The sequence below is a fragment of the Nomascus leucogenys genome, chromosome 6, assembly GCF_006542625.1.
Source record: "Nomascus leucogenys isolate Asia chromosome 6, Asia_NLE_v1, whole genome shotgun sequence".
Lineage (NCBI taxonomy): Eukaryota > Metazoa > Chordata > Mammalia > Primates > Hylobatidae > Nomascus > Nomascus leucogenys.
Window position 1 is genome coordinate 89,915,557 of NC_044386.1, and position 253,527 is coordinate 90,169,083.

Here is a 253,527-nt window from a genome sequence, read left to right on the forward strand (position 1 = left end):
CCAACCCATTCCTATGATAACCCATTAATCTATGAACCAGTGGATTAATCCATTCATGAGAGCAGAGCTCTCATGACCCAATCACCATTTTTGTTTGTTTGTTTGTTTCTTGAGACGCAGTTTCACTCTTTTTGCCCAGGCTGGAGTGCAATGGTGCGATCTCGGCTCACTGCAACCTCCGCCTCCCAGGTTCAAGTGATTCTCCTGCCTCAGCCTCCTGAGTAGCTGGGATTACAGGTGCATGCCACCACTAATGGCTAATTTTTGTGTATTTTTAGTAGAAACGGGATTTCTCCATGTTAGCCAGTGGTCTCAAACTCCTGAGCTCAGGTGATCTGCCCACTTTGGCCTCCCGAAGTGCTGGGATTACAGGCATGAGCCACCACACCTGGCCCCAATCACCTTTTAAAAGCCCCGTCTTTTAATACCATTACATTGAGTTTCAGCAGGGACAAACACTCAAATGATAGAAGAAGCCACTGTAGCTATCCTGGTGAGAGACACAGGTGGCTTGGACTAAGATGGTATCAGTGGAAATAATGCAAAATGACTACATTGAGGTATATTTTAGAGGTAGAATTTGATGATTGATTGATTGATTGTGGAGGGTGAGAGTTAATACTATGTGAAGGATGATCCCAGGCTTGGGGCAGGCTGATTTGGGGTGAACATGAGTTCAGTTTTGGATAAGCTCATTTAGAGATAGATGCCTATGAGATAAACAGAGATGCTGATATAAATAGCATGTAGAATTTATAATATGGCATTCAGAAAAAAGTTCTGGGCTAGTGAAATAAGTGTAGGATCCATTGGAAAGTGAATGGAACTGGAAACCATGGGAGGGGGTGAGATCATTTAGCGGGAAAGTGTAAAATGAAAAGGAAGGTGGTTCAAGGGCAGGCCCAGAGGGTTCCAACCATTAAAAGTAGGTTGGAAGAAGAGAACCCTAAAGGAAGCTAGGGAGAATTAATCAGATGTGAAGAAGGTAAAGCAAGAGAGTACAAGGAGAAAGAAGGCAGTGTTTGGTGATGTGGAATGTTGCTGAGATATCAAGAAAGTTGAAGACTGGGTATTGCTCCTTGGATTCAGTGAAGCAATTGATAGTACTGGTAATGAAGATTGAATCAAATTGAAGAGGACAGTCAGTCTGTCAGTCAGAAAGTCAAATAATGTTATTAAACATGAGCCTGTGCCAAGCCTATTTTTGGATACCACAAATACAACAGGAAAGAGATAGACAGAGCCTTGCTCTCCAGAAGCCTATATTCTCATGGGAGGGAAGGAAGAAAGAGCAAGCTTGGCTGCCAAAGGGAAGGATCTGTAAGAGAGATGAGCTTAGCTATAGAGGAAAGGGAGTAGGCAATGAAGTGGGTTTCTAAGATGAAACCGAATATGTGTGGAAGATGTGGCCATTGCCAGGAAGAGGGGACACTTTCTCCACCCCAGCAAGATGGAAGAAGAAAGCAATGAATGCAGACAGACATTTGCCAAGATGGCTCAGGAAGCTGGGAGGGTTTCCTTCTTGCCAGCTTTTTTCTATCTAAAAAAGAGGTGGGGGGGTGTCCATTTGCTGAGGGTGTAGGGGGTAGAATTTGAGGATGAGTGGTGAAGGAATGTAATGGCTATTTTGGAGAAGAGGGTGCAGTGAGCTAACTGAAATACATCATGAGACTTCCAGGAAGTGTTGAGAATCCCAGGTGCATTGGTGATTTGTGAGTTTATTATGATGCCAACAGGACCAGTGGTGAGAGTTTCTGCAGCAACTGTCAGACACCCAAAGGCAGCCTCAGAACAGCAGTGTTGGTCAGCTTCATCTGGAACTGAAGTTTAGCCAGGCACATGCATTAGGACAAAGGGGCTAGGACACTCAGGGTGTTTGTCAGAGAGTCATCGCAAGGGGGGATCAAAAAATCGAGTGTGGATCAGGAGAGATGGGCAGCATAGAGTCAACAGAAGGAAATTTGGGAGCGGGTCTCTAAGTCAGAGGTCTTGATGAGGTTGAAGGACAGTTGCACTGGAGAAGCCTGAGCAGGTAACCTGGAAGATTAGTCAAGGTTGGCTAGAGCATCTGAACTAGTGATTTTGGAGATCATGTGGCTTGGGGAGTCAGGACACTGACTCCTCTATGACCTGACCCTAGGAGTGGCTGGATGAGGTGGGAGTGAGAAGTACATCACTGGGGTCCAAGAATGAACAAGTCAGAGTGTTGGCTGGGCCACCCATGTAGAAGCTACAGTTGCCTATGATGGCAGGAACTGAGGGGGAGAGACTGATCCAGGACCTGCTAGACAATCGCAGGAAACAGCTGGTGGGCTGGTGGGTGATCCCAAGGTGGAGAAGAACAGAGCTATGGCAGAAGTCTTGAAGGAGGGGGGCTTTTTACAAGACACAAGGAGGCACAGTGGAGACAAAAAGAAGGCAGCTCCACTGGATCGGGGAGAATGCCAACACTTCATTCACTCCATGGCTGCAGGGACATGGTGTCCTTGGGAACAGCCCAGCCTCAGTTAAGGATGGGATGGGGGCCATAGGCTGGATTCTCTGGGAAGCAGACTGGGACAGGGTTTAGTGTTCAGGGTGTTTATTAAGAAATATTCTTGAGATCAACCCTAAGGACGTGATGGGGAGGAAGCAGCATCAGGCAGAGAGAAGTAGAGCTGGGATGCAGGCCCTTGGCTAACCCCACGGGGAGCTCTGGAGGGAAAATGGTCTATCCATCAGAGTTGTCCTGCACTAGACCAAAATAGCGAGGTTTTTATACCTTCACATTGATCAGACATCAGACACGGCATGCCCTTGGGCAACGCAGCTCTCTGCAGCTAAGGTGGTCTCCAAGGGGGCTAATAGCTAAAGGCAGGCCACTGGCCACCCTGCCAGCTGCTAGGGCAACGAGTCCCTCCTTGATGGAGGATTTGGGTGGTGCATCTGCATGTCCCCCTGCAAGTAATGAAGGAAGTCGTCTGTCCACTGAGCAGAAGCCCTGAGGCCCAGTCAGAGGGTGTGAGGTTTGGGAAGGAGAAGAGTGGGTACTGTCATGTGTGAGTAGTTGAACACAGTTCTAGAGCACTCCGGAAGCACAGCCCCCAGAGCTAGCAGAGCCGGGGGTGGCTGGAGCATGGCAGACAGGAAGTGAACAGACTTGGACTGCAGCCCACATTCTGCCACTAATTAGTTGTGTGACCTTGAGCAGGTCCCTTGACCTCTCTGGCCTTAGACTCCTGAACAGATAAGTGAGAGGAAGAGAGAAGCTAGACAATCTCTGAGGTGTATTCGGAGCTAATCTAAAGGACTCTCTCAACCTAGAAGGAAACCACTGGGGTGGAGAAGATTCTGAAGTCTGTTTTCCCCTCCCAGAAGGTCCCAAAAGGCGATCGAGGGCCACCCAGGGTGCTCACTGTGCCCAAGCCTGCCACTCCCCGCTGCTCCCACTCTCTCAGGCTCTAGCTGCAAATTGGTTCACATGATGAATGCAAGCTGCCTGAATCACTCATAGGATGGCTTGAGAAAAAGCAATTAAATGCTTTCTTAATTGTAGGATGGCAAGAGGTTAATGAGTTACTATAAAAACCAGTCCCTACCATCTGGTGGCTGTCACCAAAGCCCGCATGCAGGGAGAGATCCCAATTTGTAAGACAGAACGACAGCATCACTCCAAGTCAAGAGAAGGGATGCAGGCACGAGTGGCTGAGGCTGGGGGCCCCGAGCCCCACAGCCCAGTGAGCATGTCCCTGCCAGTCCCCAGTCCTAGCTGCAAGGCGGTTCAAAACCAAGATGGAGGAAAACACAGACAGGGAGCCAACGTTTATCAGTTCAGACCCCGTTTTTCTCTAAGATCCAGCTTTTGCAAGGGATGGCCCTGACAGCCACTTTGCTCAGCATGAGCCAGGAGAAGGAGAGAGAAAAATGACAGACTAAGGGAGAGCCTGGCCAAGCAGAGAGAGGGACAGACAGAGGCAGGGACTGGCAGACCCGACAAAGACAAAAGACAAAACAGCCCAGACAGACAGAGACAAACAGAAAGGAGGAGAATCGAAATGCTCAGAGATGAAAACAGACGGTGACAAGTTGTGAACTTGAGAAGCAGATGAAAGGGCAGGTAATTTTCTACAATCAGAGACAGGAAAAAAACTTCTGAGGGTTTTGCTTTGTTCTGTGCAAACGTGCCTTCAGTATTCCTCAGCCCTCTGCGTCATCAAGAGAAATGGCCCTTCTCCCTCGGTGGACGCGAAGAGGAAACACAGAGCAGGTAAGCCCCTCCTCTGCACACAGCCACCATATGCACACATACACACCTTTGAGGACAATGGGAGCTTGCTCCTGCAGGTCTAGGTCTCTCTCTCTCTCTTTTTTTTTTTTTAGCCCATGCCCCAGAGTAAACAAACAAACAAAAAACAGGGATCTACAGCTAGAAGATTCCAGCATCTCCATTTTCCACATTATCTTGAGTCTTCAATTTTCTTTCTCCTCCCTCCTACTCCAGTCCATTTGGCCAAATCCCTTTTCAGGAGACTGCCCCTGTGATACTGGGGAGAGAGGTTGTACCAATAATCCATTCATTTTACAAGAGATTAGAGATTCCCCTAAAATCTGTATGAGAACTTAGGAACAGGGTTGCTGGTGTTGCAAAATAAAATGAGAGTTTGAAATTCCTGATCCACACTCTGTATTCAACCAGTATAAGAGTTGACCATAATTGTCTCTTCAATTTCCAACAATATTCCAGAATCCCAGGGCTGTGTTGGGCCAGCCTCACCTATCCAGCTGGGTTCTCTGGGGACTCATGTCACCTCTCAGCCTCCCAGCAGAGGTATGCCAGGTCTTTGAAAAGCTGCCTGATTCTGGTGTCAGCAGCAGCCAGGGTCCAGCAGCTGCACGGCAGCAGTGCCAGTGGGCGGCATCCAGGACCCAGCAGGGTGCCAGCAACGGTGTCCTCACTGGCCTGTTCTGGGATATGATTCTGCCTTTTGTTCCCGTACTTTTGAAGGCCTGAGTGCTCCTCTTTCTGGTGATTCTGTGAGCCACTCAGTAGCTTTTCTGCTTCAAAACAAAAAGAGCCAGCATGCACACACATGCACTCATACCAAGAGCAAGGAAGAGAGACGGGGACTGGGGGAGAGGGAGAAGTTGAGAGAGAGAGAGATGGAGAGATGCAGAGATGGAGAGAGAGAGACAGAAACTAATGGAGAGAGACAGAGACAAAGAGACTGGAGTGAGACAGAGACACATAGAGAGAGACAGAGACAGGAGGAGAGAGAGACATAGAGATAGAGACAGAAACAAATGGAGAGAGATAGAGACAGAGACAAATGGAGACACAGAGAGATGGAGGGACAGAGACAGATGGAGAGATACAGAGATGGGGAGACAGGGACAGAGACAGATGGAGAGAGAGACAGAGACAGATGGAGAGAGCTAGAAACAAATGGAGAGAGATAGAGGCAGAAACAGATGGAGAGAGACAGAGAGATAAAGACAGAGGCAGACAGGTGGAGAGAGATGGGGAGAGACAAGAAAGACAGAGGCAGAGACAGAGAGAATAAGACTCTAGTTCTTAAAACTCAGTCATTAAGTCATGGGCACTGGTCTCAAACCCTCATCTGCTTCCTCTGGACTGAGCCTCCTCTCCCAGCCACACTCCTTGGAGGCCCCACCAGGTCAGACTTCCAGTTTTGTCCCCTGGCTTTACATCTCACTTCTCAGGCTGCAACCAATACCAACACCAATACCCCCTGCTCCTTTAGCAGCCTCCCTCCTACTGCTGCCCCACACCTCCCCTGACACCGCCTGCCTGTGTACACACACACACAAGAGCACACACAACAACTCGCACACACACAACTCACACACACACAACAGCTCACACACACACACCACAGCGCACATAACAACTTACACGCCACAGCACACACATAGAAGCTCACACACACACACCACAGCACACACAACAATTCGCACACACACAACACACACACATAGCTCTCACACACCACCGCACACACAAACCACAGTGCACACACACACCACAGCACACATAACAACTTACACACACACCACAGCACACACACAGCAGCACACACACACACACACCGCAGCACACACACACAATAGCTCACACACACACAGCACAGCGCACACACAAACCACAGCACACATACACCACAGCGCACACACACAACAGCGCACACACACCACAGCACACACACCACAGTCCACACAAACAGCACATACACAACAGCTCACACATATCACAGGATGCACAACAGCCCATGCACACCACAGCACATACACACCACAACACATACACTCTTCAACACACATACATACCACAACACACACACCCCTCCCCCCACATACACACACACATACACTCTTATTTTTGCCCCTGTTCCATCTGGCATTTTCTGGAAGTCATTGCTGGAAGTTGACGCATTCCACCCTCCAGTCCAGGCTGCCTGTGTTCCGTCCTCCACAGCAAGCCTGCGGGTGCAGGAAATGAGAGGCCACAGGGTTGTGGCCAGAGACAGGAGGGGAGGGAGGGGAAGGCAGGCAGCAGTCCGAGTCTGAGCTGTCACGTGGAGACAAATCAAATGCCACCGCAGAGTTTACTCAACGAGTTTAAAACATGGGAAATGAGCACCCCAAACATTGGACCCAAAGATTTTCCTCTCAGTTACCACTTTTGAGGAGTAATTTCCACCCAAGTGTGGCGCATGCACAGCCAGGTGTCGCTGCCAAGCCATTTGATGCCCCTGAATTCCTTTTGAGGCACCACCTGCCTTTCTTCTTTGGCACAAGCTGGGTGCTGCTTTGTGAAGAAGGCAGCTCAGATGTCTCTTGGAATGAATACATCAGAGGAAAGAGTTCAGTTAGAGGACTGATCCTGAACATTTCAGTGAATTTCAATAAGCTCAGCCCCGTGAGAAAACGCTCAAACAGAACAAGCCACCCGCAGATGAGTCTAAAACAAAATATAAACAAATGCAAGATGCCGGGGAACATTCTGTGTACACCAGTGTCAGGGAACTCAAGGTAAAAGACAGATGGCTGCCGAGAGGTGAAGTTAAAATGCGTGTGTCCCCTAGACGTAGCTCCCTCAGTGACTTGCCATGGGTGGCTGCTACCACTCCTCTCAACCCTGGTCCTAACCAGCCAATCACAAGTTCACAACAGTCAGATACCCAGGGCTGGCTGCTGTTGACGCGACTCTCTCTGATATCCTCTGGCGTGGCAGGTGAGGACTGGGGCCCTGGAGTAAGAAGCTTGAGGTTTGAATCCTGGCACCATTGCCTGGGGACCTGCCTGCCTTCTCTGTGTGCCCACTTAAATGGGGATAGGAATCGTAACTCTCACTGTGTTCTTAAGGGGATTAGGTAAGTTGATCTGTAGGAAGGTGTATCAGCCCAGGTTCAATCAAAGAATAGAACCAGTAGGAGATATAGATTAAGAGATTTATCTCAGGGGATTGGCTTATGCAATTGTGTGTCTGGCTAAGCAAGTCTGGAATCTGTAGGGCAGCCCATCAGGAAGGGCAGGCTAGAACTCTCAGGCATAGGCTGAAGCCACTGTCCACAAGTAGAATTTCTTCTCCTTCATGGAAGCCTCGGTTCTACTCTTAAGGCCTTTCCATTGATTGAATCAAGCCCACTCAGATTGTCTAGAATAATTCCTTTTACGTAAAGTCACTGACTTTGGACTTTAATGGCTTCTGTAAAAGACCTTCACAGCAACACCTATATGAGTGTTTAAATAACTGGAGACCATGGCCAGGGCAAGGTGACATGTAAGACTGACTGTCACAGAAGGATTAGCACAATGGCTGGCTCATGGTAATTATCCACTCAATAAAGCTCGGCTGTGATTTTTTTTTTTTTTTTGAGCATTCTAAAGCATTCACTCATGAAGTTGACAAAATAAGTCAAGCATTTCCCCATTTTAGTTCTCATCATACATGGCCAATAGCACCCTCTTCCTCACTTCCAAAATCATTCCAACTTCTTTGGAATTCCTCAATTCCAAAGAAGGCTGAGGGCTCATCTCAAGAACCCGAAAGGAAGGTGATTTATTTTTCAGACATTCTCAGCCACATTTCCTGAACACACTGTGCCAGACTAGCACGAGGGTTATAGATACAGATGCAGGTACATGTTGGTCCCCACCCTCCTGGATCCCGGGTGCAGGGTCCACTCTCCTTCTGTTCTCATCCTTGACCACATGCCTCCCACTGGGCCTACTGCAGTACCCAGGGCCTCCTCCTACAGCTGTCCCACAAAGGCTCTGGACCAAAGGGGACAGGCAGGTAGAAATCCAGCCCATGCTCTGATTGGTGCACCTGCCCAGAAGGCCACCTTTTCTCATCACTCAGAGGAGCCATGAATGATAGTGATGGCCAGTGCAATGCCTGCATGGCATAGCTGAATTTCTACTGTGTCCTGACTCTGCTTGTCTTTGAGAAACAGGATGCCTGCAATAAAAAGTTCCCTTTGTAACCAGACCAACTGAGAGTGGTTAGAGCCAAGATAGCCCACCCTCAGGCTTCATTCTAATCTCATCTCCGTGCTAAATGATGCTCCCACCAGTGCCATGACAGGTTGACAATCACCATGACAATGACTGGAAGAAGCCATCAAAGGACAAAAAGGAAGGCAGCCCTTCAGCTCCAAGGAAGTTCACCACCCAATTCCAGAAAATATGGGAATATTCCTTCCCTGGCTTTTAACATCCAACTCCTTCATGAGAGAAATCCTATATTCTCACCCCTTCACCCCTCACTTGTTGAGAAGTCGATTTGTGAGCCAGGCTCCTGCTCCTCAATTCCATGGCCATTGGCTCAGTCCTGCACTGCTTGGCACTCACTTTCGGCTTTGTGTATTGGCTTCATGACACCAAACAGGGAAAGACCCCATCTTTTGGAGGACCAGCTTTGTCCCCTGGCAGCACATATAACCACAGACCATTCTCCTACTGACAGAAGGGGGCTCCTCCAGGAGGCCACATTCTCTTTAAAAGGGAAAGTCCCATTTCCAGCCACAGGGCTCACATGTGATGCAGTGAAGAGCATCTCTCAGCCTCCCAAGGCAATTCTCAATTCTCATCTACAGGGCCTCCTAAGCACCGATCTCAGTGGCCACTGCCCTCCCTTGCACATCCCCAATTCCCCCATCCTGTTTTTTTCCAAGTCTCAGAGAAGTGATGCTCCACCCAGTGGCCATGGTCATCCCACACCTGCACCTGAGCCTGAAGCTGGTCTGCTCACAGGCATGGGGCTAGTGCCCACTAACCTAGGATGAACCAGTCCCCAGATCCATGACGAGCCTCCTAGTCTACCTTCGTTCCATTCACATTTGCCCCTGATGAATCCATAAGGCCCCAGGAAGTCCCCCATGCCCTTTCCAGAAGCCCAACAGGCTCCCAAAGAGCCCCACTTGGGTTATGGCAAACCTGGGGTCCGGTCCCAGTTCTCCTCACTTACTAGTTATAAGAGCTTGGCAAAGGCAATTAACCTTTCTGAGCTTGAATTCTTCCTCTACAAAGTAAGGATGATCATAAAATTCACTCCAAGGAGCTGCCATGAGAAACAAGTGAAATATTACATAAGAACTGCCTGATGGCCAGGTGTGGTGGTTCACACCTGTAAACTCAGCACTTTGAGAGGCCGAGGAGGCAGATCACCTGAGGTCAGGAGTTCGAGACCAGGCTGGCCAACATGGTGAAAGCCCACCTCTACTAAAAATACAAAAATTACCCCGGCATGGTAGCACGTGCCTGTAGTCCCAGCTACTCGGGAGGCTGAGACAGGAGAATCACTTGAACCCGGGAATCAGAGGTTATGGTGAGCCAAGATCATGCCACTGTACTCCAGCCTAGGCAACAGAGTGAGACTCCATCTCAAAAGAAAAAAAAAAACAGCTGCCTGACACATGGTATCCAATCTATCTCCTGCCTGCCCAGCCTCTCTGGCTGATCTCACTGCCTACCCTTCCTCCAACCTTATCTTTATCAGGTATGTGAAATCCACACTGAACCCATCTGACTTTATGATATCCTAGCTCCAGCCAAGTTCACCCCCATTTGCCTCACCATGGCATTGGGAAAAAGAATGTGTTTGACCTGGCATCTGGTGGAGATAAGCAAAGCTTGAATTCAGAGTTAGGATCAAAGTGGGGAACACGGAGAGTTTTATCACAGGAACTCACTTCATGGGAGAATGAGAAGCAGGTGTAGTCTCCCCACTCCCCCCACTCTTCTCCTGCCTCCAACAATATGGGGGTGGTGTAGAGGACCCCAGTCTGTAGTGATCTCAAGCACAGGAGGAAGCACTTTGCCACCTGCCAAGCACTGTATCAATGTTCGTCATGATTAGAACTTAATTCCTGCCAGCTCCTTAGAAACACAGCCCTCTAGGGAGGATGGAGCTGGCTCTTCCCACCTGGCCTTGGGGAAATCTGCTTCTCTTCAGAATCTGAGCACAGCAGCTAAAGAACTTCCTTCCAGATGTGGAACTGTCAGGACCCTCACCCCTTCTGCTGCAGAAAGGTCCAATCTGGGCAGGTTTTGAAATCTCAGCACTGCTGAGATCTGGGGCTGGATGATTCTTTGTGATAGAGGGACTTTGTGTGCATTGTAGGATGTTCAGCAGCATCCCTGGCCTCTGCTCACTAGATACCAGTAGCACTCCCTCCCAGTTGTAACAATCAAAAGCATTTCCAGACATTATAAAATGGGGAGCAATCACCTTTGACTGAGAACCACTGGCCTAGGCCTGTCCAAGCTGCTTTACATGGCTCTCATGGCCCACTGTGGCCTGGCCACTGCCTTCCAGCTTCAGCACTCACCTCTGTGGCCAGGTTGTGCTGAACTACTCTGAGCTTCCAGCAGCATGCCCCAGACAGTCCACAGAGCCCCAAGTGCCTGCCATGCCCAGAGCATCCCTCTGTGTCAAGCGGCTATAGATCTCGTGGCCACCAGCAAATGGACCTGGACTTGCCTCCTATGCCATCCCCTAATCAAGTCAGGGCACTTCAATTGTATGGTGACTCCCCATCCCTGACCAGGGTTGCTCTCTGGGTTTGGAGGATTGGAGCAGGATGTCATGGAAACAGGATACTGGGAAGAAAACCAGGAGAGAAGCAAATGCAGCATGGATGGCATGGGAGGCAGTAGCTTCCTGGAATCGACAAGATGGCCAGTCCACCCCATCAGCCCCTTCCACATTGTCTACAGTAGCAATAGGCCACTTTTTCAATCACGGATTTTGTTGTTGTTGTTGTTGTTGTGTTGTTGTTTGAGTGAGGGTCTCACTCTGTTGACCAGGCTGGGGTACAGTGGCATGATCATAGCTCACTGCAGCCTTGGTAATTTATCTACTGCTATATAGTAACTCAGCTCTGCTTCCAAATTGAGATTTTTGTTTCTGGTGTAAACTGGGTGTTATTTTTCAAGGATGTATTCTTATCACCAGATGGGGTCATTTTTTATTTTATTCAGGTCAATCGATAATGAAAAATAAATAAAAACAGAAAGGACTGAGAAGGCAGTTTTCGTTTTTTAATCTTACTACTTTTTTGCGAGAAAATAAAGAAATCTATTCCCACTTCCCCTCCAGTCATCACCACCAAATTAACCTTTTTATTTTTTTGATAATGCAGACATGCACACAAATAATATAGGCTATATATATTCACATATATTTTAACCCAAATGCAGTTATGCTACATCTTGCTGCAATTTGCTGTTTTATCACTTAACATTTAAACTTTATCTGTGACCCTTTCCAAGTCGGTGCCTCAGGAAACCCACTGCCTCATTCTAATGCCAGCTCTGACTTCTCACAGCTGTGTGACCTCGTGCAGGCTAATAACATTTCTGGGCCTCTTGTGCAACATGTGGATGACAACATTGCCTACTTCATAAAGTTATTGAGAGGGTTAAATGAGGTCACGTATATAAAACACTCAGAGCAGTGCCCAGCACAAGACAAATGCTTGGAAAACAGCTCTTATTACACGAGTCTACCTCATTTCTTTCAGAGACTAGAATTTCATTGCCTAGATATTCCTTAATTTATCCCACCCATGTTCTTTGATGGAAATTTAAACTTTTAGAAACTTGGCTCTTAAAATAAGCAGTAATACAGTGAATGTCCTTGGACATATATCTTTATACATTCATGCTATGATTTTTGGAGGGTAAATTTCTGGAGGAGAGACCGCCGGATTATTCAGTAAGCACATTTTAAGTTCATATGTCTCTTACTAAATTTCCCTTAGAAGATGCGTGGCACTTTACCAGCAGTAAAGTGTGTGTTGTGTTCATTTCTTCACTCTCACCAATTCTTTTTAACTGGACAAGCAAAAACTAATGCTGTATTGTTGTTTTCATTTACATTTCTTTAGGCATTAGTGAGGCTATCTTGTAATTGTTACCTCTTTAATGAAGCGGTTGTATATAACGTGTGTGTGTGTGTGTGTGTGTGTGTGTGTGTGTGTGTGTGTTGCCCACTTGTCCATTTTTGCTGTTTCTGATCGATTTGAAGGAATACATTCTATAGTGTGGACATTCACAGTTTTCCTGCTAGAATATGTAGCAAATACTTTCTCCCAGGCTGTAATTTATGTTTTGATTTATTTCAGTTACCTTTGACAGTACACTTTTGGTTTTTTTTCTTTTTAGGTGGTCCAATCTGCCAAACTTTTCTATTGTGGTTTCTGGGTTTGGTATTAGATTAAGAAAGGCCTGGTCGGGCGCAGTGGCTCACACCTGTAATCCCAGCACTTCGGGAAGCTGAGGCGGGCGGATCACCTGAGGTCAGGAGTTTGAGACCAGCCTGGCCAAAATGGTGAAACCCTGTCTCTACCATAAATACCAAAAATTAGCAGGGTGTGGTGGCAGGCGCCTGTAATCCCAGCTACTCAGGAGGCTGAGACAGGAGAATTGCTTGAACCCGGGAAGCAGAGGTTGTGGTGAGCTGAGATCACACCATTGCACTCCAGCCTGGGCAACAAGAGCAAAACTCCTTCTCAAAAAAAAAAAAAGAAAGTCCTTCCCCACCACTACCCTGCCAAAACACACACACACACACACACACACACACACACACACACATATACAGTTTGCTAATATTTTTATATTTAATGTGCAGCTCTTTAATTTATCTGGGACTTGTTATTGTGCACATTACAAGGTAGATGCCTGATTTTATCCGTGTAGATAGCGATTTCTGCCATGGCTCAAAGTGTCTCTAGCCTCCAAGTGGCTCCCCTATAGGACTAAGGCTCTCTGAACTTGAGTCGGTCTAGCCTGGGCAGGAAGGTGGGCTGCCGAGGAAGCAGTTCCCTCCCCCGTCCTTCCTCCCTTTCCATTTATTGTATCCAGCGACAGCCAGTGTTGGAGTGTGCAGGCTCCTCCACTCAGACAGCAGGGGAGCGAGAGGGCTGCCGAGGGAGCCGTGAACACTACATCACTTGAACACAGCATTACGGGAATGGTCAGAGCCTGAGCTACAGTTGTCCTGGGACAGCAGTAACTTATGTGCCCAGAGAAATCATTTTCCTGGAAGATGCATTTTAGGCAGCACAGAGGCTCAGGTGACCCTTATATCATCTGGTCCCAGGTTTCTGTGGATTTACACATGCTGGCTTCCCACAACAGAAAGAAATCTAATTACCAGTAGAATAACTTACAGGTAAGGGGACCTCCAGTGGGCGCCCAGCCTGGCTGTAAAACCTCAGAGCTAGATCCTGAGGAAAGTGAGCTGGTGCTCGGACCTGGACACCTCGCAGCTCAGAGGACAGCCACCACCTCAAACCCAGGGCTGGGTGGGAGAGCGAATGGGTGGCAGAGCACATGTGGGTTTCCAGGGCTTGGAAAGGGAAAGAACATCATCAGACTGGGCCTCCAAATGCCTGGGCTCTTCTTTCTGCTACTAACTGCCAGGATGACCATAGCTTCTCATTTAACATATTTTCTCAGTTTCCCTGTGCTATATTATTGGTTAGCAGGTATTAAGCCACAACCCAGGGACCATGTGATATACTTTAAATACACATCCCCAGTTTGCACAACAGCCCTGGAAAATGAGAATTAGGATTCCCATTTGACATACGTAGAAACAAGATCCGAGAGGTCAAGTGGATTCGTTCAGAGTGACTTTGGAAGAAAGTGGCAGAGCTAAAATTGCAATCCTCTCACCCAAGCGCCACACTGCAGCGTGCTCCACAGGATCCACGTTTGTGAGTGTGGTGGGCAGGGCCCTGTGCTGCTGGGGGACCTTAGAATGTGCATGAGGAAGTTCCCTGGACCTCTCACAAAGACCTTGGGGTGACTCCCAGGACTTCTCCCTCCCTTGGCCTCGGCATGGCCTTCGCTCCAGTGACGCGTGCACGAGGCAGCTGTGGCCTGCTCTGCACAGCTGCCCGCCATCCTGCTCCAAGGCCTTCTGCCATGCCAAGAACCACATCCTTCTCTGGCTATGCATAAAGGTGAGAGGGCCAGGCGCCGTGGCTCATGCCTATAATCCCAATACTTTGGGAGGCCAAGGTGGGCAGATCACGGGGTCAGGAGTTTGAGACCAGCCTGGCCAACATGGTGAAACCCTGTCTCTACTAAAGATACAAAAAATTAGCCGGACATGGGGTCGCATGCCTGTAATCCCAGCTACCTGGGAGGCTGATGCAGGAGAATCGCTTGAACCCGGGAGGTGGAGGTTGCAGTGAGCCGAGATCGCACCATTGCACTCTAGCCTGGGCTATAGAGAAGAGACTCCATCTAAAAAAAAAAAAAAAAAAGAAGAGAGGACGCAGTCCTGCCCAAACATTGGCAGGGGCCAGGGAAATTGACAAATGGGGACCACATACCATGTGTCTACATGTATGAGTTACCACTCAGGCTGCCATCTCATAACACATGATGTTCTGCTGCTACCTTGACCCACAAATACCTTCATAACAATTTTAAAGGATGAATACAGTTGTGGTTTTTAGATACTACTGAAAGTCTTAGCAATAACAAAGATGGATTCAATTATTGTACATGTCTGTGCAGCCCACTGATGGGCTGTTGATATTTGGATGAGTAACAAAATAGAGACATAATCCATATATTATTTCATATTAATATCATATAATTTTTGCCTTCATTTTAGCAAAGTCGAGTACATTAATCCTTACAAAACTTTGTTCCATTGATAATAATTGTCTAAGATTTAAAAATAAAGTATAACTGTATTCAAACAGAATAAGCTGTGATTATACTTTTATTTTTTAAATATCTTAAAGTTATGTACAAATTGAATATTTTTCAAATATGATTTCAGCAAGTTATTTTTCTTCTAAAATATTCTAAATTGCTATAAAAAGCAAAATATAAATCATAATTAATGGATATGAATATTTTTAACCAAAGGTACTTAAATAAAGCTGAAACTTAAACATTTAAAAATTAATTAGATATTAAATATTTTTATACAAATAAAACAATTTACAATTCTAGTATTCAATATATGTTTGCCAGTGTTACTTTATACATGTCACGTCTTGAGCTGCATACATAGTAATTTAAGAGTAATATGAATCATTGATTATTGCAAAATATGCCTCAGCATCCATGTACAAGTGTTGTGAATTCTGTGTTCATTCTTATCTCCAGAACCGGGAATTAGAACATGCAGAGAAGCAAGAAAATGAATGTTTGGCACTACTGGGAAACAATAATTTGTTATACAAGAATCTATTGCACTCAAGCTGAGAGGAAGGATTTGACAAGCTCATTAATTTGCCTTTTCTCTTACCCAAGCATTTCTCCTGCTCAGATTCTTCCTGATCTCTCAAGCAGTGTCTCTGAGGCTATTGGAGTGAACAACACACAGTCTTCATGGTGTTTGATGCAGTCTTCCAGGACCCAAGGCAAGAAATGTGCAGAAGGGTTTCCCTGGGGTCTGAATGGTGATAGTCATGAGAGCTGGTCCTTAGAGTTGCAGGTTGTGCTGGGCCAGCACTGAGCTTCAGATTCTAAGTGTCGAGGCAGCCATGCATTCTTTAGTGGGTGGGTGTGTGTGTGTGTGTGTGTGTGTATGTGATATGCAGGGGCCTCTAAAGTATAAAGCGCAAAGCACAGTCTCCTCTATTCAGTGGCTCCAGGTGGTATGGAAAAACAGAGGGTTCAGAGGAGGGTTGGGGTCCCCAAGACCACATCTAGGTTTGATATTTCGTTGGAGGACTCAGGAGACTCAGCACAGAGTCACACTCGTGGCTATGATTTATTATAGCAAAAAGATACAGCGCCAAATCCACAAAGAGAAAGGCCCTTGGGGCAAAGTCTAGAGGAAACCAGGAATAAGTTTCCAAGAATCCTCTCCCAGGGAGTTGCACAAGACAAGCTTAATTCTTCAAGCAAGGAGTAGTGAGAACACATGTCAAATGTTGTCTACCAAGGAAGCTCATTAAAGACTCTGTGGCCAGGGTTTCTGTTGCCACTAGAGGGGGAGCTGGTCACATAGGCACCCCTATGTCCAGCACATTCCGCAATTCCAGACTCTCAGAAGGACAGCGCTGTTCCACATAAAGCATATTGTTGGGACAGCTTAGGCCCAGTGAGCCATTCTTATTAGGGAATGGTGGAAACCCTCCTGAAATCCAAGTTCCCGGATGCCAGCCAAGGGCCAACCTTGCAAGCAGGCCTTTCCAAGGAGATCAGTCTCAGGCGGCTATGGTGACTCTCTGAACAGGAAGTAACTGGGGTTTAAAGGTGGAGGAAGGAGAGCCCTTTTAATTTCACCCACGTTTTAAATTCCATTTCCTGGGGCAGAGGTGAAAGCTGTTGGCCTGAGCAGAATGAGCGTTGGAGACCAGCTTCTGGCCTCACACGGATCCATCCAAGCTGTCATGTGCAGTCTGATGTGTTCATTTTCACCTGGAACAACATCTGCTATGTACAACGTAGCCCGTAATTTATTTATCTAGTCTCCTAGAGGATACTAACAGTATGACAGCATTTTTATTAAGCAAACCCAAACAATATGCTGTTTAAGAACGTCATAGGTGATTATTTTTAAATGCAAGGGAATTCAGAGTAACTCTTATCTGAGGAAGGGAGGGAGCCAGGGGCTGAGATCAGAGAGGAGCACACAGTTATTAGTAATGTTCTTAAGGTGGGGCAGTGAGTTCACAAGTTGACTTTATAATTATAGTTCAGTCCAGGCCTGGTGACTCACGCCTATAATCCCAGCACTTTGGGAGGCCAAGGTGGGTGGATCACCTGAGGTCAGGAGTTCAAGATGAGCCTGGGCAACATGGTAAAACCCCATCTCCACTAAAAATACAAAAATTAGTCAGACATGGTGGGACGTGCCTGTAGTCCCAGCTACTCTGGAAGCTGAGGAAAGAGAATCTTTGAACCCAGGAGGTGGAGGCTGCAGTGAGCCAAGATCGCACCACTGCACTACAGCCTGAGCAATAGAGGGAGACTCCGCCTCAAAAAACAGAAAATAAAATAATTATAGTTTATAATTTCACATAAGTGATGAATACATATGTTCTTTCAAATGTACCAAAAATATGCACTAAAGCATTTTAACTTTTTTTTTTTTTTTTTTTTTTTTTTGAGACGGAGTTTTGCTCTGTGGCCAGGCTGGAGTTCAGTGGCACAATCTTGGCTCACTGCAACCTCCACCTCCCGGGTTCAAGTGATTCTCCTGCCTCAGCCTCCCGAGTAGCTGGGACTACAGGCATGTGCCACCATGCCCAGCTAATTTTTGTATTTTTAGTAGAGACAGGGTTTCACCATGTTGGCCAGGATGGTCTCAATCTCTTGACCTCGTGATCCGCCCGCCTCTGCCTCCCAAAGTGCTGGCATTACAGGCGTGAGCCACCGCGCCTGGCCAGCATTTTAACTTTTTAAAATTTACCATCTGGGTAATGGTGAGGTGCCCTTCCTAACCATGGAATTCTCAGGGCTGGCTACCATCAAAACTAACAAACATTATAATTTAATTGACATAGAAACCCATTATCATCTCCAATCAAGTGACATCAAGCTTAATATTTTTTATTACTGGCTGCTCATTTTTCTCACTGAGGATCTCATTTTGTGAATGAATTCGATTTTGTGAATCAACTCAATTTTATTACTCAATATTTTATTGTTTATTTTAATTCTTAGGGGAATAACATTATTTCATTTTCAGTATCTTTATTTTTACAGTTATGCTTTATTTATGATAAATGACTCTGGTCTTCTGTTTATGGTAGAGATGCAAATGTTTCCTTTTAAAATAAGTTTACACAAGCTAAAAGTCGAGACAAATTAAATACAAACATTAATCAAATGATAGCACAAGTGGTATAGGAATGTGACGATAGTTGTCAAAGAGTTGAACAAAAGTGCTGGACAACACTGGCTGGTATGCAAATATCTAGCACCCAAGTTCTCTTTGCTAGATCCGATGGGGGGACAGAGAGTTACAAGGATGTGTATGTGTGTGCTTGTGTGTGTGTAACACAATCTTTTTCCTCAGAGAGTCTCCACCTAGAAAAGCAACACACTTACCAATAAGGAAACAGTCACTGGTGAGGCCTCAGTGCCAGTGCCTGCAGGAGGCACATGTCAACCTGAAATCGGGAAAGGGCCAGGCTTTTAAGAAGACAGGTGTGAAGCTACAAGTCACAGTGCCTTTCAAAACTCTTCCTAAATATTAGGCTGCAACAAACCCTAGCACTTCCAAGAGTACAAACTTAAGGATATCCCGTTGGCATCACTGGCTTATGGTACTGTATAGGCTTTTCTAATTTTAAAATAATAAACCAGCAACATCCGGCAGGAGGTAGTAGGGGGCTGTCCCACCTCTGTGCTGTGTATGTCAGGACTTGCGGAGAAAGGACCTACGAAGCACGTCCATCCCACCTGCCTATAGAAACGAAGAGCACCGTTCACCAGCTATGAACCACATGTCAAACACACAGACATACATAGTATGTGATGATCACGCTATGTAATGATACCAAGCTCTAAGAGGTAAAGAGCCCAGGAAAGGGATAGTTCACCCTGCAGGAGACTGAATCGGAAAAGGCTCATGAGTCATTATGACTCCTATGGCCTAGAACAGTGCCTAGCACACAGTAGATGCTAAATTGATACTTGTTGTAGTTAGTGAGTAGGGAAGTAGAAGCATTAAGTCGGCCAGGATGAGAGGCTGAATAATGGTCCCCCCAAAGATCCACGTCACCATCCCTTTCATGGAGCCTATGACTATTACTTTACATGGGAAAAGGGATTTTGCAGATGTGATTAAGTTAAGGCTTGTGAGATGGGGAGATTACCCTGGATTATCCAGATGGGCTCCTAATGTAATTATAAGTATATTATAAGAGGGAGGCAGGGGAAGATTTCACTACAGAGAGAAGAAAAGGCAATATGACCACCGAGGCAGAGACTGGAGTGATGTGGCCACAAGCAAGGAAGAATGCCTGCAGCCCCCAGAAGCTGGATGAGGCCAGGAAAGAGAATTCTCCCTGGGAGCCTCCCAAGGAATCACAGCCCTGCTGCCACCTCGATCTAGGCCTATAAGACTCAGTGTGGATTTTTGGCCACCAGAACTGTAAGAGAATAAGTTTCCATTGTCTTAAGCCACCAAGTTCGTAGTGATTTGTTACAACAGTACAGGAAGCAAAGGCAGCCATGATCTGGGAAGAAGGTAGAGTGAGAGGGAGCTGTGAAAGCTGTCTGGGCAATGCCAAGGACATTAGAGAGCCTAGGGGTTTTGCGCTGAGGCCTCCTAAGATGCAAACAGAGCTTGAGAAAAATGAATCTGTCTTGGCTGTGCAGAATGGATCGAAGGTGGAGAGGCCAGAGGCAGGGAGCTCTGTCAGGAGGTTCTTAAACAGCTCAGAATTGCAGGGGTGAGAGACAGGCCCCCGGGATTAGCAGTGGAAAGGAGAGAAGGAGGCCAGTACAAAAGAAATTTCAAAGGCAAAATTGATGGCGCTTAGTGAAAGGCTGAATATAGCAGATGACGGAGAAATTTCTTCCAGCTGTTAGAGCAGACAACGGCAGAGAGAGGGAAATTGTGGCAAAGGGGGAGACATTTCTAAATGTTTCTAACAATGTTGAGCGGGTTAGTCTAAACTATAGCAGTGCCATGAACTGAGCTGCTCGAAGAGTCGGAGAAACAACTCATGGGTCAACCCTTTCTATGGCTGGCCACCGGTGGCAGGAGGAAAATACTATTGCCTGGGCTCCTTGTTATAAAGTGTGGAAGAATTCTCTCTCCAGAATTCTTTCCACCCTTGATCTCTCCACCCAAGGCCTAGATTTTCAGTGTGGAGGTGGGCAGGGGAATGGAGTGGAAGAGAAGGAGAGGAGTGCAGGTAGAAAGTAAAAAGGGAGGAAAAAAAAATAGCATGGGTCAAACACGGCATAGACATATCCCAGCTGCCCTCTTGCCCAGGCGCTGACCAGTCTCAACAAGCCCGTCAGAATGAGGTCGACGCCTTCACAGCTCCATCGGCAGAGCCCTCTCACTGGGTGCCACTTCCATCCCTGTAGACCTTGAGTGTAAACAACCTTCTTGCCAGAAATGCAAGTGGATTCTGGCATGGTGGGGGACTGCAGAGCAAGGAGAAGTCAGTGGATTGAGCAGGAATTGAACGTGAAACATCTAATTTAGGGTGTATCCTAAAACCAAGCACTACCCAGAGCAGGAAGCACTGCCCCAGAATAGTAATCCATCAACCCTAGAAGCCATCTCCAGAGATCTGGGCTACAGATTGGGAGAATGTGAGTCACAACAGTGCCCTGCCCCATGCACTCTGTGATCACCGGCCCCCACTGGGGAATTCTGCCACAATGCCTCCACCAACTATACCGAGAAATTCTCTAAGAAGGCCACAGCTCTGAAGCCTGCCTTTGTGCAGGAGCTGTCAAGTCTCATGGTTCAGCTTGGCTTGGTAAGGGGGAGAGAAAATGGAAAGAGTTCCCTGCATTTACCACTAGTTATTTACTGTGCATCTCCTGTGTGTCCGGCACCTGCTAGATGCTTAGAATACTCAGTAAATAAGACAAGCCCAGCCCCTGTCCCCATGATGCTGATAAATATTATCAAAAGCAGCCTTTGAAAAAAGCCTGAGTGGAAGCTTGAATCAGAACCAAATCTCTTTTCCAAAATGATCGAACTGGCAAACGTGCAAATGTTCTCAGGACCAAAACAGAATTTTGTTCCATTTGAGTCTCTCCTCTCTCCAGGGCCTCAAACAACCTGCTGAACAACAGAAACTCACATGGCCTGATCTTCTGACAAAGTCCCCTGAGAAATTGCTGAGATTACTGAGATATCAATTTGATCACACCATTTTCCAGCAATATTACCCTCTTCCTTTCCCAAGCCCGTTCACGGGTTCATCTGCTCATTTGACAATGATTTATTGAGTGCCCAGCCTGTGCCAGGTGTGGACAAAGGGTGCGGCCCTGCCCAGTGGAGCTGCCAGTCCACAGGTGCACACAATTTGTATTAGTCCATTTTCATGCTGCTGATAAAGACATACCTAAGACTGGGTAATTTATACAGGAAAAGGGGTTTAATGGACTTACAATTCCACATGGCTGGGGAGGCCTCACTATCATGGCAGAAGGCAAGGAGGAGCAAGTCATGTCTTACATGGATGGCAGCATGCAAAAAGAGAGCTTGTGCAGGGAAACTCCCGTTTTTAAAACCAGTAGATCTTGTGAGATTAATTCACTATCATGAGAGCAGCACGGGAAAGACCCGCCCCCATGATTCAATCACCTCCCACAACACATGGGAATTCAAGATGAGATTTGGGTGGAGACACAACCAAACCATATCACCATTCATCAGCTCTTGGCTGGGGGACAGGACAGGAGTGACAGCCCTGATCAGACGGACAGAGAGCTAAGGGTAAACCTGAAGAGGAAAAAAGCCCAGGGTTGGAAAGTGGCAGAGCTGGGAGAAAAAAAGCCCAAGATCCCTAATTCCTATTCTAACACCTTCCTCCAACACTGTCCAATTCGGCCACTGAGAAACTTTCATGGATGGGCCGTTAGAATTTACCAAGTGTATTCACATCCATGGTCTCACTTGAGCCCTATGGCAACCCTAAGGTGCGCTTTTTCACCCCCATTTTACAGACAAGTAAATGGAGGCACAAGAAATCTCAGGATTTGTGAAGTTAACCAGCTGGTAGGTTGCCAAATTGAGGCTCAAACCCAGGTCTTGTGATTTCAACGTTAGTCTTCTTTTTGCTGGACATCAAACTCCAGCTCTTTGTTCCTGGTATCTTGTCCCCCCACACCAAACCACCAAAAATCATACACACACCCCAATCCCCAAAATAATTAAGTTAAATTAAAAACAGAAATGTCTTTCTCCAGTCTAATATCTGGCAGCAGGCAGCAAGCAATTCTCCCGGGAACACTTAGTGATTTCCACGGGAAATCTGACCATCATTAACGTCCAGACTCCACCGTGGTTTCAGTTTGGGGTCGGAGCGCTCTGGTACTGGAGGTGAGGGAACAATGGGCCGTGCTCCGGGAGAGAAGGCTGACCTCTCTCAGAACCCCCTCTGTTCCTGGCTAATATGTCAATAGCCTCTTAAATGGAACGTTATGTGTCTGGGATTTTACTGTCAGACCCACCCCTTTTTGGTAGGGTTTAGCTTTTTTTTTTTTTTTAATCTAAAGTTGATTGCCTCTCTCATTATCAAAGCCACCATCCATCTGTTTCCACTTTCTTGAGGGCTGTAGCAAGGAATAGAGCTGGAAATGTGTTTTTACTTGAGGTTTCAGGATTCCCCCTCCTCCCCGCTTGTTGAGAGTTGTTCAAGTTTTAATGTTGTCACTGCAATATGATCTTCCAGTAGTGGGTGGCCCGGCTGTGCCATTTGAAACTAATTTACAGCTTCATCTGAGACTATCGTCACTTGAAATTAATTAACCAGAGCAGACCAAAAGTTTACATGATGGGGGGAGGAGGAGAGAACTTTTACCTGGTAAGAAAAGATTCCCCAGACTTTGCAGGATACTGTCCTTGGGTACAAAGAGCAGTCTTTATTTTCTTATCCACCCACCACTTTTTTGAAATTAAAACACACATATAAACCATAAAAAATTCAGCATGTTGTTTTCTGAAAGGTTTCTTTGGGAAGATAAGAACTCTGTGGCGGTTTTCACAGACCCAAGCCATGGCTGTTACCAGAAAGAAAGATGAGTAGACTCATCACCGGCTGATAGGGATTTCTGCATCCCATAATGAATGCTAGAGATGAAATAATGGGGAAGCAGGAAAGAGTTGGGTGGGCTGGGCAGGTCTCGGGGCATTTACCACAATGCCATCTAAAACAGATTCTTCCCAGGCTGCAACGGGGAGATCATCCATGCCTCTCACATTTGTTAAGTATATAGTGACCCCTTGTTATGTGCCAAGCACTGTGGGTGAAGGAAACACCCTCAAGAGGCTTATACATTTCATCAAAATGACAACCAATGCTTGTAAAGCTCTTGGCAGTCTACGAAGCACTCTTACATACATTCCCACTTAATTCTCACCATGACCCCATGAGGCACACAGTACTATCATTCCATTTGATGAGGAAAGAAGCCAAGGTTCAGAGAGAGCAAGAGCTTTTCCCTGGGTCACACAGTTAGGAAGTGATGGAGCACGAATCCAAACCAAGGTCGGTAACAAAAATCAAATCCTCTTTCCAACAAACCTATAGCTAGGGCTTATAAACACAAAGCAACAGGGACAAAGGGGGCATTAAGTCTTGAGGTACCCCCACATGAATGTGATTAGGGGTCAGCAGGCATCTTATTTTTCTGCAATAAAGGGTTCCAGCCACTGCCATCATGAGACTTGAGCTAGTGATGTGGCCAGAAAAGGCAACTCTCTGACCAGCTCTAGGGAGTTCTGGGCCCTCAACCAGACATAAATCTGTGGGTGACAAAACTATGCACATCATTCCTGGGCTCGATTTGACTTTCTAAAGCTGAAACACGCAGTGTTTGGGCGGCAACAGATTATAATCTCTCTGCTCTTAAACGCCAACGAGTATGTGAAAGTAATTTGAGAGCCATTAACGGATGCTTGCATAATGCCTGGCTCCTATTAAATACTGAAAACACACTGGCTGTGATTGTTATTCCCCAAATCCTCTCCCTCCTCGAGTCTCAGAGTTGGAAGGAAGGGACCTTAGACACAAAGATTGATCCCTGATCCAACCAAAAATATGGATATCTATTATAGAATTATATAATTGATTGTAACAGCTAACATTGGGCACTTACTGTGTGGTAAGTGCTCTTCTAGTATTTTGAGCAAATTAATTCTCAGGACAACCCTATGAGGTCTTTGATTACCCCATTGGACAAATGAGGAATCTGCAATAGAGATCAGTAACACATCCTCTTGCCCAATCAGGATTCAAACCCAGGTAGCTTGCCTCCCAGGGAGGGCCCTTAGCCACGATGCTATTCATCCTGTCCAGGTCCTCCCTAATGTGCTGAACAACTGAGTGTGTAGCCTTTGCTTGCACATCACAGTAATGGGCACTCACTACCCATAGAGGCAGCCTCCTGTTGCAAGACTGAGGATTTAAAGTGGAAAATTCATCTCTATGTTGAGATGAAGTTTCTTTTTTCTTTTTTCTTTTTTTTTTTGTTTTTTGTTTTTTTTTTGAGATAGAGTCTCACTCTGTCACCTGGGCTGGAGTGCAGTGGCACGATCTCAGCTCACTGCAACCTCTGCCTCCCGGGTGCAAGTGATTCTCCTGCCTCAGCTTCCCAAGTAGCTGGGACTACAGGCTCCCACCATCATGCCGGGCTTTTTTTTTTTTTTTTTAAGCAGAGACAGGGTTTCACCATGTTGGCCAGGCTAGTTTCAAACTCCTGACCTCAGATGATCCACCCGCCTCAGCCTCCCAAAGTGCTAGGATTACAGGTGTGAGGCACCACGCCCGGATAGGCCTGAGATTTTGCATTTCTCACATGCCCCCAAGTGATGCTGATGCTGTATCACTGATGCTGTTGGTCCAAGGACCACATTGTGAGGAGCAAGGGTCTAGCTCAGAGTAGGGCTGGGCATGCCTGCCACCTATCTCTGTAAATGGTGTTTTATTGGCACATGTCTAACCCATTGGCTCCCACATTGCCTGTGGCTGCTTCCATGCCACAACTCAGTTGAGTGGTCGTGACAGAAATCATGAGGCCCACAAAGCCTAAAATGTCTGCCCCTTTATAGAAAACGCTTGTCTGCCCTTGCTTTAAATGACCACCCTTCAAATTTTGAAAAGCTCTGCCCCGTCCTCCATCCATAGCCTCTGAGCCATCTCATCACAGGCTGAACATTCCAGGCTTCATTTCCCCTCCCATCAAGTGCCCTGGGCATCCTGGTGTCTAACCGTGAGCACACCCAGGTTTACCAGGACCTCCTCTGAAGAAAGAGCCTCACCCCGCAGATACTCTGCTGTAGGAGTAACTGAGACTATTCACACCCTGATCCCAGGGTTATATTTCGCTTCATGGGAAGGTCAGCATGTGGCCTCCATGGTCCTGCCGAGCCTTCTGCCCCAGGTCTCAGCCCCCGAAAGGCATCCTGCCCTGCTCCCTGGCACTCTCTCCCTCCTCCTCTCCTTCCCACACTCTCTGCTGCCCCACTGGCTCTTCAGCTTTCTGCTGAACAGTTGACAGTAACTGCCACCGGGTGCTGGTTACCACTCTGGTACTCGGGCCATAGGAAGTTGGCACCCAGGCCACTGCAGAATAGGCCTTCCATTCTGGAGGCTATCGGGGGAAGCTCTACGTGGTTCTGTCCTTGTGGAGTGGGTGCCTCTGGCCCCCGGCTGCTCTCAGAACCAGAAAGCAGGATCTCAGGGCTGAGAGATTACCAGGAGCCTCATTAACCCCCCGAAACTGCTGCATCTGTGACCTCAAGGCCCAAGCTCACTGCATGGGCATCTCTAGTGACTAGACGTGCTCAGAGGGGTCTCCTTGCAACTCAAGGAGGCAGCCTTAAAGACACGGCCCTACCCTTAGGCAAGGCAAGGACCTCTTAGCTGGAGTGATTTAGGACTGAGAAGTTCCTGATATGCTCCACACCTTTTTATTTCTTAAGATAGAGTCTTGCTCTGTTGCCCAGGCTGGAATGCAGTGGCACTATCTCAACTCACTGCAATCTCTGCCTCCCAGGTTCAAGCAATTCTCGTCCCTCAGCCTCCCAGGTAGCTGGGATTACGGGCATCCACTGCCACACCCAGCTATTTTTTTTTTTTTTTTTTTTTTCAGTAGAGACAGAGTTTCACCATGTTGGCCAGGCTGGTCTTGAACTCCTTATCTTAGGCAAGCCACCTGCCTCGGCCTCCCAAAGTGTTAGGATTGCAGGCGTGAGCCACCAGGCCCAGCCCACACCTACTTTTTAAAAAATTCATTTCTGGCAGCTATTGACCATTTAAAGTGTGGCTCCCGTAAAGGTGGTCCTGAAAGACTACATTTATTTTATTTAACTGTAAAAAGCCACACATGGTGAGTGGCTACTAAATTGGACAGTACAGTATGTAGCTCAGGTATAAAATTCACACATCAAATTCATTAGAATTTGATCTAATTCTGTGACCTCAAGGACCGAGCTCACTGCATGCGCATCTCTAGTGGCTGGGCATGGCTCAGAGAGGTCTCCTTGCAACTCAAGGGGGAAGCTTTAAAGACCCGGCCCTGCCCTTAGGCAAGGCAAGTTCATTAGAATTTGGTCATTTCTAGTCTTTGGGGCTTGGTCAAAAATTTCCCCAGGGAAAAGTCACCTATGGAGCTATTCTGAGTCACTGCTTCCTCCATATGAAACAAGGCACTAAGAATAGAGTTAATTTGGGGAGGCCGGAAAAGGCAGCCCTGGAAGTCACAGGGATCCAGGAAGGAAGGAAAAGAACAAGCTCAGGCCAATTGGAGATTAAAAACACCAAACGAACAACTCTGCCAACCTGGGGAGCCCGCTAGGACATTGGAGGTGGCCAATCCAGTTGGAAGACATCAATTTCTACTTGATAAATGGAAGGAAGGGAAGGAGGAAGAGAAGGAAAGAAGGATGGAGGGGAAAGAGCCATTCCTCGTTGTCCTGACCCTCAAGGAATTTGTAATCTAGTTTAAGAAACAGAATCACAATAGCTGAAGCCGCTGGAGAACAATGAGGTGCTAAATTGTGGCACTGCCGTGTCTAAAGCAGAAATCCCAGGACTGGGGACATGGGTGGGGGCTAAATCACACTGAAGAAGTGGGAGTGGGCTTGGGCAGGAAAACAAACATATTTCATTTGGACTAAAGGGAAAGAGAAGACGCCCTGGGCAAGAGGCAGGCTGGGACAAATGCAAGAGGAGGAGGCATCAGGGCTCAGTGGCAGCAGACCCCATGCCCCTGATTAGGGTGAAGGGCTGGGGTTGGGGGAAGAGAGGATGAGGGTGGGGTGCCAAGGTGAAGCTGGGCTTGGGGGTCCTGGACAGCACAAGGGCAGGAGTTTGGGCTTCAGTCGTTTTCTAGCTTTCTGAAAAGGACAAAGAAGTTGTCCAGGGCTCCTGCAGAGGCTCCTCCTGCAAAGTCCATGCAAGCAATGCCAAGGGTCAAGGGGTGGGAGGAGCCAGTGGCTGAGCCGGTGGGTCCCAGCACCCTTGTGCAGGATGCAGCTCCTGTGGCTGCTCTGAAAGCAAACAGCCCGGTTAAAACGTCTTCAGAACCACTCCGCACTGCGGTGAGCCTTCCTATGCAAGCGCCCTCCCTTCTCTCTCTCCTTTTGAAGGTGTCAGACTCTGGCCAGCTCCTGCTCCTTGCCCTGAACGCTGCACAGGCGTTTCCCCTTCAGCACATCTAATTCTGTGGTCGAGTCTGCTTCTCATAGGACCCAAAATAACATAAGAGGGATAGAGAATTCTATTCTCTCCTAAGAGATTACATCCTTCTCGAGGGTTGAGGGCTCTCCATGACCAAAGCAGCCCCTGACAAGGTCTGCCTCTGGAACACAGGAAGTGGGGCTCAGGCCACCAGGAGCAGGGGTGTGGCACAGGCAAGCTTCACACTTTGCCAAAGCAAATCCCAATGATGGCCCCTGCCGGCAGCCTCCCCTACCCTGTTCTGGGCTCTCCCCTTTCTGGTAGTGACCCTCCCCAGTTCTGAGCAATGAGCACGCTCATACATCAAAGTACCCTGGAGAAAGTGAGGCCAGCATGCTCGCACCTGAGGCTCACCCCCACGCTGCTCAAATATGGGCACCAAATGTTACAAACTTTTCATCCTGAAGCGATAACAGAAGTGTGAGGAATGGAGAGGAGCACAAAGAGACCACAGAGAGGAACCAAGGCCCTGGTCATGTTTTTCAGGGAGTGGGGGAAGAAGGGGAAGTGGAGGGGTAACTGTCACCCCCCAGTCCCTCCTCTGTCACAGGCTGCGTTGCTGAAGAGGAGTCAAAGGCCATCAGGGAGGACACTTCCAGAAACCTCACTCACCGACCAGGCTCACTAACTCCATCCTTCAAACCCAGGATTCTCAACCTCAGCACCAGTGATACTTGGGCTGGAGATCCCTTTGCTATGGGGGCTGCTGTGTGCATTGTGCCACATTTAGTAGCATCCTTGGACTCTACTGACCAGGTGCCAGGAACACTCCTCTAACTCCAGTTGTGACACCCACAAATGTCTTCAGATGTTGCCAAATGCCTGCTAAGGGCTAAAATCATGCTGGTTGAGAAGCACTGACTTAAATAATCAGAAATCCCACTTCAGACAGAATAAAATAAATATGTCTATGGACTGTGTCTCTCCACATCAACCTCCCTACACTCAGGGCTTACCAGATCTCTGCTAACCTGAAACTCTCAAAACAGCTCTTTCCTGGGCTAGGCCTGGAGGTTCCCATCTCCTCCCCAGATCCAGCACCTTCTCACTGTGCTCATCCCCCTTTTATCAAATCCCATCAGCCAGGCAGCCCAGCCAGTCCAGCAGACAGCCCCAGAGGTGCTGCCTGGATACAGTCTTCAGGCTGTCTCACTTACACATGCCAGTGGTTTCTGGCATGGATCAATAATATAGCTCTGCTTCCCCTCACTGCATTTTTTATTTTTATAGGTTTAGGGGGTACAAGTGCAGTTTTGTCACACAGATATATTGCATAGCCCTCACTGCATTTATAGGAAACTAATCCAAGTGGGTATCACACTCGCTGCCCATTGCTGAACGCCTCTTGATTTATCTATTCATTCAACAAATAGTTATTGAGTTTCTACTAGATGGCAGCCACTATGCTAGGAGCTAGGGATATCAGTGTGAATCCGATAGACACGGCCCTACCCTTCCCAGCGGGTACAGGTACAGGCTCTGAACTCTGACTCTGGACTCCAAGAAAGGTGAGAATAGATAGTGTAGGACATAAAATATGCTTAGCATGGTGCCTGGCACACGGCAAGGTAAAAAAGAGCTCACCCTGTGGTAGGAGTTGACATTATTGTTATTATTCAAGACATTGCAGCCTCGTGGGAGAGACAGACAAATTTAACATGCAATTACTTCAAGTGTGATAAATACCCTTGGAGACAGATGCATAGAACTCATTTGGGGGTAACCTATGAGGTTCAGGGATGTTTCTGCCAGGAAAAAGTGCTAGTAAGTTCAGATCTGAAACTTAAGTAGCAGTTAGCCCCTCTCCCCACCAAAAATGAGGTGGTCAGGAGGGTATTGCAGACAGAGGGAAAAGCGTGTGTTAAGGCTCAGAGACCAGAACATCACAGCATGGCAGGGGTGGGCTAAGAGTGTTCAGCGTGACTACAGCATGGATGCTGATGATGTGAGCAGGGCTCACACCAATCACTCCTGTGAGCCATATTAAGGCATTTGGACTTGACCCCAGAGCAATGGGAAGCCATGGAGAGTTTGGCAAAGGAGGAGTGTGATCATATTTCATTTAGAACATTCACTCTGGCTGGAGAGGGAAGAAACATTGGAGAAACAGAGTTGGCCACTGCTGTAGTCTCCCAGTGAGAAGGGATAGTGGCCTGGCCCAAGGAGTAACAGCAGGAACGAGAAGAGGTGGATAGAGCAACAGATTTGTGAGTGACACAGTTTCAGGCACAAAGTAGATGACTAATGACTAGCTGGAGAACAAGTACACAAGTGGGGAGTAACAGTCAGATCTCTGGAGGACCATGTAGAACCTCAGGAGACCTCCCAGCAAATTCCCGTAGCATCCAGCCCAGGGGTGGCATCTACAGCCTCAGAAGATGAACTGAATGCTAGGCAGCTTCAGGAGACTGATTAGAAACAAAAGAGAAAATGCCTTCCTCCCTACATAGGCAGTCTCCCCATTGGCAGTCATGAGCTGTACTGTCAGAGAGAGAGGATGAATGATGAATGTCAGGGCAGAACAACAAAGTGTGCCACGGCTTCAGGGGCTGCCACATGTGGAGAAGCTCAAGAAATCAGGTCCAGAGTCTAGAAAGGCAGGAGCTGAGAGGGACCAGATCAAAGGCTCCCAAAAGTCCTGCTGCAGTCACCTATGGCTGGCCAATGACAGATGAGCTCATGCAGGTAAAGCTAGTACATAAGGTGTTCTGCAGGTGTTTGGGGTCTCCAGGATGCACTGGGCACAAGCACATCCCCCAGAGTGCAGAACTTCAGCTTGGAGCTTAAAACAGGAGGTCTGGGGGCAACTACAAGAAAGGCCAAATTTTAAAAAATACTAATTTTTAATGATGTAACAAATTCTCATAAAAAATTTAAACATTACAGATAAGGCTAAAGTCCCTCAGCACCTGCCCCAAATCTAGCCCCTTCTTCACCTCTCCCCAGAGGTTCCTATGTTTCCAACATTTTCTTTTTTTTTTTTTTTTTTTTTTGTCTCTCAGGCTGGAGTGCGATGGCATGCAACCTCTGCCTCCCGGGTTCCAGCGATTTCTCCTGCCTCAGCCTCCTGAGTAACTGGGATTACAGGTGCCTGCCACCACACCCAGCTAATTTTTGTATTTTTGGTACAACAGGCTGTATTTTTGGTACCTGTTGTCCAGGCTGGTCTTGAACTCCTGACCTCAGGTGATCCACCCTTCTCGGCCTCCGAAAGTGCTGGGATTACAGGCATGAGCCACCGCGCCCAGCCCTTTTCTATTTATTTACAGATGGGTATATACATGCCCAAAGAAAGTGTGTCATCTTGTATGGAGTTTGCTTGCTTGCTAATTGTCATTGCTGTGAATTAATCTGTCCTGAAATTTACTATTTTTCATTCCACAATATATCTGGAGATCTGCCCATATGGGTATATATGGCTCTATGTCATCCTTCCTAACCATAGTACGGGATCATATATTATACTATGTTGAATTTGGCCATTTCCCCATCATGGGCACTTTATATAATGTGCAGAAAATCCAAAATATCTTACCCTGTAAGGATACTCAGGGCCAAAAACAGAAATGTCTTCAAAAAGCTCAACATAATGGTAGAGTCGGGAGGGGCCTCGGAGCGAGAGGCAGGGGAAGGGGGGGTTAGTCCTCCAGCCTCAACAGGGAGGACCCCATTCTGGGCAATAGTTATTAATAAAATGGGAGGTTGAGAAGAGCTGCAGTGGGTGAGAGAGGGCAGACGAGTTGCTTCATGCTTGTTCATGCTTGGCTTGACCGATACCACACACTGAGTGGTTAAAGAAGGTTCTCCTGGCCTTCCCTGGGGGTGGAATTACAACTCAACAGTGGGGCTAAACCTGATTCCAGAACTCAAGCAGAGAGAGCTCCTCCTACCATGTTGGCAGAAGGGAAGACGGGGGTGGATGCGAGTCAATAGTCTCCATAAATGTCTTCATTGGGCCACGGCTGACCTGCCTCCTCACCCACCCCAGCCACAAGCACACACTCCACTTGCTTCTCCAAGTAAGGGGGCCAGAGGGGAAGTGTGGGAGGCTCTTTTGATTGCTATGGCTTCTGTATTGAGTTCTCCTTCAGATCACACCTGAGTTTAGACGACTCAGCCCAGGCTGGATCCTATAAGACATGCCCCCTTCACTTAACAGATGGGGAAACTGGGCCTTAAGAGAGGAGAAATAAGCCCAAATCACAAGCTAGCAAGGGGCCACAAGCCTTTTGACCCTCGCCCGCAAAGTAAAATCAATAAACTCCACCTGGATTCCTTTTCAGCAAAACACCGTCAGAAACCCGTAGGCAATTCTTTCCTAAGTGGAATCACTTGTGACTTAGGCCTTTGATGTGACTCATCTGGGCAGAATCCCTGTAAACGGTGGGCTTGACCCGCGAGGACTTGGGGGCTGCTCGGGTCAGAGCCCCGCGGCCCCCGTCACAGACCCCGGGGAGCTGGGGAGGGGCATCAGGCCTCCACCAAAGAAACAGCAAGGACAGCGCAGCGGGACACGGGCGAATCCGCGCCCGTCCCTGCCCAGGCTGCCCAGGTTCCGCCGCTGGGCGACCCCAGGATTTCCTTTGAAGTCTGAGGCTCTCTTATCCCCGGCCCCCTGCCTCCCGGTACCGCCGATGCGCAGCGATTGCCAGGCAGGTCTCCGCCGGGCTTGGAGAGCCGCCGCCGACCCTGGGCGGGCGCCTCCCCTTTGCCCGGGTGCGCAGCGCCCCCTGCGGACCGAGCGTGGGCCCCTTTCCAGCCCGAGCAGGGTCGCTGCCGCGGCGGGCACCAGAGGCCGAGCCCCGCGGGTGAGGACCCCTCCCCTGGCAGCAGCAGGTCTCAGGAGCTCAGGGTTTCAACGTCAAGGGGTTCTTGGTTCCTGGTGGGACTGGACAACTTGGGAGCTGGGTGGCTGGGACGCGCTGGTCCCCTCTATGAGCGCGCTCCATCCGCAGATGGAAACCCCCTCCTCCCCGACCCCAGCCCACAGCCAGCTTCCCAAGCTCTCTGAGGACCACAGCAGTCGAGGTAACGTCTTTGGCAGCTCCTCTCCTCCCCGCCCGCAGTCTCTGCACAGTGCCCTGTCACCCCAGGTGACCTCAACCCTCCCTCTCCAGAGCCGCCTCTGTCCCTCTCCCGGCAGCCTCCCCTGAACCCTGACCTGTGCAACCACGGGTAGTTGTTGCGGAGCACTTACTTGAGAGTCAGGAGATTGGACTCCAGTCAGCTCAGCCAACCTTTTAGGGCATCGCTCTGTTCCCCAGGCTGGAGTGCCCTGACGCGATCCCTGCTCACTGCAGCCTCAACCTCCAGGCTCAAGCAATCCTCCCGCTTCAGCTCCCACCTCCCCAGTCCCCCAGTAGCTGGGATTACCGGCACTGGCCACCACACCCGGTTAATTTTTGTATTTTTCGTAGAGACGGGGTTTCGCTATGTTGCCCAGGCTCGTCTCCAACCCCTGAGCTCAGATGATCCGCCTGCCCTGGCCTCCTGAAGTGCTGGGATTATAGGTATGACCTACGTTGGACAATTGTCCCTCAGAGCCAATTCCTCCTCTTTAAAAAGGGAGAAGATCTGCTTGGGTCTGGCACTCTTCCATTCCAGTTCACTGTCCAAACTCCATACAGAACTAGGAGCACGCATCCCTACTCCCCCAGCCCAGGGATGTCCCTGCCCCTCCTCCTGGACTAAATTAGTAAAGAGCACCACCAAACCTCATCACCCAGACTACAGAGCTGGGACGGGCAGTATAGACTCTCCTGCTACATCCTGAGAGTCTTCAGAGACGCCTCCCCACCCCCTACCTCTCTGCCTTCTGTCTAAGCAAAGCCAACCCCACATCGCTGCCAGAATGGCTGTGCAAAACACAGTTCGGACCAGGCCACTCCCTGCTTCAAACCCTTCAGTGCCTCAGCCTTCAGGATGAAGGCCAAGGTTTGTACCCAGGCAGAGAGAGCCTTGACCATTGACCCCTGCAGATGTCTCCAACTTCACACCCCATCCCTTCCCACCTTAGACTGGTCCCCATAATACAAAACGGTTTGTGATTCCACACACTATCCCTCACTTACAGGGTCCCCTTTGCAGAGGGCGTCCTCTTCCCTCCCCACCCCACCTCATGCAATAGACACACTGTCCTGTGATTAACTCCTGCTCCTGTGCCTCCTCCCCACCCCACCTCTGCTTCAAAGCCTCCTGTGCTTGCTTCCATTGCTTCCTCTAACCACATTATATTAAAATGTAATTCAGTGTTCTTGTTGTTCCAATTATTTATCTGTCTTCCCTTCTAAATTGTGAAGTCCTCAAGGGCTGTCTTATTCATACAACCTGGATGACTCCTGGGATTTCCCAGCCCACTTAGTTCTAGTTTAGATGAGTTTTGCAGTAGACACGGCCAATTGCCCACCCAACAGCCATTTTCCAAGTCATCTTTAATGATAGAACCTTGATTTTGTTCAGGAAGACAATAAGCCCAGCTAAAATAGTCTCCTTCCCAGATTCTCTTACCACTAAGTGTGGCCACGTGACCCACATGTGGCAGAAGTCAGTGGATGGCACTCCCAGAAAAGCTTTTCAAAAGAGGATACATTCATTCATCTGTCCTTTTTTCCCCTCCCTGTTTTTCTTTCCTGGAACATGGGCAAGATGTCTGGAGGAGGAGCAGCTATCGTGTAACCAAGAGGACAGAAGCTGCACACAAAGGTAGAAGAGCAAGTGAAAAGGAACCTGGGACCCTGGTGACAACTTCCAGACACTGTACCAGCCCCCTGATTGTTCAAACCTCTCTTTGGAGGTTTTTCCTCTTACTTGCCAAAAATTGCAATCATAACTGGTACAAACACAATTTCCAAACCCAGAAGTTCAAAGCTCTCCCCTACAAGATGTCTGCCAGCTCCCAGTGGGCTCACATTCTCCTGGTCACCACTGACATTAAGCTCCTGCTCACTTTTCTGTTTAACTCTGGAACCTGAAGTGGCAAACCACTAGACTTCCATTCTTACAATTTCACAGGAAGCATTGCAGAGGGAGGTGGGCTAATTGAAAATGTTTTATAGTAAAGAGACAGACAGAGGCATGCCACACTGCAGCATCTCACAAATAATGAGACAAAAGAGTAGGAAGCCTCATTCTTAGAAATTCTTCAGCCACCCCAGCCCCCTAGAGAAAAGATCTTGACCACATCAGCCCATTGTGGTCCCCAGCCTCACACCCTCTGACTGCCCTCTCTCTCCCTCTCTTCTCCTCTGATCCTCCCTTCCCAGCCCTCCAATGAGTAAAAACCAAATTTTCATGTTCTCATGCATGGCAACTTAACACATCATTCCTGTGGCTTGGACTCCTATATGCACCCTCCCCCTCTATCCCAGTGGCTTACCACACTATTATTCCAAAGACAGTTGCCTCTCTATGGGAAACTCTGTTACTAGAGGGTAGGATCAGTAATTTTTCACTCTTACCACATTTGTCTTTCCAATATACAGTAAAGGGGCTCCATGAAGATGGGTCATATGAATGGGCCAGAAGGGAACCTTGAGACACCCCCTCACCTGCCATGAGCCATCGCCAATACTCACCTATTTTAAGAAGTACCTTGGATTCAAATTCAAAGGAATAATTCTCCTGTGAGAAATGGCAGACCAAGTGAAAGGAAAGGTTGCTGTGAAGGCCAGGCAAGTGCAAGATGTGACAGATAAGCACAGCGATTCTCTGTCCATGTGCAAATCACATTCAGTCTCTGGGCTCAGGTTTGCCAAGAAGAACTTAGACCGAAGTTAGAAGGAATTTTAAATCTCATCTGTAAAAAAACTAAGAATGATATGCACCTCTTGTAAACTGGGGATATTTTTTCATTCCAAATACTATGCCTGGTTGTTGGGTTTTTTTTCGAGTCAATCTTGGTAAATTTATTTTATTAATCTTTTCAAAACACTAACTTTGAAGTGGTTTCTTTTGTTGTGGTTGTTTCTTTTGTTTGGTTGTTGTTGTTGTTGTTGTTGTTTGCTAGAGTCTCACTCTGTTGCCCAGGCTGGAGTGCAGTGGCATGATCTTGGCTCACTGCAGCCTCCACCTCCCGGGTTCCAGCAATTCTCCTGCCTCAGCTTCCCGAGTAGCTGGGATTACAGGCATGCACTGCCCACCCTGATAGTTTTTGTATTTTTAGCAGAGACGGGGTTTTTGCCATGTTGGCCCAGCTGGCCTCAAACTTCTGACCTCAGGTCATCCACCCGCCTCAGCCTCCCAAAGTGCTGGGATTACAGGCGTGAGCCACCACGCCCGGCCTGAAGTGTTTTTTATTACGTCGACTGTATGCCTATTTTCTCTTTCTTCACTTATCTTTATTATCACCTTCCTTCACTTTCTGTTTTTATTCTAACTCATTAAGTTTCATGTATGCCTCATGAATATTCAGGTTTTCTTCATTTCTAATATAAGTATTTAATGCTATGAACTTCCCTGTAAATACTGCTCTGGTGATATTATCATGTTTTGATGTGTAATATTTTCATTAATGTTCAATTATAAATATTTTCTAATTTCTATTATAAATTTTTTAACCCCTGAGTTGTTCAGTGTTCCCTTTTCTAACTTCCAAAATAATGGGAGTTTATAATTTCTTGTCATTGTGGTTGTTGATTTCTAACTTACTTGCATTATGGTTAAATAACATGGCCTCTATAATAACACTCCTTTTGAAATTGTTATGGCTTGCTTCATCACCTTTTTCATGATAAATTTTCGTAAGTGTTCCACATGTGCTTGAAAAGAACAATGGGCCCTTTCAGAGGGTAGAGGGTAGGGGGTGGGAAAGGATCAGAAAAAATAATTAATGGGTACTAAGGTTAATACCTGGATGATAAAATAATCTGTACAACAAACTCCCATGACACCAGTTTAACTGTGTAACAACTGACATGGTTTGGCTGTGTCCCCACCCAAATCTCATCTTGAATTGTAACTCCCACAGTTCCCACGTGTCATGGGAGGAACCCAGTGGGAGGCGACTGAATAATGGGAGCAGGTCTTTCCTGAGCTGTTCTCGTGTTAGTGAATAAGTCTCACAAGATCTGCTGGTTTTAAAAATGGGAGTTTCCCTACACAGGCTCTCTTTTTGCCTGCTGCCATCCATATAAGATGTGACTTGCTACTCCTTGCCTTCTGCCATGATTGTGAGGCCTCCCCAGACATGTGGAACTGTAAGTCCCATTAAACCTCTTTCTTTTGTAAGTTGCCCAGTCTTGAGTATATATTTATCAGCAATGTGAAAACAGACTAATACAGTAAATTGGTACCAGTAGAGTAGGGTGCTGCTGAAAACATACCCGAAAATATGGAAGAGACTTTGGGACCGGGTAACAAGCAGAGGTTGGAACAGTTTGGAGGGCTCAGAAGAAGACAGGAAAATATGGGGAAGTTTGGAACTTCCTAGAGACTTATCGAGTGGCTTTGAACAAAATGCTGATAGCGATATGGACAATGAAATCCAGGCTGAGGTTGTCTCAGATGAAGATGAGGAACTTGTTGGGAACTGGAGTAAAAGTGACTCTTGCTATGTTTTACCAAAGAGACTGCTGGCATTTTGCCCCTGCCCTAGAGATTTGTGGAACTTTGAACTTCAGAGAGACGATTTAGGGTATCTGGCAGAAAAAATGTCTAAGCATTGAAGAAGTGACTTGGGTGCTGTTAAAAGCATTCAGTTTTAAAAGGGAAACAGAGCATAAAAGTTTGGAAAATTTGAAGCCTGACAATGCGATAGAAAAGAAAATCCCATTTTCTGAGGAGAAATTCAAGCCAGCTGCAGAAATTTGCATGAGTAATGAGGAGCCGAATGTTAATCCCCAAAACAATGGGGAAAATGTTTCCAGGGCATGTCAGAGGTCTTCACAACAGCCCCTCCCATCACAGACATGGAGGCTTAGGAAAAAGCATGGTTTCATGAGCCGGGCCCAGGGTCCTGGTGCTGTGTGCAGCCTAGGGACTTGGTGCCCTGCATCCCAGCCACTCCAGCTGTGACTAAAAGGAGCCAAGGTACAGCTTGGGCCATGGCTTCAGAGGGTACAAGTCCCAAGCCTTGGCAGCTTCCACGTGGTGTTGAGCCTGTGGGTGCACAGAAATCAAGAATTGAGGTTTGGGAACCTCCACCTAGATCTCAGAGGATGTATAGAAACGCCTGGATGTCCAAGCAGAAGTTTACTCTAGGGGCAGGGCCCTCATGGAGAACCTCTGCTAGGTCAATACAGAACGGAAATGTGGGGTTGGAGCCCCCACACACAGTCCCTACTGGGGCACCACCTAGTGGAGCTGTGATAAGAGGGCCACCGTCCTCCAGACCCCAGAATGGTAGATCCACTGATAGCCTGCACCATGGGCTTGAAAAAGCCACAGACATTCAACGCCAGCCTGTGAAAGTAGCCAGGAGGGAGGCGTTACCCTGCAAAGCCACAGGAGTGGAGCTGCCCAAGACCATAGGAACCCACCTTTTGTATCAGCATGACTTGGATGTTAGACATGGAGTCAAAGGAGATAATTCTGGAGCTTTAAGATTTGACTGTCCTGCTGGATTTTGGACTTGCATGGGGCCTGTAGCCCCTTTGGTTTGGCCAATTTCTCCCATTTGGAATGGTTGTATTTACCCAATGCCTGTACCCCCACTGTATCTAGGAAGTAACTAATTTGCTTTTGATTTTACAGGCTCATAGGTGGAAGGGACTTGCCTTGTCTCAGATGAGACATTGGACTGTGGACTTTTGAGTTAATGCTGAAATGAGTTAAGACTCTGGGGGACTGTTGGGAAGGCATGATTGGTTTTGAAATGTGAGGACTTGAGATTTAGGAGAAGACAGGGGCAGAATGATATGGTTTGTGTCCCCAACCAAATCTCATGTTGAATTGTAACTCCCACAATTCCCATGTATTGTGGGAGGAACCCAGTGTGAGGTGATTGAATTATATGGGCGGGTCTTTCCTGCTCTGTTCTCATGGTAGTGAATAAGTCTCATGAGATCTGATGGTTTTAAAAACGGAAGTTTCCCTACACAAGCTCTCTTTTTGCCCGCTGCTATTCATGTAAGATGCAACTTGCTCCTCCTTGCCTTCCACCATGATTGTGAGGCCTCCCCAGCCATGTGAAACTGTAAGTCCCATTAAACCTCTTTCTTTTGTAGATTGCCCCGTCTTGGATATGTCTTTATCAGCAGCATGAAAACAGACTAATACACAAACCTGCACATGTACCCCTGAACTTAAAAGTTAAAAAACAAAAAAGAAAAGAATGTGTTCTCTATTTGTGTGCAAAAGTCTATTAGGGCAAACTTCATCTTTGTGTTGTTCAAATACTCTAAATTTTTGTTAATTTTTTAATCACCCAGATTAATCAATAAGAGAAGAAGATTAAAATCTATTTTGACTATGAATTTGTAAGTTTCTTCTTACAGTTCTGGCAATTTTTGCTTTATATATTTTAATGTTATTTTTATTAGGTTTATTTTGGTTTAGGATAGTGAAGAATGTCCTATCATTATGTAATGGAACTGTAAGTCTGAAGTTATCCTTTTTTCCTTAAATACTATTTGTCTTCTATTAATATCACCACATCATTTATTTTCTTTGGCTTAGTATTTGCCTGGTATATATCTTTCTAGCCTTTTACATTCAGCTTTTATATATGCTTATGTTTTAGTTATGTCTCTTGTAAAAAGCATATAAACTGAATTTTGCTTATTTAAAAAATAACTCCAAAAATCCTTGTCTTTTACCAGAAATTTTAGTTACTTTACATTTATTGTGACTGTTGGCATATTTTGATTTATTTTTTGTTATCTTATTTTGTACTGTACACATTTGTCCCATTTTTTCTCTTCTTCTTATTTGGTTTCTCTTTCCTTGTCATTTTTTTGGTGGAGGGAGGGTGATTGATTTGTTTTTCTCGCTCAATTTTTTACCTCTGTTATTGTAGTAGCTACCCTAGAAAGTTCAACAAGCCTGTTTAATAGTGTCTGAAGCTAATTAGTATCCTTACCCTTTTTCTGAAAAATTCATGGATTTTTAAATACTTAACTCTGATTACATCTCCCGACTTGCAAGTTACTGGGACCTACTTTTTATCCTATTTTTCCTTTAGCCACAAAGTAGACATTATATCTTATTTTATACAATCATTGCATATTTAGATATGCCCATACATGTTCACCAATTTCTTGCCTCTTAATTCCTCTTTGTATATCATATCTGAGATCTGGGATCACATCTGAAATCACATTCCTTCTGTAGGAAGTATATTATTTTAGAATTTCCTTAAGTGAAGATTTGCTGGTTTCAACTTCATCATTTTTTGTCTAAAAATGACTTTATTTTGGCCTCCCATTTCAAAGATATTTTTGCTGACTATTGTATACTCAGTATTGTGTATAAAACTGTATTTTAGACTGTTATTTTCTTTCAACAATTTTTCTATTATGTTCTGGTTTTTATTCCCCTTGCAAGGGTAATTGTTTTGTAGGTAATTCATCTTTTTCTGGCTGCTTTTGTAATCTTTTCTTGGTCTTTGGTATTCTGCATTTTTCCAATGATATGTCTAGGGGTAAATTTCTTATCCTGCTTGAAATTCAGAGCATCCTAGTTCTAAAGTTTACTGTCTTTCAACAATTCTGGAGAATTCTCAGCTCTGATTTTTCTGTCTTCTCTTCTGAAACTCTGATTAGAGATTACTCATCTTCCACGTTGCTTAACTTTCCTTTCATACTTTCCGTTGTCTTTTCTCTCTGGGATACATTCTAGGTAATTACTTCAGATCTATCATCTAGTTCATAATTCTCTCTTCAGCTGCTTCTAATATGCTATATCACCCATCTATTCAAATTTTAGATTTCAATTGCTATTTCTTATTCCTGAAAGTTTTATTTGGTTCTTTTATAATTCATCTTGGTTCTTCCTTTGATATTCTATTTTCTTTTTGCCTTTTCAAAGTACTTATTTTCTTTTATCTCTTTCTTTGCTTATTTTCAAGTATCTCTTTCATTTTTATAAACATATTAAACATACTTCCTTAATACTCTGTATCCATTAATTCTGATATGAAAGTCTTTTCCGGACTAATTCTGCTGTCTGTTTTTTCTGCTGGCTCTTGCTCATGGTGTGATTTTTCATGCCTATTTTATGATTTCTGACTGTGAGCAGAAATTCATTGGAATTTTATCTGTGGGGATTCTTTGAGCCTAGGGTTGAAGTTGTGTTTCTCTGGATACTTTACATTTGCTTCTGCCAGCAATTCAAACCTAAGACTGCTTTAATTCAATTCTCTGTTTAAGGTATTTCAGACCATATAAGCAGAATGAATTTGGGCTGCAGACCTACATGAGGGCCAGCCTGCAATTATGATTTCACAAAGAATACTTTTTCTTTCCACCCAGTGCCCAGTCTTGTCAGGCAAGGGCAAGTGTGCCTGCTGTCCCCTCCTTCCTGGACATTAGACATTTACCTTTACATTAGAGACACAGCCCTTTTGAGTCCCAGCTCTATGTGAGGGTCTCTATTAGATTTATCAGCCTGAGTGGAACTAACATTTTATCTCCCATACCATACCCAGCTTTCAAAAACTGAAGTTCAAGGCCATTGTTTTTGGCAAATACCTTCAAGGTGAACTGGCTTTTCTGCTAGCTTACTTATCTGCCTTCCCTATTACTGTTATGACTGTTGTTGTTATTTGTCTTCTTTTTCTTTTGTTTCTGTGCATTCATTATTTTCTTATCTGCTCAGCTCTTCATTTAAAATCTTTTTTTTGTTGTTCAAAACTATTTATCCAGTTCTCTTTTTTTCTTAACTGTTTTCTTCTTCTAGGATATAATTCAATGTGTCCAGTTCACCAAACTCCCTGAAACAAAGTCTGGAAACATTTTTGGATTGGGCATAGTTGTCCCCATATGGATTCATGATTCACATTATCTTCACCACCTAGGTCCCACAATCACTGCAGTGACTTTATCGCATTGCTTTCATGCCTCCCTCAGCTTTACTAACACCAGACCCTGTGGATGACAAGTGACTTTTATCTTGTCTTTGAGGAGCCCAGGAACTGTACTAAAATTGCAGAAATAACAATGTTCTTCAGAACATCTTCTAACAGTGATCATTATAGCTAACTTTTAGTGGGCACTTCTGAATGCCAGGCATTATGCTAAATGTTTTGTGTGCATTATCCCATTTCATCACCACAACTGCACTATGAGGTAACACAATTATTATACCCATTTAAAATATAAAGAAACTGAAGTACAAGTGGTTACATAAATCACCCAATGTCACCAGCCAGGCAGGGCTGAAGTTTGAACCTCAGTCTGTCTCACTCAGAACCAGAGCTCTTAACCACTGGCTAAACTGTATGAGTAATGGCTCTTTGGCCACAGTGATCAACAACTCACAAAGTGGGTGAGAATAGTATAGGTGGGGAGGGGTGGCTGCAATGGAGCCAAAAGCCCATTGATCCCAGAGCACCTTCAGCCTTCAGAAGTCTTTAAAACTAGAGATGTATTCTTTTAGAGTAAGGCATTGTGTCTTCAACCTTTTACTTCCTGAATTGGCAGCACAGAATGATTATTAAAGGAAGACAGAAAGAAGACTATTAGGTATGTGTCTTTGCTATGTACCAGATACTGAGCCAGGTGCCTCCACATCAACCCTGTAAAAAGAATATTCTTACCACATTTTGCAGATGGAACAATTGCAGCTCTCAGAAGTTAAATGTCTTACAATGAGTGGGCCCAAGATTCAGATCCAGAACTTATTTTAAGCCCATGGTCTGTCTTCTACACAATACTGAAGATATTGAGGCAAAGGAATGAGATGTAGCCACAAAGGTATGAGGATGAAAAGAGAATCAGAGAGACCAGGCAACCATCAATTAGGGGTTTGAGGTCAGCCACTGCCCCCAAACTACATATTGACAAGGAAAGGAAGGACACTTTTGCTAAGGACTGATCTTCCCTAGAGGAACTGCTTGGCTGGAGCCTGTTCAGCCTTGTGTCCCTGGGAAAGGAGAGAGGCAGTCCTGCCCACAAAAGCAAGTGGGTGCTCTCTGGGACACCCACAGGCGTCAGCCCTCAGCCTCAGCAGGATGTCTAGGTGGTGCCAAGTGCTCCCAGGGAAGCATGGATTCTGTCCTCACTCTCAAGTCACTCGTAGTCCATGAACAGTTGGACAGAGGCCAGGAAAGGCATCTACAAGGGCAGGAATCTGCAGAGATTCAGCACATATCATTCAAGGGTTGGACAGGCAGCAGTTGGATGCTGTTTGGCACAGCTGAGACAAAAGCTTCACGGAAAAGGGCCATTTCATTGAAGTTTAAATTATTTTTTATTTTAATATGCAAGAAAGAATACAGAATGGGACAAGGTGCGGTGGCTCACGCCTGTAATTCCAGCACTTTGGGAGGCCAGGCTGGCAGATCACTTGAGGTCAGGAGTTTGAGACTAGCCTGGCCAACATGGTGAAATCTGTCTCTACTAAAAATACAAAAATTAGCCCAGCATGGTGGCGGGCACCTGTAATCCCAGCTACTCGGGAGGCTGAGGCATGAGAATCACTTGAACCCAAGAGGCAGAGATCGCAGTGAGCCGAGATTGCGCCATTGCACTCCAGCCTGGGTGACAGAGCAAGACCCTGTCTCATAAAAAAAAAAAAAAAAGAAAAAAGAAAGAATACAGAATGGGAGGCATGACTACTCTGACAAATGGTAACAAAAATGATGCTAACCTTTAATGAGCCAGTGTGCGCCAGGCATGATGGTGAGCATTTTACATGAAGAGGACATTCCACATTTTGAAATCCCTACAGCCAGTGCTTAGAGCTGATGTGAAGGAGAGACCAGATTACATGGTAATTTCTAAAACCTGAATTTTAATTCCAGCTCCAGCATTAATAACTGTGTGACATCAGGCAAGTAACTTAACCTCTCTTGGCCTCAGTTTCCGCATCTGTAAAATGGGTTTATACTATATCTGCCTTCCTAGGTTATTTTAAAGATTAAATAATTCATGTGTAGAATTTCCACAAATCAAGCATTACAAAAAATACTTGTTGGTAGTATTGGTTATAATAGTAATTAATATTACAATAACTTTTATATCTAGGAATCTGTGTCAACAAATTTGGGCAAAAAGGAAATATTTTATTTACCAGCCTGGGTGGAAGATTACTATGCCTATTTTCCATAATTTAGCTTAAATGCTAAGTCTGTACACCCTCTTCCCTTCTGCCAAGCTGGAAGACGTTTTAACCCCAGCCATTATTGGGGTCTCACTTCCTCCTCCCATGGGGCCTGAGGCACTGGGCATGGTGGGAGAAGGCCCTGGTCATCTGCCCACATAGACTTCCTCTGAGATGTATCTAGAAGCCTTTGCTGCTAGGACCCCCAAGGTTGGAACCCCCTAGCATCCCATGTACCCTGAAGTCAATCCTCCCCAGGGTGTGACACTGCCCAGAAGTAGGCCTAGCTAGGACACAAGAGCCTTTCTCATAACCAGCCTCCAATGCCAGGGAACTCTTCCCAGCCTCTACTCCTGAGACACCACCTTGACTCTCAACCTCCCTTCCTTTCGCCTACCCCTCAGGCCCTCTGACCTTCTGCAGACTTGGCTTTGCAGAGCAGAAGCCTTATAGAGATTTCTTTTTCCCACCTGGCCACGTAGCTCCCAGGAGGCATTGAAGTGCACAGTTACCTCCCTGCTTGACTGGGGGACAGGAAAGAGGGAAACCCAGCCAAGTACTGACACCATCTTCCCTCCTGTGGCCTCACCTGTTTGCAGAGCCTTTCTTCAGCTCCAGCTTGGCAGCTCCTCAGAATCAGCATTTCCAAGCTCAGCCTCATGCTCCCCCTAAAGCATTTTCCTCTTTAGAGCCTATGGCTGCCATGCACCCTTGCCCAGCAGATGGAGATGCTGGCCACCTGAGAAGAAAATGATTAGAGTAGCCTTTCCCTGCAGGAAAGAGTAGGATTAGAGTAGCTCCCCGGCCACCCGCTAGGCTCAGGCCTCCAGCTGCAGCCCTGGCCTGTCATGTTCAGCCCCTGATCTTTCTGCTTCCATGTGCCACTTCTCACTTCCACCCACAGACCCTACCAAATTGTCCTACACTGGCTCTTAGCATTGAGTCTTCCTAGACCACAGACTTCACCTGGTTCCTCAGCTACCTACTGAAGACCCACAACTGATTCTAAAGTTTATATGGAGAAGCAAAAGACTGAACAGCTACACAGTATTGGAGGAGAGCAAAAGTGAGAGAACTTAAACTTACTGACTTCAGTTCTTACTATAAAGCTACAGTAATTACAATAGTGTGGTATTGATGAAATAACAGACAAACAGATCAATGGGACAAAATAGACAAATAGATCCACATAAATATAGTCAACTGATCTTTGACAAAGGAGCAAAGAGGCAATACAATCAAGAAAATATGTCTTTACAACAAATGGTGTTGGAACAACTGGGTATCCACATGCAGAAATATGAATGTAGACACAGAGCTTCCACCCCTAAGAAAAATTAACTCAAAGTAGATCATAGACCCAAATGTAAAGTGCAAAGTTGTAAAACTCTTAGGAGATAACACAGGAAAAAATCCAGATAACCTTGGGCTTCATGATGACTTTTTAGTTATAACACCAAAGGCACAATCCATGAAAGAAATAATTGATGAGCTGGACTTCATTAAAATTTCTGCACTGCCAAAGAAGACACAGTCAAGAAAACAAGGAAACCAACCACAAACTGGGAGAAAATATTTGCAAAGGACATATCTGATAAAGTACTGTTATCTAAAATACACAAAGAAATCTTAAAACTCAACAATCAGAAAATGAACAATCCAGTTAAAAACCGGGCAAAAGAGCTGAACAGACACTTTGCCAAAAAAGATATACAGATGAAAAACAAACAAAGGAAAAGATGTTCCCATGATATGTCATTAGGGAATTGCAAATTAAAACAACAGTGAGATGCCACTACACATGTATTAGAATGGCAAAAATCCACAACACTGACACTACCAAATGGTGGTGAGGATATGGAGCAACAGGAACTCCCATTCATTGCTGGCAGGAATGCAAATTAGTAAAGCCACTTTGGAATACCATTGCAGTTTCTTATAAAACTAAACATACCCTTACCATATGATCCATCAGTTGTAGTCCTTGGCATTTATTCAAATGAATTGAAATTTTATGTCCACACAAAAACACAGATGTTTATAGCAGCTTTATTCATAATGGCCAAAACTCTTGGAGGCAACCAAGATGTCCCTCAGTAGGTGAATGGATAAATAAACTGGCACATCCAGACAATGGAATATAATTTAGTGCTTTAAAAAGTGAACTTTTTACTTGAAAAGTACATGGAGTGGCCTTAAGTGCATATATATATATATACATGTGTGTGTGTATATATGTATATATATGTATACACACACATATATATACATATATACACACATATATACATATATACACATATATACATACATATATATACATATATATAATACATACATACATATATACATATATATACACATACATATATTTTTTTTTTTTCGAGATGGAATTTTGCTCTTGTCACCCAGCCTGGAGTGCAGTGGCACAATCTCAGCTCACTGCAACCTCCACCTCCTAGGTTCAAGTAATTCTCCTGCCTCAGCCTTCCAAGTAGCTGGGATTATAGATGCCCACCACCACACCCAGCTAATTTTTGTATTTTTAGTAGAGACGAGGTTTCACCATGTTAGCCAGGCTGGTCTCAAACTCCTGACCTCAGGTGATCCATGCACCTCGGCCTCCCAAACTGCTGGGATTAGAGGCATGAGCCACCACCCCCAGCCTAGTGCATATTACTAAGTGAGAAAAGTCAATCTGCAAAGGCTACAGACTGCATGATTTTATAGATGACATTCTGGAGAAGGCAAAACCATGGAGACAATAAAATGATCAGTGGTTGCTAGGGGGGTAAGAAGGGAAGGAAGGATGACTAGACAGAGCACGAAGGATTTTGAGGATGGTGAAAATACCCTATATGATGCTATAATGGTGGATACATGTCATTATCTATTTGTCAAACCCCAGAGAATGTACAACACCAAGAGTGAGCCCTGATATAAACTATGGACTTTGGGTGAAAATGACATGTCACTGTAGGTTCATAGATTATAACAGAGATCTCTGTAGTGGGGGATGTTTTTAGTCAGGGGGCTGTACATGTGTGGGGGTGGAGGTTATCTGGGAACTCTCTGTACTCTCAATTTTTTTTTTTTTTTTTTGCGGACCTTAAACTACTCTAAAAAAGAAACTGCCCTATTACAAAGAAAGAAAAGAAAAGAAAGTATTAGGCCCAGATCAGGCAGCAGTTAACTCAAGGTTGCCTGTGAAAGCCAGAGGGTCTCTGTGGTGCATTTAAGATCTCATGGCTCTTACCCACAGGCACCCTTGGGGTAACCCTCAGGCCCAGGATCTAATGGTAAAGGTGGCAATGCTGTTAAGAGGACAAGTCTCCCATGTCAATATCAGAGGCTTCATAGGAAAAGAGTGGGACCCTGAGGCCTGGAACGGGGATATTTGGGTAAACAAGACTGAGAATTTGGAACCCCAGATGCCTTGAAACATCAAGGCTGGAAGAAGCTCCCTCGCCTTTGTTAGAGAAGAGTGGCCTCCTGCTGCGTGGAGACCATGCAGAAACCTCACCTGACTCAGGTGCCTCCCCAAATGATGCTTGACCTCAAGATCTTCCCCCACCATCAATTGCTGCCTTAGGCCAATAACCAGGGTCAGGATACCACACAGTCCAAGCAGAGAAACACAGCCTCACATGGGAACACATGTGAGGGTGGATCTTGGGAGTTTAGGCTAAGTGTGGTTGGCTAAAGATAAGGCTGAGTGTTTTTTATATTGACTGATGAGGGAGCATGTCATAACTCAGGGCTCAGTGTCTCGACAAGGACTCTGGAGCCAATCCTAAGATGCTACTGATGGCTTCTTCAGGCCTGCACTCAAGGAAGGACCCCTGCATCGGAAGTCAGCACCCAGCTGCCTTGGCCCTCAGCCTACTTCCTTTCCCCATGAGACCCCACTTCCCTATTCCTCAGCCCCTGCCCCTCTGGACAGGACCACCTCCAGCCGCTGTCCCCAGGTGGGATGCCAGACTCTAGCCAACTCGGCCTCCAGGGCTGCAGGGCTGGGCCATCCAGAGGACCTCCCTACTTGAAGAGGTACAAAGCCTCTCCCTCAGAATGGACCTCCAGGTTCAGTATTTGAGCACTCTTGCCCCCTGTAGCTCAGAGCTCCAACCTCTGTCCCCTTCTCCCATTGAAGACCCTCAGCCAGATAGACCCCTGCTGCCCCTGTTCCTCCCGACCACCCCAAAGGACTCACTGCCACCTCCTTGAGTGCTAATCAGCCCTCCAAACCCACCCAACAATCAGAGACATGTCTCATGGAGCCCAGTCAGCTGTGGGTTGGCCTGGAGTCTTGTTTGGACTTTTAGTTTTCAAAAGGTTCTCAGATGTAAGTTGTTCACTATTCCTTAGTACACAGCACACGCTCATGGGCCCATGCAAGGCCGCTCTATCTGGTATTTCTCTTCACTTTCTTTTTTTTTCTTTTTGCCCCGTAACCCTGATACTAGCACCTTTTCTCCTCCCCAGCCCTTGTTTTGGGCCAGCACTCTAGTAGTTTTGCTGTAAGTCTTCAAATATGCATACATGCAACCTGGTAAAATGAGCTTTATACACGTATATTTTTAAATTACATAAATAGCATACTAGAAAAAAAAAAAAACTCTGTGGTCTAGGAGGTGGAGATGCTGGGATGTTTGGTGTAACACTGAGAAAGGAATAGCATTCCCAGGAGGGTGGGAATGGCAGAATGGACATGTTATGTGAAAGCACAGAGCTTACTTTGTTTCCTCTAAGCAACCAGAGCCCATGCCGCCTGTAAGGCAATAAAAATGGCACAGGACAGGGGACCGCCTGCACCCTTTAGGAGTTCAGTGGTGGTGGCTGTTCTTTCCAGGACAGGACAGGGTTGGGGGTCACAGATGCTGCCGTGGACCTGGGGGGGCCCGGAATCCTAAGTGGGGGCGATAGGATTCCAGACAGGCTGATGCTGAGGAGAGCATTTACTCAGCAGCAGGAAGTGAACGGAATGACTGTAACAGGCAGCAAGGCTGGAGTGGCAATCAGGCCGCCCCGACCTGCGGCAATCTTGGTGATTGCCAGCTGATCATGCTGTTCTTCTGAGGGGCACAAGAGTGTCATCTGACTTATATAACAACAACTACAACAAAAACCACAGAGAGCTGGCAGGCAGAAGCTGCCATCAGCTGCCCCAGTAGAGTACAATGGCTCTGTATACAGCTTCCAGATCTAAGTCAGTTTACAGATACGGGACCCACCACTTGAAGGGAGGCCAGATCCCCTCAAGGAAGGACCCTGTAATGCCATCACAAGTATATGTGATAAATTATTTCCTGATCCCTTCCCAAAGGCTGGTTACTTGATAACTGCACTGGAAAAGGAGAACCACCAGACTTTTAGAGGAATTCTGGACAGGGGGATCTGAGCTGACACTGATACCAGGGAAGCCAAAATGCCACTGGGGCTGTCCAGGTAGGACTGAGGGCTTGTGCAAGGCAGGAACTGTGGGATGGTAGCAGGAGTGGACCCTCTCACATCATGCCCACGGTCTCCCTGCAAAATGGGGTCATAATAGTACCGTCCTCATAGAATTGTGAGAACTCAATGAGATGCTCATGAGAAAAGACCGCATAATCAGCTTGGCCCGTGATATATATATAATTATATATAATATTTTATTTATATTTTATATATATATATATATATTTGCTTTGTAGCTTTGCAATAAGAAAGCTGGTCCATAAACCATTCACAGGAAAGCCAGAAAGTTAAGAAATACTGGGCCAACAGTCATCTTAGCTGGCCAAATGAGGGCACCACCCTCGCACCCAAAGTTTCCTACAGGAAGGAGCCATGCCTTCTCCTCAGCCTTGCCCAGCAGTCCCTGGCTCCGGGCAGGCTCGGTCCTCTGTTCTCCAGTCTAAGAGTTTGTTTTCCCTTGGCATCAGCGTGGAATGGCGCACACCTGACTAGGAATCAGGTGCTGGGGGCCCGCCTCCTGGTTTTCCCCCAGCCAGCTGCATGACGCTGGGAAAGTTCCTCACCCCTTCTGGGTTCCTCAGTGTAAAATAAACAGGTAGATCAGAGGCTCACCAAGGCCTCTTTCATGCCCAGAACCCACAGACTTACCTAGGCCAATGCCCAGTGAACACATCTTTGAGACCTCAGCATCTCTCAATAGAAGATGGGGTGAGCAAATCAAGAAGTTCAAAAAAACTAACCGTAGTTATAACTGCTACCTCGCAAAGACCTTCAGAGTGTCTCAACTTACCTAACACGAATGAACAAATTGTTCCTGCTAGTAGATACCCCTCTAAGTTCTCGAGTACACACAAACAGAGCAGAGGGGCCCTACGGGACGTTTCCCGTGGGGCCTCCCCTGTACAGTCCGTTTCCCCCCAAGAGACTTTAGCACACCTCTCTTCTCCCTTCCAGTCTCTGCTTTCAGCCACCTTTTAATTCTTCAGCGACCCTGAACGTGCTGTTTGTGTCCTCATTGTGGTGCTGTTTGCCAGCCAGGCAGGCAGGGAGGTTGGGGGAGAGCCGGAAGCCACGGATGCCCCAGTGAGTCATGCTGTCAGTTCTGTGCCTCAGTCCCGTTTAACCAGGGACAAGCCAGTGCCTTGGCAGCCCAATAATGCAGTCCTTAGGCAGACGTCTGCTGCCCGCAGGAAACTCTCAGAGCAGCCATGCTCTCCCCTCAGACTTTTGGCAGAGCCCTCGCCATTTCTTCATGTTAATAACGAAGAAAGAAAACCCCTCAATGAATGTGCAGTGAAATGAATCTGCAATTAATTTCAAATAAGCTTAAAATCCCATCGCCATGCCCTCCCTTGGTATTTTTATGGGAAATGGTTTTCAGTAGATATGCACACCATAAAGATCCTGAAACGTACGATAGACAAAATCCTCTTAGGCATGCTAAAGGGTAATTTGGTTTTTCTCAAAGCTACATTAAAAAAAAAAATAAGGGATAGAAATAAGCCAGCTTTTAAGAAAATATTAACGGTTAAACTATAAACCATCCCCCAAAGCAATCTCCCTACTCAGGAAATTTAGCATATGGCTTTAAAAGCTTAACCCTTTTGCTTTTTCACATCTTTATGCATCTCTTACTTAAGCGGAATCACTTAAAATCTCTTATCACAAGGGACTTAAGAAGGCCTTTTCTTATGGCTCTAAAATCAGCAACAACCCTTAGGCTGGGGGGGTCATCCTTTTCGGGGTCTACTCAGCTGCAGTTCAGCCCCACCAGCCTGGGAGCTGCAGGCCTGACTCAAGAGGAGCAGCCGCTCCAAAGCTACAGGAAGCCCTTTTTCTTCCCAGGCCTCTGGGACAGTTTCCAGCTCTGGTTCCCAGCCCGCTGTCCGTCCCCTCCCCCTGTCTGATCCCAGGCCAAACCTTGGCTCCAATAATAACAAAGAGGCCCAGAAGATGAAAAGCTGAAGTCCTTTCCCTTCCAGCTGAAGCCAGGTGTGATGCTGGCAGGGAGAGGTTCCAAGCTTGGCCAAGCCAGATGAAGGCATGCTAAAGCAATAACCCAAAAACGAGCCCCACATGGGGCCGGATGCCCAGACCTTTCACTTACTTCACTATAAATGAGTTTCCTGGGGCAAAATAATTTCTTTCTTCAAAGAAAATCGCAGTCAAAGGCCAAAGAAGAAAAGGCGGAGGGCAAGAGGGAGGAGGTGAACTGGGGACCACAGAAAGACAGCAAGAGAGGAGCCCCTTGGTGGATATTCATTCCAGGGCTTTCCAGAGAGCTCAACCAAGCCCATACAGAACTCGCTGGCCTGTAAAAGGGCACTCTGATGTTTGCAATGATCAGCCCCAGAGTTTTGTCCAGCCTTTTGGCTGACAGTGTGTTTCTCAGCAGAGAGACAAGCTGTTGGGGTGTTTTTTTGACCTCCCAGAGAGCTGAACATCCTGATGCCCTAGGGACTGGCAGGCTCCCCAGGGAGGTGTCCAGATCCTAAAGAAAGACCGGAAGGGTGGGTGCAGACCGCAGGCTAGATTCGAAGGTTGCTCTCTGATCTTCCTTAGCCCTTGGTGGCTGCTCAGATATAGGGACTTGAGAAGGCAGCCTCCAGCCCTGCCTGCAGGAAAACTTCAATCTGATTTTATAATCTCGGGGTGACCTATATTTGAGCTTCTGAACCCAACCTCAAAATGAAATCCAGATGCCATGCCAAGTTGCTTCTGCCTGGTCATTTAGAGTGGACAGCGCTTCAGGTTGAATCAGACTGGTGGGCTGTCCATCAGCGTGAAAAAGGGCTGATGTTTACTATGGTGGCCAGAAATAAGGATATTTCTCCCATTGCCCTTGGTAATAGCTCATTCTCCCATTGCCCATGGTAATAGCTCATTCAGGTGGGCAAAGGTGGCCTGGCTGGTGGCTGCCCCACTTCCCAAAGCCTGGATTTTGAGCCGCTGTCTGGAACCCAGCACACTCAGCTCCAGATCAACCACCCAAGCCCTCTGGTCAGCATCAAGCTCTGAGGCCTTTCGATATTTAGAGGTCAGTTGCGCAGGGAGACTGAGAAGAACTGGACTCCGAGAAAGGGTGAACATTGAAAGAATGTGGTGCTGGAGATTCTGTGCCTCGCTCCCTTCCATTCCCACCTCCTTGCCATGTGCCTCACTGCCCACTAGAAGCCAGGAAGCTAAAGAATATCTCTATGTGACACTTCTCTAGCTCATATGTGCACCAGACCTAGCTTTCTCCCAGCAGGTGCAGATTTGGAGGATGGGACATGCATGGGTCTACTGCACCTCCCGGCAAGCACGGCCATGGGGGCATTTGGTTTTTCAGCAGAGGGTCCCAAAGAGTCTCTGGCTCTGTGAGTGTCAAGAGGCTGGGGTGGAGCCTTGGCTGAGGTGGCAGGGTCTGCAGCAGGGCAGCGTGGACCCGGAGCCAGAAGTTGTAGTGAGGCATCCCAAGCACAGCAGAGGCAGTAGCGCCTGAGGTGGGCCAGTTCCTCGGTGTTATTCTAGCAGGCATTTATGCTGGGTCATATGTGGAGAGTGACAGCCATCGGATGCACCTCCAATTCCTTCCAATCTTTTTTTTTTTTTTTTTGAGATAGGGTCTCACTCTGTTGCCCAGGCTGGAGTGCAGTGGCACAATCTCAGCTCACTGAAACTCCCAGGTTCAAGTGATACTCCTGCCTCAGCCTCCCAAGTAGCTGGGACTACAGGCACCTGCTACCATGCCTGGCTAATTTTTATATTTTTTTAGTAGAGATGGGGTTTCACCATGTTGGCCAGGCTGGTGTCGAACTCCTGACCTCAGGTGATTCGTTCACCTTGGCCTCCCAAACTTCTAATCCTTTTATAAAAACTAGACTTCCTCTATGAAATCCCTTTCAGCCTGAGTTAGCTAGGGTGGATTCTGTTGTCTGCAATTAATCCCCAAATGAATCAGAAGTGAAGGGAAGAAAGCATTTCATAAAGGAATAGCCACTCTGTCAAACACTGCAGAGACTTTAAGAGGAGCATAGGAAAGCATCTTGGATCTGTCAGCATGAAAGTTATTGTAACCTTGATGTGCAAGATTTCCATAGAAGGCTGGACTGGAGAGTGAATGGGTAGTGAGCAAGACGAGACAACCACTGGAGAAAACTCTTCTGAGAAGGGTTGCTGAGATGCAGAATAGAAAATGATGCAACAGCTAGAGGAAAATATGGGCTCAAGGAAGAGTTTTTTCAATATGGGAGACTTTGGCGCATTTCTCCTGCTGAAGGGATGCTGCAGAAAGAGACGGAGATGAATAATGCAAGGAAAAGAGGATATCAAAGGAGAAAAGTCTTTAACCTCAAGGAAATAGGATCCAGAGTGAGTGGAAGGGCAGGTCGTTGAAAGAAAGAAAGAAACTTCTCCATAGTAACAACCTCTTGGCATTCAAAAGATAAGAGCACAGACCAGCTGGGCTGAGGGCTTGTGCCCGGAACTGAGAGGGAGAAGGAAGAAGAAATAAGAGGAAGCCAAATTGTAAAGAGCCTTGGATGTCAAACCAAGGAATGTAGACCTCCTGCTGCAGACACTGGTCTTTGGAAACAAATGCTTTCGGCCAGAGGATGACATAAGAACAAATATCCAAGGGAGACCTAAACCAAGTCCACAGGAAAGAAAACCATCACCAGCATAACTGACCTGGTGTTTTGCCAGTGTGTGGGCTGGCATCAGGACAGGGGTCGAGTTCTGGATTAAGGAAAGGGCAGCATGACGAAAAGAGCTCCAGCTCTGGATTCAGATAAATCTGGGTTCAAATCCCATTGCTATTAAGCTGTGAAACTTGAGGAAAATTATTCAACTTTTCTGCACCTCTTCTGTAAAATGTGAAGAATTCCTCCTGGAATGAGTGTTGTAAAGATTAAACGAGATTACATACCTGGTCTAGTAAATGCTTAATGAATAGTAGCTACTGAATCTGAATTCCTGGAAGAGGCCCCTGGGGTCCACATGTTTAACGCCCTCTATGAGGTGACTCCACTGTTAGGCTGTGGCACCTGCACTAAAAAGAAAAGCCCAGAAAAACTTGTCTTGGGCTTTTCTCATGACTTGGTAGACAGTTTGTGGCCAGTAAGTATTTGTTGAGTAATTAGATAAATAGATAAACAAATAATAAATAGAATATATATAGATAGAACTGGCTGTAAAAATTTATAGTCTCAATTTGGAACATTAAAATTTAGAATGTTGGTCCAGCGTGGTGGCTCACGCCTGTAATCCCAGCACTTTGGGAGGCCAAGGCGGGCAGATCACAAGGTCAGGAGTTCGAGACCAGCCTGGCCAACATGGTGAAACCCCGTCTCTACTAAAAGTACAAAAATTAGCCAGGTGTGGTGGTGCGTGCCTGTAATCCCAGCTACTCAGGAGCCTTAGGCAGGAGAATCGCTTGAACCTGGAAAGCAGAGGTTGCAGTGAGCCAAGATCATGCCACTGCACTCCAGCCTGGGTGACAGAGTGAGACTGCGAGACTCTGTCTCAAAAAAAAAAAAAAATTTAGAATGTTAGTCTGGCATGGTGGCTCATGCCTGTAATCCCAGCACTTTGAGAGGCCAAGGCAGGTGGATCACTTGAGGTCAGGAGTTCAAGACCAGCCTTGCCAACGTGATGAAACCCGTCTCTACTAAAAATACAAAAATTAGCCAGGCGTGGTGGCACACACCTGTAATCTTAACTACTCGAGAGGCTGAGGCAGGAGGATTGCTTGAACCTGGGAGGTGGAGGTTGCAGTGAGCCGAGAAGGTGCCTCTGCACTGGAGCGTGGGTGACAGAGCAAGCCTCCATCTCAGGAAAAAATAATAATAATAATAATCAGGCTCTTAAGGGCTTGGAGGCCAGATTGTGTCTCCTCCAGTTTCATCTCTTTGGGCAATTGGTAGATTTCCCCTGGCAGCCAAGGCTCCCTCTAGGAGGGCCCTGATGGCTGCAGGGGACTGTTCAATGAACATGACATTTTGAACCCAAAGCTGGAATATTAATAAAGTCTGTGTACAGACTGGAGATCAAAATGACCTGAAATTCAGGCTCAATCTGGAACAGTGGTTGTTCCTGCAGTTATTTTCTGCTGACTGCTTCACAGTGTCAAAGAATCTTAAGGAGGGTGGGGATACCTTTCAGATGAGCTCAGACAAACTAGTTGGATTCCTCTGAGGCCTGGGATAAAGTTTCAAAATATTTTTCAAATTGTGTTTGCCTGCAGCAGCTCAGTGTGATAACAATTATCATGTGTTGGAATCCTAGCAAGTCCGTAAACGGGCTCTGTGACCTTGGGCAAGCTGCTTTAATCCCTCCAGATGTCAGTGTTCTCATCTGTAAACTAGGTCAGAGTGACGCCTGCTCTGGGAGGAGAAGTGTGAGAAATACGAGAGACCGTGTCGAATCCCTTGCCGGGGCCCTGACACGCGGTAGCTGCTCTGTCCATGCTAGTGTCACCCTTCCACCCTGACCTTCTTCCCAGGAGCCTAGAGGGGTCAGGACAGGTTCTTCTCAGAAGATGCCCACCACTCAAAATAGTTCTCTTGCCAAAGTTTTGTCCCTACACAAATTCAGCAAGCAAAGATTCCTTTGATGCTCAAAAGAGAACCTTTCTGTATCCTCACCTTGGGTAAGAGTAAGTTCAATATCAGCCCCTTGCTTTACAGGTAGAGAGACAAAGGCATTGTAATTTAAGTTCCTTTTAGGGCTACAAGATAACAATCAACATTTGCAAAAAGCACTGCCATATTAATTTTTTAACCTTCAGGGATTATCTTTTCCCACAGTAAATGAACTACACAGTAAGTGTATTTTCTGTACATAGAATTTCTACACAGTGAGTGAACTCATTTATTTTTCTTCCGTGAAAAGGTCTCTTATCCTTGGAATGAAGAATGCAATGCAATTCCCTTCTATCCCATCTCATTCCAGGATCCCCTTGGGGACATACTCCGCACACACTGCTCAGACCCCACTAGCATCCATCCAAACAGTGGGTGTTCTTTTTTAGGATACAGTTGTACTTTTTTTTGTCTTAAGAAACAGCAGTACCAGGATTCCTGAAAATCTTTTTTTAGACCATGCATAAAATCTCATATGTGCTGAACCACTGGATTTCCCAGCCCCCACATGCCCCCACATGCAAAAATATACCCTCATTAGACTGTCCTGTGCCCCCAATTCCTCCACTATGGATCTAATCCTTTGGGTTAAGCATGCTCTTTTATTTGGCTCCTGGGGAGCTGGGGAGCCTCCTAGCAGCTAATGGCAAGGTAGTAGTAGAGTGAGTGGAAGGGCAGGTCGTTGAAAGAAAGAAAGAAACTTCTCCATAGTAACAACCTCTATGTAGTAGGAGTGAATCCCTACTCATAGATGTACCAATGCCACACATATAATTCTATGTATTTTTCTCAATACAGGCCAATTCCAGTCCCCAGAGCCCTGAATGCTTCCAGAGGGTTCCTCCCTTCTGCAGCTTCCTGCCTGTCTCTCTGAGGTCATGCTGAAGTTCTGGTTTCTAACAACACTTGGGGTAGGAAGTGGACTCCAACTGGTAGGTGTCTACCTCATTTGCCTAATTCACTCCCCTAGTGATAGGCCCTTCACATCCTCCCTAAGGTAAGCAATGCTATGATGGACATCTTAGCACATGTAACCTCCTGAGGCTGTCTGGCAATCAAGAGCAGATGACTAGGTCCTAGGATACATGAATACCCAGTTTGACAGCATACTGTTAGACTGCACTCTAAGACCACTAGCATGATAAGGGCTTCCGGCTCCTCAGTCTCAAGAACATTCGGCATTGCATGGCTTTCCAAAGTTTGTCAACCTGATGGGAATAATGTGCGGCTCATTTTGGTTTTAGTTTTTCTTTTTCCTTTCTGAGATTGCCTGTGACAATGGGCATCCCTTTATGTGCTTATAACCAGTTAGGTTTCTTCTGCTGTGAATTGCCTGTTCATGTCCTTTGCACATTTTTCTATATTGTTCTTCATCGTTTTGTTGATGTTCAAAAGTCACTTATATATTCTGTACATGACTTTATTGCTATTTTCTCCAACTTTTTATTTTGAAAAATTTCAAACTAACAAAAAAGTTATATAGATGTTTACCTATTATTAATATTTTTCCACACATTTTTTGTTTTTGAGATGGAGTCTCACTCTGTTGCCCAGGCTGGAGTGCAATGCCATGATCTCAGCTCACTGCAACCTTCACCTCCTGGGTTCAAGCGATTCTCCTGCCTCAGCCTCCCATGGAGCTGTGATTAGAGGCATGGGCCACCGCACCCAGCTAATTTTTGTACTTTTAGTAGAGATGGGGCTTCACCATGTCGGCCAGGCTGGTCTCGAACTCCTGACCTCAAGTGATCCACTCACCTCGGCCTCCCAAAGTGCTGGGATTATAAGAATGAGCCACCAAACACGGCCTCCACACGTTTTATATCACTTTCTATACCATAGCTATAGATACATAACACACGCACACATCACACACACATATATATATATATATATATATATATATATATATTTTTTTTTAATGTAATCCAGCCACCAGCTGACTGCAATCCTCTGGGCCACATGATAAGTTGTTTTGTTTTGTTTTTTGTTTTTTAATTATGGTAAAAAATACATAACATAAAATTTGCCATCTTAACCATCTTAAATGTATAATAGTATTAAATATATTCGCATTGCTGTGAAAACATACGAATATATTCTGTTGAAATATTTGAAAGTAAGTTGCTGAAATTTTGACACTTCACCACTAAATAGTTCAGTGTAGATCTCCTAGGAACAAGGCTTTCTCCTACATAAACCATAATAAAATTTCCTCACTGAATACATTTAACATTTATATCATACTAATGTCTAATTAAGGGTTTACATTCAATGTTACCCATTGGTCCCAATAATTTTTAACATTGTAAAAATCACCTCCCAACCTGTGACCTATTTTTTAATTTCATCTATGAACACCTTCAGGTAACAAAATGTTTAATTTTGCTGTCATCAAATGTGTTCCTTTTTTCCCCTAAGGGCAGAGGTTTTGAGGGTCTTACGTATGATGTTCTTAGCTATTCCTAAATTACAAAGATATTTTTCAACAATTTCTCCTTTCAGCTTTATAGTTTCACCTTTCAAATTTAGGTCTTAAGTCTAAGGGTAAGAAGTAAGAATTCAATGTTTTCTTCATAGTGAACAAGTTTTTCCAACGCCATTTAACAACCAATCTGTTCTGTCCCACGTTACATGTGGCAATCTCTTAACACTCCCATGTATATGGCCTGTTCTGGGACTTCCCATTCTTTCCACGTGTCTATCTGCCCATTCCTGCGGAGGAACCACGCTATTTTCATTTCTGTGGCTTTGCCTTGTGTTTTCCTATCTTTCTGTCTGACACATCAATGTTTCTATTTTTGCTCTTAGTGTTTAAACTTGATAGCTATTGGGGAACTTTTATTCATCTGTATAAATTCTAGGTTGTTTTAACGTCTTCAGATGTTCTGCCCATGGCCAGCCGTTGTAATAACCTAGATACACAGCTGCCCTGCTGGCCCTGACCTTTGTGCCTCACAGACTCCTAAATTCTACGTGGCAGAGTTACACGTGATGATTCTATTCCGGAAAATCCATTTCATGCCATACCACAAAAATGCCCAAGTTTCTCCTGAAAGTAAATAAAAGCAAGTACTTGCAGGGTGCGGTGGCTCACATCTGTAATCGTAGCACTTTGGGAGGCTGAGGTGGGCGGATCACCTGAGGTCGGGAGTTCAAGACCAGCCTGACCAACATGGAGAAATCTCATCTCTACTAAAAATACAAAATTAGCTGGGCATGGTGGCGCATGCCTGTAATCCCAGCTACTCGGGAGGCAGAGGCAGGAGAATCACTGGAACCCAGGAGGCAGAGGTTGCAGTGAGCCAAGATCGTGCCACTGCACTCCAGCCTGGGCAACAAGAGCGAAACTCTGCCTCAAAAAATAAAAATAAAAATAAAATAAAAACAAGACTTTAAAGTGGCTGTGAATCCCAATTCACAAGTTCAGATATGTAAGAAAGAACACTTTTTTTCATATCCCCAAACTGAATTGAATTTCTTTTTGGAGCCCCTACTTTGCTGGAGTAGCAGAAACACCATTTCAGTTAATTTAGGGACTCTTCCTACTTTCTCTGGAGTGAAATTTACAAAGGACTTGCAGAGAACCAAGGCTCCAACGGGAGGGGTGATCTTTTAAGTCCTCAATATCATCGAAGCGTGTCACTAACTTGTCCATTGTCCCATCTAGTCCTCAGTCAATTGTCCTTAAAGGTCTCTCTGCTACTTCTGTTCCTCTCTCAAGCTCCTGGCAATCATTCTGTGCTTGTGACACAAGAATTGAGAAATGCTGTGAGATCTCATCTGCCTAGATGCTCCATACAGCTGAAGCCATCAGTTCTCTACGATCTTGCCATCCCTTGAAGCCCTACCAGGAAACACAGACACAGGTGCCCTGTATTCTCAGATCCCGCAAATCTATCAGGGCCTCACCAGGGTTCATTCTCTTCTCCCTGGGACCCAACAACAGCTACCTCTCTGTATTAGTCATGGTTCTCCAGAGAAACAGACTCAATAGTAGATAGATAGATAGATAGATAGATAGATAGATAGATAGATAGATAGTAGATAGATAGATGATTTCTTCTTTTTTTTTTCTTTTCTTGAGATGAAATCTCGCTCTGTCACCAGGCTGGAGTGCAGTGGCGCCATCTCGGCTCACTGCAATCTCCGCCTCCCGGGTTCAAGTGACTCTCCTGCCTCAGACTCCTGTAGCTGTATTGGCAGCTGGGATTACAGGTGTGCACCACCACACCCAGCTAATTTTTGTATTTTTAGTAGAGACAGGGTTTCACTATGTTGGCCAGGATGGTCTCAATCTCCTGACCTCATGATCCACCCACCTCAGCCTCCCAAAGTGCTGAGATTACAAGTGTGAGCCACCGTGCCTGGCCAAGAGATTTCTTATAAAGAACTGGCTCACATTCACACGATTATGGAGGCTGAGAAGTCCACAATCAGCGGGGAGGGCTGGAGACCCAGGAGAGCTGATGTTCCAGTTCAAGTCTAGAGGCAGTCTGCTGGAGAATCTTCTCTTGCTCAGGGGAAACAGGAATTTTTGTTCTATTCAGGCCTTCAACTGCTGGGAATAAGGCCCACCAACACTATGGAGGGCAATCTGCTTTATTCAAAGTCCATCAATTTAAATGTGAATTTCATCCAACACACCTTCACAGAGACACTCAAGATAATCTTTGACCAAGTATCTGAGCACACTGTGGCCCAGCCAAGTTGACACAAAATTAACCACTACACTCTCCTTGATTAATGCTATATCAACCAGGACCCAGTCAGGCATTCCAAAATAGAAGATTTATATTTTTACAGACGTAATTCACATGCCATGAAATTCACCCACATAAGGGAGTTTTAGTATATTCAGAATGTTGTGAAGCCATCACCACTATCTAATTCCAAAACATTTTCATCAACCCTCACCCCCTACAAAAAAACTCATACCTGTTAGCAGTCAACAAGGGGATTTAATATAGGGGATTTGCTGGATGGATAGCAAAGGACTGAAAGGAAGAAAAGGAACACCTGACATCATACAAACATAGTATCCGCAGGAAACAGCCACCACTCCTAGGACTAGAGGAACAGAAGGAAAGTGTTGGGGCTATTAGAACCCAGAATCCTGGAGGACGGCCTCATAGAACTAGGGCAAAGACTTCTCAGGAAAGGGTAATGGCCTGCTGGTATTGGTACCTCAGGAAACTCGAGGAGGGGGTTCACAGAGCTGGGACCTAGATCTCCCAGGAGGGGGCATGAGCTAAATGCTGCTGCACCATAAGAGCTCAGAGGGAAGGTCTAAGTTAGGACTCGGTCCTCTTAGGAGAGGGTGTTACCTGGATGCTGCTGGTAACTGATGGGGAGAGATGGGCTGATTGTGGGAACTTAGCAAAACGATGGAAACCGGAACCAACTCCACTGCTGGGATAACGGTGACAGGAACAGCAAGCATGGGGAAGAAGCCTCTTCTCCATCTTCCTGTTGTCTTGTCTCCTTTTAGCATCCCCTATTACCAGGACCTAACAGGGAGCAGCTGGCAACAAGGAAATTGGGTTGAAAAGTCACAGCCTCACCATTGCAGAGCTGAGCACAGAAGAGTTATTAGGAGCTGGAGACGGTAGCTTTATAACACCATGCCTCCCTACTCTCTCCGTCTAACCCCAGCCCAGGGAGGGAACATTCTAATCTGGAGGGTTGGATGACAACCCATCTTGCTCTTTACCCATCTTATTAGTCCATTCTCACACTGCTATGAAGAAATGCCTGAGACTGGGCAATTTATAGAGGAAAGAGGTTTAATTGACTCACAGTTCTGCATAACTGGGAAGGCCTCAGGAAACTTACAATTATGGAAGAAGGGGAAAGCAAACATGTCCTTCACATGGCAACAGGAGAGAGAAGTGCTGAGCAAAAGGGGAAAAGCCCCTCATAAAACCATCAGATCTCATGAGAACTCACTCACTGTTACGAGAACAGCATAGGGGTAACCGCCTCCATGATTCAATTACCTCCCAACGGGTCCCTCCCACAACATGTGGGGATTATGAGAGCTACAATTCAAGATGAGACTTGGGTGGGGACACAGCAAAACCATATCACCCATGATGTTTTCTTCCAAATAATTAGTCTCTGTTGCAAGTACTTTTGTAATATATCCTCTTCCTGATCTAAGAGCCTATTAGCATGATTCCTAGAGACACCTGGGAAGCTAACCTTGGTTCTAGCCCACAGCACTGAGTTTAGCCATACACGGAGACTGGGCTGCTTGGGCATGGGGATGCAAAGGATGATAAAAGAGGGTTGTCTTTGTGCTTCAGTGGGTTGAATAGAATGGAATGTGTACTGTATGGAATATGTTGTCATATTCCATGTAATGCAACCCTGAGATTGATGAGGGGCATCTGGCTTATGTGAGGTGGTCCCCAACATATAATTACACTAACTGCCTGCAGGACTGCACCAGTTTTAAAGCTGGAAGTATCTTCCTAGATTAAGTAGGTAATGAAAACAGCACCAGTTTTAGTAAATAGAGCTGCACTCACCCTCAGTACATGCAGCTGGCACAAATGGAGCAGTCAAGCTTCTAAAGGTCTGATGTGATCCCCACATGGACACTGTCATGCACAAGCATGAGCCAATCACGTATGCACCTCTACCTGTCTCAAATAACATTGCTCTTCTCTCCAGCCTGTGTCCTGACTGCATGGCCCCTTCTGTTTACTTTAGATAAGTAAACACTGTTTGATTTACCCACGGAATGTCTGTGTCTGGATTTTCCTTTAATCTAAGTCCACTATTGACATTTGTCAATACAGTATAGTGGTCGTGTGGTTTTTCCATTACCTGACGGGCTTAAGTTTTGAAATGTAAAAAGTTGGGGTGTGGGGGGATGTTGTTTTTTCTGTACATTTTTGCAATCATCTCCTCTCCAGAAAGAATCAGCACAGAATGCCCTAGGTGCTTCAGAGTAGAAGATGGAATGAAGAAGAGATACATCCCAGTTGCTTTTTTACAGTTTTATTTTTTAATATTATATACATCAAGTTCACAAACAAAAATGTGCAGTTACATCATGAGCATCCATGTAGTCACCATCCAGGGCAAGAAATAGGATATCGTCAGCCCTCCAGAAGTCCCTGGGTGCTTTGTTGCTAGCATCAATCTTCTCTGCACATGTAGCCACCCTGCTGACTGTGGGATCTGGACTGTGTCAACTTGGCTAAAATGGAATTAGGCTTCCTGGAATTCCTGAGTTACTTGTAAAATAACTCAACTAGATTTGTTCCTTCCCTACTCCACCCCACCCCCACCACCTAATTTTTATTTTCTTTTGCAAGATGGAAAGCAGAAGTGAACAGCAAGTTTTGTATCATAAAGGCTGTCACAGTTAGATGTGGTAACAGACAGACACAGGTGTCCCTGTCCTTGTCCTCCCATGCTGCACATCCAGCTCTTCTTCCTGAGGCAGGCCATGCTGAACCAACAGTTTTCCCAGCTCGCAAGTGGATATTTGGCTGCCAATCCTCAGGCGTGGTAGCTATGCAGAGGCCCTAGTCTTCAACTGACTTCTTCCCTCCACCAGCTCTTCACAGTCCTAATCCAGCAGCCTCACGTGCCTGATTTTGGATCTTCTAGAAAGCTCTGATATGTTCACTCCATGCCAAACAGACCTTCAGGTGGTTGTTTAGTAGCTTTTCTCTATCCTTGAACTCTTTTTTGAACCTATACTTCCCCAGCTTCTCTCGTAACTGCATAGGGTCTATTTCCTCTAGTTAGAATGAATGTTGCATTCTACAATATTCACAGGGTTCCACTTCCCTAATGGAACACTGACTGATACAAAGATTTTCACAATAATTACTTTCTTCTTTTTCTTTATAGTGTTATTATCAATGAGGCATGGGTTCATAAACACTGTAGTTTAGTTTTGCCTGTTTTTTTTTAAGAATATATAACTGGTATTATTTAGTATGTCTTATTTTGTGTCTAGCTTTATTTACTCAACTTTATGTTCGCAAGATTCATCCACGCTATTGTTTGAATCTGTAGCTTATTCATTTTCTTTGCTGTGAGAACTTTGTATGAATAACTCATACTTAATTTTTCATTCTATTGTTGATGAGCATTTGGGTTGTCCATTTGGACTATTATGAATAATGCTGCCCTAAACATTCTTGCACATGTCTCAGTACATCTATGTATGCATTTTTGTTGTATACATATCTAAGGGCAGAACTGCTGAGTCATTGAGTATGTGCGTCTTTGTGTTTAGTAGATAAAAATCTAACTGTTTAAATGTGTTTTTACCAGTCTACATTCCAATCAACACCACAATTAGTATTACCAACCTTTTCATTTTAGCCATCCTGTCTGGTGGATGCCTAGGTGGACACTCATTTGTGTCTTAAATTGCATTTCCCTGATAATGAGTTTGCATATATCTGCATATATTTATTAGCTATTTTGAAGTTTTTCTTGTTCATTTTTCCATTAGGTGTTTTTTTTATTAATTTTGAATAATTCATAATATATTTTGAAAATAAGTGAATGTATTTTAAATATGAGCCCATTTCTGTCTTAAGCAGCTAGTTTGATGAGTGCTGACATACATATAAATCAGTTGTTGAGGCTGGATGTGGTGGCTCATGCCTGTAATCCCAGCACTTTAGGAGGCCAAGGCAGGTGGATCACTTGAGGTCAGGAGTTCAAGACCAGCCTGGCCAACATGGTGAAACCGTGTCTCTAGTAAAAATACAAAAAAAAAAAAAAAAATTAGTGGGGCATGGTGGTGCATGCCTGTAATCCCAGCTACTTGGGAGGCAGGAGCATCACTTGAACCTGGGAGGTGGAGGTTGCAGTGAGTTGAGATCATACCACTGCACTCCAGCTTGGGCGACAGAGGGAGACTCCATCTCAATAAATAAATAAATCCGTTGTTGAATAGTGTTGGAAGTTCTGACCAGGGCAATCAGGCAGGAGAAAGAAATAAAGGGTATTCAATTAGGAAAAGAGGAAGTCAAATTGTCCCTATTTGCAGATGACATGACTGTATATTTAGAAAACCCCATCGTCTCAGCCCAAAATCTCCTTAAGCTGATAAGCAACTTCAGCAAGGTCTCAGGATACAAAATCAATGTGCAAAAGTCACAAGCATTCCTATACACCAATAACAGACAAACAGAGAGCCAAATCATGAGTGAACTCCCATTCACAATTGCTTCAAAGAGAAATAAAAGAGGACACAAACAAATGGAAGAACATTCCATGCTCATGGATAGGAAGAATCAATATTGTGAAAATGGTCATACTGCCCAAGGTAATTCGTAAATTCAATGCCATCACCATCAAGCTACCAATGACTTTCTTCACAGATTGGAAAAAAATACTTTAAACTTCATATGGAACCAAAAAAGAGCCTGCATTGCCAAGACAATCCTAAGCCAAAAGAACAAAGCTGGAGGCATCACGCTACCTGACTTCAAACTATACTACAAGGCTACAGTAACCAAAACAGCATGGTACTGGTACCAAAACAGAGACATAGATCAATGGAACAGAACAGAGCCCTCAGAAATGATGCCGCATAGCTACAACTATCTGATCTTTGACAAACCTGACAAAAACAAGAAATGGGGAAAGGATTCCCTATTTAATAAATGGTGCTGGGAAAACTGGCTAGCCATATGTAGAAAGCTGAAACTGGATCCCTTCCTTACACCTTATACAAAAATTAATTCAAGATGGATTCAAGACTTAAATGTTAGACCTAAAACCATAAAAACTCTAGAAGAAAACCTAGGCAATTCCATTCAGGACACAGGCATGGGCAAGGACTTCATGACTAAAACACCAAAAGCAATGGCAACAAAAGCCAGAATTGACAAATGGGATCTAATTAAACTAAAGAGCTTCTGCACAGCAAAAGAAACTATCATCGGAGTGAATAGGCAATCTACAGAATGGGAGAAAGTTTTTCCAATCTACCCATCTGACAAAGGGCTAATATCCAGAATCTACAAAGAACTTAAACAAATTTACAAGACAAAATCAAACAACCCCATCAAAAAGTGGGTGAAGGATATGAACAGATACTTCTCACAAGAAGACATTTATGCAGCCAACAGACACATGAAAATATGCTCATCATCACTGGCCATCAGAGAAATGCAAATCAAAACCACAATGAGATACTGTCTCCACCAGTTAGAATGGCGATCATTAAAAAGTCAGGAAACAACAGATGCTGGAGAGGATGTGGAGAAATAGGAACACTTTTACACTGTTGATGGGAGTGTAAATTAGTTCAACCACTGGGAAGACAGTGTGGCGATTCCTCAAGGATCTACAACTAGAAATACCATTTGACCCAGCCATCCCATTACTGGGTACATACCCAAAGGATTATAAATCATGCCGCTATAAAGAAGACACATGCACACGTATGTTTATTGTGGCACTATTCACAATAGCAAAGACTTGGAACCAACCCAAATGTCCATCAGTGATAGACTGGATTAAGAAAATGTGGCACATATACACTATGGAATACTATGCAGCCATAAAAAAGGATGAGTACATGTCCTTTGTAGGGACATGGATGAAGGTGGAAACCATCATTCTGAGCAAACTATCGCAAGGACAGAAAACCAAACACCGCATGTTCTCACTCACAGGTGGGAATTGAACAATGAGAACACCTGACACAGGGTGGGGAACATTACACACCAGGACCTGTTGTGGTGTGGGGGGAGGGTGGAGGGATAACATTAGGAGAAATACCTAATGTAAATGACAAGTTACTGGGTACAGCACACCAACATGGCACATGTATACATATGTAACAAACCTGCACGTTGTGCACATGTACCCTAGAACTTAAAGCATAATAATAATAAAATAAAATAAAATAAGTCAGTTGTTGAAAAGATTACCATTATCTAATGAATTATCTTGGCAGCTTCCTCAAAAAGCAATTACTCATATATATATGAGTTCACTTCTCAACTCTTTTCTGTTCCACTGCTCTATATGTCTACATACCATGCTGTTTTGTTTATTATAGCTGATAGTAAGTCTTGAAATCAGAGAGTTTAAGTCCTCCAACATTTTTCTTCTTTTAAAAACGTTTACCTGTGTAACAAACCTACACATCCTGCACATGTACCCTGGAACTTAAAATAAAAGTTAATGAAAAAAATTGTATTTGTTATTTATGGTTCTTTGTCATTTCAAATTTTAAAAATCAATTTGTCAATGTCTGGTTTGAAAAGCTTGCTTAGATTTACATTGCTTCATATATTAAACATCCCATTTTGGAGAGAATTGACATCTTAGCAATGTTGAGTCTTATGATCCATGAACATGGTATATATGCCTATTTATTTAGATCTTTAATTTCTCTCAGCAATGTTCTTTAATTTTTACTGTACATATCTCTTGTATTTAATCCTAAGTATTTTATGTTTTTGACATTGTATTAAATGAATCTTTTTAGGATACGTTCCACTGGTTTGCTGCTAGTATAAAATAACAATCAATTTTTGTATATTATACTTGCATGCTGCAGGTTTGCTAAATTTGGTTTTTATTTCTAATAGCTCTTTCATAAATTCCTTGGAGTTTTCTACATAAACAGTCATGTCACATGCAAACACAGGCAGTTTTACTTCTACTTTTCAATCTGTATACCTTTTATTTACTGTCCTTGTCTTATTGCAATGGCTATAACCTCTAGTACAATGTTAAATAGTAGCAGTGAGAGTTACATCCTTACCTTGTGCTCAGGCTGACAGGTAAAGCATTCACTATTTCACTACCAACCATGGTGTTAACTGTAGGTTTTTCATACAGATGACCTATAGAAATGTGAGGAGGATCTCTTTTTTCCTACTTTACTGAGAGATTTTATTATTAATGGATTTTAAATTTTTTCACTTGCATTTTCCACATCTATTAAAATTATCCTATTGTTTTTCTCCTTTCTTTATTTTGTTAATATAGCGAATTACATTGATTGGTTTTCAAACATTAAGCCAACCTTGCATTTCTAGGTTGCAAATCCCATGTGCTCATGGTGTATTATCCTTTTTATATACTGTTGGATTCAATTTGCTAAAACTTTTTTTAGGAATTTTATGTCTATGTTCATGAGGAATATTGGTCTGAAAGTTTATTTTATTTTATCTTTGGAATATCATTCACAGATTTTGGTATTAGAGTTAAGCTAACTTCAGATAATTAAATAATTGTCCTACTTTATTTATTTTCTAAAGGATTTTATGTAAAATTGGTATTATTTTATTTTATCCTTGAATTTTTATAGAATTTACCAATAAAGCTATTTGAGCCTGGAATTTTCTTTGTGAAGAGTTGTGTGTGTGTGCGTGTGTGTGTGTCTGTGTGTGTCTGTGTGTGTTTTGTTGTTGTTGTTCTTAAGAGACAAAGTCTTGTTCTGTCACCCAGGCTGGAGTGTAGTGGCATGATCACTGCAGCCTTGAACTCTTAGGCTCAATCTCCCCACCACACTTCCTGAGTAGCTAGGACCATAAGTGTGCACCACCATGCTTGGCTAATTTTTTAAATTTTTTGTAGAGATGTGGTCTTGCAATGTTGCTCAGTCTGGTCTCAAACTCCTTGCCTCAAGTGATCTTCTCACCTCAGCCCCCCAAAGCAAGAAGTTATTTTTTTTAATTAAATTTATTTAATAGATATAGGCTACTCAGAGTTTCTGTTTCATCTTATGTCAGTTCTCATGACTTATATTTTCGATTTTGTCTATAGTGTTGAATTTGTTGGTGTACAGCTATTTATAATATGCTTTTCTATCTTTTTAATATCTGTAGTATCTGTATTAATAAATTAACTTTCATTTATTCCTGGTGTTGGTCCTTTGTCTCCCCTCTATGACCAGTCTAACTAGGGATTTATCAATTTCATTCATCTTTTCAAGGAAACACCTTTGGCCTTGTTAATTGTTTATATTACCTGATCTCTTCTCTACTGATTTTTGCTTTTGTCTTTATTGTTTTTTCCTTCTACTTATTTTTGGTTTACATTGCTCTTTTTTGTTTGTTTGTTTTCTCTTAGCTCTTTGGGCACTCATTTTCAACACTTTTTTCTTTTCTTTTTTTGCAATGGAGTCTCACTGTGTTGCCAGGCTGGAGTGCAGTGGTGTGATCTCGGCTCACTGCAACCTCCGCCTCTCAGATTCAAGCAATTCTCTTGCCTCAGCCTCCCGAGTAGCTGGGACTACAGGTGCACACCATCACGCCCAGCTAATTTTTGTATTTTTAGTAGAGACGGGGTTTCACCATGTTGGCCAGGATGGTCTCAATCTCCTGACCTCGTGATCCACCTGCCTCGGCCTCCCAAAGTGCTGGGATTACAGGCGTGAGCCAGCACACCTGCCCTTTTCTTTTCTAGTAAAAGGATTTAAATCATTTTCCTTTAAACACTGATTTAGCCAAATCTCACAGATTTAGACATTGTTATTTTCATTATCATAATGCCTGAGATTTTTATTATTGTTATTATTATTATTATTTTGAAATGGAGTCTCGCTCTGTCACCCAGGCTGGAGTGCAGTGGCACGATCTCAGCTCACTGCAACCTCCACCTCCCGGATTCAAGCAGTTCTCCTGCATCAGCCTCCCGAGTAGCTGGGTCCCTTGAATCCAATAGATATGCCAATCAGTTCTCTTCCTGAAGTGATCCCAAAGGAAAAGAAAGCATTATATCAAAAAGAAACCAGATGGATGGATCACCTGAGGACAAGAGTTCAAGACCAGTCTGACCAATAAGGTGAAATCCTGTCTCTACTAAAAATACAAAAATTGGCCGGGCGTGGTGACGGGAGCCTGTAGTCTCAGCTACTCAGGAGGCTGAGACAGGAGAATTGCTTGAACCCGAGAGGCAGAGGTTGCAGTGAGCTGAGATCGCACCGCTGCACTCTAGCCTGGGCGACAGAGCAAGTCTCTGTCTCAAAAAAAAAAAAAAAAAAAAAGGAAAGAAAAGAAAAGAAAAAGAAACCTGCCCTCATGTATTTATCACAGCACTAGTCACAATAGCAAAGATATGAAATCAACCTACGTGTCCATCAACAGATGACTGGATAAAGAAAATGTGGCATATTTACACAATGGAATACCATTCCGCTGTAAAAACAAAAAAAAAAAGTGAAAACATGTCTTTTGCAGCAACATGGATGGAACTGGGGGCCATTATCTTACATGAAACAATTCAGAAACAGAAAGTCAAAAGCCATATGTTCTCACTTATAAGTAGGAGGTAAATAATGTGTACATGTGAACATAGAGTATGGAATAATAGGCATTGGAGACTCAGAAGGGTGGGAGGGTGGAAGGGAGTGAGGGATAAAAAATTCCTTAAAGTGTACAATGTACATTATTTGGGTGATGGTTACACTCCAAGCCCAGACTTTACCACCATGCTATATACCCAGTAAAAACACTACACTTGTACCCCTTAAATTTATACAAATTTATAAAAAAGAAAAATACAGGTTTTCAATCTCCAGTGTGGTGTAATAAGACAGAACTGAACCCAAATCCCAGCTTTGTGACTTTAGGCAGACGGTGGTCATTCAAAGTCCCAGTTCCCTCCCTTGTGGAAACAGAGACAAACAATGACCGTCTTCAAGGGCTGGTAAGTGGGTTGGACATACTGGCAAAACTGAAATGTAGTGAGTACTTGATCATGGTAACTATTTTTTTGAGACAGAGTCTCACTCTGTCACTCAGGCTGGAGTGTAGTGGCATGATCTCTGCTCACTGCAACTTCTGCCTCCCAGGTTCAGGTGATTCTCCTGCCTCAGACTTCCAAGTAGCTGGGATTATAGGCGCCAGTCACTATGCCCAGCTAACTTTTATATTTTTAGTAGAGACAGTGTTTCACTATGTTGCCCAGGCTGGTCTCGAACTCCTGGTCTCAAGTGATCTGCCCACCTCGGCCTCCCAAAGTGCTGGGACTACAGGTGCAAGCCACCATGCCTGGCCTCTGATAATGGTAAATTTTTTTTCTTCCAAAAAACTTGCCCAAATTTCCTTGATTATTTTAGGAAGTCTCAGGGAAGACTCTCAATAATACTGAAAACCAAAGAAACAGGAAGATTGGCAAAAACAAAACAAACAAGACAAAAACAACAGCGTTTACTGAAGGAATGACCCAGTAAACATCTTCCATTTCTACAACTTGATGCTTTGCCAAAGGGCTCCTCTCACTGTTATTTGATTTGAGCCTCACAATTGCGCTATGAAACTGATGGGCCAAATACTACTGGGTCCATTTGGAATGTGAGGAAACTGAAGTCAAGAAATCATGTGATGATTGCTCATGGCACCTCAGTGTCTAGTCCAATCCATTTCTCCTAGGGAACCCTCGACATGTTCTGGTCACTCTGAAATGATGGCCATCAAGATGTCACCCTCACACATATACGGCACTTTGCAATGTGCAAATAGCACATTTATTTTCTCATTGAGCTCTCACAGCAATGATTTCTGGCCATTTCACAAACAGGAGCCCAAAGCTTCAGAGAGGCTAAGCAGCCAACCCCATATCACACAGCTGATGCAGAGGCTGAACTCGGGTCTTCTGGCAAGGCTAGGGCTCCCGTGCTCATGGATTTTAATTACACTAGGGCAAATGAGGATACCGAGGGCAAGTGGGGAGGTGGACTGGTGTCAGGGCGAGAACAGAATGCACGTTTTTTCAGCCCTGGAGAAGCGCTGCACACGAGCAGCTCTGGCTTTTGTGGTCACAGCGACTGGCACAGCCAGCTCTCTGCCCAGGTCATTTAGTATAATCTGCAGCATCGTTGCGATTTATTGATGGCTTTTATTCCCCACTGGGACGGCATGAAAATAATCAGATGAATAATGAGCTTGTGAAGATGGATGTACTCTGAGCCAGCTCCCGCAGAAGGGAATTATACGCTGGGATTCTGCCTGGAGCAGCACAGGACGATGGATGTTGCTGCAGAAAGCTGGGCCTCATTTGCTCCTTTGGCAGTGAGTTGCTTCTCTCTACAGACACAGAGAGCTTAAGAGGTAATAGTGCTGGCATGTCCCTGTTCCAAGAGTGGAAATGAGATGAGCATTGATGGTCTCAGGGATGAAAAAACAGAGCCTCATCCTGGGGGTTGGTGGTAGGAGGCATAGCTGCACTTAACCCTGTGGTCGCTAGCAGGAAGGCCACCCACTGTGAGGTTTTGCAATGCATGGGTAGCCACCCTGCATGATCACGAGCCTGGTACGTTCCTGCTGGTGCAGCCATGCTGTTTCAGTTATCTATTGCTGAATCACAAACCACCCCAAAACTTAGGGCTTTCAAACAACAGTCATTTTATTACTCGCAATTCTCTGGGTCAGAATTTGTGTGCCTCAGCAGAGATCGCTTATCTCTGCTCCAGTTGTGTTGGCCACGGCAGCCCAATCAAGGCTGAAAGAGCCACAACGGCCTCTCTTGCATGCCTGGGGCCATGGTGCTGGCTATCTACTGGGCTGCCGCAGTTCTCCTCCATATCATCTCCCTCCAGCAGGACAGCCTGGATTTGTTTACATGGCACTGGGTTCCCAGAGTGAAGGTGAAACTGCAAGTCCACTTAAACTCGGGCTCAGAAGTCCCAGCCGTCACTTCTACACATTGTCTTGGTCAAAGCAAGTCACGAGGCCAGCTCAGATTCAAGGTGGGGAGAAATAGGCTGCCCCTCTGGCAGGGAGGAAAGCATAGTTACTGTGAACGGGTGGACGCAGGCTGTGATTCACCAGGGCCAGTCAGAAGCCGACTCTGAGATGGAGCTTGGTGAGCAGGATGTTTGCTAAAGAGTGTCTTTGGGATGAACGCCCGTGGAAGGGAGAGCTCTGGAAGGAAGGAGTGGATAGGGAGGGAGGTGGAGCTGTGATCAGGTTCACAGAGAGTCTCAGTGGATGCTGCAGGAGCACTGAAGCTGGAATGGTCCGTCAGATCTGTCCCGAGGTGGGCCAAGGTGGTCAGGACCTCGTGTGCCTGCATCAAGGATGTAGGCACCCTGGAAAGGGGCATGACCTTGGCTGAGGCAGTCCCTGAAGGCTGCCCACAACCCTCCCTGCATCCGACAGTGCTGCGGGCGGCCCTCACAATGTCCACCAAACCTTCTACCACACTTGCCTTCAAGAAGCTACCTTCCTCCCCAGCCCAACAGCTCCCTCAGTTCCCATCCATACCGCTGCCCACCCAGAAAATGCCACAGATTTCCCCTGACGCCTCGTCCCATCCGGCCAGACCCCACCGACCTCCTCAGCACCCCACGATGTCCCTGTACCCTCCTTCCTCCCCGAGCCCTCTCCCTCCTCCCTGCCCTAGCCCTGAAGCAGCCTCCTGACCCCATGTCCTCGCTTCCGCCCTTTCCCCTTCAAAACCAGTGCTTCTGCAGCAGCCACAGCCTTCCTTAGAAAACAGAAACGTGCCCCTGAGGCTTTCTTGTTTAAAGCCCTTCCCTGATCCCCATCACCTCAAAGCCAAACCCCGGCTTCTCCACATGGCTTCCTGGCCCTAGCACATGGCTCCAGCCACAGCTCCCTTCACATTCAACCCTGACCCTCGGGGGCTTCTGGAGATCTCTGTCTCTGAGCTGCCACACAAGCTGTTCCGTGTGCCTGTGTGCTCTGTCCTGTGGTCCCCTCCCTGCCTCTGTCAGCACCCCCCATCCCACTCTTCATCCAGCCCACTCTTCTGCTAACCCTTTGTCCTGAGAGCCTACCCCACTGAGCCCTGGAGCCCACCCACATCCCTCACAGGCCCACCGCACCTCCATTCCCCTATCCCGGCTCTCTGCACACGGGGCACAGGTGCCAGTGATGTCTATCTCCCATCCGTCAGGCGGTGGGCTCCACAGGGTGGGCCCAGGTTCATTGCACCCGGGGCCCAGAGCACAGCACCCTGCAGAGCCACTGCTCAGTGCACGGCAGGGGATCCGCCACCTGTTCTCTGCGCCAGGCTGCTGAGCTGAGAGCTGAAGGAGGAATGAGGAAGGGAAGAGAGGGCTGTAGCCTGGTCCTGCATTAGGTAAACAGGCCTCAGGAGAGGGGAACTCTCCTGGAACTCCAGGGCCAGGAAGAGCTGCTCTGGAAAACAGGCCTGGCCCACAGATGGTCCCGTCCACAGGGCACAATGAGTGCTTCACCTGGCAGCCCAGGACAGTGGAGGCTTGGAGGATGCCCCACACTGGTGGACAGGCTGTGGAAGGCATCACGTCCCTTAACATAATACCCAGATTCCACTCTGTACTGGGATTTTCCCTGAACATGGCACAGCCCTCAACATTTCCTATTATGGGATGAAATGCACAGTCCATCTTTCCCCTGCCCCAGAAGAATGCTACCAACCCACAGTGCCAGAGAACTGCCTGTCATTTCTCCCAGTTCTTACTAGCGTCCACGCCCTGGCAATGCACTTTATGAGGATTATTAGCCTCAGTTTTCAGGCTAAGAAATTGAGGCTCAGAGAGGTTAAGCAGCTTACCCAAGGTCTCCAGATTTAGGAAGTGGTAAACGTGGGGTTTGAAACCAAGTCCTGTCTCCTGTCCACCGTGAACACCTGACACCTTGCACAAGGCCCAGGCAGGGAAGTCTGTGAGAGTCAGAGAGTGAATGCCTATGGAAGCGGCCCACCACCAATGAGAAAAGATCACAAAGCTCATATTTCTAACCTCCATGAGCTGCTCTGCCCAGGATTGAAAGGGAACTTGGAAACCATCCTGGCCAACTACCTCCATTTATATTTCGTTTTATTTTGTGGGCCCTCGGGGCTATGGTTTTAATATTCATTTATGTTTCTATGTGAACATCTGGTCCACTGCTTTTAAACGCTTCTAATTGCTGCATCCACTGTGGTTTACTGCCCACTGCTGCAGGGACAGAGGCCCAGGTTATAGCTCGCTCCACAAACTCCACTGCAATGGACACCTACAGTTGTGTCTCTGTTTCTAAAGGTGAGAAAACAAGGTCTAAGGAGTGGAAAGAGGCTTGCGGCCAGTATTTATCCAGGGTAGGTATTTCTAGTTAGCTCTTAGCAACTCCGGGGAAAGGCGCATTTTTCTCTGCCAATATTTGCATGTCCATTCAGAAAAGAACTCCAACTGGCCTTGCTTGGATGTTCACACCCTTAACTAATCCCTGTGGTCAGGGACAGGGCATCCTGGTTTGGAGTGACTGAGGCAGTTCTTTACCTGCCTATAGAGGACAGGTGGAACAGGGGGAAGACACTTACCTCTTCAAAGAAAAATAGCAGGTGTCCACATAGGGACCTACGAGCTTTCCCAAACTGGGGACACCAGTGCTGGCCATGAGAAAGGGCCCTTTGTTGGGGTGGAGGCACAGGGCAACACCTGAGGAGTGAGACTGTGATGGGGCTCAGGGCTGCCCATCCAGAGGTGTGCATTTCCCTGCCTGTGCTCCCATGAAGGAGCCCCAAATGTTTCTCTGGTCTCTCTGAAGTGCTCAGCAGGGAGCAGCAAAATTACCAAGTTTAGCATAAACTCCCCTCCCCACCTTGTCCCAGGTCAAAGTGAAGAGCTGGTGAAAGTGCTCACAAACATCACCAGGTGTGCACAGAAGCAGGCACAGAACCATGAGAGTCTCCGGATGTGTCAGGGAGTCCCATCCTGCCAAATGCAGAGTCCTATCTTTGTTGACAACTTAATCTCTCAGAAAGTAGAGGAGCAAGAACAACTGCTTCTACAGACTTAATTGTGGTCAACAAAGAACTGGCTGTTGAAATGGCAAAGAAACAAAATTGAGAAAACATAACCATCCACTCAGAATGTGTTTGTGGACTAGGTATGTGCCCAGAGCTGCCACTCGCCCCTTCTATTTTGGGCACCTGAGACCTTGTACATTAGGTACGGGCAGGGCCACCTGAAAGAGTCCAATTTAATGCCTCCAGAAGCTGCCCACAGTCATCCAGGGATCGAAGTTTGGTGAATCAATACCCCAGCTCCCCAGCTTCCTTTTCGTTTGTCAGACAACTCTGCAGTGTGCTCTGCAGGATCTCCCGGGGTCCCCAGCAGGTTAAGCTTTCATTGCCTACAGCAGTAACTTGCATGATAACACACATACAGCAGACAGTAACTTGCATACACGCAGCAGTAACTTGCATGATAACACACACAGCAGTAATTTGCATGATACACACACAGCGGTAACTTGCATGATACACACACAGCAGTAACTCGCATAATAACACACACGGCAGTAACTTGCATGACACACACAGCAGTAACTTGCATGACACACACACAGCAGTAACTCGCATGATAACACATGCTGTCTGCGCTTCATTTCCTTCTTGTCTCTCGTCTCCACTCCTTCAACCATTTCCTTTCTTAAAAAACTATTTGCACTTACATCCTTCTCTCAGGTTTTATGTCTGGTGGGACTCAAACTGAGACAATGCAATAGCTACAAAAGTAAATTCTAGGAACCTGGAGACATAATAGTACAGTGAATAATTGGACAGGCTTTAGAGTCAAACCATCTATGCTTGCATACACCACTAGTATGTAAATATTTAATATTCAAATGATTGTTGTATATAAACTTCAGGAAGTAGATTTCAAGAAAGGCAGAACTGGAAACTCTAGAAAAAGGAAGATGACTCAAGAAGGAGAGGAGACTTGTTAAAAGTCTGAGAATAGACAAATAATTCCTTCTTCAGAGGTAACCACAGAAATACAGTGACTTCCCAGGACGCTATCCGGTGAGGCCAGGTGTTTAAAGGACAAAGGGCAGAAGGAGTAGTCATGAGCCAGGCAGAGAACAAAGGCTCCCTGCCCCAGCCTGCAAGATGCTGGGGAGACCAAGCCCCAGAATGAGCTGCAGCTTGCAGATATCCCAAGGACAATAGAAGGAGCTTTGTTAAAGTATGCCCCAAACAAAACAGAGAGGGAGAAAGGGACACACTGGTGCTTGGAGTGGACTGTGCTGTTCATGGGTGATGTAGAAAAAACTGAACTACTCAACTCCTGTCTTACTCCTGTCTTTCCCATCAAAGCAAACGATTTAAAACATAAAAGGTGAAGACAAACAGAGTTAAGAGTAAATCAGCAGTCAGCTAAAATCCCGGCAAGCTCTCTGGCTTCGCAAGTTTCCTAGACTGGTAGACAGACATGCGGGTGAGCCAAGGAGGCTGGGCTTCGGCTCAGAGGCTGACAAGCTCTCTTGGTCAGCAGGGCAAGTGGTAACCAGAAGTGGGCTGCAGGCTCTGGCCTCAGCCCCAGCGTGTTTTCCAAGAAACTGAATGAAGATACTAAACACAGGGCTTATCACAGAGATGCCTCCAAACCAGCGGGTCTCAACAGGGGTGATTTTGCCGCCCCAGCAAGGGAAACTTTGGCAATGTCTAGAGACCATTTTTGGTAATCGCAACAAGGGTATGGTGGGGGTGCTATTGCTATCTAAAGAGTAGAGCCCAGGGATGTGGCTGAACTTCCTGCAAGGCACAGGGCAGGCCCCAAGACAAAAGATTATCTAACCCAAGATGTCAGTAGTGCCAAGATTGAGAAGCCCTACTCTGAGAAACCCCCCTCAAGAGATGGCTGTTGAGTGAATGAATGAGACGTTGAGTATCCACCATGCGCCCTGGGAAAGCGCAGATGACTAAGACGCATTCTGTCCTCTCACGAGCTCATACTTTCTTCCAAGAAACAGATACAAGTGGCTATGTTACAGTGTACGACATACTTTAATGGAAACGCTATGGGAGCAGAGACCAAAGAACCATGGATCCCACTAAGCAAGGCGTGATTTGAGCTGGGCCCTGATAAACAAATGGAAGTTTGGCAGAAACACAAAGCGGGGATGAAGGGCGGATGGAGGCATTAAATGTGCCTGGTGTGCTGGGGACACCTCCTCTTAAGGAGAAGCAGCTGGAGGGGGGCTGGGAAGGCGCTGGATGCTGCGGTAAGGCCTTGGCTCTGTCTCACAGGCACAGGGTTCAAGAAGGTTAAGCAGAGGGTAACACAGTCATATCTATTTCTTTAAAATAAGAATATATTAGGGCCAGGCGTGGTGGCTCATGTGCAATCCCAGCACTTTCGGAGGCCGAGGTGGGCGGATCACCAGGTCAGGAGTTTGAGACCAGCCTGACCAACATGGTGAAACCCTGTCTCTACTAAAAATAACAACAACAAAAAAAAATTAGCTGGGCATGGTGGCGGGCGCCTGTAATCCCAGCTACTCAGGAGGCTGAAGCAGGAGAATCGCTTGAACCCAGGAGACAGAGGTTGCAGTGAGCCGAGATCGTGCCACTGCACTCCAGTCTGGGTGACAGAGCGAGACTCTGTCTCAAAAAAAAAAAAAAAAAAAAAAAAAAGAATATGTTTATTATCTCTGGTTTAAAAAAAAAAAACTTCCCTCCAACAAAGAATTAGCATAACAATCACCTCATTTGTAAATCCGCCATGATGAACTCACACCAAAACACAGTAGAATATGCTGGAACCTTGGAGAGCATGCCAAAACACTGCTCTGTCCACCCTCATGCACCCCTCCCTTGCCCTGTGCATGTGCCAGATGTTTTGTGTACAATTTAATAATTTTTACTAAATTCATGGAGTTGTACCACCATCGCCATCATCGAGTTTTAGAACATTTCTGTCACCCCAAAGAGTCCCCGTGTGCATTTGCACTCAATCCCTATTCCTACCCCCAGCCCCTGGCAACCACAAAGCTGCTTTCTGTCTCCATCGATTCACCACTTCTTGACACTTCCTATAAATGGAATCATACAATATGTGGTCTTTGGCCTCTGGCCTCTCTCACTTAGCATGAGAGAACTTAGTTTTTGAGGTTCGTCGTGTGGTAGCATGAATCAGTGGTGTGTTCCTTTTTATTGCTGAATGATATGTCCGTCAGATGTCTATTTAAAAGACTATGCTGGTTATAGAATGAAAGATGGGGTAGGAGGAGGAAGAAAGCAGAGGCCAAGAGACCAGTTAGGAGACACTGGTGGTTGTTCAGGCTGAGACAAAGAAAGTGTGAGTCGGTAGAGAGGCTGTGGGCATGGAGAGAGAGGACTGGGTGGGAGGTTACAGGTCTGGAGGCAATTAGTGTACAACAGGACCATTGGGGAGGCTAGATCAGAGGCCAGGGGCTACATAGGGAATGTGAGAAGCCCAGGAGAGGTCTGAATTCCCACGGGGCTAAGAAACAGGACCTGAGCTGATTGCACCTCTGGGCAGATTCATACCTGGCTGAAGGAACAGAGTGCTCTAAGGACCACCAGCCCTGCAGACCCTCCTGGTGGCCTGCTGTGAGGCTGGCTCCTTGGGCTATTGGGATGAAGACAATGAGAACATGTTTGTCAACTATGCAGGTGACACAAATCTGGAAAGAACAGCAAATCTGGGATAACAATGTTCAAAAACATCTTGGTGGGCTCCAGTGATGGGCTGTGGCAAAATCTGGGCAGCTCCACAGGGGTGAGACCTAGTGGATTATGAGTCTTCTGGTTACCTGTCTGTCTTCCTAGGATGCTGTGAGCTTTGTGAGAACAAGAACAGTGTCTGCAGGACACAAGGAGTGTCATCTGAAAAGGACCCCAACAACTTGCTCTGGGTCTCAGCTCTGGGGGTTTCAATAAAACCTGATCCCTAACCCATACTGTATGATGTGCAAAAATTTATCCCAAGCCCTGGTAACTCAACAGGTGGTCATCACAATAGTGACGTCTTCTTCTTCATATCCATTTATCAAACACCTGTCATGCCAGCCCATGGACAACAGAAGGCACAGACCCCTTGGATGACGGGCACCTTCCCTAAACAGAGTCAGCTCAGATTTCCAAATACAAGTATTAAGCCGGGGCCGCATTACTGTACTCTGTTTACAGTGTCCTCATTCTTGGAAACTGGAAATTCTGATAACATTTACTGCATTGTCTAATGATATAACTAGCATATGCTCTCGGAGGCAGATCTGGAAAATATAAGCGAGATTAACCTTTTCATTAATCTCTCTCTCAATACAGAATACATGCTCAGCATATTCATTCATTCATCCATACACATAGATACACACACACACACACACACACACACACACACACACCCAGAGATTCTTTCTACATATTTGGGATCAACAGTTTGGCTTTTAGTTTCAAATTTAAAACATTTTTCTGTCCTTAAGACTCTTTGAAAACAGTCTGTGTACTCAGGGCATCACACCCCACCCTATGCAGGTTCCACGACTGATGTGCCCATTCCCCTCTCATTGCCATGTAGGTGGTTTTGGATTTGGGGACTGGCTTTGGTAAGCCTAAGTCTGCAACCAGCACATCGGCTGTGTCTCTCACGTGAGCCCATGAGTCCTCCCCTCTTTAAGCAACCTTCTCTCAGAACCTGCAATCCTTCCTCTTCTGGTCCCCTTGCTCCTGGGTCTGTGTGTAACTTCCCTCTGTTCCTCAACTCAAGGGCAAGTTCTGCCCTAGCCCCCTGCTTCCCGCCGACCAGCTAGCTTCTATGACTTCACATCTTCACAGTCCTGCGAGGCCACAAAAAAATCCTTCCTGGCTCTCTCCTGCCATCTCCTGCCCACTCACATCTCTAGCTACCCGGCTGAAGCAGTACAGTGCTCGAATGAATTAGAAAAGATGGACAAACCTAAATCCATGTGAAAACATGCAATAGGTTTCAATGTAAAGTCCCATGCTTGCTTTGTTCTCAGCTGTCTGCATATGACATTATGACAAGCCTGATTTAGCATCTGAAAAGAGACCTAGAGGCATAATTGGTTAATAAGCTAAAGAAGAATCAATAGTGGAATGTGGCTGTCAAAAGAGAAAGTTAGGCTGGGCGCAGCGGCTCACGCCTGTAATCGCAGCACTTTAGGAGGCGGGTGGATCTCGAGGTCAAGAGATCGAGACCATCCTGGCCAACATGGTGAAACCCCATCTCTACTAAAAATACAAAAATTAGCTGGGTGTGGTGGCAGGCACCTGTAGTCCCAGCTACTTGGGAGGCTGAGGCAGGAGAATCACTTGAACCCGGGAGACGGAGGTTGCGGTGAACCGAGATCATGCCACTGCACTCCAGCCTGGCAACAGAGCAAGACTGCATCTCCAAAAAAAAAAGAAAGGAAAGAAAATTAATGCCATGCCACTCACAGCCACCTTTGTGTACCATGTTCGGGCTCAGGACCAATAGGGAAGGCACAGGAAGGCAGATTTCTGGTCAAAATTAAGAAAAGGCTTTGTAAAAGGGGTTGACTCTAATGAAACGGACTGACAGTGAGTTGCCCACCACTGGCGATGTGCATGAAAATATGGTATTAATTATGCTCCAAGATTTTCTTGCTTCCCACATAAATGTATGACCCACACTTCTTAAGAAGTGACTACAGAAAGAGAATAGCTAAATGGTCTATGGGAAATGTGAGCTCTGGCTTCTGTGTGAACCTTGGAAGACTGCAGTGAGGTGTGTGGTTGCTCCCTGAGGCAGGTCCTGAACAGTCCCCCAAGTAGTGCTTTCACCAGCGCTTGGGACTTGACAGAGGGAGGCAGCATTTGGTCTCATTAACTAGGACAATCACCGGTGGGGGCACAGTGTCCTCCACTCTCCCTGAGCCCTGGGCTAGGAGAGGCCAAGGCCCTATCCCCAACCCCCACGTGGCCTATAATGTTTTGCTGCAGCCCCTGCACTGTCTGTGCCCAGATGAGCCCAGCAACTCCAGCAGATACTCACTTATCACTCATTCAACACACGTTTCCATCCTCTGGCCTGTTGCGGAGAATGTTTTGCAAGGGTGGTACACTCTTAGGTATACCTAAGAAAATGGTTCCATTTACCTTGGGGAGAGGCATCAAGAAAGCAAAGTCTTACTGGGTCAAAGCAGCGGATGTGTGAGAGGGTGTGTCTGCCAGAGAAAACAGCAAGTGCAAAGGTGTGGGAAGTGGAGGGCCTTGGGACAGGGCTTGGGGAGGAAAGCATACAATGTGGCCAGTAGCTTGGCTGGTTGGGGCTGAATGGGGGTGAAACGTGAAGCTGGGGAGGCAGATGGGGTTCAGAATAACAACAGCCATGCTAAGAAATGGGTTTTAATCCCCAGGCCGTGGGGAACTGCTGAAGGAATGTAAAGAAGAGAATGATGGAAGCAGATTTTCATTTTCAAAAGACAATCTGGTGACACTTCACAGTGAAGTGGAGAATGGATTGAAGCAAAAGAGACTAGACACAGGATGGCCAACTAGGGGGAGAGTGTAGACATTCACATGGAAAGTGCCCAGTACCTTCATTAAAGCAGTGTGGTTTGGGAGGAGAAGGAGGGAAGGGTTCTATCTAGAAATATTGCAGCATGGTTACAAGTGGGTATACAGAGCAGGATGGATTTGGTGGACTCTCATGCTTTCTGACTTAGGCAGCTTCATAGATGGTAAAATCATTTCCCAAGGCAGGGCAGAGATGATTTCAGATGTTGTCTTGTTGCCCTTCCTTATGGGAACATATGTCTTGATTTGGATTAGAAACCAATAATGTCCATGCAACATATATGATATTTCTCAGAGTGTTGGATGCCATGTATCTGAGCCACTTCCTTGGTTTAAACATTCCTGCCTAGTAAGGCCAGATGGGAAGGTTGCTTTCCCTGGATTCCTTGCAGTTGGGTGTCCCGGGTTCAACCAATCAGCTACTCCTGTCCTGGACTTTAAAAAAGGACGTGGCGACATGAAGAAGCAAGGGCCATGAGACTCTCTAGCAGGGGCAGGGGCTGCATCATGGAGTTTTGGGCCTCAGGGCTGCCACATTAGCAGTGTCCTCCTGCATCAAGTCACAGTGGTGCCAACAGTAGCTGAAGTCTTCTCACTCAACCAGGACTGTGGTATCATTCAAGTAGCCCCTGAGCCTAGTACTCCAGCCCTTCTGGTAAATCTGTAAGCTCCCGTGTAATCTTTCAAAAACGATTTTTTCTCCCTAAATTAGACAGAATTGGTTTCTGTTGCTTGTAATTAAGAACCTTCAATGTTACAGACATTGAAACCAGGAGTAGTTGTAGGCAACAGATCCTGAGGGAAGTGGAGAAATTGTGGCAGGGTTTGAGGAGGTGAAGGCTGTGAAACTCTAATATTAAGCAATGGGATTCTGGCAGTCCATGCATGCAGAGGAGAAACAGTAGATTAAATTATCACCACTTTATGCTTAGAATGAAGTACTGACTGAAGACAAGGCTGTAGGTTACTGTGATAGGCAGGATTATGGCCCCCAAAGATCTCACACCTTAAACTCTGGGACTGGGAATACCATGCAGTATCATGCCCATAAATGTTACTTTGCATGGTGAAAGAGACGCTGCAGGTGTAATAAAGTTTGCTAATCAGCCAACCATAAAATAGAGAGATTATCCTGGATTATCTAGGTGGGCCCAGTATAATCAGATGAGCCCTTAAAGCAGAAGAACAGGGCAAACCAGAGAAGTTGGATGCCCAGGAAGGATTTGACGTGTCATTGCCGGCTTGAAGATGGAGGGGCCACATGTCAAGGAAGGGGACCCCAGTCCTACGACCATGAGGAACTGAATTCTGGCAACAACTTAATGAATTTGGGAGTGGATTCTTCCCCAAAGCCTCCAAAAAGAAACACAGCCCTGCCGACTCCTTGGTTTCAATGTTGTGAGAGCCTGAGCAGTGGGCTCAGTCACATTGTACTGTACTCCTGACCTACAGAACTATGAGATGATAAGTGATTTTAAGCCACTGAGTCTATGGTGATTTGTTATGCGACATAAAAAACAAATACAGGTACTGGGGAGGGGTCATTGTCAGAGAAGAGATGAAAAGCCTGAAGAACTCAAGGACTATGGGGTGGGTGGTTCCTTCTAAGGGCAATGACTGGGTGAAAGAAAGGACAAAAGTTCTGATTCCTGTGTTCTTGGTCTGATGGACTCCACTTGCCAGTAGCAGTGAGCAACCTAAGACATCACACAGCACCTCGTGGAGAAGGTGGTGTTTTGCTATCCTGAAACACACTTGGGCTTGCTTTCCACTCCTATTGTGCTGCTGCAGCACAGCGGTCTGCGGACTCACCTCACACAGGCTTGGTATCAAAAACAACGTTGCTTTTAAGAAATCTATTTTTCTGCAAAATAATAAAAAAAAAATGGTCGCTGGTCTTCATTCATTAGTTTTACCATGTACCAAATCACCCGTAGGCAGCTGGCCTTACAGAAGGATGCATTAACATATTGCAGACTCAAGGATAGCATCAATGGAGAGACAACAGCTTTTGAGGTTAGGGTGCTGATCTCCAGGATACAATGTATGCCTTGAACCAGGAGCCAGTACATGGGGCCTAGAACCAAGGGGTGGATGTGGAAATGTTGCTTGTCACTGTCACACCTAATGATCCATTCACAATGTTTTTGCTTCCTATCCCTACAACTCAGGGCTGTTTGGGTTTAATGGTTTTAGTCTTGAAAAAAGAATGCTTCCAACAACAGACACAACAATGGTTTCAAAAACATGGCCATTTCAAAAACATGATCATTTTAGCTCCCCATAGTACTGTGGCTGTAACAAAACTACTACATCATGCAGGCAGAGAAGGGTGAAGATGCAACCTAGGAGTCTCCTGGGACTTCTGCCAGTACCTTGATGTTCAGTGGTAAAAATGAATGGAAACTCTAGCCAGTGTCACTGAATTGTAGTGTTTGCTAATTTCCTTGATGTAAAAACCCCCACCATAGCCAATTTCAATCTATCAACATGACATTACTGAACATGCAGTTGGGATAAGATGCACAGTTGCACAGCCTTATATAGTATTTCTACTATACATATAAAGACATACATCATCTCATAAGGAAGGATATATGCTAGTAAAATAATTAGTGATGAATGCAGGGGTATTTATTACATTCGTTTTTAATAAAATGTATTTAACTGTAGGCTTATATAATTTAATTTTTTTTTTTTTTTTTGGAGACGGAGTCTCGCTCTGTCACCCAGGCTGGAATGCAGTGGCACAATCTCGGCTCACTGCAACCTCCGCCTCCCAGGTTCAAGCAATTCTCTACCTCAGCCTCCCAAGCAGCTGGGATGACAGGCACCCGCCACCATGTCCAGCTAAATTTTTTTGTATTTTTAGTAGAGATGGAGTTTCACCATCTTGGCCAGGCTGGTCTTGAATTCCTGACCTCATGATCCACCCACCTCGGCCTCCCAAAGTGCTGGGATTACAGGCATGAGCCACCACAGCCAGCCTATAATTTAATTTTTAATAATGGCTGTTTTTAACAAATGCTCATAACATTGTTGAAAATTTACTAATCCACTCTCACAATATGGTACAAGATAGATCCAGCACACCACTGACAAAACTATTCTATAGAGAAGTCATTGAGGTCCTAGATCCCTTACAAATGAAGGTTGGGATCACCTTTCCTGGTTAAATAATCCAGTTGGTTGAGATTCTAGCTAAAGACAAAGTGGATCTTAAATATTGAGGAGAAAAATCACCAACACCAATTCTGGCCTTGGGTTCAGTTGCAAAAACTAAGGCTACCCACATTTTTTTTTCCTTCCATATGTCTACTGATGAGTTTTAATTAATTTCATTTGTCTTCCCTTTCATTATCCCTCACTCTTGGGAAAGGTGACTTTACAATTTAGTCTGTAAATCAGATCACAGAATTTTGAGAAAGAATGTGACATAAGTCGAGGAGAGCTGGACAGCCCCAGAGACCCTGAATGTGCACTTAAAGCTGGTCACAGTTCTTTTTTTTTTTTTAGAGATGGAGTTTCGCTATTGTTGCCCAGGCTGGAGTGCAATGGCACAATCTAGGCTCACTGCAACCTCTGCCTCCCAGGTTCAAGTGTTTCTCCTGCCTCAGTCTCCCGAGTAGCTGGGATTACAGGCATGTGCCACCATGCCTGGCTAATTTTTGTATTTTTAGTAGAGACGGGGTTTCACCATGTTGGCCAGGCTGTTCTTGAACTCCTGACCTCAGGTGATCCTCCCACCTTGGCCTCCCAAAGTGCTGGGATTACAGGCGTGAGCCACGACACCCGGCCAGAGCTGGTCACAGTTCTTATGAGATGTTGGGTTGCCTCCCTTCAGGGGCATGGATGAATTTAGTTTTTACGATATGATGGGTAAGAGGGAGGGATTTTTGTTCTGTCATATTTTGGTTTTGAAGTATAAATGTAGAAAGAAGAAATATTGTTGATAAGGTAAAATTTCTAAATAACGCACCACCTCATACTGCAAACTTGAATATAACACGACTAGTGATTGCCTCTGTCCTCTGCCCAACTCCTGTTTAAATGCAGGCAGGCTTAATTTCTTATCCTCTGCAGCAGGACTGAGAAATATGGAGGAAGGATGAAGCCAAGTAGGAAATAGCAGACACCAGGCAGCCCTTGTTTGGGAAAGATGAGAGATGGAAGTTATGCTCCTACATCCCTGGTATTCTCCCCAGATCAGGGCAATGAAATGGGAACCAATCAAGTGGGAGAGTTTTAGAAGCACTGCAACTGTTCTGGAATCCATTCTGGCTGCAGAATCCAGAATCATTTTCTTGATATTTAAGCTAGGGGTTGACAGCTGCCCCAAATGGTACCAGATGGCACCCAGGACCAGGACACAATTGAATCCTGCAGTAGGACTCTCAGAACTCTCGTCCAGCTAGCTGTGCTGTCTCACTCAGTTATTTCACAATAATACAACCCCTCCTTCTACAAGCTCTGATTCGTTTTGGAACTTACTATGGCATTAGAGCAGGGTTTATGGTATCAGCTACCAAAGGGAAGGGCTTTCATAGATATTTGTGTTTTGTTTTTAATTTTTGGCTTCCCAGAGCTTGAGCCCATTTGTATAATTAAGAAATTCCCACCTTATGAATCTTAGTATTCCCACCTTATGAGTCTTATGAGGCTGTGCTGATAATGCCCAGAACCCACTTCTCCAGCTTCCTTTGCAATTAGTGTATAAGCCACATGGCCGAGGAATAGCCCGGGTGGCAAACCCGCCCTGAATCTGGCATTCAGTGGTAACAATGGCATCTCCACCAAGCCCTTCTGACGGTTTGGCTGGATAGCCTGCATACAGTCTTTCCATCTTTTGAGTGATTCCTGAGTTACCTAATATTTTTCGAATAATTACTTTTCTTCTTAAATCAGACAACTATTTTTGTAATTAAAACCCTTAGTTCATGCTATACAAATATATTCTAAGAGGAAGTAGCAGAGTCCCATTTCAACTTTTGGACCAATGACCCAGGAAGTAAGGCAGGCCACTTGAAAAACTACGGAATTCTTTTTGAATGAGTCTGCTTGTAATGTCACTCTGCTACTTCCTTGGTGAGCTATTTGAACTCTCTGCCTTTTACCTCCCCTTCTTTCATAGGGCTCGTCCTCTAGTCACTACTGTAGAGGCAGGAGGGGAGCTCTTATATCCATAGCTGCTTGATTCCCCCTGTATTTTGTCTTTCTGTTAATGCACATAAGCACATCACACACTATATAACAGCAGTGTGAGGAGTTCAATACATGCATGCAGACATACATCTCAACCAAACTTAGTGTCAGAAAAAGCAACTTCGAAATTCCTAATTCAGAGAAAACAGGAACATGATTGGTCCAAATGCCAAGACAAGCTCAACAATCACACCAGGACTAGAACCTCATAAAACTTTTGTGCTAAGAAGCAGTATTGTAATAATCAAAGCATCTCTCTTTTCACTCAGGTCTAGGTACTGAGGTTAAGTTAGTTATACAAGGTCACACCAATAATTAGGAGTATACCTAGCAGCCAAACTCAAGTCTTGTTTACATTTGTACATTTCACAAAACTTTATAAATTCTCCATCATTAAATATGTCCTGGGTTATCTAATCTACACACACACACTGTCCAGTAAGAGGAAGAAACTTTCTGCAGAAAGTCTCAACTTCCAATGAGCCCACTAATCTCTAAAACACGTCTTACTTGATTTAATGTTAATTTCTCCCCACAACACATTCACTTCCTCTTCCACGCAGTTCCATTTTAGATGGATCCTGACAAGCCTTGTACCTAGGAAATTCTTCCAGGCTAGTTTTTCCACTACAGGCGCTGGCGTTTCCCACTGACCTTCATCATAGCCAGTGCATAATGAGCCCATCAAGCTCTTGAATATGCCCAGAGCCAAATGCAGAAGAGAAAGGACTGACATGGGCCACTGTTCAGTGTTTTACTGTAACACAAAACAATAGAAAGTGCTCTTTTACTCACTCAATTCCTAAAGGTGCTGTCCTCTGGATTAAAGAGGTAGCTTATGAGCAAACAGAAACCCCAATAGACTCATGTTTTTCTTTGGCTTTAGGAAGCCCAGACCTGACTTTGTAGGCCAAGTTTGGTTATGGTATGAGGACTTTACACTTAGCTTTATCTTAACCCTCAATTGCCTAATTATTTTTATGTTATACATATTTCTGTAAGTTATTGTTTATTTTTCTGAAGAACAAGGTAAATTACTTTCACCATTTTTTTATTTTGAAATAGTCACCAAAAGTTTTCAAGATATTACGGAGAAATTCAGTGTGCCCTTTACCCAGTTTCACTAGATGGTTACATTTTACATAAATAATCAAAACCAAGAAATTGACACTGGTACAATATGCGTATGTGTAGTTCTAGGTCATGTTCTCACATATGTAGATTCCTGTAACCCTGGAACCACCCTGTAATCAACATACACAATTCCATCCCCACAAAGATCTTTCCTGGTATCTCTTCATATCGTACCCACTCCCTTCACCCCTCGCGTATTAGTCCATTCTCACACCACTATAAAGAAATACCCAGGACTGGGTAATTTATAAAGGAAAGAGGGCTAATTGACTCACTGTTCTGCATGGCTGGGGAAGCCTCAGGAAACTTACAATCATGGCGGAAGGAAAAGCAGGCATGTCCTACGTGGCAGCAGGTGAGAGAGAGAGCCTGCAAGGGCAAGGAAAACTGCCTTATAAAACCATCAGATCTCATGAGAACTCACTCACTATCATGAGAACAGCATGGAGAAACTGCCCCCATAATTCAATCACTTCCCTCCCTCCACACATGAGGATTACAATTCAAGATGAGATCTGGGTGGGGACACAGACCAAAACCACATCACCTGGCACCCACCAATTTGTTCTCCATTGCCATAATTTTGTCATTTTGAGAATATATATAAATGAGTTTATGTAGTATGTGAAGGTAAATATATTTTTGAAGTACATTTATTTTTTCACTCATCTTTTTTTCTCTAGATCATTTTCATTCACCATTTTATTAACATATCCACTTATTCAAGCAGAAGACTTGGCTGGGAAAGCCACCACTGGAGAGATTCAAAATGTTCTAAGACCACTCTTACTTCACTGTAGCACATAATTTTGTTTAGTAACTTACATGTAAAAACTTTATAGATGATAGGACAGATAATTATATCTTTATTCTCTGTGGCAGATTCAATAATGGCTTCCCAAATATGTTATCCATGCCTTAATCCCTAGAACTTGTGAATGTCACCCTGTATGGCAAAAAAGGACTTTGCAAGTGGGATTAAATTAAGGGTTTGAGATGGAGTGATTATCCTGGATTATCCAAGTGGACCCTCCTAAATGCAAGCACGTATTCATATAAGAGGGAGACAGAGTGGGATGTGACTACAGACAAGAGAGAAGGCAATGAGGCAGTGTGACCATGGAGACAGAGGTTGGAGTGACACATGCACAAGCCAAGGAATGCCAGACGCTACAGAAGCTGAGAGGCAAGGAATGGGTCTTCCCCAGGCCTCTAGAGGAAGTGCAACTCTGCTGACACTTTGACCCACTGAAACTGATTTCTGACTTTTGGCCTCCAGAACTGTGAGATATTAAATTTCTTTCATTTTAGGCCACTAAATTTATGGTAATTTGTTTAAAGTGCCCATAGGAAATGAATATACTCCCCAACAACTAAGACGATGCCTTCCTGAAATATTGCAAGCGCTCAAGAAACGTTTCATGACCTTTACTGAGTTCAGAATGAAAGAAAAAGGTTTTTAAAAGGGAATTTCTGAAAGGCTTAATGGAAGGAGGATTTGGGTTGTCCCTTGAAGAATTAGGTGAATTATAATAGGAAGAATTGGAGCAAGAGATTATTTCAACTGGTGTGAATAAGATGGGCAAAGCAAGGAGGCAGGAGAGCCCAGTACTATGAGGGCAATGATGCTGGGATAGAAAAGGTCCTCGCTGGGAATCAGTGGGGAGGCACCACAGCACGAATGGCTGGCTACCTCATTTATCAGTCCATGTATGGGTTTTCACTGGCTTTCCTCCAGTGCAACTAATCCTGCCAATATGGGAGACTCTCAAATGATTCTTCTAAGACCCGAGCATAAGCAGCGGTGTTCTGTGGTGTGCTGTAGAAATCCCACTTCAGTGGGTCCACTTGGCTCCCCTGCCAGGAAGCCATTTGGAGCCCAGTAGGATAGAAAGAATGTGTTTGCTCCTCTGGGAGATGGCTCTGTCAATTACTGACCAACTGTTATCATTGTCTTAGTTACCATTCTGTAATAGTTCTAATGCACAAATTTCATTCATCAGCTTGGCGTGGATGTGATAATCCATATAGCAAACGGATGGGCTTGTCGTCTGTCTCCAAAAGCTCCAACACTCACTTCACTCCCAACATCCAAGAAGAAAAACACGGTCAACTCTATTTTATCCAGTATCCTGTTTGGGCTCTGTTCATGAGCACATCAGCACATCCATTGCATAATGATAATCAGTGTTGTGATGTTGTTGATGATCCTGAGATACTATAAGGTCTTGACAGTCCTTGTGAATTCTCAAAAGCAAAGTACATTTCTTCAACACAGTTTCTTATTTAACAGAATTCTGTGTTTTAACCAGAACATTTTATTCTCTGCCCACATGGCAATCTCCAACTGGCAGGCTTCCCAAATTCATGCCTATGTATCCAAGATTGCCTTTTGTTTTCTCAAGAGCAATTGCAGAAATATTTGGAACTTGTGAGAGTACAGATTTTGGAATAGAGGTAAAAGATAGGTAGACTAATGGAACAGAATGAAGAGTCAAAAAATAGCCCCAGATATATATAGAAATTTGATTTGTGCTCAAGGTGGCATCACAAATCAGTGGAGAAGACAGAGAGCACTGAATTAAAAAAAAAAAGATAACTGAATCAAACAAACCGTATAGCAATTTGGACAATAATTAAACTGAATCTATCCCTCACACAATAGCATAAAACAAACTCCAAGTGGATTACGTGTTTAAATATAAACAATATCATACAAGCACTAGATAAAATATGTTGGGAAAGAATGTTTAAGGTGTAACACTAATGTCAGAAACCATAGACTGACAAATTTAACTGTATACAAATTTCAAATTTCTGAATGAGAGAAAAACAGTTAAATGACAAGTGAAAAAAATCAGGGGAAAAATTGCAATCTATATGACAAAGAGTTAGCATTGTTTTACAGGTAATTCTTAAATTAGCTACAAAGGTTAAAAGCCATCATTCTTCCCCTCTTGCCCACATAGTCCAATTCAATTAAGCACTCTTAAGCCCAGACTCTTAAAACAAGGATTAGAAGCCTATTTATTTGATTCCCTGGACAAAGATGGAAGGGGCCCCGAAATTCTGCTCCATTATTATTATTATTTTTTGAGACATAGTCTCACTCTGTCACCCAGGCTGGAGTGCAGTGGCACCACCTCAGCTCACTGCAACCTCCACCTCCCAGGTTCAAGCGATTCTCCTGCCTCAGCCTCTCAAGTAGCTGGGATTACAGGTGTGTGCCACCATACCTGGCTAATTTTTGTATTTTTAGTAGAGATAAGGTTTCGCCATGTTGGCCAGGCTGGTCTCGAACTACTGACCTCAGGTGATCCGCCCACCTCGGCATCCCAAAGTGCTGGGATTATAGGCGTGAGCCACTGAGCCCAGCCAATGCCCCATTATTCTTCCTCAGAAAAGTCTTCCTTGGAATAGATGCATCCAACATATTGGAAAAGATACATCAAAGCACTAAGAGTGATTATCTGTAGGCTTGGAGTGAATTATTTTTGCCTTTTTCCTATCTATATTTTCTGAAATTTTCTAAATTGACTATGCTTTGGAAATTAGGAGGAAACTTTATCAGCCCAGGTTCTTAATTGTAAGCAACAGAAATCAATCTGGCTGTTTTAAGCAGGCAGGGATTTATCTAAAATGTACTGGCTATCTATAGAGAAGGTAGAAAATCAGGCTTAGGCCTGAGCAGACAGAAACAAGCTTCCAAATTATACTCCAAAACCTGTCGGTGAGAAAACAGCTGTTCCACCAAGCATGAGATGTTCATCTTTTGGCAACCTCCATCTCTGCACTAGGAACCTGATCATGCAGTAACCCCAACTATCGTTGCTGCCAGAAGGACAAATATCACCCCTGCCTCTTACTGTTACTTAGTCCCCTAGTCAAAGTTGAGGGCACATTTGGCAGCATGTGCTGGCCTGGGTCATGTGCCTGCACCCCAACACCACCTCTGTCAGGGAAAAGCAATCGTTTGGCATTTTCAACCTCTATAGTGAGCAGATGTCTCCACATCTTATCAAGACTCATAAGGCAGAGAATTCCCGAGAGGTAGAAAGGTGGTTTGTGTGCTGGGTGGTCAAGAGAACAGTAAATGTCCACTACACACTACACTTTAAAAAAAGATGTTTATAAAAATACAGAGAAATGGAGCACTGTAAGGAAAGCAGTAACAGTTCAGGGAGAATTGTGAAGGGGTTGGGCATAATTCATGTAGAGGTGATGCCTCTACTTGTTGAAAATCATCTTCCTCTCCCCCTAAAATATGAACCATTTCCCTTCATTTTATTGTTTTTCCTAAGATTATCTGCCAATTAATACATTATTGGGGGTTAAACATGCTTTTCAAGAATTAGTTTACAGTGGGTTATCAATAACTTACAGCCGGTATGAATTAATTTAGTCACACTGATTTTTAATTCCTGCCTCAAAGCTATATCGATTCCTATCTTTGAATGAAGTGAGGGAGAGGAAAGAAAACAAGAGCACATGCACTTAGGGCCTAGGTAAGAGGGTGCAAAAATGGGGGACTTACGGTATGGTGAGCATGTTAATGAAAAAATTATTCAGTGACACTTGTGAAAGCACAGTAAGGAAAGTTTTATTCAGGACCATCGTGTTAGGATAGGGACCACTGCAACAGAGTTTGCAAAAGGGGAGAGAGACTGAGGTTGACTGAATATAGCATGGGCAAGTGGAAATTTATAGCCAAGGAGCAGGGTTGGAAGGGTGGTCACTGGATGGGAAATTTCTACATGACAACATCAGGAGTAAGGCTAAACTAACCCAGAGGATTCTGACTGAAGACAGATCAGGGTGATCAGACATCACCTGTGGAAGGTTGGCGTATGAGGAACCAGATCAGATGTCAAGAGTGATCAGCTATCAAGGGTGAGGGCTCTTGCTAAACTGACCTGGTAGGGTTCTTTGCTAAAACTGGGTTGTATAAGGAAGTGCACAGATGGGCCTAGGAGAAGGTTGAATAGCTTGACTAAAGTTTGGCCAGGCAAAGAATTTTTGTCATGTGCATAGAAGGCCAGAAGGGAGTGACACAGAAAATGAAAAATAAATAAAAGGCAGGCAAAAAACCAACCAACCAACCAAAAACAACAGATACAGATATCTACTTAAGAAATTTGTTTGAAACATCTGTGACCCAAGAATAAGGCAAGAAAAACAAAAAAAAAAAAAACAAAAAAACACGGATTTTTCCTTGTGGACCCAAAATGTGGACTATTACCCTGGGTCAGTCATCTCATGGACTATAAATTATTCCAAAATAAAAATGTTACTAAAAATAGCTTTCTTACCATTAAGTCCAATGGAAGCACTTTAGGAAGATGTGCCATTTTTATCCCACGGCATGTACCCTGAGGCACTGCGTACTCCAGCTTCAGATGTGTACCAACTGATGTGCTGGCCCCATGGAGAACACCATGCCAGTTTCAGAACCAGGAATAACTGTGCTCTGCCTGACACCGTGCCTCACATATGTGATGTTTTCATCATTATATTGGCCACTAGGAAGTTCAGAGTCAAACTGAGGTCAGCCCCAGAGAAGCAGGATATTATAATGTTAAATGGCATATTTCCTGCATAACAAGCTGCTGCTTGTTTTTCCTATCCTTTTAGTATTTATCATCCCCATTCTCCTCTCCCATATTAAGAAAAAAAAAGTCAGCCATCTTAAAATCCTTTTTATAATGAGGAAGGGCAAAAATAATAAATATGCATATTGACATTTGCTTGGAAACCTAGAATATAAATTCAAGGCACTAGCTCTTTATTCTGGTTAGACATCAAATCACAATTAAATCTTCCTCAAATTCTCTGTTGTCCTGGTAACTGCTCTCTACTTAGAGAACATGGAGGGCGAGATTGCCCAAAAGGGTCTGGAAGGAGAGCAGGAGCTTATTAAGGAATTCTTTCTGATGTTCGTAACCACACAACAAGCTGTGCCAGAACGACAGCGCAGAGCTGGAGAAAAGCCCTCCTTCAGGTTATCCCAATTGCTGTGACATATTTTAGGTTCTGCTGCCGTTAAATGGCTATGTACATTATAATAATAAGATTGGCCATGGCACACCAAAAACATTGACAATAAATAGTATTTTGGATAATCAGATTGAAAATCCTCTTAAAACACATTTGACTCTAACAGCTATATTTAGACTTAGATGAACAGTGGCTGGGGGATTTTAAGTGTCAATTGGTGTGAATGAATAAAGATGGTTTTAAAGGAGCTATATTGCTTAGGGATTAAGGCCAACTGGAACAATTCACTTAAAAAAAAAAAAAGCCTCCACACTCAGGAGTGCAGCTCACATTTATCTGATTGAGGCAGATACACTTTAATCCTTAGGACTTGTATTGGTAGTCCTGGGATGGTTCATCTCTCTCCATTTGTACAAAGCATAAATGAGATCTTGCAACTCCTGTAAGTGAGACAATGTTTGCAGCAACAACAAAGAGGAAAAAAAATTTAAGTAGCAGTCATTTTTATTTTGGCTTAACAGATTTTCAGCAGGAAGACTCTGAATATGAATCGGCTTCATTTTTAAATCCTGAAGAAAATTTCTGAAGCAGCCCATAAGGTGCCACTTTAGTCAGAGGCAATTTAAAAAAGCCTAGAATAGCAAGAAAGAAAATCACCAAATTTGTTTGGACATTGTAGGGGGAAAAAGTTACAAATTATATTAACTCCATTCTCACATCCTCCCTGAGTCTATTTGCTTTTATACTCCTAAAACTCTTCCCCTTTTTGGAGGTAGGAATGGGGCAGGAGGCATGGTGTAAATAGTAAGAAAAACTTACATTAAGGTATTGTTAATTCCAACAATGGGTTTGTGATAAGCACTTAATAAAGAGAATGGTGCAGACTTTCTTCCAATAGGCAAGTGATTCTTCTCAAGGGTCAAATTCCACTCTCTCATTGATAATTTGAGCATTGCTAGAAAAAGTAAACACTAGAACTCCTCTCTGGGTCTTTGTTTTCATGGTCCTTAAGGACCACTGAAGAAGGCAGTTCCAAACTTAAATTCCTGACAATATATAGCATCCTTAAGAATCCTGGAAACTACTAGAAACACAGTTTTTCTAAGTGAAATATCAACAAAGGACATGTAGCTACTTGGATTTCCTGCAGGTACCACTTTTAAGGTGGGATTCACCATATTCTTCTAGCCAGTAAGCAAGCTACTTAATGATGCATAAAACTAATTATTATAAGACTGAATCTGTTTGGTAGTTGTTCACAATGTGGAAAATCACACTTTTTCATGGCCTATTTTCTTTTAAAATGTGTGCCCCTTTCCCATCCTTAATGGGTTCTGTATATGTAAAATAAATACCCTTCGCAGCAGGACCCTGGCTTGGAGGCCTTAAAACCCAGTAAGAGTCCTGTAGTTTAATGGTCCTTAAATGCTCAACATCTTTTTCACTTAATGTAAAATCCATCTGATCTAATAGCTGTGACTGAATTATAGATATATAATTTTTTTCTATTAAATGTTAATCTTCTGACTTGGCAGAGCAATAGACGCTCTAAATTATTAAGAAGGCAATAACCTCTCTAAATTCTTTCCAGAATTCAGAATATTCCCAGGACTGCTACCTTGAAAAAAACTGCAAACTTGCTTAAAATATAAGTCAGGCCGGGCGTGGTGACTCATGCCTGTAATCTCAGCACTTTGGGAAGCTGACGTGGGTGGATCACCTGAGGTCAGGAGTTCGAAACCAGCCTGACCAAGATAGTGAAACCCCCATCTCTACTAAAAATACAAAATTAGCCAGGCATGGTGGTGCATGCCTGTAATCCCAGCTACTCGGGAGGCTGAGGCAGGAGAATCACTTGAACCCCGGAGGCAGAGGTTGCAGTGAGACAAGTCCGAACTGCTCCAGCCTACGCAACAAAAGTGAAACTCCTCAAAAAAAAAAAAAAAAAAAAAAAAAAGGCCTATTAAGTACAATTTGATGCCAAATATCAATTATAAGGGGCACTGTTTTTATTGATGTCTCTTCCATTATTTTACTGAATGGAATATATATACATATAAATTAGACTGAAATATATATATATGTATATATATGTATATATATATATATATGAACTAGAGAAGCAACCCTCATAAGTCTTGCCCTTTTTCATTTACATATGACATTTTTGTAACCTTCTCTTTTTGGTTGAATTCATTCATCATCGATGTTTGTTTATGCAGGCATAAATAATGAAAATGCCTCTAATATATAAGTGATGTCACATGCCCAATTACAGTGAACACAAGCACCCTCACTGCCCAGGGAGTCTTGTTGGAATGCCATCGCTGATACAGCTTGATCTTTAAAAAAAAAAAAATCTGTACATTCATTACTCACTTGAGCCCAAAGGTCAATATATTCAGTAATAATCAGAAACCATGCTAAGAAGCAGGTTAATATTTACCTGGAGAGGCTGGTCTAAATAGTCCTGTTTCAAATAGCTAAGACCAAAACATGGGAAAGAACTGAATTTCCAGCAACAGTCTCAGGTTCAGTTTCCAGTTTAGTGGGGAACAACACTGAATGAAATGACAGTTGAAATGTCTATACTAATTTTCATTTCGTATTTTGTGCACAATCTATTTTATGGTGCAAATTCTGCCTTTACTCATCTAGTGCTTTTTATCCTCCCTCTGAACTTATTCATAAAACTTAGGGGCCAGGGATAAGATCTAGGTCAGCCACATCTTTCATGTTCATCACAGGCATTCTCTTTCAACCCGTATTTTGGTGCCAGAGGAGCTACCATTAGTTTGGTGCACAGAACCAACAAGAAGAAAAAAGATCACAAGGTTGCAGAATCCAGTGATGAAAACAGAGGCAATAAGAAGTAACTGTCTTCTACCATGGTGAAGCAGATGTCAAAAGAAGCTTGTAACCACTGCTAAGGTCTGGCACTCCTGCAAGCAGGCACTGATGTATCTAGTCACCATGAACACCAAAAACTAACTTGAAACTCTTCCCTTTTTTACTTTGCAACAAGTTGGTCAAAGACATGAACATTCAGGTAGGGTAACAAGCACATGTGTGAGAACAGTTTTTAGGTCCTTGTCATAGGAAAGCTGGTAACACCGGAGAAAAAAAATGCTCATGTTCTAAAGCTACAAGATTTTTAAAGCAGCAATGAGCCAATGCATTTATAAGAAGAGTAGAAAATTGTAAACTATAAAATCTGGTTAGGGTCAAGAGAGAAGGTTCAACTAAAAAGCCATAAAAAAGACAAAGCTAAATTCATCTGGAATTCTAGAACAATGCTGATATAGCTAAGTGATTATAGTCACCATAATATTAAAATTTAAGATGTTCAATGCATGAATATTTGATTTTATTTCAATAGACAATTATAACACTGACCCTCTATCAAAAAGAATGTGCTTTTCTGATGGGGAAGTGACAAAAAACATAAACTACACAGAACAAGAGCAATAAAGCTTTCCAGTAAGGATTGCACTCCGATAGGAATTGACTGATTCTCTCAGAGAGCACTCATTACATCTTAGACAACATCACTCTTCTTTCCTCTTGGCCCTATGTTCAGGTCTCATAGTCTTTCTCAACACAGAATGGCAGTGGCCAGCATTGTCCATTATCTATGTTCCACTTGTTTACTAATTTAAAAGCTTTGGTCTTCAGTGTTGTAAATGCAATTTCTACCTTCAATATCAAAAGGTGAGTGAATGAGACAAGATTAGTTGAAGGAAGTACTTGATATTTTACTCCAGATAGCTGAATGAAAATGGGTATTCTCATTTGTACTTTGGAGTCCATCATTTCCTACTCCCAGTGCTCTCACAGACAGTAAATAAACTAGTTTAACTTGCAAATCTTTTACAAGGATGTTCAAAAGAATATTCTAGAGAAAACTTTATTGATGGTTGAAAACAAAATAAAATACACATAAGGTTCCCTTCCCATCTCTAATGTGGAAAATAAAACACTTAATATGAATACTCAGTTTTAAACTTTGCTCTAAATTATTTATTTTATTTTATTTTTTATTTTATTTTATTTTATTTTGAGATGGAGTCTCGCTGTTGCCCAAGCTGGAGTGCAGTGATGAGATACTGGCTCACTGCAACCTCTGCCTCCCAGGTTCAAGCGATTCTCCTGTCTCAGCCTCCTAAGTATCTGGGACTACAGGCACCTGCCACCATGCAGGGCTAATTTTTGTATTTTTAGTAGAGACGGGGCTTCACCATATTGGTCAGGCTGGTCTCGAACTCCTGACCTCAGGTGATCTACCTGCCTCAGCCTCCCAAAGTGCTGGGATTACAGGCATGAGCCACCACCCCTGGCAACTTTTTAAATTTATATTTTATTTTTTATTGAAATAGGTGGCCCAAAACTTGTGAAACAGAACTCATGCTGAAGGACAACATTAAACATAATAATTAAAGAAATAGATATTGCTTATGTAAACCGTATAAAGAATTAAAAATAAATCCAATTCTGACTTTCAATGTTGTTTCAACACTGAAAAACTATGATGGCTTATTCTTTGGTATAAGAAGTCATTTTGATGGTACTTTTACCCTATTAAACAAAAATGGGATTTAAAAATCTGGTTCAGGATGTTAAAAGATTATTGCTAAGGCAAATTTTGCAATTTGAGAAAACCTAACTGCAATGATCTATTTATTCAGTTATTTGTTAATACTCAAATTAGTAATTTTCACTCTGAATGGTAAATAAAATGTTAATAAAAAATAACAAGACATATAAACTTTCCCTAATGAGATGCAGTTAATAAAAATGGTTGTTTACTTCAGAGTATTTACTATAAACATGTCCACTTATGTTATTTTATTGCTATCTATATACTCTTTCAGTTTACTGTATTACTGCACTTTTCTCTAAAACTTTAAAAATCTGTTATCTAAAATCAATTCTCTAATGCTAATTTTGCAGGAAAACTGTATTTCACATTATTAATCTCATTAATATAACTTTCCTATAAATAAGCATGAAACATTTGGAGGATGCATCTATAATGAGTGCTTGGTTACTATAGTAGCAAATGTCAAACTAATTGCTAAAAAAAGTCTAAAGGTTTTCACACTTTGAAAAATCTAGTATATCATTTATCATTATTCTCTAATACTGTGGCAAGAATAGTCACCACAAGTAAAAATTAAGATACTGTTGTAGAGATTAAGGCAATTTTATTATAAATTCCTGATATATTCCACCCCTGCCTGTTCTTAATCTAAATGTAATTTAGCACCACAAACCATTTATGAAAATAAATTTATTTTAAAAGGCATAAAAGTTATCAGTGTAAAAAGAAAAAATATCTATACCTACAAAAAAGGCCAAAGACACTAATGAAGTTACCTCAATAAAGATACTGTAATATGTAACTTGGCCAGCCAAGTTGCAAAACATTCCTCACAACTGTATTATGTCTCAAGGTTCTGAGGATCTGAAAGGTATTTTGATCCACCTAGAAGTGGCCACCAACCAAATTAATTTCTCTGAAAGACATCTTTAAGCAATTATTTCAGCCTAACCTCGCTTCATATGGACTCACTCAGATGGCTCATGTTTTATTAGGGACTCGAAGGTTTAAAAATACATAGTCAATCCGGGGCAAAGTTATGTTGTTTGCCTATTTGAAAAATTAACACATACAGAAAATAAGATTCGAACTGATATTGAAAAAGACTAACATATTCATCTAATTAAAAAAAAAACCTACCAATGGAACAAAATATATTTTATTTTAATTATACCGGCACAGTAAGGCCCAGAAAGACCATGGAGTTGCACAAAGAACGTTCAGCACCAGCAAGATAAAACAGATACTGGCAGTCAGTGCTAACTGCTAGCACACAAGCCCCTGCCGCATTTGTATGATCTGGAGCAGAGCCTCCTGAACATCTTCATCCATGTGACCCTTCGGAGAAAGAAGAAAGAGGAGTATTATTTTATGTCATCTTTGTTTACATAAGAATTCTAAAGATAAAGCTTTTACAGAGCATAACTAGTCAGTGATTCATCAAATGCTAAATCCTCATCATTGTGATTTCTTTTTTTTTTTTTTTTTGAGACAGAGTCTCGCTCTGTCGCCCAGGCTGGAGTGCAGTGGCGCAATCTCGGCTCACTGCAAGCTCCGCCTCCCAGGTGCACGCCATTCTCCTGCCTCAGCCTCTCTGAGTAGCTGGGACTACAGGCGCCCACCACCACACCCGGCTAATTTTTTTGTATTTTTAGTAGAGACGGGGTTTCACCGTGGTCTTGATCTCCTGACCTCGTGATCCGCTCGCCTCGGCCTCCCAAAGTGCTGGGATTACAAGCGTGAGCCACCACGCCTGGCCCATCATTGTGATTTCTAAAGGAATTACTGGAAAAGGGAGTACAGCCCTATCATGAAAATAAGGTCAATTAATAAGGAGTGCACGGCCGGGCATTGTGGCTCATGCCTGCAATCCCAGCACTTTGGGAGGCCGAGGTGGGTGGATCATTTGAGGTCAGGAGTTCGAGACCAGCCTGGCCAACATGGCGAAACCCCGTCTCTAGTAAAAATATAAAAATTAGCCGGGTGTGGTGGCACATGTCTGCAATCCCAGCTACTCGGGAGGCTGAGACAGGAGAATCACTGGAACCTGGCAGGCAGAGGTTGCAGTGAACCAAGATTGTGGTACTGCACTCCAGCCTGGGTGACACGGCGAGACCCCATCTGAAAAAAAAAGACTAGTGCACAACAGCTGCTCTAACTTCCATTACCAGAAAACAAATGGATAAACCTCCCTCTTTCTCTTTTTTAATAACAGCCTTGGATGATAGGGGCAGCATAAGTTATAAACGAGCAAAGTAAACTACAAGGAAATCTGTTGTTGTTGCTGTTGAGGTTTTTGTTCTGTTTTGTTTTGTTTTTAGAAAACTAACTGATGGCCGAACATGGTGGCTCACACCTGCAATCCCAGCACGTTGGGAGGCCAAGGTGGGAGGATCACTTGAGGCCAGCCTAGACAATACAGTGAGACTCTGTCTCAAAAACTTAAAAAAAAAAAAATTAGCTGGGTGTGGTGGCATGTGCCTATAGTTCCAGCTACTTGGGAGGTTGAGGGAAGATGATCACTTGAGCCCAAGAGTTGAGGCTGTATGAGCTACGATTGTGCCACTGCACTCCAGCCTGGATGACAGAGCAAGACTCTGTCTCCTAAAAAATTTAAAATTTAAGTAATTGATTTTAAAAACCCCTATTTATGTTTTTACATAAATGAGATCATATAATATATATTATTTTATAACTTGCTTTTGTATGTAGTGTCATAGAAATCTTCCCCTTGAGCTACCCAATTATTTTAAATTATTGTATAATATCCACTGCATGGACGTATTGCATTTCTTTACCTATTCCCCTAATGATGGACATTTAAGGTATTTCCAATATTAATGGAAAGATTACTAGAGAAGAAATTGCTGGGTCAAAAAGCAGTCTCAATTTTTAATTCTGTTAAGTACTACAAAATTTCCCTCTATAGAGATTAAAACAATCTGTACTACCATCAATGGAGTAAACACGCCCATTTCCCATACACTCTGGCTAACACGATAGACTATAATCTTGTGTAATATTGCCAGTCCCACAAGTGAAAAATGGTATATTCTTATTCATTTGCATCTCCCCCATTACTGATGAAACCAAGTATCTTTTTTACATGCATGTTAGCCATTTATATTTTTAAAAAATACTTTAAACTTAAAATGGTGGCACGAGTTGATTAAATGCAACTCAATATGGTGGGCTTATTACAATACCACACCCCCTCCCAACACACACACATTTTTTTCCTGGAGTACTTTTGTCCTGGAGTAGGTTTCAGCACAATACTTCCTATTAATATGAAAAGTTTTGCTTCCAAAATCTGTTTCTATAACAGCAGGATGTTTACATTTCAAACATTAGCCATAGTTGACTGAACTGAATTTCTTAGTTAACTTTATGATGCCAGAAGGCAAGACTATTTCTGATGCCAATTGCTTTTGCTATGTTTCATTAGGACACAGTAGAAAATAATTTCAAATTCCGGAAGTGCATATTATATAAAGTGGAAAGGCTTGTTATTTTGCTGTATTTTTCATTAAGAGCAAGCTCTTCCTCTCACGGCCAATACTAGTGAGTTTCTCAGCCTCTCTAATATAGATTTTCTACTATTTCCCCACTTGAACTTCCTATTCACTGTCCCTCAATAATCTTCTCTAATAATTGCAATAAACTTTAAAATTCTAGTTTATCTCTCATTTGCTCAAAAGAGAGGAGCTAAGATCCCCTGTTCTATCATATCATTCATTCTTTTACACTAGTTTCCCCTCCATTTCCTATAGAAAAGGCAGGTCTATTGATTTTAAGAATTTGATATCATAAAGTATCTTTCTTTTTATTCTTTTATCTAGTTCTCTTTTTAAAATTGATCTTTTTTTGAAGCAGAACATTTCTCTCAACATCCATCTTTCCCTTCTTCTTTGTCTTTTGCTTGTTTTTATAGTGTGGCCTAACATACTTCAAACCCAAATAATTCCCAGGATCTCTGTCATTCTAAAATTTATTTCTTTTAGTACAAATTTATTTCCTTTTTCCTGAAAAAAATCTATTCTGAGAATTTTGGAGATGCTGTTCACGGGGTTTCTACAGGAAATTAAGCATAGTATCCTTTATATGTTAATCATTTCTTAGCATGATTTTAACAATAACTTTCTCAGTACACTCCTAAAAAAGGGTATTCATAATATTATTCCTTAATTATTCCTTGGCTTTACCAAGCCAAGTTAAGGCTTGATAAATAATTACTATCAATTCTCTCTTAACAGATCATTTTGTCTTTGATTACTACAATCCCATACACATAACACCCTGCTTGTCACTTTTGTACTTTTCTAGTATTCAAAGCCGTTCCCACTCTCCTCTTAGATGACAGCCACGTGTGGATGTCAAGGCATTATCTCCAGCTAGCTACACCATTAATGTGTGCTACCATCACATGTTACCAAGCTGTCTATAAACTGAGTGACAAGCAGATGGAGACAATACTAAATTTAAGATGTTGTGTTGCCATATAGCTTTGTAAATTTTTCTGGGAGATCCACAAACAATGATTAAAAGAAAAATAATTATTTTTAAATAAGCATATGGAGTGTAGCTACTTTAAATTAACATCAATTACTTTCACATAAATTAATTTGAAAATAAAAAATTATTATCTCTAAAGCAAGATTCTTTCCAAAGAAGTAGTTCTTTACCTGTGCAGCACTAAGAAGGTGTGTCCGATAAATTGCAATTACTTCTTGATGCTGTCTGTCAGCATCCTAAAAATGTGGAAAGATGGGCAGATGAGAATATCAGCGTTCACATTTCCAAACTTTGGACAATGCTCAGGCTTCATGCTGCAAAACTATTATTATTATTAAGGCGATCCTGCTACTTCTAACAGCAAACTACCTTGGACCTACCAGATGCAGAATTCCAAAATATAACAATATAAACTTCTCTAATGAATGTGTGGCTAATGACAGTAATGCTAAGTAATGCTACTTTCCCTAAGTAGCATTACTTAATAATTTCCCTAACATGAAATTATTGCTTTAGTTCACATCTAGTGCCATGAACTTCTGCAGACACTTATCACATGTTTGGATTATTGCAAACGCTTCCCATCCTGTCTTACTATCTCCACGCAGTATTCCTTACCATGCCTCTGAGACTAAGGTACTTCTTTCCTCACATCACTTTTGGCTCAAAAACCTTGAGTGACACTTCTTTACATACATGAGAGAATCCAAATTCATCAGTTTGGTTCTCAATGACTTCCACAGTTTGGCTTCAAACATTAGCTTTCAAATACAGCAGTCCCCTCTTATTGGCAATTTTGCGATCGGCGGTTTCACTTTCTCTATTTCAGTTGCCCATGGTATAATACAATAAGATATTTTGAGATATAGAGAGAGACCACATTCACATAACTTTTATTACAACATATTGTTATAATTGCTCTATTTTATTATGTTGTTATTAATCTCTTACTGTGCCCAATTTATAAATTACACTTTATCACAGGTATGTATATATGGGGGGAAAACATAGCTTATACAGGGTACAGCAGGTCCTATCCATGGTTTCAGGCATCCACTGGGGGTCTTGGAACATACCCTCGTGGATAAGAGGGGGACTACTCTACAGGCAGGCCTTTTACTGCCCTCTGGCCATGCCACTTGTATTCCATCGCCATGCTTTTTTTACACTATTTTCTTTGGATGGAAGAGCCTCTACTTTCCTTTCAACTACCAAAATAGCATCTACTTTATAAGTTCAAGCCAGGTACTCCCTTCCTTAAAACTAGCTTCTACCACACCACCAATCTTTCCTTCCTGGAAAGCCCTATCACTTAGAATCTGCATTCTCAATTCTATATTTGACATCTCTCATCTTGTGATTTTACTTTTTATGAATCTGTATTTTGCCTCTCTAACTACCCAGAACTTCTTGGGGACAGGAATGGCATACTTTCTTTATCCCTGCTTAGCACAGTGTCATGAACACAATAAACAATAAACAAATATTTCCAATTATTAAAGAGACACTATACTCTTTGGATAAGATCCAAATCCACAATTTGCCATCCTTAATCTGTAGGCCTACAGTGTTAAAAAATAAACACTAAAAAAAAAAAAAAACTTTCTTCTATTAAAAAATAACTCAAACAATTCTATGAAATAGGGAAACATCAGCAACAATTCACATGTGATTGGGCCATTTTACTTAGCATTTCAATGTGTATTAGTGCATAATTAAAAGCATAGTCCCAGATACTCAGGAAGCTGAGGCAGTAGGATCACTTGAGCCCAGGAGATCAGCCTATAGAAAGACCCCACTGGAGACGAGCCTAAACAACATAGCAAGACCTCATCTTTTGACAAAATTCAACAACGCTTCATGCTAAAAACTCTCAATAAATTAGGTATTGATGGGACGTATCTCAAAATAATAAGAGCTATCTATGACAAACCCACAGCCAGTATCATACTGAAGGGCAAAAACTGGAAGCATTCCCTTTGAAAACTGGCACAAGACAGGGATGCCCTCTCTCACCACTCCTATTCAACATAGTGATGGAAGTTCTGGCCAGGGCAATCAGGCAGGAGAAGGAAATAAAGGTATTCAATTAGGAAAAGAGGAAGTCCAATTGTCCCTGTTTGCAGATGACATGATTGTATATCTAGAAAACCCCATCATCTCAGCCCAAAATCTCCTTAAGCTGATAAGCAACTTCAGCAAAGTCTCAGGATACAAAATCAATGTGCAAAAATCACAAGCATTTTTATACTATCAATAACAGAAAAACAGAGAGCCAAATCATGAGTGAACTCCCATTCACAATTGCTTCAAAGAGAATACCTAGAAATCCAACTTACAAGGGATCTGAAAGACCTCTTCATGGAGAACTACAAACCATTGCTCAATGAAATAAGAGGATACAAACAAATGGAAGAACATTCCATGCTCATGGGTAGGAAGAATCAGTATTGTGAAAATGGCCATACTGCCCAAGGTAATTTACAGATTCAATGCCATCCCCATCAAGCTACCAATGACTTTCTTCACAGAATTTTTGGAAAAAACTACTTTAAACTTCATATGGAACCAAAAAAGAGCCTGCATTGCCAAGACAATCCTAAGCCAAAAGAACAAAGCTGGAGGCATCACGCTACATGATTTCAAACTATACTACAAGGCAACAGTAACCAAAACAGCATGGTACTGGTACCAAAACAGAGATACCGACCATTGGAACAGAACAGAGCCCTCAGAAATAATGCCACATATCTACAACCATCTGATCTTTGACAAACCTGACAAAAACAAGAAATGGGGAAAGGATTCCCTATTTAATAAATGGTGCTGGGAAAACTGGCTAGCCATATGTAGAAAGCTGAAACTGGATCCCTTCCTTACACCTTATACAAAAATTAATTAAAGATGGATTCAAGACTTAAATGTTAGACCTAAAACCATAAAAACCCTAGAAGAAAATAAAGGCAATACCATTCAAGACATAGGCATGGGCAAGGACTTCATGTCTAAAACACCAAAAGCAATGGCAACAAAAGCCCAAATTGACAAATGGGATCTAATTAAACTAAAGAGCTTCTGCACAGCAAAAGAAACTACCATCAGAGTGAACAGGCAACCTACAGAATGGGAGAAAATTTTTGCAACCTACTCATCTGACAAAGGGCTAATATCCAGAATCTACAATGAACTCAAACAAATTTACAAGAAAAAAACAAATAACCCCATCAACAAGTGGGCGAAGGATATGAACAGACACTTCTCAAAAGAAGACATTTATGCAGCCAAAAAACACATGCAAAAATGCTCATCATCACTGGCCATCAGAGAAATGCAAATCAAAACCACAATGAGATACCATCTCACACCAGTTAGAATGGCCATCATTAAAAAGTCAGGAAACAACAGGTGCTGGAGAGGATGTGGAGAAATAGGAACACTTTTACACTGTTGGTGGGACTATAAACTAGTTCAACTATTGTGGCAGTCAGTGTGGCAATTCCTCAGGGATCTGGAACTAGAAATACCATTTGACCCAGCCATCCCATTACTGGGTATATACCCAAAGGATTATAAATCATGTTGCTATAAAGACACATGCACACATATGTTTATTGCGGCACTATTCACAATAGCAAGGACTTGGAACCAACCCAAATGTCCAACAATGATAGACTGGATTAAGAAAATGTGGCACATATACACCATGGAATACTATGCAGCCATAAAAAATGATGAGTTCGTGTCCTTTGTAGGGACATGGATGAAGCTGGAAACCATCATTCTCAGCAAACTATAGCAAGGACAAAAAACCAAACACCACATGTTTTCACTCATAGGTGGGAATTGAACAATGAGAACACATGGACACAGGAAGGGGAACATCACACACTAGGGCCTGTTGTGGGGTGTGGGGAGGAGGGAGGGATAGCATTAGGAGATATACCTAATGTTAAATGACGAGTTAATGGGTGCAGCACACCAACATGGCACATGTATACAAATGTAACAAACCTGCACATTGTGCACATGTACCCTAAAACTTAAAGTATAATTTAAAAAATGTAAACAAGTAATTAGTTATTATTCTGTTTTCTGGATGAGAAAGCCAAGAGTTAAAGGGAATGTCCCTTGCCACTTCCTTGTAAGTGGCAGGACTTAGACCAGACCTTCCAACTTTAGCTTCTAAATCCAGGCGCTTATCCTTCTATATAAGGTATAAAACCATAGGAATGCCTCTTTATTCACAAAGATAAAAGATTATTTTAAAACCTCCTTTAGTTTAGTGGACCAATATTTTAGAGAGTACACTGCAATGAGAAAGATGCTGGATCTGGAGTCGGCCAGTTCCAGGTTTATACCCCAGCTGAATGACCCCAGGCATCAAATACTTTATTCTTTGATTCCTTAAGAATTAAATGGAGGGAATAAACCTGCTTTGTGAGATCGTGATGAAGATAAAGTTTATAGATAAAGTATGTAAAATGTTTGATGTGGTGCCTGGTGTACAGTAGGCATCAAGTAAGTATTATTACACCACCAGTATAAGTAACTTCTCGTATATAAAAACAATTACATTCTTGGATCCGAACATAGCTACAGATCACTTTAATTTCTAAATGAGCCTTACAAACTAACTACAAGGAGCCAGCACATATTCACGCAAAGCCCCGTGTGCCTGGTTACTCACAGCCAGCTGTTGCTCCAGAGATTTCACTTGGTGCTGCAGAGTGTCAATCAGCTGGCTCTGCCTCTTGGTGGGGTTCCCACTTGTGTAGGTGAGTTGGGAAAGGCCATTGAGTGCCTGTTTTAGTCTTTCCACATCATTAAGCAGTTCAGTTATCTTTAAAAAAAAAAAGTTGTAGGAGAAACATATTATTCACTTATCATGTACAATGAACATCTTTGTACAGAAATCATTCCTTTTTGGAGACACAAGCTTTATCTTTATACACCAGAAAATTGAGGTATGAATACTGCCAAGATGGTTACCAACAATGTATACAATATGTAATTTATAATTAAATCCCTCTCCAGAAATTCTTTACAAAAGCAATACCAAATTAAGAATAAATATTACATATATCCTAAGATGTGAGTATAAACATAGTCTTACTTTTAGCTAATATATAAGCATCCATGAAGGCACATGAACTATCTTCCAGGTAACATGGAACACAGGAAGGGAAGGGGGATTCCCAGCAACAAAGTGTGAAAAGTAAAAGGGTGTGGCCCTTGTAAGTCTAGGATTAACATATGTTCTTTTGTCCTTTCAAGGTTGTATTATTTAAGACCACTTTGTTGTCGAGAAGAAAAAAAACAAGGAGAAGGCTGTTTATAGGAATAGGAAGTGCCTAGAAACATAGCATTTTTCCCCCCTGCTTTAAAGTCAGACAGTCGACTTGTATGAGCTTGGCTAATTTCCTTTACTTTTCTGAGCCTTAGATTCCACATTGGTGAAAGGTGGACAATCTTTCAGAGTTAAGAAAATCAGGTTGGGCACAGTGGCTCACACCTATAATCCCAACACTTTGGGAGGCTAAGGCAAGAAGATTGTTTAAACTCAGGAATTCAAGACCAGCCTAGGCAATATAGCAAGACTCCATCTCCTCCCCCACAAAATTTTTTATTGAAAAATAATAATAGAAAAAAACAAAGAAAATCAAATGCAATTATATGCACATGCTCAATAAATGGCAACAAGTAGATATTAATAATTAGCTCTTACATATTACTATATATATCCATAGCTACCTTCTGAACAAGCTTAGAGCATTTAAATTCTCAATCACAGAGATGGTGTGCCTGAGTATGTACAAGTACTTTCCACTGGGGAGGGCAGTCTGTGTCTGTGTTTACTCCACTGTATCCCCAGCACATGATATACAGAAGGCATTTAATCATTACATGTTGAATGGATGAAACTGCAGTTAATCTTTATATGTCATATCCATAGTAAAAACTTTAGGCAACATCAGTGTCAAAAATATTGTTGAGTACCTATTCTGTAAATTGTACCATGAGAATTAAAGATAAGATGGAAAGTTGTTATAAACCCTGCTCATGAGAACTGATTGGGAAGATCAACTATGTGATTCTAACAAGGTAATATAAATGTTTTAAATGGATGGCAAAGCCACAATAAAACATCTATCTTAGATGAGGAACTGTTTACTATAGACTAGATTGGACCATGAAGGCTTTAGGAAGGAGGATAACATGTTAATGAATGTATAGGATTCAACTCAGTAGAAAGGAGGGAAAGGACATTCTGGGTGAGGGGATGTAGACTTTCTAGTCTGTAGAAAGACATGAGCAACAGAACATAAAATGAATTGGAGGGCTCAGTTTACTAGTATGGGTGAGTACCAAGATCAGCTCTGGATGCTCCCCAGTGTTCTTGGTTTCTTGCAGCCCAGAAGGAGAGCTTCCCCACCACCCTCTTCCCCATCTTTCACATGCCACAAACGCACTGGCTTTTGACTCTTCATCTATGAGACAAGTGAGCCTAACTCTCCCCATCGTTCCTGAATTCTTGGCTAGAACAGCTAAAGAAACAGAAGGAAAAATGCTTTTGACTTTTGTTTGTGCTACTTCAATTTTTTTTCAATTCGTAATTTTTACACACAAGTTGCCAAACTGGAAAGGGTGTGTCTAATGGTCACTTTGTTAATACCTGTGTCTACTTTCCTGTAAGATTCTGTGGTAAAGAGCACTGCTCTGGGGTTTCCAACACATAGCCATGCAGACTACTTTGTACCTACCTTATTATCTTTTGCTTCTATTTGCTTAGCAGATTCTTGTATTCTTCTTTGTAATTCTGTGATTGTTGTTAAGGACTTATCACATCGTTCCTTCTGATCCTTAATTTCTTGCTCGATGCTGAAATGCAGTAATTCCTTCTCATCTTTTGCAGATATTTCCTTCTTTTTGGCATGCAAAACTTCCTCACATACTTCCTCATACTTTCTATTCAGATTGGCCAATTTCTCATTTAAGCTAGAAATCTGTGTCTCCAAATCACTTTTTGTTGCTTTATATTTAGACAAATCAACTACCTCTCTAGTCTCTAATTTTTTTAATGCTTGTTTAGTATTCTGAACCTCAGACTGAAGTTTGGAGACTTCTTCCATTTTGTTTTGGCTTTCTTCTTCCTTTTCTCTCAAGCTAGCTTTTATGATTCCAACTTCTTTCTCAAATGCTTCTTTAATCTGCAAATGCTCTGCCAAGGGTACAGAAGAGTTCTTTTGATTCTCCAACAACTGATGCAGTTTGGTCACTGTCTGCTGCTCTTTCTCGTAACACCTTTGCGTATTCTTCAGTTCTTCCTTTAGATTTTCAATTGTGCCATTAAGAGATTTTTTCAGAGCCTCAACCTGTTCCAATGGAACATGTTGTTTTTGCAAAAGATTTTGCACTGCAAGTATCTCAGAAGTCTGTTTAGCATTTTCTTCTACTAGCTTCTCTTTCACATTCTTTACTTCTGTGTATTTCTGTGACAAGTCTTTTAACTGTTTGTTTAGCTCATCTGTTTTTCTGCTTAATGCTCTTTCCATTTCATGAGACTTCTCAATAAGAACTGTCTTATCCCTCAAATCTTTCTGAAGAGTAAAAATCTCCTTCTTTAACTTGTCATTCTCTTGCTTGTTTTTCTTGACTTCTTCTTCACTGACACTATACTTTTGTGTCTGCTCTGATAACTGGTCTTTTAGTTCTTTCTCTGTTGCTTTAAATTTTCTCTCGCACTCCTCAAAGCTGACAATTGGGGCGTATTTTACCTTAATGCATTCTTGTATTGTATCGAGTTCCCTCTTCTGGGCTTCAATTTCAGCATGCAGTGTCACAATCTCTTCTTGGCCTTTTCTGTAGTTGGCCAAGATTTCAGCATTACTATCCTGCACCTTTCTCATGCTCTGACTTAGCGAGCCCATCTTTGCCTCGTGCTCTGCCAGGCTGATGTACTCAGCTTTTATTTGGTTCTGAGTGTTTTCCAGGTTTCTTTTTAATATTTCATTCTTATCTTTTATTTTTACAAATTCCTGATTTATATCTTCAAATTTTTTCTTCACATCTAATAATTCTCTGTTAGTTTTAGCTAATGTGTTATTCAGTGTCGTTTTAATCTCTTCATGGGTTTTAACTGGCACATACTGATTACTCATCATCTTCTTCAAGTTAGTGTTTTCAGACGTGAGAGCGTGTATTTTCTCCTGGTCTTCACCACATTTTTTCTTAAGTTCAGACAGCTGTTTCTTAAGTTCAACAATATTGGATTTCAGAGCTGTTATCTCTTTTTCATGTTTCTCAGGAGGTACAAACACAGTTTCTAGGCGGCTCACATCCTTACTTAAGCTGTCATTTTCCAGTAGCAATTTCTCCATTTCCAACTTCTTTTCTGTATATTTTTGTGTTACATCTAAAAGCTTTCTATTAAGATCATCAATAATTGCATCATGTGACTTTTTCATGTCTTCACTCACTTTTAAAGGAACATAATGATTTTTCATTTCAATTGTTAAGTTATGTGCTTGCTCCTTGAGGAGCTTATTATCCAAATAAACTTTTTCAATTTCCTTTTGTAGTGTCTGATTTTTCAATGTTAACTCAGTGACTTTCTTCCCAAGTTCTCCTGATTTCTGTTCTAATCTACTCTTAACCTGTTCGTGTTCCTCTAGTTTGACGTGCTGAGCAAGCTTGGCCTTAACATTCTCAAGTTCTCTCTTTAACTGTCTAATTTCACTAAGTGATTTTTCATGTTCTCTTTCCATTTCTACTAATTTTCTTGCTTTCTCATTCACTTCATTTGATAATGAGCTCTTCATGTTTTCAAATTTTTCAGCTGGAATGGAAAGGGCCAACTTCGCTAACAATTCTTTTGCCTGGCTTTCCATCTCTGTGACCTTTCTTCCTTTCTTCTCTCGCTCCATTTCACACATACTCAGTTCCTTCTGTAATCGCTTATTTTCTTCTATCAGCTTGCCTTCATCCCTCTTAAACTCTTCTACTATCATCTCATTTTGTTTGATTTGGTTTCTTAATTTCCCCACTTCTGCTGAAGCACCTTCATATTTTACTTTCAAGTCTTTCAACTGATCCTTCAGTTCCTCGGTTAGTCTGTGATTCCCTGAGGCTGCTTCACTTGTTAAGTGTTCTTTAAGGGCAAGAAAATGGGTCTGCATTTGTTTAACTTTACCTTCTGACTCATACATCCTCTTCTGCACATCTTTTAATGCATCTTCTAATTGCTTTATCTGTTCATCTGAATCCTCCTTGACCCTTTCACATTCTAATGCTAAAGCTTTGCATTCTGCCACTTTGTGCGCCAGTTCATTTTGGAGCTTCAGTCGGTCTTGTTTTGCTGACTCACAGAAAGTTCGCATTGCTTCTAACTCTTTCTTTAAAATTTCATTTTCAGAGTATGATGTTTGACTGGGTAAAGATAGCTCCAGAGGTCTTAACATAGATCTGCTTTGCATATGGGCTGGTATACCTGGGGAAGTACACTGAAAAGAAAAAAAAAAAAAGACATCAATCACAAAAGCCTAAATGAGACATTTACTATACTTATTTGCCAAACTTACAGAAAGTGAGCACATCATCAGGAATCAAAGGGTTTTCAGACTAGGCAGTAAGATGGAAAAAAATCACAATGCTGATTTTTGTGGTAAGGAAACAGTTCTGGATATGATTTCCTTAATACATTCACAACATTTTGAGAGTTCTGTTCACGTAAGTCTATTTCTGGCAGAACAAGGGAAAATGGCCATGGCTACCGGGTGCTATTTTGTCTTTCTCTCCCCATTCATTAACACCTACCCACACACGAATATCATCAACTTTATCAAAACATATTTATTATTTCTATGTTTTATGGCACATAATGTGCTTAGAACTTTAAATTCTGAAGAAAACCATTGTATCCTTGAATAAAAACAAGTACTGCAATTTTAAATTTGCAGATAATTTCATAGAATTATAGATTTAACTAGTAAGATTTCTGACTTCTGCATACCTTCACTGTTAATCCAACAGAATATTCTCTAAATTATAAAAATACCACGAAAATAAACCCGCTAGTTATCAGAGTTGTCAAGCGAATGATTGGTCACAGCCAGCACCAGGGAAAGAGAGTCTCCCAATAGACAGAAAACACCTGGAGCTGGTGACAGCAGCTTCCTGATAAGATCTCCAGAGCTGGGTGAGCAGGCTCAAGCATGCGCACTAAGAGACAAAATGGTGGATGTATGACCTTCTTCTGGGGGCATTTGACTGGTAAAGGAAAACAGCTCCTAGAGAGCATGTGCACAACCTTAGTAAAGGCACTACACATGTGGCCCCTCCTAAGTGCTGACAGGCCACTATGCATGCAGATAGCCTGCCCCCAAGAGAAGAATCAAGGGAGGAGAAATGCAAACCCCAAAACCAAGCCAGTGTATAAAAATCCCAAGCCAAGGGCTGAACAGGGCACTGGGATCTCTCAAGCCGCCCACTTGGCCTTCTTCCAAGTATACTTTGCTTCCTTTTGTTCCTGCTCTAACACTTTTTAATAAACTCACTCCTGCCCTAAAATTTCCCTTCGCCTCTCCCTCTGCCTTAAACCTACTTCTGCCCCTCAGCCGAATCCTTTCCTCTGAGGAGGCAAGGATAGAGCTTGCTGCAGATCCCTACAGATTTACTGTTAGTTAAATCTGAACTGCTTTTCCCCTGGATCAAGAGGAAAAAAAATTATATTTTGAATTATTCATATCTGTCCTCCCCTTTATATGGGCAAATATGAAGTTAACTGATCACTGTTAATGAACAGAAACTTAGTATCAAATGCAATTAAACTATAATTCAAATCTCTTACTATAACCACTACCATCAAAAACACTCTAGAGGGCACCAGAAACAGCAATATCTGTTTTTATTAAACTCAAGAAAGCGGGACCAACTTGTCTTTGATAATGAAAACCTCACTCTACGTATATATACTTAATATACAATGCTGCTTTCTCCTCTCTTTATAAAGGCACAAAAATTTTCTTTAAATGTTTTTTAAAATTTAAAAAAAAAAGTTATTACCTGTGAGTCTGCCATATACATCTGACCTTGTTTAAGAAGCATATCTTCTTTTCCTAAATAAATGCAAATAAATGACATTTTAACTTCAATATCCATACTGAAGTAGGCTAAACATTAATTTGATGTTATTTCCTTTATTATTCAAATAAAAGAGAAGCAAGAGGTACAACACAAAAGTATCCTCATTCTAAAATACCCATTTTCCCCTTATTATTTCTATAAACAGAAGTACCTACAATCCACTGAACAACAGATGCTAGGTTGGTTTTTATTTTTTTCTTATTTTTTTCTATGCTCTCAGCAGAATCACTAAAATTTCAGAAACATCGAGGACTCTTAAACTAGGCTACATGATAATAAAACATGTATCTTATAATCAATCAGAACAAAAATGATGATTTAAATTTATAGCATAAATATTACTGTTGTAGGAGAGGATAGTTTAATAGTCACTAGGAAACAAACAAAAACAGATTTTCTAGAGAAACTGTTTAACATTGCAGAATAAAAAAGATTATGTAGAGTCTAAAAATCATAAATGTAATTTTAAAATGCCTACTTGCATTAAGACTGATTTCTCCAAATTAGAAAACTATGTTTATGTTCTTTCCATAAAAAAATGAACCCTAAATATCACAAGACGAATGTCTATGTCTACTAATCAACAAGGCAAATTTGGTAACTCATACAATATACAATTTTAAAATACAGGTAGCTAAGGAGAATCAGAGCTTTAGCAATTATCAGAATAAGTTAGAAGTTACAATAGTCATCTTAATGTCTTCCTAGTTCCATGTGTTGATGAAGTTTAGCAGCAGGAATATCTTGTACAGTTATTCCTGTATAGTTAAACAAGTAAGAATAAACATTCTTCTTTGCTTGAACTAGGTGAACTGTAATGAAAATCCATACTTTTATACTTACGGTTACTGAAATGACTTCCTGATCCTAAATGATCACTCTGAAATCAGAAGCATAAAATATTTTAGGGTGAATGCTGCCTCATTTTGTTAAATTCTGTATCTGTTTTAGCTCTAAATAAATGATGCAGTCATCAAAACTACATTTTTGACATTCCTGTTTCTCCGGAGCATTATTCTACTCAAACCCACAAAAGGAAACAACACTAGCAACACTTAGAGAGATCAGCTGGGAATAAAGTACTTCACTAAGCATTTTAATAAAAACAGCCAAGTGTTTTAAGAAAAATCTTTATTGCTCAAAAGAAAAAAAAAAAAAGTGAGCCCTAAATGAACTGAAACAACTTTCAAAGACTACTGTTTGCTACTGCTTTACCTCAAAAGGAAGGAAGTGGCCACATTCATGTCAATAACTCATTTTACTTTACCACTGTAGGAAGCAGAAACCCTACCTCATTGACTATGAAATATCAACATAACCCCTTCTTCCAGAGTTTATAAAATACCAAGCACTTTGAAAGTAAAAGGAGACAGAGAGCAGGAAATGAAACTGAGGCAGAGACCTACACGTAGTAATAAATCCATCAATCCATTAGTTAGGAAATAATAGAGAAACTCCAGCTACAGTGAATCAAAATATACTGGGTTGCTCCTTTTCCCAAGTAAGCCAAATACAAAGAATCTAATATATAAATTAAAATACTACACTTCAAGGGTAAGAATAGGCCAGGTGCAGTGGCTCACACCTATAATCCCAGCACTTTGGAAGGCTGAGACAGGTAGATCACTTGAGCCCAGGAGTTTGAAACCAGCCTAGGCAATGTGGTGAGACCTCGTCCTCACAAAAAAATACAAAAACGAGCTGGGCGCGGTGGCTCATGCCTGCAATCCCAGCACTTCGGGAGGCTGAGGCAGGTGGATTGCCTGAGGTCGGGAGTTCAAGACCAGCCTGGCCAACATAGTGAAACCCCGTCTCTACTAAAAATACAAAAAATTAGCTGGGCGTGGTGGCGGGCACCTGTAATCTCAGCTACTAGGGAGGCTGAGCCAGGAGAACTGCTTGAACCTGGGAGGCGGAGGTTGCAGTGAGCCGAGATCATGCCATTGCACTCCAGCCTGGGCAACAAGAGTGAAACTTCTTCTCAAAAATAAATAAATAAATAAAAAACAAACACACACACACAAAAACATTAGCTGGGCAGGGTAATGAGGCTGAGGTGGGAGGATCACCTGAGCCCGGGGAGGTCAAGGCTACAGTGAGTGGTGATCACACCACTGCACTCCAACCTGGGTGACAGAGTGAGATCCTGTCTCAAAAACAAAACAAAACAAAAAACCCCAGAGTGAAATGAAGAGTAAGGACAGGCAGATGTAGTTCGTATTTGTGTATCTAGGTGTATCAGTCCTAAAAGCTACATACCAAACTCTGAAGTAGTTGACCACGATAAAACAGTCCACAATTCCATGACTAAATTAATGCCACCTCCATTAATCATTAGTGCCCCCACAGTATGAAAAAACACCTATAAGCTTAGTTAAGCTCTTTGTTCTATGGAATATTTAATGCTAAAGTTTACAATAACTACTAAATGGCCTCATACATGTATTGGGGGTGCTATGCACATAAGGAGTTCAAAAAACTTAATTTGGTCTTATTATCTTTATTACTCAAATGAAAACAAATATAAAAGTTGTAATATAAAATCAGCCTCATTCTAAAATATCCATTTTCCCCATATTTTTATACATATAAGGGAAATAGCTACATGTTATTATACATAACTCATAACAGTAATTCTTTTGACAGTTAAGCTTTTTTAAGCATCTGAGATAATACAGCAGTAGATATTCAATGTTTGTAAATGATGAATTCTTAGTAGTTTGTTGGTTGGTTCGTTGGTTGGTTTTGAGACAAGGTCTTACTCTGTCGCCCAAGCTGGAGTGCAGAGGCATGACCTTGGCTCATTGCAGCCTCCACCTCCTGGGTTCAAGTGATTCTCCTTCCTCAGCCACCCAAGTAGCTGGGATTATAGGCATGCACCACCTCGCCCAGCTAATTTTTGTGTTTTTGGTAGAGACGGGATTTCACCATGTTGCCCAGGCTTGTCTCGAACACCTGAGCTCAAGTGATCCACTTGCCTGGGCCTTCCAAAGTGTTGGGATCACAGGCTGAGACACCACGCCCGGGCAAATTCTTAGTAGTTTTTAATGGTTGCTGTTATAAATACTGGGTCACATATAAAGTGGGACCTGTAATTTTCTGCTTGAAAGTAAAAAATCATATCTAGCATAAAATTTCATCACAATGAATACGTAGTGACTGAGGAAAATGTCCCCATCATATTGAATGGGAACAGTTACAAAACAGGATTTACTATATGATCCCACCTGTTGAATGAGTATATAACACACAAATTATGTGCAAATGTTTGAAAGAATTTCAGTCAGGTGCCAGCAGAGTTAATATTATAGGTGTCTTTTGCATCTGCTTTCAGTTTAAATATATTTTCTTATTTTTCTAAAGTAAATATGTATTTTTATAAGAAAAATAAGTTACTTTTATGACTATTATGTTACAGACTTGACAATTTAGACAAATTGTTTGTCTAAAGCTACAGAAAAACATCTTTTTTTTTTTTCTTCCCCTTGAGACAGAGTCTCACTCTGTCACCCAGGCTGGAGTGCAGTGGTGTGATCTCACTCATTGCAACCTCCGCCTCCCGGATTCAAGCAATTCTCCTGCTTCAGCCTCCTGAGTAGCTGGTATTACAGGCATGTTCCACCACGCCCTGCTAATTTTTGTATTTTTAGTAAAGATGGAGCTTTGCCATGTTGGCCACGCTGGTTTCAAACTCCTGACCTTAAGTGATCCACCCACCTTGGCCTCCCAAAAGTGCTGGGATTACAAGCGTGAGACACTGCACCTGGCCTACACCCTACACTTAAGACATGCAAAAGTCTAGCTCCTAGAAGAAATATATACATAAATAATACCCAAATTATATTATACTTTGATTAATACTTAAAAGGCCCCGTATACACTCCTAAATTTTCTCATTCAAGTAATTCTAAGTGTAAAACTAGGATTGTAGTTAAAAGCACAAAGGAGTCAGATGCTTGGGTTCAAGTCCCGACTCTGTCACTTACTATTTGTGAAACCCCTCATGGGTAAACCTCTCTGTGCCTCAACCTCCTTACCTGTGAAGTCAGGTAACAATAAAACTTATCACATAGAGTTGATTTGTTTTTTGATGCATGACAAGAATGCAAAGTACATGGTCAGTGCTATTAAAATATTAGCAATCACCAGTTTCACAATTAACCTAAAAAAGAGTCTTCAAATGTGAAGAAGATAGAAGTCACTATAGCTAGATCATTCTTTGGGTTATAAAATGGTGTTTCTGAATAATCTTGAAAATTCAGTCACATAAATATGTACACATATTAAGTGTGTATAATACAATGAATTTGCATATGCATACCTTTTGTAATTATACACAACCCAGATTAAGATATAAAACACTTCCAGAACACCAAAAGTTTCCTCACACACCTTACTCAGTAACCCCTCACCAAAGGGTGGTCTCTATTCTAATCTCTAACATCATAGATTAGTTTTATCTGCTTTTGAACTTCATAAAAATAGAATCATGCAGTATGTACTCTTTGTGTCTGACTTATCTCTTGCAACATTGTGAGATTCATACATGTTTTATATTATTTTTCATAATGCACACATAGTTTTTTATTTACAAAGAAAAATATTATTTTTGCTATGGTCTGAATGTCTGCCAAAATGTGTTGAAACTTAATTCCCACTGTGGTGGTATTAAGAGGTGGGGCCTTTTGGAAACTGATTAAATCACGAGGGCTTCACTTAGGCTCCTTTTTGCCCTTTTGCCTTCTGCCAGGTGAGGATGCAGCAAAAGCCCTCACCAGACATGAATGCCAGAGCCTTGATCTTGGACTTTCCAGCCTCCAGAACTGGGAGAAATAAATTTGTTCTTTATAAATTTTCTTTATTTTGTTAGAGCAGCACGAATGGACTAAGGCACTTTTTTAGTGTACTTTGGGGCTGCATTCACCAACAAAGATAAAAGATTCATGCTGACTCAGCTACCTTTGGTGATGCCCAGTGATAAATCCTTTCTGAGATAATCCTAGACATATAATCATTCATTTATATGAATGCTTTTTATTATCATTATACTCACTGCAAATATACAGGTAGAAATATGACGTTTTAAAAAGGTAAGGATGGACAATGAAGAGAAACTAGAATGACACTAAATGTCAATTACATGCTAGTCAATTTAAAATGATCTCACTTAACCTTTGTAACTATGTGGAGAAAGAGACAATCACCCCAGTTTTGCCAAAGAGGCAACAAGTTCAAAGACTTTAAATAAGCAGCCCAAGGTCACACTATAAATAAGAGATTTATAATTCAAATTCAAGTATGATGCCAAGAGCCTTACCATTACCCATTATGAATTACAGGAAATAATTTAACCTTTCTATACCTCAAAATATTTAAATCTATTTTTCAGAGCCTCAATAGTCCTTAAGCTTTCTTCATGTTGCTTTTCTTTAGCTGCCAAAAGGGACTTCAGCTTTTCTCTCTGAAATGAAACAGAATAAATAGAGTAAAATCACCCCGTGCTTGGAAGTGGGTTAAAAATGTGTTTTAGAAAACGTGAATTGGAATTACATTGAGGACGGGAGTTAATGAATCCTCCAACCTGGTGAACTTTAACTACTAATAGAGTTGATAATTTCTACAAATAATACTAATGAAACATACAATATCTATAAACAAAATCATAAAGAATTCAAATCTTTTTTCAATCTTAATGTTTTCAGACATTTTCTTTATGTTTAGAATTTTACATTATTTTCAGGACAAGTTTCACAGAAAGTAAGATTTTCAGAGGCAATAACAACAAAATGCCTACAATAATCTATGCCACTACATTCAAAACATCCTTTTTTAGTCATGTATAGATTTTGAATTTCCCTTTAATAACCAGAAATAAAATCCTGGTCTCTATCTCAATTCAGGACTTAAACCTTTACTACTATATATCATCTTCAATTCCTAAAACAATTTTAATGGTTTAAAATAAAATGTCATCCTACCTCGCTTTCCAGATCATCAGCAACCATAACTTCCTAAATTTAAAAAGAACACAAAATATTTTCATTCTTAAAAGCCTATTTTAAAAGGCATGAACTTGGCAAAGATATTTTAAAAAGATTGGCAAATGTCTTTAAGACTAGGGCCAAGGATATGAGAAGAAAATTATGTACAATTCTGTTGTATGAGTTGTCATTCATTCTTCTCACTATCCAGAATCAGAAGCACTTTTGATTCTCTTGAGAACCTATCAACCACAAAGTCCTACTTGTTCTTCGTCCTCATATCTTCTGTCTACTCTTTCCTCTCCAATCCCATGGCCCTAACTATAGTTCAGCCTTTTGCTTTTGCATATGTTCAATTTTAGGAAAATCTAACATAGATAGCAAGATATTAAAATGATATGGAAAATTAGAATCACAAGGACACAGCTGGACCAATCACGCAGTTACTTCTTACTTTTGAAATGCAAGTATCACATAAGATTTCACCTGTGGTAAGTCCTGTACATAATAAAATGTATATTTAAAGAGTGAACTGATTATACTAGATTTCATATATACTCTACTTTCCCTCTAAAAAATGATTTATGGATATTTCTCGTATTTCCAATTTTTTTATACAACAAGGAATATATTACAGGTCACTGTTTCTGTGATTTTGCTCATCACAGTGTTCTCTGGAATGCCTCTGATTCCCTCTTACTTTCTTCAAAATTCAACAGAAGTACCATCTCCCACAGGAAGTACCCCCCACAGAAGCAGCAGCCCACAATGATCTCTCCTCACTTCCCTGAACATTCTTTACACTGTCCTTACTTGTTAGCTTATACTACTTTAAATGTAAAATTTCATGTAAAAATCCTGGTCCCCAGTAAGATTTAACTCCTCTGAAGTGCAATGAGCTAATTTTACCTTCTTTAGCACAATCATTAACAATTTGCTATTGATGTAGTAAGACAGTTTTTTTATTTTTTATTATGCAGATTTATTTACCTCATTCAGCTGTAACTGTAAACCATTGACTTTATCCAAAAGTATTCTTTGTTCTTGCTGAATTTTTCTCAACCTCTCTTTCAAATCTTCATTTTCAATCTCCAAATCCTTAAATAATAAAGACAACAAGGTGCCAGGCCAATCTTAAAAGAGCAAATTCTTAAAGAAGAAACTTTTAAAAGCAGTTCACCACCATACAGGTACATACATATGTAAAACACTAAGTACAAAGATACAGTAATTTCAATGATATGCCAATGATTTAAAATCTACAGATCAAAAATAAAACAGAAAATTACTATCCTATAATAGCTAATAAATACAAGTATATACTACAAGAGGGCAAATCATCGTAATTCCAATAAAGAAAAAATAAAAAGCATCTAGACACAGAAAACAGCAAAAGAACACGCCATTTTAACTTTTGCTTAAGACCTCCCAAATTTATGAGACTCTTCTAATGCTTTTGTTGAACTAATCATCATTTTCAGCGCTCTGGTAAAAGATAAAGGCTCGAATTTAAGGACATAGTTCATTTTCTTACACTACATAGTAAACTAAGAAAATCCAAATAAAATGCTTTTATTACACTGAAAACAGCTATTCAATTTATCATTTAATGGTGTTTCAGTCATAAAATTAATTATGGGTCCTTCCTCTAAAATAATCCTCATAATATTATTTGGAAACTTTGACCAATAGAAAAGCCAAAAAGTACTGTGTGGTTAGTTTAACAAAATTATTTTTCTCAATCAAAATAGAAAATAAGAAAAAAATCCGATTTAATTTACATTAATGATCATTTTTAATACTATAATTTTCTAAAATAAACACAAATGTATGGTTTACATCACAAAACAGACACATTTAAATCAAACAGTTATATAAAGTTGCTTTTTCTATATATATTATATTAAACAATACTTTCTACACCATACTTCTAGCGTTATATAATTAAATTTTATAATACTGGACTCAAACATTGATAACAAAAGGCAATTCTTTAAGAAGAGATTAGGCAGCCGGGTGTGGTGGCTCACGCTTGTAATCCCAACACTTTGGGAGGCTGAGGCGGGTGGATCACCTGAGGTCAGGAGTTCGAGACCAGCCTGGCCAACATGGTGAAACCCCGTCTCTACTAAGAATACAAAAATTAGCCAGGCATGGTGGCACATGTCTGTAATCCCAGCTACTAGAAGGGCTGAGGCAGGAGGATCACTTGAACCTGGGAGGTAGAGGTTGCAGTGAGCCGAGATGGCGCCACTGCACTCCAGCCTGGGCAACAAAGCCAGACCCCGTCTCTAAATAAATAAATAAATAAATAAATGAGATTAGGCAAAAAAAGAGAATCACAAACAATTTTAACGAGCTTCCCTGTCTTTGCCCCATTCATTTCACCCACTCTCTTGCTTCCTCTCTTCTCTCTCAATCTCACTACAAATACTGGAACTGTTTTTTAAAGAAAGATACCGTTATTTTTTTCTTTTTACCTGAATATTTTGATGCTCCCTCTGATGTGACTTCACATTTACTTCATCTTGCATGTGTGTCAAATTTCGCTTTGGTAAAACATAAGAAAACACAGGTCAGCAAGTCTAAGAATACAGAAAGGTATATTTTCCTCAACTGGCAATACACCCAGTTAGTGATTTTCAGTTTATCCAACATTCGCTGCACATAACACAAGGTGGCAGTGTTTCTATTTAAAACTCCAAAATGGAAAGGACCTTTAAGACTATGTTTTATATAAATCAAGTATAACTTATTTAAAAATACTAAATAATAACAAATTTTAAAGTATTATTAAGGATTTATTTTAACTAAAGTAAAAATTTTAAAAAGGAGAATTTGTAATAAATGCATAACAAAAGTTGGGCTATAAAGAACTGCATTGCCAACTACTCCTAAAAGAACTCAATTTAAAAAAAAAAAAAAGGAAGAGAAAGGGAAAGTCACATTAATTTGTAAAGACAATACGGAAATTATTTACTTCTCTGAGCACCACCAAAATAAAATATCAAGAGGTATGGTAAGGAAGAAACAGACAGTCCCTCTGACCCGAGCAATATAAAAAGGTCTTTAAATAACTTGGTTGGGTGTATGTTCTGTTTTTGTAACTTACTGCTTTGAAACTTTATTCCAGCTTAGAGATTTGCTTTAACAAAAACACAACATAATTATTAAACAAGAGAATAACCCCCCTTTTAAAAAAACCAAAATGATCTTTAAATCTCCACAATAACTAATGTAGAAAGCTATTTATTTCTTCCTTTCTAATTAGGTTTAAAAAAAACTACTGCTTTAATTCTTCGAGATAATTTTCTCATGTTTTGTATTATTTGTTTACCTTTGCTTGATCAAGTTTTTAAACTCTTATTCAAATGAGTTTGGATCTAGAACTAGAGGAAAAACTCCTATTTTAAAAATATTCTATATCCACAATTTGGCCCTAACTATGTTTCCAGCCTCATTCCTTCTACCAAAGTACTGGTCTTCAAGTGGAATCTGACATCTTCTCACAGCTCACCTGATCACACCACTTTCATTCCCAATCTTCACTTCATAATCCTCACCCACTGCCTCCACTATATCCTAACTCAGACATACTAAATCAACCCCATCCTTTAATTAAGATCCATCTTCCTGACAAGTCTTGTTATTAGCACACTAAAAGAACCTCTCTTGCACCTCTGGCTCCACTTAGCAGCGATCTGATCACGTGCACCACTGATTGGGGTGCACATGTCCTGCCTTCTGCCATCTGGTAGTTACTGGTGGGTACATATCCAAAGTCCTTATCATACAAGGTCCTTCTTAATCTAGCACTTTGTTACTTTAGCAGCCTCTTCTGCTCCCTCCACGATGGGCACATCGCTCCTATCACACTTGTCTGCTGCTGCCCCATGAACATGTCTAACCTGCTCCCTCATCAGGGGCTGGGCACCTGCCCTTCCCTCAGCCTGTGAGGCTACTCCCACAGACCTCTACCCACTCCTTCTTCATCCCTTAATTCTGTTTTGTTTTTCTTCATAGCATCTGCTATGATACTAAATATTCCTTTGCTTATTGTTCACCTCTCACTAAGCTAGGAGTTCCATAAGGACAGAGACTTCGTACACTATAATATTCCCAGCACTTAGAACAGTAGTTGGCATGTTGTAGATGTTCAACAGATATCTGTGAACAAACAACTGAGTGTGTCTTACATTTGCAACTATACTGTAGGCTTCTTGAAAACAGAGATTACATGTGCCTTAGTATTTAAAAAAAGTCCTATTTACAGCATATATTTAGTAAGTGTATTCAATAAATGATGGAAACACAGTAATTAGGAGCAGTGTGTCTTTCTGTTCCTAGTAGAATATTAACTCCTTGTATTCACCTCAATATTTCCTAGAGCACTGAGCAGAGAACCATTCCCATATTAATATTCAATAATTCTTTTTATTTTAAATATCTATATATTTCAGGAATCATTTTTCTCTGATTCTGTGTGAGATGGCTAGTACAGTCATAGCAGTGTACATTTTTTTTCACTCTACTCACACTTAGGTTATATGAGGCACAGGGGAGAAGGCTGGAACAGTTGCTCCAGATGGAAAAGTGTCAACAGACATGACCCATATATGAACATATTAATTCAGATGGATTGAAAAGGAAAACAAGCTTTAATGTAACTTTCATGATAAGTGCAGCAAACTACCATGACACATGTATACCTATGTAACAAACTGGCACATTCAGCACATGTATCCCAGAACTTAAAAGTAAAATTTTAAAAAAATGTAGCTTTCAGATTCAGGTGAGAGGTAGAAAAATGACACAGGATGATGATCAGAATTGCTCAAGGTACCTGATTGCTTTCTCTTCAGGATTTGCAAATGCTTAGGTTCCTCTCACTAGAGAAAAGCTGAAAGCCTGGAAGGGAACAGTCAGCAAGAGAGGAAAGCTGCCTACACTAGCTTTTGAGCCACGGTACTGTAAACCAACCCCGCTTACTTTAACACAAACAGATTAGCAGAAAACATAAGACATTTCACAAACCGGGACATCAGAACAAGGTTAAATAGTAATTTAATAATAAATTTAGTGCAAAGCACAAATTATTTCATGTGTTGTTATTCTGTAAAGTCCTCAATTAAATACACACAGAAAAAAAGACTGAAGAAGAAATAAAAACGCTAACAGTGGCATTGAAATCACAATATATAATCAGTTTAGAACTCTGTTTTCTTCATTTCTTATTACATTGAAAGAATTTTCCCATAACAGTTAATATTTTGTCCTGTTATTAAGGGAGACTGGGGGAAACTGTCTATGATCTGCCAAGCTAAAGTTCATCATTTAACAAGTTACAATGTCTCCTACTTGAAAAAGTTGAATGCTCACGGCCCCAGTCAGGAGGCTATTTCTTTCCCATTGGATACCTTCATTGAAACTGAGATCTACTGTGTCTCAAGCTAAGTGATAGTATCTTGATAGGACCTCATGATCTAAGTACCCAGAATCTACATGGGCTTGATTAACTGAGAAGAGAGAACGCATTTAAACTCAGAATAGTTATGCATAACTATTAACTAGTTTTACTAAACACTTTAAACTATACAATACATATAATTCTTTAAAATTAAAATTAATATCTACCTGTTGCAAAGATGGTCCTTTCTTCCAAAGTTCTCTCCCTAAGATTTAGAGAAAAAGAGAAACAACAAAATGGCAGGTTAACTTGGGGTAGGTATGCATTCCCTAACTATACAACTGAGTCAATATTAAATAAATAAACTTTAGAGTTTCCTCTAAAGCTTACAACTTTTTAGTTTTATTTCTAAAACGTATGCTTAAAACAATGACATCTCACTTTTGCCTATCAAATTAGCAAGTTTTTTATAACAATATTCAAGTAGGTAAGATTAAAGACTAAGCATGGGAGGCAGGTAAAAAATGGGAAATTTATTTAGGCTGGGTATGGTGGCTCACACCTGTAATCCCAGCACTTTGGGAGGCTGGGGCAGGAGGATCACTTGAGGCGAGGAGTTCAAGACCAGCCTGGGCAACATAGCAAGACCCCATCTCTACAAAAAAAATATAAAAAATTAGCTGGCCATGGTGGTACATGCCTGTAGTCCCAGCTACTCATGAGGCTGAGGTGGCAAGATAGCTTGAGCCCAGGAGTTTGAGATTGCAGTAAGCTATGATGGCACCACTATACTCTAGCCTGGGCAACAAAGGGAGACCCCATATCTAAAAAAAAGGAGGGGGAAAAAATTTAAAAAGCTCCTAAATTGGAAGGCAATTTGTCAACATAGACCAAAGGCTTAAAGAAATGTGCATGCCCTGAAACCCAGTGATTCAATTTCTAGGAATTGACCCTAAAAGGTAATAAAAATATACTAAAATATTTATGCATAAGGACAGTCACAACCTTTGTGTACTAATGAATAATTATAAATAGCTTAAACACTACCTGTAGAAAACTGCTTTATTAAATGAAACTTAAATAAATGGAATCTCACACACCAATAAAAATCATACTATAGAAAAAGTATTTTTGAGGGAAAGGCCTTCAAAATAGGTTACATAAAAAAGTAAGCTACAATTCAGATTTACAGGTGAATTCAATTTAATGGGAAAAGACTAGAAGGATATTTCTCAAAATGTTAACAGAGGCTCCTCAGTGGTAATGAGTGACTAACTTTATTCATTGTGCTTTTCTGTATTTTCCTGTTTTTTTAAAAAAACATAAAAAATCATGGCATAGGCATTTGATAAACTATCAGCTGAATATTTTACAGACATGTTTAAACAATGATTCTTTAAAACTTTGTAAGTATAAAAAGTTGGGAGGTTCACCCCTCTTCATCAAAAAAAAAAAAAATTAGTAAAACACTTGACTCTTCCTTCTCAGTTCTGCAGTTATTCCAGTGTCTTAGTGTTCACTGGATAAACCAGATTATATATGCAACACACACTGCCTCAAAGCAAGTGACTATAATGCAAGTAAGCAAATCCATGTTGTAGAGGGAAATGAACCAATACTGTTTATCAGTAAGGAATGTTTTGCTTCTTATAAACTGTAGTTCTACTACCTAAGTCTTTTAAAAAGTGGCTCTTCGTTAATGTGGACTTTTCTAGTTACAGAAAACTGCTGATACCTTTGTTGGTATTTTCCGATGCAGTCTTCAACAAGGTTAGAATGTCCAGATTGTCACCAATTCTTGCATAGTAGGAACTATCATGGCCAAGCGCATCCAGCAAGCTTATATCAGCACCATTTTTAATTAAGACTTCTACTGCATCTCTGCAACCATATTCGCAACCTAGCATGAGGGCAGTTCTAAATGGAAAAATGGAAGAGCAAAAGACTGAGAAAACTCCAAGGAAATATTGTGAAAATATTCTGCCAGAGGCTCCCTTCTTGAAGAATAGACACTACTTTAAGAAGTCATGCCTGTTACAGATATAGATTTTACTTTATATTCATTGCATTTATAAAAACATTTGCTTTGTCTTCTATATCCTTATATCCTTTAATTACTTCTACTACCAAACCAACCTCATTTATTCCACTTCTTCAGTGTCCTACAGGTAAATAATCACCACAAAAATTTTCCACAACTGATACTGTCACCCCATGTGCTCAAAACCCAACTTTTCCAATCCCTTCATGAACTGAACCACATCATGCAAACCTCCCCTAAGAATCCCTTGTCCTCCAAGAGAAGTATCAGATTCCATTCCTGATGTTCCTGCTTAGAAGAACCTTGATTCTTCTACCTGGAGACCTTCACATCTTCAGACTACAACTAACGCCATGAAACATGGATCACTGTTTTATTCTATTGCAACAGAACCACTGGCACTCAAACATCTCAAAGTACATCAGCAAATATTAATCATGCAACAAAATAATTGTCATGAAAATCTAGAAGGACCCTAGAAATTATTTTGTCTAATTCTCTATTTTTTGGGTTGAGCTAACCAACACGTAATGAAATGAAATGACATATCCTATATCTAACTCTGTCTTCAATTGTGAATATTGGATCTCTTAAGGAAACTGACTCTTGCCTTTTCTCTGTTATGTATGCTGTGTTTCTCATATTCCAGCCTTGTCCCCCAACTCCCCTGTAGTTGCTGATAAGAAATTCTGTACAAAACAGGCATTAACAAAGTTTTTTGTTATTTAAAAAATGTTATTTAAAAAATGCTACATATAAAACAGGAAAAAAATAAATGAATATAGAGTATTAGAAACTAAGGTTATAAATTATGTTGAAAACCATCTGCTATTTAGTCTATACAATATACACTGCCCTGCCTCATTGGCCTTTTGTGAACGCCCAGTGAAAAAACATAGATAAAATGCTTTGAAAAATGTAAGAGCTATAAAAAATATAAAGCACTGTATGTAGACCAACCAGATTATCCCTCTCTGATCCTAAAATTTAATTTAATTTAATTTTTTTTTTTTTTGACACAAGAGTCTCACTCTGTTGCCAGTGCAGTGGCATGATCTCAGCTCACTGCAACTTCCGCCTCCTGGGTTCAAGTAATTCTCCTGCCTCAGCCTCCCAAGTAGCTGGGATTATAGGCACGCACCACCACACCTGGCTAATTTTTGTATTTTTGGTAGAGATGTGGTTTCGCCATGTTGGCCAGGCTGGTCTCGAACTCCTGACCTCAAGTGATCCGCCCCCCTCGGCCTCCCAAAGTGCTGGGATTACAGGCATGAGCCACCGCACCCAGCAGTAAAATTTAATTTTAAAATCCAATTTTCTTCATCATGCTTGGAATCAGATGATAGTATCCACAAAAACAAAGTAATATTAAAAAGCCACTTTCTTAATCACATCATTTAATTGCTTAAGAATTTCCTCCTTTGAGATGCGTAAAGAAAACAATTACAGCTATAAAATCTGACAACTAAAGACTATTTTTTATACTTTTATACTTCTAATAAACTGCAAACAATAGAATACATGTTTGGAAGAATAAAATTAAGTCAAAAGAAACCAAAAATTTTACTAGTAACCACAAAAATCCCAGAAATTTTAGTTTTATTAATACTTGAATTAAATGAAAGGTGTTTCAGATACTTTGTGACCATAAACATCAGAATTGTAATACAAGAAGCACCGTGATACATTAGACCTACAGACAGAGATAGGGAGAATTCTGGATAGAAATTATTAGAGCACACCAACTAAAATAGTATCAAATACAGAAGCAAAAATAAAGCAAGGGACCTCTGCAGTACAGAAATGGACAGGTTCAGAATAGGAGATGGCACTGTACCCTGGCAGAGTAAGGACAGAAAACACCTTGAGAAAATCTATACTGACACATGTCAAGTTCCAGAACACTCAAGAACCACTTTACTCAAAAGATTCACTAATGAAGAAGTAACTATAGATGTACTTTTTAAATTCTTCTCCTGTGTATCTTACTTGCACCCATTTCATTAAAGAGTTTTTTAAGCTTAAAACACCTGGGACATAATTCCTCTCTCCTTCAGTTCTTTGACCCAAAGATAAGGCCTAATCACTGCTTTTATTCACATTTACCCTGTCATCTTCCTCTATTTCCCTCTCCTTCTTCCTTCAGCAGACTCTGAAGAAAACTGACAAGTAGATGTTAATTCCAAGGAAAAGCAAGCCAGAGAAGGGGAGAACCCAGGGGAAAGAAAGGCCAAGTCAGAGAACAGAGCTGCTGCTTTGACTTGGCCTTTCCATCCCTGTGTATCCAGCTGGTATCTGGGAGCCATGATAAAAGAATTACCTGTTCTGTTTGTCTCTGGAATTAACATCCGCTCCTCTATCTATCAGCAGTTGACATATTGTTGGCCTACTCATCTGAGTAGCCAGAACAAGTGGTGTCCGCCCATCCTAAGCAACAGGAAAAATAAAACAGCATTAAGACAACAGATCTCCCAAAATGTAGAAGTTAGAATATATGAGTTGAAATGAGAATAAACATAAACTAACTTACCACATCTTTGGCATTCACAGAGGCCCCATGGTCACAAAGCAGCTGTATGCTAGAAGGACAATCTGCCATTGCTTTAAGGAACAAAAGAAAATGATAAATGGTGAACATCTGTTGGTAAGACACATGGTGTTTTTCTAGGTCCATATAAGGAATAAGTTCTTCAATTTCTAAACTACCAAGCTTCACATCCTTCACTCTTAGTTTAGCATTATAAGCATCAATTTTTCATCTGAAAATGGATTAGACAAGATCATATTATAAATTGTCTACAATTTATTAGGACCAAGAAATAACGTCAACCTTGCAGAAGACAAGAACACACTACTATTCTAAGGATAAGCACAGATAATAAAAATCAAAGTTACAATTTTGTACTTACAGTATATTTTTAAACATGGCTATAACTGACTTGATCCTTGAAGTGTTGGCTCAGTTTTTTTCAAAGAATCACAACCATTTTTTATAGAACAGTCACAGTAAGTAAAGTATGAATCATACAATTCATATTTCTCATAAAAGCAGAGATTGCAGTGTCCACCTTTATGCAAAGTAAGGTCATTTTGCTAATAATTATAAAATCACATTATGCTTCTTTGACTAACACTATAGTTCATATTTATATTAGGAAAAATTATTGTTAAATTCATGAAGTAGGATTATGCTTACAATCACCATGAATTTTTTAAGCCTTATGAGTTGACATAAATTATAAGCACAAAAAGTACTGACAAAGTGAGCATTCTTTTTTTTATTGGTGAAATAATAGAATTAAACCAAACATAAGAAAATCAAGTATATTTTCACTTTTCATCTCTAATCCAGCAAATCTTTTATATAAAATGTATAATCAGCTTTAAGAAAAAGATAAACTGAACCTGAATACATTAATTCAGGAACTGTAAAATTAGCGACCCTTTAGGTCCAATTATAAATGAGAATTTAAAAATGTAAGGCATAATAAATTCCAGAGTTTACATATTACTAGACCATGAAGAACCGCTTAAAGCCAAAAAGAGAAAACTGCAAACCACCCAGAAATCCTAGACTTTGAGCTAGATGAAGTAAATGAGTTTGTTTATATATCCTCTCCTTTGGGAGTATGTGGAAAGTAGGGGCTTTGGAGATATTTGGAAGGCCAGAGAGTTGAACTGTAGCAGAAAATGCAGTATTTTACCAAAATTTGTTCTCCTCCTCTTCTACTATAGAGTAGGTTTCGGAATATGACTAGTCACCTAGAGAGTTTATTTCTGAGCCTATATTTATCTTGCAGATAAATATAGCCAATTGATTTTGCTCCTATTAGTAGAATATGAATGGAGAATATTCTACTACTTCCAAGTCTGAGCTCTAGACTTTGGGCATGTATTCCACTAGGCTCTCTCCTCCTTCCTGCTAGCTAGAATACGGCTATGACCACAACTCTGCTTCAACCTTGCAGTTAAGGAAGATACTCAGGGGTAAGTGGAGAAACAAGATAGAAAGAATTCAGTTTTAAAATGACTATGAGTGACCTGTCTATATATCGCTCAACAATTTTTTTAATTAGCAGCTGATATTGGAGTTCTTTTGTTACAGCAACTTAGTTTCCATCCTAGCTAATGCATCTAACTAATAAATATTAAGATTTCAATTGGTCAAGTTGTACCAGTTTTTAAAGCAGGGATAATAAAATATATAGTTAACTCACAGGGGTCATTGTGAGGCTCAAATGATAATGGAAAAATGCTTTGCAAATACAGTAATACCCTTCTATATTAAAAAAAGAAAAGAAATGCATTGTATGAGAAATTATCATACAAATAAAATACAAAAAGCAAAATTTTTAAAAATTAAGGTATAAAATTTTGAAGGAAATTTGAAGTATAATATGTCTTCAGTGCAGACCACCTTAATCTACTGCATATATTCCATATACATGAAAAGAGAAAGTAGACTGTTTTTTTTCCTTTGGCCTTACAGTTAAATGTAGGAATATCAGACTTAGCAAGAGGTCAGGCTATCTTACATTCCAAAAATACCTAAATATATAACTTTTTTCAAAGTACTTTCTTTAAGACACCTAAAGAATAATGCAAATAAATTTAGACACACAAGTATAATAAAATATCTAAAAATCAGTATAAATCTCTTTTAAAATATAGCACATTACAGTGATATCAAAGTCAGCACTGACATCTCTAAAGGAAAACAACTACCACCATTAATTAAGAAATTATTATGTGCCAGGCACTACTTATGATTTGATTATACTTATTAATACTACTTATTGCAGTAGTATTATTAACTTCATTTTGCAAATGAGAAAAAAGTGGTTCAGACATGTTAATTAGGTAAACATAGTTTAAAGAAAGTCTTCTTCCCATTTCTCCAATTCCCAAAGATATGAAAACACACACACACACATTCTCTCTCTGTTTCTCTCTCTCTCTCTCTCTCTCACACACACACACACACACACACAGCTTGGAGCTCCTTGTGAGCAGGATTATAGTTTATCTACCTTTGTACCTTTAGTATCTAGCAAACTGACTGGCTTGTAAATACTGACTGAATTAATCTTTTTAAGTTGTATAATCTAATAAATTTCTACTTTGTGCAAACTGGTTTTTAATATTCTTTGTTTCTCCATGAATTATATAAATATCTATGTGTTAAAACCCTGAAATTAATTCAAATGACCAGACATTTTAACAAATATTTGTATCCAAGGGAAACCTCTGCTCACCTGCATCATGAAGTGCAGTTCTTCCCTGCAGGTCTGCATGCTCAGTGGGACAATTGTACTGTCAAAGTAAAGAAAACTTAGTAAAGTAGGAGAGTTTTATTTTAAAATTAGATATCCAGACTCAGATGAACAGCTGTTATTTAATCTTAAAATATTCCACTTATCAAAGAAGCTAAAGACTATCAGACAATCCATGAAATATTCTGACATGGAACAAATACAGTAACATTATATAACTAAATTAACAATATTTCACCAAACAGGAAACATATGGTACATTATAATGAATGGCATGAAATACAGGAAAATATGTATTGTTTGGGTTTTTTTTTCACAAAGAATTAAAACTTGAGATACTGAATCAGAAAAGCAAGTGAGTTCTGCTATGAAACTTAGTGAATATGTTTATAAAAATGACTGAAATCTTTGATGGGAACTTTGACCAACTAGTTAGAATTTTGTGGTTACCTGATTAAAAATATAATAATATTATGTAGTATAAGTTATCTATGTTTGTATAGAAATATGCAGATGCTATGTTGTATTACTTTATCTTCCACGATAGTCTAGACAACAGAAAATTCCAACCTTCAGCTATGTCAACAGGAAGGTCAAGCCTTTGTTATTTATTTTTAATACACTGAGTTATGCAATTCACTTCCCTCAGAGTTTTTGCTCTTTATTGTCCACATTCCTTCACAAATGATGGAAAAAATATGTAAGCTCATAGTCAAAGTTAGTTTACTATTCTCTTTGATCTAAAATTCCAAAAACACGTTAAAAATACAACTATGATTTGTTGTCAAAATAATAAAGCTAAAGGATTAACCACTTCCACTACCTGTAGAAGTTTTTGTAGGCACAATGCATGTCCATACTTAGCAGCCAGGTGAAGAGCATTTCTCCCTATAAATAATTTAAGATACATGTGAAGGATTATTTTCTTCATATGTAAATTGAGGATTTTTATAGAAATATGATTCCTTTTTTCCAAAACTAGTTGACAACATACTTAATCTGTAAGTATACTTTCAGTTTCCAAAGATGTTTCATCTAGCTTGATATTTTAGTAAGAGATGATATACGTACCAAAACAATGAAGGTAGAAAGAAAAACTAATTATACAAATCTATGACAAGCAGGAACTTTGTTGTATTCACTACTATATCCCCAGCATGTAGAACAGTACCTAAAACACAGCAGATAATTAAATACTGGCATAGAGAAAAGGGAAAGGAGAGAAAGACAATGAGGAAAGAAGAGAGAGAAAGAAATACCGAGATTTCACATTACATTTCCAAATACGCAGTGTGGACACTGAAAACTGAGAAAGTTAAGAAGCGTAAGGCATAGAAAGGGTATTCCTTAACTGATTTTTCATGCTTTGGCTCAAATTCAAGGTTTATTATGTAATTGTATCTCTGAAAATCAGAGAACTCATGCAAATATAATTTGTATAAAATGTGCATTTTAAAGGAAACGCCAAAGGGGGTAGGGAGGAGAGGTTACCAGTTAATCTGAAAGGTTAATTCTGAATACCAGAAAAGAAACTTGTAGGAACGTTCTACCTCCAAACCCTATTTTTCCTAATTATATTTCTTTATACAAACACCTCTTGGATGGTGAAAAATATAAGGATTTAACCAGGCTATTCCAACTTCTAACATTTAATGCTCTTAATTTCCCTCTAATCTCACAAACTTCTTTTCTTTTCAATTTATTCTTTTAGAGACAAGGTTTCACTCTGTCATGCAGGCTAGCGTGCAGCCTCATAGCTCAGTACAGCCTCGAATGCCTGGGCTCAAGCGATCCTCACAGCTCAGCTTCCAGAGTAACTGGTGGCTCGTGCCACCATGCGCAGCTAATTTGTTTTATTTTGTGTAGAGACAGGGTCTCACTGTATTGCCCAAACTGGTCTTGAACTCCTGGCCTCAAGCAATGCTGCTGCTTTGGTCTCCCAAAGTAACAGGATTACAAGCATGAGACATCACACCTGGCCACAAACTTCTTAAAATATAATTTGGGGGCCGGACACAGTGGCTCACATCTGTAATCCCAGCACTTTGAGAGGCCTAGGCAGGTGTATTGCTTGAGCCTGGGAGTTTGAGACCAGCCTGGGCAACATAGTGAAACCCCATCTCTACAAAACATATAAAAATTAGTCAGGTGTGGTGGTGTATGCCTGTAGTCCCAGCTATGCAGGAGGCTGAGGGTAGAGGATCACTTAAGCACAGGAGGTCAAGGCTGCAGTAGCCATGATTATGCCATCACACTCTAGCCTAAGTGACAGAGCGAAATCCTGTCAGAAAAAAACAAAAACAAAACCACCATAATTTGATTTCACAAGTAGACCTTTTTGCTAGAAGAGTAATTTATGTTTTATTCATCTTGGAGGGATAAATAAATTGGCTTTCAACTCTCTGGTCACTTCCGTGTAGCTGACTAACCAGGTTGCAGAACAAAACATAGTGAGTCCAGGTCTTTCAGGTTTTTCAATAAGTACAGATACAATATATTCAACTACACCCAAACATCCTCTAATTAGAAGTCAATCAGATGTGATCATTTCAAATTTCAACTTGCTCCTGTTCATGGACAAGTGTCCTAGAAACATTTCATATTGTGAAAAGTGACTAAAATAACTGTCATTTACATGTAAAGTAAGAGATAGCATGGAGTGGAGATGGTAGAGTTAGGCACAGTGGCAACAGTACCTGGTGTTCAACAAAATGCTACAGAAACTTGGTCACATAAAAATGTCGGGTCAGGGATAAGGAAATACCAAATCTAGCCACTTGAGATACGGCAGCAAAAAATCAAGGAAACACCAGATCTAAAGCTACCAACATAAATTACAACACAGGTGCATACCTGGTAAGACCTAAGTAACAAATATCTCAAAACTGCACTAATTTGAAATCTGGTCATTTTAAATACACTTTTATATTAAACAGCACTTAAGATAATACACATAAAGATGTGTATTCACATTGTTCAAATATCTACATCTGGATTATAACAGACATTATAGCAATTGAGAAAAGACCCTTGTATTCAATAAAGGACAACTCTAGGGACAAACATATCAAAACATATCAAATGAAAATATAAATAGCAGCAAAAACAAAAGACAGAAGAGTTAAAGATGGTATGTTGGGGTGCAATATATGAAATAATGTCTGCTGAGCTTGGGGAAGCATTTGAGCTTGATCTGCAATGAAAGAAAGCAGGCAGAAGTCACTAGATTAGCCACTAGGCAAAATGTCCAGAGTAGAAAGAATACAGACAAAAACAAGAAAGATACTTGTTTGAATTGGAATCCACACAAATAAATAAAGTCTTAAGAGCTCTGAAGAGGTATGGTTAGTCCAAAATTTCTAAAAATAAATATTCTTCTACATCAATGGAAAGCATATATAAGCAATAAACACATTTCTTTGTTCACTCAAAGGTAGCAGATAAATTGGTCTTCTTAGAATCTGATGTATTCTTAAGTAAAGATTTACCTCACTAATTCAATTGTGATCTGTCTCCCTCTCCCCCCCTTCCATTTCTAAACACAATGCTGGGTAACAGTAATGTATTTATTTGCCCATACGTGGAATCACAGGATAAAAAATTGTAAAAACTAACAAACAAAAACCTTTTAGTTCTGGGTCAACTCCTGTATTTAATAGAAAAACAAAGTAGAACTGCAAAGAACTAAGCTGTCAACAGTCCCAGAGAAGTGAGAACGTTTATCCCAATAGATAGAAAAGTAGCACTCTCATGGAACAAGAGATAGTTATATTCAAATACTTGAAGGTCTACCTTTGATGTACAAACTTCTTTGATGTGCAAACCTTTGTTGTAAGATTTTAAAGGACAGACAAAGGTACAAATAAGTGTACACAGAAAACTGAGTGAGAAATATATTTTGATTCTGTATAAAAAATGATTTTTTTATAAATATAGCAAGGAACAGAATGGGTTCCTTATGAGGCATAATGGTTAAGAATACAGATTCTGACTGCGACTTAGCTACTGAAGGGCCTTGGGCCAAGTTACTTAACAGCTCAGGGCCTCAGAACCTCTCTGGGTTGATATGAGAATAAAATGAATGGGTAAAGTGCTTAGAAGAATAGCTATTAAATGTTATATACATGTCAACTATTCTTGTTATTATTGTTGTCCTTGATGATAATGTTTTTATGTGGCAGTTAGTTCTCCATCACAAGAAACATCCAACCAAATGCCAAATGGTCCCTAATGGTTCTTCAAAATCTGAGATTCTAGGATTCTGTAACACTACCAGGACCTGTATTAGAATTTAGGTCTCCAACTGCTCGTCAGTAAAGCAACCCTTTCTCCTAAATTCCCTATACTTGACCTCTCCCACAATACGTCAGAAGTGAACTCTTTCTCAACTATTTAAAAACAGAAAATTGAGGACATCTCTCTTTAAATCACATTTAGGTCTGAATAAAAATGTTAGCAGTGGACAATGTTTGTTTTCGCTTTATGTTTTATAATTAACTATGGAGGCAAACATACCTGCAGTGTCGCTGGTTGTAATATCGACTCCATGTATAAGGATGGCATTCAAACACTCAAGATTCCCCTTTGAGGCCACAACATGGAAGCTAAACAACAAAAAAAAATATTTGTTGCGCCAAGGAAAGGACCAAAGGTCACCTTAAATGTTAATGTCACCCTTTATTCAACACACACACAAGCACGCAAACACACACACATGTTTTAAAGGCTACATTAGAACACCTACATATTTAATTAAAATTAAAAAAAGAAACCTATCTCATTTACATAAGGGGCCGATACTTTCTGAAAATACCTGCTTAGAACCAATGAAATATACTAATGTGCAAAAGCCTTAATAAGAGAAAGTTTATACTATAATATCATTAACTCTAAAGTTTATAGCAAAAGCATTGCTGCTTGGATCTTAATAAATGCACTGAAAATTTTCTATCAGATTATTTTATTTAGTTTCAAATGGTTTTATTATTTTATTTAGTTTAGCAGAATGCTGAGGCCAAAGACAGATCCAAACACTTACCTCTTCTCTTTAGAATTATCAAACTAAACCTGACTTAGAAAAGCCTTCAAAACAAGCTAAACTACCCTTAAAATCACAAAAGAATCAGCGCCTTCTTCCCAAACATTACCAACTACCAACTAATTCTTCCTTTTGTTCAAAGGCCTGGGCTTGTATGATTGGCTGAAGTTTCACATGAACAGGAATAACTGAATAAGTTTCCTAATAAGGCAAGTTAAAGTTTAAAAATTAACTTTAAGCCATCAAGTATTCAAAATGCTAGTTAACAATATTTCATTATTTATTTGGTCATCTAATATTTTATTAATCAACAAACATTACCGAAATACTTTGTGTGCAATGAGAACTGACATTCTGTGAATCTATGAATTATGCTGAGTTTAACAAAAAGAACTGCCACTGACATTGAATATTACTCTACAAATCCAAACTGGTGAATACAATAGTTGTAGACAAAGGATGTTGAACTCAAGTAGAAATAAAACTGAGGCCTTAAATAAGTGCAATAACCATTCTAAAGATGCCAGGAAATAAAAAATGTGAAAGTGCTCAGCAGGTGCCAGGATACAGATACACTCCTGTAGCCCACTCTCAGCGGAGGTCTTCCCTGACCACACCATTAAAATTTTTTACATTTCCCCATTCACCAAAACCTTAGTACTCCTAATTCCCCCAATCCCTGCCTTTATTATTCTACACAGGATTTAATATTTTGTAATAGAATAAATTCATTACTTTATAATCTATCAATCTCTTCCTACTCAACTATAAACTCAATGAAAGCAGGGATTTTTGTCTGTTTTGCTTCCTATTACATCCCCCGAACCAATAACAGTGCCAGTCAAATGACAAACTCTCAAATATTTGAATAACTGCATACTTGGAGACAAAATCTGAAGACAGCTTACAAATTCATTTCCAAATATTACAAGACTCAGTCTTGCGATGCTATTAGTATCATGATGGATATAAATGCAAATTATAGACAAAGCACTACCAGGTAAAGCAGGTTTGTGTACAATCCGAATTAGAAAGCTGTTTCTGGTAAAAGGAATATAGTATTCTTAAGAGTCAGGTAAGTTCTCCTTCTACTAAATTAAATCACTATAAGGCTGAGTATCTGCGCCTTATAATCTCTCTGCCACAATGAAACTGGGAATTATACTATGCAATGCACCATTAGAACCTTTTGAAGAATGCTAATTTCCTTTAGCAAAGGTAGTCTCCCAACAATCTTAGAGATATCATTGTTTTGTTGTTTGCTTGTTTTCATTTCTTAGCTCACAAAATGTGGAAGACCTCTTTCTTCAAAAGAGATCAACATTATAATGATGATGTACAAAAGGGCAGAAATCACAACAAATCTACAAGGCATTAGTAATGCTGATGTGCTATAAATAGATGTGCTTTGGAAAGAAGATATATCAATCATTAAAACATGCAAAGAATTGTATAGGAAATTTGAAAAATTGCTTTATAAAAAATACTGTTTTGCAATTTAAAAAGCAACTCTATGTTTTCTTCTTTTAAAAACAAGACATGGACTTCTATAACAGGAGATATATGTAACTTGGACAAATGTTACTACTGAGGACAACTAGAAACGCTGCAAAAAATATGAGACATATGCTTAAAGGTGTCAGTGAGCTAACAAAATAGTAAAAAGTTACTAGGCCAGGATGCAAGGTAGGAAGAAGGCCCAGAGAAGTGAGCTTAGTATTTCAGGCCACTTTTTCCCTGGGAACATTTGCTGATTCCAGAGAAACAGGAGACTAAAAAGCACTTTGACAGCCTTGCGGAAATGGGGAGACACTAACTGGAGTCCACTTTTCTCCAAGTAGCAGTGGAATCCTTGGTGAACCTTCCCCATCTTGGATTGGGCCCTAGAAGGGCTGTACCTTAGGAAAGAGGCGAACAGAAAGAAAATAGATCCTTGTGGTAACTATGGCTAGGCTTCAAATATTTCATTTTTGAAACCAAACTGAGCTCAAGAAGCACATGTTCTTTTGTCTTAAATTTAGAAATAAATTTCAAAATTAAAAACAATCATTTGAAACAAATTGTTTTTGTAATTGTAAATACAGAAAATATATTTGTAACATGTCCCACACTTGACTAAATACAACATGCTTTAATTAAGAATACAGTTTGTGTGTGAGTAAAAAAAGAGAATACTTTATTCTATGAATCCTAGAAAGAATTCTACTCTCACCCGGGCGCAGTGGCTCATGTAATCCCAGTACTTTGGGAGGCTGAGGTGGGCAGATCACCTGAGGTCGGGAGTTCAAGACCAGCCTGACCAACATGAAGAAACCCCATCTCTGCTAAAAATACAAAATTAGCCAGGGGTGGTGGTGCATTCCTGTAATCCCAGCTACTCAGGAGGCTGAGGCAGGAGAATCGCTTGAACCCGGGAGGCAGAGATTGCAGTGAGCCGAGAGTGTGCCATTGCACACCAGCCTGGGCAACGAGAGCGAAACTCCATCTCAAAAAAATAAAAAAAATAAAAAAATTCTACTCTCTATGATGAAAACTTCGAGACTAACACTCCTCAAATATTTCAAAAACTAAAGTTCACAGTTCATCAAATTACACCATTATAACTATTTAATGTCACTCAAAATTGAACCTTATATCAAAAACTCCAAACAAAAACTCAAGCTACCATTCACTCAAAACATTCAAAGTATGAATGGGCAGAACTGATTTCAGTGATGTAGGTTTCACTGAAAAGTTTCATCCCAGAAAAGATTCACTTCATCTTTTAACATCTTAGCATTTGAGAAAAAAGAAACATGAAGAAAAAAGATCTAAAAATATCACTTTTGGATATTAAATTTTCACGATTTATACTGTAAGCCCTGTAAATAGCTTAAAATTCAGTAATGGGGCAAAATTCAAAATAACCAATGATTCCATAGCTATCAAACTGCTACTTGATAAAAGTGAAACATTATGAACTTGAAACTTTTCCAACTTTATTGCACTAAAAACTACTTAATTTATAGCCCTGCTTTGTTATCTTTACTATATTTAATGTCTAAGCATTCCAAGGCAGTGACCCACATCACACATTAACTATTCACTTCCTAATATTCATTTCTATATTTAGTATCTGGTTTCCAGTTATAATATTCTGAATAAATTCACGCAAGTAAAGACTGAGAAGAATTTTAGGAAACGAGACTTTTCACCTCTAACTTTGAAAGGGTTCCCAGATAAGGTTTTAAATGCTGTAAGTATAGAGGGTCATAAGAGACACTAGATCTACCCTTTAACCCAACTGCTCCCCACCCACAACAAGAAGGGAAATAATGAAGATTTGAGACGGGGAGGGGGAGAAGACAGACACATGGTTCATAAGCATATATACAAGCCAGCAGTTCTCCTCAGTAACAAAAAAACAAAAGAGTGGGATTATTACCTGTATCTCCCTAAGCCACACTAGTTATTCTGCCTCCTTTCTGCTCTAAGCATTCTCATTTAACTGAATTATCCAAGTATAAAAATGGATTGGGGGTTGGGAGAAAAGATAGGGTAATTTACAGAACTCTTCGAAGACACAAAGCTTGGGTTCACATTCCAGCTCTGTGACTTTACCTGAAATGAGACCAAAGTGTTTAACCTCCGTAAACTTTTTCCCACTTCTTTTATCAGGCTGCTTCGAAGAGCAAATCTGATAAGGAATATAAAAAGGCTTATAATGAAAATGCACCAAATAATCACAGGCTGTGGTTTGCCACTGGGCCTAAACAATTCTAGACCACTGGATAGTATTCTAGTGTTCTCTCTCTAGACTGAAAATCTTTTAAATTGAGAACAATTATTAGTTTGTTTGAAAGATTTTATAGTGCAGGTTTTGGCAGAATTTCTTAATAAGTAAGTTGATAACTACAATTCACAAGTTTCATTTGTATCCCAAGACTATCCAAATTCCCTTCAGACATGCTTTTATCATCAATAATACTTACACAGATCTGCCTTCCACATCTAGTTTGCCTGGATTGACCCCCTTTTTAGCAAGGATTGAGGACACTTTTTCTACATCCCCCCTTTCTGCTGCTTTCATCAATCGGTCATCATATTTATTCCAATCTGCTGTATGCTACAAAAAGGAAAAAAAAAAAGTAAATATGGCATACTACATTAGTTAAGATTTTCTAAAGAAAGAAAAAAGAGAGAAAGGAAAGCAGTACTGCACAATATATCACTTATTTTCCAATTGCATTCCAAATTTCCTTCTCCCTTCTGTGCTAACTTCATTAGGAGAGCAGAGTTATAAAATCTTCCTAAAACACATGATATACAAGAAACATTTAAAATTATATTTTTGAGGGAAAGCATGTTTCTTTTGTTCTCTGCCCAGTTCTCTTTGCCTTTGAGGCAAAAAAGGAAATCAATAACTACTGAACACCTACCCTGTACCAGGCACTAAAGTCCCAATCAACCCTAGTAAACTAAAATTATCATCTCCATTTAGCAGGTAAGAAAAGCCAAGGCCCCAGAGACAGTAAATTTCTTAAGTGTTCAAGCCCAACCATGACATCTATAGTTCCAAAATCAGTGTGCTTTTCCCATACCCTTTCAGATTTCAAATCACATTTTCAGATTTGGCTCTAGTTACATAGCTCCTAGAACTCTTAGATGCAGTGGAATTCTACATACATTTTAAGAAAGTACCCACCCCCCAACACAGACATTTATTTAAAAAGTACTGTTGGAAATATATTTATGGAGGCAAATTATATATATATACACACACACATTCTATAGAGAAAGCAATTCATTATGTTTATATATTAGAATAAAACTTTTACATAGAAAAAACTAAAAATGACAGACTCTAAAGTATTAACTGCTTAACATCTGAAAATATTAAGATTACAGGTTACTTTCATTTTCTCCCTTTTTACATTCCACATGTATTGTTTTTATAAAAAATAGATTTTTAATTTTAATAAAAATTCTGTGTATGTGTATTTAGATTAAAGGTGGGGGTTTTAAGAAGGATCTCTCATATAACATACATTTTAATCGTATCAAGGTTATCTCTAACTTTAGAGAAAATACATTCAAGGTATTCTGAAGCCAATAACCTAGATCTTTTCTCAATAAGCATAAATGTCAGAACATAGAACTAAAATACATGTTACTTAAACAGGTGAGATTTTAGCCTTTTAAAATATTATACCAATTTACTAGTAAATTCTGTGCTAAATCCAGTATTATTTCTAGAACAAAAAAAGATCTGGATATTTTTCACTTAACTTACAAAACGAATCCTATGGCCACAAATACCCTAACAAATCTGAGAAAAAAACTGAATCACCTGTATATCCTCTAAACGTTTCATCAATATTAATTTTATATCTACTATTCCCTATAAACCAAAAAAGAAAAGTAAAAAAAAAATCATCATCACTAATTTTCTTGTTAAACAAGTAATGTAAAATTAAATACTTGATGTAGAAAATAAATATGAAAACTGAATATGCAAAAAGACAAATACATTAAAATTTTAACTCACTTCTGAAATTTAATATTTTAATAGAACCTGGCTCAAGTACCTACACAGACTTTAGAATTGTCTCTAAATTACTTAAATTTGGTGATGAACCCACTTCCTCCTAACTTCAAAAGTTTAAACTGCCAACTATGAGTACAGAATAACCCTACCTATGGGCTCCAAGTCTAAGCTACATTTTACGCATCACCTTTCTTAAGCTTTAAAACAAAAACAAAACAGTTTACTGACTCTAATTTGGAGAGTGGTAGTGGACATAAGCTTACAAGACATTGTGTTTTCAAATGCCTAAAGGATTAAATCATGTTTAACACACAAATGCTTGCTCTAGATTTGATTAGTCTATCCTTACAATTAAAACAATCTCCAGTTTATTTCCAAGTAAACTTGCTGGTGGAAAAAAAGAGCCATTTAAATCACCACAAAGTTGTAAAAATCCAAAAATAAGGCTTTCTTTAAAGATAATTAAATGTGATTAAAGACTCACATTATCATATGATTTTCAGTTCTACACCAAGTACCATTTTCAGCTCTGATTCACTGTCAGTTAACAGTAACACTGTACAATTATTAAGATTTTATCACGTGCTTTTTAAACCCAGAGAAAGAAAGAACTTTTGTTTCCTATTACTAACCCCAACCTGCTAATCAACTAAATCAAAAAGAAAATAATAAAGCAAACCAAATTAATAAAACAGTAGTGCATTTTAAAAGAACACAGTTCAGAAAGTCTAACCAAGAATCTTTTGTTACACTAGACTACTGGGATACCTACTCTGTTCTTAGGAGCACAAGAAAACCAACAGTTCATCATAGACAGGATTTAGTTTCTTGTTGCTAATGGCAAACTACTTTGCATTAAGTTACAAATCTCTGTAAGCTCACAAAGCAAACTCTCAGACAAACTCCTGACAAGTGACTCAGTCCCTCACATGCTGTGCTACACTTAGCTTGGATCTCTAACGATATTTTCTTCGTCTTCAGGATCCTTCTCCGCCTTCATAACGCTCGAATATTGTCTTCCTTGCAACGCAGAACTTGATTAAGAGCAGCCCCAAGTCAGGTACAGTAACTCTATCTATTTCTTATTCTTTAGAAGCTAGCTATCTTTCAAAGTTGTCCCTTTGAGGGACCCCACTGAAAAACTTGAACAGCACTCTGCATCCTGCTGCCTCAACACTGCAACACAGACGCTGCAGTGCATGATAAAACTGTCCACATCCGAATTGTCCGGTTAACAGCGTGGAGCCTGTCTCCCATTGGTTGAGTTCTATTTCAGATTCCATAGGACTTGACAGCTGAATGATAGAAAGGAGCAGCTAAGAATATATTGTAAATGCATGCTTTTCCTCTGAGTAATAAATCTCAGGTCTACTGGGGAAAATGACTCAAACATATTGTGAAACATGCTTATTATATAAAAACAAATTGTGTGACATAATGACAACATTTTAAGAGACAAATTTGGTTATTCCACAGAACAGTATTTAAAACCAGTTTCAGTCTTAGGATCATCTAACATGAAGTTATAATAGCCCTGACAAACAGAATATAAAATTCTATTTTAAGCAAACGTGTCACATTTTAATTTAAGGAAATGCACACACAGTAACACTTTCAAATTTTCTCCATTTTATTTTGTACCCCTATCAGTCTCTCTGCATACAACCAGGTTTCAGCTTACAACTGCTGCCAGTCTGTCTCCTAGCATGTTAAATGAGAAGAGACAGAGGCACTGCCAAAACATTAAATAGAATACATCGTGATGAATACTTTTCAACAAATTTTAAATTTAACTCAGTACTTTTAGTTTCCAAGTTTAGCACCCTGCCTAATATGACAAGTAAATATTTTATCAGTGAAAAGTCAAATTACCGGGATTCACTGGATTAAAAAAAACTAGTTAAACACTAAAGGAGGCAAATACACATTAAACAATGAGCTAGACGATTTAAAAAATCTCCATTTGGGGACAAAGCAGATAACTTCTCTGCATTCTCTAAGATGGCATACTTGTATCAACATTTCTTACATTACCAAGGCCGGTGCAAATTCAGGGTGGTTTTTTTGTGGTTGTTGTTGTTGTTGTTGTTTTTTAACCACGTTCTCATTACCACAATAGCATGAGAATAATTTACACTTCCTCTAAAAAGACACATTTGTGAAAATTGTTTCATGGGAACGCAAAACATTCCAACACAAGTGTTTACAGGAAGGAGGTAGCTGCTATATTACAGATCATGCTGCCAGTTAAAAATTCTGCTATGTACTTCCACAAGAAATCCGTTTCCTACTAAATTTACAACATTAGGCCCATATTCTGATTATAAAATATATAAGGGTCATATACCATATCTTATTTTTGAAACAATGATTGTTTTTTCCCCCAAACCACAAGATATCACAATGGATTCATTTGGCTAAACTCAGAGACTCCGCCCAGTCTATGTCACCCTTCTTCTGAGGAAATCTGTGATAGAACTCAGACCTTGTCCTTTGGGTAACAAAGCAAGCACATTCTTTCTAGAAATAGGACAGCAAAGGCAAAGGAAGAGGGAAAACAGTAACAAATAACTAAAGTCATATAAGGAGCTGCCCATGCTCAGGAGATAGGATTGTGTGTCCTAGTATTATGGATGTCCTGAGCTGCCTGCCACCTCCCCAGCCTCTGTGGCTTAATCTTCTGTGCCTGCTCTCACACCTTCCTTCATAGCTATTTCCCAAGAGCCCTAGGCAAATTCCCACCTTTGCTGTCCCCTGTACCTATAAGGTTCTTCCCTCCCCTACTTTCAGGTTCTTCTCCAATGTCACTTCCTCAGAGAGGGCTTCTCAGACCTCTGCATCTAAACGGCCCCGTATCCCACTCTACCCCACCACTCTTTATCCTTGCACCCTGTTTTACTTTTCTGCAGGGAGCTCATCAGTATCTGCCATTACATCAGATGTTTATCTGTTTATTAGCTTACTGTCTGTCTCCTCAGCTCCCCTCTAATTTGACTGTATCTAAGGTTTCTTCTGTGTCTGGTTTGAAACTATAAAACTAATTTTTCAATAAGTAACTTGGTAGTCAGTCACTAGATTCTCACCCATCTTAAGGCCAGAATCCACATCTGCTTCATGAATCCTCTTTCCTCTCGGACTAAATTGTTAAATAGGCTAGATCTGTAACACACATTTACCAGCAACATTGTTTCCCAGTAAACTATCCACATTCAGACAACAAGTTATCTATTGACCTGAGATGAGGGCAGTTAGCCCACGACTGGTTCAGTTGATTGCAACTGAGCAAACAGATCCTACTGCTCACGGTCAAAAAAAGATCCTTCTTCACACATACTCCTGCATATCCCACACTGCAAGTCTTTCTTTACCAGTCTACAAATCTACTGGACTCCTCAAAAAGCACTTTAGTTAAAACACATGTTCTTCAGAATTTTGCCTGACTCAAAAGTCTACCTGCTGTATACTAGTGGGATAATTTATACTTTCTAGGCACCAGTGCCCTCAACTACAAAGCAAGGATAACAATAGAGAACCTATATGTGTAAAATCAAATAGCTAATAGATATGAATGATCTCAGCACCATGCATGGTACATGTTTATGCCCAAAAATGGTAGGCACTGGTGATAGTCACAGGTGCTCCTGCTCCTGCTCCTGGTCAGAGTTACTCTTAAAAGAAAAACTTCAGCTGAATTAAATTTAAAGTTGTTTAATTGAGCAATGAACAATTCAGAAATCAGGCAGCCCACAGAATCACAGCAGATTCAGAAAGGCCCCAGGGATGCCTTGTGATCAGAACAAATTTATAGATTAAAAAGGGAAGTGATGTGTAGAAATCAGAAGGGAGGTACAGAAATAGCTGGATTGGTTACAGGTTAGCGTTTGTCATATTTGAATACAGTTTGAACACTCAGCAGTGTATGAGTGGTTGAAGTATGTGACTGCTGGGATTGGCCAAGACTCAGCTATTGTTACAGGCGCATACTCCTAAGTTAGGTTTTCAATCTTGCCTACCTATTAAGTTAGGTTATGGTTCATCCACAAGGACTCAAATATAGAAGTACAGAGTCCTTCTCAAGGCATATTTAGTTTGCTTTAATATTACTAATCAGAAAAACACTCTTTAAAAAAGTAACAAAGAAGTGGCAGGGCGCGGTGGCTCACGTCTGTAATCCCGGAACTTTGAGAGGCCGAGGCAGGCGGATCACCTGAGGTCAGGAGCTCGAGATCAGCCTGACCAATGGGGTTTAGCAGAGAAACCCCATCTCTTCTAAAAATACAAAATTAGCCAGGCATGGTGGTGGATGCCTGTAATCCCAGCTACTCCAGAGGCTGAGGAAGGAGAATCGCTTGAACCTGGGAGGCGGAGTTTGCAGTGAGCCGAGATCGCGCCATTGCATCCCAACTTGGGCAACAAGAGTGAAACTCCATCTCAAAAAAATAAAATAAAATAAAAAAATAAAAATCCAACCAAATCCCTAGAAGTAACAATTTACAAGAAATACAGGGGACAGAGAAATATAATAAACTATATCACAAAGATTGCATCACAGGAAGCAATTAGAAAGATCTACCATTGAGTAAACCACAGTTTCTTAAACAAAATACGGCAAGATTAAAAAGAGACAGAATTTAACCTATAAATTAAAAGTGATTTCAGAAACCTATCAAGCCATCATAAGTCACAGAACTTAAGTACGCTGATTAAACAAACTGTATTTGTAAAATAAAACAATTCAGAAAATATGACTACTGACTGGATATTGGATGGCATTAAAGAATTATAGTAAACTGAGATTTCTGATGTGATAATCTTATAATTATTTCTGAAAATCCCCATGTTTTAAAAATACATACTGAAATATTTTTAGATCAAATGAATCAAGTGATAAGGTGTCTGGTATTTGCTTCAAAAATAATCAAAACAATCAGAGGGCAAACCTAATCTAATAGCACATTTAAAAGATTATACAGCATGATCAAGTGTATAATCTTTATTCCTGGAATGCAAGGACGTTTCAATATATGAAATTCATTGTAATATACCACCTAAATAGAATAAAGGACAAAAATCACAATGATCATATAAGTTGATATAGAAAAAGCATTTGACAAGACTCAACATCCTTTCATGGTAAAAATACCCAAAAAACTGGGACTAGAAGGAAACTGCCTCAACACAATAAAGACCATATATGAAAAGCCCACTGCTAACATTATACTCAACTATGGAAAACTGAAAGCTTTTCCTCTAAGATCAGGCAGAAGAAAAAGATGCTGTTCTGGCCATTTCTTTTTAGCACAGAATTGGAAGGCCTACTCAGAGAAATTAGGCAGGAAAAAGAAATAAAAGACATCCAAACCAGAAAGGAAGAAGTTGAAATCATCTCTGTTCTCAAATGCAATGATCTTATTTGTAAAAAGAAAAACAAAAAAAAAAACTCTAAAGATTACAGATACAAACATACTCATACACACAAACAAAACAAAAACCTGTTAGAATAAATTCAGCAAAGGTGTGGGAGAGAGTACACAAAAGTCCGCTGCATTTCTATATAATAACAATGAACAATCCAAGACAAAAATAAACAATTCCATTTACGATACCTTCAAAAATAATAAAATACTTAGGAATAAGCCTAGTCAATTAGGTGAAAAATTTGTACACTAAAAATGACAAAACATTTTTGAAATTAAAGAAGTGACAAATCTAAAGACATCCCAGGTTCACAAATTTGGAAAACTTAATACCATTAAGATGTCAATACCACCCAAGGCAATCCAGATATCAGTGCAATCCCTATCAAAATCCCAATGGCATTTTTGCAGAAATAGAAAAATAAATCCTAACATTCATATGGAATCTCAAGGGACCTCAAATAGGCAGTCTTGAAAAGGAAGAAGAAAGTTGGAGACCTCACACTTCCTGATTTCAAAGCATATTATGAAGCTATAGTAATCAAAACAGTGTCATAATGGCATAAAGACAGACATATAGACCAGTGGAATAAAGTAAACAGCCCACAGATAAACCCTCACGTAATAGTCAAATGATCTTCAACAAGGTGCCAAGAGCACTCCATAGAGAAAGAACAATCTCCTCAACAGTGTTGGGAAAACTGGATAGCCACATGCAAAAGAATAAATTTGGACCTTTATCTTACAACAGATGCAAAAAATGACTCAAAATTGATTGAAGACCTAAATGTAAGACCCTAAACTATAAAACTCCTAGAAGAAAACACAGGAGAAAACTTCCTAAATTGCATTTGGCAATGATTTCCTGGATGTGACACCAAAAGCTCAGCTACAAAAGCAAAAATAGATCAATGAAACTATATCAAACTTCTGTGCAGCAAAAGAAACAATCAACAGAATAAAAAGGCAACCTACAGAATGCACAGAAATATTTGCAAATCATGTATCTAATAAGGGGCTAATATATAAATTACATTTTTAAATTACTATGACTCAACAACAACAACAAAGATTTTAAAATGGGCAAAGGACTTGAATAGAGATTTCTACAAAGATAATATACAAATAGCCAATAAGCATAAAAAAAATGTTCAATGTCACTAATCATTAAAAAAAAGCAAATCAAAACCACAGTGAGATATAACCTCACACTCATTAGGAATGATGCTAACATCCCAAAATAAGGAATAAGAAAAGAACAAGTGTTAGCAAGAACGTGTAGAAATTAGAACCCTTGTGCACTGTGGGGATTGTAAAATAGTGCAACTACGATGGAACACATATGGTGATTCCTCAAAAAATTATAAATAGAACTACCATATGATCCAGCCATCCTACTTCTGGGTATATATCCAAATGAGTTTAAAGCAGGGTCTCCTAGAGATATTTGCATATCCATATTCATAGTAGTATTATTCATAATAGCCAAGAAGTGGAAATAATCCAAATGTCCATTGACGGTTGAATGGATAAACAAAATGTGGCATATGCATACAATGGAATACTATTTCGCCTTAAAAAGGAAGGAAATCCTCTCACATGCTACAACATAGATGAACCTTGAAGACATTATGCTAAATGAAATTAGCCAGTCAAAAAAAGACAAATACTGTATGATTTACTTACATGAGGTAGCTAAAGTAGTCAAATTTACAGAAACAGAAACAATAGTGGATATCAGGGCTGTCGCAGGGGCAGAGATGGGGAGCTATTGTCTAATGGGTATAGAGTTTCAATTTTGCAAGATAAAGTTTTAAAGATCAGTTGCATAACAATGCGAACATACTTAACACATGAATTTAAAATGGTTGACAGTACATTTTTATGTTTTCAGTACAATTAAAAATAATAATAAAAATATAAATGCAATCTCTCACAATACCATCTTTTTTTTGAGACGGAGTTTGTTCTGTCACCCAGGCTGGACTGCAATGGCACAATATTGGCTCACTGCAGCCTGCAACCTCCACCACCCAGGTTCAAGCTATTCTCCTGGTTCAGCCTCCCGAGTAGCTGGGATTACAGGTGCACACCACCCACACCCGGCTAATTTTTTTGTATTTTTAGTAGAGACAGAATTTTGCCATGTTGGCCAGGCTAGTCTTGAACTGCTGACCTCAAGTGATCTGCCCACCTCCGCCTCCCAAAGTGCTAGGATTACAGGTGTGAGCCACTGTGCCTGGCCAGCCTATTGCATGATTAATACTAACAAATATTAATTTTTTAAAAATCAATCAGGAGTTTGTGAGTATAGATAAAACAAGATTGGCCACAGGTTAATAACTGTTAAAGCTGAGTTATAGGTTCATGGGAGTTCATTATAGTAAACTATTCTCTCAACTTCTGTATATTTCATTCACCATTAATAAACTGGCTGATGTATACATATTTAAACTGCAAAACATTATCACCAGTGCCTTTTGCTGAGTCATTAACGTGGCAGGAAAAGCAGCACACCCTTTCCACTCTAATCCTTTAACAAAAGATACCTCTCTGCTTCAAAAGAAAGTATTAACATATCAACATATCTTGGTGAGTCCATAGTCATATACTTACAAGGTAAGCCCCATAATATTAAATGAAAGCCTTCTAAAAAGAAGTAGTAAATTTTTTGAGGGGTATTAATGTTTACCATATATTATAACAAGTAAATTTCTACAGTCAGTTATTATGTTGGTTTGAAAAAGAGACATTCATCCCATTCAGAAAGCAGCAAGCCAAAGTATCTATGGTAAAAGACAAAACATAGTTGTTTCTAGAGAACAAACATTTTAACACGAATCAGTTATTTCACTAGGTAGATCTCATTGGATAACTTTAAACTCTAAATCAACATAAAAGAAATCAGAAGTTTTGACACTGACTCTCATATTAATATCAATTAGAAATTCCTAACTATGGCCGGGCGCGGTGACTCACGCTTGTAATCCCAGCACTTTGGGAGGCCGAGGAGGGTGGATCACGAGGTCAGCAGATCGAGACCACGATGAAACCCCGTCTCTACTAAAAATACAAAAAATTAGCCGGGCGTGGTGGCGGGCGCCTGTAGTCCCAGCTACTCGGAGAGGCTGAGGCAGGAGAATGGCGGGAACCCGGGAGGCGGAGCTTGCAGTGAGCCGAGATTGCGCCACTGCACACTCCAGCCTGGACGACAGAGCGAGACTCCGTCTCAAAAAAAACAAAAAAAAACAAAAAAAGAAATTCGTAACTATTCCAGATACATAAAATTTTAATTTGAAAAGTAATGTACGTTTAGTGTAGAAAGCCTAGAATACATTTAAGTTTATAAATGAAAACAGAGATAGCCCATAATTCCACCATGCAGAAATAACCATTATTAAAAACTTTACATCTAGACTCTTTTCTGTTAAAAAGTCTAAACAAGATTTATTTAAGCCTATGAGTCCAATACTGAATATTAATTTATTTAATATTTAAGACAGAAAGTCTCCTAAGAAATTTATAGATGCAAATAAGTAAGTAGACCTTAACATATATGCAAATCCATATGAAATACCTTATACTGTTTAATGGCTAGTCAACAAATCATAGCTAAAATGATTAGGTGACTAGTTTTAGCCTAAAGGTAATTTATATAGGATGATAGCAAAACTTTGATAGAAAACTGCTTAAAGCCAAGAGGAGTCATCCCGAACAAAAGTATCTAATTCACAGATCTTAATAATTTTGGTGTCATGGATCCCTTTAAAAATCTAATGAGGCAGGGCGTGGTGGCTCTCGCCTATAATCCCAGCACTTTGGGATCACTTGAGCCCAGGAGTTGAGACCAGCCTGGGCAACATGATGAAACCCTATCTCTACAAAAAATACAAAAAAATTAGGCATGGTGGCGCACACCTGTAGTCCCAACTATTTGGGAGGCTGAGGTGGGAGAATCACCTAGTCCTGGGAAGTCCGGGCTGCAGTGAGCCAAGTTCATGCCACTATATTCCAGCCTGTCTGTTAGAGCAAGACCCTGTCTCCAAAAAATAAATAAAAATAAATAAAAAATAAATCTGACGAAAGCAATGGACCCTCTTTTTATTTATAATTGCATATAAGCACTCCGTGAGATAGGAAAAACCAGACTTTTCCCAACTCTCACATTCACCACAAAATACTTCTGTGACCAAATGCAGAGAGGTTTTCCCCACTTACGGAGCAATTCTCCAGCACACAACATCTGGGTCTCCTACAGTTTAACTCATTTCTGACACTAGCTACCTGGAGATAGTGTCAGATCGCACAGACCTACAGACTCAGTCCCATAAGACTGTCACTCCCACCCTTCAGATGCCAATTGCAAGCCCCAGCTTGTGACCTGTGCTTCTGACCAACTGCCTGTAAATCAGGGTTCCCATGACCCATGATTAATTTGCTAGAGCAGCTCACAGGACTCAGGGAAACACTTTACCTATGCTTACTCATTTATTGTAAAGGATGTTACCAAGCTTGCAGATCGAAGCGATGCAAAAGGCAAAGAATGTGGGAAGGGGTGAAGGGCTTTCTTGCCCTCTCCTGGCTCACCATCCTCCAGGTGCCTCCACATGTTCAAGCAACCAGGAAGCTCTCTGAACCCTGTCCTTTTGGGGCTTTCACGGAGGCTACATTGCATAGGCATGACTGATTACATCACTGGCCATTGGTGGTCAACTCAACCATCAGCCCCTTTCCCCACCCCTGAGGTTGGAGTGGGCTGAAAGTTCCAACCCTCTAATCATGGCTTGGTCTTTCTGGAAGACCAGTTCCCATCCTGAAACTATCTAGGGGCTCCCAGTCATCTCATTAGCGTACAACAGGCACTCTTATCGCTCTGGAGATTCCAAGGGTTTTAGCAGTTGTTTGCCAGAAACCAGAAGCAGGGATCAAATATATCTTTCTTGTTACATCATAATATCAAAAGCACATATTCAGAAAAATTTATATTTATTTTCAAAGGGTTCATTGACCTCCTTTGCACAATACAGAATCCATAAACCCCCAAAATAAAATTTTTAAACCCTAATATAAGGAGAAGCAGCAAAAAATGTGTATTTTACATAATGTTTATAAAATAAGTACCAAAGAACTGCCAGAAGACTGGATAATTCATTTGTTCAATAAAAATTAGGCTGGGCACAGTGGCTCACACCTGTAATCCTAGCACTTTGGGAGGCCAAGGCGGGCAGATCACTTGAGGTCAGGAGGTCAAGACCAGCCTGACCAACATGGCAAAAACCCGTCTCTACTAAAAAAAAAAAAAAAAAAAAATTACAACAAAATTATTACTAAACACCTATGTGCAAAGGGATATAAATATTTCACTCAACATTCAAATATGTATGATCAATTAATAGTGCCAAGCCCCATTTACAGTGCTAGATATACCAGGGGAAAGAAAATAGACATGATACCTGGCCTCAAGCAGGTGACAGGAATTAAACCTAGTCACTTTCTTCAACTGATCTCAAAGTATAGTAAGGCAGACAGATACATATATAAATATGTACAAAACAATTACAGTATACCATAACAACACCACAATAATTATGTGTGCAATACAGAAATAGTTCAAAAGAGGGAAAGTCAGAAAAGTTCTATAGAAATGACTAACCTATCTATTAAAAGGTAAGCAGAAAATCACCAGGTTTGAAATACCATCACAAATTTAGGAAATGACAAACACAACGTGTGGCCTTTTATGGTCTACAAAGCACTTTATATTCATGATATATGTATCAATTAAAAGCTACATGCAAATGACTCAGAAACACATCTGCAACCCAGGCTCCTCTAAGCTCCAGGCATATATATATATATGTCTCCATATACCTTCTTCATGATTCTTCTTGAGTGTTTTAAAAGCACCTACACATCCCAAACCAAAAACATGCTCTTCCTCCTGAATTCTGATCCTATTCCAAGTTTCATTAACACAGCAAAGACACCAGAATCCATCTGGTTGTGTGTAGACAGAAATCTAGATATTAATCTTGACACCTTCCTTTCCTTGGTCCCCATCACGAAATCCTGCTGATTTTACCTCCCCATCTTACTGAAATCCACCTGCTCATCTCCATGTCAATCAAAATTACCCTATTCCAAGTTAATACCATCCCCCACCAGGATGGCTGCATTTATCTCCTAAATGGTTTGTTCTCGTTCATTCTAGCCCCTTTCCTTGTGTTCTCCACACTGCAGTCAGTAATTTTTCTAAAATGGAAACCTAATCATACCACCACCACCAGTTTCCTATATCCTGTCCCACCTCAGTTAAAATCCTTTCAGTAGCTTTCTAGTGCTTGTAGGATAAATACAAAGCTCTTTAATGGAGTCCAAAAATCCCTGCACAGTGCTGCCCTCACTTGCCTCCTTATACGGAAAGTTAACCCTGTTTCTCATTTTATACATGCAGAAATGGAGTCACTAGGAGATTAGGGGATTTGGTCCGCTATAAGGCAACTGTAATTAGTTGCAGAATGATTGAAGAATCCTGTTGTTTTGACTTCTTGTCCAGTGCTCTTTGTACTAGTTAAGCTATTTCCATTTCTCTAATCATCTGGAAAAAAATCTTCAATGTAAAAATGCAAGTATCTTTTTAAAATTTCCACATAATAAACTTAGATATCCTTTATAGCAAAAAGGATGAAAACTTCCATATTTGCATATGCAAACTTTTATGAAGCACCTACTACTGTCAGGCATGGAAGACAGCACAAGTCTCTCTTCCCATGGAACTTGATGTTCTAATGAAGAAAGATAAGTAAGCAACCAAGGAAAACAAACTGTCACGTAAGAATAGGGAAGGACAGCCAGGCGCGGTGGTTCACCCCTGTAATCCCAGCACTTTGGGAGGCCAAGGCGGGCGGATCACGAGGTCAGGAGATCGAGACCATCCTGGCTAACACAGTGAAACCCCGTCTCCACTAAAAATACAAAAAATTAGCCGCGCGCAGTGGCCGGCGCCTGTAGTCCCAGCTACTTGGGAGGCTGAGGCAGAATGGCGTGAACCCGGGAGGCGGAGCTTGCAGTGAGCCAAGATAGCGCCACTGCACTCCAGCCTGGGCGACAGAGCGAGAAAGAATAGGGAAGGAGATGTGATGAAAATGCTGAGAGTTGACTGTTAGGTTGGGTAACTGAAAAAGGCTGTTGTAAGAACGTGATCTTGACAGTGATAGCCGAATGACAAGGAATTTACATCCCAGACAGTGGGAACAACTAGTGAAAGGAGCTTGGATGTCTGAAAGAAGGCCAATGTAGCTGATGCATAATGAGTAAGACAATCCCAGGATGAGATAAGAAGGCAGACACCACCAGGTCTATAATATGGGATTCTTCAGTTTTATCATAAACATTTTTCCAAAGGGACTTCTTGAAGGATTAAGGCAACTGTAGTTTCATGAAGTTCTTTTGGTCACTTTGGAATCAAGTCTACAAAAATAACTCATCCTGACATACTATTTTTTTTCACTTCCAAGAATTTATATTGAGCAATATTACCAGCTGAATCTTAACTTGCTTTGAAATGTTTACAAGATGAATCAATTATCTTAATATAATAGATATCTTATATACCTCATCCACTTCAAACCTAGAAATCTAAATAAACTTTACAATGAACTATGCTAAAAAAATCTACCATAAAAATAGCACTCCCCAAAACAGAGTTTCATAAAGTCACCATCCTCCAGATAAGGCTCCAAGAAAAGAAAGTCTTCTCCAATGGGAAAAATACATATCCTAAATAAAACTAAACATCATTGATGTTTAGGCAAATTCCCCCAAAACGTCTAATTAACAAAGTACAACAGACTTCTATAGTACCCTATAATTACCAACATTCTCTGTTACACAAGCTCTATCACAATTCAAAACAGCAGAGAGCAAAGCTTACGAAGCATAAACATTCCTTGAAGATTAGGCTGCACAATTAAGAACTGTTCTACAGTTCACTGGATTGATGATGGCTAGAAATATTTCCCCCATTCCATTTAGTCCAAAGGTTATTTATTACTCCCACTTATATAACAGCAAATTAGAGCTTATGTAATAGAAAAGGAAAAGAATGTTAAAATATACCAGGGAAACAAAAGCTGTACAGCCAGCTTCTTTCTCCCTGACCCCTGACTCTCGTCTCTTTATTATTTCCCTTATCCTTAGTTAATTATGCCTCATTCACTTCTGTTATCCTTCTACTGTATGATTTGAAAGTATGTAGTTTGGACTCAATGGAACAAACAGAAGAAAGGGAAAATTATATCCTATCAATCATTTTCCTGACCAAGGCAAGAACAGGCTTAATCTCACTTTACTGGATTCTTCCACATAAAAATATAAAGGACAAAAAAGATGATGATGTTTTAAATAATAAAATCTAACCTCTTCAGCATCTAAGGTGGCCATGAAATCTGAAAAAAAAAAAAAAAAAAAAATTAAAGAACTGGAGTCAGAAAGACTCAGAAACCACTGCTTTGCCAAGATTTCCTAACCACCCAGTTTGATTCTATTCTAGTCTGTTGTATAAATACCAGACTGTCTACCCCTCCCTAATGCAGGTATTTGCTACTTTATTAGAACTGTCTGGGCACTTAAAACAGTTTATTTAAAATATAGACAAGATGTGGCTTCTCCACATTTAACAGTTATCATTTGTACTGTAATATTACTTATTTTATCCTTCCTCAAGAGAAGATGCATTAAATTACTAAGTAAATATATACATAGATCTTAAACAGGACAAATTATAATGTATATCATACAAGAACGAAGCTTTCGGGCTGGATAAGATTTTAATATTCCCTTAAAAATACTAAGCAATTGGTTATTTGGAAAAAAATAAATTTTGTTCCTTGGTATTTTTTGAAAAGTGTATTCAACAAGAGTTCTTAAAAAGCCTAAATGCCATAAGTAACATTTTTTAAATATAAAGCTAAAAACCAAGGAGGGTCATTGTGCCTTCTATCCCTATATATACCAATGAACATAATAATAGTTACGGTGAATTTTAACAAATATTTTTGCCAATGTTTGATATGTATCTCAAAACAGGAGAGTTTTAGAAAGCTATGTTTATTCTCAACAAAGTAAAAGGCAAAATCGATACACTTATTAAAGAGCCTCTGATGGTGTTTCATCACAATAAAAACCAACAAAAGATATTTTTGTACCTTTGGCTTTTTCTTGGCTTTGCAAAGAAATATTAATTAAACAAAAATAGGTTCACTACAACTCAAAAGACTCCTCAAGTACTAAACTGAAAACAAATATTACACCATTAGCCAATATTTTTATAATGTAAAATGGGAATTATAAGGTTATATATATAAAAGCAGAGGGTTATAGGAAAGCATATGTTTTTGTAAACATATTAAAAGTTAGCTGCTTTTCCTTTTATTTATTAAATGAATAATACTTCTGCACAAATGCATAACTTTCCCCCAAACACAGTTATTTCATACAGGATTTCCTTCCAGTGAGTCTTAATACATGTCTCCCATATTAAAAATACATGGCCAAATTAATAATGAGAAAGAATGTTCTCATATTTAGATCTATAATAAAAACACAGCATTATAAAAAAGGATTCTATTTCAAAATTGTTTAGAAAAAACATCTTTAAGTGTTGTATGTACACAATTATTAAACTTGAAGAAGAACCCTTCAAGTTAAGTCAAACTGTTATTTCTACTTTCCAAATGGGGTATAAAGGAACTAATTTAAGGCGGTGGATGATGCAGCCACTGTCCATTTCTTTCACTGCTATAAGTCCAGCCCTTTGCAATGTGATTGTGCCACTCCTGTCATCAAGAAATGACATTTATTTCCTCATCCGTTGAATCCTTGAATCCAGCCTGGACTTGTAACTTAATTTGACAAATACAATGTGGCAGAAGTGACCTTTGTAGGAGATCCTGCTGCTTCCGCTCTACTCTGGGAATGCTGCTAGCATGCTGTGAACAAGCTAGCCCCCTTGAGGGTAGGAGAGCATGACAGAAAAAGAGCCCAGCCACCCAGCCACGCCAGCAAGCATCATGTGCCAGACATTATCGGTGCTGCCATTTTAGACCATCCGGTCCTCATGCAGCCACCAGACGACTGCAGCCACATGAGTGACCCCAGACAGACCAGACCAGCAGAACAACCATGTAGCAGAGTCCAGCCCAAATTGCTGACCTACGGAGTCATCAGCAAATAAAACAGTTGTTATAAGCCACTAAATTTAAACCTAGGACTGCCTGAATCTAGAGCCTAGATTCTCTCCACTAACTAAAGCTGCAATTATTCTTTGGTTTAGAAATACAAACATCTTACATCTTGTAGTCTAATTCAATTTTATAGATATAAGAGCAGCCAAATTGAGAAATAATAGTTTATAATTTTATCCATTATCTAAAAATAGGGGATGAGCTGGGAACAAAATATGTCTTTTTACCTTCCTAAAAGAAGGAAAATAGATATAATATTAATAATATTACGCTGATAAAATTTCATTAGAAAAAGTACATTTTCCTCTTTCCCAAAGATATGCAAGTATTCATTTAAAACCTAACAGTATTCATATATGTTTTATCAATAAAAACTGAACTCAGCATCTGATCTAAAAGACAATCCGAATGGCCATGCAATAAAAACTAAGAAGTTAATAATTTTTATTAATAAATTTGTGGCTTCAAGCAATGAAACATGGCTGGGGACAATGGCTTATGCTTGTAATCCTAGCATTCTGGAAGGCCAAGGCGGGCAGATCACCTGAGGTCGGGAGTTCGAGACCAGTCTAACCAATATGGAGAAATCCCATCTCTACTAAAAATACAAAATTAGCCAGACGTGGTGGCGCATGCCTGTAATCCCAGCTACTCGGGAGGCTGAGGCAGGATAATTGCTTGAACCCGGGAGGCGGAGGTTGCGGTGAGCCGAGATCACACTATTGCACTCCAACCTGAGCAACAAGAGCAAAACTCTGTCTAAAAAACAAACAATGAAACACTGCTACTACTGTAAGGTCTAATCAGTACACATTCATACTTGAATGGAAACACTAAACTAGGCATGGACCATAACAGAGCAAGAACCATAAGAGCCTTCTCTATGTGTATCCTTTAGGGTTTGGCAAACTTTTTCAGCAAAAGATTACACAGTAAGTATTTTAGACTTTGTAGGCCATGTGGTTTCTGTTTTAACTATTCAACTCTGCTTTATTTACAAAAATGGGCAGTAGGCCACAGTTTGCCAACCCTTGTTTTAGGTACTCACTGAACTTTGGCCAGAAGACACCTAGTTTATTGGCTCTGATCAAGCTAATCTGCATGCTGCCTTCTCATAAGACCTACCAGAAAGTACTCTCCATACTCATATTTTACTATCTGCAAAATTGCACAATGTATATGTGATGGTTAAATTTTGTGTCAATTTGGTTCTGCTATGGTGCCCAGCTGCTTGGTCAGATACAAGCATAGATGTAACTGTGAAGGTATTTTGTAGATGTGATTAACATCTATAATCAGTTGACCTGAAGTAAAGGAGATTACCCTCTACAATGCAGATAGGCCTCAATCCCTTAAAGGGCTTAAGGGCAAAAACAGGATTCCCAAAGAAGCAATTCTACCTCAAGACTGTAAAATGAAAACCCTGCCTGACTTCCCTGCCTGCTCTACAAATTTCAGATTTGCCAGTACCATAATCACATCAGCCAATTCCTTAAAATAAATTTCTTTATACACACACACACACACACACACACACACACACACACACACATCCTATTAATTTCTCTGGATAACCCTGATTTACATACTAAGGTGGTATATCCTTACATTTAAAAAGGGATATACTCTGATTTTTTGATACATCAACTGGAAGTTATGGTAGATTGTATTACTTTTGAAATTATTTATTCTCCTGCTTCCTTACAAGGTGAGAGAGAGAGAGAGAGACAGAGGAAGGTGGGGGGCAGAGGCGGAGGGAGGGGGAGGAGGGGGAGAGGAGAGGGAGAGAGGGAGAGAGAGGAGAGAGGGAGAGAGGGAGAGAAAGAGAGAGAGAGAGAATGCGTGTGTGTGTGTGTGTGTGTGTGGTGTGTGTGTGTGTGTGTGTGTGTTAGGAGTAGACATCCCTAGGTTATTGCTTTGGGGATCAGCCATGTGATAGGTTTGGCCAATAGAATGTGAACAGAAGTGAGGTACACTGCATGCTACCAAAAGCTTTAAGCAGCAATCCGAGTTACAGCCAGCCTTCTTGCTGTAGTACTTTGTGAAGAGACTGGCACATATCTTACGAGGGCTGTTCCTTCAGCCTTGGTTCCCAAATGAGAAAAAGTCTGGAGCAGAGCCACAGGTCAGGGCAGAACTGAAGTTGAATCACAGTCTATAATATAAAGTTAGTGGGAAATATAAGTTTGTTATCTTGAGAAGCCACTTAAATTTGGAGGTAATTACTATAACATGGCTGAACACTACAAAATTCGGTACCAAAAGTGGGGTGCTACCTTAACAAAAGCTACCACCAAAAATAATTTTAAAATATGTGATATAGGCTTTGAAACCAGGTGGCAGAAAGCAAGAAAACTGTTACTGGAGAATGGAAAAACAGCAACCCACATAAGGCGGTGGTAAATAAAACTGTCACATAAAAAATTGAATAACTTGGCAAAAAGATTATAAAAGCTGAACTTCAGTTGTCATTAAGTAGATTTAATAAAGTACCATTAGATTAGCTCATTAAAGGAAAAAGAAATCCCCCAGTCATAGGAAGGAGGAAGGAAGGGAAGAAGGAGGGGAGGAAGGAAGGGTGGAAAGAAGGAAGGGAGGAAGGAAAGAGGGAGGAAGGAAGAAAGAGAAAGAGAAGATGAAGAGAAGGAGAAGAGAAGACAAGAGGCTCAGAAGAGGCTCAGAAAACTTACTTGCAAGTAAGGATAAAAAAAGAGAGAACCTGAAATTCCTGGACTTGCAAGGTAGAAACTCTCAACTATTTCCCATTTCCAACAAGTAAAAAAGTGTTTACAAAGGCCAACTATGACATAAACCCAGGGCAAAGACCGAATCGTAAGCGTAGCCATCATACTGTCTAAGACCTTTGAATTAATGCTGCCCCCAGTAAATCCGCTCAGTGGAACAAAATGGCTTGGTGGGGGATTCCCTGACAGGCAGAGACTAAGAATGTGGACCCACGGAAGCTCAATAAGCTCAAGATACCTGTACTGAAGTCCAAAGTAAAATGCACATCTCAACGAGCTGAGGATGTAGCTACTGGCACATGGCTCTGACTGAAATCAAATAGATAAAAAGAAAAAATACAACCACCAAAACATCATTCTGTTTGAATTAAGGAACCATTTTTCTTCTAGATTACCTTTAGGCCCTCGATTTTCAATAGGCAAGAAGTGGGTTGAGAAAGGTGTTCAACCCTTATAACATTCCCTGACCAAGAAGAACATATCCTCCAATACTCCGTTCAAATGTAGACAAGAATGATATATTAAAGGAAACACCTTACAGAGTACCCACCCAAGAGTCATGGAAAACAACAAACTGGGTGAATAATCAAGGAAAATCCCCTAGGGCCAAGAAAAGTTACCCTTGCTACATTTATCCAGTAAGATTTTCATTGCTAAGGACCAACAATTGTTATGTGCTTCCTTTCTTCCCCTTTATTTATTTATAAATTGTTTGAGATACAGGGTGATATGGTTTGGATCAGTGTCCCCACCCAAATCTCACATTGAATTGTAATCCCCAGTGTTGGTGGTGGGCCTGGTGAGAGGTGACTGATCATGGGGGCGGATTTCTCCCTTTGGTGCTGTTCTCATGAGATCTGGTTGTTTAAAGCGTGCAGCACCTCCCCTCTTTCTCTTCCTCCTGCTCCAGCCATGTAAGACATGCCTGCTTCCCCTTCGCCTTCTGCCCTGATTGTAAGTTTCCTGAGGCCTCTCCAGAAGCAGATGCCAGCCACTATGTTTCCTGTCCAGCCTGCAGAACAGTGAGCCAATTAAACCTCTTTTCTTTATAAATTACCCAGTCTCTGGTATTTCTTTACAGCAATGTGTGAGTGGACTAATACACAGTGTCTTGCTTTGTTGCCCGAGCTGGAGTGCAGTGGTATGATCATGACTAACTGCAGCCTCAAACTCCTGGGCTCAAGTGATCTTCCCACCTCAGCCTCCCAAAGTGCTACTACAGACATGAGCCACCATTCCCCACCCATTCTTCCCCTTTCTTAACAGGAATGTTTATTGTGGATATCCTGTCTCTGTTCCACTACTGGGAGAGATGGATGGCAGAACTGGTATTTTAGTTCATTGATCTCTGGATCAAGAAAATCTACATAGATAAAAGATGTAGAAATCCTAAAGAGGTTTAGACTTCAAGACTAATGTTACTGAAGGAAATTCTTAGAGTATTTTCCTTGAGGAAGAGATAAATATATTTTGTATGCCAAAGCAAAGAAAGTTAATATTTGTGATCAAGAGGACAAACTGTGGTAGATTATATTACTGTTTGGTATTTACCAGCCCTGTCTTTGAAGAATATGCACCCCTGCACCTCACTGACTCTGCACCTGGCCATGTGACAAGCACTGGCAGTCATGAAGTACTCCACTCCTGAGCAGAAGATTTAACAGGTATCACAAGTTACAGCCAGCCCTGAATTCTGCTCACTACCACGAAAATGGCAGGTAGAGACAGAGGATGCTCCATCATTCTGGATCTTAGGATGAAAGTGGGGAGTGCAACCACTTGAACAGTCAGCCCAAAGCCTACATGTGCCATAATGCTGACAAACCACCAAGATTTGGAGATTATTTGTTTCTGCAGTGAAGTTGATTAATACAGAAATCAAATGAAACAAAAGGTTAAAGGGGGAGGAATTGCGTTACATACAAGTATTATTCTGGTAGTTGAATATAGTGCGAGATGCCTTAGGTGGTAAAATGAGTACAGTTAGTGAAGTAAAGAACATCCATTCCCATTCTGTTTCTAGAATGGCTATGGGTATGGGTAAATATAGATTCTTTAAAGGATAAATCAGTTCAGTTTGGTTGTTGGACGTGATGGGTGGCAAAATATAAAACTACAGTTGTGGCCGGATGCGGTGGCTCACGCCTGTAATCCCAGCACTTTGGGAGGCTGAGGCAGGTGGATCACGAGGTCAGGAGATCGTGACCATCCTGGCTAACACAGTGAAACCCCGTCTCTACTAAAAATACAAAAAATTAACCAGGCGTGGTGGCGGGCGCCTGTAGTCCCAGCTACTCGGGAGGCTGAGGCAGGAGAATGGCGTGAACCCAGGAGGCGGAGCTTGCAGTGAGCCGAGATGGTGCCACTGCACTCTAGCTTGGGCCACAGAGCATGACTCTGTCTCAAAAAAAAAAAAAAAAAAAAACTACAGTTGCAACCCTAATAAATTAACTTTTATTAACCCAGCGCTTTGCACAGTCCTCAACTATAATCAACACAGATTTTTATTACCATCTTCATAAAAAGAAAAGAAACTTAGAGTAAGTTCAGTCACCTGCCAACATTACACAGTTACCAAGGAACAGTTAAAACTCAAACCTGAGATTATCTAATTCTAAACTTTAAATTTTTTCTATACTATGCTGTCAAAAAACAAGGGTACAGATTATCTGGTAAACATTCAATTAAAGTGGTTACCTGATTTTATACCATTTGCCCATTAGATGCAAAAGAAGGGTGATTCCATGAACTCAGTTCTAAGTCTGATCCTATTTAAAAACATTCTGTATCTCTATTCAGTAAGTTCTCTTAAATTTAGACTATACTAATAAAGAATTCTGAAAACTCGGATAAGGGATGGCCTATATTTACCTTTTCGATATGAAAAATATTTCCCAGGCAAATTAATAATGCATTCAAATGATGGGTGATGCAGTTTGGGCATTTTAAACACTTTATAAACCCCTTAACAGCCTTCAAAACTCCTTATATTTACTATAAATGTCATTTTTATTATACAATAATATATTCATAGTAGAAAAATAATACTAACTCAAAACAAGAGGAAAGGAAGGCAAGAGGGAAGAAAGAGGGAAAAGACAATCTAGGAAAATCATTTTTTTTTTTTCAGACAGGATCTCACTCTGTTGCCCAGGCTGGAGTGCTATGGCACCACAGTAGCTCACCATGGCCTCAATCGCCTAGGCTCAAATGAGCCTCTCACCTCAGAATCCTGAGTAGCTGGGACTACAGGCATGTGCCACCACACTGAGCTAATTTTTTTGTTTTTAGTAAAGAAGAGGTCTTGCTATGTGGCCCAGACTGGTCCTGAACTACTGAGCTCAAGCAATCCTCCTGGCCTCCCAAAGTGCTGGGATCTGGCCTGCAAAACCACCATTAAATCAGTAACTTTATTTTTTGTTGTATGTCTTTCCAAACTTCTTTTCAATATCTAGACACACATTAAACTTTTAAGTCAAAATGAGAACATAATATACACATATTCCACTTTAAGGAATATTCTTAATATGAGTTCACTGGAATTGCTTACTAATGAATATTCCTGACTGAGAATTTCAAAGCTCATTAAAATCTCAATCTCTCTGGCTCCCTCTGGTGGCAACTAAGAGAAGCTGTTTTTTTCTTCAATTCAGTTTGAAAAAAATTAAGGTGGCTCCACTCAGAAGCACTGATTTATCATTACTAAAAATTATCTTTAAGAACCTATCTGAATATGAAATTTGGCCAGAAGGTGAAAAATGGACAATTTTCGAGTGAATTTCTATTAACCAACAGGGATTTGACATCAGAAAAACCTGGATAGAGTTCCTGACTTGACATTTGTTTGCTAGTTGACCTTGATCAAGTTACTTAATCCCCCTGAGCGTCAGTTTCCTCATTTTAAAAATAATGCTAATAAAAACCACTTCATTCATTCCTTATTAGAGTTAGGGTTAATACATGTGTACTCTGAAAATGCTCCACAGTACTGACACAGAAAAACAGTAAACAGCGGGTGCAGTGGCTCACGCCTGTAATCCTAAACTTTGGAAGGCCTAGAATGGAGGGTCGCTTGAGCTCAGGCATTTGAGACCAGCCTGGGCAACACTGTAGTCCCAGCTACTCAGGGATACTCTTATAATAGACTTATTGTTCTCAAGACCAAAGTCCTTAATGACCTCTAAGATTCTCCATGGTCTCGCCCCTACTTACCTCTAAAGTATAATCTTGAAATGGGTACTCTCCCTATAGCCTCCAATCTCTTTTCATAGCGAAGTTCTTAAAAATTACCAAGTTCCCTCACAGAGTACCAAGGTACAGTTACTCCCTTTGTGCTTCTTAATCCTAACTCATTTTTCAGATCTCATCTCAACTTTTTCAAAGAAACTCCTCTGACTCCCCAGATTTTGTCAGGCCCTCCATGTTATATATTCTGGTGTATCTCTACTTCGTACCGCTGATTACATAGAGCTGTAGCTTTATATTGTAAGTGTGTTAGCTTTCTAATCCTGTCTCCCCCCACTTTTCTGTCTACAAATTTCTCAAGAGCAAGGAGTACATGTTCGAGCTTAGCACTCTATTTGTCTACATAGAGTAGGCACTTAAGTATATGTTGAGCAACTGAATAAACTGAAATTAACAAATACTGCAATTAAAGAATTCTTTCTAAACTTACTTCACATAAAAGATGGTCATGGAAATGTAAAACAATATTCCAGACACTATGCTCCATATTTCTTCTCAGGCTATCTAGTATTCATAAAGGCTGATAGAAAATAATACTCAGAAATATATTTAACCCATACTCACAGAAAAAGTTATGCCCTTCAGAGAAGAAACTTGAAGAGCACAGAACCTAAATATATAATGATAGTCCTTTAAACACCTCAGTTTTAATTTTTTTTCAAATTTTAGTACATATGTGGTTTGCTTTCTGTAGCAAATATCCAACTGAAAATGTGTCTGAAAATGTACTAGACAGTTTTACTTTTCAAGGAAAACTGGTGAATGAACTAGTACAGTTAACAATCAGTCGCTAAAAGGTGTGTTTCATGGCTTCCTTGGAAGGTATGCACTGAACTATTTTAAACCAAGGCACACTTATAATTGCCTCAAAGAGTGTGACCTTTTTATAGATTAAACTCTTTCTCTATATAGTAAGCATCCCCAAGCACATAGTAAATTTTGGTCCCAAATGGCTTTGTTCTCTATTCATTTCCACCAAGCCAGAAAAAAAGATATCTAGAAATCCCCAACCAAAGAAAGTTACAAAGTTTGCAATATTCTCGCCCAGAAGTTTGAGACCAGCCTCAGCAACATAGCAAGACTCTGTCTCTACAAAAAAAAAAATTTAACTAGCCAGGTATGGCGGCAAGCACCTTGCAGTCCTAGCTACACCAGAGGCTAAGTTGGGAGGATCACTTAAGCAAAGGAGGTTAAGTCTGCAGTGAGCCATCACCACGCTGCTGCACTCTAGCCTGGGCAACACAGCAAGACCTCAAAAAAAAAAAAATCTTCGTTTGATGGAATATTTGATAGATTTATCTGATAGAATTTTGGTAAATCCTATGACTCCAAAACAGCAATTACTTTTCCCCAAAAGCTGCATCATGGTATAAAAAAATCTAAAAATTAGTTTATTCCCCTGTTAGGTTAAAGGAAAATAGAGTTTAAAATATAGCCCATATTTATAATAGAATAAAATCCTTGAGGATCATCTTGTCCAGGAAAAGTAAATATTGGTACTATACGTGGCCTCCCTCCCATGGTGAATATGGATAAATCAAGCTTAGCACTCTTTCCTATGACCAAGAATGTCCACAGACCTCCCAGGTTCCTTAGGATATGGCACTACTCAGTAATATAAGAAAAGCATAGTCATTTTAATTGACAGAGGGAACATTTGCCGTCAATGGTTGTGAAAGGAAGTAGCCAATACTGTAGGGAAATTTCCCTTCTCCCTGTATGAAAAGAAAATCTTTCAACTTTCACAGTGTCCTTCTAACCTTAAGGAGGACCTCTCATGGTGGATCTCTTAATTCTCCAGTCTCTAGGAAGGCAGATAGAACTATGATCTTATTAATAATATGTTACCTATGTTATCATTTAACCAAAAAATAAAAACCAAGAGTGGGGATACAAATGTACCTGAGTGAAAGCAGAGGTACGTTAAGAAGGAAGGTTTTCAAGAATTCTGGCACTGGCCATGCAGAAACAATCCAAGGAAGATGAAGGCGACACCAAGTCATCAAGATAACTTTGCTAGAAGAAAGAACCTGAAATGTACCCAACACATAGAAATGATAAACACTGAGGTGATGGATGCCCTAAATATCCTGACTTAATCATTACCCACTCCATGAATATAACAAAATTTCACAGGTACCCCATAAATATGTACAAATATAATGTATCCAAATAAAAAAATAAATAAAAATAAATAGGCTGAATTTCAACATCTGAATCTTATCCATTCCCACTGTTCTGATTGCACCTTCTCTAAGCAAGCTTCTGACAAACTTGCTTTCCTACAGGAAGTCACTGGATGGAAGTATCCAGCCCCTCAACCAGCTATTTAGTTCTCATTATACATTAATAAAATGATTTAATACATCAGTGAACTTTCAGGGTAACTCAGCACCCCCAAATCCAATCAAGATTGAGTTTCTGCTTAAATAAGCCTAAGGTAAATTTACCAAGATGACAAAAGGCCTTCACCTGGCAACAGAGGATTGGATCTTCCCCAACAAAACTTCTCAAACTTTTACAAGACGTATATCTGAGCAGCATGGAGGAAATTGTTTTAAAAAAAAACGTAAACAGCACCGATTTTCTCATTAGCTTAGAATTAGAAGCATATTCTTTGCTGTTCGTTATAAAATAAAACTAAATCTTTCCAAAATACAGATCTTAAAAATATGTATTCACGACTTTCTCCACTTGTTTTCATTTCATTTGGCTTTACTTTTTCTTCTGAAATAGAAATAAGATCACAAAGCTCAGCATCCTGAAAAGGTTTTAAGATCACATATTAAGAAATAAACACTCAGAAAACTAATCAAAGGGAATAGCCGAAAAATTAACAGCTATGGGATGTGGTATTAGAGAAGACATTTTTTCTTTATATGTTCGGTGCCTTCTAAATTTTCTACAATAAATATTGTTCTGTTCAGGCTTCTTTATTTGGAAGGAACAAGTACCCATCCAATTTATTTGTGATTTATCACAAAGCTATACAAAGAATCACAAAGGAAATCTCACAGAAAATAGTGGGAACCACAACTGAGCTGAGCCCTATAAAGTCAGGAGCTAGAGGGTGGCATGGAAGTCAATTCTGTTCTGGGAATCTCAAGCAGAGGATGAGTGGCGATGCGGCCAGTGCTGCTCAGAGCTCAAATCCACATGTTCTTCCACTCTCACTATGAGCTGGAAACATTCTTTTTTGCCTCCATCTTAAACTCTAAATTCCTTTCATTTTAAGTATAAGGCTGTAGTATAAGAAGGTTAGAAAAACATGCAGCTTTTTCTTAAGGGTTAAATTTAATGCTTTTTAGATTATATAAGGAATACATAATCATAGCTTTTAAAAAGATCCAACAGTATAAAGAAGGGTATATAAAAAGGAAAATCTCCTTCCGCCCATTCCTCTTCCCTGGCATATTTTGGGGAGAAGAGAAAGTAATCTATGACAGAAAAATGTACAATTAATGCATGTTTCCAAAAATCACAAAAGTATTATTTAATAAACCACAATATCCTATAACTTTTTTCTCATTTTATTACATAAATTAAAAATTGCTGTATAACCTAAAAATACAGATAATCAAAAAGCAAAAATAGTTCACTTTAAAATTACTTGATACTGCATACTGCATCATATATAAATAATAAGAAGCACTTTAAAATTGACTGGTTCTATTTTAAATAGATATTTTTATTAACTTTACTGTCCATGGAGTAGATACATTTACATTAACAACCTATTTATAAATTATATAAAATGCCTCATCACTGTAGAAATATTTCAATTCCTATTAAACTTTTTATTTGTCTTGTTCAGGTTTAATTGGTTAAAATTAAAATAATTGTGAAACTGTTCTCAAAAACTAAAAACACCAAATAAACATAAGGCAGTGATGTTTAATGTATTAATTACTAAATATCTTAAACTGTTCTAGAACTTCTACTTAATATAGCCAGTAATCAAACAGTGGTTTTCAAACCTAATTTTAAAAATTTTCTTAAAAGCCTTGAAATGAAGAAAGAAAGAAGGGTGGCTCTGTTTGAAAGTAGGGCCTCTTCACTGCCTATATTCTTTCCCTGAACCACCTAAGGCTCTTCACAGAGCAGCTCAAAGTGTAGTGGACAAACCATTTTCATCAAAATAACCTGGTGCATAACACTAACCAAACTAACCAAAACAGCATTGATACTGGTACAGAAACAGACACACAGACTAATGGGGAACAGAAGACAGAATCGAGAAATAAAGCCACACTCCTATAACCATCTGATCTTTGACAAGGCTGACAAAAATAAGCAATAGGGAAAGGACTTCCTATTCATTAAATTCTACTGGGATAACTGGCTAGCCATATGTAGAAGAATGAAACTAGACCCCTACCTTTCACCATATACAAAAATGAACTCAAGATGGATTAAAGACTTAAATGTAAGATCTAAAACTATAAAAATCATAGAAGAGGCCAGGCGCAGTGGCTCACGCCTGTAATCCCAGCACTTTGGGAGGCCAAGGCGGGCAGATCACCTGAGATTGGGAGTTCGAGACCAGCCTGACCAACATGGAGAAACCCCGTCTCTACTAAAAATACAAAATTAGCCAGGCATGGTGGCACATGCCTGTAACCCCAGCTACTCAGGAGGCTGAGGCAGGAGAATCCCTTGAACCCAGGAGGCGGAGGTTGCAGTGAGCCAAGATTGCACCATTGCACTCCAGCCTGGGAAACAAGAGCAAAACTCCATCTCAAAAAAAAAAAAGATAAAAAAAAAATAGAAAAAAAACCTAAGAAATGCCATTCTGGAAATCAGCCTCGGCAAAACATTTACAACTAAGTCCTCAAAGGCAACTGCAATGAAAGCGAAAAGTGGTAAGTGGGACCTAATTAAACTAAAGAGCTTCCACACAGTAAAAGAAACTCAACAGAGTAAACACACAACCTACAGAACAGAAGAAAATAGTCACAAACTATGTATCCAACAAAGGTTTAATATACTAAATCTATATGTAACTTAATGCAACAAGTAAAAAACAAATAACCCTATTAAAAAGTGGGCAGAGAACATGAACCAACACCTCTCAAAAGAACACATACAAGCGGCCACCAAGCATATGAAAAAATGCTCAGCAACACTAATCAGAGAAATGCAAATCAAAAACTGCAATGAGTTACCATCTCACACCAATCAGAATGGCTATTATTATAAAGTTAAAAATAACAGATATTGGTAAGGCTATGGAGAAAAGGTAATTCATATATACTGCTGGTGGGAATGTAAATTAGTTCAGCCACTGTGGAAAGCAGTTTGGAGATTTCTCAAAGAACTGAAAATAGAACTACCATTCAACCCAGCAATCCCATTACTGGGTATATACTCAAAGGAAAATAAATCATTCCACCCAAAAGACACTGTACTTGTATTTTCATTGCAGCACTATTCACAATAGCAAAAACATGGAAGCAACTCAGGTGCCCATCAAGAGTGGACTGGAAAAAGAAAATGTGGTACGTATATACCATGGAATACTACTTAGCCATAAAAAAAGAATGAAACCATGTCTTTGCTGCAACGTGGATGTAATCAGAGGCCATTATCCCACGCGTATTAATGCAGAAACAGAAAACCAAATCCCACATGTTCCTGCTTATGAGTGGGAGCTAAACACTGAGTACACATGGACATAAAGACGGGAACAAAAGACACTAGAGGGCTGACAGAGGGACGGGGGGAAGGGCTGAAAAACTACACGCTGGGTACTATGCTCAATACCTGGGTGACAAGATCAATCATACCACAAACCTCGGCAACACACAATACACCCAAGTAACAAATATGCATATGTACCCCTGAATCTAAAAGTTGAATTTTTTAATGCAGATTCATAAACAAACACCATTCTAAATCTAAATCCATCTCTAAAAATGTTGTCTAGGAATATATCTGAGAACCTAATATTCCTAAACCCCTTAAATATAGGAACCTATTTTAAAGAGTTTGAAGAACTGATGTTTATTTTCTCAATTAAAAAAAAATCACCACTAACCAAACTGGGATTATACTAATAGTCCTCCAGCTTGCTTCTTTTTACATATTTTGACATCTTGGCATGTCACATATATGTAAATATGGACAATTTGCACATTCCAAATAATAATTTACAATTTCCTACAACTAGAGAAAACAATGTATTTTTGTTTGTTTGTTTTTGAGAAAGGGTCTTGCTCTGTCACCCAAGCTGGAGCAGTGGCGCAATCATGACTCTCTGCAGCCTCGACCTCCCAGGCTCAAGCGATCCTCCCCCTGCAGCCTCCCAAGTAGCTGGGACTACAGATGTAAGACACCAAGCCCAGCTAATTTTTTAATTTTCTGTGGAGACAGGGTCTTGTTATGTTGCCAAGGCTGGTCTCAAACTCCTGTGCTCAAATGATCCTCCCACCTCAGCCTCCCAACGTGTTGAGATTACAGATGCAAGCCACTGTACCCAGCTGAAAACAAAGATTTTTTAAAAAGAAATGAATAACAAAGGTTTTTTTATACTTTTGTAATTTCAAGTACTTTTAATTGATTTTAGAATTTAATGTTGGGATTATAATAGTAATATTATACTGATAGATGTCTTTATGGGAAACACCTCTGGTGTGGAAATTGAAAGTTAATGGCCAGATTTCTAAATGGGTTTAATTTTCATGTTTTAGAAATAGTAACACTTAAAAACAAGTTTGAATGTTTCACATCATATTTTACATCAGTCAAGTAGCTGTATATAAAGAATAATTTGAATTTGGCACGAATAAGTAGTTTCCATACTTCTTAGCATGCTTTATTTATGTTTATAGTCAGATTCTTTATAGCAAACTACTCTAAAAATTATATTTTATTATACTATACAATTGGGATAAAATACGTTATACTGATTTTAATAGAATGCTTAAGTATTCAACACGCTTTTTTTGGGGGGGGGTGGGGATGGAGTCTCGCTCTGCCACCCAGGCTAAAGTACAGTGGTGTGATCTTGGCTCACTGTAACCTCCACCTCCCAGGTTCAAGCAATTTTCCTGCCTCAGCCTCCCAAATAGCAGGGATTACAGGCACTCACCACCACGCCTGGCTATTTTATATATATATTTTTTTAGTAGAGAGGAGCTTTCACCATGTTGGCCAGGCTGGTCTCGAACTCCTGACCTCAAATGATTCGCCCACCTTGGTCTCCCAAAGTGCTGGGTACAGGCGTGAGCCACTGCACCCAGCCTCAACCTGGTTTTAAATAATATTTTCTGTATTTGAGAAATTATGGAACTTAAAGTTCAACAACTTTATCATTTTAATGTAAGACTGCAGTCATCTATATTGAGGTGATTATTCTAATTGTAGTAAATAAATGCTTATACTTGTAAGCTCTTGGCTGATGGTGACAGAGCTCATGACCTTTGCTTATGGCAGGGCTTGGCATTTTATGTAACAGGAGTTTCAGTTTACTAATTGTCAAATGCTAACTCAGGACACTCTTTGGTTATAAAAGGTATGAGGGTGTCTCGTATCCAACCTATTATTTTTTTGAATTTCAAGGATATTGAAAATGTTTCATAATGAGCAGATCTGAGATCCAAAACAGTTATAATGCTTTAAAACCATTATTGTTCTGAGCTGATAACTTAATTTGAATAGGTGGCCATCGGGGCTTAGTGTTTGAAACCAAATGTCTTAGGAAATTTCTGTCCCTTTTAAATGTAACGGTACCCTACTTGGGAACTATTCCTGTATTATCAACAGATTAAAGAGTGGGCAACTTCATCCATAGTATTATAAATGTGTACATTAAAGAATAAAAGACTGTGTTGTTGAGGTCTAAGTCTTAAATTTTGTATTAGATTCTAACAAGTTTTATTCAGTTCTAAATTTGCACAGTATTTTTTCTATATTTCAAAACTTGGCTGGGTGCAGTGGCTCATGCTTGTAATTCCAGCACTTTGGGAGACCAGGGCAGGCGAATCACCTGAGGTCAGGAGTTCAAGACCAGCCTGGTCAACACGGTGAAACCCCATCTCTATTAAAAACACAAAAAATTAGCCAGACATGGTGACAGGCACCTGCAGCCCCAGCTACTCAGAAGGCTGAGGCAGGAGAATCGCTTGAACCAAGGAGGCAGAGGCTGTAGTGAGCTGAGATCGCACCACTGTACTTTAACCTGGGTGGAAGAGTGAAACTCCATCTCAAAAAATAAAATAAAATAAAATAAAATAAAAACACTGGTTAGTCTATTTGCTTGTATTCATACAATATAAATATTGCTATATATAAGACATTTGGATTTTTTGAATGTCATCTGTACCTCAATCATAGCCTTTTACTTAAAGCAGAAGTGGAGCATCACCAACAGTACTTACACAGACACCAAACCACATTTCCAGGCCCACTCTACAATTCAATAATTTGCTTGCTTAGACTTTTCCAATAATAGAGACAACACAGCCTTACACACTTTTGCAACTTGTGATTCCCTTCCTACATCTTTCCTGGACTTCCCATTAATGTTTTGAGGGGAAGATGAATTTTAAATTATACTTATTTTAAAAATAAGTATATTATTTTTTAAAAACCAACTTTTCTATTTTATTATTTCTTAAGTAAAAGACTATGGAAAAAGGCAAAAGAACATTTTTTAAATAACCTGGAATAAACTTCATTTATATTAATCAGTAAAAATCAGAATTACAATCACTTATTTTTCTTCCGGTTTCTGCATCCTGGACTATTATAATAATCTATTAATTGGTCTCCCTGCTTCTGCTTGTACCCTTGCCTCCCCCTACAGTTTATTCTCCACACAGAAGTCAGAATATTCTTTTAGACCATGTCAGATCATGTTACTCCTTTGTTTTAAAACCCTCCAGTAGTTAGTATTCTTGCCATAAATGTTTAACTTAAACCTGATAACTAGTAAGTAATCAAACGCAAATTGTAGGAAGTTCTTTTAAAACAAAACAAAACACACCTGGCCTAGATTATTTAGATTGGCATTCAAATACAATCCAAAATCTTTACCCATACATGATCCAGACCCCTAAGAGATCACTGACAATAATCTCCTTCTACTTTCTCCCTCTTGCTTACTTTAATTTTAATGGCTTTAAAACATGGTTTTAAAACATGAAGACAAATAAAATTTCATCTCGGGATCTTTTAACATGCTATTCCCTCTATCTGGAATTATTATTTATTAGAGGAAAAAGCAGAAATATTCATCCAAAAAAAAAGTATTACTATGTCTATTGCTGCAAAACTGAAACAGTGATTTAAAATAGCTACCATTTATTATTGCTCATGACTCTGCAGGTCAACTGAGCAGTTCTGCTGGGCTGGGCCAGGTATAGTAATCTCGGCTGGCTCATCTCATGCATTCATGCTTGTGTCTACCATCAACTAGTAAACAGGTTGGAGGTTAGATGGCCCAGCATGGGCTTGTTCCCAAGAAAGAATGGAAACACTAAAGACTTTTTGAGATGTAGGTTCAACATCACTTCTAACACATTCTGTTGTTCAAAGCAAGCCACGAATCCAACCCACATTCAAGAGGTAGGGAAACAAAGTCACATTGCAAAGACTATGGATCCAGGCAAGGGTAGAGAATTAGGGCCATTTTGTAATCGATCTACCATATCTTAAGAGGACTATTTTAAAATAGTGGTTCATCTAAGATGGGAGAAAATGAAATGCACAAAGGATAAAAACTATACTTTATACTTATAAATCCTATAAGGCAGAGTTTCTCAATCTTGGTACTATTGAGATTTTGGGCCAGGTAATTCTTTATTTTGAAGAGGCTGTCCTGCACATTGTAGGATGTGCAGCAATATCCATGGCACCTCCCCACTAGATACTAGCAATACTCCTCAAACTTAACAACCAAAAATATCTCCAGACATTGCCAAATGTCTCTTAAGGAACAAAATCACCCCTGGTTGAGAACCACTGTTATAAAGGGATGAATAAAGGGATGAATTAAGGGAAAGACAAGTCGGTCTTACAAACTGGCTTTATATTGGCAAGAATATAATTGCTTTAAAAGACTGTTAAAATGATTCTAAAGTGCAAACTTTATTTACAGGTATGTATGATATATGCCAAATTTTCAATAGCTCACATATTAAAAATTCAAAGATTTATTGACAATTCCTAGGCTACTCCCAATTCATATAATTTAATAAAAACCATTACCATACTCTTTAAGTCAATATAAAAGAAGATAATGGTGTCAGATGTTAAACTAAATTAATACTACTGGCTCTAGATTTTGATATGTGGTGTATATATAAGCCCCAGATTGCAATAAACAAAGTTGTTTCTCTCCAACTGCCAAATATAAAATTCTGTCTTACAACTCTATCTCATCTCCAACCCTTCTCTTCCTAGTTCATGCATGACACTGGCAATCTGCCTCCCAAATCCACTTCTCATTCTTATCATCAATAACAAATGTAAAACACAGCACAGAAAACTGCTGTAAAAAAACAACAGCAGTAGAAAGTATTAATTTTTTAATAAGTACAACAAATCAAAATATACCTTAGAGAACTTTTTTAAGTCAAAAAGTTAGAAAACCTAGAGTAAAAAGCAACCAAGAAATATTTGTTAATCTAAATTGTTTCCACAATACTTATGTTCCTGAAACTCTATATATAAATGAAACTACTTTAAATACATAAGAAATACTGTGAATCTTATAATATTGTAAATTGTAATCTTATAATTTGTGAATATTATAAACCAAATATTCTCTAACATTCATGTGCAAATCTGTGATAGCACTGGCCAAGTAAAGTCATATATACAAGAACCAATTTAAAAACTTTCTTTTGGGCCAGGCACAGTGACTCACATCTGTAATCCCAGAACTTTGGGAGGCCAAGGTGGGAGTATCACTTGAGCCCAGGAATTCGAGACCAGCCTAGGCAACGAAATGAGGCCTTGTCTCTATTAAAAAAAAAAAAAAAATTCAATCGATCAATCAAAAAATTAGCTGGGCATGGTGGTGTGCGCCTGTGGTCCCAGCTACATGGGAGGCTGAGGCAGGAGGATCGTTTGAGCCCAGGAGGTCAAGGCTACAGTGAGCCATGTTTCCTGCCACAGCACTCCAGCCTGGGTGACAAAGCAAGACCCTGTCTCAAAAAATAAAGCCCTTCATTATGGAGTTTTAGGGCAAAAATAATAGTTTCTCCCTTAGAGAAAATAAAATGGGGTAACTTGCTAACACAGTAATATACAAATGAGCTGGGCTGGCCAGGCGTGGTGGCTCACACCTGTAATCCCAGCACTTTAGGAGGCCCAGGCGGGCAGATCACAAAGTCAGGAGTTTGAGACCACCTGGCCAATATGGTGAAACCCTGCCTCTACCAGAAATACAAAAATTAGCCAGGTGTGGTGGTGGGCGCCTGTAGGCCCAGCTACTCAGGAGGCTGAGGCAGGAGAATCGCTTGAACCCAGGAGGCAGAGGTTGCAGTGAGCCAAGATCATGCCACTGCACTGCAGCCTGGGCAAAAGGCTCAAAAAAATAAAAATAAAAATAAAATAAAATAAAATAAAAATAAAAAGGGAAGCCTGGGCTGAGAGTAGGGAGAGGAAAGTGCCTACGGTGCAAAATATGTAAGGAGGGACTCACTGTCAAGGCCAGGCAATAAGCCAAAATGTGAGGCAAGAGCCTGCTGTTCTCATTTCACCTCCAGTCCAGCAGGAACTGCACTTAACAGCAGACAAATAACACAGCAGGCTGATTTCTGCACTCCCAAGGTCTGTCCTGTACTAAGCCTCAGCACTTACATCTTACTCTTCACTATCTCTGTGTCTCTTCAGAGAACCACAGGGCCTATCTACATGTGCTAGATCAAACAAGGATCTGGGGCATGTGCTGATTCCGTTTGATATATGTGCTAGTACCAAACAGGGAACTGGGGGGCCCAGCAGAAAGAAAGGGTCATCAACAAGCATACAATTGGGATACTTGCCAAAGTTTTGAAACTATGAAGATGGAAAAGAGGGGCATTCCAGGAAGTTTCCGAAACTCTGTCCTTTATAAAGTTGGCTTTGTGTTTAAAAGTAGTTTCTAATTTAAGCATGTGTATTCACAATTTCAATGAAAATGTTATTTTAATCATTTTTTTCTAATTATGGCTATTTAACTGAATCAATGTTATTACCCATGAACAATGAAAAGCAATAGTGTACTATGTGATTAAAACGTTAGTTTTAATAAGTCAGTTCATACAAAAATGACTACAGAATAGGGTTTCATCCTTACAATGCAAGAGTATTCCTTCACTACTTTTGGTCCTCTTTCAGGAGTATCCTCAATATTAGCAGTTAGGAGCAACCACAAGAAATTTCACCTTACAGGTTAGAATGAACAACAATAACCTACCTGATAGCCTCCATGCATTAAATGAGATAATTTGTCCTAGGATACACACAAACACACCACCACACCCAAAAGTGTTTACAATGGATCATAAGTGTAGTTCCTTCCTCTTTTGTGACTCACCCTTTTCCAGGATGTCAAAACAGTTCAACAGCAGGAATGTAATTAGATATGAGCAATTAGAAAACTTGCTGATCTATTTTCTCAATGTGCATAAAAAAAAAGTTCTGATTAATACAGCCTAACTTACAAGACTCCCTGCAATATGGTTCTTTCATTAAGGCTAAATTACTTAGCATGGTTATAAGTAATAATAGGCACAAATCCTTTCACATCTTCATTTTAAAGGCCATACATAACATAAGCAACTTGAAACCCATCTTTCTAACTACCACTTCTACTACCTCCACACATAATCTATTTTCAAAGCTATTTCCTCAGCAAACTAGTCAATTGGTGAGTGTCAAGGAATGTAGGATTTTTAGTTTATTACCTACAGGTTTTTAAATAACATTTATCTTACTGACATATTTAGTAATTACATAAAATTAAGGAAAATATACAAGTTTTTCACATCTAACACTTGACAGCTAGAGTCTTTTAGGTACATGAATTTGCATGTTCCCGGTAATAAATTCCCAAAAAAAATTAAGTTCTTAGTTTTATATAAATATGTTTATTATAAGTTGCATTAATATATTTTAATTACAAAAAGAAATATCATAACCAAAAAATGAAAAATAAAAAACATTTCATAATTCTACCATACCTCCACGACTATGATCTTTGTATATCCCCTGCAGGTCTTTTCCCATGTGAATGTTTCATATGACTATTATCAGGTTGTACCTATAATTTTTATTTTGTTTTTTTTCACTCATAAGATTTCCATTTCTTCCATAGCATTTATTCACATGGTTGCCAAGTGGCCTTGCATATCAATTTTCTATTGCCATACAACAACTACCAACTTAGAGGCTTAAAAACAACATTTATTTAAAATTTTACAGTTCTGTAGGTCAGAAGTTTAGGTGGAGCTGACTGGGTTCTCTGCTTGGGGTCTGATCTCTCAAGGCCAAAATCAAGGTGCCAGCCAGGCTGGGTTCTTGTCTGGAAAAGAATCTGCTTACAGGCTCATTTGGTTGTTGGCAGAATTCAGTTCCCTTAAGGTATAGGACTGAGGTCCCCGTTTCTGATGGGTTGTTAACCACAAGCCTGTCTTAGCTCAAGACCTCTCACATTTCTTCTCACATGGCCCCGTCCATCTTCAAGCCAGCAACAGTAAAAGTCCTTCTCATCTTTCAGATTGCTCTGACTTGCAGTTCTGCTTTGAGCCAGAGAAAACTTTATGTTTTTAAAACAGCTCATGTAATTAGAATAGGCACACCTAGGTCTCCTTTTTAAACTAAAGTAAAATGATTAGTAACTTAATTACATCTGCAAAATGTCATTTGCCATGTAACATAATATAATCATGGGCATATTTCCTCATCATATTCAAAGTCCTGGGGATTCAGGTGGAAAATTAAGGCCATTTAAAAAATTCTGCTTACCACATCTCTGGATGTGTATTTTTCACTGCGCGTTGTAGTCAAAAAGCTTAAAGAGCATCTAGCCACTGGACTAGAAAACTTTAAGGTCACTTCCAGTCCTAATATTCTAAAAATCTAACATGTAAAGCTATTTTTTTAATTGGAAAGGAAATACAATTATGCAAATTTCAAAGTTAGTTAAGTCAAAAAGGGTGCTGAAGATTTTATTTTCCTAGTTTAAAATAAAAAGGATATGTTTTAACAAAATTGTCATTTTGGGGGGGCCAATTTCTAGTCCCAGTAACAGGCTGAACATCTAGGGAAGAATACAGTATGAAAGTGAAAATAAAAGTTGGTGCCAAATCGTAATGCCTGGGAAAGCCAAAAGCAAAAGACTCTGAATCACTCGCAATTTCCACACTACAAAACTCCAGTTTCATTTTAAGTATAAAGATTAGAAAAGGTAAATAGGCCAAATGAAAAACTAGGCCATAAACAGACTATTCCACCCAAGGTTCATTAACAAAAACTAGGACGGCCGGGCACGGTGGCTCACGCCTGTAATTCTAGCACTTTGGGAGGCCAAGACGGGCGGATCACGAGGTCAGGAGATCGAGACCATCCTGGCTAACACGGTGAAACCCCATCTCTACTAAAAATACAAAAAAATTAGCCGGGCGTAGTGGCGGGACCTGTAGTCCCAGCTACTCGGGAGGCTGAGGCAGGAGAATGGCGTGAACCCGGGAGGCGGAGTTTGCAGTGAGTTGAGATTGCACCACTGCACTCCAGCCTGGGCGACAGAGCAAGACTCTGTCTCAAAAAAAAAAAAAAAAGGAAAAACTAGGACTAAGGATACAAACCTTAGGCTGTTGGGTCTCTTAACATACAGGGATCCAGCTGACTGCCTTTGGTATAAGACAGTCCCCATCCCTACTACACAAATCTAGCGGAAGGAAGGAGGGACGGAGAGATAAAAGTACCTCACACATACCCGATGCCACATAAATATCTGTTGAGTAAAGGTATAAGATAATAGACTATAAATTTATTAGCCTTCAGAAACTTCACCTCCCTAGCCAAAGAAAAGAACTATTTCTAAATTTCAGCTATTAATGGAATAAAAGCTACCTATACCAAGCAAGGCTGACACTGGATCAAAGGTAAGACAGTCTGCAAGAGGGCTGGATAATGGTCCTCAGGGGTGACAGAAGAAAATGGGAGCAGGCAGTGTTAAGACCAAAAAACAGTCTTAACAAATATTAGTAGAATTGAATTTTGCTGAAATTTTTAGTTTCAAAGTAATTACAACTTATATAATGGCAAATATACAAGTAGATACAGTGTCCTCAACAGAATTCCCAAGACTTGTTCTCAGCAAAATTAGTCAGGATTCTGCCTACTGGTATTAACCAGTAGAAAGAACACTTTGATAGCTATGAGTGATACCATAGAATGAGAACCTCATAACAGTCATACAGAGAATACTAACCATAGCTCCAACTCTTCATCAAATACACAAGTGTAATGTTTTCCATAGCTTACAAAACACTCTTAAGTCTAGAGTTCTCATTCATTGCTCTACTCTATAATAAAAATCTACTGGGGAAAAATATGTTATTTTGACCTAGGAATACAACTTACAAGGGATGTGAAGGACCTCTTCAAGGAGAACTACAAACCACTGCTGAAGGAAATAAGAGAGGACACAAACAGGCCAGGCGCAGTGGCTAATGCCTGTAATCCCAGCACTTTGGGACACCGAGGCAGGCAGACCATGAGGTCAGGAGATCAAGGCCATCCTGGCTAACATGGTGAAACCCCTTCTTTACTAAAAAAATACAAAAAATTAGCCAGGCGTGGTGGCGGGCACCTGTAGTCCCAGCTACTCGGGAGGCTGAGGCAGGAGAGTGGCGTGAACCTGGGAGGCGGAGCTTGCAGTGAGCCGAGATCGTGCATGCCACTGCACTCCAGCCTGGGCAGCAAGACTCTGTCTCAAGAAAAAGAAAAAAAAAGAGAGGACATAAACAAATGGAAAAACATTAATCATACACAGGAAGAATCAATATCATGAAAATGGCCATACAGTCCAAAGTAATTTACAGATTCAGCACTAGTCCCATCAAGCTACCACTGACTTTCTTCATAGAATTAGAAAAAAAACTACTTTAAATTTCATATGGAACCAAAAAAGAGCCTGTATTGCCAAGACAATCCTAAGCAAAAAGAACAAAGCTGGAGGCATCAAGCTACCTGACTTCAAACTATAATATAAGGCTACAGTAACCAAAACAGCACGGTACTGGTACCAAAACAGATATATAGACCAATGGAACAGAACAGAGGCCTCTGAAATAACACCACACATCTACAACCATCTGATCTTTGACAAACCTGACAAAAACAGGCAGTGGGGAAAGGATTCCCTATTTAATAAATGGTGTTGGGAAAACTGGCTAGCCATATGCAGAAAACTGAAACTGGACCCCCTTCCTTACACCTTATACAAAAATTAACTCAAGATGGATTAAAGATTTAAATGTAAGACCTAAAACCATAAAAATCCAAGAAGAGAACCTAGGCAATACCATTCAGGAAATAGGCATGGTCAAAGACTTCATGACTAAAATGCCAAAAGCAATGGCAACAAAAGCCAAAATTGACAAATGGGATCTAATTAAACTAACGAGCTTCTACACAGCAAAAGAAACTATCATCAGAGTGAACAGGCAACATACAGAATGGGAGAAAATTTTTGCAATCTATCCATCTGACAAAGGGCTAATATCCAGAATCTACGAGGAACTTAAACAAATTTACAAGAAAAAAACAAACAACCCCAACAAAAAGTGAAAAAGTGGGCAAAGGGTATGAACAGGCACTTTTCTTTTTTTTTTTTTTTTTTGAGACGGAGTCTCGCTCTGTTGCCCAGGCTGGAGTGCAGTGGCGCGATCTCGGCTCACTGCAAGCTCTGCCTCCTGGGTTCACGCCATTCTCCTGCCTCAGCCTCTCCAAGTAGCTGGGACTACAGGCGCCCGCCACCACGCCCGGCTAACTTTTTTGTATTTTTAGTAGAGACGGGGTTTCACTGTGGTCTCGATCTCCTGACCTCGTGATCCGCCCGCCTCAGCCTCCCAAAGTGCTGGGATTACAAGCGTGAGCCACCGCGCCCGGCAAACAGGCACTTTTCAAAAGAAGACATTTATGCAGCCAACAAACATATGAAAAAAAAGCTCATCATCACTGGTCATTAGAGAAATGCAAATCAAAACCACAATGAGATACCATCTCATGACAGTTAGAATGGCAATCATTAAAAAGTCAGGAAACAAACAGACGCTGGGGAGGACGTGGAGAAATAGGAACACTTTTACACTGTTGGTGGGAGTGTGAATTAGTTCAACCATTGTGGAAGACAGTGTGGCGATTCCTCAAGGATCTAGAACTAGAAATACCATTTGACCCATCAATCCCATTACCGAGTATATACCCAAATGATTATAAATCATTCTACTATAAAGACACATGCACACGTATGTTTACTGCAGCACTATTCACAATAGCAAAGACTTGGTACCAACCCAAATGCCCACCAATTTTAGGCTGGATAAAGAAAATGTGGCACATATTCACCATGGAATACTATGCAGTCATAAAAAAGAATGAGTTCATGTCCTCCACAGGGACATGGATGAAGCTAGAAATCATCATTCTCAGCAAAGTAACACAAGAACGGAAAACCAAACACCGCATGTTCTCACTCATAAGTAGCAGGTGAACAATGAGAACATATGGGCACAGGGAGGGGAACATCACACACTGGGGCCTGTCAAGGGGTGGGGCAAGGGGAAGGCTAGCATTAGGAGAAACACTTAATGTAGATGATGGGTTGATGTGTGCAGCAAACCACTATAGCACATGCATACCTATGTAACAAACCTGTACGTTCTGCACATGTATCCCAGAACTTAAAGTATAATTTTCAAAAAAAAAATGCATTTTGTCACCTTTACACTGTTCCATCTCAGTTGTGCTGCATTCAGCTATTCAACTCAAAACTACTTTGTGCAAAAACGAATGGTGTTTGTTTTATGTTTTTTTGTTTTGTTTTTTGTTTTGTTTTTAGATGGAGTCTTGCTCTGTTGCCAGGCTGGAGTGCAGTGGCGTTATCTTGGCTCACTACAACCTCCGCCTCCCAGGTTCAAGGGATTCCCCTGCCTCAGCCTCCCTTTTAGGGGTTATTTTTGGGAGACAAGGTCTTGCTCTATTGCCCAGGCTGGAGTACACTGTCATGATCATGGCTCACTTCAGCCTCAGCCTCCTAAACTCAAGGGATCCTCCTGCCTCAGCCTCCCAAGTAGCGGGGACTACAAATGTGCACCACCACACCTGGCTAATGTTTTTTAAGATGGGGTACATTTCCATTTATATTGTTCTAAAGCTTTCATATATTTCCATTCTTCCTAGTAGCTACAATCTCTGGTAGGGTAGAAAAGCAAGTGGTATTGGCCCCATCTTATAAGAGAAATAATTGGAACTTATTGAGATAAAGTGATTAGACCAGAGTTTTTCAGTAGCAGTGCCTGGACTTAAGCCAAAATTTTCTGATATCCTGTCATCCTTGATCTTTCTGCTTATTGAATATCTCTACTTAAATAGTATTGACACTAAAATGAAAGCTGACATTTTTTAAATTGCATCAAATTTCTTTTTATTTATATAGAAAAAAACAAAATAGAATAATTTATGTCCCAGAGAAACACTAATTTTATCTTAAAAATCTGAATGAAATAATATATTCTTAAATACAAGTCCAGGTGATTCAGTTTAGAGAAAATGAATTCTCTAATTCACATAATTCTCAAATATTCACGAATATATGCTGAATTTTTTGTTTATGTTTTTTATGCAACCTAGTGCCTGGCATACTACTGTATGTATACATCTACACCAAGCTAGGCTAATACTGGACCCAAAGTGGGGCAGTCTGCAAGGGGGCTGGATAATGGTCCTCAAGAGTGACAGAAGGAAATGGGGGCAATTTAAATGGCTTAATATTTAATTAAGAACTTCAATAAATTTCAATTCTTAGCTGTAAAGAAAAGTCAAAAAAATTCAACCCACAAACAGGAAAGTATTTACTTAGTAGCAGAATACAGAAATTGAGCATCTCTCTAAGTGTAGTCTATACACCACTATGCACGTCACCCTCCTGCTGGCACAAGGACAAACATGGGTGACACAGTCTTCTGGCAGTTCCTTCTACAGTTCCAGAGTGTTCTACATCAGTCTGCAGCAGGGACAGACGTAGCAGTGAAGCCTGGGGCATGAAGTTAGAAATTAAAAAGGAATAAAAGCCCAACAGAAGCCAGCTCCAAAGCTCCGGTACTTGGCTCACCCTAATGACAGGGCAAATAGAGTACAGGTCCTTGCATATAGCCTACAGTCACATGCCTGCACACCAACATTCTCTTCCCACCTGCCCCTACCCCTCCCTTTCCCTGTTCATTCTACCCCTCCCTTTCCCTGTTCATTCCCTAGAGATGCTCATCATAGAAATACTCTCTGTAGCTCAGAGGAACACTAGGCTCCCATTTCATACACTGCCCTGCATACAGTTTCCTTTCTAAATAAATGTACTGATATTTAAGTGTTTATAAGTGAGATATTTAAAAGAATATTCCAATTATTAATAGCACCAGTATTTCATGGATGTGACAAAAAATCAAGATAATGCATTAATATTAATGAAGTTTGTAAAAAAGCATTATTTCTTCCAGCTCTGCTTCATCTTCACAAGTCCTATTATCTTTAAGTTTCCTCTCAAAACTAACTTTAAAAGTTAGTTTCAAATATCACTCATATTGTAGATACATGTTACAGTATTTAATGGTAAAATATCATTCTACAACTTACTTCCAAATGGTTCAGTGAAAGATATGAGTGAGTGTGCATTTATTATGCTTTTATTACACATATATAGAGCGAATGCACCAAAATGTTAACTTTCGGATCTAAGTAGCATGCAGGTGGATCCTAGTTCATTGTGCTATTTTTTCAAATGTTATGTATGTTTCAATTTTTTCATAACAAAAAGTTGGAGAAAACAGGGCCGGGCGCCGTGGCTCACACCTGTAATCCCAGCACTTTGGGAGGCTGAGGCTGGCGGATCACGAGGTCAGGAGATCGAGACCATCCTGACTAACACGGTGAAACCCTGTCTCTACTAAAAATACAAAAAATTTGCCGGGCGCGGTGGCGGACGCCTGTAGTCCCAGCTACTTGGGGGGCTGAGGCAGGAGAATGACGTGAACCCGGGAGGTGGAGTTTGCAGTGAGCCGAGATAGAGCCACTGCACTCCAGCCTGGGCGATAAGCGAGACTCCGTCTCAAAAAAAAAAAAAAAAAAAAAAAAAAAAAAATTAGCCAGGCGTGGTGGCAGGCACCTGTAGTCCCAGCTACTCAGGAGGCTGAGGCAGGAGAATGGCGTGAACCCAGGAGGCGGAGCTTGCAGTAAGCAGAGATTGCGCCACTGCACTCCAGCCTGGGCGACAGAGCCAGAGACTCCGTCTCAAAAAAAAAGTTGGAAAAGACAAATTAGCTATCTGCTAAAAATCTGTGCTTATACAGATTATTAGCATAGTAAGTTAAACTTTCAAGGGTATTTTTCAAACATCATCATCAGAACATTGAGCTATTCACCCCAACTGAATATAAATACGTGCACTTCAAAAAAAAAATAAAATAAAAACACTAAATTGCTAACATACAGGAAGTTGTAGACAGTGCTCTCTCTCTCCCTCTTACAGCATAATTACCATTCAATCAGGGACTGAACAGTGTATCAAACCTAGGACACTTGGAAATCACAAGGGGCTAGCAGGCTGGGTTTCTGATCACATGTCTGTTGACTGTGACTTTGATAAGTCACAACTTCTTCAGGGTTTCAGATGGCCTATGTTTCTCCAACTTGGGCCCTCCTCTCCATCCCTTCCAGCATTGTAATGATGCAGGCCCTACTAATTCTTGCCCATAATATTTCAGCAGCTTCAAAACTGATCCACCTGTCTCCAGACTAGACCCTCTCAAATCCATCCTCAACAGAGCTACCACAGTAATCCATCTAAAACACGTTTGATTTTGGAATTTCCCACTTCTGGAACCACAGGAAAATGTCCCAAAAACTCTTGAAAATGGCCATTGTTAAAACCATTCCAAGATCTACCCCCAAACCTCCTCTGCTTCCTATTTCCCACCCAATCCCCTTGCTATTGTTCTAGGATCCTCCCTTGCTATTTTTCTAGTATCCAATTTCCCCCTCACCCAGCTCTGAGCTCCTTGATATTTCCTCTTCTCTACGCATGTGCTCTTGTTGTTCCCTCTGAAAGAAATTTTAACCTTTCCTAGATCACTCCTACCCACTTCTTTCAAATCTCAAGAAGCTCACCCTGGCCAGGTGCGGTGGCTCCCTCCTATAATCCCAACACTTCAAGAGGCTGAGATGGGAGGATCGCTTCAGCCCTCGGGAGTTCGAGACCAGCCTGGGCAACACAGTGAGACCCCTGTCTCTATAAAAAATAAACAAAATTAGTCAGGCATGGTGGCGTATGCCTGTAGTCCCAGCTACTCACTTGCTGCAGTGAGCCAAGACTGTGCCACTGCACTCTAGTATGAGTGACAGAGCAAGGTCCAGTCTCAAAAAAAAAAAGGTCACCCTGCAGATTGGTGTCTCCCGGGAGCTAGAGAAGAGCAGGTGGAAAACAGTTGCTTAATGGATACAGAATTTTCTTCTAGAGTGATGAAAATGTTTTGGAAGTACGTAGAGATGGTGGTTATACAACAATGTGAAAGTATTAAATGTCATTGAATCGTTCACTTTAATATGACTTATTTTATGTTTTGACAATCTGATCTCAATTTTTAAAAGACAGCAGCAGCAGCAGCTTATCCTACAAAAAAACCCTCAATGACTCCCCACTGTTCTGCCCCAGACTAGATCAGTACCTTGTACACTCCTCTATCACAGCACTTATTACCTTATATTATCTGCTCATAGAGCTCCCCAAAAAACTATGAGCCTCTTCTTATCTTCCTCATCTTCTCACCCTGCAGTGCTTAGCCCAAGTGCTCAATAAATTTTTTTTCATAATTGAAAAATAGAGATACCACTTATCTCTCTCAGGAAAAGGGCTAAAGTAGATGGACTTTTGAAGATCTAGGCTATATAAAAGCCTATGAGAGTTTGTATTAATTGGAAAGGAAAAGATTAGGAAGATTGCTGTCAATCTGGTTATAAAGGACAACAATGGCATGACCTCTGGTGAGACTTTTCAGTTAGCAATATAAACATGTATTGAGTTACCTATATAAAGCACTGTATTAATATGCAAGCCCTTAATATGCCTTGTATCATTTAATGCTCACAACTACTCTATGAAATAAGTATAACGATTAATCCTATTTTCCAAATGAAGAAACAAACATATTTAAGTAACTTGCCTGAGGTCACAAAGCTGGTTACCAGGAGTGGCAAGGCTCACACCCAAGACGTGCAGGCTGCAGAGTTTGACCCTGTAGCATCAATGTGCTACCCTGCACCTTCATGCTGCTCCAGGTATGGTTTCAAGAGCTATGAATGGACATTCTCTGGCCCACAATTTGTCTTTTCTAAGACTGAGAAACACTTCATTTTCCTCGTTTACCTACTTATACATGGCCATGAATGCTATTTATATTTCATAAAGTACTTTTTAAAAATATAAAATGTTAATTTTTAAAAAAATAACAGTCACCAAAAAGAGATGAATCATTTAAAAAGGATTTGTCATTTAAAAACCTCTAACGTGGCCGGGCACAGTGGCTCACGCCTGTGGGAGCCAGCACTTTGGGAGGCCAAGGCAGACGGATCATCTGAGGTCAGGAGTTCAAGACCAGCCTGACCAACATGGAGAAACCCCATCTCTACTAAAAATACAAAAAATTAGCTGAGTGTGGTGGCACATGCCCATAATCCCAGCTACTCGGGAGGCTGAGGCAGGATAATCGCTTGAACCCGGGAGGCAGAGGTTGCGGTGAGCCAAGATCACACCATTGCACTCCAGCCTGGGGCAATGAGAGCAAAACTCCATAAAAAAAAAAAACCTCCCACGTGTAAATCAGCAAGTGTTTGTGGGCTATTCTTATACATGGCTGAAAAGATCAGAGTGTACTGGCTTTACTACAACCACACCCACAGGGCCTCCCCACTGGGACTCATTTTCAAAGTACCTCAACATCTGCACAAAGTAGGCACCCTGCTAATGCGAAAACCATATGAAATAACAGCATGCTGGAGGAAAAGTTAAACACTCCTACTTTTTTAAAAGTTTAGAAAGCATGATATATATGTGTTCTTGTTCTCTCTCTCCCCTCCCCCCCAACACTTCTCTCTCTCTCTCTCTCTCTCTCTCTCTCTCTCTCGGAATGTCTCTCTCTAGTAAAGAGAAAATGTCACAATCCGGTAAGAAGAAAATTAACCAAGAGTCAATTAGATTTTTTTAAAAAATGATTTGTGCATCTGCAAGGGAAAACCTTACTACAGAGGTAATGTAAAACCTTGACAATATATAAATATGGTCAATATTAAAAACACGTCATCTCAAAAGTGTACACAGTTGTAGATACACACACACACACACACACACCTCCAAATAAAACCAAGGTTGCAAGTATAATATACTGGGTAAGTACACACGCATACAAAGCAAAATGACAGAAGGGGCAGTGTGACAGTAGTAATATCTAACAATGTAGAATTCAAAACAAAAGTTATAATGGAACAAATTAGAGGCTTTTATACTATGTTACACTCTACAATGAATATAAAATAGCCAAGAACCTTAATGTATCAATTATCACAAAATTAAATACAGGAAACAAAAACTGTTTGAAATATCAGGGAAGGTGACAGAAGCACAGCTACAGTGAGACAGACATTACTCTAAAGCGAAGGCTGGCCAAGTAGCAAAAATAAGGATGTATAAAGCTCTTACAGATCAACATGAACAAGGCATCAGCAGAAAAAATGGTCAAAGAAAATGAACAAACAATTCCTAAAACAAGAAATGAACACAGCCAGTAAGCACAGAAATACGTTCACGCTCCCTGGAAATCAAAAACACGGATTAGGCCAAACTATTTTTTTCTATCACATTTAAAAATATGTTTTAAGTAACAGAATCTATTATTGGAAGGATATAAGGAATGCAACAATTCCATATATCTCTGAAGGGAACACAAATTGGTTTTGGAATTTCCCATAAAATGCCTCCATTCTCCCCTTCTCCAATTTTTTTGTATATATGGCTTAAGGTGTAAACCCCATAGCATTAAATTTGAAACATCAGTTCACAATGGTAAGGACATGGGTTCCAAAGCCAGGCTACCTAACTCTTCACTTATTAGCTATAGTGTCTTGGGCAGGTAAATTATTTAACTTGCATCTGAAATGATGGCAATAGTACCTACTTCTTAGGGTTGCGATGAGGATTGACTTACTAGCACTTAGAACAATGCCTGGGAAATACATGCTCAATAAATCTTGGCTATCAGCACATGGATTTCTCACAAGCAGTATCTTTCTAAGTAACTCACTAGCATTTACTGAGTACTCCTAATTGGGACATTTGTATGTGCTCAAATAATTTCAAATCATATAATTTTTTTTTTTTTTTTGAGACAGAGTCTCGCTCTGTCGCCCAGGCTGGAGTGAAGTGGCGCCATCTCGGCTCACTGCAAGTTCCGCCTCCCAGGTTCACGCCATTCTCCTGCCTCAGCCTCCCGAATAGCTGAGACTACAGGTGCCCGCCACCATGCCCAGCTAATTTTTTTGTAGTTTTTAGTGGAGACGGGGTTTCACCGTGTTAGCCAGGATGGTCTCGATCTCCTGACCTCGTGATCCGCCCGCCTCGGCCTCCCAAAGTGCTGGGATTACAGGCGTGAGCCACGGCGCCCGGCCTATAATTTTTAAGTACAAAGTTTATTAGAATAAAATATAATTCAAAAAATTATACATGTATCAGCCAGGCATGATGGCTCACGCCTGTAATCTTAGCACTTTGGAGACCAAGGTGGCCAGATTGCTTGAGCCCAGGAGTTCAAGACCAGCCCAGGCAACAGGGCAAAATCTGTGTCTACAAAAAACACAAAAATTAGCCACGCATGGTAGCATGTGCTTATAGTCCCAGCTAGTCAGGAGGCTGAGGTGGGAGGAACACCTGAGCCCAAGGAGGTCAAGGCCACAGGGAGCCGTGATTGTGGCACTGCACTCCAGCCTGGGCGGGAGGGTGAAACCCCCATCTCAAAAAAAAAAAAAAAGTAGACATATATCATTGCTATAGAATCAAGACAAATAAATGCAGAGTGAATAACAAAGAGAGAGCATGGTATATTTATTTATTTATCTTGAGACAGGGTGTAGCTCTGTTACCCAGGCTGGAGTAGGTAGGTGCTACAGTGGCACAACTGCACCTCACCATAGCCTCAACCTGGCTATTTTTTTTTTGGGGGGGGGTGGGGGGTAGAGACAGGATCTTACTATGTTGCCCAGGCTGGTCTCAAACCCCCAGGTTCAAGTGATCCTCCCACCTTGGCCTCATAAGTGCTGGGATTACAGGCATGAGCCTGCACAGAATTTTTAAAAAGAGAATCAGTGGTTTAAGGCATAGTTAATGACATTATGGGTGATTTGCTCTATTCTTATCATCAACTATATTTGGTTTTCTTTTTTGGGGGGTAGTGGGGGATGGAGTCTCACTCTGTAACTCAGGCTGGAGTGCAGAGTGCAATGGCTCGATCTCAGCTCACTGCAACCTCTGCCTCCCAGGTTCAAGCAATTCTCCTGCCTCAGCCTCCCGAGTAGGTGGGATTACAGGCACGCGCCATCATGTCCAGCTAATTTTTGTATTTTTAGTGGAGACAGGGTTTCACCATGTTGCCCAGGCTGGAACTCCTGACCTCAAGTGATCCGCCCACCTCAGCCTCCCAAAGTGTTGGGATTACAGGCATGAGCCACCACGCCCAGCCTATATTTGGTTTTCTACAAAGAACATGTATGACTTTTGTGGGACAGCCATTTATCCTAACTGGTTGAGACATTCACCTGCGTTCTCTCAAGGATACCTGGCCAGGTCCCATTCAATTACAGACAGTCCCCAACTTATAATGGTTAGACTTCGGATTTTTTGACTTTACAACAGTACAAAAGCTACATGCGTTCAGCAGAAACTGTATATACTTTGAGTACCCGTACAACTATTCTGTTTTTTCACTTTCAATAGAGTATTCGGTATTGAATTCATGAGATATTCAATACTTTCTTATAAAATAGGCTTTGTGTTAGATGATTTTGCCCAACTGGAGGCTAAGTGTTCTGAGCATGTTTAAAGAAGGTTAGGCTAAGCTATGATGCTGGGTAGGTTAGGTGTCTTAAATGCATTTCGACTTACAATATTTTCAACTTACACTGGGTTTACCAAGACATAACCCCATAATAAGTCAAGGAGCATCTGTATAAAAATACAACTCATCGATCCTTTGCCAGTGCCTTTGGTCACTCAACTACATCAGTTCATCTTCTGCATATCATCTTGGAGACTGTATCATTTGAAAATAAGTCAATGTCAACAATATTTAGGATTTCTGACAATAAAACAAAGCCGACAGGCAAAACTGTTTTTGTGACTACAAACAATCCACTTTATTCTTGTGTTTTGGGGCTACATTTTTAAGCCTGGAAGAGACATTATCTTTTCTAACGATATAAAAGCTATATAAAGCTTTTAATTGTATCATGATTAAGGAAAATAAGGCAATGAGCATTATATCCTATTGTTCCGTTTATAATTTCAGGCAGCGCATTTCAACCATCCATTTTTAGGCAAATTCCCCACAGAAATCAATTTGACTTCCTTTGCATAAATAAGCGCATACAGGTGGAAATTTCAATAATATACTGTATCCTTTAGGTGGCAGGACAAACATTTGCAAAACTGTAACAAGACAGTAAAAGTTTCCATATGATAGCGATGAAACAATACATAAGCTATAATGTTCAAATCTATTATTCTTGAATCTAGTTTACCAAAGATACAAACGTAACTTAGACAGGGCTGATAAAATCAAAATTTTGCTGACTATTAGCTCATTCTAGAAAGGAAGGGAGAAGCAGAAGGATGAACTTATAAACTCACTAACGGGATAATTTCTGAAGATGAAACTTTCATGACTAGTCTAGTTCTCTCTAAACAGTGATTTAAACTTGTCAAGTAATTTACATTTTAATTCAAGGTTAAAAAAAAAAAAATGAATGAGGCCGGGCGCAGTGGCTCACGCCTGTAATCCCAACAATTAGAAAGGCCCAGGTCGGTGGATCGCCTGAGATCAGGAGTTTGAGACCAGCCTGGCCAACATGGTGAAACCCCACCTCTACTAAAAATACAAAAATTAGCCAGGTGTGGTGACAGGAGCCTGTAGTACCAGCTACTAGGGAGGCTGAGGCAGGAGAATCACTTGAACCCGAGAGGCAGAGGTTGCAGTGGGCCGAGATTGCGCCACTGCACTCCAGCCTGAGCAACAAGAAGGAGACTTATTCTCAAAAAAAAAAAAAATGAATGAATGAAAACCTTTCTTTACCACAATCCCCAAGCTGCAGGCCCTCTAACTCCCTATTTTCACTAGAATTCTTATTTGAAGACTTGTCTATGCCTCATCTGTGCCATCCTCTACCATAAGACCAGAATTAGTTTCCAAATCTGATGCTCCCTCAGTGAGCTGTATAATTTCACAGCTCCATACTACCACTGCATTTGCTGTTCTTTTGCCTGGAAAGCCACTGAAATTGTCTTTCTGGCCCAAGCTCACACTCTACCTTTCAACCTTTTTATGGGCTCACTCTACACTCTATGTGTCCCCACAGCAATTTATACCGACTTCTATTATGACTCTTAACATGCCATATTCATTTATTGTTTATATCTAGCTCTTAAAATTCTTCAAGGCTGTGACTAGCTCTTTCTAATTACAGTACAGAAATTTTAGGACATACGCTAAATACAACAGTATCACAAAAGTGAATAAGTATCATGAACCACCCAGCTGCAATTTTTTTTTTTTTTTTGAGATGGAGTCTCGCTCTGTTGCCCAGGTTGGAGTGCAGTGGCATGATCTCAGCTCACTGCAACCTCCACCTCCCAGGTTCAAGCAATTCTCCTGCCTCAGCCTCCCAAGTAGCTGAGACTACGAGTAATCATGCCCAGCTAATTTTTGTATTTTTAGTAGAGACAGGGTTTTACCAGGTTGGCCAGGCTGGTCTCGAACTCCTGACCTCAAGTGATCTGCCCACCTCAGCCTCCCAAAGTGCTGAGATTACAGGCGTGAGCCACTGTCCCCAGCCCCAAATGCAGTTACTAACTCAAGACCAATCCTATTGCAACTATACCCCCAACATACTATCCCCACCCACCCAAAGATTATCTTGAAGCAAATCCCAGACTCCAAAATATTTATTTGAAAGATAAAGACTCAGCCGGACGAGGAGGTTCGTGCCTGTAATCCCAGCACTTTGGGAGGCTGAGGCAGGTGAATCACCTGAGGTCAGGAGTTCAACACCAGGTTTTGCCTGGCCAACATGGCAAAACCCTGTCTTTACCAAAAATACAAAAATTAGCCAGGCGTGGTGGCGGGAAGCTGTAATCCCAACTACTCGGTAGGCTGAGCCAGGAGAATCACTTGAACCCGGGAGGCGGAGGTTGCAATGAGCAGAGATCACACCACTGCACTCCAGCCGGGGCAACAGAGTGAGACTCCATCTCCAAAAAATAAAATAAAGAAGGATAAAGACTCTTTATAAACACAGCCACATTACTACCACTGTCACATTTAAATGTTTCAAATAATTTGATATCATCAAGTATCCAGCTGATGATTACATTTCCTCAATTGTTTCATAAACTTTTACTTTTTACAAGTAGCTAATCAGGATCTAAATAAAGTCCATCACTGCAATTGGCTAACAGGTATTTTAATCTCTTAAATCTCTTGTAATCTATAGGTTTCTCCTCTTTTTTCCTTTTCTTACAATTTATAATTTTTAAGAAACCATTTCATTTTTCCATAGATTTCGACAATCAGAATTTTGCTGACTGCAGCCCTATCTTCCTTTGCTCCCTGTATGACAATAATCAAAATTATTATATGACAATAAACAAAATCATGGTTATAGCTAAAGGGTTATTATTTTGGCAAGACTATTAATAGGTGGTAATAAGTATTTCCACCACAAGATACATTATGCCTGCTTGTCTTTCTTTTTGAGATATTAGTAGCCTCTGATAATCATGTCTACAGACTCTAGATTCATTAATTCATTAGGAGCTGTAAAGTTATGATATACTAATTCTATCACCCCTTCTTCATATATTAGCTGGGACAGAATACATGATATACTAATTACATCATCCCTTCTTCATCTATTAGTGGCAGTAAAATACACCTAAAACAGACACTTCCTCTTATCAGCTATTTGGCTACCTTGAGATACAGTTCTCACAGGAAATGCACAATAAATGTTTTATTATTTCCCTTTATTTTCCTGATCTTGAAAGAATGCATCACTTTCCTAGCATCCTCCAAAAGTCAAGAGTTGTTTTTATTTTTTTGGTCATCATTACAAACTCATGGATTTAAGGATTTCAGTGCCCTACAGTTGTTATTCTTACTGATGATCAAACTGTCCCATCTTTGGGCAACTGAGAGCCTCTTTGAGTTGGCTCCAGAGTCCTAATCTTTGACAGCCTCTTTACACTCTAGCATGACAAGGGGACTCCAAGTTCATCCTCCACACTTTCTGCTTTCAACTTGGAATTATCCATTTCTTCGAAGAGGACCTAATTAATCCATTCTTGAGCCTATGTGTTCCATAAATGTTTTCCAAACTAAATAAGGCAACTGCTGGGCAAAGTCTACTTCCTGAACTAATCATTTTTAATTTGAACAATGCATATGATGCACAATAAGTGTATATAATCATTACACCATCCTTATTAAAAAAGTAATTAAAATCCTTTACTCATCACCTAAAGTTCCTGGACTCATTATGCACCAAAAGACCCACCAAACCACTCTGCTTTGGTATTACAATAAAATTCAGCAATTCAAATCAACATAATATTCTGAATAAACTTGCTGCAGGGTGAGGGTTGAAATCAAAAACTATAAAAGGATGGTTTCTTTATTGTAATCCTCTTTCAAGAAGCACAAGAAATACAACGCAGGGATAACCATAGGAAGTTGTCTGAATACAGCTTTAATTAAGGTAAGCATTTTTAATTTAAGGTTGGAATAGTTAACGACAATGAGTAAACAGTGCTTAAGTATCATGAGTGTAAACTAAACATAACAATTTGTTATCTTATTGACACTACCCAAAAGTCATTGTTATGAGAATAGCATTAACATCTTTTTAAATGCACCCAAATCCTTCAGTGGAAAACACAAAGCCGTCATTCTCAAAATCACAACTAAAACAAAATCACGTTTAATCCTTTATGCTTTCTAAACATCTCAAACTAACGTTATTAGTGGAAACAGAAAATATTTTTGAAGATTTTTTCAGTTGCTATATTTGTAACTCTAAATTCTTTTAGAAATACCAGTATTTTTTCGCAGTGCTGAGGCATTATAGCAAGATGCTTTAGAACATATTTAGTTCTGATTTATAAAATTCACTGCCCCATTTTAAAAGCAGCCTAGAGAAAGGACAGCAAAAATAATCACTACAGAACCTCTCAGGTCTACAATCAAAGTACTCTGCTACGACTTTTTTTTGTTTGTTTTTGGAGACAGGGTTTCCCTCTATCACCCAGGCTGGAGTGAGAGTTCACTGCAGCCTTGACCTCCTGGGCCCAAGTGATCCCCTCACCTCAGCCTCCCTGGCAGCTAGGACCACAGGCATGCACCATCACTTCCGGCTAATCTTTTGTATTTTTTGTGGAGATGGGATTTCACCATGTTGCCCAGGCGGGTCTCGAACTCCTGGGCTCAAGCAATCCAATTTAAAGTGGTATCCCCTTCTAAAATGTCTGCTTACAATATTTGTTTGCAGCACTTCTACTACTTCTGGAATTACAGTCCCTTAATTTATATTAAATTTCCTAAACTAGGTGAAAATGGAACAAGCATATTCTCACTATACATATAACTGAACACATAATTAACCAGATCTGGTACAGTAGTGATAGTCATCTAATTATCCCTTTTAGAAATCCGAAGCTCCAACTTAGTAAGTGATTAAAAATACATGTAACAGGCTGGGCACGGTGGCTCATGCTTGTAATCCCAGCACTTTGGGAGGCCAAGGTGGGCGGATCACCCGAGGTCAGGAGTTTGAGACCGGCCTGGCCAATGTGGTGAAACCCCCTCTCTACTAAAAATACAAAAATGAGCCAGGCACAGTGGCAAGTGCCTGTAATCCCAGCTACTTTGGAGGCTGAGACAGGAGAATCGCTTGAACCTGGGAAGCGGAGGTTGCAGTGAGCCAAGATCGCGTCATTGCACCCCAGCCTAGACAACAACAGCGAAACTCCATCTCGAAAAATAAATAAATAAATAATAAATGTAACAATAAAAACACTCTTCGTTTATGGTTAACAGATGCAGCCATCTCCAGACTTGCTAGTAAAGGACTAATCCACAAATGTAGTTTATCCAGAATTTGTAATTGTGAACTACATTTATATGTGTACAAACATTCCCATTTAGTAAACTCTAAATTCATTGGCGTATTTATAACAATGGTATTATTCAGAATATTTAAAATTACTACTTCTGCCTATAATCTGCACATAATTCTAATTTAGCATGCTAAGCTAATATGCTGTATTCCACATATTATGTAATAAAATATCTGCATATGTCACATACCTCAGTCTACTGCTGTGTCTCCTTCAGATAATAAGCTTAAATACACAAAGGAAATTATTTATGAAATAAACATTTTAAAATTTTATCTCAAATCAAAGTTGTGCAAAGTAAATAGTGACTATTTCCAAGATAATTAAATGAACAGTTTAAGACTCAAATTAGGTACCCATAGAGGAAAGAGAAGAAAGTAAGATGTACTTTACACCATAATAAACATCTTACGTATCAAAGACTTAAATGTAAAAAAAGAAAAAAAACTAGAAGAAACTTGGGGAGAGGGGTTGTTTAACAGCGAATATTGCAGAGTGGAAAGGCCAAGATATAAACCTAAAAATCATAAAAGGTTATAAATTAAATTGTATAAAAATAACCACCTTCTCTGCACAGCAAATGCCACCATAAAAATGTCTTAAGACAAATAACCAATTAAGAAATAATATTATTCATATGAAAAGGGCTAATTTCCCTGATATAAACTATTTACAAATGAATAGGGAAAAATATCAACAACCCAATAGAAAAATGGAAAGGATAGGCCAGGCGCAGTGGCTCACACCTGTAATCCCAGCACTTTGGGAGGCTGAGGCGGGTGGATCACAAGGTCAAGAGATTGAGACCATCCTGGACAACATGGTGAAACCCTGTCTCTACTAAAAATACAAAAATTAGCCTGGCGTGGTGGTGCATGCCTGTAGTCCCAGCTACTCAGGAGGCTGAGGCAGGAGAATCGCTTGAACCTGGGAGGCGGAGGTTACAATGAGCCGAGATGGTCCCATTGCACTCCAGCCTGGCGACAGAGCGAGACTCCATCTCAAAAAGAAAAAAAAAAAAAAAAAAAACAGAAAAAGAAAAATGGAAAGGATAAACTGTTCTCACCTATCAGGCTAGCAAAGGTCAAAAACTTTGAACAGACTTCTACTAAAAGCTTGGAAAACATTTCTCATATACTGGTTCCATGATGCATGAAAGGAAACTTGACAACATCCTTCAAAATTACAAATGCACATATCCTTTAACCCAGCAATTCACTTTTAGGAATTGATTCTACAGGTACAGACACACACTTGAAATATGAATATTAATCACAGAATTGTACATTACAGCAAAAGATATGAATGGGGAGGCTCTATTTACAGTTAAAAAAAAAAAAAAGTCCAACATATGAAACAGCAGCTACAGTGTGCTAGCATTTCTATAAAGGGTGACTATATTCATATTTGCTTGTATATATATATGCTAAGCTCTCTCTGGAGGAACATGCAAGCAACTGTATCACCAGTGGCCTCAGGAAGTGGGGCAGGGTGGCTGAAGCAGAGGTTAGGGAAACACGGTATCGATATTTTGTTGTAAAATTTTTTTTTTTTTTTTTTTTGAGACGGAGTCTCGCTCTGTCGCCCAGGCTGGAGTGCAGTGGCGCAATCTCGGCTCACTGCAAGCTCCGCCTCCCGGGTTCGCGCCATTCTCCTGCCTCAGCCTCTCCGACTAGCTGGGACTACAGGCGCCCGCCACAAGGCCTGGCTAATTTTTTTGTATTTTTAGTAGAGACGGGGTTTCACCGTGGTCTCGATCTCCTGACCTCGTGATCCGCCCGCCTCGGCCTCCCAAAGTGCTGGGATTACAAGCGTGAGCCACCGCGCCCGGACTGTTGTAAATATTTTTATTCCTTTCCAATATTAAACCATGTGCTATATTACCTATTCAAAAAATAACTTTTTAAAGGCAAAAAGAAAAAAAAAAGAAAGAGTGGCCCAATCATACAATAAATACATATACATGTGACCAAATCTGGGATTATGGTTTATAGATTGAAAAGCAGAACGATCTATTTCTCCTGTACATGTGTTTTATTCTATCAATGCTTAGTTTGGTTTTATTCATCACTAGTTTTATTTTAAAATTTTACAGAATTCATTCTAAGTTTTATTCATCATTACGCTTTTATTTTTAAATTGTACAGAACTTATTCTAATATTTAAACAGAAATGTTTGCTTTTTCTACATAAATAAGTTAATATGTTTATCTTTATTATGTCATTTTGAGAAAAATAGAATGCTCAATTGAGTGCTAAAGATTTAAGCTCAGAGATATGCACTTTATGTTCCAAATGTACAAAATGCAAACTATCATGCTGATAATACCCGCTAAATACTCTGCGTTTCTAGAAAACTGGATAAAATTAAGGCATATAAACCTCCAAGTGGGATGTACATCCTTAGTGCAAATCAAACACAACCAGGGAAAATAAAGCTAATAAATCTAGAAACGTGTATCTTCTATAAAGCTAAAAACACAATTTGCATTAGAGAAGTAGAATCTTAACTGTAATGAACTCCAGTATCACTTTAAATGACATTTCTGCCAATTACTTCAAAAAAAAAAAGTGAAACAAAGTAATCTCTTTTTCCTATGAGCTTATAAAACGACTTCATGCTTTATCAAAGAACATCAATTATGTCATCTGAATCTACTGTCTTTTTTGAAATAGGAATTTAAGTCTAGTTAGTTCCTCCACAATTTCCTTTATGTCCAAGTAAAATAATCCTCGATATAGGTGGAGAGAAAGGCACAATTCTGAATTAACTCAAAAAAGCAGAAGCAGATTAATTAGTATTCTGATAAAAATAATATAATCCTTTGGTAAAATCTGCGTTAAATTGTAAAGGTTCATTTTAATTACCCCAACTAGGTAACTGGGCAGTTGGAGCCTAACAACTCCTTTACGTTCGACTCTTCAAGACTTTTTAAGTGGCACTTATTTTAATGATATAGAATTTTGATGATATCGCCATTCTTGTGACAAATTATCTAAATCACAACATTTGCGGTCAGGCTGTTTCTCAAGATTTCTGTTCTCCTGCCAACTAAAGAGGCCCTGACTACTCCTTGGCGCACACACTGAGGCCGCGCTGCAGGTCAGCACCGAAAGCGCCCCGCACCGATCCCGCCCCACAGGTGCGATTTACACGACCCACATCACCACCACCCCTCCCGACTTCACCACCTCCAGGGTCACCACCCTGTGGAGTTTTGTCTTTACGACTAAGCCGATTCCCTCTGCCTCGCTGGGGAATCAAACTTCCCAGTGACAACGACAACGGCCAGCACGGGACGTCCGCCAGCCTGGCAGGGCTTGACGCTGTCTCAGACCCGGGGAAGGTTCGGAGTCCGCGCACGGTGGTGCGGGGTGCGCAGCCCTGCCCACCTGCCCTACCCCGTGCGAGCCCCGGCCCCGGGGACTGGGGAGCCAACACGGCTGAGCGGGTGTGGGGAGCAGAGCGAGCGCCGGGAGAGGAGAGCGACGAGCGGGGTCAACGGAAAGAGCGGAGTAGGGGGGCCAATCGAAGAACTTTGGATTTAGGAGGAGGGGGCCAGAACCGCCGCACTGAGGTTTCTTCCAGAAGTTCGGAGGCTTGGGAGAAAGGGGTGGGGAAGAGACCCGTAGAGGCTCGGGTGCGGCGGCGGGGAGGGTCCCCGGGGTCTCTGGGCTGACGGAGTCTCCGTTCTGAGGGAGGAGTCGCCAGGGCCGCCGAAGCCGAACTGGCAGAGGAAAAGCAGAGGAAGGAGGAGCGCGAGCTCGCCAGCAAAGGAGGGCTGCGCTGCTCCCGGAGCGGAGAGCCTGGCAGCCCGGGCCGCGGGACTCACCGCGCTGGCGGCGGCGGCAGCGCCAGACGACGCGGGGCCGGGCACGTCCTGCCTCCTCAGGCGGGACCTGAGGCTCTTCATGGCTAATTCTCGCCTGGCCCGCGCGCGAACCTTAAAGGCTGCGGGGTGCCAGCGCGCAAGGAGTAGAGGGCAGCGGCTGCAGCAGAGGCGGCGCGGGCTGTACCAGCCCCACCTGCCTGCCACCTGGGGGCCCCGGGCAGCAGACGGCGACGGGCCTGAGGCGGGGCTCCCCTCCCGTAGCCAATCGACCCGCTGCCCTGGCGGGGGCGTGGCAAACCCCGACCAATCGGAATCCAGGAATGGGGCGGGACTTCCCTTTTAAACTGAGTAACACCCTTCCTCTCCCCGCTGGAGGAAAAGTTTGGGAACTTTACCCCGGGAAGGGGCGGAGGAGGTGGGCGGCCAGAGGCATGGAGATACGCGCAGGCCGGGCTCCAGACCACCGGCGCCCGCCCACCCGGAGCTTAAGATCTAGAGAGAGCACGGGGTCCCGCCTCTGCCACCTCTCATCTTCCCGGACTCCCCTCCTCTTTCCACCCACGCGCTCTTTACCAAGTAAAGTTCCTTCCCTTCCGTCTGGTCTTAGAAATGACTCTTGGTGGCCGGGCGCGGTGGCTCACGCTTGTAATCCCAGCACTTTGGGAGGCCGAGGCAGGCGGATCACGAGGTCAGGAGATCGAGACCACGGTGAAACCCCGTCTCTACTAAAAATACAAAAAATTAGCCGGGCGTGGTGGCTGGCGCCTGTAGTCCCAGCTACTCGGAGAGGCTGAGGCAGGAGAATGGCGTGAACCCAGGAGGCGGAGCTTGCAGTGAGCCGAGATTGCGCCAGTGCACTCCAGCCTGGGCGACACAGCGAGACTCCGTCTCAAAAAAAAAAAAAAAAAAAAAAAGAAATGACTCTTGGTTACCTGCACACAGAACAGCTTTCAGGAGCAACTTCTCTTCAGTCTCCTGTTTTACTACCAAATCCTGGTGCCTGGAAACCACCACACGCATCAAAAATTCCAGAAATAAACAGTCTCTAAGAAATAAGGTGCTGATTGTGCAGAAAAACGTACAGTTAAGAAAGACCTTGAAAGACGTTATAATAAGTTACAGTACAAGTTACGTGCTCGATTATTTGTTGAGTCAAGAATCCGCCGTATTGGAAGCAAAGGGGTGGAATGGGGGCGGGGCGGGAGGGAGGAGAAGAGGTGTCATCAATTAAAAATGACTCCCATAGCCAGTGATCTAAGTTGTCAAAAAAAGTTACGCCCTTTTTTCTTCAAAAAGGTTTTTTGTTTTCTGTAGAAACACATTACATGTAAACGTATACGATGAAGTTAAATCATCTTACCTAGAAATCTGGGTTAGTAAAAATTATTTAAGAGGATGAAGAAACAGGAAGGTGTTCAGCACCCAATAATTTGCTGTTCGTGTGACATCTTCAGAAGTCTTCTTTGGAGTCATTTCCCCCCACACCCCCCCCAGCAAAACGTTTATTGTAGCATGCATCCATTTGAAAAGACAAACGGTCCACATTTTCTGACTAACAAGGGACTCTTTTTTGTCTGAAAGGTCCGTTGCTCTCTTTAGAGTTTCTTTATAGTAACTCAAGGTTTTCTTCAAATACTGTAAGAAAGTTTTCAGAATTTCTTGGAGAGACAGCATTCAAAGACTGTTAACCCTATACAACAAGTAAATAACAACTAACTACCCAAAAAAATTATTAAATTTCATCTTGATTAGATCTTTGGAAGAAAATTTTCTTTGATTCCTCCCCCTTCCTCTAGATCTCTAGTCATTTAGTTCTTGTTGGCTCTTTAAAGTGTCTGTGTATGGTCAGTTACTCTGTTCTCACTGCCACTGCAGAGCCAAAATTATCTCATACCCGGACTATTATTACAGAAGCTTCCCAGCCAGTCTCCCAACCTTCAGTCTCTTAATTGTCCCATCACCAGTAAATTATGAACCATCATCAATAAGTCTTACAAAAATAATCCTCTTGCTCAAAAGCCTTCAGCAGCTAACGAATAAAATCTAACTCTTGGCATTTAAAGCTGTATAACGTGGACGCGACCCTGTTCTCTAGCCAACACCCCAAGCGAATTACTCTTCAGCCCATTCTCCAAACATGGGTCATGGCTTTCAATTTCCACATCTTTATGCATACTGATCCCTCCCCCAATAATCTTCTCTCTGTCTACATTCATCTCAGAAAGGCTGCTCCCCCAAGAGTGATTGGTAGGGGATGTGGGGGGCTTCTGGAATACTGTACTATTCTCTCTGGGTGCTGCTTACATATCTAGTGTTTTCAGATTGTGAAAATTCAGTGAGCCTGTACTGTATGCAATATATTCTCTTTTATGTGTGTGTTATGCTTTAACAAAAAGTTTGTTTTTAAGTGTATGTCCCTTCCAAGCGCCCTCCTTTCTGTAGAACCTTCCCTGATGAAGTAATTAGAAGTGATCTCTCCATCCTCCAAATAGTTACAGCAATTTATACCTCTCATATGATACTAACACATATGAGCTGAGCAAACCTTATTTCATTACTGGACTTCAATTTACTTAAAATTAGGGAATAACTGACATATATTTGAATTCCCTAGAATGCTTAGCATGTTATAGGTGTTTAATAAATATTTCTGAATGAATTGATGCATTCTTATTGACTACTATAGTAAATTATGGTTGTTTGTTCTATGTATTTATGTGACACAGGATTGGGATTCCCCCTATTGTGAACACAGATGGAATGATCTGAGGCTATGGTCCTGCTCAAATATTTGTGTCTCAATCAACTCCTTTGCTCTGGGCTTAAGATAAGTATCCATTTACCATCTAGTCCTCTGACTGAATCTTAAATGTTAATTGCTTACACGAGCACTGTCTCAGCAATTGGCTATTGAGTTATTAATTGTAGTGTTATGTTGTACTAGTTGTCTCCTGTAACACCCAAGTTATCATAGTCCTGGTGACTGGCCTCCTTTTCTGTTGTTACTGGATAAAGCAAAGGAAACAGACAGAACCACAAGTATAGCTTGCATCAGGTTCCAAAAATGTTGGGCAAGTTATTTTTATGAACTGTCTGGATGATGTCCCCATGGTGTCTGTGTCCAGTGGCCTTTATGGATTTTTCCAGCCTAGAAACTTGATAGCTGATGTCTGCTTATTCCCATTTGAGAGCAGCTAAGTAAATACCACTGGTCTGAATATTCAGTAAAGCTTTTTTACATTGATCTGGAAGCTGCCTATATGAAGTAAAGTCACTATTATTAGCATTCTACCAGACAGGTTGGGTTTTATTTTGTTAACTCTTATCACTATTATTTATTTTTATCTTCCCTTCAGAGCAAAGGGCACTTATCAAACCTAGATGACCTTTTGTTTGTTATCACACTGAGCCTATATAAAATACTTTTTTTGTTTTACTTATTTTTTCCAATATTTATTTATTTACAATATATACCAGGAAGGGTAATGCATTTTTTAAAATTACTTTACTAGATTATATATACACATGGTAATCTCAAATAATACAAATGGAGCAAGTTGATCTGCTTACCACTCCTATTTTGATCCCTGCTGTCAAGGAACTTGTGTTCTGGATTAGATAACAAATGTGTAAGCTGTATGCTAACACATACAGCTTAACTGGACAATCACTTACTGAATTGTGTAGTAGGATTGCAGATGGTATTTAGGGAAGGAAAAGATCAACAAATAAGTTTGCCTGAAGGGAGGCTATCCAAGGTTGAGTATCCATTCAATGAATAGGAACAGGTGAGAAGTAATACCAGATAGGCAGAGGATACCCAGGGAACCTGCCAGAACAGGGAAGAGAACACAGTTGACAGATGCTCACTGATAACTCAGATTATGATAAGGGCAAAAACGATAACAAATATGATTTTTCAGAAAAAGAATAAAGAATCCACACACAGGGCTGGGCACGGTGGCTCACGCCTGTAATCCCAGCACTTTGGAAGGCCGAGGCGGGCGGATCATGGCGTCAGGAAATCGAGACAATCTTGGCTAACATGGTGAAACCCCGTCTCCACTAAAAATACAAAAAATTAGCCGGGCGTGGTGGCAGGCACCTGTAGTCCCAGCTACTCTGGAGGCTGAGGCAGGAGAATGGTGTGAACCCGGGAGGTGGAGCTTGCAGTGAGCTGAGATGGCACCACTGCACTCCAGCCTGGGCGACAGAGCAAGACTCCATCTCAAAAAAAAAAAAAAAAAAAACGAAAACAACAACAATAAAAAAAAAGAATCCACACACAGGCCGGGCATGGTGGCTCACGCCTGTAATTCCAGTACTTTGGGAGGCCAAAGTGGGCAGATCACTTGAGGTCAGGAGTTCAAGACCAGCCTGGCCAACATGGTGAAACCCCATCTCTACTAAAATACAAAAATTAGCTGGGCATGGTGGTGGAAGCCTGTAATCCCAGCTACTGGGGAGGCTGAGGCAGGAGAATCGCTTGAACCCAGGAGGCAGAGGTTGCAGCGAGCCAGGATAATGCCACTGCACTCCAGCCTGGGTGACAGAGCAAGACTTCATCTCAAAAAAAAAAAAGATTGACATACAAAGTCTAAAATTTACACATAAAATGAGTCCTTTTCAAACATAAAGATCTCCTTCCAGACAAGCTTTAGTTATGAATTCTATATCCAATGACTTCCCTCTTCATTTTCAGAACTTGCTGCTCCTAGTAGCCCCGGGGACCCAGGGAACAAAGCCAGTGAATAATTCCATGAAGGGGCCCATGACATCAGTCATTCTCTCAGAGGCCAAAGCAAATGGCTGGCAGAACCACGTGTGGTCAGAGTCATGAGGAAAGGCACCTCTACCCAGAAGTCATAGGCAGCCCAGGAAATGAGAGACCTGAGGCAGTTCTCACACCCTCTTCTCTTGCCACATTGAAAACTAAAACATTGCATAAACTAGCTTTAAAAAAATAAATAGGTCATCTTTGGCACTAACTTTAAAAGAATCTGTATTTTTAGTAAGCTCACCAAAGGCTGCATCTTAGAAAACTAGAATGAGAAGAAGAAAAGGGGAAAGAAGATGATGTCTGCTCCATATAACCATAGACCCTCATGTAAGTTTTCTTAGTTACTCAGCACTAAAACTTCAAGTGGTATCAATTCCTTCTTACAGAAACAACTTCTTTCATCTCCCCTGTTGAGGACTGTTATGCGTTTAGCTATAGCAATCTTGAGTTTACGGCTTATCTTCCAAAGAAGGCTGCTTTCTACCTCTCTCTGTCTTCCCTGGCATTTACAGACTGTCATTCACTTATGACATATCGAGTGTGCCATTAGTTTTGATACTGAAAGAAAAAGTGAAAAAACAGGAAGGATCATGGTCAGGAACAAAACTAGGCTTCCCCAGCATAATTGACCTTATACCTAAAAGCAGTTGAGATAATCACTGTGTTTTCTTTGGATTCAGGTTTAACATCAAGTCTTGATTACACACAATCCAGAAGTACCCTTAGCTTCACTTTAATGATAAGACTGATGGGCCTGAGTGCTTATGGTTGAAAGGCAAAAAAAAAACTCTTGATTGCCTCTTTTAAAACAGGCTACTCAGCCTGGAGCCCAGAGAAACACCAGGAATTTGGTTCTGGGATCAGTAACCATCTGACTCCATAGTAAACTTTCCTGGACCTTGGAGTTTTCTTATCTTGGCCAGGATATGTGCAATGAGCCGAAAAACTTTCAAAACTTCAGCACTATCAAATAAGTTGGATAGAAAAGTTTCTTGCTTTTAAATTTAAAATATGGCAGATAAAGGCTATCTCTACAGACTTTAAATGATGGTTTTACTTGTCCTGCTTGTATTTTTTCCCCTCCAGATTTCCAAGGAGACTTTTAAAATTCTGGCAAAGTGTTCGGTAAACACTCTTGACTGAATGGTCAATTACTAGTAAATTACATGGCTGGTTCAATACCACCAGTTACTCCATGACAACCTTTGCTACTCATCCTAACACAAGAACATAGCAGACAGAATAAGTTAAGATAAATCTCACTTTCAGGCCGGGTGTGGTGGCCCACGCCTGTAATCCCAGCACTTTGGGAAGCCGAGGTTGACGGATCACGAAGTCAGGAGATCGAAACCATCCTGGCTAACACGGTGAAACCCCGCCTCTACTAAAAATACAAAAAATTAGCCTGGCGTGGTGGCGGGCGCCTGTAGTCCCAGCTGCTACTCCGGAGGCTGAGGCAGGAGAATGGCGTGAACCCGGGAGGCGGAGCCTGCAGTGAGCCGAGATGACACTGAGAGGTGACTGCGTGCTGGCAGTTCTCGCGGCCCTCACTCGCTCTCGGCACCTCCTCTGCCTGGGCTCCCACTTTGGCGGCACTTGAGGAGCCCTTCAGCCCACCGCTGCACTGTGGGAGCACCTTTCTGGGCTGGCCAAGGTGGGAGCCGGCTCCCTCAGCTTGCAGGGAGGTATGGAGGGAGAGGCGCGAGCGGGAACCGGGGCTGCCTGCGGCGCTTGCGGGCCAGCTGGAGTTCCAGGTGGGCGTGGGCTTGGCGGGCCCCGCACTCGCACTCGGAGCAGCCGGCCGGCCCTGCCGGCCCCGGGCAATGAGGGACTTAGCACCCAGGCCCCGGGCAATGAGGGACTTAGCACCCAGGCCAGCGGCTGCAGAGGGTGTACTGGGTCCCCCAGCAGTGCCAGCCCACTGGCGCTGCACTCGATTTCTCGCCAGGCCTTAGCTGCCTTCCCACGGGGCAGGCCTCAGCACTGCAGCCCGCCATGCCTGAGCCTTCCCCCGCCTCCGTGGGCTCCTGTGCGGCCCGAGCCTCCTTGACAAGCGCCACCCCCTGCTCCACGGCGCCCAGTCCCATTGACCACCCAAGGGTTGAGGAGTACCAGCGCACGGCGCGGGACTGGCAGGCAGCTCTACCTGCAGCCCCGGTGGGAGATCCACTGGGTGAAGCCAGCGGGGCTCTTGAGTCTGGTGGAGACGTGGAGAACCTTTATGTCTAGCTCAGGGATTGTAAATACACCAATCAGCACCCTGTGTCTAGCTCAGGGTCTGTGAATGCACCAATCGACACCCTGTATCTAGCTACTCTGGTGGGGCCTTGGAGAACCTTTGTGTCGACACTTTGTATCTAGTTAATCTAGTGGGGACCTGGAGAACCTTTGTGTCTAGCTCAGGGATTGCAAACGCACCAATCAGCGCCCTGTCAAAACAGACCACTCGGCTCTACCAATCAGCAGGACGTGAGTGGGGCCAGATGAGAGAATAAAAGCAGGCTGCCCCAGCCAGCAGTGGCAACCCGCTGGGGTCCCCTTCCACACTGTGGAAGCTTTGTTCTTTCGCTCTTTGCAATAAATCTTGCTACTGCTCACTCTTTGGGTCCACACTGCTTTTATGAGCTGTAACACACTGCGAAAGTCTGCAGCTTCACTCCTGAAGCCAGCAAGACCACGAGCCCACTGGGAGGAACGAACAACTCCAGATGGGCAGCCTTAAGAGCTGTAACACTCACCGCGAAGGTCTGCAGCTTCACTCCTGAGCCAGCAAGACCATGAACCCACCAGAAGGAAGAAACTCTGAACACATCCGAACATCAGAAGGAACAAACTCCAGACGTGCCACCTTAAGAGCTGTAACACTCACCGGGGGGTCTGCGGCTTCATTCTTTAAGTCAGTAAGACCAAGAACCCACCAATTCTGGACACACCACCACTGCACTCCAGCGACAGAGCGAGACTCCGACTCAAAAAAAAAAAAGGATAAATCTTGAAGGGCAACACGCTAGTCAGAGACGACACCGGTGGCAGCCAAGAGATCTTTATTGGAGAGGTAGAGGTCAGGTCGCGCGGGGGAGAGAGAGAAGAGAAGAGAGAGAGAGCTGCTCGTGTGCTGGGTTTTATATCCCTTGGGCCTACGTGGGGCGGGCCCAAGGGAAGGCGGGAGATGCTTCTTTCTGATTGGCCCTCCTTTGGCGGGTTCAGACAGCGCCCGGTCAAGGAGGGGAGAAGAACCCGGAACCGGCGCCATTAAGGTACCCCTGTTACCTAACATTCCTCCCTTTTTTGTTTCTTAAGAAGTGGGGAAATGGGCGTTGTAGTTCGTCTGAGTACTTCCTGCTGAGTGGGGGCGTCGTGGGGGAGGGGTATGGGAGGACTGTGGGGGTTGTGTACGGGGCACAGCAGGAGTATAAGGCCAAGCAGTAGGGCGCTGTATGTGAACACCTCCTCAGTTGTGAAGTCCATGAATGTTCCTTGTAGCCAGCCAAGGGGCAGGGAGGGGTCTGTGATGAGCCAGCAGTCTTTGCGGAGATCATCTAGGAACTGGTGGAACCGAGACATGGCGCTCGGAGTCTGTCTCTGGAGTCAGCCGCTTCTTCGCTGGTTGCTAGGAGTTGATAATGTCTAAAGAGAAGCTGGTTAAAGGTTTGGTTAGAGATGGATGAGACTTGCTGTCTCATGAATTTGAGAAGGCACGGAAGGAGAGCACAAGAGGACCCATGAGAGGGCCTAGAAATGGGAGGATCCAGGCTAGGAGGGGGTCTTTAGGGTGTCCCACAATGATGGGGACAAGTTGGCCCCTGTTAGTTTCTTCCTAATGTTATGTAAGTTTTAATGTTTGTAAGAAGATGCAAGTACCGCCTTTTTCAGCAGTGAGTAAATCTAGAGCTCAGCGGTTTGAAGTGTTACCCCTGCTAGGGATGTGATTTGACGTTGTAAAGTGGCTAAGGACTGGGAATCTTGAGATCGGAAAACTGAGACACGCTGTAACCTAGGGAGGCAGCCCCTAGTCCTGAGCCTAGTAGGGAGGTGGTGAGGGGTAGCCCGAGAATGAATGGTAGGAAAACTGCTCTCTTGTGTTGGTGAATCTGTGAGGGGTCTAGGTCAGGGTGGTTAAAGTGGTATGCTGATGAGCCTTCAGAGAAGGGTAATAGGGTAAGTTGGAGAAAGAGAGTGACGGGAACACAGGGGCCACCAGTGGAAGAATTGATAGACTTGTGTAGGGAGCCATTGCACCAGCCTTCGGGGGCTGGGAAGTTTGGAGAAGCGGTGGTGTAGGTGCAGTTGGTGGGGGGCGGGCAGGCGCCGCTGGGAGGGGCGTCTGGTTGATCTGGGCTGGTGGCCGGAAAGCGGGGCGGAGGGTGGTGGTATGTGGGGGGGCCTCGTCGGCTGGGTCGAAGTCGGGGGCAGAGGGAGGGGTTGGCAGTTTAAGAGCAGCAAGGAGCTGTTGGGGTTCGCAAGGGAGGCAGAGGTTAGGTGTGTCCTGTAGGAGGAAGAAGCCGTGAATATATGGGATCTCTACCCATTTTCCTGTTCGCACGCAATAGTTGTAGAGATCCCAAAGAAGATCAGGATTGAGAGAGCCATAAGGAGGCCATTTGTTTTGGTTGTCTAGGAGATAGGTGGGCCAGTTTTGAGTGCAAAATTTAATTAGGTGTTTTGGTTTGATGTCTGAGGCGAGGCCAAGGGCCGACAAATTATTTAAAAGACGTTGTAGGGGGGTGTCAGCCGGCAGGGATGCAGAGCCTCCCATAATGAGAGGAAGGAATAGACGGCGACGAGCTAGGCAGGGCGTCCCCTGCTAGCTGCTTGCCACGGAGCGAGTCAGAGCCTCCAGATCAATCGTCACCGAAACAGAAGGACTGAGGAGCCTCTGAGAGGCGGGAGGCCATGGGTCACCTGGTACCAGGATTTTAACGAGCGAAAGAGAGGGGCCCAGGCCGGAGACGCGAGGAGGAGAGGGAGAAAACTCCATTCCCTGCAGGCCAAGTTGGAAGTGAATGATAGGGGCCTACCACTGCCGTAAGGGCGTCGGGCAAAATGTGTCCGTCACGGGAGTGGCTAGGGTCTGGCGATTTGCCCGAGGTAGGCCCGGGAGGGGAAAACTTACCGAGATGAGGCCAGTGGTGGACGAAGAGCTCGGCGAACAGGAAAATGGGTGAAGGCTGGCTGGAGGTCTAGACTGAGCCTGGGAAGGGGATCGGGGTCCCACCTAAAGGTGGGGATCCCGATCCGAGTCACGGCACCAAAATGAAGGGTGACAGGCTAGTCAGAGACGACACCGATGGCAGCCAAGAGATCTTTATTGGAGAGATAGAAGTCAGGTCGCACGGGGGAGAGAGAGGAGAGAAAAGAAGAGAGAGGAGAGAGGAGAGAAAAGAAGAGAGAGGAGAGAAAAGAAGAGAGAGAGAGAGAGAGCTGCTGGTGTGCTGGGTTTTGATATCCCTTGGGCCTACGTGGGGCGGGCCCAAGGGAAGGTGGGAGGTGCTTCTTTCTGATTGGCCCTCCTTTGGCGGGTTCAGACAGCGCCTGGTCAAGGAGGGGAGAAGAACCCGGAACCGGCGCCATTAAGGTACCCGTTACCTAACAAATCTCACTTTCAAATGTACTTGGGAAACGACCCAAGCTTTATGGTAGATGATGAACAATGACTTTACAGTCACTTAAATTGAAATTGCTATTGACTACATTGGTTTCAGTTATGGGAAAGAGAAGGTCATAGGTAAAATCTGGATATAGAAATGTTATAATAAAGTTATATATAAACATATTTTTATTATATTTTTATCATAAAAAATTATCAATAGTAACGTTTTAAATGTGCTATTTGGAATTCTTTCATCAAATATCCTTATAAATTAATATATCTTTAAGTAAATCCTGATTTTTACCTTAAAAAGGAACCCATATAAGTAGATAAAATGTGTATTTTAGGCTAGGCACAGTCACATCTGTAATCCCAGCATTTTGGGAGGCCAAGTCAGGTGGATCATTTGAGATCAGGAGTTCAAGACCAGCCTGGCCAATATGGTGAAACCCCATTTCTACTAAAAATACAAAAATTGGCCGGGCGTGGTGGTGGGCACCTGTAATCTCAGCTACTCAGGAGGCTGAGGCAGGAGAATTGCTTGAGCCTAGGAAGCAGAGGTTGCAGTGAGCAGAGACTGCGCCATTGCACTCCAGCCTAGGCAACACAGCGAGACCCCCTCTCAAAAACAAAAAAAAAGAAAAAGAAAAAAGAAAAGTGTATTTTAAAAGGTTAATTTAAAAAATTACTTACTGCATGATATAATACATGGTTGATTGATTGATTGTTTTTTTAACATTTGATTACCAAAAGACCCATTCCCTTCCCTTTCTGGAAGGAAATAGTTCATGAAAATTATTTTCTGCATGCTTCTTCTTCAAAACTACTTGAATCAATGTTTGTTTTCATTAAAAATTAAAATATAATTTTGTACCCAATTGTTAAGTAATACTTAACTACAACGTTTGTTTGGCAGAAACGTTTAAGGTACAATTCTTATATACAGTAGCATTATTCCACATTGCATTTAGGCCATCAAGACTATTTTAATAGCATATTTTATTCAAAGAGATTTGTCCACTCTTATGCCTTCACGGCTTAACCAGATATATATATTCTTTACATCATCTATATCTATTTAGTACAAATATCAATATATATATATATTCTTTACATCATCTATATCTATTTAGTACAAATATCAAAAAATATTTGATAATAATGAATCAGTGTATGCTTTCCCTCTTGCTGTTTTATGAATGTTGTTGCCACAAACAAAATATTTAAAGTAGCCAATAAATTAAAATACCAACACATGCTGAACTTCAAAAGAGCTACATTTTAATTTTGCCAGGCTAGGGAGAAGCATGTTTTATGCTCCATAAACTTCAAAACCCTCCCTGGACCTAAACAATAATTAAGAACAGTTCCTTTGAACCTTAGAAGGGTGTAGTCCATGAATTTACTTGAGATCAAGACATCGCATTTTAAGGCTAAACTAAAAGGCGTATTTCTTCTACTACTGAGACATTGAGCTCTAAGAGAACAATAAACTCTCAAGATCTTTTGATTCATAACTCTGAAGTGACACTCATCAAGTCAAAAAATACAAAAAAGCCTAAAACCACTAACACCCAGAGGCTTGAGCTCTTTTTAGGCAAGTCAAACCCCAACTAAAACTACCTTGGGGAATTCCCAAATACGAATCACAGCAAATCACCTAACAACAATAGAGGTTGCTCATAAACTCTTACAGCCAGAGAGCTCCCATTCAATACTACATGGCTCCAAGTCAGCATTCCTTACAGGTAGCTGTGCAGTCTATGCCAGAATGTTAACACTTTGAATGCTTTAAATCACACTTCCATCCAGAAAGAAATTGAGGCAACTTGTAACAAATTTCATTACCATACTTCCTGACAACAAAGGGAGGAAATCAACCTCAGGAAGGAAGAACTTATGTTCACTATTGGAGAGACCATGATATTCATCCTTGAGTTTGAAATTTGACTTTCAGCTTCCTAATAGCCAAGGCAAAACAAAAAATAGAAACTAACAGTGACAGCTTTGAAACCAGAAAAGGAAAAGGCACTGAACATTCTCAACAGAGATAATGCTTTCCTGCTGCTACGTTCTGCAATAAATTTCTCATATGAGTGTGCCTTTACTTACAGGACAGTGAACAGTGGAATAGATAACCCCCTCAGCTATAAGAAATATCTTTGTTGGGTGTCCAGAGTGTTCATTCCTCTAGCAAGTGTTGGTTATCAGGTGATGTGTGAGATGATACTGAGGAATCAGCAGGGAACAAGTAAACAAACAAATAAGTAAGCGATCAAGATCAATTCAGAGAATGGTATATGGGAAAAATAAAAAGGGTAATGTGCTAGAGAACAAAGTGGCAGGCAGGGATAGGGAGAATGATTGTAGATTGGGTAGTTGAGGAAAGTCTTTCTGGAGAAGTGACTTTGAACTAAGGTCTGAATTACAGAAAGGAGCCTGTCAAGCATAGATGTGGAGGCAGAACACTCCAGGCAAAGAAAACAGCAAATGAAACGGCCCTAAGCAGTGTGGTATCGCTTGGCTTGTTGCAGGACCATACTGAAGGCCAGTGTGGCTGGAGCATAGTGGGAGAAGAATATGGGCAAGAGGGAGTTGAAGAGACAGGCTGGGGCCAGCACAAAGAGGGCCTGGTGGACCAAAGAAGGATTTCGAATTGTGTTCTGATAGGAAGTAAGGGATGATGTGATCTTATTTATATACTAAAAAGATCTTTCTGCTGCTAGGGAGATAACTGATCATAAACGACCAAAGGGGAAAGCAGGAAGGCATGAGCAGGACTGGGATATAGTCTAGAAATAGAGCTGCCTCGATGGTAGACTGGATGCAGGGAGTAAGACATTAAGAATCTAGGTAGATGGTGTTGCTTACTGAATGGGGATGACTATGGGAGCTATGTTTCCAAGGGAAAGTCAAGAGTTCTGTTTGGTCATATTGGTTTGAGTCACCCAGTGAGCATCCAAATGAGGATATATTAAGTAGGAGATCGAGACCATCCTGGCTAACACAGTGAAACCCCGTCTCTACTAAAAATACAAAAAAAAAATTAGTCGGGCGAGGTGGCGGGCGCCTGTAGTCCCAGCTACGCGGGAGGCTGAGGCAGGAGAATGGTGTGAACCCCGGGGGGAGGAGCCTGCAGTGAGCCGAGATCGCGCCACTGCACTCCAGCCTGGGTGAAAGAGCGAGACTCCTTCTCAAAAACAATAAAAAAATAAAAAAAAATGGGCCGGGCGCGGTGGCTCACACTTGTAATCCCAGCACTTTGGGAGGCCTAGGCGGGCGGATCACGAGGTCAGGAGATCGAGACCACGGTGAAACCCCGTCTCTACTAAAAATACAAAAAAAATTAGCCAGGTGCCTGTAGTCCCAGCTACTTTGAGAGGCTGAGGCAGGACAATGGCGTGAACCCCGGAGGCGGAGCTTGCAGTGAGCCGAGATCGCGCCACTGCACTCCAGCCTGGGCGACAGAGCGAGACTCCGTCTCAAAAAAAAAATAAAAAAATAAAAATAAAATAAAATTCAACTTAAACTTGAGGTTGCACTCTATTTTACAAAATTACAAATTTTCCAATTTTGCTAGCCTTTTTTCATGATGGCAAATAACAGTAAGTAGTATACTACCTAGCAAATGGTGTGGAAAAAACAAAACTTCTGAGTGTATCCCTTCAAGATAAATGCAATCTTTTAACAATGAATAAGAAATAGATTTTTGGCCGGGTGCAGTGGCTCACGCCTGTAATCCCAGCACTTTGGGAGGCTGAGGTGGGCGGATCACAAGGTCAGGAGTTCAAGACCTTCCTGCCTAACACGGTGAAACCCCGTCTCTACTAAAATACAAAAAAAATTAGCCGGGAGTGGTGGCGGGCGCCTATAGTCCCAGCTACTCAGGAGGCTGAGGCAGGAGAATGGCATGAACCCGGGAGGCAGAGCTTGAAGTGAGCTAAGATCGCACCACTGCACTCCAGACTGGGCGACAGAGTGAGACTCCGTCTCAAAAAAAAAAAAAAAAAAGAAATAGATTTTTCTTCAAAAGTCACTCATGAGGAGAGCATATTGAAAATGGACATTTGAAAATGTTTCCATTGTTACATAAAATAACCATGTTTCTTTCCAAAACTCTTTTTTTTTTTTGAGAGAGAGAGTCTCACTCTGTCACCCAGACTGGAATGCAGTGGCACAATCTCGGCTCACTGCAACCTCCACCTCCCGGGTTCAACCCCTTCTCCTGCCTCAGCCTCCCCAGTAGCTGGGATTACAGGCATGCACCACCATGCCTGGCTAATTTTATTTGTATTTTTAGTAGAGACGGGGTTTCTCCATGTTGGTCAGGCTGGCCTCAAACTCCCGACCTCAGGTGATCCACCTGCCTCAACCTCCCAGAGTGCTGGGATTACAGGCGTGAGCCACCAAGCCCAGCCTTCTTTCCAAAACTATTGTAGCCTCCCATTTCTGGCAATAAGGACAACAAAATGACCTTAAAACTATCATGTTGGCCGGGCATGGTGGCTCATGCTTATAATCCCAGCACTTTGGGAGGCCGAGGCGGGTGGATCACCTGAGGTCAGGAGTTTGAAATCAGCCTGTCCAACACGGTGAAATCCCGTCAGTACTAAAAATACAAAAATTAGCTGGGTGTGGTGGTGGGCGCATGTAGTCCCAGCTACTTGGGAGGTTGAAGCGAGACAATCGCTTGAACCTGGGAGGTGGTGGTTGCAGTAAGCTGAGATCATGCCCCTGCACTCCAGCCTGGGCAACAGAGCGAGATTCCATCTCAAAAAAGAGAAAAAAAAAAAGAAAACTATCATGCTATAAAACATCTAGTGATGTCGAAAAGAATAATTATTGCTAATGCATAACAGAGTTTCTAAGAAAGTCAGGGCAATTCCCAGGGCCAAAACCAAAGAAGGAAATAAAGCCCAGAGCTGCCAGTGCAGTCACTGCAGCTTCCTGGTAGAGCCTGGAGACAGGAGACACCACCTTGGGGTGGTGCCTTGAGAAAAGGTACAAATAAAAATAAAAATTTCTATTTCCAATTATTTTCTTTCTAAAAAATACAACAAAATTAGCTTCTCTAATATTTAATATGTGGACTGATACCGGCGATCTCCTTTGCATTCTATTTGTCAGAGCCCCATGTCATGCCCTGTAAGTAGTAAATGCAATATTTTACAGACATATTTTATCAGGTATTTTATCAGAAAGCTGAGTCTTCTGTGAAAGAACGCCCTGGAAAACATCCACCCACCAGCAGAGACACCTGGGGAAGAGTATCAGTGTCAGCCTGTTCTTTTGATAGGGGAAAAGGAAAGGAAGTCTCCACTAAGGATTTTTGTTTTTTTTTTTTTTTGAGACAGGGTCCTGCTCTGTTGCCCAGGCTGGAGGGCAGTGGTGGAGTCACAGCTCACTGCAGACTTGCTCACTGCAGCCTTGCTCACTGCAGCCTTGACTTCTCAGGCTCAAGAGATCCTCCCACCTCAGCTTCCCGAGTGAGTGAGTAGCTGGGATCAAAGTGCTGGGATTACAGGCGTGAGTCACTGTGCCCGGCCGGTATTTCAATATTTCACTTAAACAATGTGAAGAGCAGAAGTTGAATATTATAGCAGCAAATCCTCTATACTAGCAAATGCTCAGTCCACTGATATGGAAACCACAGGTTCATCTAAATGATGGAGAAGCCTGTAGAATGATGTTTCCTTCAACAAGGCCTTACAGGATCCAGCAAGTCTTTGAAGTCATGCGTGCTCATCTTCCTGGCATCTGTCCTATGCACATAACACATCTGCAACTGACTGGTTCAGTTCAAACCTAAGGCTAGCAAATTCGGAGGACTAGTTAGTCTGTGTTTCTCATTCTGTAGCCACTTCTTAGCCTATTCTCATTCTACTTTACGTACAACTTCTACCCATTGCTAAACATTCTTCTCAAACTTTACTGCCAGGCACACATTTTTCTTTGGCCATTTCAGCCTATGGGCCTTTTTCCTTCCTGTAAACTTTCATCACATTTTCTCTGTCACTCACCTGATTTTTGATAATATTTGGTTTGAGATTGACTTCACTGGATCTTATTTCCCCTCCAAGTTACTTGCTGTCATCAGGAAGCATATTGAAATCCTAGGCATCTTTTATTTATTATTTTAGAAGCTGAGACCCACCTCTGTCCTTGGTATAGATGTTTAGTTATTATGTAACGATTATACTAATTATATAATTATATATACAATATAGACATATAATCATATATGTACATGATTATGGCATGTTTAAAGTTTTGAGGTGCAATGCCGTCCTAGCCAAGATTGGTTTCATTCTGAAGAAATTTGTTAATTATTGAGGAATAGAGGCAAGGAAGGTATAGAAGAACAGACTAAGATCATATCTAACCTGTACAATACAACTCACTCACTTCTTTCCTACATTAAGGTTAAATTTCCAAGAATCATATAGTACAGAATGACAGCATGCTGGTTATTGATTTGCCACTTCTTGTCTTCACACCCCCTCTTCACTTCCCCTGCTTGTGATACTGGTGCTGAATCCTAGAAACATTTCTCTTCACCTGATGACATAATGTTAAGCTTTGTCAGTGGAGGGTTCTGGAGGGATACCGCAGGAGAAAGGGGCTTCTCTTCCTGGTTCTCAGGTGCTTTCTTTTCTTCCTCCTCTGGTGGCTCCCCTGTGGTCAAGGGTGGGACTCACCCCTAGCAAGTTTCACTTTAATCCCACAGGCAGCTTCTGTCAAGTTCCACAAGTGTCCTGGCTGACTTCTCAGTACTCCCATACGCAGGTTCTCAACAAGATTTTCTAGCACCAGTGGATGCCTGCTTGCCTGCCACCCCAGTCTGTCACACCCTGCAACTCCCTCCGCCATTCATTGACAGCTATACCTTCTCTGTAAGGTCTCTGTCTCCGCATCGGGATGGAGACTCTCCAAGTTTGTCCCTTTCTCGGGTTCTCTGTTTCAGCCCTAGGGTGGGACCCTAAGGTACTCCCTCTATCTGCTAGTCCTGTGTTCTTTAGAGTTCACTTTACCCTTTCATAGCTAACTCCCTGATATTAGTTAATAATTTTTTTTTTTTTTTTTTTGAGATGGAGTCTTGCTCTGTCGCCTAGGCTGGTGCAATCTCGGCTCACTGCAAGCTCCGCCTCCCGGGTTCACGCCATTTTCCTGCCTCAGCGTCCCAAGTAGCTGGGACTACAGGCACCGCCACCATGCCCGGCTAATTTTTTTTTGTATTTTTAGTAGAGATAGGGTTTCACCGTGTTAGCCAGGATGGCCTCGATCTCCTGACCTCGTGATCCGCCCGCCTCGGCCTCCCAAAGTGGTGGGATTACAAGCTTGAGCCACCGCACCCGGCCAATTTTTTTTTTTTTTTCCAGATGGAGAATCACTCTGTCGCCCAGGCTGGAGTGCAATGGTGCGATCTCGGCTCACTGCAATCTCCGCCTCCAGGTTTCAAGCCATTCTCTTGCCTCAGCCTCTGAGTAGCTGGGGTTACAGTCACGCACCACCACGCCTGTCTAATTTTTGTATTTTTAGTAGAGACGAGGTTTCACCATGTTGGTCAGGCTGGTCTCGATCTCCTGACCTCGTGATTCTCCTGACCTCGTGATTCGCCTGCCTCGGCCTCCCAAAGTGCTGGGATTACAGGCGAAAGCCACCACTCCTGGCCCTAGTTAATAATTTTTTATGTTAAACTTCTGTTCCAAATACTGTGTGACTGCTGTCTCCTAACCGGACCCTGAAGGATACAGATAGAATCAAAAGGAACCATTTTCTACAATTCCATCACCTTATAGGTGAGGAGATTGAACCAGAGGGACAGGGAGAGGGACCAGAAAAGCAAATGTCTTGCCTGTCACACAGTGAGAGGTAGAGTTAGAGGTGGAAGTCATATCACCTAGTAGGCAATATCAGCAGTGGCTACACTATACGCACCTAGATCAATGGCTGGAATATAGGACGTGTTGCATAGAAATGTGTTGAGTGAGTGAGTTAATGAATTATGGCTCTGAGGGCAAGGCTTGGTTGGGGAAGTTCAGGGAGAGGAAGTATGAAGGTGTAGAGTCTTTCGTAATGATAAAGTAAGTTATCAGTGAGATAAGAAAACTATGCAGGAGAGACCAAGATCTCTTGGCAGATAATTTGCCGGTTACTTCTTAATGGAACAGACAAACCCAGCAGCTTGACTTCAGCCCATAGATGATCTGGTAATCATCATGGGGTTGATTTTTTTTTCTTTTCTTTTTTCTTTTTTTTTTTTTTTTTTTTGAGACAGTTTCACTCTTGCTGCCCAGGCTGGAGTGCAATGGCATGATCTCAGCTCACTGCAACCTCCGCCTCCTGGGTTCAAGTGATCCTCCTGTCTCAGCCTCCTGAGTAGCTGGGATTACAGGCTCCCGCCACCACACCTGGCTAATTTTTGTATTTTTAGTAGAGACGGAGTTTCACCATGTTAACCAGGGTGGTCTCAAACTCCTGACCTCAGGTAATCCACCCACCTCGGCCTCCCAAAGTGCTGGGATTACAGGCCTGAGCCACCATGCAATACCCCCAGTGACTTTTCAGATCACCCAGGCTGCCCAAATATTTACCAGATGGAGGCAGCTTCCCTGGAAGGGTTCCCAACCTAATTGGTTTGTGGCATCCAAGAGGAGGCAGCTCGGCCTGGCGTGGGCAACATGGTAAAACCCCATCTCTACTAAAAATACAAAAAATTAGCTGGGCGTGGTGGCAGGCACCTGTAATCCCAGCAACTCGGGAGGCTGAGGCAGGAAAATTGCTTGAACCCAGTGGGAGGAGGTTGCAGTGAGCCGAGATCACACCATTGCACTCTAGCCTGGGCGACAAGAGCGAAACTCTGTCGCAAAAAAAAAAAAAAAAGAGGCAGCTCTCTGTTGTGGCCAAAAATCAATGGCAATAAACAAGGCCCCTCCAGAATTGGCCCCATCTCCCACCCACTCTCTTGAGATCCCCACAACCCACAAAGCAGTGGTTTGGATTTTGTAATTAGCAGTTTGTCTTTAACAACGGTGGTTTTAGCATTGCAGGTGCCAATACAGTTTCTTTGAAGCATTGGCCAGGACCCAGGAGTTGCTCCTAATTTCTAATTAAGGCATGTTCAGATAGTAAGAGAAGAAAGACCAGCCTAGCATTTCAACTAGAACAGAGTGGTGTGATGGATTCAGCTTGGGCAAACTCCTTTTAGACAAATTGTTTTGACAAGTTCAAGAAAAAGGAGGGGATTCTAGGAGTAACAAGATCAAGTGGAAAGAACACTAGCCCTGAAGTCCAGCTCTCGGAGGTCAAGTTCCAGTTCTGCTATGAACTAACTGATTGTATGATCCTGGCCAACTCACTTCACTATTGGAGCATCAGTGCTCTCTTCTATGAAAGTTTCACCAAAACAATTTCTGGACCGCAGCAACATCTTAAGAGATCATGGGATTCAGGGCACATTTCCTCTTCATCCACTGCCACCTTCAAAAAACTGACTTCTGTATGTTTCAGAGTAAATGTTATTCTTTAAGAGTAAGGGTTTCACAGCCAGGTGCATTGCCTCACGCCTGTAATCCCAGCACTTTGGGAGGCTGAGGCGGATGGATCACCTGAGGTCAGGAGTTTAAGACCAGCCTGGCCAACATGGCAAAACCCTGTCTCTACTAAAAATACAAAAATTAGCCAGGCCTGGTGGCAGGTGCCTGTAATCCCAGCTACTCGGGAGGCTGAGGCAGGAGAATCACTTGAACCTGGGAGGCGGAGATTGCAGTGAGCTGAGATCACTCCACTGCACTCCAGCCTGGGCGACAGAGCAAGACTGCATCTCAAAAAAAAAAAAAAAAAAAAAAAAAAAAGTAAGGGTTTCACTTTGTGCCCATCTCGGAGCAAATGACCAAAAGTGTTTCTCTTATGCATGCATTTGTTCAGTTACTCTCTCTGAGCACCTTCCAGGAGTTGAAAGAAGTGCCTGAGTACTAATCCTTTTTCAGGCTCACACACTCAAACCCCTTTACATAGTTTTCCGACTCGGCGGCATACTCTTAACTCCTCCTTTTCTGTACTCATAGCAGTCAGCATCTGTTCAACTCATTTCCTAATCTATCCCATAAGCTCTCTTTCACTCTGGAGTTTAGCCGTTAAATTGTTACCTCATTTCTCAAAGGCATTTGCCATATCTCTAACCAGAAGTGAGATCTGAAGGGCAGAAACTGGACTCTGCACTTCCTACCTCCCACAGAATCTAATTCAGTGTCCTCCTCATGGGTAGTGCTCAATTAATGGTCCTTAATTGATGGGCCCATTAGCATTGTGGGTGTACAAAGGCATATAAGTGGACGTTCCTGTCCTCAGGAAAGATTCAGTGTAATTGAGGGAGACGGTGCGACCTGAAGAGTTAGGTGACAGTTGAAAGCAACATCACCAGGCCTGTGATTCATTGTCAATAAATGCAATAGGTCAGTGGTTCCCAACCTTTGGACCCTGGACCTCTTGCAAACTATGGGTTATGCTAAGCATCACAAATCCTTATATCTGTAAGATGACTCAGACATGTCTCAAATGGTAGTCTCCTCCCCCCTTATCTATGGTTTGGCTTTCCGACGTTTGTTACCCACAGTCAACCAAGTTTCGAAAATATAACATGGAAAATTCCAGAAATAACCAATTCATGAGTTTTCAAATGTGCACTGTCCCACTTTATCCAGCCTGGGATGTGGACCCTCCCTGTGTTCAGTGGATACACACTGCAGACGCTACCTGCTCGTTAGTCACTAGATAGCCATCTCTGTTATAAGACGACTGTCACGTATCACGGTGCTTGTGTTCAGGTGACTCTTATTTTACAGGATAACAAGGCCTTGAATAACGTTGTTCTTTTTTTTTTTTTTTTGTTTGAGTTGGAGTCTCGCTCTGTCACCCAGGCTGGAGTTCTGGAGTTCAGTGGCATGATCTCGGCTCACTGCAACCTCCGCCTCCCGGGTTCAAGCAATTCTCCTACCTCAGCCTCCAGAGCAGCTGGAATTACAGGCACGTGCCACCACACCCAGCTAATTTTTGTAATTTTAGTAGAGACCCCCGTCTCGAACTCCTGACCTTAAGTGCTCTGCCTGCCTCAGCCTCTCAACGTGCTGGGATTACAGGCATGAGCTACCGCGCCCAGCCTCTGTTACAACGTTGATTAAAAAAAAAAAAAAAAAAATGGATTTTTGGCTGGGGCCGACATCTGTGTGGAGTTTGCTTGTTCTCCTCCTTCTGCATGGGTTTCCTCCCACATCCCAAAGATATGCCCATGAGGTGAATTTGCATGTCTACCTCATCTCAGGATGAGTGAGTGTGAGATAATGACACCCTCTCCAAGGTGAGTTCCCACCTTGCACCCTGAGCTGCTGGGACAGGCTCCAGCTACCCATGACTCTGAACTGCAATAAGAAGGTAAATAATTATCTTACTTTCTTTTGATAATCTTTCTTAAAACATGCATAGCTCACATTTATTGTAAGGTTTAATATGAGTACTTTGGCATATATTTAGAAGTTTGGTGATAGTTTTGTCACCAGAAATATGCTAAGGGAACTTAACTATTGTTTGTATCATTAACCTATGGTAAAATTGATTTCCTTATATGTTGTTTCACTTAAAGTCCTAGTTTCTTTCTTTCTTTCTTTCTTTTTTTTAATTTGCGATGGAGTTTCGTTCTTGTTGCCCAGGCTGGAGTGCAGTGGCACAATCTCGGCTCACCACGACCTCCGCCTCCTGGGTTCAAGTGATTCTCCTGCCTCAGCCTCCCGAGCAGCTGGGATTACAGGCATGCACCACCATGCCTGTAATTTTGTATTTTTAGTAGAGATGGGGTTTCTCCATGTTGGCCAGGCTGGTCTCAAACTCCCAACATAGGTGATCCACCCGCCTCCGCCTCCCAAAGTGCTGGGATTACAGGCGTGAGCCACGGCACCCACCCTAAAGTCCTAGTTTCTTTCTTTTTTTTTTTTTGAGATGGAGTCTCGCTCTGTCGCCCAGGCTGGAGTGCAGTGGCACGATCTTAGCTCACTGCAAGCTCCGCTTCCCGGGTTCAGGCCGTTCTCCTGCCTCAGCCTCCCGAGTAGCTGGGACTACAGGTGCCTGCAACCATGCCTGGCTAATTTTTTGTATTTCTTTTTTAGTAGAGACTGGGTTTCACCGTGTTAGCCAGGACCGTCTCAATCTCCTGACCTCGTGATCCGCCTGCCTTGGCCTCCCAAAGTGCTGGGATTACAGGCATGAGCCACCGTGCCCGGCCTAAAGTCCTAGTTTCTGAGAACCTATTGATGATGTTAAGTGAGGACTTACTGTACTTAATGGCCCCAAAGCATAAAGAGTAGTGGTGCTGGCAATTTGGGTATGCCAAAGAGAAGCCATCAAGTGCTTCCTTTGAGCGAAAAGATAAAAGTTCTCCACTTAATAAGGAAAGAAAAGATATTGTATGATGAGGTTGTTTAGATCTATGATAAAGGCCAGGCACGGTGGCACACATCTGTAATCCCAGCATTTTGGGAGGCCAAAGCAGGCGGATCACTTGAGGCCAGGAGTTCGAGACTAGCCTGGCCAGCATGGGCAAAACCCTATCTCTACTAAAAATGCAAAAAAATTTAGCTGAGTGTGGTGGTGCATGCCTGTAATCCCAGCTGCTCAGGAGGCTGAGGCAGGAGAATTGTTTGAACCTGGGAGGCGGAGGTTGCAGTGAGCCCAGATTGTGCCACTTACCCCAGCCTGGGTGACAGATCAAGACTCTGTCTCAAAAAAAAAAAAGAACTATGATAAGGAGTTTGTACTAGTTTGGCTGTCACACCTCAAACTGCAAAAGTTACTGCCACAGTGTGTGGTAACGGCCTAGTTAAGATGGAAAAGGCATTAATTTTTGTGGGTGGAAGACATGTACAGAACATGTTTCAAATGATGGCAATTGGGTTTGGTATTATCCAAGGTTTCAGGCATCCATGAAGGGTCCTGGAATGTGTCTCCCACAGATAATGGGGGGACTATTGTACTTATTTTTCAAATATATGTTGTGATTGGCAAAATATATAGCCTCTTTTTTTTTGAGATGGAGACTTGCTCTCTCACCCAGACTGGAGTGCAGTGGTGCGATCTCGGCTCGCTGCAAGCTCCGCCTCCTGGGTTCACGCCATTCTCCTGCCTCAGCCTCTCCGAGTAGCTGGGAGTACAGGCGCCCGCCACCACGCCCGGCTAATTTTTTTGTATTTTTAGTAGAGACGGAGTTTCACCGTGGTCTCGATCTCCTGACTTCGTGATCCACCTGCCTTGGCCTCCCAAAGTGCTGGGATTACAAGCGTGAGCCACCGCGCCCGGCCGTATAGCCTCTTAAAAGCCTAGGATTACATGCTATCCTTTGTTAATCATAAACTTTTAAGACAGATGCTACTCTTCCTGTCCCAGGAGCTTTAAAGCTGTGGGTTATAATGCAGACATGGCCAATTCCATGAACCATACCACACACAACCAGTCTCCCAAATGGCAAAAAAAATGGCATCAATAAACCCTGATCACAAACATATGAATCTCTTAAGGGGGTGGACGGACTTCAAGTTCCTGAAGAACATGTGCTTCGAAGCACAACAAGAAGGGCCTGAAGAAGATGCAGGCCAGCAATGCCAAGACCGTGAGTACGAGAGCCAACACTATTGAAGCCCTCGTAAAACCCAAGGAGGTGAAGCCCAAGATCGTAAAGGGTGTCAGCTGCAAGCCCCATCAACTTGCCTGCAGTGCCCACCCCAAGCTTGGAAAGTGTGCTCATGCCCACATTGCCAGGAGTCTCAGGCTCTGCTGACCAAAGGCCAAGGCTCAAAACAAGGCTCAGACCATGGCTTCAGCTCCAGCCTCAGTCTGGCTCCAGCTCAGGCTCCCAAAGGTGCTCAGGCACCCATGAAGGCTCCCGAGTAGAGGCCTGTGTTTGCCAGAATGAGTACAGAAGGACTGGTGTGACCTCTGGGCTGCTGTCTGCTTGGGGCTGGTGCCCTCCTGTGCTATTTGCATTAATAAACGTGAGGCAGGAAAAATACATACATACATACATACATAGATGCTAAAAGAATAATTATGCAGGTTCTGTGAACATTTTTTGAAGTTAAAAACCATCATGCTCAAACAGAGTTTGTTCAAACCATTGGCATAGACGGCTAGAATTTAGAAAACAAAGTGAACACTTTAGCCTGGGTTGTTCAATAGATTTTTTTTTCCCTGCAAAAGATGGGATTTGAACTCAGCTTTGAATAATGATTAAGTTTTTAACAGCAAGGATATGTCTGAGGCTCAACCCATTTCAGGTGTCCCAGTGTTATGAAAGGAGAAAGCTTTATACCTACATGTTATAATTCTCTCCCTGATAGGTCATGATACCTCAAGATCAGCTGAATTGGTGCACAGCTGGATGGAGGCCTCAGGTTAATTAACTTGAGAGCATCCAGAAAATTAGCAGACATGAGAAACCATTCACCCAGGACAACCAATCAGCCAGGACACTCTGAAACCTATTAAATCAGATTTTTAATCTTCTAAGCCTGTAGACAACTGTGCAACATCAGCCACACTCTCAAATCTTGAAACATGAATACAAGAATACATGTGTGCAAGGAATCATGCATAAAAGGACTGTGCCTTCAGATGGAGTCCAACTGTTTTTATTTGTCATCAAATGTGAATGGAGATATGGGTACTAGTCCCGGGAATGCCATAAACTAGCAGTGAATCACTTCTTGAATAAATCACCTCACTCTTCTAGACTTTGATCTGATAAAGGGAGGGATTGGACCAAAGAATCTTTAAGGTCTCTTCCTACTAGTATGTTTCTGCCTTTTGGATGATGACTATGATGAGCAGAGCCATCTATTCCCAAGGAGCTGGCTGGTGCCACTGCTCTACCCCTGTGTTCTAGGAGAAGTGGATACAGGATTTGCCGAGGGAGGTGAGCAGAGGAAGAGACGACGTCCTCATTTGATGTGGAATAAGTCTCAATAGGCTGTCATTTCCATAACCCTTTCATAAAAGTTTCTCTGCAAGAAGTGAAGCTTCACTTTCTCCCTTTTTTGACCTGTCCCTTTAGGCTAAAATTTGCCAGTGAACCTGATCCATCCCTCTCTCCCGCCTCTTCCCTCCCTCCCTTCCTTCCTTCCTTTCTTTTTCTTCTTTCTCTTTCTTTTCTTTCTTTCTCTTTTTCTTTCTTTCTTTCCCTTTCTCTCTTTCTTTTTCTTTCTCTCTTTCTCTTTCTTTCTTTCTTTTTCTTTCTTTCTTTCCTTCCTTCCTTCCTTCCTTCCTTCTTTCCTTCTTATTTTTGAACTTGATTTCACTCACACAAGAAATGCTGCCTATTCACTCCCTGCACTGCTGGGAGGAAATCATGTAAGATGACCCAGCTCTTTCAAAAAATATTATGGCATGAAAGATCACAATGCTTAAAAATGTTCATAGCCTTTTATCTTACTTCCAGAAATCAATCTTAAGAAAGTAATTCTAAATGTCATTACAGATTTAGGCATGAGGATGCTTATCATTGAGTTGCATAACTGCAAAAACTGGAAGCAACCTACACTTCCAGAACAGAGGAATGGTGAAGAAGTCATGGCGTGTTGAAATGATGAAATATTGTGTTAACAAATGGTGTTCAACAGTTTGAAATAGAGACTTGAAGACCGCTTATTTCGAAAAATGGTATGTCAAGAATATGAGACACAAAATTAGGCTGGGCGCAGTGGCTCACACCTGTAATCCCAGCACTTTGGGAGGCTGAGGCAGGCGGATCACCTGAGGTCAGGAGTTTGAGAACAGCCTGGCTAACATGGCAAAACCCCGCCTCCACTAAAAATGCAAAAATTAGCTGTGTGTGGTTGTGCATGCCTGTAATCCCAGCTGCTTGGGAGGCTGAGACAGGAGAATCCCTTGGACCCACGAGGCAGAGGTTGCAGTGATCCGAGATCTTGCCACTGCACTCCAGCCTGGGCAACAGAGCGAGACTCCGTCTCAAAAAAACAAAAAAGAAAGAAAAAAGAAAACTCACAGGGCAGGAAACCCTACCAGGAAGATAATCGTGGGGCTCCCCTAGAAGCTCTTCACCTGTATGGGTAACCCTGAAGAGATGGAAAGTGTATACACACTCATTAGTGGCTCCATGACCTGCCAAAGTGGCCCAGGCGGAAGGTGCTCTGCTGTGCTTGTCACTAAATTTAGACTACAGGTGGCAGGAAGGACACAGGAGGAAGGATTAAAGATCCAAGGGGGTGGCTGCTTAGTTTTAGGAACCTAAATCTGGGTTGTGCTGTTGAGTGGAAACACCAATTCCAAACATCCCAGCCAGCTGGTGTGGCACTGTTTGTCCTGAGAACTGGAACTGAACACTCCCTTGTCCTCACAAATCCCCAGCCTGCGCACCACCAGCAGGAGTCTGCTGAGACCAGGAGCCAACAGGTCAGGCAACTCCACTAGAGACTCTCGGGGTGCTCTGCTTGCTCTTGTAGGCTGGCTGATCCCAGCTGCTGGGAAGTCAGATCCCACAGGCAGACGTTGCAGGCAGCCTGGACAAAGCCTGGGAAACACCTAGGAGATCTTCCCTTCATTCAAACATCTGGCATAGAGGTGAAGTGTGAGGGCTCTGGAGTGAGAGCCATTATTGTCTTCCAACTCTTCTACTAACTAGGCTGGAGGATAAGCCTTAGATAAGCTGCTTGATTGCATCACTTTCCCCAGTTGGTGTGGAACCTTGGACCTGACGTATGGTGGATGCTTGACAAATGCTGTTGAATGAAGGACAAAGAGTAGGATAGGGTGGGCCTCATCAAGCAGACCCGTGACGTAGGTTCACAGGGGCTTCTCTCCTTTGGGAAGAGACATATGGTGTGTCATGGTTCCCTGCTCTCCCACACCCCTTCACCGCTCAACTAAGAGGGAATCTCCTTCTATCCATGCAGGCATGTTTCTGGCTCTCCTCTTGGTGGGTAGGCACACATCCACAATCCAGGCCACAATTAGGCATGGCTCAGTCTTGACAGGGTTTGGGGCCGCAGAGTCCGATGGGAGCTTCTTTCCTCCATCGGTCTCACAATCTTGCTTCCTCTAACATATTTCCATCTTAGCCACGATGTTATTATATTATCTTTAAGAATGTAGGAAAACTCTCCCCCCTAATTCCCACCACCCCTACTCTGCCTCTGGTCACAGGCGATGGAGTCCAGGCTTGAGCCAAATGTAACCAGCCCACAAGGGTCAAGAGGGCCCCAGGGGGCCTTAAACATACAAGGAAAAAATAAGAGCACATCAAGGCCCTCCCAAGGGGCCAGCCGAGAGAATGTTGAAGCCCACGCAGAAGTTCTTTAACAATTGAGAGGGGGCGGGAGAGCCTCCCTCAAGGGTGACTGAGAAGAAGGATAAACAGGAAAATCAGCATTCAAAGGAGAGGATGAGGGAATGGAGTCTATCCCCAAACACCAAGGGTGGGCGGTTACACGAGATCTCATAGTTCACCCACAGCTCTCTCTCATCCTAAATCTCTCTGTGGCCTCTGAAGCTGCAAGTTTCTTTACTTTTAACCTCTTGAGCAGAGACAGAGGCATGTCAGGCATGAACCACAGTAACCAGTTCATGATGGAAATTCAAGAAGAGAAGGAAACATCTCACAAATTGCTGCCCGGGCTTTGTGGGTGGACAGGCTGGGGGAGGGTGGGGACGGGAGATGGGGTTTATCCACCAGCTGATCAAGCCTACCAGCAGCAATTCCTCTGGGTGATGGGGATTTGGGGGCTTCTTCCTAGGACAGTGTAGCTAATTTAAGTCATCTGTCTGCCGAAATTCAGTTAAAATGGAGTTTTAGCAGAATTCTTCATGTGGATGCTGTGGTTAAACAGAAATTCCTTTTCAATGATGTTTGAACAGTGAGTCAAAATACGGCCAGTAATAAGCTAGTGATGAGTAACTCCAGGACAGAGCAAGACCTGGGTGGAGAGGATATTTACGTGGAGCACGGGGGCCAAAGTAGAAGGGAAATGATTCCTTCTCCAGGTCTCTTAGCAGGAGGTGGCCTCCTGCTCTCCTCCCACCCACTCCTGTTCTATAGGGATTATTGTTTCCTTATAGAATTCTTGAGCTTGATTGAACTTCAATGATCATAGTCAAGGATCTGTCTTTTTCAAGATAAAATTTCTTTTATTGCTTTTTCTTATTAAAAAGTACCACTGCTCTGTGGGCACAGTGGCTCTTGCCTGTAATCCCAGCACTTTGGGAGGCCGAGGTAGGTGGATCACTTGAGGTCAGAAATTCAAGACCAGCCTGGCCAACGTGGTGAAAGCCCATCTCTATTAATAATACAAAAAATTAGCTGGGGGTGGTGGTGCACACCTGTAATCTCAGCTACTCGGGAGGAGAGAATCTCTTGAACCTGGGAGGCAGAGGTTGCAGTGAGCTGAGATTGAACCACTGCACTCCAGCCGTAGCTACAGAGCAAGACTTCATCTCAAAAAAAAAAAAGTATTACTGCTTATTACAGAAAAATCAGAAAATACTAACACAAGTAAAAAGAAGAAATGTTAAAGTATTCATAATCTCTCTTAAACATCACTATTAATGCCACTTTAGATTATTAGTAAACCCTCCTAGGTAAATATATATATGTAATATATTTGGGTATATATAAAATATATGATAAACACACTAATGTACTTTTTTCAAAGAAAAACAGGTCCGTCCTGTAGTATGGCTTTGTGCTTTATTTCTCCTCTTTTACCTAACATTTTCTGTAGCTGTAGATACATTTGCCAGCATCATTTAGTGGCTGCATATTTTCCTACCACCTGAAGTACTAAGTTGATTTAGCCAGTTCCCTGTTGTTGGACACTTAGGTTGTTGCAACTTTTTCTCGATTATAATTGTAATGAGCATCCATGCAGCTAAATCTTTGCATAAATTCTCTTTTCTTTTCATGCCTCAGGTTTATTTGTACAAATAGCACAGGAGGACACCAGCCCCATGCAGATGGCAGCCCGGGCACAGTCCTTCTGTCCTCACGTTGGCAGACAGAGATCTCTACTCTGAAGCCTTTGTAGGGGGCCTGGGCACCTTTGGGAGCCTGAGCTGGAACTGAAGCTGGAGCTGCAGCCTGGGCCTTGGTTTGGTCTTTGTCCGTGGCCTTTGGCCGGCACAGCCTGAGCACCTTGGCAATGCGGGCACCAGCATGCTTCCCAAGCTTGGGGTGGCCAACGTAGGCAAGCTGATTGAGCTTGCGGCTGACACCCTTTGGGATCTTGGGCTTAACCTCCTTGGGCTTTACAAGGGCCTTGATAGCCTTGGCACATGCACTCATGGCCTTGGCACCGTTGGCCTGCATCTTCTTTAGGCTCTTCTTGTTGTGCTTCTTGGCAAAGGGCATGTTCCTCAGGAACTTGGGATCCACCCACTTTAGAGATGCGGATCTTTGTGAGTGAGGTTTCTTGATACCATTTCTGTGCCATTTTTGGAACTGGTCGTGTGTGTTGTGGTTCTTGGACTTGGCCATGTCTGCACCGTAAGCCACAGCTCCTGAAGCTCCTAGAACCAGAAGAGCTTGCATAAATTCTTAACCCTTTCATTGGATAAATTCCCAGAAGTTAAATTGCTAAAGCTCCTTCATATTTATATGTTGGGAAAAACAAACCCAGATATTGGCCTAAAATACTGAATTAACACTAAAAGGTTACCACCCTTCAGTGGGGAGTTGGACAACCCATGCCAATGAGCTCCAGGGGCTGTGCTGTTTGCTCTATACAAGGAAGAGACTCTCCATCCTCATGTGACTGTTGCATATACCAGCTGTGAGAATGGAAGCCACAATTATAACTTCTTGTAAAAGCAAGGGCTCTTCATTAAAAGCCATCTATGGGAGTTATCCTCTGGAGCCTGAAGTGTGGGATACTTTGGAATGCATGTATGTATATCAGACCTGTCATACTTACCTACCTTTAGCATGTGTGGACATTGCATCCTTCTTTCTCTTCTCTTTGCATACCTTCTTCTGCTGCTGGTCACAGATGAATTGGGATATAAATGGTTTTTGAAGTTCTACAAGAATGTCCTGGCCCATTATCAAATAGTGCCTGCTTCTCACTTAACACCTCTGCCCTGAGGATATTTGGAGTGCAATTCAAAGGCTTCAGAACGAAAGCACAAATTGTCATATCTAGTAGAAAGCAGATCAAAGCTGCATGAGGTGGCTCACACCCAGTTGGCTTGAGAGTGAGGAAACTGGGTTCCAGTTCTGCCAACAACGTGCGGTGTGTCTTTGAGGAAGTTGCCTCCCTACTCTGCTCCTGTTTCTTCATCATTTAACCAGGTGCTACCATCCCGTCCTGTTCTCACTACTTCACTCTTTTCCTCCCTCATTTAATAATTTTCTAGTAACGTGGTTCAGAGCATTGCTTCATGACTTCTGACAGTCTTTTACGCTTTCTGAATCTTGTAGATGGGCTGCCCAGTAACTGATCGCATCTGAATGCCTTGGAGAGTTAGCAAGTCAACCTTTGGCTTTCACTATTGTCAAAGCCCTTCAGTTTCCAATGCCTCTCCTGTAGCAACAAGTTCTTGTTTATAGGTGACCATGCTCCCTTGCTTTTAAAGCCTAGAACATGGGGGCCACCAGGAGCTAGGAATGTCCACCTCATGTATACCTGGAGAATTCTCCCACTTCTACTCACTTTCTGCAAGGCCTTTGGCCACCAGGAACTAGAGAGTTGGCAGATACATTTCATCCAGCATGCCAGCCTAATCAAGTGGTGGCGGCTGCCTCAATGGTCATACTGAAAAGCACTCTAAGGCCACTTCCATTCTCAACCAGAAAGATTGCCATGTCTGCCACGAGCAAGGAACATGGGGAGGAGGTGCCATTACTGCCATTTCTCGCTCTTCCTGACCTAGTTTATGAGAATCAATAAATTTGCAGATCCCAGCTTTCCAATAGGTTCCTGTTCTCCAGGGGAGGGATACAGAAAATCATCCCTCTTAGGGAAGGTGAGCTTGAGCAGAAGGTGACCAGTGCTGTAAAAGGAGGTGTGCGTCTCACTCAAAACCGTCTAGCAGCATGGAGGTGAGGTGTCCCCTCTCACCTGGACACTGCATTTTCTCAAACTGTGTTTTACCCTTGGGTGGTGGCTTATCCTCCCCAAGCCTTCTCTGGATGTTAATTTTAACTTTTCTCCCGTTTTAATTTTGAGTAGGTAAGGTGAGAACTCACAGTGAAAGTGGCTTTGAACCTCTGTTTTCCAACAGGAGAACCTGGCTGGACCACTATGGGCTGGAAGTTGGGACTTGCAACACAATCCATTATTTTCTGAAAGGAAAATGTTTAGAAGCTAGCACTGAGGGAAGGGTTTGATGTGTTCTCCTCATTCTTTTGATGTGAGTGGAAAGTAAAAGAAGTGTGGGGTAGTTATTAGAGGAACTCTAAGGTGGGGAGCAGAAAACTCCAGAAGAGTTTGTTTGTTTGTTTGTTTGTTTTGAGACAGAGTCTTGCGCTGTCGCAAGGCTGGAGTGCAGTGGCACTATCTCGGCTCACTGCAACCTCCGCCTCCCGGGTTCAAGCAGTTCTCCCTGCCTCAGCCTCCCGAGTAGGTGGGATTACGGGCGTCTGCCACCACGCCCGGCTAATTTTTGTATTTTTGTTAGATATGGGGTTTTGCCATGTTGGCCAGGCTGGTCTTGAGCTCCTGATCTCATATGATCCACTTGCCTCAGCCTCCCAATGTACTGGGATTACAGGCATGAGCCACCACTCCTGGCCTCCAGAAGGGTTTTGAAAGCAGGCTTCCTAGAACTGGAGCTAGCATGCATCTGTGTTTGTGGCAGTGTTGGTCTATAGGGCAAACCAAGGCGTGGCATCAGGAAGCCAGAGCTCTATCTTCAGCCTTGTCACCCATTGAAGAAGTCAACTCGCCTGTCTGGGCCTCAGTTTCCCCATCAGTTAAAACATGCCCTGCCCACCTCAGTTTTGGGGATAATCCGATGAGAGAAAGGATGTGAATATTTCTTGAAAAAAATAGCTAAAGAGCTATATAAATGGAAGGCATGATTGTTTGTTTTCCTAAGTGAAGCTGTCTCTTTGCCATCACTGCTGGAGAGGCTGTTTGGATTTTAAGTATTTGGCCTCTGAACTTTCATTCTGGACTGGAGCAGCTGTGGGTGGCAGGAATGCAAAGAGGGAGGAAATATCAGAGTTAGCAAGCCTGGGCCTCACTCTCAGAGTTGGCCAAGTTTCTAGGGGAAAAAAATAGTCTCAAGTAGCTCTTTGTGGTCATGAAGGATACACTTATGCAATTGTTTTCAATATTTTAAGAGTCTGAAGAAAAGCTTTAAGAAACACTTATCCCAATGGAAAGCAAAAGAGTTACTCATTCAACCTAGACTGAACAAATCTGCATAAAATGCGAATAGAAGAAACTATCTAAATAATTCAGCACTCCCCTTTTTTCTGGCACATACACATACATAAACACGAGGATTATTTCATCCACAGTGATTCCACTAGGGCATTTGGTGTGTTCTTCTTCCCCCTTTCCAACAAGTTAGAGCTTTTCCATTCTTCAGAGTTCTTCCCAATTGCTTTGTCTTTTTATACTCAGTGCCAAGCACAGTATAGTAGGCACTCAGTAAGTTTCTGATAAACAAAATACCATCCTGTTTGGGGTATATCATGACCATAATTGCTCCCAGCAAATCATGCCTCTCTCAATCCATGTGCTTATGGAGTCCCTTTCACACTGACTCTGGGCTCCAGCACATAACTTGCTTTGGCCAATTGGACCTTATCAAACACATTATTATTTTTTTTTTTTGAGACAGAGTTTTGCTCTTGTTGCCCAGGCGGGAATGCAATGGTGCGATCTTGGCTCACTGCAACCTCTGCCTCCCAGGTTCAAGTGATTCTCCTTCCTCAGCCTCCCTAGTAGCTGGGGTTACAGGCATGTGCCACCATGCCTGGCTAATTTTGTATTTTTAGTAGAGATGGGGTTTCTCCATGCTGGTCAGGCTGGTCTCGAACTCCCAACCTCAGGTGATCCGCCCGCCCCAGCCTCCCAAAGTGCTGGGATTACGGGCATGAGCCACCACGCCCGGCCAGCAAGCACATTATAAGCAGGGACTCAAAATGCACTTATACACTGAAACATAAATATTGTGTGAAGAAATCTAAGTGAGCCTGCTGCAGATACCTGGCCCAGTCAACAGCCAGCCCTAACGACGGGTCATGTGAATGAGGCCATGTTAGAGCGTCCAGTCCTCATCAAACTACCAAATGATTGTAGCCAGATAAAGTCAGCAGAATTGCCCAGCTGAGCTCAGCCCAAACTGCTGACCTTTAAAATCATGAACAAGTAAAATTGTAGTCTTAAGCCACTGAATTTTTGTGTGTTATGGAGTAATAGATCACTGGGATGCCACTTCTTTTTAGAAAATTAATAGAAACCTTTAAGTCAGAAATGGTAAATATTATGTTACAGCTCATCTATTGACTTTGGTAGTGTTTTTTTGGACGACTGCCATAAGAAGAATTTGAAGGCTAAATTAATGGAAAAGAAAGCCAGCTGGGTGCAATGTGTCACTCCTGTAATCCTAGCATTTCAGGAGGCCGAGGTGGGTTGATCACCTGAGGTCAGGAGTTCGAGACCAGCCTGGCAAACATGGTGAAACCCCGTCTCTACTAAAAATACAAAAATTATCTGGGCATGGTGGTGCACACCTGTAGTCCCAGCTACTCAGGAGGCTGAGGCAGGAGAATCACTTGAACCTGGGAGGCGGAGGTTGCAGTGAGCTGAGATCATGCCACTGCACTCCAGCATGGGTGACAGAGTGAGGCTCCATCTCAAAAACGACAACAACAATAAACAAAACAAATGGAAAAGAAAGCCAAATTCATTAGTGGTGTGTGCAAAGAACATGGGCAGGAGTGGAGACAATGTATATGCTAAATATTTGCCATTCTTGTTCCATATTATCAATCACAGGTCAATGAATTTAAAAAGCAGAACTGTTTTTTTTTTTTTTTTGATATGGAGTTTCGCTCTTGTTGCCCAGGCTGGAGTGCAATGGCGCAATCTCAGCTCACTGCAACCTCCTCCTCCCAGGTTCAAGCAATTGTCCTGCCTCAGCCTCCTGAGTAGGTGGGATTACAGGCACCTGCCACCATGCCTCGCTCATTTTTGTATTTTCAGTAGAGACAGGGTTTCACCACGTTGGCCAGGCTAGTCTGAAACTCCTGATCTCAGGTGATCCGCCCGCCTCAGCCTCTTAAAGTGCTGGGATTACAGGCGTGAGCCACCGCACCCGGCCAAAAAAGCAGAACTATTAAAGTTGAATGTTATGTGGGCCAAGACAACTGGTAAGGAATTTTTCCAATGAGTTAGGTAACGTTTTCCAGGAACAATGATAGTGAAGGCAGAATACCTTGAGTAGATGCAACCAGGCATTATTTATGTCACTGGAGAACACAATTATATACTGAAGAGGCTCACAATTTGGGATTATTTGGTCGACTAGCAGGTTACCTGGGGCAGTGTGAGAGTGTGTTTACCATGGCTCCATGGCGTCATCAGCCTCGTAGGTCCAGAAACTCAGTGCTGTTGGTGCATCCAGAGCTGACTGGACTCTTGGGAACAGACCTCAAGAACCATGTTCATGAGAGACTGACAGAAGAATGAAATGCAAAGACTTCCTGGGATACAATTCTTATCTGCTCCCCAGACTAAATTAGTCATCAGAAAGGCTTGGTCCTGTAAAAAGGATGGAATGAGAAGAAAGGAAGTGGGAAGATTCAGAGGGAATGTTTCACACGAGTCAAGAAGGCCGGATGGAGCATCTCTGCCCCACAACAGTGCTCTCTCTCCAGCAGTGGGAAAAGCCCTGACCTAAAGCCCAGCGCCTCTGTCCCTTGAGCATAACTAGAGGGACACTGACTACTTGCAGACATTGATTGTCCTTCTAACATCTCTGCAGACCTCATTTCTTCTGGGAGACCTGCTTCCTCCAACATATTAACATAATTGATTAGGCCATTGCTACTTTTCTGTTCAGAAACACCTTCTGGGGATTACAACATAATTAGAATTTTGTTTTTCCAAATCCCTTATTATCCATTACCACTTTGATTTATTTATTTATTGTTTCGAGATGAAGTCTCACTCTTGTCCCCCAGGCTGGAGCGCAGTGGCACGATCTCGGCTCACCGCAACCTCTGCCTCCTGGGTTCAAGCGATTCTCCTGCCTCAGCCTCCCGAGTAGCTGGGATTCAGTGCCTGCCACCACGGCCAGCTAATTTTTGTATTTTTAGTAGAGACAGGGTTTCACCATGTTGGCCAGGCTGGTCTCGAACTCCTGACCTCAGGTGATCCGCCCTCTTCAGTTCCCCAAAGTGCTGGGATTATCGGCGTGAGCCACCATGCCTGGCCTACCACTTTGATTTATAAGACATCTTACCCTTTTGAAGATTTCCATATAATGCAATGATTTTTTCCATCCATCCTTATATCTATTTTTTCTATTTCATCTGTTTATTCAATAAATTCCTAATATACACTCAGTTGGTGCTGGAGGAGGTTAAGAGGAGTAAAGCATGGCTCTTGCCTCCAAGGAGCCTCAGAGGTGAGAAAAGAGACAGGAGTCTAGGTGAGAGACCAGCCCTAGATAAGAACAGGGAAGAAATGAGAACATTCTGCCTAAGGTGCAGCCGGTGTGATAGGGAAGCAGTGGCAGGTATCAGAGAAGGAGAGATGCTAAAGACAGAAAATAGATTTAGTGACTGCCTTGTGGGTGGGCAATGAGGGAGAAGGAGACCAGGATGATAAAAATGAATGTTAACTACTGAATATTTAGTGTCATCATCATCATTTTAACAGCCTGCATTTATTTATTTGTTTTTTATTTTTTTTGAGACAGAGTCTTGCTCTGTTGCCCAGGCTAGAGTGCAGTGGCGCGATCTTGGCTCACTGCAACCTCCACCTCCTGGGTTCAAGCGATTCTCATGCCTCAGCCTCCCGAGTAGCTGAGATTACAGGCGTCTGCCCCCATGCCCAGCTAATTTTTGTATTTTTAGTAGAGGTGGGGTTTCGTCTTGTTGGCCAGGCTGGTCTCAAACTTCTGACCTCAAGTGATCTACCTGCCTCGGCCTCCCAAAGTGCTGGGATTACAGACGTGAGCCACCGCACCCGGCCTAATAGCCTGGATTTATTAAACACTTCCAGCATACCAGGTGTTGGGAACAGGCCCCCAAAATCTGGCCATAAACTGGCCCCAAAACTGGCCATAAGCAAAATCTCTGCAGCACTATGACATGTTCATGATGGCCATAACACCCACACTGGAAGATTGTGGGTTTACTGGAATGAGGGCAAGGAACACCTGGCCCCCCCAGGGCGGAAAACCGCTTAAAGGTGTTTTTAAACCACAAACAATAGCCTGAGCGATCTGTGCCTTAAGGGCATGTTCCTGCTGCAGATAACTAGCCAGACCCACCCCTTTATTTCGGCCCATCCCTTCGTTTCCCATAAGGGATACTTTTAGTTAATCCCATTTCCCATAAGGGATACTTTTAGTTAATCGAATATCTATAGAAACAATGCTAATGACTGGCTTGCTGTTAATAAAAACGTGGGTAAATCTCTGTTGGGGCTCTCAGCTCTGAAAGCTGTGAGACCCCTGATTTCCCACTTTACGCCTCTACATTTCTGTGTGTGTGCCTTTAATTCCTCTAGCACCGCTGGGTTAGGGTCTCCCCAACCGAGCTGGTCTTGGCAACCAGGCACTGTTCTAAGCACTTTATAAGCATGAATTCATTTAATCCTCACAATCCAATGAACCAGGCACTGCCATATGTCTGTATTTCAGGTGAGGAAATGGAGGCAGAGATAAATAAATAACTTGTCCAAGGTGATACAGCTAGTCAGAGGCAGGGGCGGGGTAACTCTCGGGTATCTAAGTGTCCAAGAGGGTGTCTCCCACAAAGATAGGAAACTGGAGGGAGACACACATAATAGTTTTAGAAATGTATGATTTGAGATGCCTGGGGCCAGCCGGTGGAGAGTTCCAGGAGGGAGTTGTATGTACAGGAGGGAGGCCAAGGAGAGTGTCTGCCTGGAAATAGTTTAAACACCACCAGCATCTCCGTGTGGCAGTGGAAGCTGTAGGTCTGGTGTGGAATATCACGGATGGGGCCAAGGTGAAGACCCAAGAGTGAAGAGGCATTAGGAGGAAGAGGACCCAGATAGGGAATGTGGAAATGAGTGATTAAAGAGCTAAGGTATGAACCAAGAACAAGCAGTATCATAGAAGGTGAGGGAGTGAAGAGTTTCCAAAATCAGGCAATGCTCAAGTGCATCAGATACCACCACCAAGACAGCATTCAGATGAGGCTTGAAAAGCAGCCACTAAGGTAGACATTCAGGAAGTTTGACAACTAATGCTCTTGACAAGCACAGTTTTGTGGCATATGAACTCTAGCTCCCAAAGCACCCGGATCAGTGGTTATCAAACTCTGGTACAAGAGAATCTTTTGATGGTTTATGGAAATGCAGATTCCTGGAAACTATGAACCTGGGTTCATAAGGTATAAGGCCAGGCCCAGGAATCAGAACTTTTTAAAAGTTGCCCCACCAGGTGATTCTGACATAGGTGGTTCATAAACTATGTTTTGACAAGCATGGCCCTGAAGACACAGCATTTCTTTTTCTACCTGCCCCAGTTTCTGGTTTCTTGTTAAATGATCTACAACCTCTCTCTGGGAAATCAACATATGAATGGCCAATCTTTCAGTTCACACCTTCCCCCAAGGGCTTTGCACACTTATGTGCATACACAGAATAGGTAAGAAAGACATTAATACCTGACAGAAACACTTATAAGTAAGCATAAATACTTATGAGTAATCCAATGAAAGAGGAGACTAGAATAATAAAAATGGCTCTCAAATACATTTATATTTACTCTTCAGGACAAAGTGTAGAAGGAACATAGAGGAAAGAGTAGTAAACTCAGCTTGGAGGTGTTGGCTAAGGCATTCCTGAGAAGGTGACATTTGAATTAGGCCTTGAAGGATGAATAAGAGTCCATGAGGCAAAGAAAGGGAAAAGGATTCCAGGCAGAGGAAGAGCAGGTGCAGAAGTACAGAGACATGAAGGAGCACAGTGGTTTTGGGAAAGGTGAGAACTGCACTGTGGCTGGAATAGAGGAAACGGGGTGGAAGAGAGGGTGTAGAAACAAATGGAATAATGGTGAACCAAATTGGAAGGCTTCATTGGGCAGCCGTTTGGTGGGTCATCACCCTTAGGAATTTGGGCTTCATCTTGGAAGAAATGGAGAGCCCACACGGTTTTCAAGCAGGGACTTGTAAATTTGATAGCTGAGGATATCAACGGTGGGAAGGCTAGGAGACCTCTTCCTGTTCGACTCTTCCAGCACCCAGCAGAAGAGGGATCTAGAGATCTCTCTAGAGAGAGAATCCTGGAATTCACGTGGTCCTTGCAGACACAGCTTTTGAGTTTGTTTCTTCTAAGCTATGAAGCCTAAAGATTCTAGTTTTGGAAATGAAGCATGGGAAAGAGGAGGGAGATAAAGAGGGGGTAGAAATAACACTCAACTCCAATTCCTCAAAGGAAAAAAAAAGTATAATATCTCTTTATCGAAACATGTATTTAAAATAATCACAAAAAATAAAGTTCAGTTTTTGCAGAGTGGGCTACTGGAGGAGAACCATAAATGAACAAAGAACAACAAAGCAGAAAAAATAAGCAGAGGAGAAAGAATATAAAAACAGGAAGTCAGCAGGCAGCAGTTCCCCATGAGGTCATTGGCAAAGGCCCAGAGGCCTCTTCTCTACAGGTCATGGGTGGGGAAGGGAAAGCTGGGACACAGGCCTTTTCTCATAGCCATGGGCACCGAACAGGGCAGAACACAGGGTCAATGCCAGACACACCTGGAAATTTTCAAAATGTTTCTATGTGGGATGGCCGTCCAGCTGGAGGCAAAGACGCCCGATTCAAGTCAGGAGCTGAGTCGCCCCTCTGGGTCTGCCATTAAGTGATTGTGTGACCTGGGCAAGAGCCTCCACCTCTCTGGCCTGTTTCCTCACCTGGGATTTAGTATGATTGGCAAGGCCTCCATGCATGGGTGGCCAAGGGGCATGTTGAAATCCACTGTGCACTCTGGCATGAGCTGAAACCAGGAAGAACAATTGTTTAATTTTTCTAATTTACACCAAAACATTGTTCTGCCAGCCAAACCCACAGCCTCCGGAGCTGGGACCACTCAGAAAGGTCCCCTTTTCTCCTTCATGTGTAGGAGTTTCATGGGCAAACAGTGGCACTGAAGTGAGGTGGTGTGGAGGCACAGAGGACCAGGTCGGAAAGGGTGAAGCCACCCTGGGGAGAGTCTTGGATGCCACGATAAGGAATTTAGGCTTGTTCTTGAAAGAAATGGAGAGCCAGATCTGCCTGAGGTCACTTGCCTGCCCCCAAGGCCTTCTTCTGGCCACTTGCACAAGGGAGAGCCCCTGCTGCCACCGACACCCCACTTCCCAACACAGCAGGCTGTCTCAGCCACCCTGGGGGTGAGTGCTGGGTTTTGGCATGGCCTTCACTATGCCTGCTGCGATGGGAAGGAGCTGAAACAGTTCCAACACTCACTTCCACGTCCAACCTTACCTAGGCCCACTGAGGCTGGCCCAGGTACACAACCCAAAGTAGGGGGCAGCTAATGCCCCATGGTGTGAACTTTGAGCAGTGAGAGACCCAGGTAACAGATAGGTTCTTGATGCTTCTCCCCAACACACTGCTCTGAGGTGCAATGGTTTTATGTGGCCTTCCCAGAGACTCTAGTGTGGCTTGGTGATTCTTTCTATTTCATGGGGTGCCACAGCCAGCTTTATTATCCCACTTTATTGGTTTTCACTACTTCCTTTTTTCTTTTCTGTTTTTTTTTTTTTTTTTTTTTTTTTTTTTTTTTTTTTTTTTTGAGACAGAGTCTTGCTCTGTCGCCCAGGCTAGAGTGCAATGGCATGATCTTGGCTCACTGCGATCTCCGCTTCCCAGGTTCAAGTGATTCTCCTGCCTCAGCCTCCCAAGTAGCGGGGATTAAAGGCATGTGCCACCACGAATGTGCCACCATGCCCAGCTAATTTTTTTAATTTTTAGTAGAGACGGGGTTTCACCATGTTGGTCAGGCTGATCTTGAACTCCTGACTTCAAATGATCCACCCACCTCAGTCTCCCAAAGTGCTGGGATTACAGGCGTGAGCCACTGCACCTGTCTGGTTTTCACTATTTTTCTGCCTCATTTCCTCTTCCTCTCACACTTCATAAGCTTTATCATGTGAGTGCTGCCTTTTTTTTTTTTTTTTTTTTTTTTTTTAGGAGAAATGGGTTCTGATAGAGGGCCTGGCAAAGTGGCTTATGTCTGTAATCTCAGCACTTTGAGAGTCTGAGGCGGGTGGATCACTTGAGGTCAGGAGTTCGAGGCCAGCCTGGCCAACATGACAAAATCCCTTCTCTACTAAAAATAATAATAATAATAATAATAATAAACAGATACTGGCCATCTTGCTGACCCTGTCTAGTGAGGGTTTGCCACATTCATCATGTTACATTTCTCGCTTTTGAGTGTGTTAGAACAAACTCATACTCCTTACAAATATTTGGGCAGTAGAATCAAAAGAGCATGGAGTCAAACAGGCCAGTCTTCGAATCCTAGTCCCATCGCTCACTAGCTCTGTAAAGTTCTCTAAGAAGACCTGACTTCTCCATCACTTAGTTTCCTCCTCCATGAGATGAAGACAATCAAACGTACTCGATTGACTCAGTGGTGATCAAATTAAATGAGATGATGTACATGGGTTACTTATATTGCTGGACACACAGGATGAGCTGGCAAGGATGTTTTTGTTGTAATGATTAGGAAAATTGAAGCATAGGAGGCTTTTGGGTCAGTGCCCTGGGAACAGCAACTGCAGGGAGGGACTGCAGTACTCAGGCCTGGGGGAGGGGCAAAACGCCGGTGGCTGAGGCCAGTCTGGAAGATTTCCCAGACTAGATTCCAAGTGTGGGGATGGGGAATGACATGAACAATAATCCAGGTCTCCTCTGGAACCATTTCATCTGCAAGGCTGCATACACCCACTGAGCCCCACCCACGCTGACCTCAGCCCGGAGCAGACCCACCTCCCATCCCTGAATGCTATTTCCACCGCTGCTCCTGTCCCCATTTCATCCTCAGAAAGGACAGGCTTCTTGCCTGGTTGTTTTCACTGTGGCCTTGGTATTGAAAGCTAAAGGCATGATTTGGCAGAGGGTAAAGCCCGGGGCAACCTAGGACAGAGGCTCTTGCTGCCCACAGCCTCAGCAGCCTGCAGACACATCTGATGCCAGCTTGGATGTCAGAGACTACAAGGTCATTGTCACACGTGCATGGTGGTGCTACTGCTTGAGCCCTTTGCTTATTTTTATTGTTCTACTGCTACTGGTGGTAACAGACTACCAGTGGGGAAGGGTGGGAAGGAGAGGGGAAGAGGTTTCTACCCCTTTCCCATTTCCCTGTGTCTTTACTGCTGCCCCACATCTGGAGCTAAGCAGTTGGGTTTGAGGGAACTGAAGCAGGCTGGAGAATGTGGTACTATTGGTCATAGACAGGCTTAAGGGAGGCCTTTGTTTTGTTCTGTTTTTTTTTTTTTTTTTTAATGATGGGGGAGCATGCACATGGAAAGAGCCAGAGATAGAGAGAGAGAGAGAGAGAGAGAGAGAGGGAGATGAACGCTGGTAGAGCAAAGACCCCGAGGAAACATGTGAGGGGTGAAGGCACTGGAATCCAGGGCACTGGGGAAGAGATTCTGGTGTCTATATAGATGGCACATCCAGTTCTCTGACATTGGTTGGGAGGATGTGAGGGCTGGCAGACCTAAATACTTTTGTGGGAGGGAGGCTGGAAGTTGAGGGATTTCGTGCCGGATGGTCTCAATTTTTTTTCCTTCTTTCTTTCTCTCTTTTTCTTTTTCTTTTTCTTTCTTTCTTTTCTTTTCTTTCTTTCTTTCTTTCTTTCTTTCTTTCTTTTTCTTTCCTTCTTTCTTTCTTTCTTTCCTTCCTTCCTTCCTTCCTTCGTTCTTTCTTTCTTTCCCTCCCTTCCTTCCTTCCCTCCCTCCCTCCCTCTCTTTCTTTCTTCTTTCTTTTTTTCTTTTTCTTTCTTTCTTTTTTCCTTCCTTCCTTCCTTCCTTCCTTCCTTCCTTTCTTTTTGATGGAGTCTCACTCTTTCACCCAGGCTGGAGTGCAGTGGCATGATCTTGGCTCACTGGGTTCAAGCAATTCTCCTGCCTCAGCCTCCTGAGTAGCTGGGACTACAGGCACACACCACCATGCCTGACTAATTTTTGTATTTTTAGTAGAGACAGTGTTTCACCATGTTGGCCAGGCTGATCTTGAACTCCTGACCTCAGGTGATCCACCCACCTTGGCCTCCTAAAGTGCTGGGATTACAGGCGTGAGTCACCGCGCCCAGCTAGGCAGGATGATCTCAATTTTTTCTGGGAGCTAGGAGGCAAAGCCATCTGCTGAGAGGGGACTTGAGGTAAGGATGGAAATTAAGGAGTAGTGGGGAAGGTCTGGAATAGCCATCGTGGGGATGGGAAAGGATGCTTCCTAGAGGCACGTCAAAGGATTGTACAGATGCACTGAGGACTGTGAATTTAAAATTTATCCCTGAGCAGCACTGAGCAGTACAGACCTGGGGTCCAAAAAGGTAGAGGATTGGATTAGCCCCAGGATTGCTACCTATGGATGAGACCTACAGACATTATTGTAGAAAGTATCTTGAGCAATGTTTCATGTCTAAATAGTTATTAAGCCCAAACCTTTCTAATTCATCTCCTGGGAGCAGTCAGAAGGTAAGTGGCTCACACCATCGGGCCATCCCACCCCCGTGTGCCACTTCATCTTCTGCTGCCCCCAGGGTCAAGTGACTGGTCTTGCGGGCAGCTCAGATGCTGCAGCAGCAGATGGCCAAGTAGGTAACCCCTGCCTCTTTGTCATGATCTGTCTATCTGTGACCCCTGCACATGGACTCCAGGGGCCACACACAGCCAACACAGAGTGGGGGCCCTGATTGCCCCAGTTTGTGGGCTCTTTAAACACCAGGCTTATAGTCGTTCATGCAGCTGGGCCCAGATCTCAGCCAATCAATCAAAAGCCGGTCATGAGATGTCACTGTGCTTCCTCTCCAACTCATGGAGAAGGCCAACCTGCCCGGTGCCAAGGCCTACCTCCCTGGTCCCAAGGCCAGCTTTATTAAGGGGAGCTTGCTCTCAGAGTTCTTATTAATTGATATATACCCAAATGTATCTGTGTTTCCACAAATCAGTTGTTTCCCAAAAGTCCCCCTGTGGATGAAAAAAGCTGGGGAACAGGGTGACTTGGAAATATGTCTCCTGGCGTAAGGCAGATGATTTATTGGTAGAAAAACCAAATTAGGGTCATTTACTGTCCTTATATAAAATAGCTTCATGCTTGGTACTGACCTACATTTCCAAGATCCTGTGAGCATACAGATGTCAACCAAGCAGCTCAGCCTTCTAGGAGAGACATGAGCCATGTGAACTCACTATGTTCTCACCTTTTTTTTTTTTTTTTTTTTTTTGAGACAGGGTGTTACTCTGTTGCCCAGGCTGGAGTGCAGTGGTACAATCACGTCTCACTGCAGCCTTGACCTCTCAGGCTCAAGCAATCCTCCCACCTCAGCCTTCCTAGTAGCTGGGACTACAGGCATATGCCACCACACCCAGCTAATTTTTTAAAATTATTTTTTGTAGAGATGTTTTTCTCACTATGTTGCCCAGGCTGGTCTGGAACTCCTGGGCTCAAGCAATCCTCCTGCCTCGGCCTCCCAAAGTGCCAGGATTTACAGGCATGAGCCATTGCTCCTGGCTCCACTTATTTAAAAAGATAAAGGGTGAAAAATAAAAATCGAGGAAAACCCACCTATCTTCATTTATCAACCGTGCATCCCTTTCATTTTGGCAGTTGAGACTTGAGCATTGTTCTTGAGTGAGTCTTGAAATGTTGCCATCTTGTGGTAGAAGAGAGTAACTGCTTGTTTATTCTCTGGTCGTATTTATTTCAAGTACTGTATTTGCTGAGGTCCGCTCTGTATCAAGCACTGTACAGTAACTGCAGTCATAACTTTACATTAAGAATAAGTGTCTGCCTACGCTGTGGGAGCCTCTCCCTGGTATTGGTGGTGACTGCCATTCCAGATCCTCCATACCAACTGCATCGTGGGAAACCATTACCCTCACACCCCATTCTATTTGAGATTTTACCCAGAATCTTGGATGCTGAAAGGAGCCTGATGGAATAATGCTGCCTTAGTCTGCATAATTCATTTCAAGTGAATTAAAAGGTGACTTTTTCCAGCTGTGGCAATTCCCCAGCCCTACACATCAGTGGTTCTCAGCCCTGGCTGCACATTGGAATCACCTGCAGGCTTTTAAAAACCACAATGCCCAGGCCTCACCTCCCAGAGACTCTGATTTAATAGTTCAGGGTGAGGCACTGGTATTTTTACAGCTTTCTGGGTCAGGAATGAGAGATGCTATAACACTTAGGACGGGTCAGTCATCACCATTTTTATTGCTATTATAACTGGAAGAATTACCCTCCCAACCTTCCTGCATGCACATACACACACAAACACACACACACACATGCACACACCCCTCTGCCCCCTCACCACATTGGGACAGAAATTGGGGAACGGCATGCATGGCTCCATCATCTAAAAACTTCATTTGTCTCTCACATTATAAATAATACTTTCCAAGCTTCTGGGGCAACAGGGGGTCTTTTAGAAGCTCTACAAATTACTAATAAAGGTATATGGCCAACAGGCCCCTTTTCTTATTCTTGGTCGGTCAAAGGGAGCACCATTTGAAAGTAGGGTGGATGGATAGTTGAGCAAAGGAATACATTCTGGTCACCAAAACAATGTAAAGTGAAACTCCAAGGAACAGCCTGGTAGAGTATGGACAGTTTGAAAAAAAAAAAAGGTTGTTTTCTTTTTAAGGGTAAAATCTATGCTATTTCTGGGAATTAATGTTTGTCGGGGGAGAGTGTATGCATGCACCAACTATTATTCTAGGAGCATTAGGAAGACTAAAGACATTTCTTTTCCATTCACTTTGGTAGGGACAACTTAAAGGGGAACAAGAATGAATCCCTGCATCCCCCACAGCTCGTCTGGCTCTGAGGGACTTGGAGAGCCCAAGTTTGTCTTGGACCAGTTTGATGAGCTACCAGGTGCAATTCTGAATGGAATAACTAAGACTTGGCTAAATAAACTCTCGGGGGGAGTTGGGTAGGGTGTGGGAGAGCCTTGTGTGACAGACCAGTCCCTATAGGTGGGAGGTGAAGTTTCTCAAACATAGGAGAGGATACATAACTGTCTTAGTGGACTTTTTGCTGCTACAACAGAATACCATAGACTGTGTAATTTATAATGAACAGAAATTTATTTGGCTCATGGTTCTGGAGGCTGGGAAGTCCAAGATCAAGTTGCTACATCTGGGAAGACTTTCTTGCTGTCATAACATGGTGGAGGGCATCACACAGGCAAGAGTGCACACACGTGAGAGGGAACGGGGCTGAAGTAATCTTCTCATGAGGAACTCATTCCTGCGATAATGAACCCAATCTCATGAAAACAGTATCAATTCACTCATTGGGTACAGCCCGCATGGCCTCATCTCTTAGAGGTCCCATCTCTTAATACTGTTACACTGGGGATGAAGCTTAATGCCTTTTGGGGGACATATTTGAACCACAGCAACATTCCAGAGGGGGAAGGTTTGAAGGAGGCTGTGTCTCTGAAAGGAAGGTAGATATAAAGTCAAAAGAACAAGATTAAAAACTGAAGGGCACCACCTAAAGAGTCTCCAGTTTTCCATGGGAGCACAAGAAAAATGGTATTGATGGCCATTTAAAATTTTTCTCTGATATGTTGTGACTTTCTTTAAGTTTCCCACCTTGAGTAAAGTTGGATATATTTATTCACTTTTGTGTGGTTATGTCATGAAGACAGGAGAGACACATTTGCTGCCTCCCAATGCTCGGAGACCATTGCGCAGGAAGCAGCAGGATGCTGGGCCGGCTTGCCCAGTGATGACCTGAACCGGGGGCCACAAGGAACCAAGAGCTGCCGGAAGACAAAAGAGCTCAGAGGGTTGGAGGCCAGGGGAACACTGAGATGTGGGAGTAGGAAGACAACTCCACCCCACCACCACTAAATACAGGAACACATGACCCTTAAGAAGAATGGGAAAGCTGCCATTTAGGTTACAGCATAAATTCCTTCATTACTGAGATAAAGGTGTGAACCCTGAAAATTTGATACAAGTCTCAGTTCATTTAGAAAGTCTATTTTACCAAGATTGAGGATACAGCCCTGTGATACAGCCTCCGGAGGTCCTGATGACATGTGCCGAAGGTGGATAGAGCACAGTTTGGTTTTATACATTTTAGGGAGACATGAGACATCAATCAACATATGTAAGATGAACATTGGTTCTGTCTGGTCCAGAAAGGCGGGACAACTGGAAGCCAGGGAGGGGGCTTCCAGGTCGTGGGTAGATAAGAGAAAAATGGTTGCATTCTTTTGAGTTTCTGATTAGCCTCTCCAAAGTGACAGTCAGATATGCATTTATCTCAGTGACTTTGAACAGAATGGGAGGCAGGTTTGCCCTAAGCAGTTCCCAGCTTGACTTTTCCCTTTAGCTTAGTGATTTTAGGGGCCCAAGATATTTTCCTTTCACAAATGGGAAAGAGAAAGGTGGTTGACAGAGAAGGCTGATCTAGAGTTATGATTTTTAACTCAATTCATTTTGGGTGGCAGCAAGATATTCAAGCAGAGACTTCCCATAGATATGAAGGCATATGTGATAAGGAGAAGGTGCGAATTTAAGACCAGTGGTAAAAATTGGAAAATGTCAGTAAACAGAATGAAAATTGTCCGGGTATGACAGGTTTGAAGTCATAGACCAAGTCCTAGCCCTTTACTTTATACATGAGGAAACTGAGACCAGAGAGTGGCAAGGACCACTGACATCCTTGAGACAACAGAGCTACTCCTCCTGGCATCCATGGTTTGACTCTGCCTCTCCTCACTCCCAACTCAGGTCTTGTTTTTGTTTTCTGTTTGCCCAGGTGTCATTTTGGTCCTGGTAATCTGAACACGGACAATCGTGAACACATGAAAAGCACTTTGCGGGACACACTGGGGAACCCACTAACCAATAGTCTTTCATTGAGTTTCCTTGTGTTACTGGTTTAAACAAATTTTTTTTGACCTTTTTGTTTTTTAGTAGAGTAGTCACCAATGTTTGTGTAGACAGAGGGTTAAATCTCTGAGTCAGAACTCCCTGTTTTCTTCCAGCGTATTCAAAGATTTCAGGATGCATGAGCAAAAGGTATCAAATGGTTTCCATTTAAAAGGGGACTTGAAATTGAGCCATAGGGCTTGGCTGCCGTCCTCATGCTAAGAGATTTCAATGGGGACAGGCTAGCCTTTTTATTGAGGAGATGTTTGCCCATTACCAAGAGGAGAAATAAAGCAGGAAAGAGGTGCAGAGGCATCCCAGGAACCAAATGAAATGGACTCTTTGAATGGCCATTGTTATTATTTCCAACAGATTTTTTTTTTTTTTTTGAGACAGAGTCTCGCTCTGTCGCCCAGACTGGACTGCAGTGGTGTGATCTCGGCTCACTGTAACCTCCGCCTCCTGGGCTCAAGCAATCCTCCTGCCTCAGCCTCTCGAGTAGCTGGGATTACAGGTGCCCGCCACCAGGCCCGGCTAATTTTTGTATTTTTAGTAGAGGTTTTTCCATGTTGGCCAGGCTGGTCTTGAACTCCTGACCTCAGGTGATCTGCCTGCCTTGGCCTCCCAAAGTGCTGGGATTGCAGGTGTGAGCAACCGCGCCTGGCCTCTAACAGATTTTAAACTCATTTGCTTGTGTTTTTCTTCCTTAGGTAGAAGATTAAGAAATGTGCAAAAATTGATCATCTGGTTTCTTTTCCTAGTATTTATATTTCTTATTTCATTCGCTTGCTTAGTGACTTTGAAAGCACTTCCAGAAGAGAATACAAAAGCAGTGCTAATGCCAGTCGCCTTTGTCTTTTCTCTGATGCCAGGGGAATGCTCATGAGTGTCTTCCCTTGAGCGTGATGCTGGCAGTCATTTGATGTGCATGTGGAAGCTTTTCGGTTATATTATGGAACTATCCTTCCATTCTCTTTTTGGTGCTTTGGTTGTACGGAAAAGTTATCTGGTGGTGATTTCTGAGATTTTGGTGCCCCCATTACCCAAGGTATTCTTCTATTCTTATATAAAACATTGCTATTATGGGTAGATGTTACTTTTTTTTTTTTTTTTTTGAGATGGAGTCTCGCTATGTCGCCCAGGCTGCAGTGCAGTGGTGCGATCTCGGCTCACTGCAAGCTCCTCCTCCCGGGTTCATGCCATGCTCCTGCCTCAGCCTCCTGAGTAGCTGGGACTACAGGCGCCCGCCACTATGCCTGGCTAATTTTTGTATTTTTAGTAGAGACGGGGTTTCACCGTGTTAGCCAGGATGGTCTCGATCTCCTGACCTTGTGATCCGCCCGCCTTGGCCTCCCAAAGTGCTGGGATTACAGGCGTGAGCCACCGCGCCCGGCCTAGATGTTACTTTTAAAAATTGTTTTTATGCATTTATTGAGACTTTTTTCTTTTTGTGTTCACAGCCTATCAAATTTTGAATAATCTCACAATTTTTTGCAGCTATCCTGCAACCGCAAAGGAGGCATTGGCCTCCCTCAGCTCAGGCTGAAGTCTTTCTCTTTTTAAAAATCAGGATTGATGTCTTTGCAGCCATTTTATGAATAGACTTGGAGGTTTGGGTTGGCATTTTTGCTGCCACCTGGAGGGTCCAGCAAACAGACTCCTCTGTTGGCTCTCGACTATCATCTCCTGTCTGCAGTGCCAGCCATCACATGTCAAGCCCCCTCAAGCAGTGATTCATGGGGCTCCCAACAGCCTTGACCACACTCATTTTCCAGTGTTTCTGACGTCAGAGGTGCTAGCCCTACCCATGAAGCTCGGTTCCCCATAATTAAGCCTCATTTGTCCATGAGGACTTGGGATGGCATAGAAAACAGCTCCAGGAGGTGTTCAGACTTGCTCAGGCCTCCTGTATCTTGTGTTTATAGCAACAGGGCCCAAGCTGTGACCTGTGAGAAAGCTTCTGTAGTCTAGAGCAGGCCACCCTGAATACCTAGGACCCTCTGAATAGCTTGGAGACATCGTGTTTGTTTATTCTGAAACAGAAGGCCAAGAAAACACCTTGGAAGAAGCCCTGTCCCTGCACCAGTGGAGCTGGCCAAACAAGGAAACGCTAACCACAAAGCTAAACCTCATTTTAAGGGCCAAACTGTTTTCTTCTCCTTCCCAGTCCTCAGTCACAGTTAAATGTTACAATTATTTGGATCTCTCTTCTCAAAACATAATTACTTTTCTCCTGAATCACTTTTTAAAAATGAAAAAGCACCTTTCCCATAATTTACTATTATATACCCATTCTCCACATAGTAGCCAGAATGATCTTTAAGAGGCATAGATTCCTTTCCAAGTGTTTCTATGGCACTACATGGGCTGGCCCTGCCCATCTCTCTGACCTCGCTGTGTGACACTCTCCCCCAGGTTCTTTGATCTCCAGCCACACTGGCTGTTTATGTACCGAGCACTTCGGGTTCAGGGAACTTATAAGGATAGGTGAGGCTGCATACACACCTGAAACCACAAATCAATCATTTTTATTACATTTATTTATTTATTTATTTATTTTGAGACAGTCTCGCTCTGTTGCCCAGGTTGGAGTGCAGTGGCACGATCTTGGCTCACTGCAACCTCCGCCTCCCAGGTTCAAGCAATTCTCCTGCCTCAGCCTCCTGAGTAGCTGGGACTACAGGGATATGCCACCATGCCCGGCTGATTTTTGTATTCTTATTAGAGGCAGGGTTTCACAATATTGGCCAGGCTGGTCTCGAACTCCTGATCTCGTGATCCACCTGCCTCGGCCTCCCAAACTGCTGGGATTACGGGCGTGAGCCACCGCATCTGGCCCTTTATTACTTTTAAAAACTTACAGTAAACTTCACTCCCATTGTTGTCCAGTTCTATGATATTTCACACATTCATAGAGTCTTGTAATCACTACCACAAACAGGATACAAAACAATTTCAATATCTGATAGAATTCCTTCATGCTGGCCTTTTGTAGTCAGTCAGTTTTCCTCCCATACCCTGGCAACCACTGGTCTGTTTTCTGTTCCTATAGTTTTGCCTTTTCCAGACAGCCATACAAATGGAATCAGACAGTATAAATCTTTTGAGACTGGTGTCTTTCACTTAGCATAAGGCATTCAATATTCATCTACATTGTTGAGTGTATCAGTACCTCATTCCTTTTTATTGTTGAGTAGTATTCCATTGTGTGGATGTACCACCAGTTTGTTTATCCATTTATTTGTTGACGAACATTTGGGTAGTTTTCAGTTTGGTGCAATTCTGAATAATGCCACCATTATTATGTAGAGATCTTTCTGTGAATGTGAGTTTTCATTTCTGTGTAAGAAATACCTGCAAATGATATTTCTGAGTCAAATGGTAAATATACG

General features: G+C 42.0%; 2 protein-coding genes, 1 long non-coding RNA gene and 1 pseudogene across 6 annotated transcripts; 1 reads left to right on the forward strand and 3 right to left on the reverse strand.

The window, feature by feature from the left end:
- Positions 1-18,109: 18,109 nt before the first annotated feature.
- On the reverse strand, positions 18,110-33,386 carry LOC105739913. Its single transcript, XR_001115894.2, has 2 exons — positions 33,070-33,386; positions 18,110-20,595 (listed from the first exon to the last, which is right to left on the reverse strand). It is a non-coding gene; the product is annotated as an uncharacterized LOC105739913 (long non-coding RNA).
- Positions 33,387-100,469: 67,083 nt separating this feature from the next.
- Positions 100,470-202,692, reverse strand: UACA (uveal autoantigen with coiled-coil domains and ankyrin repeats). 4 transcript variants are annotated; one of them, XM_030814670.1, is made up of 19 exons: positions 202,433-202,692; positions 142,695-142,828; positions 138,201-138,289; positions 134,509-134,573; positions 133,668-133,725; positions 130,943-131,013; positions 130,733-130,839; positions 128,107-128,288; positions 126,599-126,636; positions 123,445-123,513; positions 121,955-122,062; positions 120,962-120,994; positions 120,346-120,444; positions 115,827-115,863; positions 114,903-114,955; positions 110,603-113,341; positions 108,529-108,681; positions 104,012-104,077; positions 100,470-100,664 (listed from the first exon to the last, which is right to left on the reverse strand). In XM_030814670.1, exons 1-19 carry the CDS (start codon positions 202,511-202,513, stop codon positions 100,593-100,595), a joined length of 4,254 nt encoding a protein of 1,417 aa, XP_030670530.1. In that variant the 5' UTR covers positions 202,514-202,692; the 3' UTR covers positions 100,470-100,592. The 4 variants fall into 4 exon arrangements, with proteins under 4 accessions (XP_030670530.1, XP_003267213.1, XP_030670531.1 ...); XM_003267165.2 differs by lacking the exon at positions 202,433-202,692 and adding an exon at positions 145,023-145,428; XM_030814671.1 differs by lacking the exon at positions 120,962-120,994.
- A 23,572-nt stretch (positions 202,693-226,264) lies between these two features.
- On the forward strand, positions 226,265-226,737 carry LOC101179246 (annotated as a pseudogene).
- A 3,363-nt stretch (positions 226,738-230,100) lies between these two features.
- Positions 230,101-237,456, reverse strand: LOC101178013 (60S ribosomal protein L29-like). Its single transcript, XM_030815121.1, has 4 exons — positions 237,371-237,456; positions 232,767-232,872; positions 231,724-232,362; positions 230,101-230,198 (listed from the first exon to the last, which is right to left on the reverse strand). Exons 1-4 carry the CDS (start codon positions 237,371-237,373, stop codon positions 230,101-230,103), a joined length of 846 nt encoding a protein of 281 aa, XP_030670981.1. The 5' UTR covers positions 237,374-237,456.
- Between the last annotated feature and the right edge of the window lie 16,071 nt (positions 237,457-253,527).

Bases quoted from the DNA above. Each gene is read 5' to 3' on its own strand.
- UACA (XM_030814670.1), bottom strand. From the start codon at position 202,513: ATGAAGAGCCTCAGGTCCCGCCTGAGGAGGCAGGACGTGCCCGGCCCC. The intron at 126,637-128,106 runs GTATCAGCAGTT...TCTAAATCTTAG, and splicing joins ATCGGAAAATACCAACAAAG to GGAGAGAACTTTGGAAGAAA. The intron at 114,956-115,826 runs GTAAGTATAAAA...GCATTTATTTAG, and splicing joins AGGAAGTCATTTCAGTAACC to GAAAAGAAGATATGCTTCTT.
- LOC101178013 (XM_030815121.1), bottom strand. The intron at 232,363-232,766 runs GTAAGTATGACA...TTCTGGTTCTAG, and splicing joins TCCACACATGCTAAAGGTAG to GAGCTTCAGGAGCTGTGGCT. The intron at 230,199-231,723 runs GCATGGATGCTC...CCTTCTTCTCAG, and splicing joins ATTTATGCAAAGATTTAGCT to TCACCCTTGAGGGAGGCTCT.